A 288,358-nucleotide genomic window follows, 5' to 3' on the forward strand; every position below is an offset into this window, starting at 1 on the left:
GTGGGGACATCTTTAAGCTCCACTCTCTTTCATCTTTATGTTCTCTCTCTTGCAGAGATATGTGCACGTGGCCTCTCTATGTAGTTGGTAATAACCCATCCCGTTGGGCAGAGCTATGCTTGCCTGACACCCTTGGCAATCAACCTACTCGGAGGCACAAACCCTTGGGTTTTGGAATGGAAATAAACTCATCATGGAGGTTCAGGTCAGGAAGCTGGTCTCAAGCTGTTTTAGTTGCTGAGGGCCCTCATAAAAGTGTTGGAGTGACTACCCTATGCTACATGGTGATTGGTAGTACAAGAACTTGTGCTATCGTGTTTAGACTATGTGGGCTCTCTGTATGTGGGAAGCCCTCAATCAGTTGTTAACAGACTCCAAGTGATATAGAATGTAGCAGCACGGATTCTGTTAAAAATTCCAAAACATCACTCTGTCTCATCTACCTTGACCTCCCTGCCATGCCTGCCATTAGCCAAGAGGATTCAATTCAAGAGCTATGCATAAAAAGGGCTTTCAGCTGTACCAGCATTTATGAATCCCTTACAGCCCTAGAAGATCACTGTGATCCATTGATCAAGAGCTGTTCACAGTTCCTAAGATCTAGAAAGCCAGGACTGGCAGGTGATCATTTGCTGACCTAGTGCCCAACCTCTGGAACGCTCTCCCACTAGCCCTAAGAAAACAAAAGGTGGAACTCAGCTTTACAAAACTGTTGAAAATCTTTCTTTTAACTAGTTTTTCCTCTATCTAGCAACAGCAGTCTGTGACTGGTATGTTTATAAGCGCTGGGAAGACTGTCGGGTAGCCATGCGCTCTAGAAGTGCCAAGAATTCAATAGAACAGAAGAGAATAGATGTCAAAGAATGTACTCGAAAGTAGAAATGAGCAAAACAATGTAAGGAGGAACTTTACTCTTTTCAGAACAGAGTAATAATGAACTCTGAAATCATTGAAACAGGTCCAGAGGAGAATTGCTAGATGTAGACAGAAGCAGCTTGCCACAGTTTGTTCACAAAAGCCATCTCGTGATTCTCATTCTGATCAGAATGACAACTTTAGAAGGCCTAGTGAGCTTATTAGAAAATGCAGACAAAATCAGAATATAAACCAGTCAAACGTTTGTGACCTGTTAGAGGGAGACTGGAAACATACTTCTAACACAGAAGCATTTTTTAATGAGGAAAGGTTATATCAGAAGCACAGTTTTATGTTTGCCATGCCACAGATGCACGTTCTTACGAAGGGAAACAAGGTGCACCTGTTTTCAAAAGAGAAATGAGTGCCAGGAGAGAAAGAAAATGTAATTATGGATCAGCTTTTGCCAAGACGGTCTCCAGCACCTGTTTATAAGTGGCAGAGCAGTAATGTTTGCAAAGGAGAACAGGTAATTCATAAAGTGAGATTTTTCTTCAATAAACACAGTAGAGGAGCAGTTAAGCAGAAACATAGATTTGTAAAAATACTTGACCATCATCAGTTAAGGAACTGTCAGATTTGCAGGGACATTCTTTGGTGTGTCTGTCAAAAAAGGTGTGTGCAAGATCTTGCTCTTCAGCTGGAGGAAATGAATAGTACACTTTAAATGCAACATTTATCTGTTTTAACGAGCATTTCAGAAGAAATACTTTGTGCCTGAATGAGAGACTGAGGAAAATGTAGTTGAAGTGTTGGTGTCCCATGATAAATCACTTCAGAGAATGAATTAGACAACGTTAGAAAGGAAATTGCTGAAGTAACACCTACTGCAGTAGAAATTCAAAACTAGTTATTGCCACTGGAAAAACTACAAGCACAGACTAAAAAGGTAGACATCATCAACTTCAAGAATGAGGACAGTGGTCAGTTACAGTGACTTAATCTAGTTCTTTCCATAAAACTAAGGATCATTTTGATTTACCTGAAAACCAATGTGTCTGCAAATACTGAGTTAGTAAATTGGATGATAATAGAACTCCAGCAGTTGAATGTTTTTGAGTGCTTTACCATGCAAACTATGCATCCTTTTCAATCAATAGTTTGCTTGCAGCCAGAGCATGCAGTGTTTCTTTAGAGCAAATTATTGAAACGTCTGCAAGGAAAACTAGTTAATCTTCCACTGGACTTAAAGAAGAATACTGAAACTCTTGGTTTGGACTGTTGATTTGAAGAACTACTTGTGGTTCAAGTGAATCATGTGCCACCAAAAGATAAAATATTGGTGAGAACTCGGTAGCTTACATAAGGTAAAATAGGCCTGCATTACTTGAAAGCAGAAAACAAGTATTACATTGGGGAACATTTGTCTTCATTCACGAACAGAGCATTCACTATACATTTTTACCATGAACAGCCCACAGTTACTAGATGTTGCCCAATAGTGTAATTACAGGAATTTCAAAGTCATATTTGGTGCCGGTGTTCTGCACCTAACTATGGAGTTTTTGCCCAACTCCCAGCAGCTTGAGGCTGATTATTAAATTAGCTAAATTAGAATCACACTGGGCATCTTACATCATACACCAAGTTCAGTAATGGTGGAGCTGTGTCAATATGTGAGCAAACTGAAAGTGAGTGTCCAAACAAAACTCCATCTTCTTAGGTTGAGAACTCATGCTGGAAAACAACTTTTTTTTAAAAACCAGTTGTTTAAATATACTGTGTAACATGGGAGGGAAGGAGAAGGAAAGTACCTACTCTCTCTCTAGCACTGGCATACATTCAGGCTGCCTAGTGTCACACATACATCTTCGCTCTATAGTACAATCGTGTCTGCATACTTTCCAGCTTTGGATTTGTACAGGAAGACCATCTTTCCAGTACAAAGTACTATGCTTAGACGAACCTTAATACTTTTTCCCCTTTGGATGTGTGCTATACAGTGTAACACAGCTCAAAAGTCAGATATGTTTGAAGAAACGGAACAATGCACCTTTTTAACACCAACATCAAAGCAGTGTCATTCTTTGGTTCAAGCCCTGTCTACAGATGTTTTGCATCAAAAACCATGGGTGGCTGCATGGGAACGTCAATGTACCTCACATGTTATGAGCCCCTGTGGCAAAGCAACACAAAGCAGCACTAGCACTACTTTTTGTTAATTAGAGCTACTTTCCAGTGCAAATAAAGTGTTGTGCTGGAAATACATTCCAAATAAAACATTTGTGTCAGTTGGTATTACTTTTGTGATGAAAATGTAATGCAAAACAGTAAATCTGCCACTGAGACTCGTATCTACTAACACATTCTACCAGGCTTGTGTTAGTTGGCTTAAATACACAAAGTGTTGTGCTGCGATTTACTTTTGTATGGCTATAATGATTTTGACACAAATGCTTATGTACACACAGGGATTTGACCCAATACATTACACCTGATTAAGGCTAGCTTAAAAAGACACAAGGCTGTTATTTCTTCATATAGTCCCAACTGTAAATGTTTGCTGTATTCTTCTATACATGTATCAAAGTTGCAAAAGAGTTATAGCATTGTTTTGTATTGGAAGGGTCCCCTTTCTGTACCAACACATAAACACAACACATCAGACACACTCTTTCACTAGCTAGTAAGAGTATATGCATTAGTATGTGGTATTCAAGTTCCACCAGTGTAGGGAGAGGTAAGAAGAATACCATGGATATCTTTTTTCTTTCTTTTTGACTTTCACAGAACACAGTGCCTCATGTTTTTATGTTGTGCAATTTTTTACCAAAGGATATTAAATTTCACCTTTAAAATATAGTAACATACTTCACCATTTAGACACAGACTTGGCAACCAACATAATTGTTTCTTCCACTTTTTCTGTAAGTTTTATATTTTGGGGTGGTTCTGCTAAGAATAAGAAAAAATCAGGGCATCAAAACTTGGGACCCCCAATTTTTTTTTTTTTGCTGTGGGTTTGATGTGCAGTCACCTGCTTAACTCGAGCTGCATCATTCTGCTACCCTATAGATTTGACTTTAGAGCACTTAATGCAGGTTTGGAGTCCTTTTGCGTGGCAAGGACTTCTGGTGGGAGAGAATCCGCTCAGGTGCAAAGCAACGTTATAGATGCCCTCTCACCCTCTTCTTGTCTCCCCTTTGCATCAGGTATTTCATCATGCCAGAAGTACAGACGGAGTATTTTTGTTGGTGCACTAGTTTAATTAATTTTGGCACAATTTGCATGTCATCAGTGTTGCTTACACCTTTTTTCTCAGGGAGGTGCTTGGCTGCTTCTTCTCATCCTGAAGCTCTTCACTTGCACTTTGGTGTCTTCCAGATACCATTTTACCCAATGTATTTAATGGAATGCCCCAAAAACAGAGAAAACTTAAAAAAAAGAGAGGTAGGACAGTGTAAAAGATTTGGATACACAAATGTGCAAATCCCTAATGAGAGTAATGGGGTGGAAACTACTTCAAAATGCTTCAATATAGTCACATCAACAAATCAGATGAGGTTTGTTGTGAGTTACAGATACTATAGAGCAATTATTTAGGTACTGATGAACTGTGACACCTAATCCTCTGAAAGTTTAATAAAACCAATTTCTTATATTGTTTAACCGGCCAGCAAGCTCCTAAGCTTTAACTTAAAATTAAATGACTACTTCATAGTCAACTAAACGTTTTTTTTTATGTCTCAGTCTCACGGTACTACTGGAGACAAGGCCTTGCAAGAATGACACCCGCACAAACTATATACATTTAACCATCTATCTGATTGGCCACTCAGGAAACACAATTTGAAAAAAAAAAACTCAAAAAGTTCATAAAAAAGCTTAAATGAATTTCCTGGACACCACTAGCACATTGGTATTTTACAGAAGCAGATAGGTGTGTAGACAATCGGAGCTTATCATTGCCCCAGGAAATTCCAGAGCAGCAGCCATCAACCAGACCATACACTAGCCCTTTCCATAGCTGGATCTTCCCATGATAATGCAATCAATGTGCTACCATCAACATTTACAGCAGCACACCCAACTAGGCCTAAAAAAGATTCAGAGGTATGGAAATTATTTTCTGTACCAGCTGGCCAAAAAGAAAAGAAAAAATGCTGAAAAAGTTATGTGTCCTTTGTGCAAACAGTGATGCATAGTGTTAAACCTGTCAAGTACTCCATAGGTATAAGTGGGATATGGAAGCAACTAGGAACTATGCATCCTATCCTCATAGATTTTATAGTCTGGATGAAAACGACAGGGAGCTGAGAACAAGAAACTGCATCACAAGAAGGGCAGGGCCAAAAGCAGGATGAATATGAAACATTTTACTACCTACTGTAAACATGTCTGTAAGATGTAAATTCTTTTTTTTTCTTTTTCTTTTTAGTCCTCATATATACGCCAGATGGTAATTGCTCTAGATGGGAACTATCCAAGCCTTCCACACAGGCCAACTCGTTTCCTGCCCTCGGGGACTGTGTGCAGCGACTGGGTTCCCCCAGAGAAGGGCTGTCTCCTTGACCAATTCCCGTTCGCCACCAAAAATACAGTGGGTACTAGGAGAAAGTGGACCACAGACCCCTGGCTTAATCATTGGACCAATCATTCTTTCTTTAACCAGGCCAAAAGTAGAGACCAGATCTTATCGGTGCTCCCTTGATCGCACGCAATATCGGACTGGCTGATCCACATAATGTTTCTCAAACAGTCGACAAATCTGGGAGGGGTCTCAGACTTCCATTGTCTACAGATTTCTCTCCTGGCAATAACAATCACATAAAACACAAATTGTGCAGCAATATTCGTGTTATATCCTGGTAGAATACCCCCAAAAAATCAATCTGGGACAACAAATAATTGGTACACATAAGACCTCCTCAAGAAAACAGCAAACGGACCCCCAATAACTGGAGATCTTAGGACAGTCCAGAAACATATGAGTGTCATCTGCTGCCGGAAATTTACATCTTAGACAAAAAAAGCTATCTGACGATACCCTAGACAATTTAGCCGGAGTCCAATAAACTGTAAATAAATGGTTTCTCCTCAGATTAGCGGGTTTAATAACTCTCTGGGACATAGAAAACGAGTCTCTCCAAATTTTTTGTACCTCCTCCGTATTCGCTATTGAACCATTGCCCCAAAGTTTCCCTACTTCTGATATTAAACTATCCTCAAATCCAACAAGTGTCTGATACCAAAAGGAGACTTCCCGTTTCCTACCTCCCACCCTACAAATAGAATCCAGGATTGGGAAATCCACTGCCGATCCCCAAGATTGTCTGACCCACCACGCAGACAGTTGGTAGAACTTAAACCTAGTTAGGGATCTATTTGTTAGATTTACTAGAGACTCCCAATCCATAAGCCTGGACTCACAACACAGGTCTCCCCATATCTTAACCCCTGCTAGTTTAAGAGGCTGAGACAGTTGATCTAAGAGGCATTCAGGAGTGCCTGGGGAATCCCAGATTGGGGCATATAAGTTAAAATAAGGTATCCCAAGAGTTTTCCGGATAAATCCCCAATTTGTAAGTGCCGCTTGTAAAATCTTAAGGCGGACCTTTTTGAAGAATTTTTGTTCCCCGAATTTGAGAAGGAAACACTCGAGGCCCTGTGGCTGATCATGTAATAGAGCCTGAAAAAGGCGCCCTTGTGAAGAAAAGTCCAATTTGTTAAATAAAATTCTAAAATGTTTAAAGTGAAAGGCATGGCAGTATATGAGCAAGTCGGGTAAAGCCAATCCGCCTACATTCAAACCTCTCCTCAATTTCTTCCACGCTATCCTGGGCGATTTAGTGGCCCATATAAACGAACCGATCTTTCCTTGAAGAGAAGCAATATCTTTATGATTAAATAATAATGGGATAGAATTAAAAGGAAACGTAATCTTAGGGAGGATAATCATTTTAACGAGATTCACTCTCCCGTAAATATTAAGCGGGATACTTCCCCATCTCGACATTAGCTTACATGCTTCCTTCGCAACCTTCAGCCAGCTAGTTTTTGAAATATCGGCCAATTTCTGAGTTAAGAGTATCCCTAAATATCAGATTTTTTGTTTGGCCCCTTCTATCGGGATTAAATTATTCCAGCCCATTATATCTGTTTTTTCCTTATTAATTTTATATCCCGAAACTCTTCCAAATTCCTCCGCTAATTCAAATAGCTGCGGGATTGCCTCAACATGATTGGTAGTGTACAGTAGAAGATCGTCAGCATACAAAGCGGTTTTCAGCTCCAGCTCACCAATTTTAAAGGGTATGATTGTATTATCTCTTCTAAGTGTACAAACAAAAGGCTCTATATAAACATCAAACAATAATGGGGATAAGGGGCCACCCTGCCTTGTACCTCTGGTGATGTTGGACCACTCTGATATCCCCCCATTCACTAAAACTTTTGCACGAGGGCCAGAATATAGAGATTTAACAGCATCAATAAACAATAGAGGGAAGCCGAACTTCATCATAGAGGCCCAAAGATACCCCCAATTAACCCGATCAAAGGCCTTGGCTGCGTCTATTGCTATAATAGCAAGCGGCAGCCCTTTCTCTTCAGCATAATCTATTGCCCCGAATGCCTGAAACGTGAGTTCATTAAGCTGCCTCCCTGGTATAAACCCTCTCTGATCTGTATGTACAATTGTTTTAATGGATCTCGCTAATCTAGTAGCCAGTATCCCTGAAAAGATTTTTAGATCCGAATTTAACAGCGAGATCGGTCTGTACGACATTTTTTGTGGATCTTTATTTGGTTTTACTAACAGAGTTATAGTGGCCTCAGACCAGGATGGGGGGATAGGCTCTCCTTGTAGAAGAATTTTATTAAAAAGTGTCTTAAGAGCTGGAACGACAGTTTCAGAATTATCGGAATAGATTTCTATCGGTAGCCCATCTGGGCCGACGGCTTTCCCTCTGCTCATTTTCTTTAATTGTTCCTGTATTTCACCATCTTTGATTTCACTGGCTAAATAGGTTTTCTCTGTCTCTGACAATTGGGGCAAATTGCCCGAATTAAGCCACTCATCCACCTCCTCAGATCCTACTCTAGTGTCCTCTTGATACAAAGCGGACATAAACCCCATCGCCTCATCTCTGATCAAGTCATCCTCCGAGATTAATAAACCAGATTCCCTTTGTACTACAGCCTTAATATTGTTCCTAACCCTATCCACCCTTGATTTCCAGGCTAAGAGAGCACCACACTTTTCTCCATACTTGAAATTTTGAAGTCTGCTGGCCTCCCACTTTTCTTTAATAATCTTATCGCACCTCGCGCTAAACACTGCTTGTAATTCCAGCAGCTCTCTCTCGAGTTTAGGGACCCTCTCCCTGTCTACCAAGGCAGCCCTTTGTAAATCTAATTCTTTATCTTTTATGACTTTAATATCATCCAATTCTTCTCTCCTACGAGTTTTCCTCCTGTATGACATTTGCGAGCCTAACAGACCTCGTAAATGGGCTTTGAAGGACTCCCAAACCGTTTGTACTGTGGCGGAGCCAAGATTAAAATTTTAAAAATCTGTTATTCCTACTCTTATTAGCGCCTTCCCTTTGTCATCCATAAGGAGTGATCTATCGAGTGTCCATCTGATTACTGTGTTCCTAAGTCTTAAACTAAGAACAAGTTCGACCACTGAATGGTCGGAAATGCCCACCGAGGTATAAGCGGCCGAGACAGTATTAGAAAGCAAAGCTTGATCAGCCAAGAAAAAATCTATTCTGGAGAATTGCTTATACTTCTTACTGTAGAAAGAATACTCTCTTTGAACTGGAGTTTTCACTCTCCAAAAATCCAATAGGTTAAAATCCTTCATTATATTCTTCAATGATATTAAAGTTTTAGTTGGAACACAATATTTAGCCCTCGAGGTCCGATCTACCTGCCCATTGAAAACCAAATTAAAGTCTCCCCCTAAGATAACCGGAGCTGGATTCTGTAGAAGGCATGCACTAAGTTTTAATATGGGACTTGGATCATCCTCATTCGGGCCATAATATACTGCACACGTAAAGGCCAAACCAGCTATAGAAAGAGCTGCCACTAGCCATCTACCCGACTGGTCTGTTTCCCATTTCTGGACCTTAATACCTCTGTTCGATCTGACAATTATAGCAACACCTCTAGTACATCCTATCTGACGTGAACATAATATGTCTTGAACCCACCCTAATGTACAAAAGACTTGTTTACATAATTTTGCCTCTAAATGTGTTTCTTGTAATAAATAGAAGTGGGCTTCCGTACTCCTTAAATACTCACAGACCCTCCATTGTTTCCTACTGCACCCTAAACCATTAACATTCCAGGAGAGGAATTTTATGCTAACTGATCCACTCATAAACTGCCTGTTCTACCAAACATCTAGAGCAATTGACGCGAAAAAGCAGTCTTGCGTAGTATGAGGACAATTTAGCAAATTTTCTGACCCCCCTATAACTCTTCCCACACCCTCCCGTGAGGATCCCACCCTTCATACCTGGCGTTGAAAGTCGCCTATTCAGGAGCCCAGACCCCAGTGGCGACGACATGCAGATATTACACCGATATTACACCGAAGTAAAACTCTAGGAAAACAACATGAAAGGAGTAACCACCCCAATACATGTTCCCTCATATTCCATATTCCATCTGTATTCACAACAACAATATTTTATTTATATAAACTTATCTCTTCCCCCTTCTCTTCCCCTTTTTTTTTTGTTATTAATTTGCCCCCCCTCACCTTTCTCCTCATTCCTCCTCCTTTAGAAGCTTTTTCCTCGCCTCCCTACTCTCTCATTTCACATTTCAATTCCCCTTACCCCCTACCCTCCTTTATCTGGGATAAGAAGATGTCAACATCTTCTGGCTGGCTGAAATTATGCATTTTGTTCCTCCACATCACTTTCAAAAGAGCAGGAAATTTCATCTGAACTTGTGCACCTAAAGATCTTAATTCTGGCATTCTAAAAGCCAACTCCCACTGTCTCTGCGCAGTTTTCCCCCCAATATCAGATCTAATTTGATATGGATGTGCATTATGGAGGAGACTGGCGTGAGATAAACATCTGCATAAAATTAATTCTTTAACACTGTAAGTTTGAAAATTCACCAGAATCTTTCTTGGTGCTTTCCTGTCTGGATGTAATCTAAAGGGGTCCCTGTGCACCCTTTGAATCTCGCTCTCCAAATCAATATCAGGCCGGTCTTTCAAAACCCCCTCCCTCAAGAGTTTACAGACAAAATCCTTAATATCCTCCCGCTCTTCACCTTCCGGGATCTTCAGGATTCTAAGCTAATTCCTGCGAGCTTGCATCTCTAGCCTTTCCATATCCATTGCGAGAGACCGGTTCTGCGTTTTTAATGTATTAATGACCTTAGAATTTTCTTGAACCGACTCTGACAGTGCAGAGACTCTAAGCTCCAAAGACCCAGTTCGAGCACAGATATCATCCAGCCTGGATTCGAGGGTGTCAAATCTATCATGAATGCTCTTTTGATTGCTTTCAGAAATTTTGAATTTGGCCATGAGGTCCCCTTTTAGGGACTGTAACAGGGAACCTAGCATGCTCCCCTCACCATCAGGGTTATCCATCAACAACCGAGAGTCCTTCAGAATCGGGGTTTGAGCTTGACACTGCCCAGCCAGACCTACTGCAAGCGGAGTAGGTGAAGACCTTGATAAGGGCTGTGGAGTTTGGGATAAAGAGGAACTGCCTCCCGAGTGGGCCTGGTTCCCACTCTCACCGTCGCCCCCCAGGTCTAGCGTATTCTCCAAGGGTGCATACCTATTCATCAACTCTAAGTGAGGATTACCACACCCCTGAACCGGTACAGCCCCCCCATCGGCAGCCTGCTGCATAATTTTGAAGAAAGTCTTAAGTGACGGTGTATTCTTCTGAGGTTGTGGACCCTTAGGACCTTTTGTTTTCTTAATATCTCCTGGCTTTCTCTTCTTCTTGAAGGGAGTTAGCGGGGTAGGACCCTCCTTTACACAGGAATCTAGCACCCCATTTGACATAAGCTCTTGCTGAGACCTCAATTGATATCTATTTCTACCTCTTGAAGGTGAAACTGATAGCGCTCTGTGTACAAACGGAGGGTCTCTAGAACTTTTCACCCCCAAAGAGTCAGGAGCCCGCACCTCAATAGCTCTTCCTCGCTTATCGGCTTCACCCTCCGTGCCCACTACACAGCAGGGAGTATCTGAGTAAGTCTCCGTGGAAATCAGATCCATAAAATCATGCAAACTGCCCTTCCCTCTTTGGAAACTCCTTACCAAGGTTGTTGCTGTTTGGCGAGAGGTAAGAGAAATACAGCAAACTGGACCGCGAAACTGGACAGATATGACAGCAGCTCGTGCCCTACACCATAGCGTCCTCCGGCTTCCTCCTGGCTGCTGAACAGATATTTTCTTCACTTCCTGGAGAGCTTCTCGAAGCCGTTCATCTCTCCCAGCTGCCTCCACTACCTCTGATGCAGCGAGGAACATCCGTGTCCGCGTTCGTGCCTCCAGGGTCCTAGTGCCTTGGAGCGCGATGGGGCCGGCTCATCTCCCAGCGTCTCAACCAAAAAAAAACAAAAGCAAATTATCCGTGTGCCGAGAAGGAAGAAAACAAACAATATGCGCTCACCAGTAAGGTAGGAAACTCCCGATCATGTTACATTCATCTACATGCCGTGCCTGCCTGCCTGCCTGCCTCGGAACTCCTGCGACGGGCGTCAGCCTGCCGCCGCCATGTTCCTCCTGTAAGATGTAAATTCTGAGGAGAACAATATTTTTTTTTCTAAAACCATGGAAGACCATCTAAAGAAAAAACACAAAGATGTGCAGAAATCATAGGAACTGATAAATGTATTACATAAATAATAATAAAAAATAGTTATAAAGATGAGAAATAAAATAGTAGAATACTGTTGGAAAGTTTTTAAACACTTTAGAAAATTTTTTTTTTTAAAGACTCTCAAAAACACCAGAAAAAATCAAATTGTCCAGAGGTATAGCTGTTTGGCCTGTCTCCTCTGCTAAAAACTGGAGGTTGCATGAAGAGTTAATCTGGTTGGATGCTTGTAGGGGGTTAGGCACCTTGTGCGCCCCATTCCCCTGACATTACTGTACACAATGCACAGTAGTGTTGCCCAACTTGAGGAATATGTTACAAAAGCCTTTGTTGAGCTGTGGTCAATTTCTGAATAATCTGTCTAGCTAGCCACCTGCATGAGATGAGAGTTTGGGATGTTGTTTTCACATTTTTTAGAATCATTTGTAGAATCGAATGTTTGATTCTTTGCTAATTTATTCAAATCACTACATTCTAAACAGTAGTGTGACAGCAGTGCAATTGTTTCAAGTGAACGAAAGTGAAGGAGGAGATGTGGCAACATGCTAGAGACTACTATTATTTTGAAGCATTTTATCTTTGCCAACAGTAAAGTTCTTTATTAACTGAACATTAGACTCATATTTTCTATGATACTATTCATATTTTTTCTTATCTGGCTAGCAGTTTGTTGCAACTTAAACAATACCCCTATATGCTAATGTGGGTCTTTCAAGGACATTTTGTGTGCTTTAAAAAATCAAACAACATGCTTTAAGATTAATCTGAGAGAGTGCGTAACTCTTTTCTAAAGCCATCACAACCAGCAACCCTGTTTATCTCGTAGACAAACTTATCATCTCTGCTGGTTCTTGTCACGCCTGCAGCCAGGACACCACGAGATTAAGAAGGGTAAAAAAGAGAAACAAGACAACAGGCCTTTTCCATCTATGCACCCAGGATCTGGAACGGCATCCCCATATCTATCAGGACTGCCCCAACACTTCTCCAATTTAGGAAAGAGTTGAAGACTCACCTCTCTAAAAAACACTACATCAAAATGCATTAATCATCCACAGCACAGGTTTCTCTACTATTACTCACTGACTTTGACCATGTACGGCTCTTTGCTGCCTTTTGCCGCAGTTTGTGCTGTAGACATACATACATACATACATACAGGCATAACTATAATGCTAATGAATGTAAAAGAGCCAGTAAAGCATGTGTTTCACCAGGGTAGTCCAATTTAAAGCCTATGACTGAATGCCATTGAATTTAAGCCAGACAGCATATAATTGATTCCTCCAGTACAATCCAATACAAAACAATATCAACAATATTTTGATGAGCTCACTGGAACAGTTTAGGTAGAAAAGTGTCTGCAACTTTCATGTGCTTTGGCAGATTAACAAACTCTATATCAAGCAATTCACAATCATGGTGGGGCAACAATTCTAGAACATCCTCAACTGTTCTCTAGGTTTACTATTACGATTATGCTTCCAGCCTATTTTAATTACACCATTAAAATGGCGTAAAGGTCATCTAAATGCAGTTTGAGGAACACCTTGAAACTAAAAAGTTTAAATAAATTAGCAATCAGATTTTATATCTGTCAGGGGCCCAAAGACCTTATAGATTTGCAACTGATTACCATATGGAGAAATATTATCTGACATAACTACTGTGTCCTACTTATAGGTTATTAAATATCATCCCATTGGGTGCAGATTTGTCATGATTAACTCCAATGGGGTGATATTTCTGTAGGTAATATTTAGGACACAATAAGTCAGACGATCTTCTCAAAAAAGAGCCCAATGCAGAAAAGATGGTTCTGTGCACCATCCACATAAATTTGAAAAGGATGCAAGAATTTTTAAAAAATAGGAAAAAAATAACATATTTGAAATGACCCGGAACCTTTCCTGACACTAGTGTTGAATTAAGAATGGATAACGATGATGGATGTTCAACAAGTAACAGTTCTTTGTAAGGTATAGTAGGAAGTGGGTCCAGGGATGAACAAGAGGCTCTCATGCTGTGGCCAGCGGCCAAAAATGGTCTTGATCAAGTGACGCCCTCAAAGTCAACAAATTTGTAGGGGCAACAGATTGAGGTGACAAGTCAGGCTACTTGATCAAATTCAGGCGATCCCGGAGAGCATGGGTGATGGCAGAAAAGTTATTTATGAAAAGTTTCCAAAAGTACATTTCACTTCTCCTCTGAAGCTTTTAGGCCCGAAGAAGTATGGGTTTTCTGGAGTTCTATATTTCTTTAATAGATATCAGTTGCAATGTTGTTTATTCAGTTCCTTTACTGTACTGCTGTCTATGAACACAATGAACAGAAATGTTGTGAAATACTTTTGTGAGCCTTAAATTCAATAGTTACGAAACTCGAGACTATCAGATACACTGTTCACTGTTCTGAAGAATTGTATTAGTGTTAATGTAATGGGACGATGGATTGGAAAATGAATTAATGTCTCGTGAGTGTAATATGTGTTGGTGTAGAAATAATGCATTCTTATTTGAATTCATACCTAGTATTTCTACATTTGAAGAACCAGTTCTTCTGATTAGGGGGCACCACACAAGTCACAGGGTTACACTTCAGTGAAGTAGGTTAAATTAGCATCAATTTACATTTTGAAATACCATCCAGTTTTTCTTTCTGTTTGAAATAGCAGTAACACTTCAATTATCAAAACAGAATGAAAATGCTCTTTTCTGCAACTCCAGATAGAAATTCTTTTTTTTATCCTTCTTTAAAAGAACGCTAAAATATATTAGCAGCTTATAGGTTCAGATGGTTTTTCGAATGGAAATTGTACCCGTCAGATCTTAATTAAAAAGTTCTAGCCGGCCCCATTTAAGAAAAGGAAGGGTGCTAAGTGGTAGGTTCTTGCACAACTCACAATCTGCCTTCTGAATGAAGTAGGTAGCTTGGCAGCTATGCAATTAGCATCACGCCAAGAATAGCTCAGGAAGTATGCTGAAGCTGTTGAAGGGTTTGATATGTACTGCGGTTTTAAAATTGCGGAGATGTTAGAAATGCTGCGCTACCTTTTATCTTGAATTTTCAAAGAGGAGCCCGAATACTTTAGGGACATCTTTTAACTCCAGATCGAAATGATATGCACATACATTCATTTTCTCCAAGATGTCAAACAATGTTGCAAGTTATTTGTCTGTTGTTCTTTGCATGTGGAATTGTTTTATTTTAGATTAGGCAGTACATGCACTACTTTGAGTATTGGACCAGAAGTTAAAAGTCATAGGTAGATTATCTTCAAAACACAACTAAATTGCGCCTGAAAAGATTGAAATGTATACTTCATTGACAAGACCTCATGAATAAATCTTTTCTTAATTAATAAGCATAGCTAAATGCCGCCATGTCTTTTTACTAGCTTGGCTCTAGTCCGACATTCGGCCTCATTCAGTGGAACAATGCAATGTGACCAAAGAGGGCCTTGTTTTAAAAATTGAAGGCTCTACTCCATTCCTATAGGTCAGCGCACTACGCTGCCTTGGTGGATTACTACCCACTATGTTAAGTGATCTCTGACAGACAAAAAAATTACCTCTGGGGCCTCTGTGCAGAGGTGATGGAATGGCTGCTCTGATGATGACAAAGCAACTTTGCCTTGTGAACGCCATGTTCAATGAGCTCGAGCAGCAAAGTTCTTCTTCCAACAACAGACTTCCAACATGGGAGTTTGTAGGTGAAAAACCAAATGTTAATGTCCCAGACAAGCTGGGAGTATTTTCATAGCACATGCTGGCAAGCAGTCCCTTTTCCCTGTGCCAAACTACCAGCCTTTCCTAGTGGTCCTCAACAAGAATAAATAAAGTTGAAATGGCTGCCCTCAATAGCCCCAAGAATCTGATGTCCACTGACTGAAGGCTCAATGTCAGTTGAATCATCAGTCAAAGGATTCTGCCGGCAGTGCCAACATAGACTCTGCTGATAGAAACAAGGTGCTTCACCAGAAAGGTGAAAGCACACCCTTAACAAGCACTAGGATCTCGCATGCTAAATATATGATTGGTAGGCTTCCTGCTGATAGCCGTAGAACTGAAGATGTTGATACAATCAAAATAGACACAGACAGCAAATGTAAAGAATGTTCCCATACTCACATCTAATTGGAACATCAAATCAAGGTGCTTGCCATTAGCTTCCATAAAATAACAGATCAACAACTGTAAGTCATTTGCACAAACAAATTCCCTAGAGATTAAAAGTGACTAGAAAGAGTTTCCCTTCTGCTACATGCAACACACTGGAAACATCTCCTCTCCGAGGCAGAATATTATTGAGCTTGGACAGAGGAAGAACAACTGGAAGCAAAAATTTACCCCATCTGACCCCAGTCCCAATAGGATTCACATCTCACCATCCTGCAATGTAGTTCCTCGACTTCTACAGCTCTTCAAGCTCTAACAGATTTGAAATTAAATGCAATTTCACAAGGAAGGTAATTGCAAGAAACTCAAGTCATGCCTATAGCCTGAAAATCAAACTCTGTTTCATTTAGTCCTATCATTCAAACTTGGCATATCCCATACCTGTGTCCTATGATCATCATTATTCAGGGCACTTAATTCTCCATTTGCAAAAGTCCAGCACTGATAGGGACAGACTCACCAATGATTCCATGCACACACTTGATCCAACCATGTCATGATTATCAGCTTCTTCTTTGAATTAATTTAGTGATTGTAAGAAGCTGATTTGTTGGTTGACTGGGGTGTGAGTCCTGGTCAAGCAGCAACCACAAGTCTTGTCAGGATGAGGCACAAGCCAACCCTAAATTAACCTGTGGTCAACTTTCTGGTAGCTTGCCAAAAAGCAGTGAGGCTTAACTTAGAGGCAATGTGTAAAGATTTTGTGCAACACTTCCAACAGTGATAAAGTGAAAGGCACCACACAAACAGAATCCTACACCAAGTTAGACAAATAGAGTCTTGTAGGTTACCCCACACTCCTTCCACATGGTCGTCATGTATGCTGACATGAATTTGGTACCATGGTCTTACACCACTTGCTTGAGGAATGCCACATGGCCTTGTGCTTCCCTCCTGACTTGGCACTAGCCGGGCAGGTAGACAATGACCTACAGAAGGCATCTGATGCCCTCCTCATCTGGGGCAAATAAAATTGAGTCAATCAATCAATCAATCAATCAATCAATCAATCACTGCATTTGTAAAGCGCGCTACACACCCGAGAGGGTCTCAAGGCGATGGGGAGGGGGGGTGCTACTGGTCGAAGAGCCAGGTCTTGAGGAGTCTTCTGAAGGCCAGCAGGTCCTGGGTCTGTCGTAGGATGGTGGGGAGAGTGTTCCAGGTCTTGGCAGCGAGGTAGGAGAAGGATCTGCCGCCGGCGGTGGTTTTTCGGATGCGAGGGACTGTGGCGATGGCGAGGTTGGCTGAGCGGAGGCTTCGGGTGGGGGTGTGGAAGCTGAGTCGGTTGTTGAGGTAGGTGGGTCCGGTGTTGTGCAGTGCTTTGTGTGTGTGGATCGGGAGCTTGAAGGTGACAAGTATGTCAAAGGTTTTGTCTTACCCTAGATGACCTGACAGGGGACCATCATGAGCCAGCTACAGTAGGAAGGCGCTGTAGCATTGGGGGACCATCAACACATGTGTTGCCCTAGGTTCAGGAACCTTAGGCTTGCTATACAGGAGACCAATCGCCCAGTAGATCAGGTGATCACCATAGGTGTCGCCAGCTGACTGGACATTAGCCTGCTGCCATAGGCCCTCAAGAGTAGGGCACTCCATCTGCATCTTTCAGAATTACTCACTGGTGGTATCCCCTTCCTGCTGCCAGTTGGCCAGCTCAGGTAGGTTTCCTAAGGCAGCAACATCCTCCCCGGTGGGCTTCAGGATGTCCCCCCAGATTCAGCCTCCTACTGGACCATGGGAGTTTCAGGATCAGATTTACTATGACCCTTGCCCTTCCCCTTCTTGGCAGACACCTGGGCCATTCTTCTAGGCTCCAGGTCCTCCTGACTGCCCTCTCTGGCGGCCATGGACCATGTGGTCAGGCATACCCACTCTGGCAAACCTAACATCTCCAAAAGCGACCTGAGCTCCACCTCCTTCCAGATGATATGCTCCAGGTCATTGCTAAGCAGGCAATCCACAGGTATGGACGGATTCACAGCTACCGTGATGGAATCTGAGACCCCTCCCCTCTGGGTAGTGACTCCCATGGTTGCGAGCTGCAACATTGGTAGACTACATTAGGAACAACCTGCTCCGAAGTCACTAGATGACATCTGATGGTTCATGGTGGCTCCAGTGTCTCTCAGAGCCTCCACCATCTGCCCATTGATGGTGGCCCACTTTCTGTATTTTCTATTATCACTAGGCATGCAAGTTCTCTGCACCATCTTTCTGGCACCTTGGGACACTAGGGTAACCTCTACACTGTCTCCACCACTAACATGGACAATCTCCTTCTCAAAATGCTACACTAGCCAGCCCTAGTGACTGTCAACCAGTGGGGGCTGTACCCTGTTGCGACACTAGGCATTCCCCTTGAAGTTCCCTTCCTGTTGGCACTCATAGCACTTGGGTGTGCCTTTCCTGAGGACTTACTAGCAGGCAACCACTTCTTCTTTTCTATTGGGAAATGGGAGTCCTGAGTTGTGGTCTGTTTCTGTGGCCTTTAGAGCACTCCTTATTTTTACTTTTGTCTCTCCCCTCCTTCTGGTGGAAACCCTGTCCAGCCTTGTGTTGATCTCCCCCAGATACCTTCTTGTGTACCCTGGTGCTGACCCAGCAGTCCACCTCCTTAGCAAGCTCACTGGGATCAGTGAGCATACTGTCAGTGAAGTACTGGTGCAGATTTCCAAAAGAATGTGCTCGTTTGCAATCTAATTGTACAGCATCCGATAGTCCTTTACTTCACTGCCCTTCACCCAATGCTCCAGTGGCTTGCAAAATTAATCTACACAATCCACCCAGGTCTGTTGGGCATGTTTGTGACTGTCCCTAAACTTCTGCCTATACTTCTCTGGGGTAAGGCCTTTTTTCCTAACAAGGGCTGCCTTCATGGGGCTATACCTCATCCTGTCCCAAGTTCTCTATGGCCAGTAGGGTGTACCTCTCACTGCTAGGGATATTCTTCCACAGTCTAGCCCCCTCAAAACTCCTCAGGTCATCGTGTGATCATAAGCCTCAAATCACTTGTCATTGTCATCCCCAACAAAAACGTCAGGCACCGGACCTTTTGGAATATAGACCCTTTTTACTCCAGAGGGCACTGCAGGTATGATGCCACCATCTCTGCTGGACTTTGCCCATCCGGCCTTTGAGTTCCAACTCCTTAAGACTCAGTTCATGAGCCAGACAACTTTTTATCCTCTAAGGCTCTCTCTGCCTCAGCTTTCTTGGTCTCCAATGTCAGTTCCTTTTCCTCATCCTCCATGGCCAGATTCTTTCTTGCATCCTTAACTGGGTCAACTGCAGCATGAACTCGCAAAACAGTAATACTTTACCACCAGTTTAAAAGTGGTGGTAACCCATTCGTAAATGGGAGGGGTCCCCCGAAGCCCTTCCCTGTTACGAATGTTAAAAATATATTTCTTAAAAGCAGGCAGTGGTCCTAAAGACCACTTCCTTCTCATGAAAACTGAAAATTAAATGGTTCATTTTCTTTTCTGAAATGAATTCTGTTTTCCTTAAAGAAAGCTGGCTGCATTAAAAAAAATTGCTTTATTGACAAGCAATCAGAGACATGGTGGTCCGCTGACCCAGCTTCAGATTTCTAATAGGGTAACACATTTTGACCTACTGCATTAAGTTGCATTAGGTAGGTCGATTTGTAACTAGGATTCGCTATTTAGAAATAAAAGGTTTTGGGCTAGATGTGCAAAAGTTTGGAACAGTGATTTTCTAATTAGTGATTTGTAGTGGGTCACAAATAGACCTACCTAATGAATATTAATGAGGTAGGTCACAGTTTGTGACCTACTACGATTCGCTACATCACAGGGATGATGGTCAGTGGACCACTATGTCTGTTATTGCTTTGAAATAAAGCAATCTTTTGTTTTTTTAATGCAAACCATTTTTCGAAAAGGAAAATAGGTTGTGTTTAAAAAGAAAAAAATGAAACTTGAAGTTTCATTTTTAAGAGCAGCCTGTGGTCGTGGGACTGTTGTCTGCTCTTAAAAAATATTTGGCCAACCATTCTCAAATGAAAGTGGTCGCTTGGTGAACCCTTCACATTTGCGAATGGGTTACCACCATTTCTCAAATGGCAGTAAAATGCAAATGCTTTGGGACTGCATCATGGTCGCAAGCCATTCATACATACCATTTCAATTTGTTATTAGGAAGAAATGCCCTCAACATGCCCCTTCCAAGTACCGAATCACAAAACCCAAATTGCGATTCAGGTACAAGTTACTGTATCACAATTTGGGCTTTGCCCATCCCAAAAGGCATTTCAGTGGATTCGACTGTTTGCGACCACAAAAAGTTTGTACATCTGGCCCTTTGTACATTAGAAATATTGATTTCCTAATTGCAATTCAGAAATATATCATTGATGTCTGTACTATTTGGCTGTGGGGCCAGACCTCAACAAGAGAACCCTTACAACCCAGCCTTTTTTTTACTGCTGACTGCAAGAAATCAGTTGCATGGATTACTCTACTTTTTCCCCCAATGCACTACAAATGTCAATCCTTATGTCCTCACAATTATGAACTTGAAAAACACCAACATTTGGGTAAAATCTTAAATGTCCAATATTACTGAATTTCCACAATTCTCTTGATAAAACTATATTAAACACGTTGTGGAGAGCATATTGTATGGAATGGAATGAGTCAAACTGGGACAATGTTAACAGCCTTTTGAAAGGAGCATTTTCACAGAAATTTGACCCATGCGTTGCTAGAAGCTTGAACATCTGAAATGCCCATCAGTAGGGAGATGCCAGCCATGACGGTGGCCACTCCTTCAATTTCTCTAGCCAACTAGGTAGGCCAAAGGGGATTGCCTGCCTTATCAGGGAACCCTGGTTGAATAGCATCATGGGTGGGGATGTGCAAAGACACCGTATGGCTGAAACAGTTGCTTTGTTCCTGCATACTGTGCTTTGAAGCCTGGATGAGCCTTTAGGGACTTATCCGTAAAACCGGGCGGAGAATTCCAGTCCGTTAGTGGAGTTTACAGAGTTTTGCCTACTAGTTGCTCCGTTGAGAATGTGGAGTTCAGGCAAAACCGTGGAGCAGAGTTAGCCAGCCCCTCCACCCTCCCTAATTTAATTATATATAAAAAAAAGGCACTTACCTGCTGGGGCATCTCCGGCTGCCTCCTCCTCGCCATCGTCTCTCTGACCTCGCTGTCCTCGCCGTCCTCGTTCACGGAAGCCCCTACGTTGTACGTGCATGCTGTCATGCATGTGGTCATGCTGGACCGGGTCAACGTCAAAAGTTTAGGTCGATCGTGATAGAGCGCAGATCGGATACTGTCCCAGATTAGTCCCACTGAAGTATTAGCTTCTCAAGTTTTGTCCAGTTCACACTGGAGCAAAGAGAGCGTGGCACAAAAAGCAGGTCGAACATCTCAGACAGGTGTGATGGAGCTTCACGGTGGTGTTCCCTGGGTAGCAGTTGATGCTGCAGTGTGCAGAGACAGACTGCTGGCTCTTTGCACTGATTTTTGGCGCAACTGGTGTGGTCTCCATGTGAATGGGCCTGGTTGCGGACATGTGAGCCCAAAAGCTATGCAACTTGGTCCAGGAGCTGTTTTGGGAACCTTTATATTCCTGAGGCTCAATCAGGCTGCCAGCAAACTAGCCATAGGCATCACTCTGGTGTCCTGGGTTTAAGGTGAGGTTGCAGGTCTAGTGCTCCTTCCACAGGAAAGTGGGCAGCATGTCAGGACAGAAAGGCAGCAGTTCCTTCAGAGAAGCAGTGCAGTAGAGTAGCAGTCCTTGTAGCATCCCAGCAGTCCTTCTTCCTAGCAGAGTATCCACAGGTCCAAAAGTGTACTGAAGTGTAGGAATCTGCGGTCCAGTATTTATAAACGCTTGTGTTTTTGAAGTGGGGGAGAAGCTTCCAGTGGTTTCCCTTTGAAGTCCCGGGGTATCCTGCCTCTCCTGTCCTGGCTCCAGACTAACTACATGGGATATGAAGCACTTTATCTGGAAGGCATGACACTATTCAAGTATAGGTGGGGCTTTGCACAGCTTCTCCCTCCCATCCTGCCCCCCTGAATGCATCCCCATGGCAGTGGGGGTGCGGGGGCCCTGTAGGGCCCCATTTGTTTCCCCTCTGCCAGCCTTTGATGGCAGTGAGCCCACCATGAAATGGTTGGCAAAGGAGAAACTCATGATATGCTTGGCGGACTGCACCATTCCAGTCTTGAATATTATATAGCCCTCTGAGCTGTGCCACCGCCAGGGAAGAGCGGTTCTCTGGTGCAGCTGGTGCAGCGGTAGATGGCCCAAATGGCCAACTCTGGATAGGGCATCCGCAGGATGACCACCGCGAGTCTGGAGGTCTTTGACCACCAGACTTGTGATTAGGCCCTAAACCTCTCTGAAGAGCTATAATGATAGTGAAACACATGTCAAGGGTGTTTTTATTCATTCCAGGGTGGCTTGGATGGTATTTTACCAATCTAAAGCTGTAATATTGTGCCTGGAGTGGTAAAAGGCTTTTGTCAGTTTACAGCTCAGCGTGGATGACACTGTGCTAATCCTACGTTTAAAGAAGAACAAGGGGACCCAATTAAGTAGGCAAGGACCTTGGGTAACAATTTTTAAAGAGGACAATGGTCCTTGTTGCAAGAAAGTTCGAGCAAAGCAATGAATATAGAACAGAATCAGCTCTACATGGTTTCTATCCAGCCGGATAGTACGATTTAATCAAGCTTAATAATAGGTGTCAAAACAAAACAAACAATGTACAGTGGGATACAGTCCTGTATCCAATGACATAAAAGTAAAGCAAGTAGTGACAAGGTGTCAGAGTACAAAAAAGCAAAAGACAAATTCAGACAAAACAAAGGAGTGCTTGTTGTATGATAAGAGCAATGAAACAAGCGTGAGAACTAACACAACCATTACACATGGTATATAAATAGTTTGAGCGGTCGACGACATTTCGATCCCATTTACATAAATACCGGGATTATCATCAGGACAAAAAATGCTGTTTGCCTGAGCATCATGCAAATTTTAACAACTATATACATAGTAGAGAAGGGAAGATGGTGAAAAAAGGAGAAAAAAAGAAGTATGGAAATTAGTGTGGGAAGACTTCCCAATTAAGCATAATGAGACCTACGCAAGGTGAAAAGAACGAATTGTCTAAGCGATTGAGGTATTGAAGATTAAAAGTGAGGGGATGTGAGAGTAGCGCATATATAAATGGGGTTTATGAACCATAATTAATATTAGTTGGGCTGCCCATTGTCAATGCGAGTTGGCGCCGCGTTGGAGAGAGCGGTTAAAAATGCTTAAGGATGATCGTGATAAGTGAATTGCTACATTCGTGATGCTAAATGAGAGTCAAGATAACCGGTCTCAGCGGGAGAGCTGGGATCGCAGGGTATTTGGTATCGACATGCCGGTGAAAAGGGCTGTTCCTAGAGAAGAGGTATTAAGTGAGCAGGGAAGGCATACCTAATGGTTGCATGCGCAAGGTACAGGGATAAAACCGGGTACATAGAGGAGCCAGGAACAAGTGGTTCTGGACCTGAAAAAGGAAGGTGATTTCAGCAAGCGCCTATGTAGTAGTTGGAGTGAACGGGACAAAAAGGGCTTAGGCCAGACCTTACCTTGAATGGATGGTTACTAGAAGGTGCCAGTGGCGTGGGGGTCGTGGAGGTGAAACTATGCAGTTGAGCACAGTGGCTCACGACATGGGCGATAACGGCAATGAATATTACCTGTAAGGAAAAGGGACCTTGTTGGTAATCTAATCGTGGACGCGGGCAGTACTACCACTATGCTAATCCTATGCTTAAATACTATGCCGAAGAAATGGCAAGCGACTTTGTCCCGTTCTATCTTGACATGGATTGCAATGTGCTAATCCTATGCTTGAAAACCTTGACAGAAAAGCAGACATTTGAGGTGCGTAAATTAAGAGTGTCACTGATGTTTTAGGGTGCTCTTTACAGGAGCTGCTCTCCACCTAAACTTGGTTACTTCCCAGAAATCTTTGCAGTGGTAAAAGGCTTTTGTCATTTTGCAGCTCAGCATGGATGGCACTGCGCTAATCCTATGCTTCAAGACTTTGCTGTAGAAATGGCAAAATACTTTTGGCCAGAAGTACGACCTTCAGGGTTAGTGACTAGCAAATTGCTATTTGTAGCGAGTCTAACTTGCAAGTCACAAAACCTGGTGTACTACAGGGTCTGAGACACTGTTTGCTATTCCCAAATGGGTCGCAAGGGACCTGCCTCATTAATATTCATCAGGCAAGTCACAATTTGTGACCCATTGAGAATGACTGGCACTCACAGGGATGGTGGCCTGCTGGGGTCAGCAGACCACCATGTCTGTGACTGCTTTTTAAATAAAGCAGTTTTTTTAAAAAAAAATGAAGTCTCTTTCCCCTAAAAGAAAATGGGGTGCTTTCCAAAATAATTATGAAAAGTTTTCTTTTCATTTTTTCAGAGGGGGCAGAGGTCCTCTAAACCACTGCCGGCTCTGAAAAATGTTAGCGCCCCCATTCACAAAGTCAAAGGGGTCCAATGGGGACCCCATCCTGTTTGCGAATGGCTTACCACCAATTTGAAATTGATTGTAAACTGTGAATGTTTTGCAACTGCATTCATGGTCGAAAAACATTTCTACATAAATTTCTACATACGATTGCGACTCGCTATTAGGAAGGGATGCCCTTTGCATACCCCTTCCTAATAGCAACTCACAAACCCTGTTTTCAGTAATAGGTTGCCGGCTCGCAAAATAGGGTTGGGACATTTGAAAATGCATTTACTGGTCCCAAACGGCCTACCGGTAAATGCGTCATACATCTAGCCATTTGTCCCTTTCTATTGCAGCATGGATAGCAGTGTGCTAATCCTTTGCTTAAAAACTGAAAGAAAAGCAGACATTTGAGGTGAGCAAATTCAGAATGTCACTGGTGTTGTAGGGTCTTCTATACAGGGAACTACCCAGAGTTCTCAGCTTCTTTTCTACAAACACACACACACACACACATATATATTTTTTATTTATTTATTTTCTCACTGAAAAAAAGCAAAGGCAACAGGGACGTTATAGTCATTCGTACAAAACCAAAGGGTAGGAATTCCCTGACCCCCTAGGTCTGGTGAGGGGGGGGGCAAAAAAAGATATTTTTTTTTAATTTTGCCAGGCATCCATTGAAAAATGTAAATGAAAAACAAGTACGTTCTCCCGCGCTTGCTTTTCTTTGCACCCCAGGTGGGCCAGGTTCTGGGGGGGAATATTTTTGGTTTTAAGGGGGAGGGGGCAGCATGGGCTCCCTCCCCAGCCTGATTTTAGCTCCGGGGGCCCTGTCCACCGGGGACTGACTGATTTTTTAAATGGGGTGGTGAACGCACAGGATCTCACCCAGGGTGGTTTCAGCCATGGGGGCCCCATTCCTTGGGGTCCAGCCACACTAGAATGCACGAGCGGTCAGATTTGACTCTGGGGACCCCATGCCCCTGGGCCTGGCTGTGCATAGGAAAGGCAGTAGGGCAGTGCAGCCCCTTTCCTGGAACCACTAATGGCCCTGGGGACCCAGTCCCCCATGGCCGGGTTCCTGCTATGCCCATTGGTGCTGACCCCATGGACATATCTTGTGTGCTCTCGGTAGGTGGGAGCAATTTTAAAGCTCCTGTCAAGAAAGAGTAAGCACTAAGGGCCTGATTGAGATATCAGTGGACGGACTACTGTGTCACAACGATGATGGAATTATATTTTGGTGGAAAGGATACCTGTCACTACTGTGATGGAGTAACTCGTCCGCTGAGATCTAAATCAGGCCCTAATTCTGCTCCTGGTAGATGGTCACATGTAAACAAATTCCGCTCTCTGGGATAAGACTTTTTATCTGTTTTGGGCCCGCACTGAAGCCAGTATTGGCCCGGGGAGGGGGACTGTATGCCCCCTTCAGACAATGGCTCTTTAATGGAAGACAGGGAGCCCCCAGGCCAAAATAGTCTAATTTTGAGAATGAGCACGATAGTAATCAGGACCTTCTAAAATTCTTCTGTTTGGATCAGATTCAGATGGTTAAGAGAAGTGGTGACAGAAAGAAAAGAGTAAGGATTCCTGAATCTAGATACATAATGGAGTAACAAACTAAGGTCCTGGGAGGACTCGACAATGGTGAGGATTTATGGGTACACTTAGGCTGAAATTGGCTTGGTGATATGAACTTATAGGGCATTGCATCCCACCTTCTGATAAAATGAGAGGACAAATTGCTCACATGGGTGTTCTCATTTGTAGAATTCATTATCACCCCTACGGAATCTATTGAATAGTGTAAATAGGATGAGGGACAGGCACAGTTATAGACACTGCCCATACATGGCTATACTGTGAGCTACCTAATGGGAAGGCACACCTTGATGTAGTTAAATGATTCTACCTACTAGGGCTCAGAAAAAGGGCCTGTCTGAATTGCTCTGTAAATAATATTATCATGGGGAAACAATGATCGACCCAAGCGCAGGAAATACGTGCGGTTGTATCTCATAATACTTGCCCATTCAGAGTGTTATCAATTGGAAATATCCAAAGGAAATGTGTAAATCGCTTGTTGAGGGTTGGACATGTATGAATAATTGTTCTAAATGAGTGATTAAAGTGATGCATATTATGATTTGACCAAGAAATTATTGCCATATGTTAATTATTCTCGTTATTTTCAAGACGTTACTGAATTGTAATTGTAATTGTATGGAATTTATTTTGACGAGGGTCACTGTCATCCATCTTCAGTATTTGCACTTTTGCATGAACCAATGAATTGTAAGTTTATTTAAATGATGCTAAGAGCTCGGTCATACTGACATTGAGAAAGGTGATCGTGCTAAACGCGTCTGTTCAGTGCTTTGGTGTGTGGACAATAAACATATCATAACAGCTCCTTCAAGTGTTCTTTAATGTCTTCAACCAAGACCTGGGTAGGATACTGGAAATATATTTATATGTGTATATACACACACACATATTTAGCTGTTATAGTGAGCTGAGCTAACTATAACTCTTGCCCACGCAATACACTGTTTATGACTGCAAATATTACATCACTCATGACATGGTCTGTGACATCACTCATGACATCACTCATGACATCTCAAATTACATCACTGATGACATCAGTGATTACATCATCCACAGCATCTCTGACACACTCACTCACACCCCTACAGAATCTTTTATACACCCACTGCCACTCCCACACCACCATTCACAAACCCCTTCACAGAGCAATATCAGTACTTACACACCCACACACTGATTCATAGATCTACACACACATCCACTTGTTCACCCATATTGCCACTCATAGACCCACTCACTCACTTATACAGCATTGACATCAACTCATAAGGCCATAAAGGCGCTTACACATTGAGTGAGTCATACAGCCACTTACTCACCCAACCAGTTACACACCCACCCACTTACTTATACAAATAGTATCACATACTTACTCAGCTATAAAGTCACTGACAGAAGGATGCACTCGTCCATGTAGCCACTCTCACATTCACTCACTCACACATACAGTCACTCATATACCTGATCACTCACGTATACTACCTTACACATACTCAGTTACTCACCCATACTGACACATGCACTCAATCACCGACAGTCATACAGACACTCACTCACCCATATATCTTCACACACACACAACTGTACCCCATACAGCCACTGTCTCACCCACTAACTGATCCATACAGGCAATCACACAACTCCTCACCCACAAACACAGACACCCAGACAATCATAGATATAGTCAGACAACCAATCAATCACCCACATAGCCCTTTACTTACCCACTAACATACTAATACACTCACTTAGACATTAACTGACAGACAGATATACACATTCACACAACCAGTCATACACCCATACATTCACTGAGACACCAAATAACTCACTTATATAGTCCACTGATTTAGCAATACACTTTGCTATATATATTTAACATTTATAAACTTTTAAAAATCACTCACAGTCACTGGATGATTTCATCACTCATGTCATTTTATATGTCATTTGATATGTCATCAGTGATGTCACTGACCATGTCGTAAGTGATGTAATATGTGAGGTCATAAGCAGTGCATTGCGGGGACACAAGCTATAGTTGGCTCAGCTAACTATAACGGCTGAATTTCCCTGGTTTTGTCCCAGTGAGATGTCAGCCTAACTATAACATCCCTGTAACCTTTGTTTTTATCTGTGAATTTCTAAGGTTTTTTCAATGCTAATTCCTAACTATAACATCCCTGAAACCTGTGTTTTTTTCAGTGAATTTCTAAGGTTTTTTAAATGCTAATTTCAAACTATAACGTCCCTGAAACCTGTGTTTTTTTCAGTGAATTTCTAAGGTTTTTCAAACGCTAATTTCGAACTATACTGTCCCTGAAACCTGTGTTTTTTGCAGTGAAATTACATGTTTGTTTTTGTAACTAGCAGTTGCTTTTGCAGACTGGTGGAGCAAGGGGGCTGGGCCTCCAACCACCGCTCAGGAATTCCGCTGCGTAGGACTTACAGGAAGTACCAAGAGGGCTTCTTTGCCCTCATGGTCCCTCAGGAGTAAAGTGGACTTCATCCCCCAACCAGTAGTGCTCCAGGAGGAGCGTTTGCAGAGTGGTGGAGAAAGGTGGCATAGCCTCCGAAAACCTCTTAGCAATCACACTGCATGGAACTTACTGGAGGTAGCCGGAGACGTAGTTGGCCCCTAAGGACATCCTTGGGGGCCAACTACCCCTCCTATTACCTCCAGTAAGTCCCACAAAACAAGATTGCTGAGTGCTGATACCATGCCATGCCCCCCTTTGTCCACCACTCTTCAAAGGCACATCCTGGTGCGCTCTTGGTTGGGGGATGAAGCCCCCTTTGCTGCTGATTGTCCTTAGGGGCCAACTAGCCTACATGTTACCTACAGTAAGCCCCACACAGTGGGATTGCTGAGAGGTGGTGGCAGGCAACGCCCCCTTTCATCACCACTCTGCAAACGCTTGGGGATTACTGGAGGTAAAAGGTGGGTTAGTTGGCCCCTCACGACCCTCAGCATTAAAGGGGACTTCATCCCCCAACCATGAGCGCACCAGGAGGCGCGTTTGCAGAGTAGTGGAGAAAGGGGGCGGGCCTCTGGTGTATTGCCAGCATCCTTTATTTTATTTTAGGAAGGGGGCTCTGTGACCCCACTTCCTTTGACCATTTTGGGCCTCAGAGACCCCATCCCCCGTGGCCTGACCCATTTAAAAAATAAAAAAAGGAGAGGGGCACGCGGCCCTTCACCTGAGGTCGATTTCAGCCGCAGGGACCCCATCCCTAGGGCTAGGCCTATCTTAAATTTTTTTTGGGGGGGGCCCCCTCCTCAGGCTGATTTTTGCCCCGGGGAACCCATCCTCCGGAGACCAGCCATTTAAAAAAAAGAAATTCAAGGGAGGGTGGGCCAACGACCAGCCTCCCCAGGCTGGGTCCTAGCATTTTTTTAAAATTAAAAAAGGGAGGGGCCACTCGTTGGGGAATGTGGGGGGGCCTCAAGGCCCACGTGGTCACTGCCAGCTCCCCGTATCCTGTGGGAGCTGGCATTGCTTTTGAGCAGAGAGACCTGCAAACATGCAGCTCCTTCTGCCCAAAAGCAATTCTGCTTTGCTTCATGGAAGTGAGAGCATTTTTCATGCTCTTGCTTCCATGAAGCGCAGCAGAGTTTGCTATGGCATAGCGGGAGCAGTGCAAACTGCAATGTCCCAGGGCTGGGCACGCTGGGACATTGTTGGAGCCGGCCCTGGGGGGGTGGCAGTCCCCAGGGCCATGGAGGGCTCATGGGGGGGCCGTGTGGCCCCCCTCCCATCATCTTTGTAGCCCCAGGGAGGTGGTGGTCCCGGGGACGGAGGTCCAAAATGGACCCCTGCATTTAATTCATTTGTGCCCAGGGGAGGTAGTGGTCCCCCGGGCAGTGTGGAGGGGCTCGATCCCCCCACACTTCATTTTTAAACATAGCTCTTTGGAGGTGGTGGTCCTCGGTGCTGCGAGGGGCCACATGGCCCCTGCATTTAATGACTATAATGCTGGGGAGGTGGCGGCCCCTGTGGCTGCATGGGGGGACAAGGGGTATTATTTACTATTCCCACTCCAGTCTGCTCAACAGTAGGGAAAGTGTTCGACATCAGAAGTGTTACATTTACTATTTCTACTCCAGTCTGTACAATAATAGGGAAATAAATCACTTCACATTACAAATTTGAATAACTATATTAATGTATAACAAATGTAAAATTTTTAGTATGAACATTATTTTTTAACCTATAAAATAAAAACCAATTAAACAATTTATATACTTATTAAACAATTTAATAATGAATTATCAATTCTGAAAAAAAGTTATTAATAATTAACTTCCCACACTATATCCCCACAGACTTAGCAGCTCACACTTAAAATATAACTAAAATAAATAAGTACAACAAAATGTACATACTTTATAATAAATTAGCTAATTAATAATTATTTGTTAATTTATTGTTGCTTAATTAACACCCCACCCTACTCCCCTACAAACCTACCAATGTGCAACTAAAATATAACTAAAATAAATACATAGTACATAATGTACATAATTAATTATCAATTAATACAAAATAATTGATTATTTATTATTACTTAATTAACTTCACCCCTATATCCCTATAAACCCAATAGCACGCACCTAAAATGTAACGAATATATACAGTAATTAAACTATTTACATAATAATAATCAATGAAATAATCAATAGTACATTAATATTTAATGATCAATTAATTATTAGTTAATTAACTTACCATCCTATACACCTACAAAACCAGCTGCCCGCACATAAAATATAACTAATATACAAAGGTATTACACAATTTACATCGTTAATATTCAATTAAATAATCAATAATTAATAATTAATTGTTAATCATTACTTAACTTCCATCCCCGATACCAACCTCTATAAACCTAGCAACCTGCTATGACACTATATATTTCTATAAGCCATTAAATTAAAAATTGTAAATAACTTAAAATCACAAACTGTATATACATTTTTTATTAACAATTATACAAACAATAATGACTAAAACACATTAAGATAATTACAAGTAATTTTTTTTAGAGCTATATATTTAAAACAGTTTTAACAGGAATGATATTCTTAACAATTATATTACTTACCTGAAAAAAATCAATTTTCTTGACAATGGTATTTCTGCATCACAATATTTTTTTATCACAATAATTTTTTTCTAATATTTCGGTCTCCCAATGTAAAAAACTTGATAATTTGTCCAAAAACCACACAGCCATAAAGATGAGAAATGTTTTAGTAAGAGACCTAGACTATGTCAGAATAATGTTAAGCATGGTCTTCTGGATCTCGCCATCATGCTTGTGGCATTGAATGGGCAGATATCAGAGTACTATGATCCTGATGAGCTATCGTTCTCTCAGGATTCAATGGATCTGACACTGATGAATGTCAACATCTCTCATCAAACTGAAGGTGTATCGGCTGTAGACTTTCCTGGAAAAAAGCATTGGTTGGTGAGAAAGGATTTTCTACCCAGATTTCGCAAGCGTCTCCATAGATGCTCGGACGTGGCTGTTCTTAACAAAGTGATGGAAGTCCTTGTACAAGCCAGGGTCAAATCTTGCTTTCCCTTGTTCACCATAAGGGGGACACATCGGAGAACTCAGCTGCCGGGCATTGAAAGTATTACTGCTCCTGTTGTTGCTGAGGAGATAGGGTGTCCTAATGTCTCTGCCAAAACTGCTTCATGGCACTTCATAGGTGACTAATCGGCAACCACCATGTCCCTGATATACAATGTGGGTATATGTTTCATAATTCTTTTTTATTCAAAAATCTTAAATGAAGATTGCTTCAATGAACGAGGATGAACTAGAAATTTGGGGGCCCATTAGGATGGCGGTCGGAAAATCTTCCCAACCGCCATGGTAGCAGGAAAAGACCGCCCGCAAGGACTGCGGCATAACCGCCAGTCCAATTAGGATGCTCCGCAGTCGAAATCCGACCATGGTGGTCGGATTCTGGTGATTAACACTGTGGCGGTCAAAAAGAGCATGTCCTGCATATACCTGCACTGCGTGGCAGGCACTGCACAGTGCCTACCACCTGGTACAGGGACTTGTAGGGGGGTATCATGGTACCCCCCCAGTGCACCCACACCCCCCAACACATTGGGGGCCTGCAATGGGCCCCCGAAACATGTCTCTGCATGTCTTTCCATGGAAGTCCCACCACAGCGGAAAGGCTGGATACCGCCGGCATCATAATCATGCCGGCGGTGCTTGGCCCTGTTCCACAACAATTGTAGCGGTGCAGCTCTGCCCGCCAGACAAGCGGGCGGACTGCAACCAGCGGAAAAGTGGCGGGCGGAAAATAACACCACGGCGGTCACGACCGCGATGCTAATCGGACCAGCGGTTTTCCGGGTTTCAATGGCAGGTGGATGGCCGCCCCCAGTCCGGCAGTTGCACTGCCGGACCAGTGGCAGCCATCCGCCCGCCATCCTAATAGACCCCTTAGTTTTGATAGAAGTCCTACAGGCTCTGTGTACTTTGTTGAGGACGGCTATGTGTATCTGTATCTATTAATCTGGCACACACTCTTGTTTCTGTTATGAGAGGGCAGATCTTTCTCCACCCCATGGGTAATAGCCTCATTTGCCATAAGATCTGTTTTGATCCCTGGGAGTTCTCGTACTGACCCAACGGTGGATAAGCAGCTATGGGCACCTAACCCTTGTAAGACATGGGGGTTTCGTAAAACCTTCCCTCAAACAATTCTCAGTACTTTGTTTGACTTTGAAGGGAGGTAAATTTTTGTGAAAATAACATTTTTGGAGCATGCCTAATAATTATAAGGTAAGGTTTTTGGCTCAGCTATTTAGATTATACACAGACTTTGGGAGAACATAATCCCAGTTTTCACGGTAAGGAATCCCTAGATAAGTGCAATGCACAGAGTAATATTAGCTGACTGCCATTGTTTATTGGATGTATGGAATCAATCCCACTCGTCACACAAAGACAAAACTTAATATTCACAAGTACATAGAACATCCTCCCAGACAGTGTCTGGTTCAGGATTCTCTACTCCCCCCCATTGCAGGTTGACATTATGCTGGGAGGGGTGTAAGACCATGGTGCGACCCAACTTTATTTATATTTGGGACACAATTTGTCTCTGACGACATACTAGTGGATGAAAACTTCTAACTATGAATTGTCTAAGAGGAAACAGCTCTCATATTTGATAATATAGAACAGAAATTGACTATTCTGTTACCTCATCACAGAGCCTTTGGCTGTGGATAAAGCAACCTAGAGAAGCCTCATTATGAGAGACTCTGCTATCAAGAAGAAAATGTTCTTAGTGGAAAAGAAGCAACTTGACAGTGTTATTTAACTGATAGCGGAATGCCATTCCTACTTTCCAGTTAAGATCCACGCATCAGAAGTTTGTGCTCAATAAGTATTTCACATCTGAATCGGAAACACCTCTGGTGAGATCGAAAAGGAGACACAAGATAGGGAGAAAGGCAGGCAGAATGCTTGCATTCCACTTGCAACGCATAAAGTCCAAATTGGCTACACACAGTGTAGGAAATGAGCCCTTTCTGCAGGGTCACCCCAGATTGTTTTACCTTTTGCTAGACCCTATATTTTTACTAGTTGTGTAACTCTGTGCACTTTAACCCTACTAATCAGTGATAAAGAGCCTGTGTGCCCCCTTTCAACATGGTGAAATTGGCATATCTCTAATTGTCATATTTAACTTACCTATTAGTCCTAGTATATGGCATAAAATATGCTCATGCTATGTAAATTAAATGTCACAAGTGGACTGCAGCACTCATTGTGCCACCCACTACAATGATAGCGCAAATATGGCTGCAAGCCTACCATTTGTAGCCTGGCTGTTGCAGTTTTAAACTGCAAATTCACCTTGTCAAAATAACCCCCTTTGCTGCGTCAAAGCCTTTCTTTGAAATATGTATGTCACCATATCTAGGCTATATTACCTATGAGTCGAAGATCATTGTATTTAAAAGTAGGAAATGTAAGAATTAAAATTTAAGGATATCCTTACAGTGCCTCAAAAGCTAATGTTACTGTGGCAAGGCTGGCAGTTCAATTGGAAAACACTGGGGTACATTATTGTCGACAATAATGCTAATTTCAGATTGGAAACATCAAGAAAAACAAAGAACTAATTTTAACTGTTATTAAAAATTTCAATTCAATGAGCAAGTTGAATTTTTGACCACTGTTATGGAAAAGGTACACTATTTACATAATAATAATCAATGAAATAATCAATAGTACATTAATATGTAATGATCAATTAATTATTAGTTAATTAACTTATCATCCTATACACCCACAAAACCAGCTGCCCGCACATAAAATATAACTAATATACAAAGGTATTATTCAATTTACATCGTTAATAGCCCCCCTTCTTTTTACATTTTTTTGGCCCCATCCCCCAGGGCCTGCCCCCAATTTTTGTTTATAAAATCGGGAAGGGGGCCGAGTGGCCCCCCTCCCGAGGCCATAATTTGCCCCGGGGACCCCATGCCCCGGGGAATGGCCCTTTTAAAAAATATATATATTCTTTATGAAGGGGGGCTGCGTAGCCCCCCTCCTCTGGCCACTTTAAGGCCCCGGGGACCCCATCCCCCGGGGCTGGCCATTGTTTTTTTTTTTTTTTTTAATGTGGGAGGAGGGCCGTGTGGCCCCCCTCCTAGGCTACTTATGGCCCCAGGGACCCCCTCCCCCAGGGCCTGGCCGCTGTTGGGGGGCCGCGGGGGGGTCCCCAATTCCCCCACGGTCCCAGCCGGCTCCCCGCGTCCTGCAGGAGCCGGCATTGCTTTTCCACATGAGGAGCAGCTAACATGCTGCTCCCCATGTGGAAAAGCAATCAGCTTTGCTTCATTGAAGCGAGAGCAGGTTTCCCTGCTCTCGCTTCAATGAAGCAAAGCAGTGTGCAATGACAGGGCGGGAGCCGCGAGCCTCCCGCCCTGTCATTGCAAACTACAGTGTCCCGGGGTGGACACTGCAGGAGCCGGCCCTCGGGTGTAGCGGTCCCCAGGGCCTATTCAAGGCTCCAGGAGGGGGCCGCGTGGCCCCCCTCCCACATTGACTAGTTGCCCCGAGGGGTGGCGGTCCCCGGGGCTGGGGGGGCCTGAGAGCCCCCATCCCAAATTACTTCAAGCCCCGGGGGGTGGCATCCCTGGGGCTGGGGGGGCTGCGAGCCCCCCCACCCATTTTCAAGAATCCCCGGGGGTGGCAGTTCCGGGGGCTGCGGGGTGGCCGTGAGCCCCCCGCATATACTATCTTTGTCCCCGGGGGTGGCAGTCCCCCCCACACTTTAATTCTGCCCCCAGGATTTGCCCCCCCCCCCGGGTGCCAATTACCAAAAAAGCACGGGAGCCCCACGCTTCTTTTTTTTTTTTTCGGACGAAATGCGCGCTAGGTGCGCGAATCTCGCCGATTTTTTTTTTTTTAAATGCTTTTTTTGGCCCTGGGGGTCCTTGTGGGACACCCAGAGCAGGCCTAGGGGGTCAGGGTGTTTCTACCCTGCCCCCTTTTTGCCTTTATCGCGTTTGCTTTATAGGTTTCTTGTGCCTCGGTTCTACCGAGGCACAAGATGCCTGCCAACACTTCCTGATCTGGAGTGTTGACAGCCAATTAGAATACAGCTCGTGCACGGCAGGTTGCGCGCTGGGTGCGGGGAGGGTGTGTGGACCCTCCGAGGCCATCGATATATCTATGATTTTACTTTTGATTTTCTCAGGAACTACTGAACGGATTTACACCATTTACGCAAAAGGCACGAGTCTGAACTGAGTACTACCTCTTTGCCAAATTTGGTGTAATTCCGTTTAGCAGTTCGGGCTGTAGCTGCATCAACAGGTCCTATGGGAAAATGCATGGGGAAAACTCATTTTGGGACCCCCTTTTTTCTCGGCCCCCGCTTGACGAATCACCGTGAAATTTTCAGGATAGGAGCGGACCGGAGCTGGCCAAAAGTTTTGAAACTTTTGCAAAGATTCATCAAACGGCGCCAACGTTATTCCAAATAGAATGTTGCGGATTTCCTAACTATATCTACCTACTGGCGACCGCCAGTATGTAGAAAAAAAATATATATATATGTATATATATATATATATATATATATATATATAAAGGCTCCTAGGGGTGTCCACATTAAAGCAGCACTCGAACACGGCTTAGCTTTCCCCCTGTAAAAGCTTTAATATCAGCGTATGCTGTGGTTTAAATCAGGAGGTGTGTCCTGCAATGCTTCTTTCGACCTAGATGCCTCTGAGGAAGTTATTCTAATGAAACGCGTAAGGCTGTGGTCGTGTGCCTTGGAAGAGTGAACTGAGGAGAACTGCCTGCATACCAATTAAAGCTTTTACAGGGGGAAAGCTAAGCCGTGTTCGAGTGCTGCTTTAATGTGGACACCCCTAGGAGCCTTAATGTAACAAGTGGCCGTCCAGCCGCGAAGCGAGCACCACCCCATACCCTAAGGGGGCCACCGGGTCTCAATGCAGACTCAGAAGTGGAACGCGCCTTTCGGATTTAGCAGCACACCTTTCCTTGGGGCTCAGGGCGAGCTTTTTAATCGGCATTTATTTTAAGAGGCATCCATCTGAGGACTTTTACGAATGGACTACACTTCCCAGAAAACCTTCACGTACAGGCTCATCTAGAGCAGCTGAATATCAGTGTATGGTGTGGTTTAAATCAGGAGGTGTGGCCTGCAATGCTTCTTTCGACCTAGATGCCTCTGAGGAAGTTATTCTAACGAAACGCGTAAGGCTGTGGTCGTGTGCCTTGGAAGAGTGAACTGAGGAGAGCTGCCTGCATACCAATTAAAGCTTTTACAGGGAGAAAGCTAAGCCGTGTTCGAGTGCTGCTTTAATGTGGACACCCCTAGGAGCCTTTATGTAACAAGCGGCCGTCCAGCCGCGAAGCGAGCACCACCCCATACCCTAAGGGGGCCACCGGGTCTCAATGCGGACTCAGAAGTGGAACGTGCCTTTTGGATTTAGCAGCACACCTTTCCTTGGGGCTCAGGGCGGGCTTTTTAATCGGCATTTTTTTTAAGAGGCATCCATCTGAGGACTTTTACGAATGGACTACGCTTCCCAGAAAACCTTCACGTACAGGCTCATCTAGAGCAGCTGAATATCAGCGTATGATGTGGTTTAAATCAGGAGGTGTGGCCTGCAATGCTTCTTTCGACCTAGATGCCTCTGAGGAAGTTATTCTAACGAAACGCGTAAGGCTTTGGTCGTGTGCCTTGGAAGAGTGAACTGAGGAGAGCTGCCTGCATACCAATTAAAGCTTTTACAGGGGGAAAGCTAAGCCATGTTCGAGTGCTGCTTTAATGTGGACACCCCTAGGAGCCTTTATGTAACAAGCGGCCGTCCAGCCGCGAAGCGAGCACCACCCCATACCCTAAGGGGGCCACCGGGTCTCAATGCGGACTCAGAAGTGGAACGCGGCTTTTGGATTTAGCAGCACACCTTTCCTTGGGGCTCAGGGCGAGCTTTTTAATCGGCATTTATTTTAAGAGGCATCCATCTGAGGACTTTTACGAATGGACTACACTTCCCTGAAAACCTTCTCGAACAGGCTCATCTAGAGCAGCTGAATATCAGCGTATGATGTGGTTTAAATCAGGAGGTGTGGCCTGCAATGCTTCTTTCGACCTAGATGCCTCTGAGGAAGTTATTCTAATGAAACGCGTGTGGCTGTGGTCGTGTGCCTTGGAAGAGTGAACTGAGGAGAGCTGCCTGCATACCAATTAAAGCTTTTACAGGGGGAAAGCTAAGCCGTGTTCGAGTGCTGCTTTAATGTGGACACCCCTAGGAGCCTTTATATATATAACCGGGACAATCAGGACAGTAAATGTTGAGAAAAATGACACCACATCCACAGCATATTCTCCCACCCCCAATAATCAGATGCTACGTTTATTTTTCATATTATGCCAATATAGAATTACTATCCATGTATATCATACAGCTCAGCAGGCTTAAAAGACATTGTGTTTAGATCCTTGTAAAGCAGCTGACACTTGGATTCTCGGCACTGAGCAGATTTCAGTTTCAACACGCCAGTGACCGCTTGCATCTAGTCTTTCCATCATGTTTACTAATGGTTGAAGGAGGGGGAGGGAACTATATATTTCCGTGATTTGCTGGTGCCATTCAGATTGATAAAGCCTGCTGCGCAGGCGAAACGCGTCTCTCCTCTTTGTGGGGTCGAGGGCGACTTGAATTGTCATTAAAATCAGCCCCATATCTACAAACCGGTGTGCGTGCCTCTTCGTTTGGGAAGGTGGATTGGTGATGCATATCATTTTCGAACGTCGGCGGTTGGCGTTCTCCACGCACCACCAGTCATCATGTGGCTCCGCTTTGACCGCAATGGTGTTGGGAGGAGTACGATAGTGCTACACAGCGGAGCACCCAGAGTACGCGCCAGACGAATGGAATGAGGACGACAGCTATTGAATCGGAGACTGCAGAGCTAGGTGGTTATGACCGACGGCCAGCATGCGAATCTGCGTTCCAATGCTTGAAAAGCCTCACCTGGTATATTGGCGCCCTTTGGAGACTGGTCACCGTAGATGCTGATGCGGAAACGGTGAGGTCTGTTATGGCTTGCTTATGCTTGATGTATACCAGTCTCCCCCGACCTCCATGACATGCTCATTCAGGAATCATGCTTCGAGCTGCTGCGAATCCAGGCTGTGTGACACTATGCGAATATCCCCATGCCTAAACTTTGGACACAATCTAGAACACCCGTTTCGATTGGGCATCCCAAAAGAGACTTGCAAATTTGAACCCCTTTTTGCTGGTCAACTTTAAAAACGGACTTTGGTATTCCAGGGCCAGCAAAGGGAATTATGGGTCCTGTAGTTCCCTAGGGACAGCAAAAATCATAGCACCATGGACATTGGACCGCCCTCTTATGTGAGGCCAGCAATGGGTTCATTCGAGATGTATAGTTGCAGGTTGTCAATTTAATTTTGGCCTCTTCCTCACTGGACTAATCAATTACACCTCGATGGCTGGGTTTCTTGTTGCTTACTTTTTAGCACAGCGAGTGTCTTATCTCAGTGTGCAGCCCGATTTTATGCTCTGCATTCATGCAGTTTTCATTTTTTATTATTGCTACCCATTTGAATCAGGACAGTAAATGTTGAGAAAAATGACACCACATCCACAGCATATTCTCCCACCCCCAATAATCAGATGCTACGTTTATTTTTCATATTATGCCAATATAGAATTACTATCCATGTATATCATACAGCTCAGCAGGCTTAAAAGACATTGTGTTTAGATCCTTGTAAAGCAGCTGACACTTGGATTCTCGGCACTGAGCAGATTTCAGTTTCAACACGCCAGTGACCGCTTGCATCTAGTCTTTCCATCATGTTTACTAATGGTTGAAGGAGGGGGAGGGAACTATATATTTCCGTGATTTGCTGGTGCCATTCAGATTGATAAAGCCTGCTGCGCAGGCGAAACGCGTCTCTCCTCTTTGTGGGGTCGAGGGCGACTTGAATTGTCATTAAAATCAGCCCCATATCTACAAACCGGTGTGCGTGCCTCTTCGTTTGGGAAGGTGGATTGGTGATGCATATATATATATATATATATATATATATATATATATATATATATATATATATATATATATATATTCATAATACAGTCTCTGGGCACTATAGCAAGTGGATACCAGACAGTTCATAAAACAGTCTGTGGGCTCTATAGCAAGTGGATGCCAGACAGCACATTTTTCCTGCCTCCTCTGCTATTTCTTTCTAGATAGTACACAACATATTCAGTTCAACACAGTGAGCTTTGAAGAGAAACAGCCACTAGATCAAGCCTGCAGCAGCTGACTTTCAGGTTCAATATGCAGTAGTGAGGTAATTCAGTTTTCCGATCCCGTTCGTATTTAGCCACCATTTTGTGTCTTTCCGCCATTTTGTGTTGCCCTCACTCAGGCAGCACGGTGAACGAGGTGTTGTTTTCCCTCTTCCTACTGCAAAGTGTCAAATAACCTCCTGCCTCTGTTTAAAGCTGGTGTCAGGGTCTGGCCGACTCCACTAATCCTCGTCTGGTTTGACTGATCCCTGTCTCGACTATCTGTTGGTTCGCACCATTCTTTCCTGACTTTATCTTATCCTCTGGCCTTCGCTATTCTTTACTCGTATTCTCTCATTTCACAACTGTCCTCCGGGGCTTACAAATGTGTACTGCCACCTGCAAGTCGACTTATAAACACTACCACTGATTAACTTGTGGGGAAGGGTGACAAACATAGCTGGAAGAGAGGCTTATTTGAGTTACTTAATAGCTTGTTTTCACATTCTTCTCATTGGTTAACCCTGTATGCATTGGGAGCGTTCTTTGTGAATATGTGTGTTATAAAAGATTGTGCGCAACGAAGTAAAGTGGCAGTCTTCTAAGAACATACCGAGTGTACTTCTGGGACAACTGTACTTAGCTGCAGCTAATAAACATTATCTTCTACGCCTAACGGAGTGTCCCGTGTCTCTGTTCGACAAAGCAGGTGAACTCAGGAGATTAAGGCGTACCCTGCGCCGCAAGGCCCACAAGGTCCCGGTTCTTCAAATTGGCGCCCGAATGTGGGCCGGCTTCAGAGGTAGCAGTTCTGCCCGAGGATCGTGAGGAGCCCCACAAGAAAATTCTGGAGAAATCGCGAACCACGTCAAGCAACCCCTGTATGTCGAAGTGGTCCGAAGGTCTTTTGCAGCGCGGTTTCTCCTTTCTGACGGCTGCTGACGACTGCTGCCCTGACTGCCGCCCTGCTTTGGTCCCTTCGATGATGTTTGGTGTCGCGAGATATTAGACGGGCCTCTTTTGGCGTAAGAAGACACTTAGTTAAGTATTGGTGGGTAGCTCCCACTATTTTGTTTTGATTTGGGTCTTTGATTCGGCTATTGCAAAAGCCGAAGCCGAGGGGTGAGTACGTTTGTGCTGTATTATTTGATTTAACCCCTTGATGTTTGTGAACAGCCCAGTGAAATAACGATGCCGGGTCTGAGTAAGTTTAGGAAGTTCTATTGCCTTGGTTGTAATAGGGATTCCCGGCTGGAGGACTCTTGTCTGATTCCTCCGGTTGGAACTCCCACCTATGAGCTTTATTCAAAACATGGTGTCGGCCCCATTGCCTTTAATAAGGCATGGATCCGATACACGAAGAACGATGGCGTTCTACAGTGGCCACAAAATGGTAGTTTTGAGCCTGACATATTAGACAATTTGGAAGCGATATTGTTCAAAAGACAAGCCCAGCCGGCAATGTTTGACTCTTTCCGCCTCTGGCGTAAGGAAGCCAAACCGAAAGAAATTAAGCAGGCAAAACGAGATAAGAAACCACTAAATATGACGATTATACAGGCTGCCCAGCAGTTTAAAGATAATGAGATTGATAATGCAATGGAAATTTCAGAGAGACAGCATCCTATGGCAATAGATAGATGCTATCCGGTGTTGCCTAATTCCCTTTCTGATAAAAGTAAGGATCTAGAGGAAGACCCTTTGATGTCTCACCTATTGAGATTGCCTCCACCCTATGTACAAGGTGCACCTCCGTTGTTACAACCTGTTTAGTTGCCTGTTGTTCCCCCACCTGTTCCGGTTCTTCCACATTTGCCCCTTCTGGTATTGCCACTCCCACCTCTCGTGCCACCGATTCCTTTGTCTCCATCTCCTGAACATCAATCTTCTTTGCCTTCGGCTCCCCTTATAACTGCCAGTTCCTCTCCTGTATCGCCTAATACCTTGTCCCCTGTCCTTATGTCTAATCCTCCTACTGTGCGCAAACGAATAACAGATCCTGTCTCGGGTTTTTTGTCCCCCTTTCTTTGGGACTCTGAACATGTTTCCGGCTTTTTCTCGAAGACAATCTCGTAGTCAACTTCCAGGATCCCACGAACGGGTGGTGTTGGACTCTCTCGCTCGCAAATGGATCGAGAAGGGTCCCCAGTATAGTGTGAAAGATATCATGATCACCTTTCATCAGTGGGATGCGCCCAAGCGGAGATATGTATTTAATGTTATGTGTGACATTCTTGCTAAAGGATGGGAGGATATGGATTTGGGTTTACTTCCCCAGGGTCTGTTGGATGTTCAGGCTAATTTCGATAAAGGACTCATTGTGGGTTCTAAGGTTGAGGATGCCGTAAGGACACTTGTTACTTTTAGGTCCTTATTTTCTTAACAAACTTTTCTTGATTCTGATCCTGCTGTTCCGCAGACATTGAAACATTACCCAATGAGAGAGGTTCCTCTGATATGGAGGGAAGAGGCTGCGCAAGCAGGTAATAATCCAGCTATTCCCGCTCACTTCCAGCATATATGGGTACATGTGCCCTGGAAGAGATCTGATGTTTTGGCCCCCAAACAATCTTTATCGGATCCCCGTAAAAACCCTGCTGGTTACTATAAAGAATTGTCCCAGACTGTTGATGCCTGTATTTTGAATTTAGCCGATATTGACATGTTGATAGGAAATGTAGTCCCACAAGCGTTATGGGCTCGGATTCGTAGAGAGGATCACGTCCAAGAATTGGGTGGTACATAGAATGCTATAACTGCCTCGGATAGAGCACAAGTGGGTGGTGCTAAGCCTGATGTTTTGATCACAGAACTCCCTGGTAGGATTATTACTTTAATGAAAACAATGATGCCCGCCTTACGAGTTAATTGGGATAAATTAGCTGCATGTAGACAGAAGAAAGATGAGTGTCTCCGATTTCTTGACTCGTTTTGAGGAGACGTTTATTGATCATAGTGGTCAGGATATGACTACGGAGGGTGAACAAGGATTATTTGTAGATAAATTTGTATTTAATTTGCTCCCCGAGTTGTCACATAAGTTAAAAGACTCTGAAAGTTCATGGGCTGTTTCTTTTTCTGCTCAGATATTGGCTACTGCTCAATATTACAAAAACAGGGACAAAGAGGAAAAAGACAAGCAAGAGAAGAAGACCAAAGAATTAAAAACGAAGGTTCTTCTGCAACAAGCTTATCCTCCTCGCTCTGCTCAGCGCCAGTTTCAACAGCATCCCCAGTTTCAGAGGGTGTTTCAAAAGCCTGAGCCCTATATTCCGCGGCCTTTGTTAGGTCCTAACCAATGCGCCTATTGTAGGGAGGAAGGTCATTTTAAGAATGGCTGCCCGGTTTTATTACAGCGTAATGGAGGACTATCTACTCCACGAGGTCGAGGTGGTTCCCAGTTAGCGCCCAGGGGTAGAGGTCGAGGTATGTCGCCCCAGACACAGCGTTCCCTTCCACCTCCACATTCTATGAACTACTTTGATCAGCAAAATACTCAGTCTACACAGTATTACAATGATGATTACTATGTTGAAGGTGAGAATGACGGTCTTCACGCTAACTAGGACAGCCATAGACAAAGTGAGGGAGTTGTATCGATTCCAGTAGATCAGAATGGGCCTTATGTTAATGTCAATACAATGGGTGTTTCAGAGCCATTTCTTTTAGATACTGGTGCGATGAGAAGTTCTATTATTCACTCCAAACTCCCTGGGGCACCTTTGTCTGGCTTAACAAACGTATCCGTATGATTTTATTGCGCCCCAGTTCATAGCCCGGTCTCTTGTCCTCTGCCTATTACAATTGGTTCTTATGATTTGGAAGATCCGCTTCTTTTAACCTCTTCTGTGCCCATGACAAGATAGTCTCGTCATGGAGCACGGTCGCGCTGTGCCCATGATGAGACTATCTCGTCATGAACCCCACCCGCATGTGAAACGCCCGGCACAGGAGGGGGAAAGGGCGTGGCACCGAAGGGGTTAATGACTGGTTGCGGCAAAAATCTGTTGGGGTTGGATTTATAGAAAAGATTGCATGCAACGATATATTGTTCTCCTTTTGGTGTACATCTCGTTTTGGGGCAGAAACTGACTTCTCCAATGTATTTTTCTAAAGATCAATTTCCACCTGAATTGCTCTCTCTCCCTGCAACACTTTGGGCTACGGGTCCAAATGATGTTGGTTGTCTTGAGATCCCACCCTATGTCGTTACCCTCAAGCCCAATGATAAATTCCCAATGATGGTGAGAGAGCACTTTTTGCTATTATTTATGATTTGGTTCAGAAGGGTGTGGTTGAGGAGACGAGGGGAAATGTATGCAATAGTCCTGTTCTCCCGGTTCTTAAATGCACTGATCCTTCTCAGCATCCTGTTTATCGCTTTGTTATTGATCTCCTGGAGGTTAATAAAATTGTTGTACTGCAGTTTCCTGTTGTTCCAGATATCACTGCCCTGTTAACTATGATACCTGCCTCGGCAGCTTGGTTTTCTGTTATTGATCTGAAAATTGCTTTCTTCAGCATCGCCATTGCTGAAGAGAGTAGGAATATTTTTGGCTTCTCTTTAGGAGTCCAAAGTTTCCGGTTCAAGCGCGCACCCCAAGGCTATTGTGAAAGTCCCTCCATCTATAGCCAAGCTCTGAAATGCCAGCTTGATGCTTTTCCTTTGCCGCCAGGTGCTACCCTTATTCAGTATGTGGATGATTTATTGATTGCTGCTGATTCAGAGGATATTTGCAAGAACCTGACTATTGCACTATTGCGTCACTTGTCTGACCTTCACCATAAGGTTCCACCTTCTAAATTACAATATGTGCGCCAAGAGGTTACCTATTTAGGTCATCTCTTGTCGAAGGAGGGAAGGCGACTGACCCCAGAACGTATTCAAGCAATTGCACAAATGTCTGTGCCATCCACACAAAGAGAAGTGCGTGCCTTTCTGGGCATTACCTCTTATTGTAGACAGTGGATTCCAAATTTTTCTTTGTTGGCTAAACCTTTGTTGGCACTCACTTTGAAAGACACACCCCAACCCCTTCCTTGGACTGACAAATGTCAGAAGAGTTTTTCTGATATACGTGCTGCTCTGTGCTCTGCGCTCTGCTCCTGTGTTGGGTACTCAGGATTACAGTAAGCCCTTCACACTCTATGTCCATGAAAGAGAGGGTTGAGCGTTGACAGTCTTAACACAACGATTTGGAGACAAGCAGCGGCCATGTGCCTACTTTTCGGCTACATTAGATCCAGTAGCCAAGGCATTGCCTAGTTGTCTTAAAGCTACAGCAGCAGCAGCAATTTCTATTCCTCAATCTGCTGGAGTGGTGCTAGATAACACTCTTATTGTTATGGTACCACATGCAGTGGATACCTTGCTAAATAGGACAAAAACGCAGCATCTTACAAGCGCTCGCTTGTCTGGGTATGAGCTGACGCTCTTGGCTAGTCATGTGCACATCAAACGATGTAACACTTTAAATCCAGCCACATTGTTACCTCTTCCAGAGGAGAAAGGTATTCAGGAACAACATGATTGTTTTCTCCGTACTGAGGAGGAGACAAAAGGTAGGATTGATTTGAAAGATACACCACTAATGGACACGGATGGGATCCTATGGGTAGATGGTTCTTGTTTTAAACTCCCTAATGGTGAAACAACTTCAGCTTATGCTGTTACCACCTTGCATACAATCGTGGAGACAGCACGCATCAGACATAATTCAGCTCAGGCGGCTGAACTGATAGCTTTGACCAGAGCGTGTGTGTTATCTAAGGGGAAGAGAGTGAATGTATATACCGACAACCAGTATGCGTTTGGTGCGGCACATAGTTTTGGTCGTTTGTGGAAGGAAAGAGGATTCTTTACCTCCCACGGTACTAAAATACAGCATGGTCAGTTGGTAACTGATCTTCTTGAGTCACTTGCTTTGCCTACCCAGATAGCAATCATAAAGTGTAGTGCGCATAAGAGGATTACTGATGATGTTGGTCGCGGGAATGCTTTTGCGGATGAGGTTGCGAAAGAAACAGCCAGAGATGCTATGAGTCGCATGTATGTTGCGGGCCCTGCAAATTGGGTCAAGGAAAAAGGAATGTGTGAGGATACAATAGAAAGTGTGAGATCGATTCAAGGAGAGGCTACAGAGAAAGAGTTGAGTAAGTGGAAAGAGAGTACAGGAATGTTAGACGCGATGGGATGTTGGATAGAATTGTCAGAACATCAGCGTTGGCTGTTACCAGATGCCTATGTACTGCCAGTAGTTGCTATGGCACAAGGTCCAGCCCACATCAGTGTGAAAGGAATATGTAAGCTTCTGGCTCCAGTGTGCTGAACGAAGGGATTCCAAAATGTGCAGATAATTTAGTGAAGCATTGTATTGTTTGCTTGACGCATAATCCAGGAAAGGAAACCCCAACTCCAGCAGGTCATTTTGCTCCTCCAACATATCCTTTTGAGGTGTTGCAAATTGATTATATTCACATGGAACGATGCAACAATCTCAAATATGTTTTGGTGGTGGTGTGTGCCTTCTCCAGATGGATAGAGGCCTACCCCCTGAAAGACAACACTGCTTTGTCCACTGCCAAAGTTCTTCTGAAAGAGTTCTTCCCTAGGTTTGGTCTGCCACGCATTGTCTGGAGTGACAATGGAAGTGAATTTGTGGGCCAAATTATGAAAAAGGTGTGTGCCGGTCTTGGTATCAAGCAGAAATTCCATGCGGCGAACCATCCCCAATCAGCAGGTTTGGTAGAGTGCTATAACGGCACTCTCAAACTTAAGCTTGCAAAGGTACAGGCTAGCACGGGACTTGCCTGGCCCGATGCTTTACCTTTGGCTCTTCTATCCACTAGAACAGCTGTACATTCTCGTTTGGGACTCAGCCCATACGAGGTTGTTTTTGGGCGCCCGGCTAATGTTTGGGGAGTCCCTCGCCCTAAAAAGTATTCTGACATACAGTATCCAATGCTGATTGACTAATTACATGACCTCACCACTAAATTACGTGTTCTCCACCAACAGGTTCAAAATGCTTTACCAGAGGCCTCTACAGAACCAGATCATTCTATCCAACCGGGAGACTGGGTCTGTGTGAAAACTTTTCAGAGGACAAGGAATTTGGAACCTCGTTGGAAGGCGCCTCGACAAGTTCTTCTGGTGACACATACAGCAGTGAAAGTCGAAGGGAAAAAGAACTGGATCCATGGCGTGCACTGCAAAAAGGTGCCCTTGCCCTTGCCTTTTGACCAGTGGGTCCATAAGGGTGTAGGTGATTTTGAAGGCGAAAGGGTCCCTCGGTTTGTACCTTTCAGTAGTGCACACCTAGATGGAACTCGGTCAGAGAAAGAAGATGACGACGTTTTACAAGAAGCCGTACCGCCACATCTCCGATTGAACACTACAGATCCACAGACACTATTTCAGGACCAAACAGTACTGAACAGAAATCGATATAATTTAAGGCCTAGACTGGTCAAGGACACCTGAGATTTTCATCTCTTTCGTGACATGTATCATCTGTCCAGGTTGCAGGGTCACGGTAGGAGTCTTGGTTCGTGACCTGTATAGTGGCTAGGCCCCCAGGACTTCCAGTGCCATAGGAGGGCTAATAATCACAGCCAAGTGAGTAAGGAAGATTGCCGTGAGCAACAATTTTAGAGGATGGATGTCAAAGTGGGAAAGAATAATAAGAAGGAAGAGATGAGAAAGAAATATTGTAAATTAGTGTACAGTCAATGTGGCATAACATTGTGTGTTCTTATGATTTTTAGTACCTTATTGGCTTGTGTAGGTTGGATTGTTCATGCTATGCAGCACAAACCTGTCCCTACTTCTATTTCCTTGCCTCTTCATTCTACTATCTCCCCACATCAATTACATACGCTTCCCCAACATGAACTAATCAGGAGAACAGAATATTTTAACAATTCATTTGTCCAGTTGTTGCATCAACACCAATTGGTAGTCAACACAACCGACTGTTGGGTGTGTGGACTTATGCCTCATACCACAGACAACGGGATGCCATATTTAGCCCTTCCATTTTCTTATGAAGGTTCCGCTTGGGCCTATTTTGTGATGTTTTCAAATGCATATCAGAACCGATTTAGAGGTCCAGTTGGTTCATATGATAGTGGACAAGATTTTAGTCATAGTTCTCTGATAAAAGGAATAGGGGCTATGGCTAGAATTGTGGAGAATAGTAGGGTTCCTGTTGATGAGAAACGGGCATACGATGGTTGGAACGTGACTCGTTACGCTACTAGCCTTACAGATAGAGTTAAACAGGGAAAATCTCCACCAATTTGGACTGTGCCTCATCGAGGTAACTTTTGTTTACAAATGAATGGCCAGACTACTGACACTGGACAAGAAAAGAGTTTTTGTTCCCATACATACATTTACACATCTCAGAATTCACCACCGTTAGTGCCATCCCAGGGCACGTATTTTGTCTGCCACGATAGAGCCTACACGTGGCTACCGACAGATTTTTCAGGAACGTGCTATATAGCCTTTCTTCTCCCTCCTACATACACTGCTCCTTCGGGACATCACAGAAACAGATATGGCAGAGGGATTATTGATTCTAAAGACACGGCAGGACAAGAGGGAGGTGATTTCCTTAAAGGATTTCTTCCTTTTTGGGGCCCAATGGCCAACAGTAGAAACATGAGACAATTGGTTCGTGTTGTTGAGACTACCATAGATGTCACTGTGGGAGCCTTGAGTAATCTCACAGCTGAACTTCAGGCGTATTGTCTCATGACATTGCAGAACCGGATTGCTCTGGATGTTATTCTTGCGGATCGTGGTGGAGTTTGTAAATTGATCGGATCTAGCTGTTGCATTTATATACCTGACAACGCCCCTACGGTATACCAAGCCATCTCCAAATTACATGTGATCTATGGGTCAATTCATCAGGACGAAGGAGATTGGTCTTTATTGGAATGGTTTTGGTGATTACTGTCCAAATGGGGATGGAAGGTATTAACATTCCTTGGAGTGGTTTTGGCCATCATTATTTCCTGTTGTCTCTGTATGCAGTGTGGCCCCGCCATCTGTGGTCTTTGTGCCACTATGTTTGTCCCAAGGCCTGTGCCACGGAAGATGGAGAGCATTAACATTATGTTGCAGCAGCAGCTTGATGACCTCACGCCCATTGACGTCGACTCAGATTAAAATGAGTCTGTGTGTCTTGCCTGAGTAATGGCAAAAGGAGGGTCTGAGGTAATTCAGTTTTTCGATCCCGTTCGTATTTAGCCACCATTTTGTGTTTTTCCGCCATTTTGTGTTGCCCTCACTCAGGCAGCACGGTGAACGAGGTGTTGTTTTCCCTCTTCCTACTGCAAAGTGTCAAATAACCTCCTACCTCTGTTTAAAGCTGGTGTCAGGGTCTGGCCGACTCCACTAATCCTCGTCTGGTTTGACTGATCCCTGTCTCGACTATCTGTTGGTTCGCACCATTCTTTCCTGACTTTATCTTATCCTCTGGCCTTCGCTATTCTTTACTCGTATTCTCTCATTTCACAACTGTTCTCCGGGGCATACAAATGTGTCCTGCCACCTGCAAGTCGACTTATAAACACTACCACTGATTAACTTGTGGGGAAGGTTGATAAACACAGTTGGAAGAGAGGCTTATTTGAGTTACTTAATAGCTTGTTTTCACATTCTTCTAATTTGTTAACCCTGTATGCATTGGGAGTGTTCTTTGTGAATATGTGTGTTATAAAAGATTGTGCGCCACGAAGTAAAGTGGCAGTCTCCTAAGAACATACCGAGTGTACTTCTGGGACAACTGTACTTAGCTGCAGCTAATAAACCTTATCTTCTACGCCTAACGGAGTGTCCTGTGTCTCTGTTCGACAAAGCAGGTGAACGCCAGAGATTGAGGCGTACCCAGCGCCGCCAGGCCCATAAGGTCCCGGTTCATCAGTAGCAAATCACTGTGATCTGTTCTCACATTCAAGACTTGATGCAATGCCTACATCAGCTGGGCAGGAGTAGTTTCCATCATGTTTTTGCATCACTTTGCTTCCAGGGAGCATTAATCATGTCATAAAATGAAATAAAGAAATATTAAAATGTATGATGATTTGGTGATCAAAGGGTTAATGCTGTGTTGCACACAAAAGACTAAATGGAACTCAAAGACACACAGTTGAAGAACGATTGTTAAACAACATTGAAGAAGTCCAACCTAAGTGATGAAAAAGGGTCATAAAAAATTAGAAAGAAGAGAACCAATAGGAGAGTGGATTCAGGGTGTTCTCATCTTAAGAATCCTGAAGAACTCAAACACATTTGGCTATTATCCAGGGTCCAATCCATCTACTGGGCAGACTCAGGGGCATATTCACAAGAAAATGTTGGAGGGTAGAGCAGCTGAGCAGAATTTGGCAGTGCCGTGCTTCGTCATTTTCAAAATGCAGAAATGTGCTGTATTTACAAGCATGTTTAGCATCCCGTGTGTTTACTGTTTTCCCTAGCGCTGGTGCTAAAGTTAGCTGCCTAGCACCAATGCAGGTACCCTTGCACCATTTTGCATGGGTGCCTGCGCTACAGGGAATAATTGCTTATGTGCAGGAAGGTGTCCCTTACTGCACATAATCAATCACTAATGGCGATTTGTTACTCCTATGTGTGCTGCAGAATGCAGCACACATTGAGGTAGCATATTGCCATTATTTAATGATTGTTTATGTGCAGGAAGGAACACCTTCCTGCACATAAACAATCATTAATGGCATTTTGCTCTTTCTATGTTTGCTGCATTCTGCAGCACACATAGAAAAAGCAGAAACAAGGTGAAAAAAAAAGTATTTCTCCTCGTTTCGCCATTCTAATGCCTACTCTTGCATGACGTTAGTTTCTGGCACTGCCTCAGATATACACCTCCTTGTAAATCTGGAGCAGCATCAAAAGCAATGGCTGTTGCAGTTCAACGCCCACAGCAACACCCATTGCATGCCCCCTTCACGCTAGGTGATTCATGTAAAGGTGCCTTATTTGCAAGGTGGCATTAAGCCACAAAAAGTGGCTAAACGCCACTTTGTAAATATGGAGAAGGGCATATCGCCACCAGAGCATCGCTAAAAGTGAGGGTCTGGTGGCGATATCACCTTGCAAAAATACCCCTCAATGTAATATCTTTTGACTCAAATTAATTACTATTTGCCTGCATGGGGTAACTAATAAAAATAGCAGTACAGCTTTCAAATCATGCAGTGCCATTCCAACGTATCTTGTTCAACCACTTAGGGAAATATCTTGTTGTACACAATTTGGACCTAACAATACAAATATAAATTTCTTTTAATAACATTTCTGTTTTTATTGGCATTTTTCAGGTCGCTAAAACAACCTCATGAATGCCTTCCATGAGGAAATTAATCTATTTAAATTCCACAGTTTTAGAAACATTCGCCACTCTTTCGCTGTCATCTGCACGTTTTTGTTTCCGTTTCCTTTCCTCACTCTCCGTCTCTTTTATTGTTTTTTCTTTGTCAGTAATACTGGTCAGACCATAATGATATTACTTAGCAGCAGCCCTTCTTTGCTATTTATTTTCCTCTCAAAATCCATCCTCAATGTCTGGCTCCTACCGTGATCCCCTTATGTACTTCGAATTATTTTCCATTTTGAGTGGAGAGCCTGCATTACTGTCCTCCCCAGGTGTTGAACTTTATGTAGTGTGCTTTACTGTTCAGTAGCCTGGTTTGCAGGAACAGCTCCTCCATTAAGACAGAGGAGCATCTCCCCACTGCTCCTTGAGCAGGAAAAATAAAATGATAAAAACGTAGTTATTATCAATGTATTTTTTGCAGGTTCAGAGCTGGGTTAGGGTGGGGCGTAGCTGGAGGCATAGGAGGAGGAGTGGTTTGCACACTCCAAGTGCCCATGACTACTTGGCTGGCCAGCTTGGCCTGGCCAAACAGTCATGTGCACTTTGCATGTTCCCCCTCCAGGTTGCATTACCCAGCCTGGTGGGGAACATACCCAGGCCCCCAGTCCCCATCTGAGCGGCGATCCATGGCGCTCAGACCAATCACAACGCTGCAATGCAGTGTTGTGATTGGCTTAGGGGAGCCAACCACAATGCTGCATTGCAGCGCTGTTATTGGCTATGGGGAGACTGAGTGTTTCCTGGTCCCAGGACTCGAAAAGCAGAGGAGAGATACAGAAAGGCGAGACAGGTAATTTTTTTTGTTTTGTCACCCGCCACCCTCCCTCCCTTTGCCCCTTCACCCTCATCCCCTGCCAGCCGCTACTGCTGGTTTGTTTTGTGTGCCAATTGACACTGACACACATTTCCATCTCCCTTGTCTTGCCATCTTCTTTGTGGTCTCCCAACCATGCACCCATTTCCTATTTCTTCAGGCCTCTCATTGACTATGTCCACTCCTCTGGAAATACTCCTTTTTCCTTCACTAACGCTTTCACTTTGGGTTGCGATAGAATTTGTAACACAGATTCGAGGCTTTTTTATTCCTTACATGTTGAACCTCTTCTGTTTTAAAAAAAAAAATTAAATCTTTAAATGCTTCCAATTCCAGGAATTGTAAAGAGTTGGTAGTTTTTTAGTCACTATCTTTTGGTGGATCGGGATTCTGCACCTGTTTCATAACTCATGAGATTTCTGCCACGTTTGTAATTGTTTAGCTTCATAATATGCCAAGTTGAAGTTTTGTCATAATGGTTTCATCAGACAACATTTATCCAAGATGTTTATTCCCTAAAGAGAGGACTATCTTAAACTCTAACAACTATCTAAATTTGCAGAATGTGCATATAGGTACAGTTACTTAACTAATACTAGTTCTCCAACACCACACGTGAACCATGCCTGAGTCTAGCATAGGTTTTCTACTGACCAAAATACAAAATACTATGCTTAGACTTACTTTTATAGTTCGCTACCTAGTATTTGTGCTGCACAGTAGAGCACACATGCAAAGTTTACAAGGTTTGGAAACAAATAATGTTCTCCTTCTTTGCAACTTCCTCAAGGAAGCATCATTTTTTGGCGCACAGTCCTGTCTACAAATGATGGCAGATAGAATTTTGCATCAGAAACCATGGGTGATTGCATGTGAAGTGCCCCCTTGACTCAAAGTTGTGCACAATAAAGAAAATAACAACTTTACATTAGTTTTAAGCAACTTTGATGTATGCAACAATTTTTGCGCTGGAAAGTAAAAACAAATCAACCCATCGCAATGGTTTGTTTTGCTTTTGGTGACTTTGCACCGGCACATAAAGTTTATAAATCTGACTCATTGTTCCTATATATTGCTCTGCAGTGTGAGAGAAAAGGGTTGAGGCAAAATGACAGTTTCAGGGATGATCTTCCTGCCCAAAATTAAGCTCCACTCATGGTAGAAAAAAAATGTGAAGAAGCAGGCATGCATTCATAAATTTTTTGTAAGAAACTGCGTTGCTAGTTGAAGGGGTAAAACCCTACTCAAGCAGCAACCACATTCCTTGTCATGGTGAAGCACAAGAAATCCCAGATAAACCTGTACTCAACCCTCTGGCAGCTTGGCAAAGAGCAGTCAGGCTTAACTTAGAGGTAATATGTAAAATATTTATGCAGCACTTCAAATAGTAATCAAGTGAAACCACAACACGAAAAATCCCATACCAATGTAGAATTGAGCAAAATTGAATAAAGAATTTGACACCAAAACTTCAATCAGTCAAACCGGAGATATGCAATTTTAAAGATTTCAGTAAAAATAGTGCCAAAAAAGGCCAAAGAGCCACTCGAAGAAATCTGGTCATGTGAGACTGCTGAGTAAGTCACAAGTTCAGGTCAATCACAATAGACAGGGGGCTGGATTCAGGGACCAGGCTAGTCCCACTAATAAGTTACCTTCTCAGTCTAGCACAAAGAATCCTATTAACGGTGGAGGGGGCAGCAAGGAGCAGAGAAGCGTCATGGACGGTCGTCAATATAGTGCAAAGAGCAGGCCTGGCATCTCGGATGGGTGTCACTGTAGCACGAAGGTCCTCTTGTCGTTGCGAACGGTCGGGCCAAGGCTTCCAGATGGTGGTCCCTTCGAGCAGTCAAAGCTGTAGTGCAAAGGGTCAGATTGGCTGAACTTTGCATTTGTAGGCTATCTGAGCGCCAAGGTTTCAGCACAGGTGACTGGAAGCCTGTTATGTCCCACTGGCTGTGAACAGGAGGTCACCAGACTAGCCTTTGGACTCACTCTGGGAGTCCTGAGTTTAGGTGCAGCTCCTAATTCTGCTGACTCAGGCAGGAGGGCAGCAGGACAGCAATCCAGCAGAGCAGTATTCCATCAAGACAGTATCCCAGCAGTGTAGCAGTCCATGAGAGTGGCAGCCCTTTCAGCATCACAGAAGTCCTTTTTGCTGGCAGAGTCTCCACGGGTCCAGAAGTGTATTGAAGATTTGGTGTCTCAGGTCCAATATTTATACCAGGTGCCTCCTTTGAAGTGGGAGAAGCATCTAGAGGCTTCTCTTTAAAGTGCATAGGTTTTCTGCCTCCCCTGCCCTGGTGCTAGACTAACCGAAGGGAGTATGCAGCCCTTTGTGTGGATGCCGGACAAAGTCTATTTAAGTGTAAGTAGGGCTGTGCCCATTACCACCCTCCAATCTTGTCAGTGGTGGCCCACCCAGGCACACCTAAGCTCTCTATTGTGTGTGACTGTCTAGGAGGAATACACAAAGCCCAACTGTCAGTTACACCCAGTCATGTGACTCAGAGACAGACTGCAGGTACTAAACTGCTAAAGCAGGAAAATGACAACATTCTAAAATGGTATTTTCAAAATTCTAATTTTAAATCTGACTTCACCATAAAAGAGGATTTTTCATTACAGTTCGAGAGACACCAAACATGAACTAGGCACCTGTTCCCATTTGGAAGTTAACAGCTTATTAGATCTAAAAAGGTAACTTCAATGTTATCCTAGGGGAGAGGTAGCCCTTGCAGCAGTGAAAAACAATTTCTTTCACTAAAAAGACATGTAAAACTTAAAAGTGCATGTCCTAATTTTTAAATACACTGCACATTGCTCTTTGGACTGCCCAGGGTCTACTCTAGGGGTGACATACATGTATCAAAAAGGAAGGTTTAGCCTGGCAAAGGGTTTATTTTGCCAGGTTTGAAATAGCAGTTTAAAACTGCACACATAGACAGCAGTGGCAGGCCTGAGACATGCTTAAAAGGCTATTTATGTGGGGTGTCACAATACATGCTGAAGGCCCACTAGTAGCATTTAATTTACAAGCTCTGCGTACATGTAGTACCACTTTACTAGGGACTTCCAAGTAAACTAAATATGCCAATTGGGTGTGAGCCAATTCTACAATGTTTAAAGGAGAGAGCACAAGCACCTTAGCACTGGTTAGCAGTGGTAACGTGTGCAGAGTCCTAAGAACAACAAAAACAAGAGCAGCAAAATTAGGAGAGGTGAAGGCAAACAGTTTGGAGGAAAAACACCCCAAGGTTGACAGATCTAACAGTTCTCTTGCTCTGCTTTGGCTTTTTATTGCTGCATGTTTCAATGTTTATTTGAAAACAACGGAACACAGAAAAGGTGTGTTTTTAGTTCTGTTTTTTTTTTTTTTATTAAAAGGAAAAAAGAGTAGTCTAAGGATTCTGATGACAGACAGATGGCCCGAAATGTTTCCAAGTTTTTCAATGTGAAGAGGATTCCTTTCTGGAGAAATATGATATATGTCTGTTTTGCTATTCTATAGTTTTTTTTCTGTAACAGGATGATGGCGTTGACCTACACCATGTGGTATAACATTTTCAAGGCTACCCATTTATGAGGAGCTAGAAATCACAAGCAATCGGTAAACCTGTATGTCTACTGAATATATTTCTGTTTGTGCAGGCCCCACTGATATTGAGAAAACAGCAAATGTCTGTGTGAGATAGCAGGATCCTCACGCCAACTGAAGACAGTGGGATGGAGAGAAGCAACCCAGTAATGGGTTTCCTAGATGTGCCCAGTACAATTAAACATTGTGCAGGTTGGTTACCCAATCCTTTTGGTTAGTCCTGACACTACAAAGGGGTGCAACACGTAAGTAATTCTGCAGGATTACTGTTTGTAAATGCATATGTACACGATTGATAGCTGAGCTTCAGTTGAAACACAAAGTCTTGTTTAACTATTGGCATGAGTGGAATTTTTACATCCATAATCGAATTGAGGGACTGTAGTGTCTCCAAGTTGAAATCAAAAACCAGACTTTTAGCGACTCTTCAGAGGCAGGACATAAGAAGCGAGGACATTTACCTATATCACATGTGTCTTATACATAGTTGTATGCTCGAAACTTGTTCATTCGTGGACATTTTCTAAATGGGAGTGAGCTGTCGAACCACAACAGCCACAAAGTCAGTACACACGTTGGTTGTGATTTAGCTTGGAGTCCGAGACAGATGATCATCTAGTGGCTGGGGCAACCGCCCTAGTACAGAAGGTGGAGGAGAATTCATCAGTGGCTAGGGAGCAACATGTTTAAAACTGGTATTGAAGAAACTTAGGGACATCTGGTCAGAGAATGGACAAGGTTAGCATGCACTTTATGAGCACATTTAATAAAGCACACATACTTTATAATCAAAATCGAGGGGATGAAAAAGAAGTAGCCCACAGCTCAAGGTGGTACCTCTTATCCCAAGTTAATAACACATAAACGTGCTCCTATGCACAACGTGAGGATGGGCCCATAAGAAGCAAAGTAAAAAACGAGCCGTACACGGACAGTATCAGACTCACACAGAAGAAGTCTAATAGCAGAAACATTTAATGTAATGAAAACGATAGTTATAAATTGCATGGTTACCCGCGGGCATCCCAGCGCTAACAGTCATTTTTATCTATAACTGTAATCAGTGCATTTTACGTGTTTTTCATTATCATACTTGAGTGTGCTTGTTATTACTATCCGAACGTTATTGTCAGCTGCATGCAATGGTTTCAATTAACTATGCACATAAACTTACCTACTCAGTAGTGCTTATTGCAGCCGGTGGTTTCTGGTGCTCGGCACCACACTTAATAGCCGGCACCAGCACTTAATTGCTGGAACCTGCACTTATGACAGCTGCCACATGGTGGCCCAGTTTGTGTAGTTTAAAGATGAGTAGGAAAACAGTTGTTTGTTAATTCAATATACATTAAAAAGAACTAATTTCTGCCATCCAGGCCATTCTTAAACCTTTGACGACCTTGAACAGTCTGAATTGTCACACATTTAGCACTGTGATGGTTAGTAGTTGTGTAAGTACAGTGGCAATGTGTGGTGCACACTGCAGTGGCCTCCTGAGGAGGACCCTGGCACTTACTTTATTTTATTTTTACAAATTAAGCACTGCATCAGTGGCCATTATATTGCCAAAGAAGATCCCATATGCACCACACTGTATCCAAATATACATGTCGAAGAGATGCTACACTAGCAGATCCCTTATCATCCAGAAAGACCTACCCACTGCATTTCAATGTAGTATTCCAGTTCTTTTTATCTTAAGTGTGAATTCCTTTATTTTGACTGCAACCATCTGATTGTGGCCAATAATCAATGTAGACGTGCATAGGGCACCACAGACGACCATCATTTATAACAGGACTGCAGGATGCATTCGAAAACAGCCCTGTTTGTATTTTTTAGTTGCAATTCTATATATGTTCATTCTTTTGTCTCAAATGCTTTTTAAATGACTGATCAATAAGTATTTTATCTCCTGCCAGTCCACATTCTCCATGTGATAACATTCCCTTGTATATTTTTTGCAATATTACAAAACTTTAATAATGTTGTTCATTGACTTGTTGCTACTATAAAATGCAACATTTAAATCAAATATTGTATGCTTTAAGTCAAAAGCAAGAGGACACATCACCAGAGTGACTTGTTCCAGATGAAGTAATATAAATATTGTGAAGTCTAGACATAGGGACTTTCATTTAAGGAGTAACTTTTAGCAAGTCTTCATGTTCCAAAGCGCCTTTTGGCACATCCATTCCCCTGACTGCCCTATTTAGTCAGCACAAGTAATTCCTTCCTACACAATACACACAATGAAAATATTATTACATCGGAGCTAAAAAAATCCATTATCTCTCAAAACACTTGGAACACATGAGCACAGTGGAAAGCAAGGGTGTTTCAGATTCCCAAGGTTCATTAGTCTTTAGTTTTTCAAGTCGTGTCCATATTTGCTCATTTCATGTATGCTTTGTCTTTGTCGAATGAAAACAGCTCATTAGTCTGACAATAATAGAGAACATGTTCCTATTGATTCTCCTGGAGCTTACTTTCACAAGATTGTAATGAGTTTTAGATGTCTGTTTTGCTGTGTGTAGTTTAATTATGCTCTGGAGTGGCATTTCATTTATATTTAAATTTTGTTTTTTATATGTATATATTAAAGATTATTTAGTACTGATAATATATGACCCTATTTACAGATGGCCAATCACATGTCAGAGGCGTGCAGAATGGGTGTTGCAGATTTGTGGGTAGGAGGTCACAGCACACATGTTTCCTGAAGGACAGATGCAGCCCAACTTCTGTGTGGGATTCTGAAGGTGAACACCAATGGTGCTCTCACTGGTACTCTAGGAATGAACAACTATTGTGCACTGATAGCTAGCTTTACTCCTACCAAGGAGTAGTTCTAGGGAAAGGTTCCCACGTATTAAACCACCTTGTGGGCGATTGCAGTATTCTAACTTGCAAGTAAGAGCTCATGCCCCCGACACGCAAATTGTCTTTTATCATTCTGATAAATGTACGGCTGTGGACATATATGCAGACAGAAAAAATGTGAGGACATTCAGCACTCCAGACAAAGACCCTGATTTACATGTTGCCACGAAGGCTGCTCTGTTGCAATGGTGATGGAGTACGCTGTACTCCAACCTGAAGGTTCTGCCCACCTCATTTGGAGTCAGTCGGACCTTCAGTGTATAGATGGCAGAGACTTCTCTGCCACCTACACACACCCACGATGGCCAGACTGAGTTAGGGCCAATGTAGGTTCGGCCATGTGTTCGCCCACCATATATAGATTGGGTGGACATATGGATAGTTTTCACTGCCTGTCACCACCATGAAATACGTGGCTGTAAGGGGCAGGGAAAACTTTTAAATAACCCCAAGCCACGAGAGAATGCTGCCATGTTGAGAGGGTCATTGATTTTTATATGTTCAAAAAGAAAATCCTGCTTTAGAATTTTGTTTTTGAAAATAAAAAGATTTAATCTTCATGTATGGCTCGGTCATGTTGACGCCGCTGTCTGTCAAACTTACAATGCATTTCCAGGAACAGCCATGATAGGGGTTCCTGGAAATGCAAGAGATGTCCACAGGGGCAGCGCCCAACTCTAAAAAATGCAGCAGAGTATCCTTGCCATGGTGGGAGTAAGGTACTGCCCATGGCTATGGTAATTATTCTATCTACATAAATTTAAATCATCCCCAAAGTGACACTTTACTGCTGGGGAATGGTGCCCTTCCACTGAGATAAATTATTTTTTTCGGGCAGGGCAAATATGTGAGGGCATAATTATGTAAATCAGAGATACTGTCACAAGTGTGCTGGCCACACACACAGCTAAGCCCCATTCTTGGGGTCACACATAAGCCATGAGTTTTACACCCCTGCCAATTCTCAATAACATTTGCATAAGCAACTGCCAAATGCATGTTAGAGTATTGTACACAAACATTTCATGCTATAAAAATTTGCTAGGCAGAATGTCGATCACCAAAATATTTTGACGGTAAGTATGCATTGCTTTTGTTTGTTCCAGGTTGGCTTAAATGCTATTTACAAATCCAAAACTGTAATGCGGTGCCTGAAGTGGTAAAAGGCTTTTATCATTTTTCAGCTTGGCGTGCATGGCGCTTACTCATCCTATGCTTATAAACTTAGCTGTAAAAATGGCAAAAAAGCTAAGAAAGTTTTGGAGCCCAGTTTTTGAGACTCTGTAATGGAACTCTGGAACTGTACCCAACTGGTATTTCAGAAAGGGTGCTGTTCTTTTTATGCCCTTTTCTTTAGAGTAGATTCGCCTCGTTTGGGTGCAAAGAACACAAAAGAGCTAACAAAATGTTAATGATATATAGTGTCATAAACAAACTATTACTCACTCTTTACAACACTGAAGAAGATTTTGCATGTGGCCTCAGTTCACTTTAGCTTCGATATTTAGCCAAGCCTTCTTGTATATTGGAGACAAAGAAAAAATTAAAAATAAATGGCAATATCTGAGGACGAAGGGTCATAGTAAAAGGCAGCCAAAGACAGAACCATCTGGCAGCAACACCTAAATGAGATTAAAAAAACTGAAAGCAATCATGGATATTAAAATACATGAGATTTGATTGAAAGTGATGCTAGTTCTTAGAAAATGAACCAGCCTCTGGATGTTTGGTTGATTCTGTTTAAAAGTGGCAGGACAATAAGCAAAATTATAAAATATGTAAGAGTGTGTGCCTTAATTTAAAATCCAGATCTTTGGCCTCGGTAATCAGTGGGTACCACTGGTTTTATTTTCATCCTTATTCTAAACGCAATCTTTCACACTAGGATCATAATATTATAAACTGTCCAGGCTGGTGCTACTGATTCCAACCTGTTCTAATTTGCCCTGGTTTGTCATTTGCCATTGTGGCCCTCATTATAAGTTTGCCTTGTTTTGCTGCAGGGATACCGGGGGGCTAGAAACTACAATTCTGTGCAGTATCCCAAAACCAAAATCCAGTTTATATGGCATATGCCCTAAAAATAAGGAACAACCACACAGTAAACACCATGTCCTTGGCTGGGGTATTCAGTTATTCCGGGTACACATCTACTGTCACTGTCAGTGTCTGCCTGTCTGGAGTGGGGTGAGGGTTGCATGGTATGTGCACACCGGGAAGAATAGACTTTGTCCAGTATTGTATGTTCTCCCAGCAGAGTTGCAGGTGTTGGGTCGAAGTGTGGCTGTACTTCTGCTGTGGGATATTAAACAAATGATAGGTTAACTATCAGCCTCTGCTAATAACTTGAGGCCACTTAGCCTGACTGACTGAAATGCTTATAAAGCGCACTATTGCCGAGGCGTCTTGGCGCTGAGGTGAGTGAGTCCATCGATGTTTACCCACTGTGGCACATCAAACACCATCCAGCCATGTGCAAATCAGCCATGATCCTGCTCACTTGTCACTGTCCTTGCTGTACCCCAATGATGTGCACAACCGCACCAGGTGGCCCAGTGTCTCTGGGCCTGGATGTTACAAGTGCAGAAACACTTCCCTACCTGGAATGGCTTGGCACATCATTCAAAATGTCGTTTATCCTCCAGAAGAAACGCTGCCACTTTATCAGGGCCTGGATTGCATTTTTTTTCTAAGTGGTTTGCTATTTAACACCTATTTCAATTTGTCCTGGTGGAAATCAATATTCTTATTTTAACTTGTAGAAAAACTTCAAAGGTGGACTTTTGCTCCCACAAAGAAGAAGTTGAAGCAGCACAGCACTTACAGAAATACTGCACATTGCTAACTAGCACTTTAGCAAAGCAGAAAAACAGACCCTCCTCTAGCATGTTAGGCAACCCCTGGGAAAACTCATTCACTTCAGGCAAAAATTGTAGTGCCCGCCTCTGATAAATTCTCAGCATGAAGGCACAATGTACTTCTTAAGTAGTCTACTCTCTCCACTCAAGCTGCAAAATGAAGCTCAAAACTCTCGGTACTCCCTTTCTGCCAAACACATCGTTTATCCCCGCCACCCCTTTGTTACTCCACTACCAGACACAGCCCCCGCTTGAGCTGTCCTGAAACATGTTGATGATTTCTACAGCTTCCGAGATACAACATCAAAGCAGGGCACTCTTGTGCTGAAGATGATAGATGGCTTTAGGTCTCCTCCCCTTGTGCACGCTGGCTTCCTGTTCTCTATCTTCATGACGCCCACACACAGCTGCTCCCTTTTATTGGTTCAGGCATTTCTCACTAACGCTTTCTCTGCGGTCTCGCTCACTTTGCGGCCTGCCAATTAAATCTTACTTTCTAGGTGCTATAAAATCTAAAGCCGTTATCTATGCGCCCTCCTTGGAAAGCGGCTTTAAGTCAGAAAATCTGCTTTGTGGTCAGACCGCCGTCTGGGAAAGTTATCTTTATCCCAGGGGCGCTTCCTGTTTCTAACATGCAGTTATTATTTGGAATTTCTTTTGGAAACAGTTCGGTGCCAAATGTGTTCCCCGTGCTGCTGTAAACCGTCCTCGCGCTGATGTCACGCGGCCCTGCCTTCTCCCCCGGCTCCTGTCTGGTTCCGTCTCACGTGCCAGCCGGTACAAGCCACAATTCAGGCTCTCTGCTGCCAGATGGAACTGGACTCCCTCCCCGACTGCAGCTAACTTGACAAAGTGTGCAACAAGATGGGCTTCCGGTCCGCGCAAATTGAATCTGTCATTCTTTCCCAGCAGGGTGGGTTTGGCAGGCGATCAAGGTTTGCTGTCGAAACGTTCTTTTGAAGTATTGCTTTATTCAGTGTTTATTATATGTACCCTGCCACCTCTTTTAAAGTTGTAATCAGGAGAGGTTCCTCTAATTCCAGATGTCACAAAGCGGGAGCTGGTTATTTATCATGGTCTTGTGGGTCATTGCGTGGCTGAGAAGGCGAGGTAAGACGATACTGTTTCAAAGAGGCTCTGTTCTTCACATGCTTATCAAGTGAAGAACTAACTTTTAAAGTAATATTCCTTACTCCAGTGGTTTAGCTTTTGAAACCGACAACCCGCTTTTCGGTCCCTGTGGAGCAATTCTAGACGATAAATGGCATTTTTCTAAGTCATGTTACCATCGTTACTCATATTTGTAAGGGAACACATCGGGATCTAGACTGCATTTTAGTTAACACTAACATCCAGATTGCATTTTTAAACTATCTCCCTGCACTAAATACAGCTTCATGCTGGTAATATCTGGGTTAAAAGATTTAAGCAAAACATGGACCCGAACGACATGGTATAATGTGACCCAAACCACACAGTGCATCAAATTTAACACACAGGAAGAGGTAATCTGTTTTCGTAAATTTAAGATTATATTTTCTTCAGAGTAAGACTTTACCCTGCTTTATTTTTTACATTTATTTAGTTCTTGATTTACTATATTCCACAAAATATACCGAGGCCAACACTGCCTCCTTTTTCCCCTCACATTCTGGGAATTTTACAGGCACCTGAGGTTTGGGTATTCACTTGGAGACAATTGGGTTAATGTCTAAAATTTAGCAAAATGTTTTTTTGCAACAATGTGAGGAGAGAGCAGTGGAAGAATGAGTGTGTGTGTGTGTGTTTTAAATAAAAAGAGCATAAATGAAAGCATAGACGTACCAAGGTCACTCACTTACTAGGTCTCAAGAGCAGGCAGAATTGCCCAAAAATATTTTTTTCACTATAGTTCTTGCAAATTTGTAAGTGGTGGTCAATATTTCCTATTTGTAAAGTTTCTGCCTCAGGCTTTCCAACGATCGGTTGTGAGGTACTGGTAGCTCTCCAGCTTCCTGTAAGTATCTCCCCTGTGTCCAGTTCAGCCTACTAAATTGGAAGCTTTCCAAAAAGTATACCCCGGCACTCCACATTCAAATGAAATACAATTAGAATATAAGTCTGTCCAAAAGAGAATGTTGAGACAAAAAAATGTCTTTATTCCTAATAGGATGTTATTCAATGTTTTTTCAAAACCCTTTTTTCTTTTTACAGGTTAAGATTTACAAACACACTCTTTTCATTAACATGTTCTAAATTCAATATTTACAATCCAGCCATAGACATGTTATGTTCATTCAAACTTTACAGAAAAAAGAGTATTACTGCACAAGGTAATGATGAATATTCACAATCCGTCCAATTGTCAATGTTCAATGACAGCCAACACGTTTCGTCACTGGAATTACTTTCTCAAGGCTGCATAACAGTAAAGGACATATTTTGAACATTAACAGAGAACAGGCAATAGATCAACAAAATAATAGTTAGTTCCCAACCAGAACAAGTGTCAAAAATAGAACGTCCTTCAGAAAGCTGAAAGGAGGAAAAACCAGCTAAGTAAATAATAGACCGATATTGACACGAGACTTGATCCAAGGACAAAATAGGAGCATGCAGACAGAGTGCCAGAGGACGAGCTTTCATTTATATCTTTGGCACAGATTGATTCTAAGAAAAGTAGAGGAAAGATACACCAGCTGTGAAAATAGATTAAGTTTTGATGAAGAATGATGTTGATACTCAAATTAATTGTATTTCAAAATCCTCTTTGATGATAGTCGGATTTTAAGTTACAATTGTGAAAATGCCACTTTTAGAAAGTGGGCATTTTTCTGCCCAAACCAACTGTGCCTTTCTGCTAGTGTACTGGGTCACATGACTACAAAGGACTTTGCTCTTGTGAGACAAGGAGAGCCTAGGTGTGATAGGGGAAGGTCTGGCTGGGAAGGATCAGTGCCCTGCCCTGATTACAATTCAGTGGGCTCTGCCTGCAGCACAGTCACAGAACTAGACACAAGGTCTACTCTTGCCTTTTTCACTTGAGACATTTTGGAACCAGGACCAAGGAACGTGGAGGACTGACCAGAACCAGTTTTTGGGGTAGGTCACGAAATACCCCTACACAAATGTTGGCATCAGGTATAAAAATAGGACTTTTTCAAAACATCTCGTCAGAAGACTCCTGGACCAGTGGAAGATTCAGAAGAAGGACTTCCCTCCTGTCTGAGCAAGAAGGACTACCTCGCTGACTGAAGAAGGATAGGACCTGGTTGTCTTGAACCCAGGATACCCAGAGCGACTCAAAGTGTCAGTTGAATGAATGAATGAAATTGGATTTGTATAGCGCTTAGCTACCCTGAGGCCTCCTTGCGCTTGCGGAGAGACAAGGAAGGCGTGTGGTACTAGTGTGAGGTACTAAACAGATGAGTTTTGAGACGTTTCTGGAATACCAGCAGGTTGGGTTCCCCGAGGATGGTGAGCAGGAGGGAGTTCCAAAGGTTGGAGGCATTCAGGGAGAAGGAGCGTCCCCCCATCTGGATCTCCGTACCTTCAATGAGGTGGCAAGGAATGCAGAGCTGGAACGGAGGCTTCTGGAAGGTTGATAGGGGGTAACCAGGGACTGAAGAATGCCTGGGACTGCCTTCCACATAGCTCTATGGGCCAGGCACAAGGCCTTGAAATGTATCCTGGCCCGGATGGGAAGCCAGAGAAGGCTGCGCAGGGCAGGTTTTGCTGTTTGTCTCCGGGGGATCTGGACCAAAAGGCGAGCTGCGCAATTCTGAATTACTTGCAGCTTCTGGAATTTGGACTGAGGGGCACCGAGATACAGCACATTCCCGTAGTCCAGACAGGACAGTACCAGAGCTTGCACCATAATACTCCTCGCCTGGAATGGAAGTAGGGGAAGGATCTTTCTTATCATTCTCATAAGGCAAAAACAAGTGGCGGAGAGCTTAGTGGCTTGGTGGTTAAAGCAGAGAGAATTGTCAAGCCACATGCCTAGACACTTAATCTGCTGTTTTGGGGTGGGCATGGTGCCAAGAACGGTAGGCCAGGTGAGTGTTGGGGGGGAGAAGGAGATTTGCCCAGAAACATCAGTTCGGTCTTATCCCCATTTAGCTTAAGATGGGATAGGTCCATCCAATCGGCAACCGCCTCTAGGCAGGTGCCTAGAGCGTCAGATGATCCCTCTGGGTGGTTGAGTGCCACCACCAGTTGGGTATCATCTGCGTAGGTAATGATCTTTATGCCGAAAGGAAGGACTATTTCCACCAGTGGGGCCATGTAAGTATTAAAAAGCGTGGGGCTCAGGGAAGAACCCTGGGGAACCCCACAGCTGAGTGGCTGCTGAGTCGATGAGGCAGGACCTTCAAAGACTTGTAAGGACCGATCCTTTAGGAAGGATTGGAACCAGGTCAGTGCCATGTTTGTCACTCCCATGTTTTCTAGGCGCTCGAGCAGGATGTTATGGTCCACAGTGTCGAAGGCGGCACTGAGGTCTAAAAGAATGATAGCCGCTGAGCTGCCCTGGTTCAGGAGTCTCCTTGCTGCCTCTGTTACAGCCAGAAGGGCCGTCTCCGTCCCTAACTGGGTGCGGAAACCTGTTTGGGTAACGTGCAGCAAGTTGTTGGATTCCAAATGTTGAACCAGATTGGAATTTATATGTCTCTCCAGCAGCTTGCTCAGCCATGGTAGGAGAGAGATGGGACGGTAATTGGCCATAATGAGGTGGTCAGGATTAGGTTTTTTCAGGAGGGCTCTCACCTGGGTCTGTTTCCAGGCCAAAGGCACCATGCCGGAGGTGATTGACAAGTTTAGGGCATCTAAGATGACTGGGCGAATGGAGTTGGTGACTAGAGAGAGGGGGTGCGGGGTCCAAGGGGGAGCCAGATGTAACTCTAGAAATGATGGCGTCCAGGGCATCAGTGTCTAACAGAGGGAATTTCCCTAAGTAGCACTGTGATTCAAGGTGTAAAGCGCTGATGCTAGGTAGAGTGTGCCTCGGCTGGTGGGGAAGGAACGGCTGGCATATCAGCTGGATTTTTTGGTGGAAATATTCTGCCAGGTTATTGCACCGATCAGGGGCTGCCTCTGTATTGGGCTGTTTATGCGGCAGAGTGGAGAGGGATTTAGCGATGCGAAAGATTTCCTTAGGTGAGTTAGCAGCTCCATTAATTCTTTCCTCATAGAAGTTGGAATGGGCTATTTTGATTTCAGCCTTGTATCTCCTAATTGCCTCTCTATACTCCTGTTTGCTTTCCTCTGCAAAGTACTGTCTCCATCTCCTTTCAAGTTTTCTACAGGTCCGTTTAAGCTCCCTTAATTTGGTGGAGAACCAGGGTGAAGATTTTTGCTTGAGTTTCTTGTGGGAAGGTTGTTTTGGGAGTATGGTGTCCAATGAGTTTTTGATCCAAGAGTTGAAACTAGTGTTTGCTATCTCAGGGTTAGGGTCGCTGTGGGGTCTGGTGGCATTGAGGACCGTAGTCCATTGGCTGATGGAGAGGTTTGACCATTTCCTATCAAGTGTCGATGTAGTGTTTTGAGGGGGCGGGGGGACTGAAGTTACCCAGACCATGGGAATGAGTGAGTGATCGGTCCACGGGAGGGGGACGGGGGTACCGACCAGGAGATTCTGATCATTGCTGAACACTGGGTCGAGGAGATGGCCCTTGTTGTGTGTGGGGGCAAAGCCTTTCTGATCGAATTGAAGTGCCGAGAGGCTGGCTGAAAGATCATTGGCCAGATGGTTGGAGTGGTCATCCATATGGATGTTGAGATCCCCTAGTATGGTGAAATTGGCTGGGGTTAGGGCTAAAGTGGTGACAAGAGTGGGGAGAGCGTTAAGGAATTGCCCTATGGGTCCTGGGGGTCGACAGAGCAATAGGCCGGAGAAAGTACTGGTGGGAGAGAGCTCTAGGGAAAAGTTTATGAATTCGCAGTCTGGTGGCCCTACCGTGGAGGACCGGCAGCTGAGGGTTGACTGACATCCTTTGTGTGCTACATGGACACAAGGTTCTAGATGCCTACCTGCAACAACCCAGCTGACCTCCACCAACGGGATATGCCTGGACCTGCCTATGCTCTGCTTCCGGCCTCTAGTAGAGTGAGCCCTGATTCCCAAGAGGTACGCAGCAGGTCCTCAACCCTTGGCTGGTATCAGTGAGCACTCCTCCTGAAGAAAAGGTGAAGATGAAGCTTTGGACTCCTCGTGGCCATCTGCAATGGCCATCCTGATCCAACAAGAAGCTCCAGCAATGACCAGCTCTTCATGCAACAGAAACAACTGTCCATAATGCTGGACCTGCTCCTCATGCAGAAAGCTTCCTCCTTGCAACCCCCTCCAGCATGAACAGCACCCTTTACACTTGATTTGAGATGGTAACTCTTCAGTGCGAGTAATCTGGTTCCTGTGTCTGAGCTGTGCTCTATTGCGGTAGGTCTGAACTTGTGGCTTTCTCCTGGTGCGACCAGTGAACTTCATGTGGCGCTTTTTGCTACTTGGTGCTATTTTTGACCTATAACATAAAAACACATATCTCTGATTCTACTGATTGGATTTTGATGGTTTCAGTGTTATTTTATTTATTACAAAGTACTCTAGTTTTCTAAATTCTGTTGGGATTTTTCTTGTGCTGTGTTTTTGCTGTATTACTGTTTGTGTGCCGCATAGCCTCTAGGTTAAGCCTGACTGTTTTTTGTCAATCTACCAGAGGTTTAAGCACAAGTTAATTTAGTGCCTTTTGTGATTCACCCTGACAAGGATTGTGTTTGTTATTTAAGTAGGGCTTCCACCTTTATCAACTAATAACCTAATTTCTTACAGATGGTAAGCAGGAAAAAATAGAAATATGTTACAATATTTCCATCTGTAACTTTTATACAGTGAAGATTAATGTGCACAAGTAATATATTGTTGAACGGTCAGACTCTTCTAGTCACAACAAAATATGATGTTTTTTGGTTGTTCTAAAATAGAAGACACCTCGAGCATCAATTGTACTGAAACTTATAATTATTTTTCATTGTGTTTCAACCATGGACCAAATTGCAAGGTAATATCTAATGAATAAACAATGGGTTTGAAGGAATGCTATGCAGTTTTGAAATGTTCTCAAGAATTTGAGTTTAGGAACAGGGGCAATTCATACCACTGTGATTTTGGGGTAACCCACAACATCAGGTGTTTCTGAAAACTAAGCACAGGGGTGAGTCTGTCTACCCTTTCTTACCAAGAGAGCCAAGTAAACATCAAACTTCTGTTGAAACCACAGACCTTTTCCACATTTCTGTGAGACAAGGTTCTGGAATTTGTGTGTGGATAAAAAAAGGTTCACATTTCTCCCAACAAAAATGACAACGCACGTGTAAATTGGCCTATCAAAATTACAGACCTAAAAATGCCAGTTAGAAATGTGAAGATATTTGCTTTGAAATTCAATCATTCTCTGGATGTGAGTAGCTATTGTGTTTGGGCTTGAGGTCAGCTGGCATCCTGTGAAATCTCGCCTCATACACAAGGGGAGAAAAAGAGGCTGAAAGAGGCCCCAATCCTACCTCCACTATAACCGTGAAACACAAAACTGTTATGGCAACCTGTGCAAGATCAGAGGAGTATTCTACAGGTGCTTCTCTTGAAATCATGTCCCCCTGTTGCTATTCTTCCTACTCAAGAAACTGGCAGCTTCAGAAATTGGATGAGGTGGGCTCACTCACTTAATGTGATTTGCTTCATCATAGGCCACCTCGTTCCACATTGGTGAAATGGTATTACTAGGATGGACTCAACCTCAAGTTGGGCTATCCGTACGGAGATATTAGAAATTGTTTTTTCCTGGGTAATTTTCTCAGATCCAGTTGATATAATTAAAAATACCTTAGGGTAGACCAAAAAGTGTCCTTTATGAAGGTGGTACCCTGGGTTTAACTAAAGAAACATCATCAGAGGACATCAGCGGGTATTATGGCCCTTGTGTGCCTCTGAGGTTCTGACATGTTTCTGTCCTTCGGACAGCCTATATAGGTCTCAGGTATTCATCAGGACTGATGTGTGAGACCCTATACTACATTCAAGTGAGAGAATAAAAGGTTGTGAAGAGGGGACCTGATTCTCTTCCTGAAATACCCAGGTAATAGTACCTGGCATGCTAAACAAAAATAGGAAAGCAGAAGACAACTTTTAAGGGAGACAGATCTATATAGCATATTTGACAGATCCTGCAGTGTGTGGACCATGCGTTTACACTTGAGATGTCATCAGTGATGTCATGAGTGATGTCACTGACCAATGCCAAGTGTAGCGGTAATGTGCTGGACAGAATTCACTATGCAGAGCACAGACCTCTCCATGTGTACATATACTGCTGGTGCTTGTACTGTTGTGGACAGTGGATGCAACCATGTTACCTCAGGCAGTGGGGAAGATCTCGGTCATGTAGGTGTGTCATCCCCCCCTGTAAGTGAAACTGGAAGCGGAGTGGGCTGGTCCAATGTACATCACTGCAGCGTAGAAGTGTGAATAAATAGGCCGGGGCTCTGGGCGTGGTTCACTTCTGGGAAGGCTAACGTGTCTGCCAGAGTGGCAGCCCTCACCCTGCCACGAGGCCGCCAACATGACCGCGGACCTCTTCGACACAGGCCCCCTGCGAACCCAGCAGCACAGCACCAGAGAGTTATGTCTGTACTGACTACTGCCTTTGATGTACACTGAGGACAGCAGGGCTCACAATTCACATCGATTCGCAATTGCAGATGACGCAGTCCAGTAGGCAAGACACATTGCTCCCAGTGCGGCCCGCCTGGACCACGCATCATCGCAGGCTGTGTACACGCTGAGTGCTTCAGGTACCACTAACTCTCTGCACCATAAGTCATCGCCATGTAGCCTTATTAAGGCAGAATTCATTAGACAAAAGACACTGCTACCAGTGCGGCCTGCCTGGACCACGCATCATTGCAGGCTGCGCACACGCTGAATTCTTCCTGTACCACTAACTGTGCTGCTCAACTCAATGCCACGTACCTGTGGGCCCTTCCTGACCGCTGCCTCTGGCTGACACTGCGGTGAGCGGTGCTCACAACTCAAATTCAGCCTTGATTCATTCATTTGAGAGTCCAGTAGGCAATTAACTCTAACGTCCCTGAAACCTACACATTTCGACAATGTATTTCATACATATTTCATCTTTTGTTACCTACACTGCGGTCAGCAGAGCTCACAATTTACATCGAGACATGATTTATTAATTGCAGAGAGAATTGTACTCTATGTCCTCGGATTTTTGTCAAGAGGAAGTGACAAAAAGCATTCCTCGATGTCTCCTCTGACTACTGCCTTCCATCTACACTGCGGAAAGCAGGGCTCACAATTCAGATTGACTCGCAATTGCAGATGACGCAGTCCAGTAGGCAAGAGACATTGCTTCCAGTGCGGCCTGCCCAGACCACGCATAATTGCAGGTTGCGCACACCCTGAATGTTTCTGGTGCCACTAACTGTGCAGTTCAACTCAAAGCCACGTGGCTGTGGGCCCTTGCTGAACACTGTTTCTGGCCTACACTGCAGTCATCAGGGCTCACAATTAAAATTAAGTCTTGATTCATTAATTGCAGAGTCCAGTACACAACTAACTATAACGTCCATAAAACCTACACAATATCCTTTTAGTATCCTTGCTTCAAGAACTTGTTTTATATGAGTTATAGCTTTAGTTCAAGTCCAAAGGAACACTGAATGGCAGTCTTTACTGTGGACATCAGAGGTCACAGTTCAAATTCAGTTTTGATTTATTAATTGCAGAGTGAACTGTACTCTATGTCCTCGCATTTTGTCAAGAGGAAGTGACAAAAAACATTCCTCGATGTCTGTGCCGACTACTGCCTTCGATCTACACTGCGGACAGCAGGGCTCACAATTCAGATTGAGCCGTGATTGCAGATGACGCAGTCCAGTATGCAACAGACATTGCTCCCAATACGACCCGCCCGGACCACACATTTTTGCTGGCTGCACACACGCTGAGTGCTTCAGGTGCCACTAACTGTGCAGCCCAAGTGAACGCCACGTGACTGTTGGCCCTTGCTCACCGCTGCCTCCAGCCTACACAGCTGTCAGCAGGGCTGACAGTTCAGATAGAGTGGCGATTGCAGATGACGCAGTCCAGTAGGCAACAGACATTGCTATCAGTGCAGCCCGACCGGACTATGCATCATCACTGGCTGTGCACATGCTGAATGCTTCGGGTACCACAAACTCTGTGCAGCTCAAGTCACCGCCACATGGCTGTGGGCCCTTCCTGACCGCTGCCTCCAGCCTACACTGCGGTCAGCGGGGCTCACAATTCAAGATTGGTACCGATGCAAATTGTGTACGAGACTATAATCGGTTAAGAAGACCAAATGTTCCTAATCTGTGCAGCTCAAGTCAACGCCACATGGCTGTGGGCCTTTTGCTGACCGCTGCCTCTGGCCTACACTGTGATCAGCAGGGCTCACAATTCAAATTCAGTCTTGATTCATTAATTTCAGAGTTCAGTAGGCAACTAACTATAACGTCCCTGAAACCTACATATTTCGACAATGTAGTCCATACATATTTCATCTTTTGTTCCATACGCCTACACTGCGGTCAGCAGAGCTCACAATTCTTGATTTATTAATTACAGACTGAACTGTACTCAATGTCCTCGGATTTTGTCAAGAGGAAGTGACAAAAAGCATTCCTCGATGTCTGTGCTGACTACTGCCTTCGATCTACACTGCGGACAGCAGGGCTCACAATTCAGATCGAGTCGCGATTACAGATGACGCAGTCCAGTAGGCAAGACACATTGCTCCCAGTGCGGCCTGCCCGCACCACGCATCATCGCTGCCTGCGCACACGCTGAATGCTTCTGTTGCTCCTACCTCAATGCATCACAACTCATAGACCCTTTATGATAGAATCTTTTGTCTATGATTTCAGATCTGCTGCCCCTATCTCAGTGCACCACAAGTCAAGGACCCTTTACGATAGAATCTTTTGTGTATTATTTCACATCTGGTGCTCCTACCTGAGTGCAGCACAAGTCATGGACCATTTATGATAGAATATTTTGTGTGTTATTTCACATTTGGTGCTCCTACCTTAGTGCAGCACAAGTCATGGACCATTTATGATAGAATATCTGTGTGTGATTTGATGATTACTGTTGTACTTGTTGCCAGCACCAACCATTCCCTGAGGTCTGGCTTACACTCACCCACACGCATCCACCACAGGCATCACTGGACATGTGACCCTGGTAATAAAATGGGGCGAGCGTGCCCGTACCCAGTTCCACTATCTATCTAACTGTGTCCGTGTGTTCATTATGTATGCATGATGCCCCTGGACCCTACCACATTACATTTTGCTGTGGACAGCGCACGCAACCATGTTACCTCTGGCAGTGGGGAAAACCTTGGTTATGTAACTTTGTCTCTGTCATTGTACAAGTACATGTGTATAGACTGGATCATTAGAGTACTGCAAGGAGAGTATATAGTGAATTTATAAGTGCTTGGGGATTTGCAGAGTGATTGGATAAGTACATATGTTGGCACACCCTAACCCCCAAACATAAGCTTGGCTCTAATTGGCTGCCCTCCATGTGCCAAAAACTGAAATTTGGACTTTGCATGGCCCTGTATTGCTACAGCTGCAACACTCCACCGAATATGCAATAAATATTTATATCCACACAGATGTGTCATGTCCACGATCTTTCATGTGTGGAAGTATGGATGAATGTAAAGTCAGTGATTCCCCCTACCTTCCATGTTGGCCATGTTCTGGGACTTGGGTCACAAGGGGACACATTGGCGCTTGGGGCCCGGGTGGCGGCAGCACTACAACAGAGACACCCGCATCAGTTGATTCCTCATACAGCCCAGGACAGAACCATGCCCATAGCTCTGGAGTCATTCTTCACAGCCTCACGCAGGACTGGCATATGCCAGGCCAGCCCACTCCCCTTATCCTTACAGGGAGAGAAGACAACGCTACATGGCCCAGGTTTTCATTGCAGTAATCTGCTGGTCACAGGTCTAGTCGTCAGTATGCCACAGCCACTCCCTCATGGCTGGTTTACACCCAAACCACACCCATCAACTACAGGCGTTACAGGACACGTGACCCGACCAATAAAAAAGACCGGGCACACATGCTCTATGCCATTTCCATTTCAGACTTACTGGCACCAGATGCACTGCGGCAGGCACAGGCACACCACCACGGGACGGTGACTTTCGGTGCCTTGAGGTACGGGCACCATAAATGCTGAGCGGGTGTGCAGCCTGCGATGATGCCCCGTCCCGGCGGTCCAGACAGCTCAGGTTTTGTGTGCCCTGCAGGACAGCGGTGTAGGCCTCAGCCATCAAACAGCAGGGGCCTACCGCCACATGGCGTGGCCTCGCTGGTCACAGAGTTAGTGGCACCGCAAGAGCTGAGTGGGTGTGCAACCTGCGATAATGACGGGTGCGCTGGTATGTCCTCTGCCATGACACAGGTCTCCAATCCTGTGAAATCAGCTACTCACAGACATTAATGAAAACTGCACACCGGGGCATACAGAAAAATACAATTTGTGGATGAGCCCCTGGGTATCTAGAATACAGGTTACAAGTAACTTTTATATTGACCAAGCTGAAATGAACTGTAGACATCAAATCTGGAATTCGTTTGTCACCCCAAGGTCTGCAGAAAATGATACGCTATTTATCTCTTGTCAGATAGTAAATCTGTTAGTGTGTGAAAGGTTCCTACAACGCCATAAATTGCACTAACAACATATGACTAATAAATTTGCCATAATACCATGATTTTCCTCTATTGCAATATTTAATTTATTGCCCCTGTCGACATTTAAAAGACTGTCCAATCTTTTATTTACAAGGCTTATCTTTTAGTGAACATTGGTGGCGTTTTAGAGTTAGAATCTTTTCTACATCCAATCTGTTAATAGAGAAAGGAAATCAGGCATAGCACAGTGTTTAGCCCAAATTGGGCTATTTTAATGTGCCAGTCTCTATCCTCTGGTGTGGTTTGCCTTGAGCAAATTAAAACAGTTCCACACCAACTTCAAATGAATTACATACTATTATAGAAAATGGACTTAGATGGCAGTGGGACAATATTTGGCCAACAATGGAGGAGTGTGAGTAAAACAGGGCAGAGTTGTCTTTTGGTGGGCTTCAAGGGGATGCCATGGAACACAGATAAATAATTGCCTGCTTGGAGCGATACATATTGTTTGAGTCTGTTTTGTGTTTTACTAGCTTTCTCCTTATCTAAAATTTCGATGGCATGTTTTTTGGAGGGATAGCTAATGGAAAGGCAGGATGCTTGGAGATAATACATGTTTGAAGAGGTTTGAAAGAAAGAGGGGCCCAGTAATTTTTCATTAACCCCTTCGCTGCTAGGCCTTTTCCCCCCCCCTCGTGCTAAGCCTTTTTTGGGCTATTTGGGGTAATGCGCGCTTAGGCCCCTGTAACTTTTTGAACACATAAGGTATCCACACCAAATTTGCGTCCTTTTCTTCCAACATCATGGGGATTCTAAAGGTATCCAGGGTTTGTGGATTTCCCTAGAGGGGTCCCAGAAATTAGCCAAAATACAACAAAATTTTGTTTTTTGGGGGAAAAATGGGAAAAACGGGCTGCAAATGAAAGAGTCTGGGTTTTTCTCTGCAAATGGTATCAAAAAAGTGTTTGTGGGGCTGAAATCACCATTTTCCCAGCTTTTAAGGGAATGACAGACTTTTGTCAGAAAACCAACATTTTTTACACAGTTGTGAAATTTTTCTGGGACATAGCCAATTTTTGCTATTTTCGCTGGATGGTGGGAAATTTGTGTGAGCCCGGTGATGCCACAACTTTCCCACACAAAAATGTGTGAAAAAAGTGATTTTTTTCAGCTAAAATTGAAGTTTGCAGGGGATTCTGGGTGAGGAAACGTTGGGGGATCCACGCAAGCCATACCTACCTGGAAGCCCCCGGGTGTCTATTTTTCAGAAATGTGTGGGTTTGGTAGGTTCCCCTAGATGGCCGCCAAGCACAGGGCCAAAAACCCAGGTGACCCCCCTTGCAAAACCAGGTGGTTTTGAGATAGGCAATTTTTATGTCGCCTCACTATGTTTTAGGCCCTTGCCTGTCGCGGGTACTTAGGCCTCCCACACAAGTGAGGCACCTTTTTTACCGGGAGACCTGGGGGAACGCTGGGTGGTGGGAAATTTGAGTGAGCCCGGTGATGCCACAACTTTTCCACACAAAAATGTGTGAAAAAAGTGATTTTCTTCAAGTCAAAATTGAAGTTTGCAGGGAATTCTGGGTAAGGAAATGTTGGGAGATCCACGCAAGCCATACCTCCCTGGAAGCCCCCCAGTGTCTACTTTTAAAAAATGTGTGGGTTTGGTAGGTTTCCTAGATGGCCACCGAGCACGGGGCCAAAAACACAGGTGACCCCCCTTACAAAACCAGATAGTTTTGACAGAATTAGTTGTTTATTTCTACAGCGTGAGAATTTCGGCACAATATTGCAAGGAAAATGTGACAGACATTTTGAGGTTTGAAGGACATTGTGGATAAAATAACTTGTTGGAATTCACAAGAGGGACATCACCATGAACTCCCATGGGTTTACGACAATATCTACACGTGGTAGGTTATTCTTAGATGGAATGTACACCTTGGCAGAGAGACTAAAAAGACAAAGGGGCATATCAACAAGGGCTTTAAAAGCCAAAAAAGCAGAGATAAAACTAGCACCCTATCAACAACAGGGTGCTAAGATGCAAATTCGCATGTTAGCACCCTTTTACTCTATGCTTCCCCTTGCATCTCTAATGAGATGCAATGGGGGCGTTCCAGACTAAAATAATAGGAGAAATGTTGCTAAGCGACATTTCTCCTATTATCAAGAATATCGCTAACCCTGTTAGAGACAAAAAAAGCAGCGCTAACCGCGGTTAACGCTGCTTTTTTACGTCTGGTATTTTTCTGACTTAGCCATGATATCCTATGGAAGGAGGATATCATGGCTAAGTTTGTCTGTCCCTGTCAACAAGCTAATGTGAGATTATCGTTTCCAGCGATAATCTCACGTTAGCCACTTAGCGTGAGGATTTTTATCGCTATTGAGATAAGCGTTGCTAATAGCACGCTATCTCAGTGATAAAAATCAACGCTAGCCGGCGATAATTATCCTAGCGCTAAGTGCGCTTAGCGATAATTATCACCGGTTGTTGTTGATATGCCCCATAGATTCCTCCACAGCCATCTATTCCTCAAATACACACACATACTGGTTGGATTTGGCACGAGGGCGAGTGATAGTTCAGTATATAAAATTTTATTAACAAGAGATTTCACAAAAATTAAATGCACTGTCAATAATTAAATGGACAAAAAAACGAACCATTGACTCGCAGCTCATGAGCTGTAGAGCCTCGGCAAGGCACCAACCGCTTTACAGGCCATTCACACACCTTTCATATGTGATACACACAAGACCATTCACACCACCAGGCACAAAAACAACACATTACAACATTCACAAAAAGGGGCAAGGTACACCCCGCTTCAGAAAGACAAATATTACTGTACAGCCATTTAATCCTCAAGCACACACACATACTGGTTGCATTTGGCACGAGGGTGAGTGATGGTTCAGTATATATAATTGTACTAGCAAGTGATTTCACAAAAATGAAATGCACTGCTAATAATGGAAAGGGCGAGAAACTGAACCATTGACTCACAGCTCGTGAGCTGTAAAGCCACGACAAGGCACCAACCTCTTTACAGGCCATTCATACACCTTTCATACGTGTGACACATACAAAACCATTCACACCGCCAGCCGTGGGCCCATCACATAACAAAACTCACTCCAGCACACAGCACCATTCAAGGGCCCATCACTTTCACACTCCCACATTCCTGACACAGCAACCACACAAGCTGATGGATTGTGTGGGGTGGCACTCAGCTAGCAGTGTGTGTAGTGACCAGCAGCAAGTCACTACTCACAAACCACCAGCCAAGCACCAGTCCACGCACACCGCTAGCCAAACACCAGTCCACGCACACCGCCAGCCAAGCGCCAATCCATGCACACCGCCAGCCAAGTGCCAATCCTCGCACACTGCCAGACAAGTGCCAATCCACACACACCGCCAGCCAAGCGCCAGTCCAAGAACACCACCAGCCAAGTGCCAGTCCACACACACCACCAGTCAAGCGCCAGTCCAGGCACACCACCAGCCAATCCCCAATCCATGCACACCGCCAGCCATGCGCCAGTCCACGCACACTGCCAGCCAAGTGCCAGTCCACGCACACTGCCAGCCAAGTGCCAGTCCACACACACCACCAGTCAAGCGCCAGTCCAGGAACACCACCAGCCAAGCACCAGTCCACGCACACTGGCAGCCAAGCGCCAGTCCACACACACCCCCAGCCAAGCGCCAGTCCACGCACACCATCAGCCAAGCACCAGCCTACACACTCCACCATCACATTTAGGATTCTTTTTAGATAAAAATAAAAACACAAACAAATTGCAAATAGATACAAATCTACTCACACAAAATCTGAAACTAAATACATTGCACTAATGCGAACCTTGAAACAGAATCACATTTTTTAAAGAATACAGACCAGGCAGTTCACTGTACCACTCATGGATGCTCCCAAAAATTATTTTGCGTGTGGTACGCTCTAAAACAAGCAGGGACACACAGGGTTAGAAGGACACTTGGGGCAGTACATACCAGTCTCCTTCCGCGTACCTCTTTGCCAACAGACTCTACATCTCCTAGTGGGAAAGTCTTTTGAGGATGTGGGAGGAATGTAATCAGGAAAGTGGCGATCTTTCAATTGAGCCACATCCTCCACCACTCCAACTCTAGGAACACTTGACTGTTCCATAACAACAAGGCTGCCTATCACAGATTGCTGAAACTGAACAAAGTCAACTTTGATGCAGGAGAACACTCCTTGAACACAACAAAAGCATTGAAAGTTGCTAAATTAAAGAGATGGATGGCCAACTTCTTATACCAAACGTAAGCCTTGCGAATAGCAGTGTAAGGTTCCAACCTCTGATCTACTCTATCAACACCACCCATGTGCTTATTGTAGTCTAAAATGCACACAGGTTTGCGCACTTCAGAAATCTTACCCCAAACAGCCACAGGTAAAGTACTCTCATCATGCATGGTAGTCAGCATGTACACATCCCTCCTGCCCACAAATTTCACAGCTAGTAGTTCATCACTACGCAAGGAACTGCACTGTCCCCTCTGAAATTTTCTGCAAACAAGCTCTTTTGGATAACCTTTACGGTTAGAGCGGATTGTGCCACAAGCAAAAATGCCCACTTTGAACAATTACTTAAACAATTGCACAGCAGTGTAGAAGTTATCAAGGTACAAAAGGTGGCCTCTGTTAAACAGTCCTCTAGCAATAGCCCACACAATTGTCTCTGAAACTCCAAAAGTGGACAGACAACCAGGGGGGTCAATAGTGGAATCCCTACCAGTGTACACACGGAAATTTAAAAATATCCTGTCCTACTCTGACAACATATACAGCTTAATTCCATAGCATGCCCTCTTGCTAGGGATGTACTACCTAAAAACCAAACAGCCCTTGAACAAGACCAAAGACTCATCAATAGATATTTATTTCCCTGGAGTATAGATCTCTGAAAATCGATCTACAAAGGGATCAAGAACAGGCCGAATCTTAAAAAGATGGTCAGGGTGATCTCGTGGCAACGCCAAAGAATTATCAACAAAATGCAGCATCCATAGCAAAAGTAAATACCGATCACGAGTCATAACTGCAGGAAATATGGCCGTTGCCATCAAGGGACTGGTAGACCAATATGGAGCCATGGACGGCTTCCTTATCAAACCCATCAATAAAGTCAAACCCAAAAACTTCTTCATCTCTTCCAAATTTGTCGGAGTCCACCGGGTAGCTCTAGAGTGGGGCCTAAGTTTGTCACTGTTGTCCCTCAAAAACTGTTCAGCATACAAATTAGTCTGCTCAACAATCTCACCCAAAAATACATCATCCATAAACAACTGAAAAAATTGTCTAGGCAAAGAATGTTCACAATCCACTCTACACCCTGCATCACCACTAAAGGCAGGCAACACCAGCTGCACCATGTTTGGCTCAACCCAGAGACCAGCACTTCCAGTAGGAAGCCTAGCAGCCTCAGGCTGCAATCCAGATGCCTCTTGCACCATCGGCACAGCAGTATCCTCCTCTAAAACAGGCCTTAGCCCTAGGAGAGTAGCTTCATCTGCACTGACCTGGGCCCGAAGTACCTCAACGACCGCCTGACCTTCTACATGCCCACCCGCCAGCTACGGTCTACCAGCCTCGCCCTCGCCGCCATACCACGCATCCGAAAAGCAACCGCCGGAGGCAGATCCTTCTCCTACCTGGCGGCCAAGACATGGAACTCCCTCCCCATCCACCTTCGGCTGACCCAGGACCATCTCGCCTTCAGGAGACAACTCAAGACCTGGCTGTTCGAGCAGTAGCGGACCCCCTCCCCCAAGCGCCTTGAGACCCTCCCGGGTGAGTAGCACGCTATACAAGTGGTATGATTGATTGATTGATTGATTGACTGACAGTACCTTCATCATCCGATGATTCCATGTGGAGAGAAAACTCACTGACTAAATCTTCCCCTCCCTCCTCTCCCTCAGACGCACTGTCAGTCTCATAATCCTGCTCAGAGGAAGATTCAAGAAGCATACCAACCACCTGCTGAGCAGTCATTCTACGGCTAGCCATACTGCTTACTAATAAAAGTAACTTGTAAAACAAGTCAACAACAACAAACACTTTGTAAAATAAGTAATAAACAAAATGCACCTTTCTCAGAAATACCTACATACTCCAAAACAATACCATTCACTTGCCAGAAGCAGCTAAATTCACCACCACCTACTCTGCACAGACACAGTATGGATCACCAATATCCCACTAAAAAAGAAAGAGAAAATAAAATTACACATAAGACAATGCAAAACACATTGCAAAGAATTCAATGCACAAAACACTAACTAAATAAGCTGCCATTATGACACCACTTACAAAAAATGTCATTCATACATGACAAAAATACTCATTTGGAGTAAATACAACAAAAATGTTTTTCTTACCAAAAAAATGCAACTACGCAGAACTGCAGAACACCACTGTCGAAATCGCAAACAGGGATCAAAAGCTTTACACTAGAATAAAAAGGAGAACAAACATTACAATCACATAAGCAAATAATGCACCAGTCCACACACAATCCACCAGCCAAGCTAAGGGGTAGGTGGGCCTAAGAGTATAAATAAAATATTCACCCCCGTAAAAGGGGAGCAACCCTTGCCCTTGAGGCCACTCCCAAACACAATTTTTTTTAAAAAAGCCAAGGGTCTAGTGGCTTCTGCCCCCCTTGAGGGCAGATGGGCCTAAAAACATACTGCTATTCTGCCACCCAAAGAGGGCAGAAATGACCACAATCATCCTCCCATAAAGGGGAGCAACCCTTGTCCAAGGGGCAGCTCCCCAACATAAAAAAAGAAAACCCGGGTGACCTAGTGGCCCTACAAAAAAACAAATCAGCCGATCTACCCCTCAGGGTGCCAGAAATGGCCAAATTAATGCTCACCAAACAGGAGCAACCCTTGCCCAAGGGGCCACGCCCCACAAAAAAATCCCTGGTGGTCTAGTGGGCCCAATTTAAAAAAAAACATGGTGATCTGGCTCCCTGGGGGGCAGACACAGCCACAAATATTGACCCCAAAGGAGAGTGACCGTTGCCCAAGGGGTCACTCTCCACAAATAACTCCCTGGTGGCCTAGTGGGCCCTACATTAAACAAGCATTTGCAATGCAATCGGTCTCGCCTTTGGGACCTTATATGTATTAAGCTATGCAGCACATTAGCCTGCGCCCTGAAACATCTGCTGTTCTTTGACATAGAGTGAAAGTAAGCACCAAACTGCGTGACACGCCAAGTATTGGAACACACAGGGAGAAATATTGCCTTTCAGCGGGAAATGATATAGTCCAAAGCTCTGTTTTTAATATAAAATCTGGGCCTTCGTGGTCATATCCCTGAAAATACAAGCTTTAAAAATTTTTTATTGTCTATGGGTGCTCATGGAAGACAATTTCTATGGACTGAAAACCAGAGAATGCTGAAGTGATTCTGGTATTTTACTGACCTCTGTGGTCGTTTTCTATCAAGAAAGTTAAATAGAGGCAGTTGCCAGAAAAATTAAAAAAATTTAAGTCCATCAGCAGAAATCAATTCTTGTATTCTACTGACCTTTGCTGGTCATTTTCTATCAACAGTTAAATAGAGTCAGAAAAAAAAGTCCCTAAGCAGAAGCAGACAAGTCCTAGGGCTGATTTCGAGAGCCCGCAAACCATATAAACACATAAGTATATACTAAAGTATATACAAGAGGTCTCAAATGCTCGACCTAAAAATGGCGACATCTGCCCCCCCATGGGGGCAGACAGCCAAAATCATAAGCCCCCAAAGGGGAGCGACCCTTGCCCAAGTGGCCACTCCCCAGTAAACACTCCCTGCTGGTCCAGTGGGCATTTTTTTTATATAGAAAATCTGACCCCCCAGGGGGGCAGACAAAGCCTAAAATATACCCCCCATTAGGGGAGCAACCCTTGCCTAAGGGGCCGCTCCCCCAAACAAAACAAACATACATGGCCTAAAAAAAAATGGCCCCCCAAAGGGGAGTGACCCTTGCCCAAGGGGCCACTCCCCACTACATCTCAGATCGACCGCCCACAGGGGGGAGCGCCAGCGCTTCTCCCGTGGGTGGGTGTCATGACGAGCTGGACTCGTCATCAGCACATGGCTACTGTGTGCCATGACGAGTCCAGCTCGTCATGAGCACAGAAAGGGTTAAGTTTTGAAACACATCAGTATTGAATTCATGAATTCTTATTGTTTTTCATTATAATTTTGCTTGATACAAAGGTCCAAATCAAAGATCAGACAGAAACAACATGAGAAGCAGATGAACAAACTGTGCAGCTGCAATCAGCAGAGCAATTGGTACTAAACGGTAGTTGGTGGAGATGCTGTACTAGTAAAGAGGTAGTGGGTGGAGATGCTGTACTAATAAAGAGGTAGTGGGTGGAGATGCTGGTCTAGTTAACAGAAACATATCAACATTTCATTCTGATCTTTTTTATGGCAAAAGGAAAAAACAGAAGGAGGGAAAATCATATTACTGTTCAACTTTTTAAACTCAAGTGTCTTCAGTTATCAATGAGGTCCATTAAATCAGTTTTGCATTCTACTTATGCTAATGATAATAAAAGGAAAAGAACATTAATATTTATTAAGAAATGTCTGCTCACAGAGGAATGGGACATTTTGTATGTATGTACCTTTGTATAAAAAGAGATAGGAGAGGTATCGAAATAGTAATTGGTTAATTCACTGAAATGTAGTGTTCTTTATAGGGATGCTTCTTCAACTGTTTCCTAAATTTGAGCAGCATTAGGGCAGTCTGAATGGATTTAGGGATGTTATTACAAGGTGCATAAATGGAAAAGAGCTGCGGCCTTGTTGTTTCTTTTTAAAACTTCTTAGTCTGCAGTTTGATGATGTCTTGGCTGCTGGCGTGCTGAGAACCATGAGAGGTGGTCATCATGTCTACAAGGTAAGCAGTGGGGATGCTGTGGTGCTGGTGGTTATGGTTTTTTTGTAATTGATGCAGCTTGTTATGAAGGTGTTCTGAGATTACATCAACATGGGAGAGATGGGATCATATTTCTCCAGGCCCTGAATGAGATGTGCTGGGGCATGTAGGATGCCCTTAAGGGGTGCTGTGTGGAGTCTGAAAGGCCATGGAGCAGGATTCTACCACCATCCAAATGCGGGAGCATAATGACTTGAACAGTCGTTCTGAAGTTGTTTTCCTGGAAGAACCGGTTTCACTTTCTTCAGAAGAGAAAGCTGTTATCAGGCCACCTTTGTTTTTTGGCAATGTGTTCATTGAGTGTGAGACTGTTGTCCAGGGTTATAGGAAATTGGGTTATTAGTTGTGAAGGATGTGAGTCCTTCACGACTGGGAACCAATTACTCTATTGTAGCACCTGACTCTCTCAGGGTAGTCAAGCAGAGCAGTCCAAGGCCTACCCAGTGGAGGTGATGTGGACTAGTAACCCCAGCTCTCTGGCATGAAACCACAGTATATCTCATTGTCTAGTCGGTGCTTTTTCTTATGAAAACAAAAAGTATTTTTAATACACACACCACTAAATGCTATTCATTAAATTAAAAATATGTACAATCAGGTAGATGGAAACACCTTGGGTGAAACCCTCATATTACGTTCACTCCTAGTGAGTTCTGAACCATATAACTACAATTCGCCCATCTCTAATAGATGTAATGTCACAATAAAAGAGGTTGTCATTATCAACAAGGCAGGCCTACTGGCTTTGCCAGGTTGTTACTAACTCAGTAAAAGCAGCAGCTAGCTATGAATTACCAATACAGCACCACTGAAATCAAAAGGGACACTATCAATACGCAATACATATTGTTACCCGCTATTAAAGTCAACAGGGGGCGTGCTTGTTGATGTCTGGATCCCTAATGCAGATTTTAGGGCAATGGCGAACATGGATCATGCGTGTGTGCCATGACGTAGGCCTTGTCTCATGGATTGCAATCTTGTTGGACCAGGAGGGGTGCTCAAAGCACTACCCTCATAGTGATGGGAGTCTGCTGCCTTCACCAGAAGTTAAACAACACAAGCGCGGTGGTGGCAGCATACTGTGAAATGAATACTAGTAGTGACCAGGTCCTTTTTACCTTGTGTCATTGGAGTGAGGCCTACAGGCTCGCTCACATTTTTCTAAGGTCTGCTGCTGTGTGTTTCCCTCACCCTTGGCGTGCCTCAGGTTGATGTAGAAGTGCATGCACAGCAAAATCGTGCTGAGTACACATGAGCAGGCAAGACATACACTAGACACAGGATGCAATGTGGGACAGTGTGCACATGGTAAATGTGTGTGCACCGGCAGGATGTGTTTAATGTGACACACTCTGGTGAAGTACAGCGAGACTGTAGTATTGAACAGTATGCTTAGTGTGAGGATGTGTGCTGCATGTGGAAGTGCTGGTGGTATCATGGTACATGTGCACAGCTATACTGGACAGTTGAGTGTGCTGTGAATGCATGCTGGGTGCAGAAATGCCTGCACTGGTAGATTCTAAGGAGGACCTTGGACTCCATTTTGGGAAGCCCTGGCCTGCCTGGTGAAAATTTGAGGAGTAAATGAATCTCCCACAGAATTGCTTCTTGCTGTGTTCCTGTAAGCTGGGTGGGACAAGAACTGGGTGAGGGTAAGCCATGATCTCCTTGTGTATTTCAGAGGCTCTTTGATTCAGTGACAGATGTCAAGGAAAGGGGCATGGACACATCTGAGGAAGGTGGAGCTGGGACTGAGAAGGCAATCATAAAGGGTAAGGCAGAGGGCCCAGGATTAACCTTTGATGCACATACCACTATGGCTGACAGCCAGGTGTGAACTTTGGTCACTCCCATGAATCTTGTTGTTGATTAATCAGCTTTGGAGTCCTACCTGCTGTGACAGACATCCTTCAGGAGGAAGACAAAAGGGGAGATATGTCCATTTCAAAGAAGCAGAACCCCAATATAAAACTTCAAATGTCCAGACATAAATCACATTTTGTGTCTAGAAAAGAACTGTAAGTAGGGGAGTCTGAGACCCATACTTTGTCATCCACTGAGCAGCCAGCCAGCTGCATAAGGAGGGGAAGCTCTGCAAGACTACTGCCAGTGACCAGGACTAGGGGCCTAGCCTGTTAATGTCCCTTTGGGGTGAGGGGACATCACCCTGGGAAACCAAGATCACCTGTCTAGGAGTCTGGAGCACCAGTACCTGCCTGCTCACTAAGACCAGTGTGCCTGTGAGAGAGAAGCGTGTTGGAGGGAGTGAAATCTAGAGGAGCCCAACAGTTTGGGGCTCCTGAGCAAGGTGTAAGGAGCTGTGCCACAGCTATAAGGCATTTGTCCATGTGCTGCATTGTAGAAGTTTGGTGAACCCATATGCAAGAGGCGCCACCGTTCACCAAGGATAGTGCCACATTGATTGGTCCATTGTCTGTGTGGAGCAATGTGGAAGTTGGTGACCCCGTATGCCAGGAAGGGCTGGTCTGTGCCAAGGAACTGTGTCACATTGATAGGTCTGTTGCCCGTGTGCGGAAAATGGTTGCAACCCCATTTGTCAGTTGGGAATGCAGAAGAGGCAATGTAAGGCAAGCGTGACCTGACAGCTTGGTTCGTTGGAGTGACCCTGTATGCTAGGAGGGGTCACTTGAAGTGCTGAGGCCAGAGGTCCGGGTCATTGCCTGTGACACAAAACTTCTGCCATAACCAAGACGAGGGAAACTCTGTATCCAAGGATGCCCAAAGACAGAGGACACATTGTCAGAATCCCGCCAGAACAAGGAGAATGCTCCCATCTCCGTGCAAGGAAGAAAGAAAGACACTGCATGTTTCTGGAGTCGGAGCAACTCCAATCATCAGGACACTGGTAAGCGTGGTTCAGTAGAAAAAAGCCAGCACATACGAGGAGCTGTACGTGTGAACATGTTCACCCAACTTTTCCAATCTGCATTGTGAACCATTCACATTATTAATAAAGCATTTCATTGAATAACTTGAAGTCTTAGAATCTTTCTTCCACCTTTACTTTGCAGCTTTTGTAGCTTTCCGACCAGCCTAGAGGGATCCCAGCACCCGAGAGCTCAAAAGGAAAACTTGAACTGAAGGCAAACCTCTCCCTGTATCAGGGATTAAAATCCCTAGGTGAGTTTCCATAAAAAAAATCTGGTGTGGTGTTGCACTTACTGCATTTCCCCAAACACAGTTCCAGTACTGTTAGTTGTGCCCCTTCCCTTTCATGGGGTACCACGACAACCATATGCCCATTTTAACATTCTCATGAAGGATTATGGGACTCTCATTCACATAAGTATAACCAGCATGTTCAACACTGTTTTCTACACTGCGACCTCACGTTGCAGCTCCAGTTCTTTTATTTTAAATGCCCCAGTCCCACACGGGGCATACACAATCTCCTTTTCTGTAGGGGAAGCCCCAGGACCCTAGTCAGCTCTGCTGCTGCACAGCAATTGTGTGTTACGCAGAGCTGGCACCCTGATCCTGCTTTCCAGTGCACTGGATTTCTAGCGCAGGTGGGACCAGACTGTACTATGGTTCACACCATTGGCAAGAACAATGTGACTGTCACTCCCTCCCCCTCAGGCACGGGCACAGAAGAGGGCAATACACTCTGCCATGGTATCTGTGTCCCAAAGAATGGGGCCCTAGGGATATAGGGTCCCCCTGGGGCAAAACGTAGAACAGCAGGACAAATGCATGCCTCATCAACCAAAAGGGATAAAAATAATGTTGGCCGGACTCCCAGGCACTGGCCCACTCGGGGTTATTTTTAGAAATCAATGACCTTTGTTTTCAGCTTGGTGTCTCTGTGGAACCGAGCTTTAAATGTTAATTTCTTGAGACACATAGGGCTGGTCTTGATGCCTTTGGCTCATATTGCACTGGTAGCCAACCATAGCCATCAACAATATTTTTGTCAAGCTTCCTAGCCTTTAACAGATGTTTTTTGTGGTGAGCTGGGTTTTTGGCTCCCTGCTCCAGAACTTTCCTCTTCTTGGCTCCTGCTGTTCTTCTCAAGCTTGTGTGAGCATCTTCTGCAGTCCCTTCATAAACACCCTCACTGCTGCATTCCCCAGGTCCCACAACCTTCTGGATTCTTGCAGGGCACCTGTGTGCCAGCAGAGTCAAGGGCAAGTCCATATAAGCTATTCCCAGATTTCACTAGCAGAAGTGGAGTTTGGTCCTTTTCAAACTGTGGATTCTCCTCCCATCCAAGCTTCAGAACTACCCCGATGAACTCACCTTTGGGAGTCCCTCAAGACATGGCTCTTTGAAAATTTGTATTAAGATCTTGCCTGTCTTATTTTCCCATCTCAGCACTGGGGGGGGGGGGGGCTTGTGTTTATTTATGCTCTTTACAAATACCTTTTGAATATAAAATCCTAAAGAATATTGTCAGGCATGTGTTGCCAATACTAGGGTACCACATCATCATTCCACCCCTGTTCCAACCCTCCTGCAAAGCATTTGGGGACATTACAAGATGGCAACTTCGAATTGTCTGTGAAAAGAGCTTCCCTGAGAGCCTCTGCTCTGCCCCCACCCCTGTTGACACTGCTGCCTGATCCCTTCTGACCAAATTTGAAAGGGGAGACCTTCTTATGTTTTGATCCAGAGGTCTGGCCCGCATCCTCTGTTTCAATTGGCCTGGTTTGTCCCAGCCCAGATGCAGTGTGACAAGTTAATTAACAGATGCAGACTTCAACAGAACCCTTTTCTTTCCCAAGATCTGGGCAAGCACTACTAACAGCTCTATTGTGTTGGGAGGCCTTTGAGCCTCCTCCTGGAGAGCATAGTAATTCACTTGGCCTACTAGGGGGAACAAAGGCCTGGAATCTCATTATGAGCTGATCTAGGACAATGTGACAATTTCTGAAGTCCCATTAAGGGAATAGTTATGATGTCAGGGACTGTAAATATACACTAGGGATGCATGTTTACCCCTAAATTGAAACCTCTCTACAAATGGCGATCTGTGCATAGATACCAGGTTGAGCAAGATGGTAGTCTCACAGAGCAGTCTGCACACATGCACACACGTGTACTCATGGGTTTACGTGAAACTACCCCAAAGCCTCTTACCCCAACCATGCAACAGCAGATATGCTGGCAGTTAACACTTGCATTCCATTTACTGTAAAGCTTGTATACTGGCTGAGGGACAGTTTGGAATCCACATAACTGATGGTATACCAGGAGTAAAGGGGGACTGCATTAAGACCCAGATTAACAAAAAAAATCACACAGCGCAGCAAAAAAAAGTTGCTATGCTGTGTTGCATTAATGGGAGAGAGTAGAGCAGCACCATATCTTCTAAGATGATTCGCAGTTCTTCTTTCTCCCTGTACTGGTGCAGTTTTGGCTGCCATGCACCGACGCAGGTACTCTTGGGCTGCAGTGCAAGAGTGTCTGTGTTGTGGTAAGCATATCCTTTTACTGGAAGAAGTCTCACTTTTGTTTTTCAAACTTTGTGTGCCTGCTGTAGAAAGTAGCATACATGCAAAAAGGGAATACAAGGAGAAATAAATTATTTCTCCTCATTGCACATGCTTTAAGGAGGTGGAGGATTTTGGTGTAAATCCCTGCCTGCAATTATTTGTAGATAGGGATGTATGTCAAAACTTATTGGTGGTTGCATGAGAACACATATGCACCACCCATGTAAAGCCGCCTTAATGCAGAGCAATGCAAGGCAGTGCAGTTTTTGTGTTACTTGTGGTTACAATCCAATGCAAATCATGATTTTGTTAGATTCTAAATTCTGCATAAAAAAGGGAATGCAAACTGGACACAAAGTGTTTGTAAATCAGGGCCTCAGAATGCAATGTTATACCAACAATGTCGAAACAGCAGAGAGTTGAAAACAAAAATGCCAGTTATGCATTAGTTTTCCTAACCAGGTAAGTATAGCCTTGTTTCATGGGACTTCTCAGGCAAATGAGATTTAGACCACCTATACACTAGTGATGACTAGTGGGAACTCCTAATGGCAGTGGATTCCAACAGACAATAGTCCCTGATAGACACTGATTCCATTTGCATGTTTACTCTCATGTAAAATCTCTCTCTAATGCCATGTAGGAATAACACTCCTTACATGATTCAGCATATATTCTAGTGTTTCTTCAATTACTATTGTTCCAGTGAAAAATGAATGCACTCTCTCAAAGAAAGGGATCGGATGAATAGAATGTATGTGGGTTTTAGTGGGTAAAACTGCTCGGAGGCCAATGGTGGCAAAAGAAGGTCAGAGTACTGTCATTGACGACATCGATACCAAGATACTACAAAGGAGGTTTCTGTAGCCTGCAACTACTGCATACCTAAATAGTAGAGAGAAGTGTTTAAACAACTACAAACGACTTCATAGAACATAGACTTGGACCTGGGTATTCCATAAAAGGTAACTCGTTCTATTTACAACCCATATGCACTTCATGAAAAAAGAAATGCTATGCAAATCCTTTTGATTTGTTTCAAATTTACAAACTGGGTGTTTGCACACGCAATTCCATTAATGCAACCTAGGGATGAAGTCATGGAAAGTTTGCAAAACCATCAGAGATTCCCATGACAGCAGTAACTGCTTCTCCATCACCCATGAGTGAGCCTGTCCTGGGTTCATGCTTAGCACATTTGCCTCACTTCTCACTTGCATATGTGTATTGTTTTTTATTCACAAAGTTCATGAGCTGGATCACAATATAATTTTGGTTGAAGCAATTACGTGTCCCATTTTTTTAAATCAGGCAGTACCTGATGCAAACCCATTTCAACACCATATTGTGAAACCAGTGAAGGTGGTAAAGTGTGACAAGAATGTTTGTGCATATTTGTTTGAATTTTTTTTATGGTAGTGTTGTGTTCTGTTGAAGTTTGTGATACATTATTGCAAAATGATGTTGTGTTGTACTGTGGTTGTTTCAGTCTGTTTTAACTGTTTTGTTATGATGTACCCTGTTATTTTTAACTGTGTTTTCATGTGGCTTTACACATGAGATTGTGTTATGTTCTGCTGTTTACTTTCGATATGTCAACAAATGATGCTGCATTTACAGCTAAAAGTAACATATGCTTTTTAGGTCTGGCGTCAGACCAGACCATTTGATTTTTTGAAACATATATATGTATAATACAGTTATTTAAAGGGGCTTCCAGCCAGCTGTCTTCATTCATTGGTCTGTTGGCATGTCATTCAGTTGCTGCTTCCACTCACAACAGCATGGGCAAGGGGACCAGCCTGCTCTAGCCACTAAATTAATAACTTCACTTTGAGTGACTTCATTTTGTTCTTTCACAAGGAGCACATCCACTTCCAAATACTTCTATTCAGTGCCAGTGATTTTGTGGTTACTTTATTGCTTTGATGTTGCCTTTCTGCTCAGATTCTGGTGTGATAGCAGACACTTTCTGCCAGTTCTTCCATGTTGAGTACAGGGCACATTCCAGATTGATCATTTCCTTTCTCCTGCTAATGGTGTTGTAGATCCTTTTTGGGTGGCCTTTGATTAACCTGACTGCTGCCATTTCATTGCACACCAAAATGTGTCCATTTAAAACTGTTCTTCATGAAGTTGTCATTTTATTAGTATGCACACAATGAGGTACATTTGTAGCTGCACTCTTGTATGCCATGCTGGCATGTATTTTAATTGAGAACTATATTTATATTTTCAAACTACTTTAGCCTCCTTATCCTGTTTGTATGACTCTCTAGTTTGCATTCAGTACTCTTTATATGTGAACCAATTTAGTCTCTGTGTCCTGTTGAAGGATTTCACGTTGAGTTACATTATGATACCATTTTTGAAACCCCCCCAAAATATTTTTGGCTTTAGCCAATGATGTTTATTCAGCTTGATGCTGGCATGGCTGCCTATCAAACAATAACGATTTTGCACTTATCATGAGAGAAAAAAACAAGAATTGCCAAAACTTAAAGGCTGCTGGACAACGCCAGATCTATTGACTTTGCCAATGCTTGTTTAATTTTGTGTGACAAGCAAACATTATCACTATCTAAGGTGGTAAAATAGCTCTGCTCCATCTCTTTAATTAGTTAAGACATCAGTGAGCCTAATACTTTTAAAGAAAGTGGGCTGGCTCTCAAAACATTTTTGGCTGGAGTTTGATGTTATGTGTTTTTTATGAAAAATGGTTCTGGAGGTGGTATTTGTGTATATTTGTTATGTGGCACTGTGTTGTGGTGGTGATGTCTTCTGTTCTTTTTTTGTGCTGCTTTATTTTGTGCTGCATTATGGCAATGTGATGTTGTATTGTACTGAGGTTGTGTTGCGCTCTGTTTTGACTAATATGTTCAGCTGTGTCCTATGTTTTTGTTGTTATTTTGCTTTGTGTATGCTATTCTACTAAATTCTGTTTCTTACTTTAGCTATGTCAACAGATGTTGCTACATTTCCAGCCAAAAGTGACAGAAGCCTTTAAAGTTCCTGTGATAAACAACCACTGACTTTTGGTGCTAAAATAGTACTGCTTCAGCTCTTCAATTAATTAAGACACTAAACTGGGCCCAAAACTGTGGCAAATATGGGGTCCTAAATTAGTAAATTATGTGATATTGGCCAATCTCTTCAATTACCTCTTTCGGTGCTCATTTAGGGCCTGATTACGTTCTTGGTGGATGGGATACTCCATGACAAACATTACGCATATACCGCATGTCGTATTACAAGTTCCATAGGATATAATGAAATTGTAATTTGGAGGACGGGATATCCCTCTCATGAGAGCAGCACCGAGATTGGCCTGAGCTGACTTGTTTAACGCTCAATCAGGGCCTAGAAGCCTGTGCCTCTACTCCACCCAGCTGTACAAAACAGCTCGGGTGGAGAGGGAGAAGAGTGCGCCGCATGCCTGTTTGGACCGTCTTCGGCAGTCGGCCAAACCATAACGCGCACTTTACAGTGTGCACCACTCCTCCACCTACACTCCTATTGGCCTGCCATGCATAGACTTGGCTGCCTGCAGCAGAAAGTAAAATAAAATGACAATAAAACGGTTTAATTATCATTTTATTTTTGCAGTTTCTATCTGCTGCCTGGCACTTAGCGGGGGGCGACGCTCCTCCACCATAGCAGAGGAGCCGCCGCTGGTGCCACAATAGATTGTGGTTAGAAATGAACAGTTCACTCCAAGGCACCGCTTTCCTACTATCTCTGAACTCCAACAGCACGTTTATCATACTGTTAATAACAGGCAAGTGTATTTTACAGAGTGGTTCTGCTACCGTTCCCTGGGAGCTCTTTCAGGACACCAATTGTTTATAATGTATGACTGATCTTGTTGAGTGGTCGATGGCACAGTCATCAACAAGAGTATGCTTGATAACTAGAGTTTTATATTTGCTCTGTGATATTATGGACAGCTATCAAAGGTGCTTCAAGGTCGGATTGGTGTTTACTTAGTGTGCAGTCATTTTTCATCTCTGTCTATGATCCTAGCTGATTGATTTAGGCTGTTTTTTCACCTTGTGGCTGCTTACTTTTGCGAGCAGATGGAATGTGTATTGCAGACCTTCAACTTTTCACCTTGTCTTGGATGTATTTTCCCTTGATAAAATGGCAACATGATCCTCTGCCTGAAACATTGCACGCTCCTAAATAGTTCAAGATAATGAATGCACTCTCCTGAGATGTTGCTGTGTCTCCCATACGTCTTTCATCTTCAAGGAATCTGAACATTTGTTTTATATGAAGTTGTTCCAGATTACATGGCCTCTTTGGCCTGTAATTCACTCTGATAAATTATGTGTTTTCATTTTGCAAATCAAGGATATCATTATGCATTTGGACGCTAAAGTTTTATAGTAGATGATAGTAATTGTTGTCACCTTTTGACAAAAGTGTTCATCACCCTGATTTAGTCCAAAAATAAAGATATAATCCCAAATAACAATAAGGAAAACTTTCAATTCAAAATCTGGATTTTATGAAGAATATGTTAATAAATATTCATATTAATTGTTGACTCCGATGACACAAATATACTTGTGAGCATCAGAATTCCTGAGTATAGTACGCTGTTAGGTAAAACATATCAGTCCCAGGACCATGACAAAAACAAGCTTTGACAAAGCCAATACGTTTAATCTTCACTTGTGTGATATTTAGATTTTTTTGGGGCACATATTTGTCATAAAATACGATTACAAGAAAAATTATATTCAGCCATCTCAAAGTGACTTTCATGTTTGTATTTTTTTTCTTTTATTGGAAAGCATTCACTGGGCGTTTTAATAGAGATGCTTTTCAAGTAGCAAGCCTTTCAAATAAAAAGTGCATTTTATTATTTGTGAAGGAGACAAGAATAAATCACTGCCAAGCCAAGCTCTCAATTTGACGGCGTCTACAACGCCACTTAAACACTTTATTAAAAGGAGAGTGAAACTGAATCACCAACTAACTGGGCACCCAAACCAATGAGTAAAGTTGACTGACCCATTACCATAAGTAAAAAAGCAAAATCTGAATGATACTTTAACAATGACCTGACGAGTTAAAGCTGCCTCAAAGGCTAGATCTAATAATATCAAAACAACTATACTGATTTACAAAAAAAAGCACAGGAAATATGCAGCTGCAGACCTACTACCTCCAATTTACATACCTTGCATGAATGTTGGCTTTCTGATGCTTTCTCAATATTAGGAATAAAAAACATAAACAAAAAGTGACTCCTAGAATTGTGCAATATTGACATGTTTCCAGAAGTGCTACTGAAAAACATTTGTGAATTTATACCTGTGTTTATGGGTGTGAATGGCTTTCCAAAGCTGCAACTTAAGATAGTGCACAACTTTGCATGCAAAATGCATTTAGGGTTGATTAATTGCATTTTTCTTCTCTTCGCAGGGAAAATATTGTCTCCTTGGAGAAATCAAGGTTCTATCCCATCACCGCTAATTTTCGTGGTGATCCCTTCACATTTACACCCAGGAAAGAGATATACTCCTACCCTGGCAGGAGTGAATTACTGACACACTCTTGGGTGGTACAAGGTTGAAAAAACGGTGTCAACCCAAACTTCCCATGAATGTCACCCATATAAACACCTGTTCCCCGTCCTTGGTTATAATTTACACATATGTGATGTTGTGTACAATGTAAACTGATGCATGACTAAATCCATTTACTAGTTGAAACTGAAGTTTTGTGAATACTTAGCTTGGATTAGCACTCGTAAAATACGTCTGGGGTACATGTATGTGGGACATTCACTTGCAAATGTTTTTTAGGAATCGGGCTCCATGTGTGTTCTGATTCTGCACAATTCAAGAAATCTTTTAGCGGGTGCAAGGCTTTCCTCTGCTTACTGTCTGACTAAAGAACATTGCTAGATATGTTTATTTTCTTTTATTTGAATAATTTTTTAATGATAATTTTATTAAGAGCAATAAGAGAAACACTGTCCAATACACCATAATGCATACAATAGCAATAATATTCGGGATTAACATCGAGAAGTTAAGATTTTTTTTTTTTTTAAGAAGAATACGTTAAAACAGAATTCTATAGCAGCTTATATTCCTTGGTAGCTTATTTGTGCAAGATACAGCGACCTAGATCTAAAAAAAGACCCTATTGGCCGAATTTTTTAAAGTGCCTAGGCAACTAGGAAAAACTATTTCCGAAATACCGAGAAAAGGACAAGTCAGACATCCAGCATTTTTTAAAGTGCATGTGCAGCTAGGATTAACAGTTACAAAAATACAAAAAAGGAGTCAATACAAATGTCAAGGAACTCTATAAAGTGTAGGTGCAAAAGTCAACATCAATTTTACTAAATATTATCCTGTAATTCGATGCCAATTACATCGAGTTTTCAATTCCTACTCTAACTCCGCTGTACAAAATTTCTGCCAGACAGCTCTAAATCATACTGTAGCTCCTATATGTTTTGCCGAGGCCTCCTCGAATCTATAGGTCCTACACATTTTACTGATCCATTGATTAATCCTGGGTTGTGTACTGGTTTTCCAGTTTTGCAGCACCAACGATCTGGCAACAGCTATAGAAATTATTACAAAATACTGTTGATATTTAGTGAAGCATTGCATGTTTGGCGAGATTCCAAATAAAACCAGCCTTGGTGGTGGAACAATAGTTGATGACAAAAACTGAGATATCATAACAAAAACATCCTTCCAAAATTGCTGCAATTTACTACATCCATAAAATGTATGAACCCATCCTCCTTCATCCTATTAATTGCATCTAAAACATTGATTCAAGCAGGTAGGAAACATTTTATGCAGTCTCTGCTGAGTATAATATGCTAGCCATCTTGATAGAAAATTCATTTTTTCATAATTCGCTCCTCGCAATGCTTTATTCGAAAATTTGTGTCATTTTTGTCATTCTCTGAGTGAATTTTCTGAAGTTCCTTCACAATAAACTCTTCATTATGAGCTCACTGATGTAGAAGCCGATACCAAACTCCCACACCCGTGACTTTGTTTGATATTTGCTTGATTATTGGAAGCACTGTTTCACTCAGCATAGTATAGTTGTTTTCAAGAAATTTCGCGAGCTGAAGATAAATTAGAAAAAAGCAGTATTTAAATTACCGAACTGTAGCCTTATCGAGTCCCATGTAATTAATGTTTGATGGTCAGGGCCGGACTGGGAACCAAAATCGGTCCTGGCAAAGTGCTCAGCCGCCCCCCCCCCCCCCCCCCCTGGCCTGGGGGTGCCGCCGAGCTCTTTGCCAGGGCCGGTTTTTGGGCGATTTTGTTACAGAGCCGATTTTGCTGCAAAAACGGCCCTGTAACAAAAACGGCTCCCAGGGGCCCAAAACCGGCCCCCACCCGTGCGGCGCACGGGGGATTGCCCGGTGCCCGCTACGGCCAGGCCGGCCCTGTTGATGGTCATAAAAATCACCAAGAAGGCCGAAACCTAATTCTTGCCGCTCTTGATAAAGTTCTTTTGACATCATTAAATCTCCAGCTACAAAGTCTTGTATGGGGGTATAAGCATGATACGCTGGAATATATCTTGAATAAAAAAAAAAGAGTAATCCTAGTTACCAATGCCAAAATGGTTTTATATCTGTTTTTATTAGGTAGTTTTGCTGATCACAGAAAAATGGGGTGTTTTATAGTGTTTTCTTTCACCATTTGTATTAGAAAGTAATTATCAAAAACCAAATTCTCTCTTCCTAATTGTGAAAGTAAGTTAAGCAGGGAAGCCTGATAATAAATTGAAAAATGTGGCAGGGCTAATCCCCCGGATGCTACATCCAATTGTAATATGGGCAACTTGACTCTGGGGTGCTTACCGTTCCATACAAATTTCCTAATCATTCCATCAAATTCTTTGAAATAGGCACTTGGCATTTTCCTAGGGATATTACAAAAAATAAACTGAAATAGCGGGAGCACTGACATCTTGACCATTGACACTCAGCCTATCGGAGATAAATTCAGCAAGGTCCACTTTCCCAATAATTTTTTTACTTTTCCTAACATGGTGGTATAATTCAGGGAAAAGAGTTTGTCATAGTTGTTTGTGACATAAATGCCTAAGTATCTAATAGGGGGTTGACCTCGAGTATATATTGATGCGGGAAGATCAGAAGGAGCTGAATTAAACTTAAGGACCTCTGTTTTTGCCGGGTTGATTTTTTTTACCCACCTACCCTTGTAAATTTCTGGATTTCCTCCAATGCATGATGTGTGCAGGACTCTTCAGCTTTTGGATATAAAATGATATTGTCTGCATACAACTTAATTTTAGGCATATTTTCAATAGGGGGCATTATCAACAAATTATTACGGATTTTAACAGCAAGGAGTTCTATAAACAGAGAAAACAAAACAGGAGATAAAGGACACCCCTGACGCGTGCCTCGTTTAATACTCATTTTCCCAGCCTCCGCACCACTGAAAACAATTTTTGCTTCCGCCTGGCTATATAGATTTTTTAGCAATTGTATCAGCTGGGCAGAAAAACCAAACTTATTTAAAATCGCAAATAAAGCACACCAATCCACCGAATCAAAAGCCTTTTCCACGTCCATCATTATAGACGGCTGCTTTACATTTATTAACTGAAAAAAAATCAACTGCTTGCATGAGAAAATATTTATTAGTGGCCATTTGCCGTCCTGGAAGAAAAACATTTTGATCTGAGTGAACTACTAGTTGGGCACACGGAGCAATCCTTCTAGCCCATATCTTCATAAACAGTTTGTCGTCTGTATTTAGCAGACTGATTGGGTGATAGGAATTTGGATCGCTAGGATCTTTATCCTTTTTAAGAAAAATTACAAGAACTGACTCCATGAAACTATTAAGCGTCTCCACCCCATCCTTAATTTGATTAAACATTTTAATCAAAAAAGGGATTAGTTCTCCCTGGAATGCCTTAAACACTTCGACCGGCACCCCATCTGATCCACTAGCCTTTGCGTTGGACATGCTCCCTAATACTTCACAAATTTCAGGTTTTTCTATTGTTTTATTCAGCATCTGGGTGTGCTGCTGGGATATCTGGGATATCTGGGGTAACTCCAATAATTCTAAATACGACTGTAATTCTGAGTCCTCAACTACTAATGTTTCTGCATAGATTTGTTTAAAATGGGAGAGAAATACCCCAGATATTGCCTGTTTATCATTTTCTAGCAGGTTAGTAGAAGGATTTCTAACCTGGCTGATAGTCTGTGCAGCTTTCTTACTTTTTGTAGACAAAGCCAGGAACCAGACTCTCCTCATAGACCTTTTGTTGATAGGACTTGCTGCCTGTTATCTCTTCTAACAATTAAAAATCTTTCAAGCGATCTTTTGCTTTTATCAATTCTTGCTGTAATATTCTGAACGTGTGTTCTAGAACCCCTATCGAATCTCGGTTTTGTCTCCCCTCTTCTACTGCACGCTGTAATTTCGAGATCTTTTTTCTGCGTTGATTATTTAACCTGAACTTATAGGCTATCGTCTGTCCTCTGAAGGTGGCTTTGAATGCGTCCCAAACCACAAGTATATGGGCAGTATTTATATTCAACTGAAAAAATTCCTGAATAAAGATTTTTGTCTCGGCCACGCAATTGTTGTCTTCCAATAAGGATTTGTCAAACTGCCATCTTGCTCTCTCTTTTGGTTTCATCCTCAGTTTTAGTATGAAGGAAACTACGGAATGATCAGAAAAGGAGTAAACCACTATCTCTGACTTGCCGTTAGCCAGCAGTTTATCAACAAGAAAAAAATCCAAGCGAGAAGCAGTTCTATACCTCGAGGAATAGCATGTAAATTGAGCGACACTGTGGTGTCCCTGTCTCCACGGGTACGTTAATGCAAAATCCTTTAACAGCCTTTTTATTAACTTCGCAGTCTTAGATTTTAACTGTCGTTTGGTCTTATTTGAGGTATCTAATGCCAGATTCTGAATATAATTAAAATCCCCCCCTAAAATCATTATGCCTTCCGCGGCTACTGTAAGTTGATAAATCTGCTCAAGAGCCACAGTATCATCATCTATGGGGCCATAATAATTGACTAAATTTAGCCCAATCCGGTCTAGTTTAACCTTCAGCCATAACCATCTCCATTTTCCATTGTGCAAAACCTCCTCAACCTGCCAATCTAATGTATTTGATAGGAGGATTCCCACCTCTCGTACCGCTAAATTAGCTGACAAAAAATATGCCAAAAATATGCCAAAGAATATTTCTTAGGTAGTGTTATTTTTGGAGTGTCTTTCCTATTCCTATTATTTCTGAAGACAGGGATGCTAGCCAATTTAAAAAAAGCAGAACTTTTACGTGGATTCAGTAATCCATTGAAATTGCATCTTATCATTTTGATATCTTTTGACATTTGATCCATCCCCATTAACCTATCCCTACTTTGCCTACTCTGAAATTTACTTCAATAAGCCTTGTCTCTCTGTACAATCTCTTCATAGCTTGTATACATGACTGAAACAATTTATTTTTCTCCTGCTCAATTTTACTGATATATTCCTACCCCCCACCACCCTGCACACCCTCCCCCAGAAATGTGGAAAACCCCTCTGACCACGCTAGCCACATTTCAGCCCACCCTACACACCTGTTGGGTGTCATGACATTACACCCTTGGTGACTTTGCCACTCCTTATCCCCGCAGCAATGCCAAAATGTTAGCTTCCACCCATGAATCATTTTCATTTTCTTGAGGAGATTTCTTCCAGTAAGCCTTGGGCATCTTCTAGGTTAGAGAAGAGATGAAACTTCCCTTTCACCAAAACATGGAGCTTAGATTGTTGCGCTATTGAGGCCTGGGCACCCTGGGCTTTAAACAGATATAGCATCTTTAGAAATTCCTTTCGCCTACGTGCTGCAGCAGGTGACATGTCAGAAAACATTCGACATTTAACAGACTCATTTATGATAAATTGTCTTTGCTGTATAACCTTCCCTAAAATTCTCTCTTTAACACGAAAGTCAGCAAAATTCAATACAATTGTTCGAGGTAGCTTTGAATTTGGCAGAGGGTGAGCGGGAACTCGTTGCACCTTTGTAATTGTTAAATCTCCATTAAATTATGGAAGGACTTTTTGTTTAATGAACGTATCGGCCCATTAAAGAGTCTTAACCCCCTCAATTCCTTTGGGGACCCCTACTGTTCAAAGATTGGATCTTCTAGAGTGGTTCTCAAGTTCCTCAAGTTTATTCTCTAGAATTTTTTTACTTTTGACCGCTTCACTTTTCTTCAAACACGTCGTTCATCTGATCTTCTAGCAATGCAATTCTTGTTACCACCTCCTGCAGTCTGGCTGGAAAGCAAGCCACAGCTTCCTCAATTTTACCGAGCCGCCGTTGGAGGGAGTCAATCTCAAATTCTTGAGTTTTTTTCATCTCCCTGATTTCTTCCAGGATAAGAATCAGCATATCCTTTATCTCCATCTGCTGTGAAAAGCTCCCTTCTGTCAGGGGATTACAGCTAACCCGAGGTGGGTTCCATTAGACTTTTGATTTACGGTTAGGGAGTCCTCCACCTCCGGGCTACTGTCACCTGGCAGTCTGCTCTGTATTTGAGGCAGGAGTGAAGCCTGTGGCTGTTTTTGAACCTCTAATGACGATACATTTCTCCAGGCACAAGGAGCACTGGCTGAGTATGATTCTGCATCGTGCATGTTATTAAGGCTGGTAATGCTGCTAGTAATGCTGCTAAATCATTCGGAAAGTTACCCTGGCATGGTGTTGGTGTACCTCCTTTTAAAGAAGCAGCTGAAACTTGCTCACACATTTGAGCTCGTGGTGGAGACAGCAGGGCCTGAGACGCAGCCTTTAAGAATTCTCCTGATGTTTCCTGAGACTTCGTTGAAAGGTTAGGGGGAGCAAACAGAGATGCTTTTTTAGGAAAAGTGGAAAATCCTCAGCACCTTGTTGATCCTTTGCTGACACCGGTGTGTTTTCCATTGATTTTTGAACCTCAATTGGCCCACCAGCTACTTGAATCAGAGATAAATATTATTTTTCGGGAACTTTCAAAACTGGCGTTCTGACTGGGAAGATTTGTGCCATGCTCAGTTCTGGCTACTGACGCAGTGGCTTTTGCCTGAGCTAGACGAGTTTTACCTTTTAGCCCGGCTGCGGAGTCAATCTTGGCTACCGCATTCGACTGCTTCAGATGCCTCTCCATCTCCCTCTCTGTCTACTGGGCTAAGCCTAAGCACCTCCTGCCTGCCTATATCAGACGGCTCCTGGTCCAGAAGGGCCCAGAAATTCCAGACGTCCAGTGTATCGCTCAGAAAGCTAGTCTTACAGTTGGGGAAGAGAGTTAGTAAGGCACGTCAGTAAAGGTCATAGGACTCAAAGGGGTGTCGGCGTTGTGTTGCATTGGGTTGCGTTGTAGAATCCTATGACGTTTTGACACTTCTAGAGCCTCTTCCCTTATACGTTATTCTTAGGCCAGGACAGGCCAGCCCAATAAACAATTTTCTGAATCACATAGTGTCTAGAAGCTTCACTCAGTCTGCTCCGATTTTAATAAGTATGATTGCTGACGTATAAACTCCACCAATGCGCTGTCCAGGCCATTCGCACCCCACTGCATCTCATTACTGCCCAATGAATACAACACCACAAAGTCAGGAGGGCCCCAAAAGGCAAAAACTTGATCCCAGCATCAACGTTCAAGCACGCTTTTTTCATGCGAGCAGTCCGACACCACAAGTCTCTATGAACCCAAGAAAGGCAGCGCCAGTCACCGCATCTAACGCTGGCTGAAAAAAGTCAGGCTGGACTCACAGCACCATGTACTGATGCCTCTACTCACAGGCCCCTACTTGCTCAGGACACTCGTAACACACCCGGTAATTGGCAGGTCCTGGATCTCTGTCGGCGCTGTCAGCGCTTCACCAGTTCAGCATTTAAGAAAGGGAGCGTTATGGCCAGAAGCTTTGCAGTCAGAGCATCAGAACGCCCGCAACACTTCAGCCTTTCAGCGGCACCAGAGTGTGGCGTGTGAGAAATGCATCACTCAGAAACACCGAAACGGCAAACCACCATAGCGGGGGGGGGGGGCGGAGCAGCGTCACATACGGCTGCACAGAGGCGTGGATCTCTGCAGCCATCCCCTCTTTTATTTGAATAATGTTTGAAAACATAAACAATGATCTAGAGCCCCATTTCAGGGATAATTAAGTGGGGAAGGATGAAGAAAATATATCCTTCCTTTGGAAGCGGCAATATCAGACAACCCTACAGCTCCAACAGGTTTGGGGTCGACAAGTGATCTGAAACACAAATATAGAAGCAATTTATGAAAGGTGCCAGAATGCTGGCTAGGGCTAATCCACATTAGGACCATAGGGAAAGCAAACTTCAGTATTTTCAGAATTTCAACAGGGCAGCACATTCAATGCAATAGAGCGCACTTTCCCTATTTGCACCCGGCGCACCTGTTTTAATGTGTGCTAGGGAGTAAACAGGGAAAATGTGCCCTATACATAATAGGGCCCCAGAAGAACTCCGAGGATCCACCTCCCACCTTTCACCTTTGAACCCAAGGACTTCACCTAGTACCTTTCGATGGGAGAGCTAGCCCTGTGAAAATGCCACAGTGAAAAATGACTTTGGTGATTTTTCACTGACAAGACATGTAAAACTTAACTTCACATGCCCTAGTATGTAAATATCAGGCTTTTTGCCATACAGGCATTCAGGGCCTAAATTAGGGGTTAATTATAGGTATTGAAAAGGGAGTTTTTAGCCTGGCAAAGGTTTACTTTGTGAGGTCAAAAATGCAGTTTTAGAAGACATTTTTTGTAAAGCCAATTTAGTGGTGGGACAATTGGTACTCCAGTCCACTAGTGACATTTATCTTATAGGCACATGGTGCACTGGGTACTATTTACCAGGGGCTTTGAGGTAAGTTAAATATGCCACTCAGGGAAAAGCCAACTATACATATTTTAAGGGGTCAGAGCACATACATTGGGCACTAGATGGCAGCAGCACCCCAGTGTTCAAAGTCCATACACTAGCAATTAAATCCAGCACAAAGTTTGTGGGGGTGACCATTTAAAGTGGGCATTTCTTGCATAGAGTGATTTGAGTCAGCGCCTGCAAACATTGGTCTATTTGAGTCATCCCTCTTAAGCCACTACTTCACATTCTGGAGCTGCCCAACAAATGTGTCATTGGATATCTGCATATTTTTAGTTTACGTTATACATTGATGATTGAGACATAATGCAGTCCATTGGTGGAGTTGCATCTACTAAGCCAGTATGCCTGGCAACAGTCTAGAGTGAGTACATTGATGACAGCTGCATAATATGTATTTACTGCAGCCACAGGTGACAAGTCACCTGTGTGTTACCCTGGCAATGTCAGCTTTCAGCTTTACCAATGAATGACAGCCTTCTTAGGATGTGGTTTTCCAATGACAGTAATGACAATACCATTAGATAATGACTTCCAGTATCATTGTTACTTGAGATGATGCCTTGACCGATTTGTTCATCATTTATGCCTCTGCCACTCTGCATCCATTTGTTAATCTCCTTTAATGTTGCTCGGAAAAGCTTGGCAGCACAGAAATGTCTTGGAGTGAACAGCACTTGGTTCCCCAATCAGAAAATTAGTTCTGACCCTTATAACACACTGGCTTTTTTCTTTTTTCGAACTGCCATGGTTTTGTTTCCCATCTTGCTTAGTGCTTTCATTGGCATGCTGTATCATGTGAGTGGGTAGTCTATAGATGTAAAAGAGGGGTGGGAGGCCTAACTAAATAAAGCCATGTCAGGGTGAACCAAAAAAGTCACTAAATAAACCTGTGTTTAACCCTCTGTGAACTTGACACTAAAGGCGTCAGGCATAACTTAGAGACCATGGTGCCAATTACGATCCTGTAAAAACCGGGTACGAACCGTCGGACGGAGCATATTCTCCGTCCTACGCGTACCCGGTCATCAAAATATACAAACATGGAATTACGATTCGCACGGGAACACCATTTCCGTACGAATCATAAAAAACCCCGACCGAACAAAATAAACCTACAAATGCGATCCGGGAAAGCGCCGACCTGACGTCGGGACGCTCGCAGCCTGCCATTCACGAACCAGGAATTACGATTCGCACCGACGTCATCCCGCACGGTGAATATTTTCCGGCTGCCAAAAACTGCCGGGAAAGCAGGACGACGCGAACAAGGACTACCAGTACGCGACGGACAGACAGGACGACGCGAACAAGGAGTACCAGTATGCGACGGACAGACAGGACGACGCGATCAAGGAGTACCAGTACGCGACGGACAGACAGGACGACGCGATCAAGGAGGACCAGTATGCGACGGACAGACAGGACGACGCGAACAAGGAGGACCCGTACGCGACGGACAGACATGGACCCGAACCTACGTGTCATCCCGGCCCTCATAGCAGTCGACCTCCTCTACAGGTTCCGACGCAGACGCCGCAGAAGGTCAGAACAACTAAGGGAGGGGGGAAAGTGGGGTGGGGTGGGGGTGGCAGGACCAGGGCAGGCCACAAACCCCCCAACAAAGTCACATAGCACACATGCCCTGGACATACCTGACTCCCATGCCCTGGTCACTACGAGGGGGTGGGGGCGTGTCCAGCTAAGCCAGCGACCGCCACAACGGAAGTCCGTCACGACGCGAACCGGCAACACAACCAGACAGCTACGTCCCGTACCCACGCCTGAAGAGCGTGGGTACGAGTCGTACCACACCCACACCCACGTCACCCCAACAATGGCGGGACGGCTCGTACCCACGTGGCAAAGGCCTGGGTACGGCCCGCACAAGCATCACATAGCGTGGGGACGGATATGTACGGACCCTACCCCCACCCCTTATGCATGGAGCGTACCCCCACCCCAACAGTGTAAGTACGACCCGTACCCCCACCCGTGTACGTATGGAGCGTACCCCCACCCCAACAGTGTAAGTACGACCCGTACCCACACACGCGTCCGTATGGAGCGTACCCCCACCCAACAGTGTAAGTACGACCCGTACCCCCACCCGCGTACGTATGGAGCGTACCCCCACCCCAACAGTGTAAGTACGACACGTACCCCCACCCGCGTACGTATGGAGCGTACCCCCACCCCAACAGTGTAAGTATGACCCGTACCCACACCCGCGTACGTATGGAGCGTGCCCCCACCCCAACAGTGTAAGTACGACCCGTACCCCCACCCGCGTACATATGGAGCGTACCCCCACCCCAACAGTGTAAATACGACCCGTACCCACACCCGCGTACGTATGGAGTGTACCCCCACCCCAACAGTGTAAGTACGACACGTACCCCCACCCGCGTACGTATGGAGCGTACCCCCACCCCAACAGTGTAAGTACGACCCATACCCCCACCCGCGTACGTATGGAGCTTACCCCCACCCCAACAGTGTAAGTACGACCCGTACCCCCACCCGCGTACGTATGGAGCGTACCCCCACCCCAACAGTGTAAGTACGACCCATACCCCCACCCGCATACGTATGGAGCGTACCCCCACCCCAACAGTGTAAGTACGGCACGTACCCCCACCCGCGTACGTATGGAGCGTACCCCCACCCCAACAGTGTAAGTAAGACACGTACCCTCACCTCGAATGCATGGAGCGTAGCCCCACCCCAACAGTGTAAGTACGACACGTACCCCCACCTCGAATGCATGGAGCGTACCCACATCCGTGTATGTCATGAGCGTACATATTGTGAAATTGGAGAGGTGGGTGCAGAGTCCTCCCAGCAGTGCCCTGAGACAGGAGGGGTGGGTGCAGAGTCCTCCCAGCAGTGCCCAGACACAGGAGGGGTGTGTGCAGAGTCCTCCCAGCAGTGCCCAGACACATGAGGGGTGGGTGCAGAGTCCTCCCAGCAGTGCCCAGACACAGGAGGGGTGTGTGCAGAGTCCTCGCAGCAGTGCCCAGAGGCAGGAGGGGTGTGTGCAGAGTCCTCCCAGCAGTGCCCAGACACAGGAGGGGTGTGTGCAGAGTCCTCGCAGCAGTGCCCAGAGGCAGGAGGGGTGGGTGCAGAGTCCTCCCAGCAGTGCCCTGAGACAGGAGGGGTGGGTGCAGAGTCCTCCCAGCAGTGCCCAGACACAGGAGGGGTGTGTGCAGAGTCCTCCCAGCAGTGCCCGGAGGCAGGAGGGGTGTGTGCAGAGTCCTCCCAGCAGTGCCCAGACACAGGAGGGGTGTGTGCAGAGTCCTCGCAGCAGTGCCCAGAGGCAGGAGGGGTGTGTGCAGAGTCATCCCAGCAGTGCCCAGACACAGGAGGGGTGTGTGCAGAGTCCTCGCAGCAGTGCCCAGAGGCATGAGGGGTGGGTGCAGAGTCCTCCCAGCAGTGCCCTGAGACAGGAGGGGTGGGGGCCTATCACTCCCAGCAGTGCCCAGAGACAGGAGGGGTGGGTGCAGAGTCCTCCCAGCAGTGCCCAGACACAGGAGGGGTGGGTGCAGAGTCCTCCCAGCAGTGCCCAGACATGAGAGGGGTGGGTGCAGAGTCCTCCCAGCAGTGCCCAGAGACAGGAGGGGTGGGTGCAGAGTCCTCCCAGCAGTGCCCAGACACAGGAGGGGTGGGTACCTAACACTCCCAGCAGTGCCCAGAGACAGGAGGGGTGGGTGCAGAGTCCTCCCAGCAGTGCCCAGACACAGGAGGGGTGGGTGCAGAGTCCTCCCAGCAGTGCCCAGACATGATAGGGTGGGTGCAGAGTCCTCCCAGCAGTGCCCAGAGACAGGAGGGGTGGGTGCCCATCACTCCCAGCAGTGCCCAGACACAGGAAGGGTGGGTGCAGAGTCCTCCCAGCAGTGCCCTGAGACAGGAGGGGTGGGGGCCTATCACTCCCAGCAGTGCCCTGAGACAGGAGGAGTGGGGGCCTATCACTCCCAGCAGTGCCCTGAGACAGGAGGGGTAGGGGCCTATCACTCCCAGCAGTGCCCAGACACAGGAGGGGTGTGTGCAGAGTCCTCCCAGCAGTGCCCAGAGGCAGGAGGGGTGTGTGCAGAGTCCTCCCAGCAGTGCCCAGACACAGGAGGGGTGTGTGCAGAGTCCTCCCAGCAGTGCCCATGGAACGCAAAGGGTGGAATAGTCACAGATACCATGCCCACAAATGTCAGTCAGGTGCAAAAAAGACCCTGCAGTACATTTACCACATGTGTGCGAGGCTGGGAGTATACGCCTGCATAGCGCAGAAAAGAAAACATGTACACATGAAGTCATGTCAATAGGCCACATACACAAGTACAATGATTACCAAGGATGCCACGAATGATGCAGGTGGAGACATCGCTCAGCATGCATGTGCAAAGGTGAAGGACTACGTCACACACCCAGCTAATGGACACGGATGTATGACGTTACAACGCATGCTATTACAAGGCCTGCCTTTACAACGTATTTTTTACAACGCAAACACTACTATAATGCTATACTTTACAACGAATACTTTTACAACGCCAAACTTATTAAAATACTTAAAAGTGCTGTTACAACGAAAACCATTACAACGCATACCATTACAACGCGAAAAAAATATATTTTGTAATAAAAAGTTCAATAAAATCTGGCACGGGATGCAGGGAAATTAGGGGTTTTAGGGTGGGGAAGTGTATTAAAATGTGGAGAAAAACTGTACGTAAATTAACTGAAATGCATTACAAAATTAATACTCGAGTATTAAAATTAATACTCGAGTATTAAAATTACTACTCCTATTTCCCCAAAAAATCCGTTTTCACACATTTCAAAGTTTTACACAAATAACGAAAAATTTAACAACAGTTCATACACATTTAAATCATGAATATATCTGAAAATAAGTAAACAGAGTAAAACAGAAGACACATACACATAGTCGCCATTTTATCCATCTCACTTCTAAAACTTGTCCTACAACACTTTCTATGAAAACAATAGCAAAAGACATGTTCCAAAATGGATGCCAAAACGGAGCAAATAATTGAAAACAATACATCTTTTAATGCTTTTTTAAATTATCATTTTCCACAGCAAATTAAAGTATACTAAAAAACACAACGAACGCTGTTTTTTAAAAAATTAATAATGACACTGACCAAAACTTATAAATACCAGGAAGACACCATTTTGCAATCAGTTGATTATCAACTACCAGAGAGACCAGACGTAAAAACCTGACCCTCTGACACCTAGACTGTGACCTCGACTGAGAGAACACTGCAATCGTTTGGAGAAGCATTGTTACTTTGCAACTACTAGTAAGTCACTAATATATTTTAACACCTTGTTTTGTCCTAAATCATGTTTTATTTCCATACAAAATATGTTTTAAAAATATTTATATTAATTTATAAAATGTACTGTTTCTAATTTTTAATCACTAAAGAAACTTTAATATATACCAACTTAAAACATCTACTTGTTTTTCCTAAAACAGAAAGTTGTTTTTCTATCAAAAGCAAGATATCGTTTCCCTAATTTTCCTTCACCTCAACGTAATCGATTCACCTTTGCTATTGTAAAGGTAAATGATTTTTTTTTTTTTTTAAATTCTTTTAATTTAAAAATATATTTGTAGCATTAGCAAAAGTGTTGTATGGTATAGGGGTTAATTTTATTTTTTTAGAACATTCACGGTGCATCATAAACGAAATTATGCGTTGGTGCAGGGGTAACAATTACTAATATGACTACACTTAGGTACAGCATTGGAGAAAGCGTTTCATGGTACTGGGGTAACTATTACTATTCTAAGTCCCAGAATGTGCAGCAGTAGGGAAATTGAGTGATGGTGTAGGGGTATCCATTACTACTCTAAGTTCATAATGTATTGAAAGTGTAGTATGTTTTAGAGTACCAATTATTATTCATGCTCAAGTGTGATGCAGCACCATGGAAAATATGATATGTGATGTAGTTACAGTGAAATAAAATATCAGATTTACAATCAATTGGTCTATTTTTTTTTTTTAAACCAACGTTGTCAAAGTTGTTTTAACTATTAATTTTTTTTTCATTTTCACAGACAATCGGTTGCAACTTTGTGGATTAAATCACTAAAACAAATAACTTAACCCTGCAGCCAGCCGTACAATTCCACAGCAGCAGCCAAACCAAGAAAACAATCAGCTAAAGAAAAAGGTATTTTAAATTTACACTGTTATAAATTCCACAATATAATAGTCATACCTATTACTATTGTTACTCCAGGAAGGTGCAGAAGTAGGGTAAGTGTTGGATAGTGTAGGGGTACAATTTACTATTCTAACTCCAGGAAGGTGCACCAGTAGGGAAAGTGTTGGATGGTGTAGGGGTACAATTTACTATTCTAACTCCAGGAAGGTGCAGCAGTAGGGAAAGTGTTGGATGGTGTAGGGGTATAATTTACTATTCTAACTCCAGGAAGGTGCAGCAGTAGGGAAAGTGTTGGATGGTGTAGGGGTGCAATTTACTATTCTAACTCCAGGAAGGTGTAGCAGTAGGGAAAGTGTTGGATGGTGTAGGGGTGCAATTTACTATTCTAACTCCAGGAAGGTGCAGCAGTAGGGAAAGTATTGGATGGTGTAGGGGTTTAATTTACTATTCTAACTCCAGGAAGGTGCAGCAGTAGGGAAAGTGTTGGATGGTGTAGGGGTATAATTTACTATTCTAACTTTCCGGAAGGTGCAGCAGTAGGGAAAGTGTTGGATGGTGTAGGGGTACAATTTACTATTCTAACTCCAGGAAGGTGCAGCAGTAGGGAAAGTGTTATGTAGTAATAGTTAAATACAATGTCATAATTTCAAAAATTTAATCAAAATTTGCATTTGTCACCAACGTTTAGTTTTTTCATTTTTTTTTTTTCATTTTTCCAGACAATTGTTTGCAACTTTGTTGTAAAATTCTGTCCAACACATAACTGAAAACTCCAGCCAGCAGGCCAATACCACAGCAGAAGCCTCACCAAGCAAGGAATCCCAAAAAAACAAGGTATTTTTAAACAACACTGTTTTTGAACCATCAATATGTTAATAAGTTCCCAAAATGCATAAAATAAGGGTTGTAGTTAGATGAACTTATTTTTCTAACTCCAGGAAGGTGCAGCAGTAGGGAAAGTGTTGGATGGTGTAGGGGTGCAATTTACTATTCTAACTCCAGGAAGTTGCAGCAGTAGGGAAAGTGTTGGATGGTGTAGGGGTGCAATTTACTATTCTAACTCCAGGAAGGTGCAGCAGTAGGGAAAGTGTTGGATGGTGTAGGGGTGCAATTTACTATTCTAACTCCAGGAAGGTGCAGCAGTAGGGAAAGTGTTGGATGGTGTAGGGTTGCAATTTAGTATTCTAACTCCAGGAAGGTGTAGCAGTAGGGAAAGTGTTGGATGATGTAGGGGTGCAATTTACTATTCTAACTCCAGGAAGGTGCAGCAGTAGGGAAAGTGTTGGATGGTGTAGGGGTGCAATTTACTATTCTAACTCCAGGAAGGTGCAGCAGTACGGAAAGTGTTGGATGATGTAGGGGTGCAATTTACTATTCTAACTCCAGGAAGGTGCAGCAGTAGGGAAAGTGTTGGATGATGTAGGGGTGCAATTTACTATTCTAACTCCAGGAAGGTGCAGCAGTAGGGAAAGTGTTGGATGCTGTAGAGGTGCAATGTACTATTCTAACTCCAGGAAGGTGCAGCAGTAGGGAAAGTGTTGGATGGTGTAGGGGTGCAATTTACTATTCTAACTCCAGGAAGGTGCAGCAGTAGGGAAAGTGTTGGATGGTGTAGGGGTAACATTAGAGGTATAGTATTTACTTTTACATCCTAATTTGTTTTTCTTCTCTTCTCTTTTCAGATAATGTCTAGTCTTGAAGCAGCTAAATACATTAAATCGAGGAAAGGAAAAAATTTATTAAACCATGGAGGATACATATATAGTAAGGAAAGAATACGTTTTCCTAGAAATCATTGGAGGTGTGTGCAATACTACACTACCCATTGCAGTGGCAGAGCGGTTACACTTGATAATTTAGTTGTGAAAACAACAGAACATAACCACTCTGCCTCTGCAATGGAGGTAGAAATAAGAGAAACTGTTAATGAAATGAAAGCTATTGCAAGCACCTCCAATGATTCTACAGGATCCATTTTAAGAGAGGTTGCACAGCATGTCCCCAGTCATGTTGCTAGTAACATGCCTATCATTCCTAATTTGAGACAAATTATTCAAAGACAAAAGCAGGCAAGTAACATCCAATTATCTACACCACATACTTTTTCAGATATTAGAATTCCACATGATCTTTCTATTTCTTTTTCTGATGAACCTTTCCTTTTGCATGACAACCAAAACCCTCAGAAACGAATTCTCATTTTTAGTACCCCACGTAACCTTGCACAGTTAGAAAATAGTGAAATTTGGATGATGGATGGGACGTTTAAAAGTACACCCCATCCTTTCACTCAAATGTACACTATACATGCAAAAATTAACAATAATGTAATTCCCTTAGTATATAGTTTGCTACCTGATAAGACTTCTGCAACATACTCTGAACTTTTATCAGTTATTAAAAGTAAAACATCTCAAAGTCCTAGGAAAATAATAATTGATTTTGAATTGAGCATGATCAATGTGATCAATAAAACGTACACGGATACCCAAATTCAGGGATGTTTTTTCCATTTTTCCCAGGCTTTTTGGCGTAAATTACAAAAAACATCCCTAGTTGCAGAATATTGTCGTGATAGCAAACTACAGTTTGAACTAAAAAAATTAACAGCACTTTGTTTTGTTCCTCCCGATAGTGTGGATGAGTACTACACTGCTATTATAGAATCTGTTTATTATACAAGTAATGAAGAGAAATTGGCACCCATTCTAAATTATTTCGAGGACACATGGATTGGGCACCTAAGCAGATCGTGTCGCAGGAGGAAGCCACGATTCCATGTGGAGTGGTGGAACTGCTACACGAGCTGTTTAGAGGGAGAAGCAAAAACAAACAATGCCATTGAGGGATGGCATAACTCCTTCAACCATACAATTGGCAAATCTCATCCAAACTTCTACTCTTTCTTGGAAACTTTGAAGAAGGAGCAAAGTTTTCAAGAAATGAGACTAGCCCAAACACTTGCAGGTAGTCTAAACCCACGAGTAACTGTCAAAACTAAGGAAAGGTCTGAGAGACTATTGGCTATATTACAACAATTTACGTTGTGTGTGGCTATAGACTACCTGGAAAATCTTTCTAACATTCTTTCTTTCTAAAACTAGTTTTGTACTTACTTTCTTGCTTTGCTTCAAATTTAAATATCCTTTAATTACAATTGGCATACAATTTTTTTCCAAAAATGTTATCAAATTTAAAATTCGGGTCTCCTAATTATTGTATTTTTTTTTCCAATCTTCATTTTTTACTAAACAACCAATGTTACCAAATCTACTTTTCCATAAAATTCGACCAATTTTACAAAAACCAAACGCCAGTAATAAATTATCAGAAAACTTCATAAGTAAGTACCACCCTTAAAATCCACAAAAAATCCAACTACTCAAAATTTTCATAAGTCAATCCATTTTCCAAAATGTACATTGCTGCATAAACATCAAATTAATAACAATCTTTTTTTTCAAAAATTACGAATACGCCATTTTGTTTTTTAAATGAAGATATAAATCATTAGTATTGGTTCCGAAGTTATGAAATAAACATTGTTAGCAGTAACTTAAATTAATTTTACAGTTACTTACATTTTTAAATGAACCAATACATTTTCGCGACCCGACATAGGCATACATTATTGACATAAATGTGGACATGTTTTAAAACATTTTCAACATCAATTAGTTATTCCGCAACCTCTCCTTATTCTTTTCTTACTATATATGTATCTTTATTAAAGGTTTTATCTATAAATAAAAGTGAAAAAGTTTCCTACCTGGACGCAGATCAGCTTCCTGCTGCTTCCTCCTCCGATGCTCTTCAAAATGGCGCCTTACGTCTACGTTCACGTCATGACGTCATCGCGCGCATCAATGTTAAAAAAGGACTATTTTATTTACTTTTTCTGTAAATAAATGTTTATAAATGTAAATAAATTATGTATATGTTTTCTAATAAATGTACATTATGTAAAAAAAATCAATAAAACTTAAAAGTTTTTTCTATGTTTGTTCTAATAAAGAAATATTTAATAAACCTTATTTGTTTACTGTAATTATTTTTTAAAATTGTTATTTAAACATGTAAAATGTTAATGTTTTTTTGTAAATTTACTAAATGTGTTCCTTACCTCGACTCTATTTTCTTTTTCCTTTCAAACTTGCTTTTTCTTCTCTTTCCGCTCCTTCTTTTCTTGTTCCGCGGGTTGTATATTCTTAAGCTGCCAAAATAAATGAAGGACAAATAAGCACATAGACTTCAATGTAAAAGCGTGGGAATTTTTTAAAGTAAGTTCTATATTCTTATTTCTATTTTTTTTGTATTAATATTATATTAAATTCATTTTTAATAACTCTAAGATTATTTTAGATATAATTTAATTTTTTTTAATCTTTTTTTATATTTCATATTTTAATACTCCAAAAGTACTTTTTCTTTTTTTAAATACTTTTTTTCATATATTTAATTTAAATTTTGTTGTGTAAAAATACTCAAGTATTAATTCTTTATAATACTACTCAGTTTTCTTATTTTAATACTCCATAAGTTTTTTTTCTTTTTTTAAATAGTTTTTTTCTTTACTTTAATTTTAAATTTGTTGTTTCAAAATACTCCAGTCTTAATTATTCATAATACTAATCATTTTTTATTATTTGTTTATGTTTTTTTTTAATTTTTAAAATCTCTTTGTGATTTTAAAATTACTCATGTATTTATCTTTTTTAATACTAATCATATATTTCATTTTTTCAAAAGAAATGTAATAAATTATACACAATAAATATTTTTTGAATATAGTATGTAATATTATTTTTTAAATATTAATTAATTATTTTTAACATACTTGAAAGGTACTTGTTTTTTTATTTTATTATATAATTTTCATTATTTTTTTGAAAGATAAAAATACTCAAGTATTAAACTCTCATAATACTACTCATTTTTTTTTTTTTTTAAATACTCTTTTTTTTTTAAAGTACTCCAGTATTAATCTTTTAAAGTACTATTCATATTTTTAAATGTTTCTTACTATTTTTATTAAGAAAGATAAAAATACTCAAGTATTAAACTCTCATAATACTTTTAAAAATACTCCTTTTTTTTTTAAAGTACTCCAGTATTAATCTTTTAAAATACTACTCATATTTTTAAATGTTTCTTAAATATTAAATAATTAATACTCAATAATTAATCTTTAATATGTATCTATTATAGTATTTAATATAAATTTTAAAATATTAATTAATTATTTTGCAAACATCATAAATATTTTTTTTTTTTAAAAATGCGTTGTAATGGTATATGCGTTGTAAAAGTACTTACCATATAACAGCATGCGTTGTAAATGCATGCGTTGTAAAAGTTTTTGCGTTGTAAAAAATGCGTTGTAATAGCATTACGTTGTTAAAGTTGCGTTGTAAAGGTTGTTTCCCAATGGACACACAGCTCTGTGCCAAAGTCAGGGGACACCCTGCAGGGAAGAAGTCAGGGTACACAGAGGAAGGAATACACCTTGGGACAATTGCAACATGCAGCAACTGCTTACATGAATGGAGAAAGCTAGCTAACACCGTGTGATGGCACACAGATCCCAGGGTCCCCCCTATGAGCAGCACACTACTACATTTCCCACACAGCCAACACATGACCAACACCCACAACCATGTAGCAGCCCCACCAACAGCAATGCCAGCAATGCAGGAGTGTTACAAGGGCAAAAAATAAATAGCTTTATTCAGCATGACCAAAAAACTATTATGACGTAAGTCCAAGATTAACAAAGGCCATAGGGCAGTCCAGGAGTCCCAGCTGGATGGGGGACACAGTGGGATGCGTGTCCCCTAGCTTGCCTGCACAGTTACAATCCGTTGTCTTCCACAGGGGTCAGGGCATCATGTGGGGGGGAAGAAACAGGCACCGCAGGGACAGGAGGGTGAAGGGTAGGCGTTGTGGGTGCAGGGATGGAGGACTCCACCACAGGGGGTGGGGCAGGGCCAAAGGCGGAGGCCAGGATCTCGCTGCACACCTTAGCAAGGTCCTCCAGGGACTCCCCTGCACCCAAAGGAACCACAGGCCCCAAGGAGGGGGGGGTCAGAGGGATGGGTCGCAGCGCCACTGGGGGAGGGTGTGGACAGGGGGGGGACTCAACCACCCTGACCGAGGACTTCCTTGACCGCTTGCGTGGTGGCGTCACTGTGGGGCTCAGGGACAGAGCGGCCATGAAAGAGTCTTTGGGGGAGATGTGGCCAGGAGAGCTGAGGGGAGGGGATTTGGAGGGAGTGGATTGGGTGGAATGCGGACTCCCACTCTGGCTGCGTGTCACACGTTTGCCCCCCGGCCCAGTGGGTGTGCCTACTGCACCCTGTGTGTGCGTGTCAGGAGGTGTGCGGCGGACCTTCCCTGCTGGTGTGGTGCCTGTGTCTGTTGTGGTGGGTGCATGCTTACATCTGGGTGTATGTGGGACAGGCATGGGAGTGGGAATTGTGGAAGGAGCAGGGGTAGGGGGTGGGATGTAGTGCTGCAGGAGACCCACTGCTGCAGTCAGTGTGGAGTCTATGGACCTCAGCAAGTTGCGTTGGTCTGCCTGCGATGAATGAATGCCCTCCAAGTATGCCTCCATGTTGTTGAGGACCTGGCTGTGGCCATGGAGGACATTAAGGATTGCAGTCTGACCAATCTGCAACTGCCGCTGGATGTCCACAGACTCAGCATTGACGGCAGCAGTGGAGACAGGGGCAGGGGGTGCGGTGCCTGGCAGGAAGGAGACATGTGGTGACCGGGCACGTTGGGAAGGGACACGAGCACGTGGGAGGCGGCTGATGCCAATGGAGGGGGCGGTGCCAGATGTAGGGCTGCTGTCAGATGGTGGTGCAGCCACCGCCCACTCGGAGAGATCATCCTCGGACCTGTCAGCTTCATACTCTGTTGTGCCAGTCGACAGGTCCCCGGGGTCACTCTCCTCCGCCTCAGTCCCACTCGAAGTGCCAGCCCCGATGTCACCGCTGGCACTGGTGCTCGGTCCCTCCACGCCGTCTGTGTCCATGTCTCCCTCCGTGTCCCCCGACGATGCTGTGGGCAGGGTGAAGAGACAGAAATTAATCATACACCTGTATACATATGTCACATGAGTCAAATCTACGTAGGTTACAGTGCATAGCCTGAAACAAAGGATGAGTTACAACTACAAAACAAGGTACATACGTAGGCCCTGCAAGACAGAGTTGTGTGACCCACCATGCCATGGAAAAACTATGGAGAGCATGACACAATAGCAAATGAGATGACATGGTATTCTGACTGAGGAGCAAGGCCCTGGGGACAATACAGCACTGCATCTGCAACACACAGCGTGGCAGGAAATTGGGATGAGCAGGGACCAAAGCCAGGAACTAGAGGCACATGCAGCATAGGTAATACTGAGAACATGCCCACCCTGACTGGCACGCTGCACCTTGAGTGTATGTCCAGACAAACATCACACACTGGCCAGTCCGAGCAAGGTGATGACAGTTCTTGACATGTAGGCCATGCCCGCCCCACCCACCCCCTACATGAGACAAATCTGTGGAGACACAGGAAGCACTTACATCTTAGTCTGGGTGAAAGACACATGGGATGCAACAATTCAAGATTGCACACCAAATACCCAAGGTGCGCCTGTCCTAATAATAATCTACAAATGGGCATCATCAGATGATTGCAACAAGACACACAGGCAATGGCCACCGTGAGTATGTACTTTGAAAATCAGGTCAGGCTGGACAGTGGACACTTGTAATACATCTCACGTCAAGGAACATGGTGCCAGGGGACAATGGCACAGAGCACAACCTATGCTGTAGACACAGAGATTGTCGACATACTCGGATTACACACATGATACCTAGGAAAAGATGCCCCTGGGGACAGTAGTGGCCACACAACTCCATGCTCCTGAATGGGAATGACTGCAACACACGCTAACATCCCTGCACTATGCCTAACGCACACTCATGCACATCATGTCACAGGGCACCACATGGGACATGCCTACTGGAAGTCCTGGCACTCGAGAGATTAACTCCCATGTCTGGACTCAGCATTAGTACCAACTGACATGGAACCCACAAGTCTAGAACTGGACAGGGCACAGGCAAGGTCACAAAACCTGTTACACACCACCCCCACACATGATGCTGCAGGCATTGTACACTTGGAGAAGGTGTCAGGCTACATAACCTTGTGATGGAGTGACTACACACAGACCAGGGAACACATTGCAAGGAGGGGAAGGGAGGCAGGAGAGCACTGCAATACTGTGGGGAACAGGATCTGCACAGCACCATAAACCCTGGAAGTGTATCCATGGAACAGTGCACTTACAAATGCTGGTGAAACACAACAAACACACACATGTACCTACCCCCTTCCGGCTGCTGCATGTCCTGTAGACGCCTGTCCAAGTCAGGAAAGACCACCGCCAGCACACATTTCTGGATGTGGGAGAGACGGCGGCGCCCGCGGTTCTTGTGGCTCTCAGGTGAGTCCCCCAGCAGGAGCCGTGCGATCCTCCGCGTCCAGCACCGGATATCCTGCCAGCGTTTCCTCACCTGGGACAGGTGCCGCCTCCGACCATCCACACTCCTCACGGCGCTGACGGCGTCCAGCCATATCTGCTCCTTGGCAGAGGCGTCTACCTGTGAGGATGAACAAGTGACACTACATCAATACACCTTGCACATGTCACGGGGACACAGATTAGAACACATTTGCTGTGTACAACAAGGCATAGTGTGCATCCAACGCATTGCAACTTTGTCATAGGGACATGATCCTGTGGGGGAAGGCCAAAAGCAGTACGTGCCATTGAAAGGACACAGGTGGAATGAGGGCAACTACACAATCAATGAGCCAGGCTCACACTGTGCATCACACCCACCCCTCCTGTCTCAGGGCACTGCTGGGAGGACTCTGCACCCACCCCTCCTGTCTCAGGGCACTGCTGGGAGTGATAGGCCCCCACCCCTACTGTCTCACGGCACTGCTGGGAGGACTCTGCACCCACCCCTCCTGTCTCAGGGCACTGCTGGGAGTGATAGTCCCCCACCCCTACTGTCTCAGGGCACTGCTGGGAGTGATAGGCCCCCACCCCTACTGTCTCAGGGCACTGCTGGGAGTGATAGGCACCCACCCCTACTGTCTCAGGGCACTGCTGGGAGGACTCTGCACCCACCCCTCCTGTCTCAGGGCACTGCTGGGAGGACTCTGCACCCACCCCTCCTGTCTCAGGGCACTGCTGGGAGTGATAGGCCCCCACCCCTCCTGTCTCAGGGCACTGCTGGGAGTGATAGGCCCCCACCCCTACTGTCTCAGGGCACTGCTTGGAGACATCAGGCAATCCCCCCCCGGGACCCCCCCTACAGTACATAGCATGTGTGTCACACCTGGACACAATGGCAGAAGTCACAGTCACTAAAAAGGGACACAGTCTGTGCCAGTGGACAGTGCACTCACCTGATAACCTGGTCGCCCATACAGCATGGGGTACCGTGGGAGGATCACATCCACCAAAGCCATGTTCTCCTCCAGGGTGAATGGCTGTGACCTCTCCACAGCCCTTGACATGGTTCCAGGGAATCAGTAGCAGCAGCTGGGTCGTGGAATACAAAGATGTGCAGGCAGGTGCTCCCTCATGGGACCTGGCTGCCTTATATCTGCCTTGCTGGCCCATCTCATGCACAGGAGTACAGAGTGATTGGTCACTCACATTTGCATCCTATGTTTCCTCCAATCCCTTCAAACCTAGCAGTCAGTGGGTTCTAATTCTGTTTTTTTCTTCAGCATGATGTCAACCCCACAAACACATTGCAACAAAGTAGATTAATTCCAACTGACTTCTGCTGTGCACCTTCCAGAACAAATTCAAAATTTGAACTTGGTCTCCATGACAACCAGCATGCATGTAGGCCTTAATACTTGTCCCTCATGTGTCCCCTATGTAATTTGGAGCTTCACACACAGGTACGGTGCGTTCCGGGGCCCTAGGGCACCCCAAATGCATTGCAACGGCCCGTACACGCGTGCCTACGTTCACTATCACTATGGGTGTCCTTGCGTATGCGTACACGTAGTGATAGTGAGCGTACAGGCGTGTGTACGGCCCGTACCACTACGAGTACGCATACGAGAGGACACCCATAGTGATAGTGAGCGTACAGGCGTGTGTACGGCCCGTACCACTACGAGTACGCATACGAGAGGACACCCATAGTGATAGTGAGCGTACAGGCGTGTGTACGGCCCGTACCACTACGAGTACGCATACGCGAGGACACCCATAGTGATAGTGAGCGTACAGGCGTGTGTACGGCCCGTACCACTACGAGTATGCATACGCGAGGACACCCATAGTGATAGTGAGCGTACAGGCGTGTGTACAGCCCGTACCACTATGAGTACGCATACGCGAGGACACCCATAGTGATAGTGAGCGTACAGGCGTGCGTACGGCCCTACCACTATGGGTGTTCTTGCGTATGCGTACTCGTAGTGGTACGGGCCGTACACACGCCTGTACGCTCCCTATCACTATGGGTGTCCTCGCGTATGCGTACTCGTAGTGGTACGGGCCGTACACACGCCTGTACGCTCCCTATCACTATGGGTGTCCTCGCGTATGCGTACTCGTAGTGGTACGGGCCGTACACATGCCTGTACGCTCGCCATCACGATGGGTACACATACGGCAGCACTCCCATAGTGATATGGGAACGTACACAGGCCCTCTTAGCAGCAGTACGGCGGTTTTCACACATCACAGTGGTGACAGGCGCCACACAGGTAGGGATAGGGCGGACATACTTGTCCATGGATGGACATACTTTTCCATGGATGGACATACTTTTCCATGGATGGACATACTTGTCCATGAATGGACATCAAGGCATCGTCTGTGCATTATTACATGTGTGGGGCACAGGTGTGACGGGCTGTGATGTGGAACATTACTCCTGAGTCGAGAAGGCACCGGATGTATGATGAGATGTGTACAGATGTACTGTGTGACGGTGCAATGTGTGCCAGGCATGCCCTTGACTCCTTTGACATGTGTGCATGTCGTACTGCACACTTGGGGTGAGCGTCACTGGCATGGCACGGACACCAACACACGGAAGTGTCCCCTGATGCCCGGTACAGGGGTTGCCACACCTGACTTGTCACTACCCACGGTGCACAATGTGATTATGTCATGTATGTGTGGGGGCTTCCCATCAGGTCGATGTTGGAGCACCCTCAAAAGCTGCAGCTGTTGCAGCAACCAACATGTGTCTGTGTGTAGATTGACATTGCACACTGTTCCGCACACCATGCCACATGTGGTATCGGATGTGAGGTGCACATGTATGCATGGGACACGGAGTAGCGTGACAAGGACATGTCTGCATCCTCACAATGAATGTGTGGTGAGTCATGACATGTGCACCTTCATGGCAAGGTGTGTGGGCTGTCCTAGTGTAATGTCATGTGACCTGTGGCTCTAGTGTTCCCCTACCAGTCTCTGCAATCGGCATCCTACTTCTGCTGATGTGTGGGCGTATGTCACTCCTGTCTTGCGTCTGGCTGTTCACTTGCACTGGGACACATCTATTCCCATGGCATGCCATGGGGAGGTTCTCAATCTACGTGTGTGGCTGGGTCTTGGTAGGAGTGTCACCTTGCATCCATACGTGTCCTGGGCATGTAGCACATACCTGACTCCCTATGTAGCATATGTGTATTGACAGATTAACATGTGCTCAGTACATATGAATTGTTGTCGTAGTGCACTCACTCTTCCTTGTCACTTCCAAATTAGTGCAGAGCACCGCCTCTTGCCCGACCTATTCCGGACTTGGCTGCCATGCGGGAGAATGACAGCATCCGGTGCTACCGCTTCCCCCAACCGTTGATTCTGGAGTTGACGGCGAGACTGGCACCACACCTGCAACCGCAGCACAGGTATCCTACGGCACTGACACCCCAGCTGAAGGTAATGGCTGCCCTACATTTTCTTGCCACGGGTACCTTTCAATATACCATAGCTCATGTTGGTGGCATGTCCCAGAGCATGTTCTGCCGTGTGCTGCATGATTTCTTAGAGGCCATGTTGATTCACCTGGATGACTTCATCAAGTTCTCAACCCCTGAACAGTTGACTGCGGTCAAGCATGGATTCTATGCCCTGGGAGGGATGCCCCATGTCATTGGGTCCATAGATGGGACACATGTAGCTTTGGTACCACCACACGCACGGGAGGTGGCGTACCGCAATCGGAAGCACTACCACTCCATCAATGCCCTTGTGGTGTGTCAGTCCAACATGGTGATTTCACATGTCTGTGCTCGTTTTCCAGGATCAGCACACGATGCCTACATCATGAGGCGTAGCAGGATGCCTGAAATGATGATGCAGCTGCGCAACGAAAGAGCATGTGTTGTTGGTGGGTACAGTCTGTCTGTCCTGTATTTTGCATAGCCTAGCAGCACGACCGCTTCACCACTTCTAACAATGTCCATGTGCTTCCCATGTAGGGGACGCTGGCTATCCCAACATGCCATGGCTGCTCACACCTCTCCGCAACCCCATCACGCCGGCCCAGCTCCGCTACAACACCGCCCATGGCCGGACAAGGCGAGTGATAGAGAGGACGTTTGGCCTGCTGAAGAGCCGATTTCGGTGCCTCCACAAGACCGGCGGCGCGATCCCATATGCCCCTGCGAAGGTATGCAAAATCTTCATGGTCTGCTGCATGCTGCACAACATGGCAGTTGAGAAAGCTGTGCCACTCATCCTGGATCAAGATGACGAGAACCATCCACCCGTGGAGGACGAAGGGCTTGGCAATGGGGCTAGTGATGTGGAGGATGTGGAGCCGCAAGAGGACATCCGGACTCGGCTCATACGCGACTTCTTTGCTTAGTGGTGAGTACCAGTGTCTGAGTGTGCACGCATTGGTCCCCGTGTGGCATGTGTTGTGATGTGTGTCTCCACCTGCATGTATGGCACGTGAGTCAGAGGTGTGTGTGGGTGTGTCACTGGAGTGATGGTGGCAGTGATGGTTGTATTTCCCCAGTCATAATTGTGACCTAGCATGTTGTCATCCATACATGTGTCGAGTAAATGCACATGCAAGTGGCTGTGCTTTTTGTGGCTGACTTCTTGTGTGTCTCTCTTCCCCAGGTACTTGCGCATGCCGTCTGCTGGTTGCATTGTTGTGGCACTGCTATTCCTCATGGACACGTCATTGTGGGCTGACTCAGCGTTACAGGCACGGACACGTTTGGAAGTCTCCATAGGGTAAGGGATGCATCAGGGGTGTATTGGGTGTGGCAGTTGTTCACGATGTATGCACACTGCCCCTGTCGATGTTTGGTTCCTCTGCAGCCATGTAGCATCACCATGGGACACGACATGCAGCTGTGTACACCTGAATAGATGGTCTGCCTGGTTGACAGTCATCAGTGATGGGATAGTGGATTGTGATGATGGCATCAATGTGTGTGACACTGCCCTCGGACACATACGGTTAGCATTGGCTTGACATGGTGTCGGACTTCCACATCAGCGGATCAATGGTGTATGGCAGTCTCTCCGTGAGCAGCTGTGGGTGTTTAGCTGTTAGCCGACAATTGTGTGCCAGTTCCATGGCAAACACGCATTTGTGCTGCAGAAGGGGGGTGCCAGTGTTGGACCCACATGTTACTCCACAAGATGTGTTCATGTGTACTTCAAGTTGCCTCTGCAATCCCGAAAACATGACTAATAAAGGTGTCCCTATGCCTCCAAGGTGCCTCTTCTCAGTCAATGCTGGTGTGTTGCCACGGTGCATCCAGCATGTCTGGCATGGTTTTCCCTGATAGTGGCTATGTGTCGATGTGTCGAGTAGCAAGATGCAAGCTGTGTGTGTGGCCTGAGACTGTGTATTGGGCATGATGTCCATGACTGTGTGGGTATTGTGACATGTGCCATCCCCATGCATCCAACGTTGGCCAGGCCCCCATTCTCTGCATCCACCGGACTCAAGCTTGCAGGACATGGTTCTGCCACCTGTCTACACATACCTGGGTGCCCCCCAGGACACTGGACATGATCCCTGACCTCTGCACATGACTGTTGCTGTACTCAATGTGTCTGTCAGCACGGTTGTGCGGCCACCCCCTCAGCTGGTTGGGCCCATCACGGGTGTGTATGGTGCTCCATGTCTGTCTTGCCTAATACACTGTGACCCGTGTGTCCTGTGCCAGACTCAGGCCCCAGGGTGTGGATGGTTGGAGTCAAAAGAGAGCTCAGGCATGTTTAGACTTTACAACACACATGTAAGGTAATAATGCAACCAGCAGGCATCTTCTCTTCATGGTGTGAATTTTTATTTTGGGGGGGGGGGGGGATAAAGTGAGGGGCTTTCCAGGAGTTTGGAATCCAAAGTTCAGTAGGGGAGTTGGTGTCCTTGCCATTGGAAATTCTCATAGTCCATGCCACAGTCTTTGTCAACATTGGTCAGACAGTGACCAGCAGGGCCATGTGGCAGAGAATGTCTCTTGATGCTGTGATGCTGTTGCTCCAGTGGGCCAGGTGCCAGGCCAGGTGTCCTGGGAGATGGTGATGTAGCGCCGACCCTCACGGTCCTTTCCGTGGACGACCCGGCCTCCTGCGGGGACCCTCAGCAGCAGGCCGTGACGATGTTTGGGATGCTCCGTCGGATGTCTCCTCCTCCTCCTGATCCCTCCCTGTGGGTGGTGATGTTCTACGCCGTCTGGCACAGGGAGGGTTGCCCATGTTGTCGGCCATCCGACGGAGTGTATCGTGAATCCCCTGGAACACCGTCACTTGCTCAGCCTGTCTTTCCTCCATCCTCCGTTGGTGTTGCAGTAGACAGGCATGTTGCTCGGCATGTTGCTGGGCCTGCTGGGTCTTAATCTCATCGAGGGTCCCCTTGATCTCATTGAGGGTGGACACAACCTGGGCCATGCCCGTGGTGTCCTGCCGGTATGTGTCCATGATGTTACGGACATGGGAAAATACCGGTTCCCCAGCCAACTGGTCAGGCTCGCGCCTCCGCCGTCCTCCACTCCCACCACCCCTGCCCACTTGCACCTGGCCTGCCCTTGTGGGTACATCGGGTCTCCGGGACCCCTGAAGGGTGGCATTGGCGTTGTCGCCTGCCTCCTCCTGGGTGCCCAGGACACCGTGTCCCTCCTGGCCAGCCTGGCTGCATTGTGGTGGTGGGGCAGGGATCCTGGGTGTCTCCTGGGATGTGGCAGGAGTGGGGGTGGTGGTTGGCACAGTTGTACCTGACGCAGGTGCTGCAGGTGGTTGGACACCAGAGGTGCCAGGTCGGTCGGGGTCGTCCACAGAGTGGTGAGAGTCGTCGCTGCCGGTGGGATCGGGCTCCCGCAGATCCGGGTCCTGTGAGTCTTCCCCCCCAGTGTTGGGGAGTGAACCACGACGTTGACCTGTGTGTGAGAGAGACAATGTTAATTTTTGTCCATGCAACATCCATGTTTCATCAGTTTCAAAGTTGGCACTTTTCCTCTTGGAATTAGGATCTGTCTTGCATTCCACTCACAGTGCACTTGTGCATGGGTGTGTCCCTTGGGCACCACTTTGGCCCCTTTAACTATGTGTGGCACAGTCTTACTTGCTGCGTCAAGTGTGACTGCAGTCAGCAGTGGAGTGGGCAGGTGTGGCGAGCCATGCATTGGCGCCTTCCGTGTAGCACTGTACATGTGCACATGGAGTGGATCCACACACTTATATAATGCAGGTAGCTGTCGTTGTGCTCGTGAACAGGTTGTGACATGGCCCTGTGTTTTGCCATGGTGAAGAGGGGGGGTTCTGGCACTGGCCACCCTTGGCTACATGCACGCAGTCTACCTGCTGACGAGCAGACATTCCCACACACCACACGGCTGATTTGCTCTCCCTGTGTCTCCCTCCCTCTCTGTCCCCCTCTCCCTCCCTCTCTGTCCCCCTCTCCCTCCCTCTGTGTGTCAGCCTCCTCCCTCTGTCCGTCTTCCTGTGTCTCCCTCCCTCTCTGTCCCCTCTCCCTCCCTCTGTGTGTCAGCCTCCTCCCTCTGTCCGAGTCCCTGTGTCTCCCTCCCTCTCTGTCCCCCTCTCCCTCCCTCTGTCCCCCTCTCCCTCCCTCTCTGTCCCCCTCTCCCTCCCTCCGTGTATCAGCCTCCTCCCTCTGTCCGTGTCCCTGTGTCTCCCTCCCTCTCTGTCCCCCTCCCTCCCTCTCTGTCCCCCTCTCCCTCCCTCTCTGTCCCCTTCTCCCTCCCTCTGTGTGTCACCCTCTGTCACCTCAGCCCAGCTTCCTAGACACACACTTTTTCCAGTCCTTTGAATGGCCCTTGGCTTGTTGCTGTGAGTTTGTTTCTGATCTCCAGGCACCCATTGGGTGTAGTGTCTGTGTGTGCGCGGCTGCTGTGGTTGTGTGTGCTGCCACTCTTTCACAGTGTTGGCTGTTCATTAGCTGCTGTCATGTGCAAAACAGTGCCTTCACCCCCATGTGTTGATGCAAGGCGTCCGCCATTTGCTGGCGAGTCTTTCCTGTGTGGGGACACACTGTTTGTCTGGCTGTGACCTGGGCCATATGGGCAGAGGGCATTGTTGTCTGCTTCTGAGTTGCACTATGTGATTTTTGGGGCCCACCCTCCCGCCATCCGGGTTACCGTGTCATGTGTTGGTGTCTTCTGTGGCCTGTGACTTGACATTGTCCAGCTGGGTGCATGGGGAATGGTGGCGGCAGTGGCATGTGCGTGTTCATGGAGTGTGGTTGAGTCATGCGATAGGTTGGGGTGGTTGCGTGCCTGTTAGTGATTTTGGTTGTGGATGAGGTCCCCCCCATGTGAGGTGCGTTGTTCGTGTACTCACCCGGGTCTCGGAGTCCTCCTAATCCTTCGACTGCCTCCACCGGCTGTATGGCCATCACCCTCTCCTCCCAGGGCTGGGAGTGTACGGGTCTGCGGGAGGGCCCGCCTCCAGTGGCGTTGGCCTGGTTGTGTTCCTCCAGCATCTTGGCTCGGACCCTCCTCCGCAGATCGTACCACCTGGCTTGGCATTCCTGCCTGGTCCTTCTGGTATCCGCAACAGCATTCACAGCATCGACGATGGTCTGCCACATGGCTGTTTTTGCTGCAATGCTGGTCTGTCTGACCAATGTTCCAAAGAGCTGTGGCTCGACTCTGAGGATTTCATCAACAAGGACCTCCAACTCTCGGTTACTGAACTTTGGATTCTTGTTAGTGGGCATGGTGAGGGGTGTGGGTGTGGATGGTGGGGGGTGTGTGTGGATGGTTGTGGGTGTGTGGGTGTGGTTGTGCAGGTGTGTGTGTGTGAATGTGATGAGGGGGTGTTTGTGGAGGTGGTTGTGTGAAGGTGTGCAAGTGTAAGGTGTGGTGAGGCTTGTAGTATGGTTCTGTGGTGTCTGGCAGCAGTGAGTCTGTTGCAAAGGCTCATGGTTTGTGTGTGTGGGCCCTTTTTATTGGTCCATGGGTGGGTGTGGCTGTGTTTGAAGTTTGGGTGGGTGTGTTATAAGGAGTGGTGGTGTTTTGGGCCTCTGTTTGTTTTTAGCAGTTGCAGGTCAGTGAATGTGTTTTTTTAGTGTTTGTTGGCCATGTTTAGTGGCTTTGTGCCATTAGAATAGTGTATTCTTGTGTTGTTTTGTTTTGTCCTGGTTGTGTACGTGCGTTTTGAGCGTGTGTACGGTGTGTACATGGGCCATTTGGTTGTACGGTGCTGTCCTTGTGTGTGGCTTGGTACGACTCGTACATGCGGTTGTGATGTTGGGGCCTGGGGTGCGCTCCGTACTTAGGAGGTTGTGTTGGGGATGCACCGGGAACGTACTGGGGTGTACATAGACGGTGGTACGACACGTACAGGGGTGGGGGTTCGACTCAAACGTACTGGGGTGTACATTGACGGTGGTACGACACGTACAGGGGTGGGGGTACGACTGGAACGTACTGGGGTGTACATTGATGGTGGTACGACACGTACAGGGGTGGGGGTACGACTGGAATGTACTGGGGTGTACATTGACGGTGGTACGACACGTACAGGGGTGGGGGTACGACTGGAACGTACTGGGGTGTACATTGACGGTGGTACGACACGTACAGGGGTGGGGGTACGACTCGAACGTACTGGAGTGTACATTGACGGTGGTACGACACGTACAGGGGTGGGGGTACGACTGGAACGTACTGGGGTGTACATTGACGGTGGTACGACACGTACAGGGGTGGGGGTACGACTGGAACGTACTGGGGTGTACATTGACGGTGGTACGACACGTACAGGGGTGGGGGTATGACTGGAACGTACTGGGGTGTACATTGACGGTGGTACGACACGTACAGGGGTGGGGGTACGACTGGAACGTACTGGGGTTTACATTGACGGTGGTACGACACGTACAGGGGTGGGGGTACGACTCAAACGTACTGGGGTGTACATTGACGGTGGTACGACACGTACAGTGGTGGGGGTTCGACTCGAACGTACTGGGGTGTACATAGACGGTGGTACGACACGTACAGGGGTGGTGGTTCGACTCGAACGTACTGGGGTGTACATAGACGGTGGTACGACACGTACAGGGGTGGTGGTTCGACTCGAACGTACTGGGGTGTACATAGACGGTGGTACGACACGTACAGGGGTGGTGGTTCGCCTCGAACGTACTGGGGTGTACATAGACGGTGGTACGACACGTACAGGGGTGGGGGTTCGACTCGAACGTACTGGGGTGTACATACATGGGGGTCGGACACGTACAGGGGTGGGGGTACGAATCGAACGTACTGGGGTGTACATAGACGGTGGTACAACACGTACAGGGGTGGGGGTACGACTCGAACGTACTGGGGTGTACATTGACGGTGGTACGACACATACAGGGGTGGGGGTACGACTGGAACGTACTGGGGTGTACATTGACGGTGGTACGACACGTACAGGGGTGGGGGTACGACTGGAACGTACTGGGGTGTACATTGACGGTGGTACGACACGTACAGGGGTGGGGGTACGACTGGAATGTACTGGGGTGTACATTGACGGTGGTACGACACGTACAGGGGTGGGGGTACGACTGGAACGTACTGGGGTTTACATTGACGGTGGTACGACACGTACAGGGGTGGGGGTACGACTCAAACGTACTGGGGTGTACATTGACGGTGGTACGACACGTACAGTGGTGGGGGTTCGACTCGAACGTACTGGGGTGTACATAGACGGTGGTATGACACGTACAGGGGTGGTGGTTCGACTCGAACGTACTGGGGTGTACATAGACGGTGGTACGACACGTACAGGGGTGGTGGTTCGACTCGAACGTACTGGGGTGTACATAGACGGTGGTACGACACGTACAGGGGTGGTGGTTCGACTCGAACGTACTGGGGTGTACATAGACGGTGGTACGACACGTACAGGGGTGGGGGTTCGACTCGAACGTACTGGGGTGTACATACATGGGGGTCGGACACGTACAGGGGTGGGGGTACGAATCGAACGTACTGGGGTGTACATAGATGGTGGTACAACACGTACAGGGGTGGGGGTACGACTCGAACGTACTGGGGTGTACATTGACAGTGGTACGACACGTACAGGGGTGGGGGTACGACTGGAACGTACTGGGGTGTACATTGACGGTGGTACGACACGTACAGGGGTGGGGGTACGACTCGAACGTACTGGGGTGTACATAGACGGTGGTACGACACGTACAGGGGTGGTGGTTCGACTCGAACGTACTGGGGTGTACATAGACGGTGGTACGACACGTACAGGGGTGGGGGTTCGACTCGAACGTACTGGGGTGTACATACACGGGTGGGGGTGTACATACACGGGGGGTACGTCTCGGACATACGGGGGCGGGGGGGGAGTGTTGGGCGCGTATGCGGGCACATGTCTCCATGGTTGCTATGGGAGTTCTGTGTGGACGGTGTTTTTTCCATACGGTTGTAACATCGGACGCACGGGATGAATTGTGATTCCTCGGTCGGACTTCACCTTTCACATTTGTACGGTAAATCGTCCGAGGACGTGTCGGACACATTTTCCGACCCGAGGACGTGTGGGAAATCATTCCCGATTCGGTTCGTATGGACTTTTTACCATGCGAATCGTGATTGCCAGTTCGTACGGCACTTGTACGATTCGTACGGTAAAAAGACCGGATACGAGTCGCACGGGGAATTTTTTTACCGGATCGTAATCGGCACCAAAGTGTAAAGTATTTATGCAGCACTCAAAAAACAATACAAACAAAAACTAAATAATTTAGCAAAATAGAGTACATTTTAATTAAAAAATTGTCAAAAATCCTATACGTAGAACTTTATAACCTAAAGTAAAAATAATGCCCAAAAGCACGAGGTTAACTGGTCGCACTGGACTGGGTCAAAGTCAAACGTTTAGGCTGACCACGATGGAGCGCGGGTCAGCCACAAGGACAAGGTTCATCTCAGTGAAAAGTTTATCTTCTAACTTAGTCTGATTCCATGCAAGGAGATTTCGCATTGGCTAAAAATGCAGGGAGGCCACGGTTGATGTGAAGAGCATCGTGCGGGTGAGGTCCTTGGTTGGCTTTTGAAAAGTCCACACACATTCACGATGAGACCAAGGACACTTCTTTACAATACACAAAGACCAGAACCTCAGGTTTTTCACTTTGAGTCCAGTTCTTTCAGTTTTAAGGTTGAATGAGTGTACTGTAACAGAAACCAAGATCCAGGGACCTTGCGGGACACCTTTTGGTGTTAGAACTCGCTCTAGAAGAGGCTTTTCAGCAGGGTTCAGGCAGTTCCAGTGATATTGGTCAGCTGGGCAGTTGCAGGAAAGGCTTCTGGAAGCATGTTGTGTCTCTGAAGCCCAAACAGGAGGTCAGCCAACTGAACCGTGGAGTCACTTCTGAGTCCTGTATTTGAATCTTTTTATTGAATTTTCAAGCAGAAAAAGGCACAAGTTACAGCGTATAAATGCAGAACTGCCGTCAGAAATGCATATAACATACAGCAATAATATTTGTTGTCTTGGATAATCACAGTCCCCTCTCCTGAGTCGAGTAGGTGTAGAGTAAAAAGGGGGAGGTGATATATGTAAGTCGTTGCCTACCAGTTTGTGTTTGTTAGCCTACCAGTGATGTATTCGACCCATCAGAGATAGGAAATCAGGGCAAATGCAGGCTGTGGTAGTACGGAGAGGAGAAAGGAACAGGGTGATGTGGAGCATTGGGATCTAAACACGTTTGGTGAATTGCAAAACATTGGTTCTTCGTCAGGTGACTGGAAATGGGGAGAGGGGTCCCTGGGGATAATCCTGTAAATGGATGGATGATAGCCCAGTGGAGACCCCATCATTCACAGTGGAGTGGCAACCTCGTGGAAAACCTTGTGTACAAGCCTCGAGGCAAATAGATTGACCAGGATCACATGAAATGCCGTCACACAATAGCATCAGAGATGGGGCTCTGAGAATAAAAAGCCACCATGGAACTTCATAGAGTAGTGAGCTCTTTATATCAGTGAATAAGTGTTCTTGATCATTAAGTTGGTAGATGAAGCATTCATGTGCATTCGTGGTCATCCTAATCTCGGGAGGCATGTCTAAGATTGTCCCGCAGATCGCAATCAAATCCATTCTAAAAGGTCGTGAGCGAAGGGCAGGACCAAAGAATGCGCAGCATGTCATGTCAGAAGTAGGTAGCAGCCGGACCCTCTGCAGCTTAGCCAGGGATCAATCACTTTTGGGTCATGGTTGCAAGGCAAGCATGTTCAGTCTTCCTTCAGGCTTCAGACAACAGGACAGTCCTTTTTCTGAGTGTCCACTAATCCAGGAGTGTTCTGATGAAAGGTTCTGAGGGTTCCAGCTTTATACCCAGTACCAGCCTGTCTGTGGGTGTCAATCCATTGTCTAACCCATAACTTGTTCTGGTTAGTTCTCCCATTTTCCCTAGGTTTGGCTTCAATGTGTCTAGTGAGACAAAGGGGAAGGGAGGTCCTGATATGAAATGAATTTGCCAATGGCAGGGCAAGCATCTTCAGAAGTCAGCAGGGCAATGGGTGCAGCCCTCAGGCTACCCGTTGAAGTTCAGGGAGGATGAGTACAACCCCTAGGCCATCCTGCTCAAGAGAGGAATGCCCTCACCCACACCCAAGGGACTTTTGTCTCCTGTCTAGAAAGATTGCACATCACACCAAAAGAGAGCCATTAATAGTCATCTGACCAGCTCATAAGCTCGAGAAGCTGTCACCTACGCAATGAAAAATACGCGATGCAAAAAGCGACAGAAATAGGCTCGTAGCTATTGACGGCTGGCGGTTTCCAACACCTGCGTGTTTGGAACATAATTCAAACAGGGCCAAGTCTTTATTTCTGCGAAGAAACATTTCTGCTTTTCTTAGCTACTGAAAGGCACACGATACACTGGAAAGCACCCATCCATTTATATCTGTGCAAAGCACACAGGGACAGTCAAGATGGAGGGCAATCTACAAAATGGATGACAGCACAGGCTAACTTAGCGTGGTACAATATTTTCTCGTTCAACAGTCCCTCCTTTTATCCTATGTTAAATACATTTTGTGCATTAATATCGGGGAAAACATGCATGCAAGGTCATAGTCAACAGAGGGGGCAATGTAAGTTCAGGGATGTAGTGGAATATGAGGACTGAGTAATCAGAGTCCACAGAGTGGGCGAGTGAAACTGGTAACTGGGTAGTCAGTGCCTGGGCACCTCCTATGGCATTGTCATATAAACTTCCTACATCTATGTTCATTAAGTCGTCTACCTCCTGTCTGAGCATCAATTGTTTGTTTGTGTCTTGTATACTTATCTTCCTAGGGATGCAGGATATGCACGCTGATGTGCAAATGGAGCACATCAGGGGCATACACTTAAACGCAGATACAACACCCAAGTATAGCGCTTCCAATGCAGGCTGCTATAATCAGTAACTTCCAAATCCAGGATGTAAGGATGCCCCAGAACCATCCAGACCAAGTCCAGTTCCCGGTTTCATAGTGTATTTCGACAGCTATTTTATGCAGTTTGGAGATGGCTTGGTAAACATTGGGGGCGTTGTCAGGTATATAAACGCAACAACTACTTCCTATGATGCGACATGCTCCACTCCTGTCAGCGAGAATTACGTCTAAAACCATACGGTTCTGTAAAGTAACTACCTATTAGCCTGAACTTCTGCCTTTAGGTCGTTCCAGAGCTCCTGTCGTTTGATATATGACTGCCTCAACCACCCTTGTTAGTCGCCTGAGCCTTCTGCTATTTCTGGTAGGACGAACAAAAAAAAAATAAACCTAAGTTGAAGTCAATGTACTGCTGTAGCGATGTATCGGTCTGATCCACTTCACTAGTATCAATGAATCTTTTAGCGTAGTTCACAGGTGTTCGAGCAGGACGTACTAGTGGCTGTTGTGATAAGAGGACAGGCTGTATAAACTGGTGGCAATAGAAATGCTAAATAACAAATAAGCCCCCAGTTGAGTGGCAACCACCCATACGCTCTTGCGCCACAGATGAAATATGCGTTCTTGGAAGCTACGAATAATGGACTGTTGGTGGTGTTTAGGGTAACGCTAAAAGGGCATGTACTAATGCCAAGCCGTATCGACCCTAGACCTTTTATACAAATCGTCCCCGTTTGCTTAATGACTTGTAGCGATAATGCCTGCAGAGGCCATAGTGCGGCTCTCTTCGTTAATCTGGAAAAAGTGAGCCTTCCGGACTTATTGAATACCTCCATCTCGCTTCGATCGGCTAGATCATATTCGTAACCGCACATTGGGTGGTGGACACGTTACCAGACCTATTTCTAAATAAATTGTCTCCAAATTGCAGATACCCTGCTTCACCAGAGGTTGTGTTTTTATTGAATGCTTCCATTGCTAGGAGCATCCATGATATACAATAGGCTCGGATAGAAAATGGGTAAGGAATGAATGGGATTGCTTGGTGGGCAGAGTGAGGCAGTAGGCCGCACACCCAACAATTTGTCCCGTTGACTAGAAGGTGAATTTGATGTAGGGTCTGGATGAATGTGTTATTCCAGTGCCATTGCCTACGGATCTTCCCTGCGGAAGGTAAGTCAAAGTGGAGGTGTTCTGGGGGCATAGGTGTTGGGGGTATAAGGGTGTGCTAAGGGAATTTCTCATGCAAAAACCAAGCAATAACAAATATACAAACAATAGAAACAAGGGCTACTATTAATGAAAAAATAGTCTCTCCGTCCGAACCATTCGGACACAGTGTGTTGGAACATTGGCTGACGTTCTTCCATCTGGGATTTAGTCATGTTGTGCATTCATTTTTTTTTCACAAATATCCCCCTTTTTTTCAGCCTTGAGAAAGCCCTGGCCAGATATTGTGTCATAAGGGCGAAACACGTGTTGGCTGCCCACCTCCGCTTCAAATTGGCTTGTCCGTTTTACTTTGACTAATATAAGCTTGAATAACTGGATCAACTGCAATACAAGCCTCTCACTTGAACAAATAAATAATATTTTGGATTCACCAACTTATTTGACTTTCTTGTTTCTCAAAAAAATTATTTTCAAGAAGGAGTGAACTGACTCACTACTGAATGCATGTACTTTTTTGAGGCCATAGAGGTCCAGTGCCTTGAGTCTTCCTCCACAAGAAATAAGCAATATAACAAATTGAGCAATTCTCTCCAGAATTGGGATCCCTGGGCCTCGGTATCTCTGTAATAGTATCGAATAAGGATTTCATTTTTTCTGGAGTGCTAAATACCAACAGTAATAGTATTAACAACTTCAATATAATACAATTGATAATTTGCAAAAGTAAATATACTTGCTATTCTTTCACAAGCAATGACAATCTGAAGACGCACAAATGGCAACCTATGACAACAGGAGAGAAAGAAGGAATATCAGACTTGAAGTATTTGACCCGCTGGGAACCAATGTGTCAAGACAATCGAATATTATCAACCCACATTCTGCAAAGAGCATCTTCCAAGCTTTGGAAAAAGCAGTCAAAAAAGAGACATCAAAATGGTGGGAAAGAGCATCACTCAAAAAGTATTTGGAACATAATCTGATCCCAAGAGGTTTGAGAATCTTAATTTTCCCTCCAATAGAAACAGCACCCAAGAAACTACAACTATGGGAAGATAACCTAAGAACGGCTTCTAACAATATGTTGAGACAACTAATTGATATTGCCCAAGAGGAATATGGAAAATACAAACTGGAAGTTGACACATTATCCAAATCAATCGAAGAAGCAAGTTGGGGTGACATAACAATCAAAAACTATGATATACTGAATAAAGTCCTCGATAACTTTGAGGAAGACATCATCCAAAGGAAAAACCGCAAATTCCGACGGGATATGACCGATTACCAACTAGGGAGAGTCTATACTTTTGCAAAAAAAATGACAATATAACCCCTACTGTGGCTGCAACTCAAGCAAGTAGCTCCTCCGAAATTATACCATCATCCGACGCAGAGTCCATAGAAAACCCAGAGGATGGGACAAATGTGAGACCACAAGTAAATTTTCGCGAGAAAGTACGCAGACATCGACTGGGCAACGCACAAGACAATCGAACCCGACCACCAAATATAAAAACTACAAAACCCAATACAGTGGGAGTACAAACACGAGCACGAAGCAAGGAACTGACCAAATCGGTACCAACAGAACAGAAATAACTCCATGCAATTTGGTGGTCAACCTTTCAAATAAGACCCTGACTGAAACTTATCATCAAATTTTAAACAAGGGTTTATCATTCTGTCCCACAGCAAGTTGGGATCTGGTACAGACCAAAATTGATCTATTCAAATTCACCAGGAGGTTAAAATTACATTCCTTTTTTTCCGATGAAATTCAAAAAACAAGACAAGAAGGTCACCCTACCATCACAAGTCAACTTTCAGTAAAAGATCTGGAGGACATCAATTTGCTGACACACCTGTCCACGGATGTTCCCACGGATGGCCTGGAATCTTTAACAACAACAGCAGAGGAACTGGATATAGACATCTTTTATTGTAAAAACACATCGCTCAAGAGAAACTCAAAATTCACACCAATACTACCAACTGGCAACACAATAGACACCTTCTTTTCTGCAGTGAATCAAGACCTGGAAATTGAACATCAAAAATACCTGTCTAAACAAAAATACTTTCCACAAAACATCACACGGAATGAAAAACAAGTATTGCTGGAGTTAAAAAATGATCCATCGCTAACTATTAAGGAAGCAGATAAAGGTGGAAACGTTGTCCTCCTCGACACAGTTGACTATCTCCAAGAAGCTGAACGCCAACTGGGGGACCCTGCCTGCTACACCAAACTTACCACAAATACAACTAAGGAAATACAAGAGAACTTGGCTCTTTTACTCAATAAATGGTATGAAAATGGCTTGCTAACACTAGCAGAAAAACAACTCTTATCTATAGAGACTCCAGTTGCTCCGACCTTATATCTTTTGCCAAAAGTCCACAAACCAGGTACACCCCCAAAAGGAAGACCGATCATCGCGGGAATTGATTCCATATGCTCCCGGATAGGGGCATATATTGACGAGGAACTACAGCCGTTCATGAGAGATCTTCCCTCATTCATCCGAGATACCAAGGATGTCTTACAGAAACTTAATAACATTACATGGCAATCAGACTATCTTCTTTCTACTATTGATGTTGTTAGTCTATACACGTCTATCCGACACCCTTATGGTATAGCAGCAGTAAGAAAATGTCTACAAGGTAGATCTGTCCACTTTACGGCAAGGAACAATATGATCTTGGAATTTTTGGAGTTTTGCCTATACAACAACTACTTTCTCTTCAATGGGACCTACTACCTACAAACACAAGGTACAGCGATGGGGGCCAAATTTGCTCCCCCATATGCCTGTATCTTTATGGGAGAAGTAGAACGCCATTGGATCTGGAATGACATCAAGACCAACATCTCTGAAAATATAGTTATGTGGGGTATGCTTTTAATATGGCAAGGATCTGAGACGTGTTTACTCAACTTCATTAAGACTTTGACACCCAATCAATGGGGCATCAACGTAACATACACTATATCCAAAGAGAAATTGAGTTTTTGGATTTAAGTATTTACGTTGAAGATAACAGCTTACAGACACAGATTCACAGAAAGAACACTGCTGCCAACTCGATCCTACATGCGTCTAGTAGCCTTCCCCAGCATACTATTAAGAACATACCGTCAGGAGAGTTTCGCAGGGCTAGAATTAACTGCAGCTCAGACAAAGGCTATGACATCAAATCAAAAGAGATCATATCAAGACTCACACAACGAGGATATAACAAGCGTTCCCTCAGAGACACACAACATCATGTTTCCCATCTGGACAGAAATAACCTTTTGCTCAACAAGAAAAAGAATGGGAAGGAATCTATCATACGGTTTCTTACCCCCTTCAGCAATGGCCATCACCACATACGCAAAGTCTTGAAAAAACATTGGAACCTGTTGACACTCAATCCGACAGTAAGAACTGTAGTAAAAGATCAACCTCAACTCAGTTTCAAGAGAAGTAAAAATCTTCGTGACTCTCTTTGCCCATCTTATTTTCAACCTCAACAAAAGACTGGGTCTTTCCTACATAAACCAATTGGCTTTTACACCTGTACCAACTGTTCGGTATGCAAATTGGGTCAATCTAAAATACAGAACACGATGATAAATGGTCGTAGTTTCCAGATTAAAGACTTTATCAACTGCGAGAGCAAAAATGTAATCTATTTAATCACTTGTCCATGTGGAAAACATTACATAGGGAGCACGATTCGTCCACTTAAAATACGAATACAGGAGCACTATCGGAATATCCATAAAACAGATGACAGACAACCCTTAGTTGAACATTTCAATATGCATCATGAACATAATCGCAATTTCGTGTTTTGTGGCCTGGAAAAAATCAAACAACATGATACAGGAGGCAACTTGGAACATCGTCTACGACAGAAAGAAAGTGCCTACATAATACGTTATGGGACCGTAGAAACAGGCCTTAACAAAGATCACGAATGGCATCATTGGCTATAAGACTCCTCACTTCACCAATGAATATACTGCTGGACATGAGTGGCCACGAGAAGGAACAGAAATCAATTGCACCTTAAAAAACATTAGTTTCTTAGTGATGTAATAACCAGCATTGTTGTATAGGGGACTTGCTGAAATGCTAGACTTGTGCGACATATTTATTCTGAAACACATATGTCTCTACAGAGCCTTGCTCCATTAATGCACTTCCTCTCTTTGTTTACCTATTCTGGTTATTACATGTATCTCATAACTGTATTTTCAATTTTTCTCTTTATCCTTTACATATACTGAAACACATCATTTTGAATAGGGTTGTCCCTGTCAATTTGTTTCTTTTCCAGTAGACAGTCTGACAAATATACCATTCTGTCCTCAAAAAATACTTAACACACAATGTCCTGAGAGGGTAAGTACCCGTTATTACTTAAATATAACTAGCTCCCTCCCATTACAGAGCGCGCATGTTCTGTTCTTGGGACCTAGAACATTGCACCATCCGAATCCCAGAAAATAAGCTTACCTATGCTTATATTAGTACTGATGTCCTTTGGCGGCTGTACACCGAGCGGGCATGGCAGGTTCGATAATCTAACACATTCACGTTCCTAAAAAATAGGTAGCTCGTTAAAAATTAATCATACTTTTATGGGAATTAACTATAAATGCATCTTTCTCAATTAAAAGAGACCTGCTTAGTTCATCACACCGATTTACGGACCATATATAGCAACGCAAATCGCAAAAACATTGATACGCGTCCATGGTAAAAGCTAAACACACAAGTAACATGGTGTAAACCTCTTGTGCATTTGATTCCGATAAGTATTTGTTTTCATCCACCTTAAATAGTCACCTCTTTAATAACTCCGACACTAATTTGAACTTTCGTTGCCCTCTGCACATATATGATGTTGCATTATAATGCAACATCATCACATTACAAGATGGCGCTCCAGATTACAAGCCGTACCTTCACGAATGCCGTAGACACGTGACTGGCTCCGCCAGCCTTTTTAAAGAAGGCCGTGGACCACAACGCGAGTATATCGCGGTGGGAAGAATTAGCGCCTGGAATTACCCTGAGACTGTAACCTTTCGAATTTGAAGTAAGTGACTGAATAGCAGGCGGCCCTTTGACATGTGTTAACGACCTTCAGGGTCTCTGCTTTTTTGTTTTGAAACGGGGCGATCCCGTCTCTTTATGACACCTCTCTTTGTACTAATAATGATTGCAAGAATCTGGGATTTTTTCCCCAGCTGTTTACCTGAGTGTCTGTAGACTAAAGATGAGTTGGACTCGTTTCACCGTATGTAGAGGCCTATATAAATAAATGTTTCAAATAAGAGAACTAAGAATATAATCATTTAAATTCCTATTTTCTCTCGTAAAATGTTTCAATGCAAATATGCAGTATAGAACCTTATTTGTGCATTGTGCAATTAGTTTATGAGGAGCACATCTATTTCCCAAGAGAATTAATCTAAAAAGATGTCAAGGGCTCAATAATAGCCGGTTTTAGCACATATTGCCATGTACACTATGAAATATTGGTACTTAATCAAAATAGCTCACAGGCATTCATACTTATCTCTCTTCCTTTTCTCCCCTCTCTTTTTCTTGTCTGCTCTTTTCTTTTTCTCCTTCTTTTCTCCACTCCTATTTCATTTTTATGTCCTCTTTTCTCTCTCTTCTTGTCTACCTTGTCTCTCTCTTTTCTTTTCTTTTCTTTTTTTCTGTTCAACGTTCCGTTGAAGAGGCCTGACCGAATGTACTGTACAGTGACCTTGAATAGTGATACACAAAGCTAATGTTTTGTGCTGCATCCCGAACATTAAGGTATAAATTTGACCTTACCTAATCACTATATCTTGCTATACCTGCCTTCTTGTGGTAGGACTAAACTACCTCATCTATGAAAATGAGACGACTAATCTCCTCTTAGAACCTGCTAACTTGTACTAATAACACCTGTTTTGAAAATACATCTTTCTATTGTCATTATGGTTGCCGGTTTCTCTTGGATTTGACAAGGTCACAAACTGTGAATATAATTCTTTCACTGAGTGCTTTCATGATCGCTATATCTGAGAAAATAGCACCTCTCCTTTCAGGAGAATAATGGGAAACTTTTTTTCTTTGTTTCTCTTCCACTTCACGTTGCCCTAAGCACTTTTCTCATTACTCTGGTCCTTTTTTTATCACGGTTACTTTTTTTATCACGGTTACTTTTTTCTTAGATATCACCGGGTGTCATTAGATTTCCTTTAAGACTCTAATTTATCTCATAATTTTTCACAAATATCCCCCTTTTTTTCAGCCTTGAGAAAGCCCTGGCCAGATATTGTGCCATAAGGGCGAAACACGTGTTGGCTGCTCACCTCCGCTTCAAACTGGCTTGTCCGTTTTACTTTGACTAATATAAGCTTGAATAACTGGATCAACTGCAATACAAGCCTCTCACTTGAACAAATAAATAATATTTTGGATTCACCAACTTATTTGACTTTCTTGTTTCTCAAAAAAATTCTTTTCAAGAAGGAGTGAACTGACTCACTACTAAATGCATGTACTTTTTTGAGGCCATAGAGGTCCAGTGCCTTGAGTCTTCCTCCACAAGAAATAAGCAATATAACAAATCGAGCAATTCTCTCCAGAATTGGGATCCCTGGGCCTCGGTATCTCTGATTTAGTCATGTTGTACCTCTTCTCCTATTACGTCAAGAATTAACTTGAGAATGTTCCGTCTGATTGTCCTCAGGCTTTGGCCAGTATAAATGTAGCCAAGAGGAGAGGATGGTGGAAAAAGCAAGCTGTTCAAACACACACTTGTAATTTTACTTTTGTAGGGAAGTCGAGGCCAGGAGGCAAATAATGCGTGTGGTGGGTGTTGTATGGCATTAACTACTGTTATGAAAATGTATATATATCTTATCCGGCGTCCACTTGGCTGTATACGTTAGGGTCGCGTCCATGGGTGGCGTTCAATTGTTCTTCAATTGTTCATATCATCGACCATGTTATCCCCTACTGCTTGTAGTACGGTGTGATATATAGCTTTCTTCAAGGGAGCCAATTCAGGCCTTCTATAGTATCCTGTTGGAGAGAAGTCAGGAAATTGAAGTCGGGGTCAAGGCAAGCTACTGCTGTATCACTTTTGTTTGGGTGTCGCGGCCAAATGGATGTTGTCTCTGATTCTATTTCTAGTCCTGGGCAAAGGACAGTAATGTGAATACAGATGGTATTGGAGTTCTTGTGCACTCTTAGTCCTTTAATTCTTTCCATTCAGGTCCTTCAGTACTAGTACCACAATCTCAAAGGTGGGAACACTGCGATTCAGGGTACTTCACGGATTCAGGATACTTAGGTCACAAACCGCACCAAACCTAGTTTGGTCACTTCCGCAACACAGAGCCTCCTGCCAAGGAGGCCCTCTAACTGGACCAGACTCACCAGACCCCTTCCTCCCGGTGTCCCAATTCAGTTCTTATTGCGTGGTCTCAGGTTGTACCGGTCTCATCCAGCTGCTGTTTGGTCAGCAAAAAGCAGTTCCTCGGCTGTGGCAAAGTACGAATACGTTTTATCCTCACTGCTGAGGGCACTATGTTTTATTTCTGCATCCTCAGATCGCTGTCCTTGGGCCAGGTTCGTTGGCACCTTTTTGCAGTGTGATGCGTGGACTATTTTTTTCTGTTGGTGACTCGAACTGCCGTTCGCGTTGCCAGCAAGACTTGTTCAGGACCCTTCCACCGGGGCTCCAGATTCTTCGAGCGCTGAAAATTCTTTGTGAGAACCCAGTAACCGGGTTGTAGTAGGTGTCTGGGACCCTCCAAGTTATCTGGCAGTGAGTCGTGTACCTGTTGGTGAATCAGCGAGAGATTGTCTGTCAGTTCCTTCATATAATCCAATAAAATAGGGTACTCAAGCTCTTTAATCTTTTTCGGGCGTGGTGGACCCCACACATTCATTGGCCTGCCAAACACTATCTCATAGGGTGTAGGACCAGATCTGCTGTGGGCAACTGCACGAGTGAACATAAGTGCTAAAGGCAGGGCCTCCGGACACTTGAGGCCCGTCGATGCTTGCAGTTTTGCTAGCTTGAGTTTCAGAGTTTCGTCACGTCTCTCCACCAATCCCGCAGATTGTGGATGATTAGCAGCATGAAACTTCTGATGTATGCCTAGACTGTCAGAAATTAGTTTAATCACATGTCCAATGAAATGGGGCCCATTGTCACTCCATAAAACTCTACAAATTACAAATCGAGGGAAGTATTCTTTTAGCAGTGTTTTAGCTGTTTTGAGCGCTATATTGTCTTTTGTGGGATAGGCCTCAACCCATCTACTGAATGCACATACGATAACCAAACGTACTTCAAGTTATGGCATTGTTCAAGCTCAATGAAGTCCATTTGTAGGACCTCGAATTGTGAGCTGGATTGTGTTATAGGCATATCATGCAATGCTTAACATGGTGTTCAGCTGTTTTCTTAATGTCTGGCTGATCCCATACCTGCTCTAACTGTGTGGCTGTACTTTTAGCACTGACATGGGCTGGGCCATGGGCCATTGTTACAAATGGTAGTACGTAGCAACTCGGCAATTTCCACTTGTCCCTATCTGGGCCCTTTCTCCAGCAATTTTCGCTGCCCAATATTCCTGTCTATTCCCATTGCTCCATTTCTTTTCTAGTGGCCATCTGTTGTATTTCCCTGACCTCCTCATTTACATTTGCAATCTTTTCTGCTGGGGAATATAACACATAGGGCCCGATTCACAGAACAAACTTAAGACTAAATCCTAAACTTAGTACCAATCTGGTATTCACAGAATGCACCTAGTACTTCTGGTATTCACAGAATGAACTTACTACTTTTGTGATTCACAAAATGAACTTAGGACTTTTGCTATTCACAGAATCCATTTACGACCACTAAACTTACGTCCGCACTCGGGCCGGAATTTCCGCCCCCGGCGCAGAATTTCCGGGCTTGGAGCGGAAAGTCCGCACCCGGGCCGGAAAGTCCGCTCCGGGGGCGGAATATCCGCTCCCGGGCCGGAACATCAGAATTGGGACCAGACTACATTAACTGTTGCCATTGATCATTTGAGCCAAGGGGAAACACCTGTTCAAGTCCCTACCATCCCCCACCATGCATCAGCTGACGCACTCCAGCCAATCCCAGCCAACAGCTCCAGTTAGCCATCATGTTGCTAGTGCCTACCATCCCCCACCATGATCCAGCTGAAGCCAATTAACACAGATTGACCAGCAGCAAAAAACATTTAAAAGCAGCACACAGTGAAGGAACCGGTTTGGCCACACGCAGTTTGTATTTCCAAGCAGAGACCGGCCAAGAAAATGGAGCTCCTGAAGAGAAAGAGGAACTATACAGCAGAGGAGACCACCATGCTTGTGGAGTTCATTGTCAGGCACCACAAACGCCTCTATGGACTCCCACCCTACTGCACCAGTGGGACCCAGAAGGCAGCCCTGTGGCAGCAATTAGCCACTGCTGTCACAGCATTGGGGGAGCACAGGCGCACTGTCCAGGACCTTAAACAAAAATGGCAGGATGAGCGGCTGAGGATAAAGGATAAATACTCCAGGATGGAATTACAACGGATCCTCCCAGCCGCACACTCTGGACCACGCATCCGCCTCACCACACAGGAGGAGGACATCCTGACGACCATACACCCCCACTTGGTCCATGGGCTGCCTGTCAGTGACGTCCGCTACGTGGTACCAGGTAAGTGGGATGAAAAGTTAAAGTGCATGAATAGAAGGTCTGTGTTGCACTGTCAGTGTGAATAAGGAAGTAGTCCAAAGTGTATAAATTAATCCGTAAGTCAGAGACTCCTGTGTCACCCTCTGTATGTAGCACTACAAGTCCCACAATCCTTAGCGATGGAAATAGCAAATCCCTCCTCCACTTCTGAAAACATGGCCACTGTCCAGTTGCATTAATACACCAGCCCGCTAAGTAGCAATTGACAAATAACAGCAGAGATGCGCCAGTAACAATGCCACAACCAATCCAACTCTTGTGCAACCGCGGATGCGTCACATTGACAATGCGGTGCACTGTGGCGCTGGGATAGACAGATGGGTGTCGCAACTGATGGCATTAGGGGGATGCTCTGCTGGAGTAGTGTCGCAAGTGTGACGCAACTCCAACTATGTCCATGGACCGCCTACACCTAACATTCAGGGCAACTCATTACAGGTGCCTCAAGCTGGTTTAAGTTTGCATGGCAACACCCTATGAAAAGTGACTACGTGAAATGCCGGTGATTACAATGCATCACTTGTACGAAGCATAACCAAATAAACACACACCCTGCCTACATCACAGCTGATGCATGTTTAATGTTGCGCAGGACCGCACACCGTGAGGCATCCCCATAGATGCATAACATTGGGAATAAGTCTAAATGTGTCACCTGTATTACCCCACCGCTGTGTCACAGAAGTGACGCAACTGCGGTGTAGATGTATTACAAGGGGCGTGGAAACATGCCACTAAATCTCTAAGAAGTAAATCACCCCGTGCAAGCTGAAAGCACAAAGCAGAAGGTGAGAGAACCATCTGGTCCAAAAGTCAGACACCTATTCTGTTGTACATTTCCCACCCTGCCACGCCACTACGACCCCAATGCACCACTGCTCCTACCTGCCCAGTCAGCAGCAGTACTGCATAACACTGTTAGCATGCAGAAGAAATGGGGAAATCACAGAAATGTTCCACAAGCACATATTCCAGATGTTTAGTTTTCTCTCTTCTCACCCATTGACACATTCAGCCAGAGCACAGACAACTGCCGTAGCGGAGGTCCCTGCATCTACTGGGAGGCATCGCCACCGTACACCCTCACCGACTGGTAAGTCAAAGTGGCCAGGAGATGGTCAAAATGCATACATTGCCAGGAGTGACCGAGGGACATGTAGTGCCCACATATGAAAGTCAACCAGAGATGTACAAATAGCTGCATTACTATTGGAGTTATCAATGGACATCCACCTTTAGCTAATTATAATTGTGAACAGCTGAAGACAATATATTACATGTCTTGGCTCATCAAACCTTTGTAATTGCGGAACATGACATGTTTTACAGCAACAGGCCCAGACCTGGGAATCCAATCCTGTTATCGAGTGCCACAACTACTCAAAAGGGTGCCCCCACTATGTTGTAATGGTGTCTGTAGACGTAATCAATCAAAGTAATTGACTGAAACATGGCTATGATGAACAAGTGAGATCCCAGGGTCATTAGTATTGACAATGCATACACTGTCCAACTTTGAATGTTTCCAATATAGATCAAATGCCCAGTCCACACAGCTGGTCATGTACCACTTACATTGTCTGGCTTTTGTGTTGCCCATCAACAAAACAAGATGGAGGACCTCACATCAGGATCCGTAGACATGTCATTGTGATATTGGTTGCATCCAGGTAGTGGGCCCATTCGAAGTTATGTGGGAGTAATCATGATATTACGTATAACACACTTCAGCAACGCTGGTGCCCATACTGCTTGTGCTCATCCTTTGTGACAGAAATCTAGTGCATCACATGTGGCTGCCGGAATGTTAAGTAGCAAAACACACTTATCATTGTAGGTACAACGAGGTCCTCCCAGAATCAAAGACACACACTGACTTCTGCTACAAGGTTGGCTGTGACATCTGTTCAGGGCCCACACACTGTTCCCGTGCTGGGCCAAGGGAGGGGAACCCAAGAATATATCAGGCTGACTGCTCATGAAATGTGCCTTTCACGTCCGCCGTATGTTGTATGTGTATTACAACACTGTTGTCCTGCATCACAATATGCTCACATATGGCATTTGAACCCATGCAAGATCAGACCCTGGTGGCTAATGAAAGGATGACACAAAATGTATGCCAAGTGAGTGCAGAATGGACATTCAATAGTACCATGAGTCATATGAAGTGACCAAAACACAACCGGCTTGCAATTCAATGATAGGAAGCACCATGATGAAAATAGCATGGCTGAGGCCAACACTGATGCCAGTAGTGTACCTTTGAGATGAATGTAGGGGCTGCTAAGGTGAATCTTCATGTAGTTAAACCTGCTAAATGACTAGGCTGAAGAGCAACACGCTAATCCAGTGCAGGCAGAAGGCATCAAAGCCTTTCAGCCTATCCGCAATGTTACATTCTGCTTGCCTCCTCTCCTACTGTATTCACATGTATGGGTTAGTGTTTGACAAAAGAGGTTTGGATGTCTGCTGTACAAGACACCAATCGTCGTCAGCTAAGTAGTACCATGATCTGGGAAATAGAGTACGCAAAGAGAGGACACTCAAAGGACGGACGTAAGACATCTGTGTTCTCTCATACAAATATGTGTGACTTCATGCGTGGGGAAGCACAAATGAGCAACATCATGTCCCTGACTATTGTAAATCTCACACATGAAACCCTTTCTGACTTGACAACAAACAACATGAGACTCTGGAAATATGCAAGTCTGAATGGCAAATGTGATAGCAGTGTAATGGGGAGGAATCCGGGTCATGTATCCCTTCCTATCAGTAATCTTCTCATACATGTGTGTCTGTTGATGTGTCATCTGATTGATGTCACTGCTGTGTGGAGGGAACGGCTGGCAACTGCTGCATGTGAGCAGGTGCCCAAATGGAAAGTTCAGGAGCTACACATGCTGCACATAGTCCTGGATTACCCACAAATGGTCATTGAGAATGACATGTTGGCTCAGAACTACCATCTGTTGTTGCAAAATATGGACCTGTATGTCTTATCACAGATGCTGACCGGATTACACCCCAGCAGCGTGCACCATCCCGGGCACTCAATGACATCCTGGCTGCAGCTGTTCACCCCTCGCGCAGCCGTCCTTCAGGTAATTCTAGCATGAGGTGTCTGTTGATGTGTCATCTGATTGATGTCACTGCTGTGTGGAGGGAACGGCTGGCAACTGCTGCATGTGAGCAGGTGCCCAAATGTAAAGTTCAGGAGCTAAACATGCTGCACATAGTTCTGGATTACCCACAAATGGTCATTGAGAATGACATGTTGGCTCAGAGCTACCATCTCTTGTTGCAAAATATAGACCTGAATGTCTTATCACAGCTGCTGACCGGATTACACCCCAGCAGCATGCACCATCCCAGGGACTGAATGACATCCAACCCTCGCGCAGCCGTCTTTCAGGTAATTCTAGCACGAGGTGTCTGTTGATGTGTCATCTGATTGATGTCACTGCTGTGTGGAGGGAACGGCTGGCAACTGCTGCATGTGAGCAGGTGCCCAAATGTAAAGTTCAGGAGCTAAACATGCTGCACATAGTTCTGGATTACCCACAAATGGTCATTGAGAATGACATGTTGGCTCAGAGCTACCATCTCTTGTTGCAAAATATAGACCTGTATGTTTTATCACAGCTGCTGACCGGATTACACCCCAGCAGCATGCACCATCCCGGGGACTGAATGACATCCAACCCTCGCGCAGCCGTCTTTCAGGTAATTCTAGCATGAGGTGTCTGTTGATGTGTCATCTGATTGATGTCACTGCTGTGTGGAGGGAACGGCTGGCAACTGCTGCATGTGAGCAGGTGCCCAAATGTAAAGTTCAGGAGCTAAACATGCTGCACATAGTTCTGGATTACCCACAAATGGTCATTGAGAATGACATGTTGGCTCAGAGCTACCATCTCTTGTTGCAAAATATAGACCTGTATGTCTTATCACAGCTGCTGACCGGATTACACCCCAGCAGCATGCACCATCCCGGGGACTGAATGACATCCAACCCTCGCGCAGCCGTCCTTCAGGTAATTCTAGCATGAGGTGTGTCACTGGCTTCGACTCCAAAGCCATGTCAGAGATCCTGATTCCCCTCTGCATGTAATCAGCAGTTGTGTACAAAGTGAAATACAAATCAGGAGTGTCATGTGCCTGTCTGACAATTGGTGATGCAGATAATTGAGAATGTTGTCACTTCCCTCTACAGCTGATGGTTCAGGGACAGGTAGGCCCGTGAGGAGACAGGTCCAGCAGGTGACACTAGGGGGGAACACCAAGGGACAGAGAGTTGTGGCTGGAGCTGGTGAGTTTGCCTGTATCTGTGTAACACCTCAGTGCTATGGTGTGAGCTGTCATTTGTGGTGGTACCCTACACAGGTCACATGATCCTCATCTGTTGATGCAAAGTACAGTTGATACAAACCCTTGTGTTGCACCACATGTCATACCAGGTCAATCCCTAATACGGTTGCAACCTCTGTTCCAGGGGATGCTGATGACGAGGATGACAGGCCTATGACCAGTGCGGGCCGACGGGGAATCAGAGGGGAGAATCCCCTGATCCTCCAAGCTGTGATGTCGGCTGCAAGCACTGCTCAGGAGGAGGAGGAAGAATATCCTGAGGACCTCTACTTGGTGGATGATGAGGACTACATGTCTGACGATGAAGATGCCAATGCGCGATATCGTGCCAGACTGGCTAAATCGGTCAGGGCATCAACTCCTCTGCCAAGCAACGTCCCTCCGCCTCCTCCCAGGCATACCATGGCCTGTCCCCAGACTCGAGCAAACCAGCCACAGCACACACGCATCACAACACAGACATCACTCCCTCACAGTCCTCACGTCCAGGACCAACATGGTGGTTCCCCTACCCACTCTTCCCTAGACAGTGTATCCCTGCCATCCTCTCCACCATCTGGGGGTAGTACCAGCCCTGTTGTGCTGCTGGAATCCCCTGGGCACCATTCACCTGCCCACAGGCTCCCACCTCCCACCCCACCCCCTGCCGTAGGACCTGCACATCCCATCCATGGCAGACAGCTGCAGAGAGGGCCTGCACCTGGCTGTGATGACCAGTGGGAGCAGGACTTCTTCCAACAGCAGAGCGATGTGAGGCAGGACATTAGTGCCATAGGGGCTACCCTGTCCACCATGTCGGATTCCCTGCAGGACATGGTCCACTTCCCTCAGGCGGTGGAGAGGCTGAGCCAAGTGTTGGATAAGATGGATAGGACTTGGCAGGACATGTCCAGAAATATGCGAGACATGCTATCCATCCAGAGGGAAGAGAGTGCAAGACACCATGCCTTGGCCATGAAGATGATGGAGGGCATATTGAGAGTGAGCCAACCTTTCCCTTCACGGTCAACGCAGGGAGGGGAGCCATCATATCTGCCCACAGGACAGCACATCCCCACACCTGTACCAACTGCACACCAACACAGCAAAGGGAGACATCCACACCAGCGGGCTGAACTGGCACTCCCAACACCACCCCCTGTACAGTCACTCCTGCCACCTGCACAACCACCACCACCTGTACAGTCACTCCCGCCACCTGCACAACCACCACCCCCTGTACAGTCACTCCCGCCACCTGCACAACCACCACCACCTGTACAGTCACTCCCGCCACCTGCACAACCACCACCCCCTGTACAGTCACTCCCGCCACCTGCACAACCACCCCCACCTGTACAGTCACTCCCACCACCTGCACAACCACCACCACCTGTACAGTCACTCCCGCCACCTGCACAACCACCACCACCTGTACAGTCACTCCCGCCAACTGCACAACCACCACCACCACCTGTACAGTCACTCCCGCCACTTGCACAACCACCACCACCACCTGTACAGCCATCAAGTGTGCATACATCATCTGCCCCAGCACATGTGGATGACCCTGGACAGTCCCTTGGACAGTACCCACCTCCACGTAGGCGGCGAGCCAGACCGTAGCACTCGGAGCGGTCATCCCCCCCAAATTGCGGCGTCGCACTCACCAGTGACAGGAACCCGGGACAATGTGATCACGTGTTTGTGTGTGCACCAAATAAACACCTACCAAAAATAATAATCTGTTGTGTATCATGTCCTGTGTAACGTTGCAGGTGGCCTGGAGATGTGAGAAGGTATGTGTGTGTGTGACACAGTTACAAGTGTAACCCATCGTTGCAACCAGCCATTATGTGCATAGCAGATGACTCACCAAATATGTGTCCATATTCAGAACCAGACATTCAGAATGAAGTAAAACAAGTGGAAGTTATTAGTATTCCGAATTGTATTTTAAGAAGGTACAATAGAACAACCGTCCATTTGGAAGGGAGAAAGGAAAACAAATGATGATCTTACTGCAGAGGGAGATGGGAACCTGGATTGGGGTGGGGCAAAAAAAATATAACACGTCAGGGAGCGTCAGGGAAAACAGTCTATTTACAAGGGGAAAATGAAATAATTGTTCACGTCAAAAGTCAAGTGTCAAGTGTCCTTCTGGTCATCCTCTAGGACCACAATGTCCAGATCCTCAGAGTCCGATGCAGGCACACGTCTGGTGGGTGCAGGAACAGGCACCACTCAGGTTCGTGCCACACGAGGAGTACGGGGGGAAACAGTGTGGGACAACGGACAGGGGGAGACATTGACAGTGGTATGGGAAGGGATTGGGGAGACAACAGACGAGATGGCTGCGGACAGTGAATTGATGCTGGTGGTGAGGGTGGCCATTGTTCGGAGCATGTCCTCTCGCATCATGCGTACCTCCATACACACTTGTAGCTGGATGCGAGCGGACATGTCTGGCTGACCCTCACACATCCACATCAAGTCCACTGGCACAGCCACAGGAGGAACAACACCGGGAGGGGCATGGGTGGAAAAGGAGGGATGTGGTGCCTGAGGTCCCGAGCCAATGATGTTGGGGAGCTGGCGGCTACGATGAGGGGGACTGGTTGCAGGGGATGCAGCTGGGTCCCCCGATGGAATGGGGAACTCTAGAGGTAGGGAGGGGCTGATGGCAGGCCCAGATTGTTTGTTGGCCTGCCCCGAGGACACCTTTTCAGGGACCACAGGTGAAGATTCCTGAGGAGAGTAGCTCTCCAACACCTCATGGTCCGAGGTGTCGTGTTCACCCCCCCCCCCCGATTCAATGTCTGCAGCCTCCACCCGGGATGTGGCACCAGCATCAGGGTGTCCCTTGTCAGTCCGGGTGGGCGCAATCCCCTTGCCTCTTGATGTTGAGGGTCCCTCCTCATCCTCCTCTTCCTCGCTGGTGGAAAGTGGGTGTAGCCGCCGCCGCACTGGTGGCCTCTTGCTCCGGACCAGGTCCTGCTGCCCTTCCGTTTCGCCAGCTGTGCCTGCTGAAATGTAAGCAAAATCCGAATGTTATGTTTTTGTCATGCAGGACGAGACACATTCATAGGAGCCAAGGTCAGACTTATTTTCCTCTGATCACACTCAATAGTTGTCAGTGTCTATGAGCTGACATTACGTGTATGTTCACCGTCAGTTCCTGGATTGAGTCTGACATGGCCATCTCACGTGGATGTGTGTGGCTTACACGACTGTATTGGCCAACCCTCAACCTGGCATTCTGGGGATCTGTGTGTCCTGCCACAGCTACATGTGCAGGTTCCAAAAGCAGTCCACCAATGGAGAACATGAAGTCCCGAATCTCAGATTATGGCCATTCATAGGGAGTCGCAGCTGTTGAAGGTCTGGACAAGTGTCATCTGCTTTGTAGCATTGTATGGGACACGACAAGTGGCGAATGTGGGTCACACATGCACTGAGGCTCTGGCCTATTTCTGTAGCTAAATTGTGAGTCTAGCCTTTGGCTGTCCCCACACATGTACTGACAATCCAGTGGCACTTATTGGCTTTGGTGACTGATATGGTAATGCAGTACACCGCTGAACACTGGGGGAATTTTGTGACAGCTACCTGTACATGTGAAATGTGAAACAGGCCACTGAGGCTGAGACGTCTGTCAGTGGACACCCCTTGTAAATTTAGAAGCGCTTAAGAGTGATGCAAGGATGTCAAAGTTTGTCTTGACTCCATGGCACATGATGTTTTGTCACAATTGGAACCCAAACTCTAAAAATGCAATGCAAGTCATAGCATCCAATACCCTTTGGCCTGCCATGCGCACACAGGACAGTGTCTGTACCATTGCTCATCCAATGCACACATGATTTCCTAGTGCCAATTGTAGTGGTGCGGGAAGAGCTGATTTCAGTACAAATGCACAAATATGGCTCATTTAGCCAGTTGTCATGGCGAGACTCCAACTCCCAAAATGCACTCTGCCCTGTACAGTCCATATGCCACATTGTGCCTTTTTAAGCTTGGTTACTGCTGCATGGACACGGAATCTGTGAATGGAGGCATCGGACACACAATGGTACAGCACTGTTTCACTCACATCATACTCCCAGACACATTTAGCATATGATGCACTTACCATGTCCCTGCTGCTCATGCTCCTCCAGCTGAGCATGGAGGGTCGGCCAAGCTGATCGCAGGACCCTCCTGTACAGTGGGGATAGGCGAGGACGATGCACATGGTGCTGGGAAGACTGGCAAACCAGCTCCTCAGCCTTGTGCCGGGCCCACCCTTTTAGGTCCTCCCAGCGCTTGCGGCATGCCCTCGCACTCCTGGTGTGGACTCCCACTGCACTGGAGCGCTCGGCGATGTTGGCCCACAGCCTGGCCCGGGCTGCATTGCTCAGCTGGTGTTCAGGGTCCCCATATAGCTGAGAAAATTTGGCCAGCACCCCCTCAGCCAAGATGTCCAACTCACTTTCAGTGAAAGGGGGTGCCTTCTCTTCGTAACCCTCAGCCATTATGGGGATAATAAGAAGGATGAGAGCAGCAGGATGTCAGAGGATCTGTCTGTGATAGAGGATGACTCAGAATGAACACAAAATGGCTGCTAACTATTTCCTGTGATGTATTTCCTGCCTCCAACTTCCTGTAAAACATTTCCTGAATGAAATTATGTGTTCCGGGTCATTTTCGGAGTTTACGGCCCGTAAGCGCAGTTTCCGGTTCCGGAGCGGGAGGTCCGCACACGGGCCGTACGCTGCGTAATCGGCGCTTCCGCACACGGGCCGTACGCTCCGTAATCGGAGCTTCCGCTTTTTGGCCGCAAATTCCGAAAATGACCCGGAACATATAATTCCATACAGGAAATGTTTGACAGGGAGTGGGAGGAAGCAAATACATCACAGGAAGTAGTTGCCTGCCATTTTGTAGTCATCCAGATCCATCCACAATCTGGAATCACATCTACTGCCATCCTGCTGTTCTGTTGTGGATAAAAAAGAAAAGACAGTGCATGTGAGAATTATTTAAATGTGGCAAGAGGGTGAAGTGACCATTTCAAGACATTTCTGCAGTTTCTGTTTCAGTTTCTCATGCTTTGCATTATGGTACATGTAGTCCATATTAGGTGCTCATTTGCAGAGTTGTGTGATGTGTTCCGGAACATTGTGTTTGAGAAGTGTGGATATATCACAGACACAGGGGGGCAGAGTTACGGCTTCTGGCGCATCTCTGCTAATCAGCAGAGATGCGTCAGAAGAGTTGCGATGCATCTGCCCACCCGTGCGCCAACACAGATGCGCCGCATTGACATTTTGGTGCACCGTGCTGCTCGGATGTGCAGATGCGTGACGCATCCCCCGTTGGAAAGGCGGCGCATTGCTGGAGTAGCGTCGCATGCACAACGCAGCTCCAGCAAGGCTCGGGGGTGCCCTATCCCTATGATGCTGCGTCAATCCTTACACCTGCTTCAAGCAGGCGCAGGGTTTTGACGCAGCATGGCCTTAAAAGTGACTGAGTGAAATATTGTAGATTTTAAGGAGGTGTTTCTGCGCCCGGAAGGCCCCCCCCCCGTGCCAGAACGCCTACATGTGGCGCAGGCCTTTACAACGTGACGCATCTCCCAGATGCGTCATATAGTACATACCCCGCAGCATGGGGCTGGCTTTGCACCACCGCAGCGTCACTAAAGTGACGCAACGGCAGCGTGAAAGGGCCGCAAGTCCCACATTAATCTGCCCCATGGTGTCTGATTGACCCATTGCATCACTCACGTCATGGGCGCATCATTTGTGGGGGAGTCACATCTGTTGATGGCACAGGGCCGACAATGCTATGGTTATGGCCTTTTCTGATTAAGAGACCCATCCTCATGAGGTCCGGCTGTGTCTCTCAGTACATGTATCATCTTGCATCTGCGGCTATAGATTCTTTTGGGACATCCACTACACTGATCGCTGACATGGGCACATGTGCTGATGCAGGCTCAACCTTTTGACTACTGTCAAGAGCTGTGATTAACATGCAGTTAGTGTGGCTTGCAAAGTTGCCTCTGGAAGGAATTTATTGACACAGTCGTGTATATCCAAGTTTCATCATTGGCAACAGACAGCAATCCACATTTGGTCCATTCCACTACAGGTTGCTCATGTGAAGAACGTGGCAACAAGCTGCTCACGGACTTGCATGCCCTGACCTCGGTTATGTGCCATGGCCCGGTTTCCCAGATTCATAGGTAGCCGAGGTTCCAGCGGTATCTGTAAGCCATGCGTTAAGGCAATGTTGTGCAAGACACAACAGGCTAAAATGATCTTGCACACTACTTCTGGGGAGTACTGCAGCACCTCCCCTGTACGGTCGAGACATCTGAATCGCGACTTCAACAGACCAAAAGTGCGCTCTATGATGGCTCGAGTCCGTATGTGTGCCCTATTGTACCTACGCTGTGGTACAGTGTCTGCACGCCTGTAAGGGGTGAGGAGATGTGGGGTGAGTGCATACCCAGCGTCACCTGAGTAGAGGGGAAAGGGCAGTTGGTTAGATTTCCCTCTTTGACTTGCACAGGACATGATCTATACTGTATTACATGCATTGTCAGGTGGGCCCTGTATCTAGCTTTATGATTCTTAAAGTACAATGGTTAATTTTGGGGGGCATTCAGACATTTCAAAAACACATATTCCTCCTTTCTAACGCTTGGTACTTACCCAGTAGCCACATGTTGCCAAATTCTTCCGCAGCTATCCGCCGGGCAAGAGGTGACATGCGGAATATGAATCTGTCATGGGTACTGCCGGGGAACACCGCATGCACATCAATGAACCTCCCTCTGGCATCACAGACAGCTTGCACGTTGATGGAATGCCATCGGTGTCTATTGCAGAAGATGTGTGCAATGTGGCGGGGTGGCTGAAGGGCCACATGGGTACAGTCAATTGCACCCAGCACACGTGGAGATTGTGCAATGCGAAAGAAATCTCGTGCTGCCCTTTGTCTCAGGGCCAGTGTCGGTGGCATATGTATGTGGTGGTGGGATCTTGCAGTGATGCATCGCAGTACCTGATGCAGGCACCGCGACTGGCTCGCCTGGGATATGCCCACATGGTCACTGGAGACCCTTTGGAATGAGCCAGTGGCGAAGAAATGGAGCGCTGATAGGATCTTGAGGTATGCTGGTATTGCATGTGAGCAGCAGGTCACGGAGTCAAGTTCCTGCTCCCACTCACATACCATATCCAAGATGATTTCTGGAGGGAAACGGTACCTGGCCCTTATATCTTGACTGGACATTCCAAATAAGTTGATCCTCTGTCTGAAGATCCTCTCTGCTCTGGCTCTCCTCCTCCTCCTCCTCAAGTGGTTTTGCTGCATGGCAAGGGGCAGTGCAACAAACACATTCAGTGACATGTTGAAAGGGTTTGTGTGTGTCTGCTCTGCAGTTATACGTGCTGCCGAGCTAGGATTGGCTGGAGTGTGTCAGCTGATGCATGGTGGGGGATGGTAGGGACTTGGACAGGTTCACCCTTGGCTCACATGATCAATGGCCACCAAACCGGATTTTCCGGCCCGTAATCGGGATTTCCGGCCCAGATGCGGGATTTCCGGCACGAAGCCGGAGTTTCCGGCCCGGGAGCAGATATTCCGCCCTCGGAGCGGACTTTCCGGCCCGGGTGCAGACTTCCCGCTCCGGGCCCGGAAATTCTGCTCCGGAGGCGGAAATTCCGGCCCGAGGGCGGACGTAAGTTTAGTGGTCGTAAATGGATTCTGTGAATAGCAAAAGTCCTAAGTTAATTTTGTGAATCACAAAAGTAGTAAGTTCATTCTGTGAATACCAGAAGTACTAGGTGCATTCTGTGAATACCAGATTGGTACTAAGTTTAGGATTTAGTCTTAAGTTTGTTCTGTGAATCGGGCCCATAGACTTCATCTTGCTGGCTGTGTGCTCTGTCTTTTGCTGTACTATCGGCAAAGGCATTGCCTCGGCCCAGATCATCTACTATTTTCTGATGTGCACTACACTTAATGATGGCTGCATGTTCTGGTAGTGTCAGTGCTGTCAATTATTTCTGAACTAACTCTCCATGCTGTACTTTTGTGCCTTGTGGTGTCAAAAAGCCTCTTTCCTGCCACAGACGTCTGAAATTGTGTGCAACACCAAAGGCGTACTGGCTGTCTGTGTAAATATTCACATTAAGTCCCTGACTTAATTCACAGGCTCTAAGGTGTGCAATAAGTTCTATTGCCTGTGCAGATTTGTAGGTAATACGGGCTGTCTCCACAATGGTTTGTAGTGTAGTGATGGCGTAAGCTGATGTGGTGGTGCCATCAGGTAATTTAAAATAAGACCCATCCACATAGAGGTCACCATCAGAATCTGGTAGGGGTGTGTCAGAAAGGTCTATTATCCCCTTTGTCTGTTCCTCTGTAGTAAAGATGCAATAGTGCATGTCAATGGGTTGTTTTGAAGGTAAGGGTAGTAGGGTAGCTGGGTTTAAGGTCCGGCAACGTTAGAGCGTGATATGTAGTGCTAACAAGGGGAGTTCATAACCAGTGAGAGGAGCACTTGTGAGATGCTGTGTCTTGGTTTGATTTAGTAAAACATCAACTGAATGGGAAACTAGGACCGTCAGTTTGTGGTCTAACACCAGTCCTGCTGATTGTCTGATGGAGATGGCAGTTGCTGCCACCGCCCTCAAACATCCAGGGAGTGCCCTGGCCACAGGGTCCAAAATTGCAGAAAAATATGCACATGGGCATAGTTTGTCTCTGTGTGGCTGAATTAGGACAGAGAGCGTACAACCTTTTCGTTTGTGGACATAGAGAAAGAATGGTTCGGTATAGTCAGGTGTGCCAAGCACGGAAAAGGAGCAGAGTGCTGCTCGAAGCTTTTGGTATGCACTTTGGCATTCTGAGGACCAAGGTAAGGGAAATGGGGTCATTTTAGTGGTAAGGGTTAGGAGGGGTTTGATGATAAGGGAAAAGTGGGGAATTCACTGTCGACAGTAGGATGTTATGCCAACGATTGCCCTAACTTCTTTTTGAGAGCTGTGAATGGGTGTATGTATGATGATTTTGATTCTGTTTTGAGTCAATGTTCGTCCCTCCTTCGACAAGAGGTGACCTAAATAGGTGACCTCTGGTCCGCAAAACTGCAGTTTATTTCTGGATACTTTGTGGTCTAGTTTAGCAAGATGGTGATGTAGCAGCAAGGTGGATTTGGTGCAAATTTCTGTATTGCCTGCAGCTATGAGTAGGCCGCCGACATACTGTAGTAGTATAGTACCCGGTGGTAGGTGTACTGCGTATAGACTTGTGGAGCGCAACAGAAGCGGAAGGAACATCCCTTCACGGAGAATGCAAACAAGTATCTGTTAGAGGGAGCTATTGGGATAAAGAAGAATCCATTCTTAAGATCTATGACAGAAAATACACACGCTGTTGGTGGGACCATTGTGAACAACTTTGTAATGTCTGGAACTACAGGAAATTGTGGAGTTAGTATCTTGTGCAAATCAATAATGAACCTGTAGACCCTTTGTGCTGCATCATCAGAGGTAGCACGTTTTAGGACGGGCAAAATAGGAATGTTGCACAGGTTACTTCCTGTTTCCTCAACTACTCCCTACTGGGTCAAGTCCTCTATTATTTGAACTAGGCATTTTCACCTTCCTGAGATATTTTGTATTGGGGGACCTTTGGCAGAACTGCACTTGGCTTGACTTGGATATGTACAGGGTCAATGGGCAACAGGCCGACATCAGTGTCACTATCCGCCCATACTGAAGATGGCACTGAGGACAGATGATGTTGTATGATTTACTAACGTACTGTTTAACACCATCAGGTTTTCCAAACGTAATGTAGACACCATCTGGTGAACAGTATATGCGAGCATGAAAGTGTTTGAGTAGGTCTAATCTTAACACATTTTCTGGGCAATTTGGTGCTAGGAGGAATGGTGTGTTGGTAGTAAAAGGGCCTATGGTGAGATCTAGTGGTCTTGACATGGGACTTAGAATTGGCTTTCCGGAAAAACCAACAGATAAATTGTTGTGGCCAGACAAGGGAGTCACAGGGATCAGTTGTTGTGAAATGGCACTTTGTGTAGCCCCAGTATCTACCAGGAATTGTTGCAGGGTCTCCATTATTTCAGCAGTTACATCTGGACCTGCCTGGTCTACCGGTATAGGAACTGATCCCTCTGCTTGTCCTACGCTGCCCTAGTTGAAATATACTCCTGTGACGTGTACGTCGCTGAAGTCGTCTGTATAATAATTTTATGGAGGTCCACTATTGTCAAAGTTATTGCGCCTCTATGTCGGGAAAGGTCTTTGCTGCTGCCTCTTGTCATCCCCCCTCCCTCTACCTTGTTGGCGAAGGAGCGGACATTCAGATCGCCAATGTCCCTCCTTCTTACAGTATGCGCACTGGTTTGTCCTAAAGGGTCGGATGTCATGGGATCCTGTATCAGTTGTTTTGGTGAGTCGGAGGTGGATACACCCCGTCCTCAACTTCTGGTCAACCCATGAGCTTGTTGCAATAATATCTTATTTCCTGGCTCTTTATTCTTTCCTTCCCTGTTGTCTTCATCATCATTGACCTGATTCTCGTAATACTGGGCCATGTCCAGTATTCTTGTCGGAGTCGAAGTAGCCCATGTACTTTCCGCCAATAGTAATTTTAGCGAAATGTCAGGTAGTAAATTTGCCACAAATGTGTCTACAAACAGGTGTTTATCTGTATCGGATGCCGTGTCTTGACCACTGTAGTCATGAAATGTTTCTTCAAACCTGGTGAAGAAATCGGGTACTGCTTCATCTTTCTTCTGTTTACACGCTGTTAATTTAGCCCATGATATTTTCTTTGGGCGTACCACTGTTTTTATGTATTTAATTATATTATCAGGTAATTCTAATATAATTTGTGCAGGTTTTTCTCCTGGCTTCTTGTCAGCATCGGCTGCTATTATGTTTGTCCATGTATCTTCAAAATCACCGTGATCCTGTTTCCGGACCATACGCCAGAGAAGAGGAGGCATGGTTAATCCGAAAAACATGTCACTGTCTGCTAGGGTCATTACAGAGGAAGACAGAGCAGTGGTCATTTCTTCATTAAACGCACCAGGATTTTTTGATCGGTCAGGTAAGGAAGCCTTAAGGACCAATACGTCCGCTCTTTTCCAGGGAGTATAAATCCACTGGAACTGAAAACGGCCTGCATTAGGGCACTCTCTGTCTCCAACGGCTGGTTGGGAAACAGGTGTCGCCTCTTGCATTGGAAAAGTTTTAGTAAATTCTGAGTTACCTCCCTGGAGTCTGTTTGTGTGTAAATATGTTCTGTACCACTTGTTTTAGTGTGATGGCAGTCAATGTACCCTCATTAGACATCTTCCATATTTTACTGAGGACCAATGGTGCTTCAACATTATTAGTAGTCCGCCAATCTTCTATCATGACATGTGCCATTTGGCCTACTATGTACTGTTAGGTCATCTGGGTAAACTGGTCTAGAGAGTTGAGAACTTCTTCTAGTCCTATGTCTCCACCTTGGATCCAGTCTCTGGCCCTGTCAGTCAGGAGTATTTTATCACTTGCCGTAAGGGCCAACCTATGACTTCTTTTGGGAAGTTTCGGGGTATTTTTGGCGTAATTGTTTTATCATTACCTAGAGAGATTGGACATCTTGTTAAGGCAGTAGATACTGAAGGATATATTGATGATGTTGGGCCCAGGACTGGCGAAGAAGGAGGAGGGGTTGACGGGACTGACATAAGGGGTGTTACAGGGGCCATATTATTTTCATGAATATTAAATACATATGGGGGAGGAGATGGTCGGGACAGTAAGTCCTCAAATTCTGAGTCCTCATCATTTAACCCTTAGGTAGATTTTCCATCCCTGATTACATAGGCCTTAGTACTTGGAGTCTGAACCGTCTATTGTCACTATCTATGTTCTCTTCTCGTTCTTTTATTTTGAATTCCTTAATTGTTTGTAAGAGTGTCTGTTCCTCCAACTTCTTTTTATTTGTGTCCTCTTTTATCTGTCTTTGTTTTATTTCCTTTCTCCACAATCCTAATGTGTCAAACATACCCTGTATGTTTTTTCTTAAATAATTGTCCTTCTAAATATTGTAATTTATTGTGTTTAAAAGTACTGTTGTGTGGCCACTGTAAACTCTTATTGTCCTTTATATATTTGTTCCACAATGTACTGAGCAATAACAGACTGTGCGTAACTTACTAAAAAAAGGCATGTTTATGTATTTCAAAAAAACTATATTATATCAATATATCAAAAAAGAGAAAATTTCTCACCTTATCTGTCTAAAATGTTTGCAAATATTTTACCAGAAAAAACAGAACCAAAAACCAAACAATACGATCCTACCTGATTTTAATTTTCCACTCCCACCTGTCGATCCTCCGATCAATAGATCATCTCCAAAATTTGCCGAAAGGGCCCCAGTTGAGACTCCCAGCCGCCATGAAGGTCAGGTCGATTGGTCAAATAATCACCTCTGCTGCAAGAATAAGTCTCTTTTTTACGGGGCGCCCCTTGGTGTTTTCGTCCTCTCAAAGTGACCTCCTCTTGGTCCAGCCGTGGGCTTCAATGGGGTCCCACATTGGGCACCAATTGTAGAAGTGAGATTTTTCCCTATCTGATCGGTGCAAGGTCACCCTTGGTCTACGGGTTCACAAATGAGGATCGACACTGGAGTGAAATCAGAGACAAGTTTATTACACTCAAGAGTCGGATCCGTCATGCAGACAGTACAAGTGTCTGAGAGGGAACTGCTAAGCATAGATTCCAGTACAGTTTGTATACCTTATTCCACACCTTTAGACTACATGCTTTAGATGCTGGAATTCCCCTCTTGGCTCATATGCAAAAGAATTGGTACAAAAGCAAAGATTCATATGCAAACAGCTCATAAGCTGGAGAAGCTCTCACCTACGCAATGAAAAATACGCGATGCAAATTGTGACAGAAATAGGCTCGTAGCTGTTGACGGCTGGCGGTTTCCAACACCTGCGTGTTTGGAACATAATTCAAACAGGGCCAAGCCTTTATTTCTGTAAAGAAACATTTCTGTTTTTCTAAGCTACTGAAAGGCACACCATACAATGGAAAGCACCCATCTATTTATATCTGTGCAAAGCACACAGGGACAGTCAAGATGGAGGGCAATCTACAAAATGGATGACAGCACAGGTTAACTTAGCGTGGTACAATATTTTCTCGTTCAACAAGTGCTGCAGCCCACTTGTAGCATTTAATTTTAAGACCCTTGGCACATGAAGTACTATGGAATTAAAAGTAAATTAAGTGTACCAGTCAGGTTATGCCAATGTTTGGAAGAGAGAGCAGAAGCACTTTACCACTGGAGTAATCTCCTAAATGTCAACAAAAACAGACTCAGCAAACAATGGCAACAATCCGTGATCCTGTAGAAAGAGCCAGGTCCAATAGTAGGGTTCCACTAAAAGGGAGTAGTGCTTCATTTTATTGTAAGTTATGGATAAAATCTGCACCAAAATATACTTTTGCCATAGATAGATGTAAAAACTAGGGTGATACACACATGATATGGCTAACTAGGATCACAGGTGCAGATTTCATTTTACTTTTGTCATCTCTCACTCCTTCTGGCACTTGAAATTTTAGCATATATCCCTCACTCATCTCCTAATTAGGTTTTCGACTTTTGCTCACCCTGCTTGGCCCAATTAATTGCTCTTCTGATATGCAGGAGGATCAAAGGCCTCCCGACACAATAGGTCCATTTCACAGTGATTAGGCCAGTTCATGGAAGAGGAACGGGTGAGGACAGAATAGGCATGTGCTAATTATTTTCTACACTGCATCAGGTCTGGGACAGTTCAGCCCAAAGAGAACAAAGGGCCCCATTCAAAATTGTGGAGGGTAGTTACCAAGCAGCTGTAGCCTTTAGGGATGTGGTGTCAGCTTATCTGAGTGGTCTTTTAACAAACCTCGTCAAGTTGCCATGTTGAGATGTCATAAAATGCTGTACAGCAGGGTTGGGACATGAGTAGGGGGATGATATGCCATCATAAAATGGAACAGATGTGCCTAACATCTGCATCTCACCACACTCACTTAAACAAAGGTAGACTGAGAGTAGCAGAGAACTTAAAGTAATGCACAACTTCAAATACCGCTCCAACCAAAGGTTTGACTGCAGCGGGTCAGCTTCTCCCTCATTTCAAAGAATTTCTCAGTGAGATAGAATTAGTGGCTGTCTGGAAGGATTACCATGTCAATGACATTGATTGCACTTTTTATTCTGCAGTCTACTCAACCACTTTCTCATGAACGCTTGACTTGTAATGTGTGTCAAAGAGACAGAGGTGCACCGCATTGCGTTTTCTGACCATGCTCCAATTTGCACATCAACAAACACACTAAATCAAACATCTAGGTAATTCACCTGGCATATAAATGAATACTTATTGCATGACTCAGCAGTTCAAGCAGAGGTGAGGAATTAACAAGATTCTTGGCAGAAATGTGTACACAGAAGGTCTCATGGTTCACTTTGTGTAATACACTTCGAACTTACAGTAGGAGCATATTCACAGTAGTGGCACCACATTTTAAAGGGATGGGTATCAAGGTGAGAGCTTCGTTAGAATCTCAATTATCAGAGAAGGAGAGAGAGCACAAAAGAATGTTCTCAATTAAATTATGCCATCAGGTTTTGGTACACATGTAAAACAGAAATACTTTGTAGGAAGGTAGGATCTGACTGCATTGTTACCCCCACTTTTTGCCTGGTGTTTTGCTGGTTTTTGACTAGTTTGACTGGGATCCTGCTAATCAAGACCCCAGTCTATCTGCTTTCTCCCTTAAATTGTCATGCATGTACTTTGGTACACTCTAGATTGGATACTGGGATAGCCTTATCAGTCCCCAGGGCATAATACCCCAGAGGCCTCCCATGGGCTGAAGCATGTATTATGCCACCCATGAGAGGCCATGCAAAATGGAACTCTAGGTCTGCTACTGCAGCCTGTGTAAGATGGTGCTTACACCACTTACTTTAGATATAGGTTCACTATATCTATTAGTCACTACACTTTAAACTTATAAGTCTCCCCTATGGCAGGCCTTAACAATCCTGAAGGCAGGGTGCTGGGTTTTATGTGAAAGGGTGCCCTGCAGGAGCAGAGCCTCTCTGCAGCCTTCGGAGACCATCCTCCCGGGTTGTCTGTGACCCAGCCGGATATATAGGTAGAGGTGCATTATAACACCGCGGTAAATGCTATCTCGAAGACTGCTGCATAGAAACATATTATGTATGGTATCAAACACCTTGGAATCATACCTCCACACTAGTAACTGGTGTGGGAGGTATGATTCCACCATTATGAAGCTAGCTTGGTGGGGTCACTGGTCTAACCTCTGCCAGGCTTCTCGACCCAGACAGCACAAAATGGATGCTGCTGACCAGAGACACATTTCTGCCCGCCTGCTGCTGAGCCAAGCTCAAGCAGAGGAAGGCAGCACAAAAGGCATCCTGTCACAGGGAGGTGTGACCACCTCCCAGACATGAGTTAGTGTATTGGTGCTGGGTGGGTGCACTCTGAGAGTGCCTGAAAGTCTGCACTTAGGCCACATTTGGTGTCCCTGTGCATAGTCCAACTCGAACCAGTTCTGGGAGCCATTGGCTCCTGCTCTGGCATGAAACTGGACAAAGGACATGGGTGTAGCCACCCCTCTGTCCTGTCCCTCCCCTAGGAACGTCCCCTGAATCTGTCCAACCCTCTCCCCTGGGTACAAAAGGGCTTACCTGGCTGTAAGACTTTAAATTATGCATGGACAAGATTCTACAAGAAGAAACCACTGACCTTCGACCTTCTGGACACTCTGGACCTTGACTGGGTTCGACTTCATCCCTCTTTCCATCTGAAGCTTAGTTTGTGCCTTTGCTCCATACAGGCTCCGTGCAGAACCTATGGTGCACTTAAGACAACTGAAGAATCTCCATTAGAGTGAAGGAGTCACTCCCCTGCATGCGCAGGTACCTAACCGCAACCGACCCATCTGCTGCTCCTGAGCTCCTGCAGACTCCGAAGATTTTAGCAACACAGGAGGTGGGTTACTGAGGGTTCTGCAGGTTGATCTGCCCTCGACCGAGTTTGAGGCCAGTATCCCTCGTGAGGACTGTATAACCCGAAGCCCTGTGCACCGCGTCCATTTGCTAGTGCATTTGCTTGTTGGCGATTCCCGAGCTTGTGTATTGGACTCTGTGTAGTCCTGACCCTGAACAGTATTTGCACCAAAGAACTCCGGCCTCCTCACACCTCGTGCTCTGTGGGCTGGTAGTTCGTAATCTTGCTCAAGGTCCCCTTGCGACTTCTGGTCCTTTGGCCTGTGTGTCTCCATGAAGGTCATCTTGATTTCTGTTGGGCTTCCTTGGTTGCTCCAGATGTGCCCCGACTCCCCATTGCTTGGTGAGTCTCCTGGACCTTGCTGGTCAACCACGTAACCTGCTTGACCTTCCTGCATGGGTTGCTTTTGCCAAGGCTTGTTGGTGCTCCCGCCGGGCACCGACCCCTCAGCAGTCGGACAGCTCACCTCCAGCTCCTGGTCATTCTCGATGTCTCCTGGTCCTCGTGGCTGCAGAGTCAAGCATCCCTTCTTCGCACCTAAAGCATCCGACATCTGTGGGCCTTTGTCTCCCGAGTCCCGTGTCACTCTGAAGTGACCAAGACTCTGTCCCCTCTGCTTTCAGGTTCCTTCCTTCTAGAATCCAGGCATGGATTCCACTGGACCCTTTTCACCTTCATGGCAGCAGTACTTCTTCACAGCCCTTTATTGAGAACGACAAGAGTTTCCAGCACCACTTCAGACCTATGCACCCGGCTTCCCTGGGATAGGTAACTCTGGTACTATAGTATCCACGGGTGGGGTGGCTCTTCAAACTCTTAAGTTCCAAAGGGTTCGCTCAAAGTCCCTCTAGAAGGGTCATTAAGCTTTAAAACTACAATTGCGACTTTCTCATAGAATTGTACGGAGCCCGCGGTCGTGTTCCCACACTGCACCCGTCCTCCGTGGTGTCCCTATCAACTCACCTTGGGTGGTTCCTTGGGGTCCCAGCTATTCTACATGTTCAAAACTTTGTCTTGATCCCACTTGTGATTGTTATACCATTATTTTAGTATATGGTTTGGTCTCCTCCTGGAGTCCACTGTGTATTGTGCTACTTACAACTGTTCTATTGATTACATATTGTGTGCTTTGTGTTCTATCCTCGTGTAGAGGATAGTAGAGAGTGTTATATTAATAAATATAACTGCTGTGTGGTTCTCCTTCATTTAGTCATTCAGGAGGTGATACTCTGGTAAATCAAGCTGCTTTACATTCCTTCAAGATTAAGCCTGAAGGCTGCTCTCCACAACTACCACTATGATAGCTTTCTAAAGGTTATCTTTGACCTCATACATCATAAGGGTCGTTTGGACTGGTACAAGGTGCCCACTTTGATTAGTGGACAGCATATACCAGGCTACTTCTCACATACTTCTCCTAAAGTAATAAAACAGAAATACTCATAGCCATGCCATTGATGGTAAATGTTCATATGGCTATGGTTAAAGAGAATATCAATGTAAGGATTTGGGTGCACTATATGATAGGGCTGTGGAGACTTATTGGGCAATACACTTACAAATACTGTCTTCGGTCCAGCCAGGCACTTGTTTGCTTAACCTCAAGCTCAACCCTGGGTAGCTGTGGCTGTGAGGAGTAAGGCTTAGCAAAGAAACTATGTGTAAAACATTTAACAGCACCAAATAACAAAATAAGGTCACAACACACGAAAAAAAAAGACATCAATTTATCAAAACAGATTATACTTTTATCAATTTTTAGAGACCTTGATGAGCAAAATCCACTGAAGGGTTACAGAATATACAGATTTTAGATGATATCATTACTTTTAAATACGACTGCAAACAAGCATTGTTCAACAAACATTTAAAAAACGTTTGAAAAGTTTGAAACAGTTAGTTCGGCAACTCCGGCCTGGACTGGGTGACCAATTCTGGCAGGAAAGAGGTAGGAGGCCAGAGAGGATACTTTGAATGCTTACCTGGCCACCAGAGCCTTTTTGAAGCAAAATCCAAACTTTATAGGACAACCGCCATAGACATGGAGTTGTCCTGATGCTGAGAAATGCAGGTTAAAGATGTGCAAAGGATGCTCTGCTTGTGGTGTGGTGTGGTCGTTTGTGTCTTTGTGGATCTTCCTCAGTCCAAGGGTGGGGCAAACTTGGCCACAGAGATTGTGGTCCCTCGAAGTTCTCTATGTTGCAGTACCAGGCCACCTGATGCTGGGCTACTGGTCAGTCTGCACCACCATTGGGGCAAAATACATAGGTGGGAGCTAGCGTCCTTTTGGGTGCCTGGTGACTTGTAGCAGCAAAACTTCTGCAGTGGCTACCTACATTTTGGTTTAGGCTATTTCAAGTCCTATGTTCCTGGAGCTGGTGTCAGGAGATCAGCCAACTGATCCTTGGAGTCACTGCTGTAGGATGGGACTGGGAACCAACTTTTTCCTGAGCTAGGAACCACAAGCAGAGTCCAAACTGTGCTAACCCCAAGTGTAGCAGGTGCAGTCCTTCCGACGGTGCAGCCTGCCTTTGTGCGGGTTCAAGGCCATATTTATCACAGGAAAGTGCCCTTTGGGGCCCTCACAGTTACTATCCAGTGGGCTATTGAGTCCCCTCATACCGAGTGATGAAGTTCCTGTGATATGTGTCATCTGGCTATCCCAGAGAGCCACATTATTGTCCCTTTCAAGATGGCATGATCCATCCTCAGTTGTTAGGAGCTTGGTAGCTTATCCTAGGGGTGTAGCTACCTAGGGCAGCAGGCCCAAAGTAAAACCAGTTTAGGAGCCAGATTTCCCTCCTTGGCCCTGTCCCCACTTTGTCTGCAGAAACAAAAGGTATCCTGCTCTGGGGTGTGGGTGCTACTTCCCTCACAAAGGTGGCTTCACCTTTGAAGCTTGCTTTTTGAGCTAACACCTTGAGTAGTCATTCTGGGAGAGGAGGAGACACATCGCTCTGGGGCAAGTGCCTTTGTTCCTGTGCTGCAGAGTCATTCACACATCTCCCCAGGAGGTTAGAAATCTTAAAGTGGATAGGTGTGGTGGAGCAGCCAGGGCAGCTGACTTTGGAGCACAGGGCTCACGGTTCGATCCCGGCTCCGGCGGCAGCTAAATTCAGCACCATGTGACTCTGGGCATTAGCGCACTTAATTTGCACAACAGCCCCCAGCGCCTTGAGACCCATAAGGGTGAGTAGTTTGCACTTTACAAATACGGATTTACAAATCTGTCCATGTGCAAGGGGAGGCCGCTGGGCTAGCTGGAGCTCAGAGTAGCAACCTTCTGAAAGTTGCTAAATTTCAGTTGTAATATTAGATTTAATCTGGAATCTCAGGTCAGGTTTAATGCTAAAAGTATTTTGATACTTTATATGACCCAGTTAGGTAGTCCCATTCAGGAGTTAGCCAGGTTCGGGTGCCAACCGGGCCCCTGTATTAGCCGATGGGGCAACTAACTTTATCCACAAGAAACAATAATATGGAAGTGTTGCTGTTAAATCAAATCAAAAATATATGTCTTACTTAACAAAATACAGTTCCCTGCCATAGAACTCTATAGCCCTTCCTTAGGGGAGACTTGTATATATTATTCAGGGATGCGGTGACTTTGCCATTGGTGTAAATAGCAAAGTCAAACTGGCAGTGCAAACACTATCCTTCCAGTGTGCAGTGGCATGGTGGGGGCCATTTTATACTTCGTCACACCCTCGGTGGCACAAATAGTGCTGCAGCCCTCAGTGGATACTCTGCCCTCCATGCCCTGGGTACCATATATGAGGGACTTATAAGTAAGTCAGTCCTTGCCAATTGGGTGTATCCAATTCAACATATAATTTGTATAGGGTCAGAACACTGGCCCTGAGGTCTGGCTAGCAGCCCTCAGCGCACTGTCAATGTAAAAAAATCCTCAGCATCAGTCCATACATGTGGGCATGAACAAGCAAAAAGAGGCATTTCCTTACAATCAGTCATAATGGGTGGTTAGTAATAGATGATAGAACAATAGTGGAAGCTTTCCACAGTTTACTTTACAATCTTTATGGCAAAGGAAAGGTGACACACTCAGGAGTATTTGCATACCTCCATAACAACCTCATCTATGAAATTCCACTAGAGTAGTCGGACACATTGGAGGAGCCCATAGCTAGGGAGGGAGTTATCAGTGTCATTCACATATGTAAGGCAGGGAAACCCCTTACCCCTGGCAGATTTACTGCAAACTTTCATAAACTATATTACAGTGATCTGGCCCAGGTTCTCACTAGATTATGCAAGGATTATGGGGAGATGAGTGAAGTGACAGATACATGCAACAATCAGCAGTGGTAAAAACAGTAATAACTATGCCTGATAAGCACTCCTTTCTGTGTGCCTTTTATAGGCCAGTCGCCCTTGCAAACATTGACATAAAATTCAGGAGTGGCCCTTGCAGGTAAGAGTGTTAGGGCAGGAGGGGTGCAGAGGGGGAGTTGACAGACGCAGCCACGATCCGTGCAGGTAACAGCGGTGGGGTGGAGTATGGGGGGATTTTGAGGGACGATGGTGAGGAAAATGTATTATTTATTTATTTTTCCCTCAGCTTCGTCCCTCGAAATCCCCCCTTACTCAGCCTTACCGCCCCACCACTGTTACCTGCACGGACCACGGCTGGACAGACAATGACAAGGGAAAATGTAATAAAAATAAAGAAAACCACATACCGTGCGCTCGCTGCATCGCCAAGTCGGCAATGCGGCGAGCGCCAGGTAAGTGGTTTTCTTAATTAAGTTTTCCCTTGTCATTGTCTGTCAACTCCCATCCAGCCCGCCCACCCTACCGCTCTTACCTGGGCCGCTCCTGATAAAATTCTTAACAATTCTTAACAAATACTTTAGCAGCTAGACTGGGACCGATCCTCCCACAAATGATAAATGCAGACCAATCACAGTTTAATCCTGGCTAACAGCATGGAGGTAACACTAAGAATCTCCTACATACTGTAGAGCACTCCCAAGGGAAGCAAAGTCATGTCTTTATTTGGACGCCAACACAGCATCTGACAGAGTAGATTAGACTTGCATGGCTCATGTAATTCATAAATTGAGCTTTTTGAGCACTATTTTAAATAGACAATGGCGAGCTGTCAATGGATCCACCTTGGCTTCAATCGCAATTGAGCACGTGCCACCAGCCAAGGGTCTTGTTGCTTATGTTTGCCCTGACTAGGGAACCGTTCGTGAATGCCATAAGGAAAAGGTAAGACATTTCAGGGCTAAAAATAGGGTACAACATGTTTAAAGGCACAAAGTTTGCGGTTGACATTTTGTTATCCCTTACTGACCTGCTGGTTTCAGTGTATATTGTAGGGAAAGATGGAATTCTACCCACCTGTGATCATCTTTAAAATTAACATCACAAAATCGGAAGCTGTTTTACTTCAACCACTTTGAAATCAAGTAGAGGTGCTTCACAAGCTTCCATATTCATGTAATCGAACTAGGCTCAATAACCTATCTAGGTATTCAGCTAGGCCACAGGACCATACAAGAAGTCTCATATAACTGCCATCAAATTATTAAATAATTCAGACAGAAATCCAAAAATGGCACATGAAGCACTTTTTAAGATTGAGCAGGATCGCAGTAATTATGATGAAGATCCTGCCCCAAATCCTTTAAAACTTTGCATCCCACTTACTTCATTGCCTCTACTTGTTAAATAACTTCAAATACTAATTATTTTGTAATTTGGCATGGCAAACACCAAGAATAGCAAGTAAGATACCTCACTGAGCTGTGACTATGAGTGGGCGTAATTTGCTGTAGCGTAATTACGCGAACGTACAGCAAGTGCAAAAAATGCATCTTAGCATCCAAAATGGACCAGAGGATGTATTATTCGCTAAGAAAATAGTGCTAAAAGCAACATGACACAAACAGCAGCAGCCAGCAGCTGCTCACTAAATTCATTGTGCCTGTGCCCCTGCGGATGTATGATGTTACAACGCATGCTGTTACAACGCATGCTGTTACAACGAAAGTTTTACAACGCGAGTGCATTGACAACGCAGGACATTACAACGCAAGTCTTTACATCGACTTGCACTAGATGGCGTGCTAACATTAAAAAAGTGTAATTTACTATTCCAACTCCAGTCCACGTAACAGTAGGGAAGTTGTTGGGATAGTAAACTACACTATTTTTAATGTTAGCACGCCATCTAGTGCAAGTCGATGTAAAGACTTGCGTTGTAATGTCAATGCACTCGCGTTGTAACAGTTTCATTGTAATGGTAGTGCGTTGTAAAAGTTGCGTTGTAAAGGTTGTTCCCCGCCCCTGCTATAGGAGTTTCATGCCAAATTGGGCATAATTACTCACACAAGTGTAATTCTGAAATAATTGGTAATTTTGCATCAAAAGAGTACCGCACAATTACTGAAATTACTAGTATGACTCCGACATAATTCAATGTATGCCCAGCTCCAGCCATGACCCGTGGGTTTTTGGCTGTTCCACAACTTCAATCATATTTAAATGCCACACAGCTTAAATTTCTGGGGAGTTGGGAATATAGGAAACAGCAAAACAGTTGTGTGTGGTAATTTAATTTATTGCTGGTACCCTTCTTTCACAAGTCCCTTGCACGCACAAGGCACAGAGAAGCTGGGGACACTACTCCTCACCTGTCACTAGGGCTACGCTAACAATTTGGAATAAAGTTAGGCAATGCTTGGGCTTCACATTCTTTCCCTCCCAGTTCGTTATTGTATTTTCCAACCTAGACGTTTTCCCAGCTAAAGACAAGACATGGTTTCAACCATTAATAGAATATAGATGAGGTATAGTTGGATCATTGTTAAAGAATGGGCAAATAAAATCATTTGGAGATCTCAAGAGACAGTATAACCTTTCAAAAGCTGAGAGGTTCACCTACACACAGATTAAGAATTGGGTGCTGCATCCCACAACGAAGGACGGGAGCCTCACCTTCTCTATCTAGCTTAAATAAATGGCGTATATATGGATCACATGAAAAAAGCTAATCTCGATGCTGCACAAACAACTGGATGAATGTACATTGGCACCTTAGAAGGAAGGTTCCTGATCCAGAAATGATGGGTAAACAAGCACAGAAGAATGATTAACCTTAACCCCTTCCCCGCTCATGACGGAACCGCTCCGTCATGAGCCACGGTTGCCGTGTGCTCATGACGGAGTGGTTCCGTCATGCCACGACCGTTGGCGGCCGCTCCGCCCACGCGGCGCTGTTTCCCCGCCTGTGCGGGGGACAGCGCAACTGGGCGGAGTCATGACGGAACCGCTCCGTCATGAGCACAGCTCAACCGTGGCTCATGACGGAGTGGCTCCGTCATGAGCACAGCGCCACCGCGCTGCCCCCCCGCGCTGCCCCCCCGCGCCCCCCAGCGCTGCGGCGGGAATTAAAGAAAGGGAAAAGCAAAACGACAGACCATGAGTCTACCCACAGAGTGTTAGGATGAGAGAGACCCGATATAAAATCCTTACTTACTGGTACAGGACACAAGAAAAGATAAGAAAATAAGATAAAACTAAACCAATCTATACTAGCGAGGACGTGGAGGAACAGGTACTTTTTTGCATCTGCTCTGGCACTGCCTTAAATTAGGTAAATATTGGGAAGAGGTCATCAATGAAATAGAAAGACTACGGATACTGAGGGACTCTGGGGAATTATTTTGGTCCTACCCTTCCCAAAGCATAGATCTCACAAATCTATGAAAGATAAACTACTAGGTGTCATCCATGGGGCATTTAAACACAAAATAATCATGTTCATCCTAAAAACCCTCTCCTCTTGGCAATCAAGCATCCATTTATCACAACACTACTTGAAGCAGTCATCTCTAGCCAACTGTCTTCTCTACCAATAGTGGAATTCTTAATTCATATAAAAGACATAGATAAACTCAAAAAAGATCTCACTCAAAATCCCTGAAACACTCAAACAAATCATACTACTATAACATGCAGTGCAAACAAGTCAATTTATTTCTTTAGTACATGTGAATATTATTAAAACACAAATATTATAAAAACACCTATAATAACACACAATGCATCATTTCAGCATAATTAAAAACAATACAATTCATCAAATCAGGACATAACATAACATCTTATGACACTTTTACCACAGAGAACCCTAAAAATAGGGAGGACGAACAATGATAGACAGTATGCTTTGCCTTTTAACTCAACAATTCCCTGGGAATAATTTTAGCAAGATTAGCCTGGATGCGTATACTCTATTTTGTATCTACAGGTCCAACTTGTCCTCGGGATAATGTATAGAAATGCGTCGACGCGTTTCGATGGGTATCTGGTTATTCCATCCTTATCAAGACAGTCATTATGTTCACTTTTCTTTGTGGTATATTTGATTGTTATACCCTGTACAAACAAGTGTATAAAGAAATATGTATTTAAAAACCTTAAAATAATTCTACTATACATGAAATTTACATGACATTCTACTAACACAACTCATAATTCTATGATTCGTTTTATACGTGCTCACATGTGTTACGTTACGGCTCAATTTAATCTCCTTATTCGATATGCCCATGTAATATACATCAAATATATTTCTCCAATTATCTACACTGTATATCAACATTTCATAAGGATATTTACAGCTTGTCCCTTCAGAGCATCACATTACTCCTGCTTACAACCTTCAAAAAAGGAAACAGGGACACAATTTTTGCTAAAGCACTTCTTAAGCTACCACACATTTGTGTGCAGTTTCTGGGTCCAAAAAAACTCCACAGTCACCCGCTGTATAACAAATGAATACACCTACGGTATTCCACTCTCCCTGCTGCAAATAACCCATTCGTCTGGGGAAATATAGACCACTAATGACACAATGTGCCTACATTGCTGTTCGCATATCTTCGTCATCAAACTCAATTTGAGAGCTACCTATATAGATCACTAAATTCATTTGTATGCCTCAAAGGCGTTTTCTTTATTCTCACCTGAATGAAAGGGAGTTGATATTTGCAATTATTCTTGTACTTCTTTTGCAGACTCAAAGAATGGTCTATTTACTGGACCCCCTGATAAATAGAGAGCATTTTTTATATTACTATTGCTGTACCAGAGGATGTCTGCCATATCATCTAACTAAACACGCTGCAGTATATCTCCTCTTTTCTGTCGTACCTTCTTAAACGGACTTGAATAATCCCCGTTTCCCAACTGCCGTATATTCTTGAACGGTTCAATCCAGAACACCAGATTTCTAATTTTGTGTCCAAGGGGTCCGCATATGAGGTCCAAGGTAGAGGGGATTTTAGTACATACACCTCCTCACCTGCCGATGCACTTACGTCGCGCTCTAAAATAAAGAAACACTCCCATTATATTACACCCATGAATATATGTGCCATGGAATTCATTTAAATAGGCTGTTCGTAAATCTATCCCATCTATTTTATAGGCTTCCTTTCTCACCTTATTAGCTCAGGGATTCCCCGTCCTGCTTCGTCCTTTTGGAAAATGTGAATGGGAGACTGCTACATTGTCCTCGTTTAAATACTGTCTTGCGGCCTCTCATTGGTTCCTACAGACCACATAGCCCGCATGCACTACTTGTGCTGATCTGCCACTCCTAACCCGGAAACTAACAACATGTGCTGATCTGCCACTCCTAACCCGGAAACTAACAACATGGTTTTCATGGGTTTACTTTTTAGCAGCAGCTTTTTTTGTTTATATGAAATATAACTTTATTGGTTTGTATGCGTACATCTGATCGGAAGAGGGTCTTAAGGGATCCCATACATTTTCGTGAATAATGACACCGGCTTTATTTGTTTGTACAAGTACAACTTTGTTTGTTTGTATACCTACATCTAATTCAAGCAGGGTTTCAAGGGATCCCATACATATAATTGCAGTACATTCATGAGTATGGCCAATACTGCTAGATTTTACTCGCAGAATTGATCAATTTATACCCACTACTATACTTTAATACATGTCTAATTTCTATTCACTGTCTCATAGCCACTCGAATCACTAGTGGGAGGCAACTGCACTAGATACTTAACTCTCCCATTAATTCTAGCCAACGCTTATAAATTCATGTCTGATTTCACAGCCTACCTAATGTCTGATCTCCCATCGCAGGAACTAACTGCTGTGCATGCAATATATATATATATCTACACTGCCTTCTGTTTATTGATTGGCCACTATTTTCATCCCATCTTCTCGTGTGTTTAAACCATTTTCTATTGTGGTTAGATGCCACATCATCCACTGTTCTCCCGTTTATCTTTTGCTGTCCAGATCTCCGCCCCCTCTATCTACACTGATTTTTTCCAGAATGTACCATTTAAATTGGTCACAATCGTGATTAAGTTTAGAGAAATGGTCTACAAATGACATGGGAGTAACCTCCCCACTGTTCTGACCCTCCCCTGGGATGGACCCTGAATCTGTCCAACCCTCTCCCGTGGGTACAAAAGGTCTTACATGGTTATAGGACCCTAGATTCGACGTGGACACAATTGTGAACTAGAAACCACTGATCTTCGACCGTCTGGACACTCTGGAATTTGCTGGACTTCGACTGGGCCCGACTTCGTCTCCCTTTCCATCCAAAGCATTGTCGGCGCCTGTGCACCATACAGATTCTGTGCAGGACCTATGGAGCATCAAGGACAACTGAAGTATCTCCCTTGGGGTGAAGCAGTCATTCTCTTGCAATCGCAGGCACCGCAATGCAACTGACCGGTCTGCTGATCCTGAGCTCCTGTGGACTCCGAAGGCTCCGAAGGCTCCAGCAACACAGGAGGTGGGTTCCTATGTTCTTTGTAGTTGAGCTGCTCTCTCACCAAGTTTGAGACCAGTATCCTTCGTGGGGACCGCATAACCCGGACCCCTGTGTACCACATACATTTGCAAGTGCATACGCTTGTTGGTGTTACACAATTTTTAGCATTAGGCTGTCAATAGCCCCAACCTCTGCGCACATTTCGTACAAAGGACTTTGGCCTCCTCCCACTCTGTGCTCTGCATGCTGTTTTGTGAAACTGCTAGAGGTCCCCTCGCGACTCCTGTGCCTTCGGCCTCTGGGTCCATTTGAGGGACAATCCTGATTTTCTTGGGCTCCCCTGGATGATCTATGCCTGCCCTGACTCCCCTTGCTGTGGTGACTCCCCTGGTCCCTGCTGGGCCAGACCGTAACCTTCTATGACCTTCTTTGTGGGATGCCATTTCCAAGGCTTGTTGGTGCTCCTGCCGGACACTGACACCTCAGTTCTTGACATCCTCCTGGTCATCCTCAACATCTCCTGGTCCCTGCAGCTGTAGAGCCCAGGTCTCCTTCTTCACATCTGAAGCACCCGACATCGGTGGGTATTCGTCTGCCGAGCCCCTGGTCACTCCTGAGTGACCCAGACTTTGTCCCCTCTGCTTTCAGGTTCCTCCCATCAAGAATCCACCTGCAGATTCCACTGGACACCCAGCGGTGGCATTTCTTTGAAGACTCCCGTTGAGAACAACAGTGGTTTCAGACGCCACTTCAGCCCTATGCACCCGGCTTCCCTGGGATAGGTAACTCTTTTACTTTGGTATCCATGGGTGAGTTGGCTCTCCAACCTTTTATGTTGCAAAGGGTTTCCTCGTAATCCACTTGAAAGGGTCCATAAACTTTAAAATTGCAACCGCAACTCTCGCACTGAATTGTAAGTAGCACATGTCGTGCTCTCACACTGCACTCGTCATCCATGTGGTCCCTACTTACTCAGCTTGGGTGGTTCCTTGGGGTCCCAGAGATTAGGCCTGGGCCAAAATTCCGTTCCGTTCGCGGAAATTGCGATATTTTGACATTTTCGCGTTCCGCGGAAAGCGCGAAAATGTCAAAATTTCCGCATTCCGCAGCTTAGCGATAATTTTTTTCTTGTTCGCGCTGTAAAAAAATACATTCTCGCGCGCGCGCGATCGCCTTACCTGAATCCCTGCGTTCTCCGACAAGTTTTCTTGACCCGGTCGCGTTCTCCACGAGATGTTGGATTTTGGTAGCCATTTTGCGCTGTCTCGCGAGAGTTCGCGGCCGCATTCAAGTCATTTTTCACGCGATCACGTCATTTGTCGCGCGATCACGTCTTTCTTCTCGCGATCATGCACCGCGCGAGTATGAGAAGATTGAGATCTCGAACATGTCATTCTACATCGCGAGCCAGAGAATGAGAACGCGGGCACATGAAATCGAACGCGAACAGGAGAAAGAGACCGCGAACACGTCATATCCAACGCGACAGGGACAAAGAAGAGAACGCGATCATATCGTTTTCGACACGCCGGCGGAAGTAATGTGAAGCTCGAGAACTCAACAACGTAAAATTTACAATTTGGAGAGGAATATCGGCTCTAGCAGCATGAAACCATCTGCAAATACTGATTTTGGATGAAAAGAACTCCTTACATTCACATTTGGCTTTCCTTTTTTGTGCAAGGAGTCATTTTTTTACAAGGTGGAGAGAGGGAGGAAGTGACACAGATTCTCCAACTTCCTGTTCCTGTCCAGCAGGCTCCTCCCAGTGCTTTGTCCATCTCCTGCTCATTCTGCCTTTGGATTTGGAGCTGGAAAGATCACTCTTTTTGTCTGCTGCATCATTGCAATTGGATTTCAGGATTTTTGGAATAGGATATTTTACAAGTAAGTGGTTGTTGTGTTTGATTGTGGGCATTGCAGTTGTTGTGTAACTACAATTTATTTTTGATAATTAATTATCATCATTCCTTTTTTTTAAATTTTTTTTTTAATTTTGTGGGTTGTAGTAGTAGGCCCGAGCTAGCCATGGGCATGGCCTCATGGGTGTGTGTGTGCATGATGAAGCAACTGTTCCTTTTGTTTTTTTAATATATTTCATTTTCAATCACATTTAGGGCATGGATGGCATTGGATTGAGTTGGGGAAGTGTGTTTTTTGGGGTGGCCTTGCTGATGTTGTTGGGCCTGGCCATGTGGCTGGTGGCCATTTTGAGGCCTAGGCCTGCAAGCTTGCCTGGCCTTGTCTGCCAACAGGCCTGCTTTCATCCACTGCTACCAGAGCAGGTAGCCACAGCTTTAGTAATCTACTGTTTTCTGTTTGCTCTGTTGAATTTAGACATCATTTTGGGCATGGATGGCATTGGATTGAGTTGGGGAAGTGTGTTTTTTGGGGTGGCCTTGCTGATGTTGTTGGGCCTGGCCATGTGGCTGGTGGCCATTTTGAGGCCTAGGCCTGCAAGCTTGCCTGGCCTTGTCTGCCAACAGGCCTGCTTTCATCCACTGCTACCAGAGCAGGTAGCCACAGCTTTAGTAATCTACTGTTTTCTGTTTGCTCTGTTGAATTTAGACATCATTTAGGGCATGGATGGCATTGGATTGAGTTGGGGAAGTGTGTTTTTTGGGCTGGCCTTGCTGATGTTGTTGGGCCTGGACATGTGGCTGGTGGCCATTTTGAGGCCTAGGCCTGCAAGCTTGCCTGGCCTTGTCTGCCAACAGGCCTGCTTTCATCCACTGCTACCAGAGCAGGTAGCCACAGCTTTAGTAATCTACTGTTTTCTGTTTGCTCTGTTGAATTTAGACATCATTTTGGGCATGGATGGCATTGGATTGAGTTGGGGAAGTGTGTTTTTTGGGGTGGCCTTGCTGATGTTGTTGGGCCTGGCCATGTGGCTGGTGGCCATTTTGAGGCCTAGGCCTGCAAGCTTGCCTGGCCTTGTCTGCCAACAGGCCTGCTTTCATCCACTGCTACCAGAGCAGGTAGCCACAGCTTTAGTAATCTACTGTTTTCTGTTTGCTCTGTTGAATTTAGACATCATTTTGGGCATGGATGGCATTGGATTGAGTTGGGGAAGTGTGTTTTTTGGGGTGGCCTTGCTGATGTTGTTGGGCCTGGCCATGTGGCTGGTGGCCATTTTGAGGCCTAGGCCTGCAAGCTTGCCTGGCCTTGTCTGCCAACAGGCCTGCTTTCATCCACTGCTACCAGAGCAGGTAGCCACAGCTTTAGTAATCTACTGTTTTCTGTTTGCTCTGTTGAATTTAGACATCATTTAGGGCATGGATGGCATTGGATTGAGTTGGGGAAGTGTGTTTTTTGGGCTGGCCTTGCTGATGTTGTTGGGCCTGGACATGTGGCTGGTGGCCATTTTGAGGCCTAGGCCTGCAAGCTTGCCTGGCCTTGTCTGCCAACAGGCCTGCTTTCATCCACTGCTACCAGAGCAGGTAGCCACAGCTTTAGTAATCTACTGTTTTCTGTTTGCTCTGTTGAATTTAGACATCATTTAGGGCATGGATGGCATTGGATTGAGTTGGGGAAGTGTGTTTTTTGGGGTGGCCTTGCTGATGTTGTTGGGCCTGGCCATGTGGCTGGTGGCCATTTTGAGGCCTAGGCCTGCAAGCTTGCTTGGCCTTGTCTGCCAACAGGCCTGCTTTCATCCACCGCTACCGGAGCAAGTAGCCACAGCTTTAGTAATCTACTGTTTTCTGTTTGCTCTGTTGAATTTAGACATCATTTAGGGCATGGATGGCATTGGATTGAGTTGGGGAAGTGTGTTTTTTGGGCTGGCCTTGCTGATGTTGTTGGGCCTGGACATGTGGCTGGTGGCCATTTTGAGGCCTAGGCCTGCAAGCTTGCCTGGCCTTGTCTGCCAACAGGCCTGCTTTCATCCACTGCTACCAGAGCAGGTAGCCACAGCTTTAGTAATCTACTGTTTTCTGTTTGCTCTGGTGAATTTAGACATCATTTAGGGCATGGATGGCATTGGATTGAGTTGGGGAAGTGTGTTTTTTGGGCTGGCCTTGCTGATGTTGTTGGGCCTGGCCATGTGGCTGGTGGCCATTTTGAGGCCTAGGCCTGCAAGCTTGCCTGGCCTTGTCTGCCAACAGGCCTGCTTTCATCCACTGCTACCAGAGCAGGTAGCCACAGCTTTAGTAATCTACTGTTTTCTGTTTGCTCTGGTGAATTTAGACATCATTTAGGGCATGGATGGCATTGGATTGAGTTGGGGAAGTGTGTTTTTTGGGGTGGCCTTGCTGATGTTGTTGGGCCTGGCCATGTGGCTGGTGGCCATTTTGAGGCCTAGGCCTGCAAGCTTGCCTGGCCTTGTCTGCCAACAGGCCTGCTTTCATCCACTGCTACCAGAGCAGGTAGCCACAGCTTTAGTAATCTACTGTTTTCTGTTTGCTCTGGTGAATTTAGACATCATTTAGGGCATGGATGGCATTGGATTGAGTTGGGGAAGTGTGTTTTTTGGGCTGGCCTTGCTGATGTTGTTGGGCCTGGCCATGTGGCTGGTGGCCATTTTGAGGCCTAGGCCTGCAAGCTTGCCTGGCCTTGTCTGCCAACAGGCCTGCTTTTTCATCCACTAGGATCAGAGCAGGTAGCCACAGCTTTATTGATCAAGTGTTTTCTATGTGATCTGTTGAATTTTTAGCCATTACCTTCCTGAGAGTGTAGTGTGTGGCTGTACACAGTACTAGTAGTATAACATAGCTCTAGTTAAAAAAAAGTAATAAATGGCTAGACTATCTTTTGTTTGCACTAGTTCAGTACTAAGTAACTGAACCACAAAAACAAATGCAACATTTCACTGATGTTCTTCTCCTGTCTTCTTTGCTTTTAGGTGCACAAAAGACAGAGTAGGAGGTGTCATCGGCATCACCTGGCTACCCGTTGTACTGCCAGCCAGCCAGAAGTCCTGGTGCGCATCACGCCCACGTGTGACCAGAACTTGTTGTGCATCTGCCTCCTGCCTAACATCGGAATAAGATGGCCCCAAAGAAAGGTACCAGGTCCAGTACCAAGAAAGTTGCTGGTGAGAAGAAGGAACAGAAAAAGGAAGTGCCATTAACCACGACTGGTGGTGTGCCGGCCAAGGTTTTTTTTGGCACCAAAGCGTTGTCCGGGAACCAAGCTGGGAGCAGCACAGCGGTCCAGCAACCCCACCAACCTAGGCCCAAGGGCTTTACTGTCGCAGAGGTAGCCAGTCTACTAACGGGCAGCGATGTTGAAGAAATGTCATTACCGCAAAGTAGTACACAATCAAGTTCAACGCAGGCGCAAACTCAGCAGATCAGTGTGCAGCCGCAACAAGAACAGCTGCAGCAACAAGAACAGCAGCAGCAGCCGCCGCAACAAGAACAGCAGCAGCAGCCGCCGCAACAAGAACAGCAGCAGCAGCCGCCGCAACAAGAACAGCAGCAGCAGCCGCCGCAACAAGAACAGCAGCAGCAGCCGCCGCAACAAGAACAGCATCAGCAGCCGCCGCAACAAGAACAGCAGCAGCAGCCACCGCAACAAGAACAGCAGCAGCAGCCACCGCAACAAGAACAGCAGCAGCCGCCGCAACAGCCAACCATAGTAGTTGTTGCTCCTGACGTGAGGGCATTTCAGGAAATCGAGCTTCCTGCAGACAAAGTGGAGCGAAGTCAAACCACTGTTTCAGAAGATCAATTGTCTTCCAGACCACCAGCAAGGAAAAGGAGGCTTAGTCCATCATCTTCTTCTTCAAGCCCCGCTTCTGATGATCGTGATGACACTTGGGTCCCACCAGCTCGGTCTGAGAGTGAAGTACGCCACAAGACATTGCTTCTGAAAAGGAAGGTCCCAGAAAAACTTAGAGTTATGGAGGTAGATGTAGAAGAGGGGGGTGATGATGTTGATGAAGACGAGCCAGTCATCACGCACATTACTCCCGCCCCAAAGGGATTGGAGAACGACATTCTCACCCTATCCAGAAAGGCTGCTACTGAGCGGGATGTAGCACGGATCTCACCAACACAGGTTACACCACCACTACCTCCAGCTGCCATATTTTCCAAGGCCCGGCAGGGACCTACATCCAGCTCAACCATCTCAGTAGGAAGTGGTAGTAAAAGTCACAGTGTAGGTGGACAGGGTCACATATTTTCAAGCACCCCCTCAAGTTCATCTGGTGTTGAAAGTGGCACATCCAGCAGTGCCAGAAAGTTCTCCTCCCCAGTTTGGGACTTCTTTTCTGTTAGCGCCAAGGAGGAGAACATTGCTATATGCGCAATTTGTCGGCAAGGTGTTCGGCGTGGTAAGCTTGGTACAAACTATGGTACCGGAGGACAAGCAAGTCATCTCAGAATACACCACACTATTGTGTGGGAGGATCACCTACGTAATTTAAAAGAAAGTAGGAAAACTAAACCCTTTGAAGTTGGTCAGGAATCAGGGAGCGATATTATTGTGGTGGCAGGTGAAGAACAGGGAGGCATTTCTAGCCCTGTCTCCAGTAGTGCAGTCACTGCAGTGGTAACGCCCACATCCTCCTCAGTAACATCAGAGTGGCACCGCAGTAAGAGCCATACTCAGAGTGTGGGTGAGACACCAAGGCGACCGGCGAGTACCTCAATGAGACAATCTGTGTCGTTGAGCCTTAGTGGGTTAATGGCACCACTAAGGAAAGTAAGCCAGCCTACCATTGACAGCATGTTTAGGTTGGAGGGGCAGTTCCAACGCAACCACCCAACGGCACGATTGTACAATGCGAAGCTGGCTAAAATGTTAGCGCTGGACCTTCTTCCCTTTTCATTTGTGGAAGGGGTGGGTTTCCTTGAATTTGTGTCTGCCATCTGCCCGAAATGGAAAGTTCCCAGCCGGTCCTATTTCGCAAGAATTGCTGTTCCGGCACTACATCATGATGTGCTGGAATTGGTTGGTCACGGTTTGCAGCAGAGTGCTGTGCACAATATCCACCTGACAACAGACATGTGGACCAGTTGCCAAGCCACAGATTACATGTGCATCACTGCACACTGGATCTCTTTTGTGGGGGTTAAAGATCAACTATCTGCACGAGGTGTTGTTGACACAGCTGCGATTTTTGAAGGTACTCGGAAACATGCAACTGTAGCCATGTTCGCCATGGAGAAATCTCATACGGCTGAAAACATTTTAGAAGAGTTTCGCACCAAGGTTTTGGAATGGCTGCGGCCCAGAGGGCTTGGTATTGGTTTTGTTGCCACAGACAATGGCACTTCTTGATTCGAGTTATGGTTCTTATACCACTATTTTAGTATATGGTTTGGTCTCCCCTGGGAGCCCACTGTGTGTTAGTGCTACCTACAATTGTTTCTGTGCTACAGTATTGTGTGCTTTGTGTTTATCTACATGTAGCAGATACTGTGAGGTATTGAAGGTGTTATAATAATAAATATATATTCTTATAGCTACTGTGTGATTCTCCTTTCATTTAACCAATACAATGAGATTGCATTCTGGTAAAACAAGCTGCTTAACATTCCTTCAAGACTACGCCTGAAGGCTGCTCTCCACAGCTACCACTTGGATAGCTTTCTAAGGTTATCTTTTGACCTCTTAAATCACCATAAGGGCTATTTGGACTGGTGAAAGGTGCCTACTTTAATTAGTGGACATCATATACCAGGCCAATTTCTCACACAGCATCAAGGAGGAAGTCTTCAAGATATTAGCCTTTGAAATGATTGAGCCCTCTAACAGTCCTTGGTCCAGCCCCATATTGTTGGTACCAAAGGATGCCCCACCAGGTGCCAAATCAGACCTACGGATCTGTGTGGACTACAGAGGTCTCAATTTAATCACCAGGACTGATGCACTGCCCATCCCCAGAGCTGATGACCTCATTCACTGGCTAGGCACTGCCAAATTCCTCAGTACCTGTGATTTGACTTCATGGTTCAGGGAAATTGCCTTGACTGAGGGGGCCAGAGAGAGGTCAGCATTTCCCCTCCCTGAGGGTCATACTAATTTCGGGCGATGCCGATTGGATTGTCCCTGCTATCTTCCAACAGGTCGATTAACAGGGTCCTGGCTGGTGAGGAGGCTCACCGTGCCAACTACTTAGACAACACTGGTGTCTATAGTTCCACTTAAGGGGAACACCTGCATTACCTAAACGAGGTGCATCAGACTCTGCAACAAGCAGGTCTGACAATCAAGGCCAGATTGGGTATTGGGTATTTTGGACTCCTGGTAGGTGGAGGTAAGGTGCAGCCCCTTCAGGCCAAGATTGAAACCATCATGGGTTATGACACCATTGTTGCACCGGTAACTGAGCTGACTTCAAAGAAGCAGCCCAGATTGGTAATCTGGAAAGAGGCTTGTCAGAAAGCCTCTGACTCTCTCAAGGAAGCCATGTGCACAGATCCTCTGCTCAGAGCCCCTGACTTCCCCAAAGAATTCAGTGTGCAGACGGACACTTCAGAGCATGGCATAGGGGCTGAATAAGGAGATCCTAGAGCAACTGGTAACATTCATTGGTAGAAGGTTACTTCCATGGGAACATTGAATAACCTGTATGCGCAGTTTTAAACTGCCACGTTGACTTGGCAAGGTAACCCTCTTACAGGCCTAAACCTTACCATTTTGTGCGCATAAATCACTGCTTAAATAGGCCCTGTTTAACCCACAGGGTAGGGTGTCATGTATTTAAAAGGCAGGACTTGTACTTTTAAGTTTTACATGTCCTTATAGTGAAAAAATACCAATTTCATTATTTCACTACTTCAAGGCCTATCTATCCCGAAGGATAACATTGAGATTACCTTATCTTTTAAGTGTAATTGCCGATTGCGATGAAATAGACTTTCCAGGTTTGGTGTCACTGAACTCACAATTTAAAACCACAACTTATGGTGAAGTTAGATTTTAAATTCCAGTTTAGCAAATGCCATTTTTAGAAAGTTGTCATCTACTTAATTTAGCCATTTGGTCCCTTATAACTGTCTCTGGGATATACATTTGGGGTGGGCTACAGCTGGCTTGCTGGATTCCCTTTAGACAGTCACACACAAAGGAAGGGTAGCTGTGCCTGAGGGGTCATCTGCATGCAGACTGGCCATCAAGAGCAGGATGAGAGTGAGGAGCTGACACTTAAACCTGAAAAGATTGAATACCGCGCTGTAGTTTGTCTGGAGACAGGGCAGGAAGGGGGAACCTCTGTGCACTTCAAAGCTTTCTTTGAAGTCTCCCCTTGAAGTGCCTTTGACAATGGGTCCTCTGGTACTACTAAATGAGTACAGTTCTGGGCCTGTGACCACTCTACTGGGAAAAAGAGGATCTGCTGTGCTGCTCACAGACTGCCACTTTGCTGGAACTGCTGTTTGCTGAACTTTCTCCTTGCTGTGTTGCCTTAGTGCCTGCTGCTCTCTCCCTGCCTGTCTGAGAAGGACTGGATCTGCATCACTTGAACCCAGAGTGAGTCCAAGGGCTTGTTTCCTGTTGCCTAAGTCTCAGGGACAAAAATGACTTAGAACTCTCCTGGTCCAGCCCTTGGGCTCATATGAGTCTGCCCTGCCAAGTGATGCCACCCTAGTCCTGGGCCCTTATAAGTGGACCTAGGGGTTTGTGAAATCCACACATCATGCTGTTGTAGGAACTGGACTGGTGCATCACACTGTGTCATCCCCAGGACCTGCCCCCAAGACCCATCAGAGTTCTGGGGGCAGGTCCAGGGGATTAAAAGAAAACGCTAAGAAAATGGGTTTAAAACCCGTTTTATTTGCTGGCTGTGGCTGGGGACGGCGCTCCTCCACTCTAATGGAGCAGCCACCACAGTACATACCAGCATTTGTTGAAGGCACTCCTAGGATTTGGGTACATCCATACATATACTGTATAGTGGATTAATAGATTGTTTAAGTTCAGTATTTGAAGTATTACAATTATGTTTGTAGATAACAATAAATTATCTGTGAATTCACTAGTAGACATGGCACAGAGAATAACATTTAGCAGTTCAAAATACACCTAAGTGAACCAGAGCCAAGTATATAGCTTAGCTAACCAAGTAGTGATATCAAGAAATAAATATAAGGATATAATTGAATAATCATGTGTGAGGCATAAATGGTCATACAGTAGGGGTTGCCAACACAAATCTCATTATTTGATAGAATGCTTTTTTAAATATTAGAATGAGCAACATTTCTGTTTAAAAATGATGTATACCTAAAAACCACAGTTCTGTAAAATAGAAACGAAGCACGGATTCCTAAATTGACATGAATGAAGATGCCATGATTGAACATGAAGACCCATGTATACCGAAAGGGTTGTTTCTCACTTTAAAAGGTTGTTGTGCAAGTTTTGCAGTTTTGGATCTACTGTTTATTAGTTAATGAACAGATATCTATTGTATTAGACGACTGATAGCACGGTTCTTACCGCAAAAGATGCAGACGACAGGGAGAATGATTCATTGGAAGAAGTTTTTGAGAAACAAAAATGAATTTGCCACACCATTCATGGACTCATGTTTAAAAGACAATTGTACCCTGGTGAGAAGATGGGGGTAGACCTGTTCCCAAGAGCATGCTGAATTTTTATTAGTCAACATGAAGAAGAAAGAATATTAATGTTGCATCATAAAACAAATGTGTTTATATTAGTGTGCGTTCCTAGACTCACTAGCAGGATTTCCAGAGATTCCCAAAGTATTCTGATTTGCAGCAGTTGGTGTATATCCCCTGTCCCACACTCTCTGCGAGGAGAGTCTTTACTGAATTCTTCTTAGACATCACTTCATGAGAAGTCTTAGCCTATTTCTTGATCTGTTGCCAATTGAGCTGAGAATACTTTTCAGCTTTTTTTGCTGAAGCTTCATGCTAGTGTTTGATTCTCTCATCAGGACCCTTCATGGATATCTGAAATGATACCTTTAATCCTTCTCCCAATTCAACATGACTAAGTTTAGAATAGAGATGTTTCTTCAGGGAATGCACTTGTTGCATTTTCCTTAGTCAGGGCCATGTCACTTCTTAAGATTGCCTGCATGGTCCCCACTGGCTTGGAAAAGCAGCTGGTAACACTGTTCGATTGGGCCTTCTTCGGTGGCATAGGAGTTGCCTTGGAGGACAGTCTAGGCTCCTTTACTAGTTTTATAGCCCACTTACAAATCAGGTCACCTCACCTGTGTCAACTCAGAGATGCCGCCTACAAAGCCCCCAGCCGGAGAGGTGCCTTAGCAGCTGGGAGTTCCTCTAATGAGCAAAGACAAGGAGATGATGGACAGAGCACTGAAACATTTCAGACACTCACCTCCAGATGATGGATTGAATCCATCATCGTTCTTTAGCTCACTTCGCCACCTCAGTTCAGACCCAGCTATATGCAAATCAGTCTTGACCCTGTGCCTCATGGGAACAGTCCAGCCCGAACTGCCAAACCAGGTCTTCCCTGAATTGGAACCAAGCATCCTGTGACCGGTTTCAGGGTAACACCCCTCATCAGCCAGTCTTGCTTGAATCCAGTGGCAAAGTGAGCAAGGGACCCACGTCTAGGCATATCCTGCCAACTTAGGGTGAACAAAGCAAACACAAGGAGATGATGGATTGAGCGCTGAAACTGTGCATCAGCCTCTCTCTCCACATCAACAATGACACTCAGAGGTCATCCCCGGTCAACACTCAGAGTTTTTCTTGTGAACTCCCCTTATATCACCTCAGTGTCCCAGCAAACGGGGCAATACTATGTCCATAGGCATATTTCAGAGCTAGTGCCAGCCCCTCTGGAAGCTCAACCTCCCAGCTCTACGTATCTTCTATCAGCGAGTACTGGTGTGCTACTGAACCATGGTGAGGAGCATACACAGGTCTCGATAGACCAGAAGTCAGAGTCCCAGCGAGAGGCTCCTGGCTCAAAACAGCCTTACTTGTGCGTGTTTCCAGCTCCTCCTGCACTGGGGGTGGGGGCCATCAATATCCCACCTACAGCAGTCCGGAAAAGGCCTTCTCTGGTATGCCTTCACGCTATCCCTTAAGAGGATCTCTGATTTATCACTGGGGCCCTTTCACTTAGTAGCCCTGTGCCACCCACCTCTCTTCCCGCTGCACTTCTCACAGAAGCCGTCCCTGGTGGAGGCCTCAGAGGCTCCTCGCAGGCGGCACCATATTGAAGTAAGGCAAGAGAGGCCCCAGCGTCTTTCCGGCGCTGCGGAGCCCACCCGGTGACAATGATGTCCTCCTTCAGGCCAACACCTTGGGGACAGCTGATGACCGGTTCTGGCACCCTCTGAACAGTATTCATGTGTAGGTGCTAGACATGCATAGCTCCCAAGGCTTCAGATTTCTATGTGTTACGTTTTCATAATTTTGGAGTAATTATGAGTGACATTTCAACAACTATGAGTGACACTTTTTCAGAATCAAAATCAAGCAATGATGACTAGGAAAACCTAAATATCAGCAATTACACCCATTTGAGCAACAAGACACTCTAAGAAGATGTTAAAACTGCTGGAAAGCACCAGAAACTAAAGTACCTACTGCCCTTCTAAGCTGATCGTTTTGTTAAAAAAAAAAAACAAAGAGTCAGATCTACACCTCTCTCATTGATAGTGCGCGCCGCACCACTGCAAACAAAATGACTTTTCTGTAAATCTCAGCAATGTCAGTTATCATAGTAGGGTCAGATTATCTGTTTTGAAAACCGGCGCAGTGTGCCTGCCACTTGCTCACCTCGAGTACACAGAATAACGTATTAAGCCGGAGAGGCGAAGGCAGGCCGCGGTTGTGCGAGCGGCAGCGTGCTCGTCACCTCAGCTACTCTGGCCGGACCTCTTGCAACAATCATCTGCTCCTGCCTCTGCCATGACAGAGGGGCCCGCCTCATCCTCCAGTGAACACCAGATCCAGGAGGCACCAACATAATGACTGCGGGGTGGCGGGACCAGCAAACTAAAACACATACCTGCTGGTTGCCCTCTATGCGCACAGAGAGTTATGGTTACATCGATTGTTGCAATCATGTGATACACCAGGTCACGTGAAAGCCAGCCCCAAGCAGCTGTACTAATCATGAATGTTCTTTGATGCAAGTAGGGCAGCAATCAGCCACCAGTGGTCAGCGCCACATTCCTGACCTGCCATTCTCAATAGACTTTGCACACTTGACACTACTGCAAGACACTCTGCCACAGCAGCACACGGTCCACACTGCCTGCTCATCAGCAGTGTTTGGCCAGGGTGGCTGATTCAGTCCTGCTTGTCTCTTCCTCTGCGCCAGCAGTGGTGTCAAGGAGGCGCCACAAATGCGTGACCTTGCATTTTTTTGCAGTGATGTCGACCACCGCACAAATATGGGTTAGCATCATGCCTGATGTGTGGGACTTGGCAGGGTTGGACATGCTACTCCTCCGGTGCCATGACAGCTCCATTGCCGTGTCGTCCGTTGATTGCTCTCCAGTTCTGCAGACAGTCGCGCCCAGCAGTTGTCCGGGAGGGGGTGTTCAGAGAGAATCCAGTATTGCAACTGCAAAATAATAGAAAATAGGGGGGTTAGTGAAACCACAATATTGGTGACAGAGTATGGTGATGGGAAGCAGAGAGAGCTCAGCAGAGAAAACAGGTGAGAGAGAATCACCGTACACCCACGCAATATTTCTCCATTCAATAGTGACCTGATAACATACTTCTTCTGATTCACTCCAACATAACTCACTCAGACCACACTCTTTGTCCATTAACAATCTTATGCCACATCAACAATTGCAACTTTCTGATCATTTTTGCTCACTGAAATCTCTGCAAGTTTTTCGTTCAGTTAGGCTTTGTGGTGAAAGATTGGATTTCTGTGTGAAATGTATATGAACTGAAGATGGTGCCACTACCCTGCTCTGCTGTGGTATTAGTTTCTGCCTTAACATTTTTTCCAAACGTCAGACCTCTGTAAAGAACTGTAATATCAAAGTGCCATTCATGAGAAGTTTAGATTATACATTTTAGACAGTTTTCTTTATTTATACAGAATCCAAGTGGACGTTTAATAGAGGTCAAGTATGGGCAGATATTACATTTATAACTATAAATGACAATGGTTTATAGTTGATGAATAGTAATGGAATAATTATTACAATTTTCATTAATGTTAAATATGAATTTTCTCATAGGATATGTAGAGAGTTGAATTGGGAGCATTGATAACAAAAAAGTCAATTATAAAAATGTTCACAGGCTCTTTTGCGTTTTAACATGTGGACAATTTAAAGTGAATTAAACTCCATCGTTGATTGGCCACGATGACCTGAGCTAATTCTAAAGGCAGGAATGGGGCTCATTCTGTTTTGCCTCTTCAATGGCAAGAGAACAGAGTGAATATTCACAAGTGGCACCATATAGACTAGTTTTCTATTGCATGACATTTAATTTTGAGGAAAAGAAACAGTTTCACTCTTTCCCAATGCTCAGTAGTTTGCTGCCACGAATTCATCTACACTCTTTGTCATATATTTGCCCTCTCAGAAAAAGACTTTGATTAATTTCAGAGTATTCAAATCTTTTCTCACAAAACACACCTCGTGTTCCAAAGTTAAGTAAGAGAGGTACAAGGGACCAGATTTAGAATAAAATGTCTTCGGTGAGATAGTGTCTATTGGGAACAGTCGCCTCAAGGACATTTTCTGCTGGGGCAGAAAATATGCACCTCTAAATGGTGTAAAATTTCACACCAGCAAAACTCGAATTTTGGATAGTGCTGATTTTACCGATTTTATGGTGAATTTTAAATACACAACACTGGTTCAGACCTGATCTAGATATAGAGTGTCCCTTTATTTGCTTAAAAGGCGTACATGTGTGCAGATTGGTTACTGTAGATAATACTACTGCAGAGGCATGTCAGGGTTAGGACTATTGTTAGCTCATCTCGGTGATCAGATAGCAGAAGTGGGATCTTTTTCTGAGGGATGAAAGCTTCATGTTCAGACTATTTATCAGAGAAGTTGTTACCAAAACAATCCCCAGGATCCTTACTTGTAGGGAGGTAGAAAACGGGGTTCCAAGGCACGTGAGCCTGTCAATTGGCAGAGAATTGGACTCCAATTAGTATGTTGTTGATTTTGAAACCCTTCATCCACAAGAAGCTCTAATTCATTCAGAGGAATTATTAATCCAGATAAAACATGATGCTGGTTTAGATCTCTGGACCAATTCCTAGGTCAATATGGACTGGCGTTACATAGATGTGGACGTTCACCTTTGACTGATCAAGAAACTTGGCCAGGGAGAGTATGTAGGTACTGAAAAGAAAGTATATGAGGAATGATCATTAAGGAACACTGCAAAGCACCAGACAAATGGATGATTCAAATGACCCAGTCCTAAATTTGTACTATGGTCGATGTGAAATGATTGGGTACATTTCAGTGCAGGTTTGAAAATGCTGTCCTGTATTCAATCCTTTCCAGCAGCATTATGTGGTCCGCGTTGTCCTAGGCACTTGAATGATCAAGGAATATAAATTCAGTTTTATAGTGTCATGTGAGTTAGCAATTACTGAGCCCTTTTGACTCCTGATGCACTCCTTAGAACTGTGATGTAAGTGTTAGAGCATAGTGATGTGAGTGCAGTTTTAGAATGTTGAGTTCCCGGTTACACACAGACCAATAAAGATGTGTAATACTGAGCTCCATGTGTGGCTTAGTCATTAGTGGGTACCCAGGCTGGGGAGAACAGTATAACTGTGACGAGATAGGGGTTAAGTAACCCAAAGATCGACAGTGCTCTCCCAGCAAATGGCTTGGGTGTGCCACATGTGCCTCAGTAAAAGTGCACAAACGGCATCGGGGAATATGCAGTCAAAGCGTAACTCCAGCCAGTGTGAAGTATTTGAAGGTAGCAAAAGCTTCAATGAGAAGTCTACACATCGGTGGCCAAGAATTTACTGGTAAGGCCATAAAGAAAGGTACGCCATTTATTGCAAACCTAAATATACATTGCCTGCAGAGTGATCATGTGAAAGGAGTATATACAAGGTTTTGAAAGAGCAGCAAAATAGCATCAATAAACTTCAAGATAGCTCTGCAATCAAATGTGCTACGAGGCAGAGATCAATCAGGTATCAGACAGTACAAAGAGACTCCTAAAAGTAAAGCAATTCAAATACAAGAAATGGTTATCTGCTTACCAGAACTGCGTAAAGAAAGACAGTGCCCAGGGTTGTGCTTATGGAGCCGTTCATACACGAAGCGGCACATCACCAAAGCTGTCAGCTCAGAGCAACTCTAAAAGTCTCCATGAAAGTGAAGGGCTCCAATGGAGACCAAGAGGTAGGTCAGGGTTTCACACACTGTCCAAGATTACCCAGAGGCCAGAAAGAATTGTTGTTCCAGAGTCTGTGACAACAGATAATAGAAGTGGCCCATAAAGGACATCATGGAGTCGTTGCCACAAAATAAGCGTTCTGAGATCAAGTCTGGTTTCTTCATCTCGATGAGAGTTGAAAGAGAATTGAAGGCCTGTCATCTATGTAACTGCCTTCACTGAAAACTACTAAACACACCTTAAACATGTCCGAGTTGTCATAGCATGTATGGGAAAGATGTGCCATTGACTTCTTTGGTCCTCTTGGCAATAGACATCACCTGATGGTGATCGTTGATGAATATTCCCATTTTCTATTGATTGAAGATCTATCTATCAATCAAAAAAGAGTCATAGAGAGATTAGACAGCATCTTCGCTACATGGGATGTTCCTGCGGTCTTAACACCTGATAACGACCTACCTTTCAACAGTCGAGAATTCAGAGACTTTCTCTGTCATCTTAATGTAAAGCATCAGAAGAGCATGCTTCTTTGGCCACTGCCCAATGGCCCTGTTGAACGTTACATGAGTACTCTTTTTTTTGTTTCGGGTAGGGAACATGATACTTGATACATGAAGTAGTCATACAGTGCAAAATAAACACACCACTTGATGCCTTGCATGCGGGTATCCCACAAAGCTGGGACCCAGGGGGATCAAGGAAGGGCTGCGTCAAGGAAGAAGTGTGGGTCCACATCCGTGGATATGATGGTATTATTTTGGTGTCTGATGGACTCCATAGAACTGTGATGTAAGCATTAGAGCATAGTGAAGTGAATGCAGTTTTTGAAGGTTGAGTTCGCGGTTACACACAGATGTGTAAAGACGTGTAGTAATAAGCTCTGTGTGTGGCGTAGTCATTAGCGGATACGCAGGCTGGGGTGGGCGCTACAAGTTTGTTGAACTGGCTTGGGGAAAGAAGGAGCTCTTCACTCATGTTGGCCAGGTTGGTTTTGCTGCCAGTCGAAGGGAGGAATCCATACTGCTAATCGTGGTGGAGGTTATTGAGTTCAACATGTTCATGAAGGTGCCTCATTAACTGTCTCTGCATGATTTTTCTGATGTTGGAGATATGCTAATGTTTGGGAAGGTTTTTTGTCCACCACAGGTATTTTACAGAAGGGGGTGGTGATATTGTGTTCAGAGGGTCCGTGACAGCACCAAAGAGATGAGTGGCATTCATTAAGTTAGTAATGTGAGAAGGTGGCAAGAGTTGTTCAGAGCAATTGGCTGAGCAGTGCTGGGTGGGAGATTCGCAGAAGTTTGCATCATAGTTTTCTACCACTGAATATTAAGGTGTAATGAAGTGGTGGAGAAATAAGGTCGGAAATTACAACTAAAGCCTGCAGTTGCATGGTGCACATAGCAAGTTTGTTCTTATACTGAGGGCATGATAAATTCAAGGTGATTCTTCCACTGGTAATAAGACCTGACTGTTTCACTTGCTTATCTGATTACATTTATGGTATATGACCACATTTAACAAAGGTGAAAGGCTAGATTGCTGTCACAGTCCAAAGCAGACACTGTAGTTATATTGAAATAGAAAAGATTAAACTCCTTATTTTAAGTCCTACTTTTAAGCAGTCTTGTGGTGTTTTATAAACTGTACTTTCCATTTGTGATACTCATTTGTTTTTCAGACATGTAGAGTGAAGCTCGCCTGTAAGGGTGTTAAAATGATACATATTTCATTGTGACCTTGCTGCTTCACACAGATGGCGGCGTGTTCTGTTGCTTGCTGTATTATTTTGTTTAGCAATGCTCAATGAACGCCATAATCAGCTATGCTGTAATCCCACTGCTGAATTCTGCTCTAGACTTAAAAGGCACGGTTGAAACTTAAATGCGCTGAAGAAAAGTAATGAGTGTGTCAATTTAGAGATGAAGGGTCTATTTACTAAGTTTTATCGCTGTAATCACTAAAATGTTTTTTACAAATTTACTTTCCGGCGCTAAACTTGTTTAGCCAGGAAATTCACTAGAAAGTAGCACATAGCAGTGCTTTGCATCACTTAGCACCAAAGGGGGCGTACCATGGGTGGTGCATGGGCGTTCTCATGCAACCACCCGAGAATTCGGATGCTAAGTCCCATTAGATTAAAAAGTAGACAAGGTTTAGCATAAGAAAATAGCACCCATTTCAGATAGGCACTATCACATAGAAATGCTTGAATTTTTCCTGTTTTTTGTCGAATTTTCATGCGTGCTGCACTGTGCAACACGCATGCAAAGTGAAAAAAGGTTTAAACGTAGTCTATGCATAGTAGTTTGTACTGGAAGATATAATTCCAGTACAAAACCTATTCTAGACTCATGGGGACACCCTTGCGCTATGGGCAAAGGTATGTCCGTGGCGCACGACAGCACATTTCTGCACTGCCACTAAGGAAAGAGGAGGAAAGTGCCATATTTCTGTAAATATGGTGCTCTCCTGCTCTCTCCTTCTCAGGCAGTGCAGCATTTGCGGCTGCTGCACTGCCTGCGGACCTTTTCTCGTGGCTGTGGGTTCACACCCCCCACCTCTTGAACCTCACGAACAGTGTCCGTCAGGCTGAACAAAGATCAGCCTAACAGACACTATTCAATTTCAGGACAGGCAGCCAGGAGCCAGACATGCACTAAATGCACAGGCTCCTGGCTACCTGAGCTGAAATTTGCTGGGCTGAGGAAATCACAGCTCCTTTGGGCGTGACCTTCTCAACTCAGCAAAGTTCCCTTAGGCCCACCTCTCAGTGAAAAGAGGTAGCGTCACTGATTGCTTCGCACCTGGGCACTTCAGTTTTAAGCCCTGAAGTGCCCAGGGTCGAGTGTCAATCAGTTACACTTCATCACAGAGTGGGGTGGGGTCTTGCAATCTCACTGACCCCATCCCACTCTGTGATGACGTTGGGACTGCTGCCTTCCCTCATTGGCTGACTTTAGTCCCAAGCCTCCCAGGACCTCTGAGGCAGAGCTGCAGGTAACTGTGTGCTTTTTTCAAATTAAAGTTTGGTGTGTGCGTGTATGTATGAATGTTTGGTAATAAGTGTTGTGAATTAATGTGTTTGTGTGTGCACATGTGTGAATGCATGGCTGTGAGCATGCATATGTGTGCATGTGCATATGTGTCCTGTTCGTCCGACCCCTCCCTCTTAAAATTACAGGCCCCCACTGTGCTGCACTGCACTGCACTGCATGGGAATCTAGTAAATCTGTACCGACTTCAGAGCTCCCCCTGATCTCATATTTACTATGGAATTTTCTTTTATAATCTCTGGATGGATTTGAAGTTAACGTACATGAACCTTATTGTCGGTTTATAAGACAACATTGCTGGTGAAATGCATACCATGGCTTGGTAACTCTGTGCAGTTGCACTTGGACATATACATATTATAATGCATCTTCTAACTTCCATATACCTAAGCTTGGACATGTTTGTCATAGTAATGTGACATCTTTAGGAGATAACTGCAGTTCAATTTAGCTCCAGTTTGCTTTACTGCTGCCACTGGATTAAACAGCATAAGAACTAATAATATTTTGCCTGTGCTAGTCAATTTCTGGCAGCTTCAGACAGCAGCTTAGAATCAACTCTTTTCAACACCCCATTGCGGCTGATTAGGGGTGTGATACGTTTTGTAAGCAAAGAGGATAGCAATTGATTACAACGTAAAAGGTATTGATTACATAGCGTTAAGATTGTCATTTATGGTTACCTCGCGTTTAGTAGTTTTTTGTCTCGCTAACTAGAAGTGTATTAATGGAAACCACTCTATGATAAAGAAAGCTAATGGACATGGGATAATTCCCCACTCTGTCACAGTTTGGGCGGTGTGAGTGATAACAAAAACAATACTTCACTTATGGCACCTGTCACTTACTACTCATTTCATGGGCCGTATTACAAATTGGATTCACTGGCCGTTTACACCAAAGCACACTTTAAATTGGTATGCCGGTTACAGACAGGAACAGTGTGTCTCTAAACTGATAATGTTTTGCTCTCACTGCAGACGTGAACTTGCAGCAGTCCTAGGACAATACATTTCAATCAGCCACTCTTTCACTGTGCAGGCGGTACCTGCCTGCACTTCAAAGAGGAACAGAGATTCCCTTGAACCAGGTGCTGTGAGTGACTGCTCTCACCGGCGGTAGAATTTCTGGGTGGGTATGAGACCTCCTAACCTACTCCAGAGAAGTGCCCTCAAGGGGGCATACTGACAGTGTGCCACCGTTCTCTGTGTGGTGTCTGTGCACACACGAATGCCATATTTGTCTCTCAACTTACATTCATAATATGGCATTGATGCAGAGGAAAAAGGGTTTCCCTCATTTACATGGGGCCTCACAAGATGACTCTGACACTACCAGTATTACTGAAAGGGTTTCACAAGTGTATGTGGTCCCTTCTACAATACAAAGTGTCTTGAGTGTGCATAAACTCGGGGCACATTCCCCAAGGGCACTCTCTGTAATATGGACCCAGGTATCCAAAGGCTCTTTCAGTCTTATCAGGGAGAGCCTGAGGGTAACCATGAATGTATCCACTCTACCCCAATGCTGGACCTCAAATGGTGAAAGGAGAGCTCAGAGAGTCAATCAGTTCAGTCCTACTCTCATGTATTGGTTTGATGCAACAGAGCTCACAGCACAACTTCTTGAGGAAGACATTGCTACCCGAGTAGCAAATATATACAACCTTCAAAAGTCCCCACTTGATGGTGCAAAACATAGACCAGCTTGTCCGTGGTCTACATATCTGATCACTCTAACGGGGTTCTTGACCATGTGCTTGAAATACTGCTACTTCAATATAAAGCATCCTTGTTTTATGTTTCATGCCCGATGAATGGCAGGACATTCCATGTTCTGAATGAGTTCCTACATATTTTAAATGGGATATCAATAGACTGGTTACTGTGATCTTCATGGGTTTGGAAATCAACTATACAATGTTCCGGTTTGACAAAATTATGGTTTTAAATAATGTTCAGCTTCAATGTACTTAAAAAAATAGCACAAACATTAAATGAAATTAGGTGGTCTATCAGATTCTGCAGCAGCATGCTTCACACTGTCTGCTTACACACATCACCGTCTGCCTACCCTTTTGTCTCATTTAATATTTTATTGTCCAAGTAACTTCATCAGTTTCTCTTTGTTCCAGCTTCTGACAGTGTGTTTATGTTGTGAGGATTCTTAGAGGTGAGGAACAAAGAACAAAAGAAAGGATAAAGGGTAATTTTAACCCAGTTGAAACACTTGTAGTTCAACCCATGATGAAACTCTCAGACACTGAGGAGGGATTGAGTGTGAAGATATAGTCAGATGTGATGTTTGGAAAACAAAGACTAAAATGAATCAAAATAAGGAAATAAGGATCAAGAATGGGAGGATGGAGGTGAAGATGGAGCTATTTAAGCATGTGTTGAATGCAAAGTTTGAGAAAGTACCTCACATAGCTTAAGGTAGGTAATTTAAGATTCTAGGTGCGTAACCAAGGGATGATTGTGAAAGGGTATGTATTTTCCTAAATGCTTGAGTTTCATTCCAAAGAACAACAAACCATTTTGTTGAGACTGCATTGTCTTCAAGACTAGATTAAATTGTCAGTCAGACACTTTCACTATCAAGTGGAAGATCCTGTGGACAAGACGTGCCATCACGTAAATACATCTCGCTTTGATATGGAGTCATTGTAGTCATTGGAGATAATGTTTTACGCTAGTAAGAAGTACCATTTAGAGTGGCTTTAATCAGATCCAGACAAGCCATAAGTAGACATGTATTATAATATGTAGGAGATTGGGGTCTTATTTAGAGTTCGGCAGATGTAGGACAGTGTGTCCACCACTTTTTGACAGATGTCCTGAATTCACCAACCTCAAAATAAGTCTTTAAGTCTTGAAAATCTTTCTAAAGTCATTTGTCGGTTTCCATTCTTTTGTGCTGAAACTGATTGGTCTGGCCAGGTAGTTTGCATGTATTTGAAGGTATAGGTTGCTATTAAAGAATTTTCAAATTATTCCAAATGGAACATATAACTGGTCTACACTGTTTATTTAGAGGCATTGGAGATGAGAAGGATTTCAGTTTCCTGAATGCTGATTTTGTGAAAGCATTGGGACATCCAGGTTTGGCGAGGACATGGTAACATTTCATCACAAGACCTTTGGGATATAAAAAGAATTTGGAAGGTAAAAAGTAAGAAATTAAATGTCCAGAGCAGGTAGGTAAGTTGTATTGAGGAAAGAAAGGGATTGAAAAAAAAACATGGGGAAAAAGGACAGATTACGAGGGTCTCCCTACATAAACAAAAAAGGTAATATGGGGTGACAAGTTCAGGGATAAAGATGAAGCCAATGGACTGACCTCCATCATAGAGGAAATGAAGGGCATGTGAAGCTCTGCAACTTCTTTTGGTGGGAGGAGCAGCATTGGTCTTGCCCAACATACCAAACAATACCGAATATCCCTTTAATGATATATAAAGTCCCTACTGGAAAGAAATACACAAAGTGGTAAAGGCGGTGTCTCTACTCCCAGGAGCTCGCAGATGTTTATTGAACATTTGGGAGCCAACTGACCTAAACACACACCAAACACAATGGGTTACCTTGGGAATTATGGTGGCTAAACGGAACATTGCACAGGCATGGGGGGCTGCAGCTCCGCCCACATTGGGAGCCTGGAAGACAAGTATGGATTGGTGCATGTTCAGAGAAAAGACGTTTTTTGTTGCTCGGGGCTGCCCCAAAAAGTGGTCACGTCTCTGGGGTCCCTGGAACTTGTATAGGGGGAACATCTGTATTCCACCTCAAGACATTGCCCTTGACGACCCACTTTCTCCTTGATATTGGCCTACCTATGTGCGCTGTTCGTAATTGTTGTCAGATTCTGCCTCGCCTGATCAGAGATTGTACCATTATTGTGAACCTTGAAAGTCGATGATTGTAAAAAGATTTAGAAAAAAAAATTATATGTAAAGTCAGCACTCCGCACGATTGAACTTGCATTAAAAAAGCCAAGAAATAGTGTGGCATAAATATAAGCAGGCACAGTCAAACACAGAGTGTGAATCTTTGATCGACAATGTGGTCAGTTTGGGTAAAGTTAATTATATTGGATAAAGGAAGGCAGAAATTAATGTTGCAGTGGCAGAATGTCTTTTGTACGAGTGCACATCTATTACCCTTGATCATTGTAAGTGGTTTGTTATTCTTAGGTGCTCACATCAGTGTCTTCTTGCTTCAAAGTGTTTATTGTCTCTCTCTACCTTGATGTGCATATTAATGTCTTTCTTGTCCCAGTTTGTGAGTCAATAGTTTCATGTCACAGTGAATGATGATGTTTGCCTATTCCACTGTCTTCATTCCAAATGGCAACCTGTGTATCCTCCACCAGGCACATTCTTTGCCAAGTGAATCTTGAAAACGTCTCCTTCACCCACCTCCTCTCATCCTGTCCTCCTATTTGGATCCCTGATAGAACATACTCCCACTCCCAATTCATTCTCTCATTCTGTGACCATCTGGAACTCTGAATCCTTCTCTGCTCAACTGAAAGTGTGTGAAGGAAGACCATGTTGCGATCCACGACAAAGTTAACTAAAAGTTCCGTATCCTCCTCACTGAAGCGCCTCTTTCTCTAGAGAGATGGTCTGCTTCCTGGAGCCTGTGACTGGTCTATTCTGTCTACAGATCTAGTTTACAGTAGCATGAAGATCAAGGAGAAGAATCCTACTCATACAGCGTGAACAGTATTTTACTATTATGCTTTCAATGGTTATATTTGGTGTGTTTTAATTTCTCTCAGGTGATTGTTATTCCATGTTCTCTTCCATTCATAACTCTAAGAAGGTAGTTAGATCTCCATCTATGGTAAATAGAACAATTGTTAGTGGCATGCACTAAAATATGCCTTTAAATTTACTCATACCAACTTTAGAGGCATAATTTGAGTTGTAAGTCTTCCAAGCAAATTGTATAAAAGTGATGTAGACACCTTCTCTTACTAATGTCATCGATCTCTGTCCACAGGAGCTGATTTGAAAAAACATGGAGAGTTCAATCCAGGAATAAGCTTGAATTATGTGTGTGGAACCTACGTTAATATATCCCAATAATGTTTATAGCTTTAATTTGGAAGCTTAAGCTTTTACTTCTGGCTTCTTCACTGTTGCTGGGCATGGAGCAAGGAAACACCCATTAGGTCAAGGTTAGGTGCTCCTTTGAACATTCTAGAGTCTCCTCAGGTAAGAAAATGAAATCATGCCGTCTACTTTGTGTGTTATGTCTTTCCTGATACCTCAAGATAAATGCTGACATCCACAGCCTCCAGGGATTTTGGAGCTGGGTGTCCGCCTGCTGTGATGGTGCAGGGAGGGTTCTCTAAAACTGCTTCTGTGTTTGAGTCAGTGTTTCCCTGTCGCTGTGCTGGGTCTTGTGGCACATTGTCTCAGAGTCTCTGTTTCAATGTTTTGATTCTGCTATGTCTCCCCATCATATAATGAGTGTGTATGTCTCTCTGTCGCAGATTCTGCAGCAACAAGTTTTATACTGTCTGCCTAGTCACATCACCACCTGCCTACCCTTTTGTCTCATTTAATATTTCATGTCCAAGTAACTTAATCAGTTTCTCCTTGTTCCAGCTTCTATTGGTATGTTTATGTCCCTCTTCTGCGAAAAAGTTCTGTCCTATTTTCTGTGTTGGTGTGTGAGAGTTCCATTTTCTTTCTCAGAGTCTCCCTTTTCCCAGTACATTTGGTATTCTTTTTATGTATCCTGGACCTGTCATGCCCCACCCCCTGACTGTCTGTTGAAGGACCTCTGTGTATCTATATTTTTGCCAGGAATTACCTGGCCCAGAGTCTGTCTCTGATTCTTTCTGTCACAGAATCTTTTCCAGAGAATCTTTGCAATGTGCTGTTCCTGGGAATCCCTGACCCTGTGACTCCCTTTTCCAGGTTCCTTCTGTGCCCCTGACTTCTTCTCACCATCTCTTCTTATTCATCTGCCTGTGTCTCACTGCCACTGTGTCTGCATCTCTCTGCCACTGAATCACTCACTCCCCATGTCCAAATGCCATTTTTTCTGTGGCTGGGTGTTGTACCTGGCAACCTTGGTGTGATTTCCCCTGACTTTTTGCCTTCATTTCTGAAGGCCTTAGGATTCTGGGCACTACTTATCAGTGCTAAAGTTAATATACTCTGTCTCCCTAACATCAAAGGAACATTTTGGTATCAGCACTGGACCCCTGACAGCACCAAATTATAATGTTACTGGAACCAAGACTTTCTGCCTGGAAGAAGAGATGCTGTGCTGTAGGAGGGACTACCACTTTGCTACCTGCATTGCTGTGTTGGCTTGTTGCCTGCTGATTGCTGTGCTCTTAGAGGGACTGACACTTTGCTACCTGCTTTGCTGTGTTAGCCTGCTTCTTCTTGCCTGAATGTGAGAAGGATTGGACTTATTCTCTACATCCTTGTACTCAAGTTTCTCCAATGGCTTGTTGGCTTTTCTCTGCAGTCTTAGGGTCACAAAAGACGTCTTGCCACTCTGCTGGTGCTGCTGGACCCTGCCATCTGTGAGTCTTTCCCTTGCCTGAGGTGTTCTCTTATGTCCTGAGCCTCAGAAGTGGTTTCTGCAGCTGTTGTCTGCAAAAAGTGATGCAGTTACCCCTGTATGCCAATCGGAACCAACGCAGTACCTTCCGACACTGATGCAGTGCTGATCTGATAACAGTATGGGTCTCGTCAGCGAGATACGACAGCAGCAAAGCGCTGATCCGAAGACCCCACTGCTTGGCTCGGCTCCAACAGAGCTCTGACCTTTTGACACCTACTGCGAGGCTAGACTTTGACGCATCGGTCCAAATGCATGAATCGGCACCGGCGTCGATGCTTACTCCATACAAAGATACTTTTTCAGCGGGCCCTGAATGGGTTCTGCAGACAGTCTGCCCCCATCATGGGTGGCCTGAACTTTAGATTGATCCCAGTCTAGTGCGACCTTAAGTAACCTTTTTAGCACTATCGACTTCTAAGCAATGTTTTTTATTTAATCTTTAAAAATTCATATCTTGAGTTCTAAATATTGAATTTTTGTCATTTTGGCCTTATTTTACTCACATAAATAGTCTCTATTTTTCTAAACTGTTGTAGAGTTTTATATGGTATTTTCACTGTGATATTGTAATTTAAATGTTGCGCAAATACTTTACACATTGCCTCTTAAGTTAAGACTGACTGCTCTGTGCCGAGCTACTAGAGGGTGAGCACAGGTTAATTTCAGTTGTGTGTCCGACTTACACTGACTAGGCCTGTGGTCCCTACTTGGACAGGGTGCAAACCTCTACCAACTAGAGACCCAATTTCTAACACTGGGTCACACTCTTTTGGTGTTGCATATTTCACTTTTCGAAGAGTCCGTGACTTCTCTGTCTGTGCAAATGCCTTGCCTCCCAGTGCCAGAGTCTGTATTTACCTTTTCCAAATTTTGTGCCATCTTGCCCCGTTGTCTGGATATCTTTCCCTTTATGTCTTTATCTATATACCACAGCGTGTGTATTGCAGTGTCCCTGTGTCCATTTATTCCTGTCTCAGTGGATTGATCTCCATGTCACACTAGATGCCACTCCCTACTTGTATGGCTATAGTAACTGACTGTCCCGAAACGATCCAGGGCTCATCTTTCTTAACCAAGTTGCCAATTCTGCCTGATCCAGTGTCCAAGTCTTCCTGTTCCATAGTCTGTGCATAACAATTCTAGCATCAATCTCACTCATTCCCAAGAGTCTATGCTTTCCCACTCCGACATTATGTGTTTTCATGTTCCAGTGTCTGGGTCTCTTTCTGCCGGCATCTGGGTCTCTAGTTTTAGTGTTCATGTTACCCTGTACCATACGTATGTTTCTCTGTCCCTTTTCCTATGTACCTCTGTCCCATTACCCTTGTCTTCTGTCATAATGACTTTGATCCCCTGTCCTTGGGCCTTTTCTTTCCTGCACAAATGGTTGTGCCACAATGTCCCAGTGGGGATTTCTCTCTGTTATGGGGACAGGGACACATGTTCCTACTGGCCATATATTTGTATCCTTGCAGCGATGTCACAAAGTTGAAGTGTCCCCGTCCCAATTTTTATTATTCCCTATTCTAATGACTGTGTTCTTTATGCCCCCAGTGTCTGTTTCCATTTAATATTCCCCCGTCACACTGATTGTGCAACATAAATGAGTCACTACATTAATGTGACAAGTAGACTGACTTTCATTATGTCTTACAAGAGAGGTATATTAAGCAAAATTGAGTTGATGTATTTAATTTAAATTTAAAAATACTAAAGCTAGTAACTTAATTTAAATTAATCTAAAATAATTAGGATTAATAATATACTTAATTTTAATTAACAAAAATATATTAAGGGTTCTGGTTAATTAATTAATATGCAAAGTCTATTAATTTGATTTTATTTTTTTAATGTTAGGGCTGTGTTTTTGCTTGCTAATTAAGTTAATTTCAATTATAAATAATTAAGGGTAAAGGTAGATTGTTCAACATATTTCATTTTAATCGAATTAGAATTATTTAGTAATACGTTCTTTAATTAAAAAGTACATTGAGAATTTAGGGTTAATGTTAAATATTATTTTAGGAATATTTACTTTTAACTAATTATTGGTAATAGAGAAAGTTTGGGATAGATTAGGAATATGCATTTAACTAAATAATAATTGATGTAATTCAAAGTAATTAAAAGTAAGGAATGTAACTGAATGTGCATGTATTTTCTATCACAGATACTTAATTTAATATTATTTAATGTAAATGAAAAATTATTTTAATATTAAACAAATAGGCATGCAGTTAGATATTATTCTTTATCTCTCTACAACAGTAACGTTTGTATGTGGCCGCTGAGCTTCAGAAGCACAGAAGCCTTCTATAGCTCCTACCACAATTTATCAAGGTGCTCCTTAAGTCCTTACCCGCTGTGACCAGTTAGCATGTAGAGAAGAAGGGAATAAGAGGATCTTGCTGCAGGTGCGGTGCTTAATCGCTTCTGGCCACTGAGATTCAGAAGCAGAGTAGCAATTGATTATTTTACTTGATATTATCACCACGCTCCTTAAGTCTGCACCTAGTGTGACCGGTTAGCATGGCGGTGAATTTCTTTCAAGCAAGTATGAGGATTTTGCTGCCGGTACAGTGTGGGATTGGTTCATGCGCCTACCTAATTGTAGTGTTGTGCTGGACACGTTCTAGTGTCCCAGCAGACACTTAGTTTACCAGCCACTCCCATGAGGGCTGGACACACTTGCACACCACACCCATCCACCACAGGTGTCATGAGTGATGTGACCCTGCCAATAAAAGGACCCGGGTGCACGTGCTCATGGCCAGTTAACCAACATTCACTCAGTGTCAGTGTGCATTATTTTACTAGCATGTGTGCCTCGGGCCCACATTACTACACTAATAAGCTAAATGGCTGAACAGCACAATGATAATCATTCTACCGAGGTAACTTGAAGTTCAAAACCAAAACAGCACTTTATTGCTCTTACCTTCTTTTATCACTACACTCCTCAAACCTGTACTTGCTGGAGCCAATTAGAATGGTGGTGAAGTTGTTTCAATCTTATTGGGGGGGTCTAGCTTCAGGAGCAGTGTGTGATTAGGTAATCTGTCTATGTAAGCTAATTAGTTCCAGGGGGTGGCAATCGTACTGACACAAACCTTTGTTTGCAGCCCATGGCGTTCTCAAGCATAGCAGCACTTTGTCCCTCTTGGCACATTTAATCATCACTCCCCTAAAAACCTTTTTCACTGTGCCTATTTAGAGGGTGGAGAAGATGAAGGGAAGAAATTAGGAGTGGCTCTCTGCGGAGGTGAAGCATGATTGGCTCAGGGTACGACATAATAATTTAAGACCCCGAGTGGAGCAGTGGCAACATGATGTCGCCACATGTGTAACTCATGAAGTGACTACGTGTGTCATCTTTGTGCCATAGTCTGGCAGCGTGAAGGCGAACATGCAGTAATACATATATGGAGGCTTGTTTCCATACCCATGGAAACAATATACATAAAGCCCATTAGAAAATCCTAATGTAAACAGTCAAGGCCTCTGAGGAGTCAATGTCTAAGGTCAGGGGTTTAGAGAATGGAGACTCCCCTGCCCCTTGTTTTTAATAGTCATGATCACCAGGTTCATAGTTTTAACCACGATAACAGTGGGCCTAACACCTGTCCAGTTTCCAGTAGGCAGTTGAGCGCAGACATTAAGGACCCGATTGATTCTTTGGCTTGCTGCTATTCTAGGGACTATCAGCACCTAAAGTTATAAATCATGCCATCCTAGTTTGGTGTCTGGTGGTCCTTCACCAAACCTTTTGTTTTTCAAAAGGACCTTCAGAAGTGGGAGTTTGTTACTGAGAAACAAAAAAAATGAAGGAACCTCACACCCTGGGAGGTTTCTCCCTGGATGTGAGGGTCCTAATTATTTTTTTTTCCAGTTTGTAACTGTCTGGCTCTTCATTTTGGTGATGGACAGGAAAGAAAACATTATATTGTCCACTCTGAAACATGTGGGTGGTTTGGTGTCCTTACTCTGATGGCCCCTACTTCACCAAGTCAGTGGGGATACTGGCATCATAAAACTGTCAGTCCACCCAACTCAAAATAAAGTGGACCGGGGGGGCGTGGCCTGACAGCATGGCCGCCTAGACATGTTTTGGGTGAGCTCTGTGGGCCGAGGAGGCTCCTGATCTCTGTCCCTGAGAAGAGCTGCCAGGAAAGCCATCACTTCCAGCGATCGGAGCCTGCTGTAAGAGGCATCGGACCCGATATATGCAGAAGGTGGGGGCCTCTTCAATGCTGGACGAGTGGCGTGGGACCTTTGCTGGACCCCCCAGGTAGGAGGAAAACGCTGCCTGGGCCTTGCCAGTTACCCTTTGATGGGTGGCTCCCCCGGGTGGGTGCGGTGAAATTAAGGTGGCAGCAGCGATCCACTCGGCTTCTGAATTAGGCAGGGCCAACAAGACAGTTCAGCTTTATTGCAAGCCGCCTGGGCTCCCCCGGAGTCACCTTACGGCAGAGGTGACCTTGCTGTCACCTGGAGGGAAAACTATGACACTGTGGCTTGTCACGCTTCCACCCATCTGCTGCATATCTGGATTGCACTTATAGCTGGATAGTGTACATGAACTGCATCTGATGCTAAATGGTCCCCTTCACACTCCTTGTGTGCTTCAGCGCTGCGTGACCTGCTATGCAGAACCACGCGGCCAGATAAGTGGTACAGTTCAACGGTTCCTGTACATAAGAGAAATTGAGAAAGGCACATTATGGGTCTGGCTCACATTGTTTTGCGGCTCTATCCTGGTTGGGGGAGAGGAGAGAGAGGTTCCCTAATGAGGCCCTTCATCCCGGTCTTGCAGCCAACTGTTGAGCGTTGCTGAGCGAAGACCTGAGGCATAGACTGAGTGAGGTGGCCAAGTTCAGCTCCGCGCGGCCTGTACTCCAGTTGACATTATGCCAGCGGGGAAAGCCGGGCAGCACAAAGGAACGTATGTGTTTCAGAAGAGTCCTGGGGTGATACTCTGGTTGTTGCCTCAGCAACAGTGCTGCATAGGGTGAGTTCCTGTTTAGCCCCCCCGAGTACCATGTGTAGGAGAGTAGGATCTGCTTCTTATGGTTACCCCCACTTTTTGCTGATGTAACACAGTTTTTCGACTTTAGTCTGGCTGGGGCCCTGCTATTCATGACCCCAGCCTAGCTGCTTCCTCTCTAAATGGATTCCTAGTACCTTAGGTACACAACAGATTGGATTCTGAGGTGCCCTTATAAGTCCCTAGTATATGGTATACTATGTACCCAGGGCATAGGTACCACAGAGGCCTACCAGGGGCTGAAGCATGTATTATGCCACCCCTGGGAAGCCCTCCAAAATGACACCACAGGTCTGCTACTGCAGCCTGGGTAAGGTGGTGCATGCACCCCTTACTGAGATATAGGTTCACTATATCTCACCTATCACTGCACATATAAACCTATCAGTCACCCCTATGGCAGGCCTTATCAATCCTGAAGGCAGGGTGCTTGGTTTTGTGTGAGAGGGTGCCCATGCATGAGCAGAGCACCTCTGCAGCCTTTGGAATCTCTTCTCCTGGGTTATCTGTGATGCAGCCTGACCATATACTCTTAAGTGCATTATAACTAAACGGTAAATGCTAACATTGGACTGGCTGCACGGAAACATGTCGTGTTTGATGTCAAACACCTTGGAATCATACCCCCACACCAGTAACTGATGTGGAAGTATGATCCTACCCTTCTAGAGGGATAGACATGACACCACCGGTATACCCGATACCAGCTTAAAAGAGCCCTGGCATCACAAAATGGATGCTGCAGCCACAGACACGAGTCTGCCCTCCCGCTGTTGACCGAAACTCCGGCAGGGGAGGCCTGGACAATAGGTTTCCTGTCACAGGGCAGTGTTACAACCTCCCAGACAGGCTTTAGTGGATTAGGGCTGGGTGGGAGCACTCCAGGAGTGCTTTGAAGTCCTGCACTGGGGGCACATTTGGTGTCCCTGTGCAAAGTCCAGCTCAAACCGGTTGCAGGGGCTACCAGCCCCTGCTCTGGTGCGAAACTGGACAAAGGAAATGGGTGTAGCAACCCCCTTTCCAAACACTCCCATAGGTGGTTCCCCTGAGTTAATCCAACCCCTTCCTTGGGTATAAAGAAGGAACCCCTGTAACCAGAACTTTAGATATTCCTGAATGAAACTCTGCATCTGAATCCTGGACCTTCGACGATCTGTTCAACGCCAGATGACTGAAGAATCTCCCTTGGGGTAAACGAGTTACCCCCCCGCTTAGCAGGCACCAAAGATGCATCTGTCCGGTCTGCATCTCCGAAGCTCCCACCGGACGCCAAAGACTTTGCAATGCCAGATGTGGATTTCCAGACTTCGCAGAGGCCGAACCGAGTCCCCAGCAAAGTTGAGATCCGTAGCCCTCATGGGTACTGTGGAACTGGAACCCCTAGACCCCGTGCACATTTGCAAGTGCATCAGCTTCCCGATGACTCTCGAGGCTGTGCATTGGGTTACTTGTAGCCCTAATCCCAAGCACGTTTTGCACTGAAGATTGTGGGCCTACACTCCATGAGTATTCCGTGAGCCCACTCTTTGCATTCCCATTCAAGGTACCTTTGCGATCCCTGGTCTGTCGACTGGTGGGTCCCTGTGAAGGCAACTCTTACTTCAATTGGGCTTCCCTGGTTGCTCCAGACATGCCCTGACTCTCCATTGCTTGGGGAGTCCCCAGAACCTTGCTGGTCTGCACCGAAGCATCTTTCTCTTTCCTGCGTGTGTTGCTGTTGCCAAGGCTTGTTGTGTCCAATCCGGGCACCAATGCTGCAACACTCGACATCCTTCATGGGACAGCTCGAATCCAGCTCCTGGTTGTCCTCGACGCCTCCTGTTCCTCGTGGCTGAAGAGTCAAGCTTCCCCTCATCTCACCTGAAGCACCCAACATCGGTGGGCATTCGTCTATCGTGCACCTCGTCACTGGCAAGTGACTCAGACTCTGTACCCTCTGCTTTCAGGTTCTTCACATCTCCAATCCAGGCTTGGATCTTCTCGGACATTTTCATCTTCCCGGCAGCAGCACTTCTTCGCAAGCTGCTATTGAAAAAGACGACACGACCCGACACCATTTGACACCTATGCACCCGGCTTTCCTGGGTGAGGTAACTCGAGTACTCCGGTGTTCCCGTGGGTGTTGACTCTAGAACTGTCTATGTCCAGGAGGGTTTGGTCCTAGTCCATTTCTAAGTGTCCTTTAACTTTAAAAATCTAACAGTGACATTCCCCATAGAAGCTAACGTGAGCTCGAGGCTGTGTTCTCACACTGCACACGGCCCCCGTGGGTCCCCTATGTCACTACCTATGGGGTTTCCTTGGGGTCCCAGCGATTCTACAGGCTCTAGGCCTTGTGTCTAGTTAAGTCGTGGTTCTTATACCACTTTCTTATCTGGTCCGCCCCTAGGGCCTAACGCGTATTGTGCTACTTTACTGTAATATTTGAAGTGTAACTTATGTGCTTTTGTCTCTGGCCTCATAAAGAGACTAGTAGGGTGTGTTTAGGAATAATTACATATATTTTATATGTTTACCTGGTGTGGTCTCCTTTCATTTAGCCACTCAAGAGATTATAGACTGGTAAAACAAGCTGTTTTACATTCCTTCAAGACTTAGCCTGAAGGCTGCTCTCCATAGCTACCACTAGGATAGCTTTCAATAAAGGTTGTCTTTAACCTATCATCAATAAGGGGTTGTTCGGACTGGTGCAGGGTGCCCACTATAACTAGTGGACAGCATATATCAGGCCAACTTCTCAAATTGGTGTGCAGCGTGTGGGATTCCAGCTTTCTATTGTTATTTTAAAGTGTAGCTTCTTACACTGACTAGGGTCCCTATTTGGTCAAAGGTACCTACCTCTGCCAACTAGATACCCCCAGTTCTAACAGATTGTTTATGTGCACAAAGGGACACCTTCCTACACATGAACAATCCTCTCCTGCACGCAGACACCCTTGCACTCTGGTACAACGGTGCCTGTGTTGGCGCTAAGTTGCTTAGCTTAGCGCCATCGCAGGGGGAAACGCAAGGCTGCACCAATTTCGTGTAAATATGGTGCAGCCTTGATTTTCAGAAGTGGCGGAGCGTGTCGTCCAGCAAATGAGGCTAATGACATGCTCCGCCACTTTGTTGTACATATCCCCCTTTGGCGACTTTGCACAGACACATCGAGTCCTGTCTCTCTAGATGAGCACCAAGTCTTAAACTGGTGGTAAAATTACGTTCTTTCACCTTTAATTTATAGTTTATATCCTGCTGATTTACGAAACTGTGTAGCAGATGTAACTATTAATCCTTAGGTCTTTTGTACTTAAATTTAATTTCTCGAATTTACAGATGGTACGGTTATTCTGCCAGAATGGGGTTACAGTGAGATTACAATCAACTAATGATGCCTTGAAAAGTTTTAGTGAAGGCAATAATTTAAAAATCAAATCATTCTTTGGTCTGCATCTGTGGCAAGTCCTCGCCTTCTTGCAGCTAAGGTTAAAGCTTTTGGGGTAATGCTCGACTGCCTATATCTCTGTAGGAGCAGGTCAAGGCTGTAGTATCTTGCGTTTTTTCCTGAAACCGCTTAGGAAAGATCCTCCCATTTGTCTCACCAGTTACATACAAACCCAGGCAAATTTCCTTTACCCTGGCAAAATCTCACAATATTTCTAGCATTCCATACTACGGAGGAGCCGTAAAATGCTTTACATTATGCCTTTGTACCACTTAACATGCAAACTGAAATTAGGCACCTTTGTCTGGCGCTGATAAATCAGCACGGAAATTAATTTTGAGTTGTCAATTTGAGCGAACCATTCGGGTAACTTTTGGGATTTGAAATGCATTTTTAGCATTTTAATTCATTTATTTGCAGGGCAAAATCCATAGAAAGTGTGTCTCTTCTATTTACAATACTAAGTAATTATTTCTACCCTAATGACTTATGATGTTTGTGGAAGGCACCACTACTTGTCTTTCTTTTTTTGTTTTGTATGTTATTTGTTTTGCGGGACAGCCTAGAAAAAATGGTTGCAGGCCCAAGTGGGATTAAGAGATAAACATTTAAATTCAATGGTCATTTTTGAGATCATGAAGCCTGACGGTTAGATACATTTCCTCCCTTTCCAAGTGTGTTTATCCATATTTGTAATTATACTAGGGTTTTTTTTCTGTTTGGGGCATGGTCTGCTGTTTGATGGTATTTTTTAAAAATGTATTTTAACATTTTCCATGCTCCTGTGTAACAGATTGTTAGGGGCTCGTAGATGGCTTTTTGCCACCATGTGCCTAATTGTGACTTGGGTGGGGTTGGTTCGAGGAGTCCTTGTCCATGTAGACAGACACGCTCCTACGTTCTCAGCCACCTTCTTCCCCATTTGATTGACCACAGTTTTGTGTGTGATTGGTAATTGTTTGTAATTGTTGCCTATGATGTTTGTGTTTAGAACATTTTTAAAGCTAGTTTTAGTTTTTTTGTCAATTTCCGTGTTGCTGTGCTGTCATTATTTTCTTATTTTGGTTGATTTTTCACATACTTCTCGCTGCTTTACTGGTGGTTTGTAGGCTCGTGGATAGGCTCAGGCACATTTGGATATATATTTGTTGAAATGCTGTGAGTGTACGTTGGTGAACGGGAAAGTAAGAGATGTCAAGGCTTTCTCCTACATTCTTCCTCTTTCCTTGCCATGTGCTCATCCAAAATGTTGTGACATCGGGATGTTTATCATTGGTATGGTTTTTTTAGGTCAAGCCTGGATAGCACATGCGTTGCTCTGCAAGGCATGCTGTATTGAGGTATGGAATAGAAGCTCCACCCATCTTTTCAATTGGCTCCTGTTCCTGTCTTTTCGAAATCGGTGCTTTCCCTTTGTGAATAGGCTTAGTAGTCCCTCTTTGGTACCGCCTTATTTGTATTTGTAACCTCCGATAAGGACTGGACTTTTTACTTGTGTTGTTACATGATCTGCTTTATGTAGTCAGTGAACACTATTTTATTTAATGATCTTCCCCTATTCCACCCATGACGTCCGAGCACGCTGCCCGCTTTTATATCGTTATTAGTAATGTATATAATTAATTTACAGCGCGGTCCGCTTTAACTATAGCGGCCACGCTTATTTATCTATTTAATTTATAGTGTGGTCCGCATTCACTTTAGCAGCTGCGCTTATTTAATTTACAGCGCTGGCCGCTGTCACTTTACCGGCTGCACTTTAATTATTTATTTTTTCTTTTGAGGTGAAAGCGCTCCATACCACGATTTCACTTTAATGTTGGCCGCATCCCTTTCTTTAGATGCGGCTCACTGTAACCTGAATACGGCAAGCAGTGCCTAAAGAAAGGGGCGGGGCCACCATTAAAGTTGTTTGGCATTTGCGAGATTTTGAGCTATTAGCATTAGAAATGGGAATGCCTTTTATATATGTGTTGTTTTTAGAAACACACAAATAAAAGGCATTGTCATTTACAATGCCAATAGCTTAAACTCTCGCAAATGCGAGACCTATTGCATTGAAAATACGTGTTCTTTGTTCTTCTTGCCTTTTGCCTTGTACAGCCATGTGCTCACTCACCATTCTGTGAAATCAGTGTATGCATCTGAACATTGACTATTAGTCATTTGCAGGCCGATTTTAAACGCCTTCTACAAGGAATATTGTATTATGAACCTTTGGGCTTAGAGCCCACAGATATTTGTGACGATTTTTACTTTTTTCAATATATATTTCCTGCTAGTATTATTATTTTTTGCTCATGGGCTTTTTGTAATAGCCTTTATACGATGCTTATTATGTTTAATTCATTTAATCAACTTTATCCTGCCTTCTCTTGGCTCACATATGGGCTCACATGGGCCCTGGACGTATACTGGGTAGTTATATCTAATTTTTAGTATTGTTTTCCACATGTTCTGCCACATGGATTGGGCCCTCTGAGTCATAGTTATTATTATTTTTAATTAACATAAATTATTTTTGCCAACCTCCTGCAGCCTTCACAGGGGTCTGAGGAGCCCGATATGAATGCCAGGAATTTATTATGCAGCTTTGTAATGATTTTTGTTTAATTGGTGCACTTTTGATTGAGTTTGCTACTTTTTGGTATTCAGAAACTGCACATGTGTAGAAACTTACAGTTTGTGGTAAGTTACAATTTTGTAGAAAATCCAGCACTACACATGGCAGCCACTGGTTCTGCAACACCCTCTCATAGAAAATATATCACCATTGAAAATAATGTTAAAATTAATTATCGAAAATAGTTCAAAATATAAATAACTATAAAATAATATTAAAAATATATACAATAGTACATATGTAATATTTATTTATAAATTATTTAAATATAAATATTTTGTGATTAAATAAAGGAGGTAAGGACTTAAACTACAACTCCACTAAGAAATAATGTTTAATTAAATTCATTTATTTAAAATAGTAAAAAATATACACAATTATAAATTAATGGTAATACAATATAAAATAGTATACATTTAATATTTAACTTTATATTATTTAAATTAAAATATTTTATAAAGAACTGGTCCATTTTTCCAATGGGATACTAGCCAAAATGTTATCTGTTGACTGCGTCTCTGTTTTTTGGTGGACGCAGAGGAGTTTCTTGAATTTATTGTTGCCCTTTGTTCAACTGTAACTGTGTCACTGCTCCACCATCAACTGCTGGAATTGATTGCTGACACAATGAGGCAGAGGGCTGTGCAGTTCATTCATCTCCCTACTGACATGCAGCCTACTTAGGAAGCTGCAGCCTGTGGGGCAGATTTACTAACATTTTATGCCGTTTGTTTCACAAAAGTGAAATAAACCTGAGCAAGCTGTTTATTTTGGATTCACTTTCCAATACAAAACCACTGCTGGACAATTGCCTGAAAGGGATGCAAAGTTCCACTGCAGAGATGTACTGGAGAGTCACCCGAAAGTAATGCAAAGCAGCACTTTGCACTGATTTGCATCACTTTGCATCAAGGGGGCATTCCATGGACGGTACATTGGCATACCCGTGCTACCACCCATGGTTTTTGAGTGAAAGCTCTATCTTCTAACAGCAATAGACAGGGCTGAACTGTACCACTCACATTCCAAGGTGAAATGGTTTTAAAGTTAATCTAAGCATAGTGTTTTGTACTGGAAGGATACCATTTATGTACAAAACCTATGCTAGACATGGCTCAAACACCTTTGCATTATGGTGCAAAGATGTGTACGTGGTGCTAGGCAGCCTGATTGTTCTCCAGCTCTAGAGAGCCATTATGACAGTGCCATAACTAGTATAGTAATTATGGTACTTTTCTTGATCCCGCCCTGTCAAGCAATGCAGTGCTGCAACTTTTGTTGCAGTGCTCGTTGCAGGACCTCTTTGTAAATCTGCCCCTATATGTGCATATTGGGTATTCTTGAATGGGGTTTAGTTAAGCAAAGGCTAACTGCTGTTGACCCAATTTTGTGATGTTTTTTAAGGGATTCATTGGCATATAAAAATGTCAATGTTCTCCATGGAGAAAGCACACAGAAAGGTCTCAGCATTTTTTCCATGCTTGCGGCAATATGAGCAATATTATGAAAGCCATGGTAGATGGAGAATACTTCATGGTGCTTTGTTTAGCTCATTGCATCAACACATTTGTGCTGGACATCCCCAAGAAAGAAGCAGTCCACAATATACTGTTGACCTGTCACAGGATTTGCACACATGTTAGCCATTCGTCCAATGCCTGGAAGCAATTGAAGATCAATGGGCTTGCTAACAGAATCCATGTAAGTACTCTCATACCAGAGAAATCAATTGGAGCCTCACTGTCTACATGCTGCAATACTCTCAACAATACAAGTCTGTAAATTATTATGTGCTACGAAGAAGAGGTGATGCAACTGCCGAAGTCATGATCGGGCTAAAAGTGTGCCTGATGCAAATGCTAGTGTCTTTTGAGATTTCAACACAAGATGCCAGAAAGGAGTATGGCACTATAAACCATGGCATACCATTATTACGTTTGCTGCAGGCCCATATATATATAAAGTGGAAGAATCCTATGGCAATGTTAATGAAGAAGCAGCAGGTTTGATCAACAACTTAATCCTCCACCTTGACACTAATCTCAGGCTGCATAAAGCGATTGTGTACTCCAATGGGTAGATCTGTGATATTATACTGGAACTACTGTACAAGGAAGAAAAGTGATAGAAGTGGAAGATGAAAAATTACAAATTACTGGGCAAAGAAGAATTGAAATGGTGTCTTCACCAACCTCTGGAGAGCACAGTGGTAGCTCCAAGTCCTTAAGCATGTCACTACAGTAGCAGCACCAAAAGTGGTAAAACAATTACTATTCCAAGACACAACTGCTGCTAAAAAAAACCAACACTAACAGCAGTGATCATACCAACTTTTGTCATTCGTTGAAATTTGACAGTTGCAGGACTTAAAGTAAGTGCTCAGAAAACTCAGAAACAGCAATTATGATGATAGAGAAGCGATTACAAAAATACATAGATGGCCAAAGAGAATTTTATGTGGAGCAAAGACCATTGATCTATTGGCAGAGGGAAAAGGAACAGTGAACAGGAATGGTAGGCTAACAATAACATATCTAGCATGTGCTGTAGCCACTGTATTCTCTGAGAGGGTTTTCAGTCCAGCTGGGGCGATTGCCTTGGTCAGAAGGACCAGTCTCTCTTCTAGGAATGTTGAGTTATTGACAATGATCAAAATGATTAAACATTTAACCCCTAAATGTTATCAGGCTCCAGAGGACACAACAGTGGGTGCAGGTGACTTCTCTGACATTTCAAGTATGAGGTGTGATTGTTGTCGAAATGACGTCTGAATACAAAGCTGAACTCTAAATATTGGTCTAAATATCAAACATATCATACTTTTAATACAACAAAAAAGTCTGCTATATAAAAACATAAAGAAAATGGAAAGAAAATATGTGTTTTTATTTTGACATTTGGTGTGTCAAGAAATTTAAATATACTTAAATGGGCCACGTGCATGGCACAGTTGAAAAATTAAAGGTAGACTCAGCCTTTTTGGTGACAAAGAAAGAAAACTATTTCAGTGTTAAGGCCCTCCATAGACATTGCAATGACCAAATGCCTCTAAGTCTGCAATGGATTCTTCCATTTCCTCAAAAGAACAAGATGCCTTTCGGGTTTAACCTTTCAGTACCATGCTTGTGAAGAAGGAAATTACTACATTGCTTGCATGTGTGACTTCCATGAAAAAAAGACACACAGATACCTCAATGTTTTGGAGCAGGTAGCTTGCAATAACTAATTGATGCCTAACATTCATAAATGTGATGGATGGGAGGGGCTTCTACATGTCTCCTTTTTTGAGAAAATAAAAGCTGCATGTCCTGTCAGAACTTGGGTTATCAGACATTAAGTGTACCTCGGCGAGCTGTCTGGTTGCCTGGGGGACTTGCCTTAGTTAATGGTACACCAGCCTTTACTTCTCACTCTAAGTCCTCCAGCACATCTTTATCTCGACACTCAAAATAATATTGTCTTTGCTCTTTCAGTGCTTCCTTCTGCAAGTAACCTTCAAGGCACTTCTGCCATATGGTTCAACCTCTTTCAAAGATGGATAATGCCAGAATGCAGGACCATCATTTTTATGCAGTATAAACTTTAATTATTATATGCATATTTTGAATTCTGTGTATTTCCTGCCTTTTTTGCATTCTATACTATGTAGCTAACTTGGGAGTCTATAGTGTGATATAGATTGAGCAGGTTAACTTAACTGTCATCTTCCTTCCATGCCATATGTGCTGTGCTCATGGAAATGCAGAATGTTCTGTCTGTTTGTATCTCAATATTCACCCTACCACACGATAAATGATAAATGATTCCCTAATACTTTTCCACCAACGTGTGACAACTATTTTTCTATAATATATTTTCTACATCAACAACGGAGAAGGGTAAAAAATTTGCCTAAATATCTTCTTGTTGATTGCTGACTTGTATTTGAATGAACAGAATAATTAATACTTTGCCTGTTAATTATTAAACTGTGCTTTATGTAATAGAATACTTTTGTATTAAAAAATACTGGACCATGATTTAGCAAAAATTACTCTGCCTATTGTGATAATTTACTCTATTATCTGTTTGGGGTTCACCCCTGACTTTCTCTTTTTTCATGTTAAATGATTCTTTTCGCAGGTTTACTTGCTCAACTCGGACAAACTGCTTGTGCCACCTCCTCCTCATTGTACCACCACTTCTTCCCCCAGAAAAAATAAAGCACAGGCTCATGCCTGTGTGGAGCTACAGGCAGGGCCGGACTGGCCATAGCGGGCATCTGGTGTTTTCCTCGGAGGCTGGCAAGTTAGGGGCCGGTTTTGCAGTAGTGGGGTCGATTTTTAGGTCTCGCCTTGGCAGCGCATGCGCTGCATGCGCTGTCTCAGCGAAGCTTAAAGTAATCTGTATGTTGGCTTAAATTTAATGTTATTTGTCTTTCTGCTTGCTATTGGCTTAGTTGTGTTAGTGTTGTTGGTATCTCCTTTCCTGTTGGCTGTTGGTGATTTCCTAACTTCCTTGTAGTCCCGATACAGCGGCGCCTAACTACAGTGTTATTTCACTCTGTTTGCACTTCTTTCAGTGCCATTTGTTTCAGTGCCATCTGTTTTGCAAGCTGTAGTCTTCCTTTGTAATTGGAGACTTTCCAGCACGCTGGCTATTTATTGCCTGGTAGGAGCAGCAAAGCGCACAAAGTCTTTGTGCACAGCTGCCTTTAAATTTCCAGCTTCCCTGCCTTCGGCATTGCTCACATGTAGCATGCTCCTTCTAGTGCCCCTGGGGCACAAGCAGGGACCGACTACAGTGCTCCAGTATGAATACGCACTATCCGGTCCCCCCGGGGCACAAGCAGGCATCCACTCCTGCTTGCCTTTGTTATTGGGAAACCCGTATTCAGAGGGGGTTCCCAGAGACTTGCAGACTTCGCGTTTGGGCATCCTGACTCCTGGTGACAGACTGAAGCCAGGAGCACACAGTGCTGTGATAATAACTTGTTTTACTTGTTTAGGACTTGTGCCCTGCTAATACCAGAAAGCATTCAATGATATAGGAGCTGCTCTTCGGAGAAGAAAGATAAAAATAGACATTCGTAGAGGCACGCGCGCGCACGTGTGCGTACACAGAGGCGGGCGCTAGAGGGAGCAAGAAGGTCGCGGCTGCTCTCGAGTGTTGTTTTGTGGTGATTAATCCATTTCCAATCTGTTTTATCAAATTGGAAAATCTGAGAGGCGCTGAATTTACAGGCACACTAGTAGGGAGCTGAAGCCAACTTACACTCCCAACAGCAGGGCCTAGTTAGTGTAATTCTTAGATTATGGGCTCTGTATACGAGTCATGGTGTGAGGAGAGCGGGTCAGGCCAAAAGCTATGCGCTGGCCCGAGGCTAGTGTGGAGTCAGCGCACTGGAGCATATATGGCTACCACTTTTGGGTGTTTGCATTGTGCAGGCATATCAGCGGTTTTTCCATTTAAAAGTGGAAACAAGTCGGAAGACGTGCGGTGCACTTTCGTTACGTTTTAAAATGTTTGTATCTGCCCTTTGGAGAAAAGGTAAGACTTGATTAAATCAATAAACGGTTTCTTCTCCGTTGACCAAAACGGTGTATCTGGTGAAAATGCTGTGTTGCAATCTATATGCGTCACGAAAGGAGAATGAGGGTCGATGAGGGGGGTGGGCTTTGGGTGAGGGTCCCATTGTTGGCATTATGCTGCATAAATCACTGTTTCTTGACGCACAAGTCAACCCTGCTGCATAATTCGTCCGTCTACTGCCACATAATTGCAGTGGCCATGGGTGGTTCTATGGTATGGTTTAGTTGGGCAGCATGATCTCAGATAGCTGTACTGGGCAGAGCGATCCCCTTCTTGGCTGTTAGGTTTCTGCAATGCATTTTATCAAGACCATGGTGTTCTTCCTTCCAATAACCTTCACAAGACATATACGTTGCTGAGCAAATAAGTCTTTGATAGAAGGGCTTACAATATGCAGCTCATATAGGTATTGTTAATTCTAATCACTTCTATTTTGCCACACCACAAGATTGGAAACCTTCTCTCCAACAGACCTCAAGTAAGGAGCCATGTACGGTTTATCACTGTAAAAATCAGTCTAGTAACCCATGGAGTACCTCAAGTGTTGCTCTTATAACCACCTTTCAAAGCATAAATGACGCCACTAATTTCACTTATCTGCTCTTCCAGTTCCAGTGTGACATGCAACTATGCTGAGACACCAAAACCCTATCAACTGCCTGTGCAAGGTCAAATTCTGAATTATAAGAATCAATTGCAACTCAACTTAGACAAAATGGACATTTGGATCTTCCATGGCAGGATTGGAACAGGGATGGCCTTTTCTTGGCCACTCAGCATGGGGCTATATCCCACGCCCCCTCCCAAGTCCAAAACTGTGAAAAACCTTGGTGCAGTTATGGATTCAGAAATCTATCTAGAGCTCCATGTCAACAAAGGAGGACACATTTGTTTCCATCATCCTCACACCATCCTATTAAAATCCCCATACCAGACACCCCTCAGAGTCCAGGCCGTAATCTCACTTTTCCATTGTAGATTATCATTCATTCTTTGTCTGGGCCTAGCAGCAGATCTCTTAGGAAAAATCCAAAGGTTGAAAAATGCAACATCCATGCCCCTTTACCTCAACCTTTGGGCATTCATCTCATCCAACGCAGAACAATTTACAGCGTCTCACAAAAAGTCAAATTCACTCCGAGCACATTAAGGTAGAATTCCTGCAATTCAGACTCCCCAAATATCAGCTATATCACACCCTCCAATCCACAGTGCTCGTCACATCAAAATCCGCATGTAAGAAAAGGGGCACTTCAGATTCCCTGCCCACAGTGGCTGTATAAAATTGCTAAGAAAAAAGTTCTTTACCATTTACTCAAACCAAACACGTCTCCCCCCCCCCTTCAGACATAAAACTAATAAATAACCTCCCCCGCCACCAACTCTCTTCACAATCCCTCCTTCCATATTATCTTCAACACCTACAAAGATCCAGCAATGAAATAGAATATACAGGCAGGCAATCTTATACACGCATCCTATATCACATCAACATATTCCACTTTCTCTCTAAATGAAACTCTCCATAAATGCAAATACACATCTGACTTGCCTCTGACCGCTGTAACATATCCTCCTAGTCACAGCCCTAAACCAGATCAAGGTAACCCCTTCCACGTTTCATATCCATCAAACCGCTTATGCACTCCATCCTCCTCACTAAACATCACCACAGTAGATCAAAATACAATCTACAACATATTGAACTAATGTCCTACATATCTCACAAAGACAGCACACATGTTGAGCACTTTCACACATCGCCCAATTACATAAACCCAAACTTTTTAACCACATAAGCTATGAATCTAATCCCAGTACAATATGAGATGGTCCCAGTGAGCAATATTACGCCACAGAACACATTAGAAAAGCTTATATTCAACAAAATATTAGAACAAAGCATAGATTAAATGATTGAACAGTGGTATTTAATCACACCGTCATATCCACAGATGCATAAATTACAAAATCTCTGTTGTTAGTGGCTGGCTCGGATGAAAGTGTTGACGTTTCGACCCCATATATATTGTAGGTAGATTGGCACCTTACGTGGGGGTCTTCCTCAGGACAGTGAAAGGGGTATGGGCACATAGGGTTCAAGTAAAACAATATTTGTAATTACCTAAATGGCAGGGTGACAATAAAAACAATAATGCATGGGCAAAATCCCAAGAATTACCGTAAGGGGCCCTACAGGGAGGGCTGTAGTGAAAAGAATCGGGCACGTAGGCTCCAATATGCAAAGAGAGCGTGATACCAGCACCTGCAAGAGTAATGTGCAGTATTCACATATATGTATATATGTCAGTCCGAGTGATTAATCGGGGACGGGAGGTCAAGAAAAAATCTACCAGCGAAAGCAGCAGTGAAAATTAAACACTTAAGCTCATCTGAATAAATCAAGCATGTCCCATCCACTCTGGTTCCAGCAGTCCTGTCTTAAATCAACAACTAGGAACTGTGAGGCTGAAATCTGTGGACCAGATGGGGAAATTAAAAACTAAAAGTACTACGGACCTCGCAATGATCGTTACATGTCTAACCACCACGTATTGTATCTAAAATAGAAGCGAAAGTTTTACCTGCTCTCACTGCAGAATCCTTAGCACGCAAGGGCTTAAGATCTGGAGATAGAGGGAGGGAGGGAGGGCAAAGGTTAGTTAAACTAGGTGTTCAACAGCCGTCGACACCTAAAATATTACCACCTCACACATGCAATGGCCAATCCGCCTAAATAAACAAGCATTGGCATAGCCAATAGGTCTCGCCTTTGGGACCTTATAAGTGTTTAGCCATGGAACAGTTACATAACTAAATACTTATAAGGTCCCAAACGCGAGACCTATTAGCTATGCCAAGCGGCCGTGCGGCTGCAAAAGTGAAAGTGATCGCGATCACGATCAAACATCAAAGCGGCCGTGCGGCCGCGAAAGTGAAAGTAATTGCGGTAAAGTGCGGCGCGTGCGCCCGCGCACATGCACTGTAGCTCTAGGCTGGCCTGATAGCACTTTTTGGAGCCCTCTCAATAAGTCTCGACAGACCAGCGCATGCGCTGGGTCAGGCGAGACCTAAAAAGCAACTCACCGCTCCTCGGTGGATGCGGGTTGTATTGGGGAGAACCAGCGGTGCTCAATCTGACGTTGGGAAAAAGGAAAAGAAAAACGGCATAAGCTCGTATTCACACGAGACAAAAATGATGATTACAGACACGAATGAGTGCACATCATTAGGGAAGAGATCTTACCGCTATGCGCTGCATGAAGTCAGCCTCAGGATGGAGGGAAAAGAACAGTCTTTCCATGACTCTTTAAGTAAATATGCTCATTCGTGCTGACGTCGGAATGACGTCCCGGTTGCAGACGCTGGATGCTGCTCAAACCGCATCACCGCGTTGTAACCGTTCTCATGGAAAGGGACAATAGACTCATTGTCCGTCTATAGTACTCAACAAACACAGTTAAGAGATATGTAAATTACAATCTATCTGCGAGTGGGAAGTGCAACAATAGTGTGCAACAACAACCTTGAAACTCACCTCGCTAGTGTTGTACCTAATGCTGGTGAGTGACCTGAAGTGGTATCTGTACGTAATGGTCAAAGAAGAAGGAATTGCGTGGCCATTTATGCATAATAATTACCAACTACAAAGTGCCACTGTAAAGTGAATGGCAGCATGGAGATGCCTTACATAATATGTCACGGTATGGTGGAAAAGGAAAAATCACTCGTTATAGGTATCGCCGTGAGTATATCAATTCTGAACAATACCGTGAGAAAAAGCGCAGCGAAAAAACAACAACAGATGTTATGCAACTTACATTGGGACAAAACTTTAATGGGTCACTATTTAACGAGTTACGATACAGAGGTACCTGAAATCAAATACATTTTATATTGAACGATGTGTAAATATAAAGGTGACTCAAAAACATATCATTGATTCCATGATGTGGACAGATCAGGTTAGTGGCACAACAGACTAGGGGGTGCAGTCCCAAAGCCCGATACTGGGCCGCTTGTATCTGTTCAGTGTAATACAACATAATATGGACAAATCACATCAATGGCACAGCAAACTAGGTGGGGTTGCTAGAATATCTGATATTGTCACGCTTGTGAACGTTCAAGGCTGTGTAAGTATGTTCAAATCTCATCTCCCCCTTTCTCACTACACAACCATATCACCATACTGGGCCCAACAAAATACTTCCTCTTCTTTCCCCACCACAAACCAATCAATAGCACTATCACGCACTGCTCAAAAAAAGGGAACCCTCCATGCAGGTTAGGAGAGGCGCGTTTCGGAAACTGACTGGAATTCTCTAAAATGCAGACCGAGGCTCAACTCCTAGACACATTAAACAGTTGCTTCAGAGGCTCATCTGGAGCTCTCAGTAACGACTTTAAGCCACAACTGGATGGGTCATATTTCAGTGCCATTTAAAAAAAAAAATCATGTCTGCTGAATAACTCCTAAATTACTTGATATTGTAGTTTAGTACAAGATTAAAAACAAGCATTTGCAATGCAATAGGTCTCGCATTTGCGAGAGTTTGAGATATTGGCATTATAAATGATAATGCCATTTATTTATTTGTTGGTTTTCAAAACAGATAAAAAGGCATTGTCATTAACAATGCCAATAGCTTAAACTTTCGCAAATGCGAGACCTATTGCATTGCAAATGCTTGTTTGTTATTGGGGCCGGTTTTGCAACAGTGCTGCAATATCAGTCCCCAGTAACAAAATCAGCTTCACACTTGCACCAAGTGCCCCACTCCCCTGGGGGGCGGGGTGGTTTGTTAATTGCGAGTGCTGCTTTGGGTTCCCAGTCTGACCATGACCACAGTGAGCAGGTCCCACTACCTGCCTCATCCGTGGCAAATCAGACAGATGCAAATGAAAAGGGTCAATGGAGAGGAAAAGGTAGGGAAACAGTCAGTCAGGCAGGAGCAGGATGTTGTCTGGAATTGCAGTCACATGGATACACGCGCGCGTCACATCAAGCATAAATTTGCACAATTTGGTTGGTGTTAAGCTCCACCTCAAATCCATTTCCTACGGGAGATGCCAAACTTGCATTTTGTGTAATATTACATAAGTTTGTGCAATTTCTTGGCCATTGCACACAATTGCCACAAAAGAAATTGTATGCATGTTGTCCCACTTTATTGCATGAATATTGTATCGATTCAAACAATTCTAAATCTAGCTAAAAATATATATAATCATGTAATTCAGGCATATATCCGTCTCCATTGGCTTTGGTGAAACAAATAATTTCTTTTCGGACAATTTGCCTTTTGATGACAGAAACATAACCCTATGGTTCACAATTGTCTCGCTACAACCCATTCAAAAGTTGTGCTTCAATTCTCAATTTTTTGTTTTTTGTTCCCTGCATTAAAAACTATTGTTCTGGTAGCCATGGCCTTTGCCTGGACCTTAACATTGGAACTGTCTTTGAAGCTATTGCATCTCGCTTAGCCATTAAAAAGGCTTTGAATACCTTTTGCTAACAGTGTGGTGTCTGTCTCTTTCCCTGTTTGTATCTCCTGCTTATTGTTCCTAGCGCCAAGATGCCTATTTTGGTGAACATGCAATTAATAAACAAACATCTATTCATTCCATTCCATTCCAGACTTTTTCAATCCCTGGTGCCATGCCTTTATGTCCCGATCATCATGTCGCAGTGAGGAAAATTAAGAAAAAATGTCCCAGGGTCCTTTAAACATTGCTCCAATTATTGTGTTTCCTATGCCTGTAACTTCATACCCATGTACTTGTGGAGGTATCTCTCTATCTCAATACCTGCTTCCTCCTGTTCCATGTCTCCTTGCCCCAGTAGTTATATCTTTCTATCACTAAGCACTTGAATAGGTAGGTTCTTCATAGCTAGCAAGGACACAGTTGTCCAGTTTTTCTTGGCACATTCAAAAACTGGAAGCCCCCACCATGATTCTTGTCACTAATGCATCATGGAAAAATATAACTTGGTTCAAGAAGTAAAATATAGTGATTTCCAGATTTGTGACAGATAGCGGATAACCATTGCCTCAGTATCCCTTGCTTCCATTTGTGTGGATGAACTGGCTTTCACCTCTGCTGCTACTGAAATATATCTCAACATTATGAATGCATCCAGGATAACTAATGGAGTGGTAGTGCTTGCTCTGTTTCCCTTTTGTTGTTCATTTCTTTAATTTCCCCACTACCTGGTTATATCATCAAATCCATGTTGTCACTCCACTTTCTTTTCTTTATCAGCACCTATAGTCTCCTTCCCTTCTTCTGAGCCAGAGTTCTCCTTTTCTCTCATCTTCAGGCTTGGATAATATAGGAGCCACTGGAGTTGAGTGGTTAGTGCTGTAGCTTTTGAAAGTGATGTTCTATAATGCGGCTACAATGCTAGCACATCCACATCTCCCCTTCCTTTACAGCTCCACCTTTTGTGCTTCTAGCAACTCAACACATGCCCTGGAAATAAAGCATGCATATTCCCAACTAGACCTTGTAACAATTGCTCCTGTGGTTAAGCTGCTGGTTCTTGTACATGGTAACTGATACAGCATATGACAAATTGTACATATTGCATCTCCTCCAGTAAGTTGAGACAGCCACAGATAACGTCGGATAACGCTGGTTGATGTAGTCAATAATGAACAAGGAAATGCTCCTCATGATGTCTGTTCCTAGAACAAGGAGTTTTGCTGTTCTCTCTTTCAGGACTTCTTCCGTCACTTTTAGAGGCACTCAGCATGACAGGGAAGTGGATGGTGAATTGGTGCTGGTGAAACTCTGTTCATATATGCAACCTCTTACAACACAACTAACTCATGTGACTCTTCCATCGTTATAATCCAATCTCTATTGATCTTGCACACACCAACCATATATATTTGTCTCACAGCATGTTCAGTAGATGATCTCTGGGAGAAATATCAATGGACATGCAGTCATACAAGTTTGAAAAATGAAGTTAATTTCACATCCATTTAATTCATTTAAATATCTAGTTGTGCAATATTTTTATATGCTTTTCTTTTGTATAATCAACTCTCAAATAATGGGGCATATTATCAAGCCAGGCGATAAAATTATCACCACTTTAGCGGCAGAAAACTGCCGCTAAAACGGCGCTAATTGGCTTGATAATATGCTCTATGGAATTCAAATTGAAGCCCATGTTAGATGTCCTTCACATCTAACATGGGCTTCTATGGGAATTCTCAAGGGCATATTATCAAGCCCATTATCGCCGTTTTAGCAGCAGTTTTCGGCCTCTAAAGCGGCGATAATTTTAACGCCGTTTCTTGATACTATGCCCCTTGAACACTAACGTCCAGATTTACTATGACTTTGCACTGGGTGTACATCACAAAAGTGATGCAAACTAGTGTAAAGTGTACAATTGGCATATACTTTCCAGACCAAAACTAGTTTTGTGCTGTAAAACAGCCTTAAAGTAACCCAAAGTGATGCTACGTGCTGTGTTGAGCTTCTTTGTATTAAGAAGGAGTGCCATGGGAGGTACCTGTGAATTTCCTTTGATGCCATGCAGTTATGACTCCATGAGGGAGGCATAATGTTTGGAGAAGCAATTTCTTTTCTGCAAACCTTTACAACTTTGCATGGGTGATATACTATCCAGCACACATACAAACTTTGGAAAGTTTTAAATTATGGCTTGGGATTTAATTTTGTATGGGATACCCTTACAGTACAAAACCTATGCTAGACATCACACACATATTATGGTGCAAGGGTGTGTGCGTGTAGCACATACTATTATGCATCCTAAAGAGTGTGTGCACTGGAGAGCGAAACAGTGCCTTACATTAGATATGGTGCTGTTCTACTTTCTCCATTCCATGCACTGCAGCAAGCCTCTTCCAAGCATCAGGATGTACAAGGATACTGAAATAGAGCAGGAGTAAAGTGGATGTGACATCCTCTGATAACTTGCAAAGCAGCACTTCTTCTAGGTGCTGCATTTCTAACATTACCACAATATGGTTTCCACTAATACATCATTAAACGCTTTTAATTGTCTGAAGATATATTAGTGATGCTGCAGGGTTCAAGATTGGCTTTCCATTCAGAGAAGTATCGATATTGCCCCCCGTCTCTGGGATGGTTCTTAGAAGAAAGCGTCTGTTTCAACGAACGTTGTGCAGGTGCTATCTCGCCCAAAGCAGAATTCTGCCCAGACATTTCAGACTTCTGAATTTCTGCAAAACGTCTTCATAAAGATGCCCTTTCCAGCTTGAGAAGAACAGAAGGCTCATTAAAGAGACAGAGAATGCGTTGCTAAGCCTGGCAAAGTACCACGAACTTAGGGGCATATTATCAAGAAACTGCGTTAAAATTATCGCCGCTTTAGCCGCAGAAAACTGCCGCTAAAGCGGCGATAATGGGCTTGATAATATGCCCTTGAGAATTCCAATAGGAGCCCATGTTCTGGTATCAAAATGGGCTTCTATGGGAATTCTCTACGGCATATTATCAACCCCATTATCGCCGCTTTAGGGCAGTTTTCTGCCGCTAAAGCGGCGATAATTTTAACGCCGTGCTTGATAATATGCCCCTTAGAACCAGAATGGTATAATGAGTGCTGGAAAAAAACATTCTGAAACATTACAGGACTAATAGGTGAAAAGGGCTGACTGACAGCTCCTTTGAGTAAGTATAATATTTGTATTTTTTTTTGTAAAATCAAAAGATGGTGGCTAATGCCAGACCAAAAAATGTGCATTACTGCATTAAGCATAGCTTAGCCGTTCGACAACTCTTTCCTATTGAGCAAATAAGCACTTTGAGTAAAAAAAAATGTCCCTTTTTTGGAAAAAATATGTAGACACAGAAAAGTACCAGGAATTATAAACTAAAAAGAAACGTGTTATGGTAGTAAGTGGAAGTAATCAGAGCATTAGTCCTGTTTGTCGATAAAATGTTTCTTCCATAAATGTTCCAAGCACCATCTAAAATGATGTAATGAAGCCCCAATGGCCACTATTATGGAATTATACGGTAATAGAGTTTCATCTACTAGCACTTTGCAGAAATTACTGGGAACTGCAAAGGAACATCAGCCCTAGCTTTGCTGAACAGTGGTGTATGAGGAAAGCTACAGAAACAAATCCCAGGGGGTTCCAGTTCGATAAAATAGGTCGAGATGTTAAGGCAGTAAATTTGTGAAATTGTACGTTATGCTTGGTGGGGTATTGCAGGTATATTTTGAGGGATAAAACTTTCCGCAGTTCTACTTTTTTTTATCTCATTTCCATCAAATCTCATGCTAAAAAATAAAGGGGCTGATTTACAAGCCCCGTACGCCACATTTGCGCCGCCGTTGCATCAATTTCGTGATGCAGCGGCGGCGCAAAGCCAGCGCCATGCTGTGGGGTATTTACAACGTGACGCATCTAGGGAGATGCGTCACGTTGTAAAGCCGTGCGCCACATGTTTGCGATCCGGCGCAGGGGGGGGGGGGGGGCGCTCCGGCGCTGGAACGCCTCCTAAAAGTGGCTGAGTGAAATCTACAAGATTTCACTTAGTCACTTTTACGGCCATGCTGCGTCAAAACTCTGCACCTGCTTGAAGCAGGTGTAAGGATTGACACAGCATGTTAGGCATAGGGGCACCCCGAGCTTTGCTGGAGCTGCGTCGCGCTTGCGACGCGACTCCAGCAATGCGTCACCTTTACGGCAGCAGATGCGTCACGCATCTGTCTATTCTTGCCCCATGGTGCGCCGCATTGTAAAGAGGTGTCTGCTGAAACACAAAATATAGGCGCATCCCTGCTGATATGCAGGGATGCGCCAGTTATTGTAAATCTGCCCCAAAGCATTTCATAGCCAAGATACGGCAAGACTTTTTTTTATACTGCCCTTTTGTGAACTATTGATTATTAAATTTTTCAGTTTGTTATTTTATTTTTATTTGAAAGGTTATTGTTTTTCTTTCTATGCTTATGTATATTTATTCATGTATTCATGTTTGTACTTACTTTATTTTTGGTACTGCTTCATCACACTCACACTGGGAAGCGCTTAGTAAGCATCTAAAGAAAGAACGGATCAATATCTATGTCCAAGACGGAAAATAGGTGAGGATGATGAGGTTGTACATGCATTGTACGCTAAATTCTCTCCTAAGTTATTCGTAATTTATTTGGCCATCAATATCACTTGTACCTTGTACAACAAGTACCTTGAACATATAGAAAGGTATGAATCCCGGTATGAGCCAAAAAGGTATTACAAAAACGTAACTAGCATGCACTTTTATTCAGATAATGCCTTGAGAATTTGTAACGGGAATAACCTACATCTTAATTAAAATTAACAAAATTTGGAAAGATCTGTAGGTGTATGCGTACCTATAAAGTGATTCCGCTGTGCTCCTAATTCCTTCACTGTTTGCCTATTTAATTTCAGTGAGGTCGAGTAATTGCTCCATTGCTAGACAATATAGGCTCATAGGGCAGGGTGCATTTAATGTAAAAAGTAGGATTTGTGCACTTAACTTTTACATGTCCTGGCATTTAAAACTCCCACAGTCAATTTTTACTGTTGCAAGGCTAGCCTCCTATAGACTATTACTGGTTTACCTAATTACCTTTAATAAGCGACACACTCAGTGGTGAAGCAGCTAGAAAAACATATCTTTCACTCATTTTAATTGTAATTTAAAATCCTCTTTAATAGTAAAATGAGATTTTAAATAAAACTGGCATTTTCATGCCTAAACCACATGTGTCTTTCTGCCAGTATCCAGGGTCACATGATGTTAATGGCTCTGGTGTATTCCTTCCAGACTGGGGACACATGGCCTTGGTGTGGGTAAGGGTGTTCCTCTCCTTCATGAGCTTCAAAGGGTATCCTGAGGGATGTTAACTCACCCATTCTGACTTTAGAATATTCCTACCCAGATGGGAGACAAACCCAGGAGAAAGGGATGAACTGACCAGAACCACTTTTAGCGGTTACATAAAGGGGCGCCCCCACCCATAGACTAAAAATGGCACCCTCAGAAACTGATATCGAAGAAACACTCCTGGATCTTAGAAGAGTCAGAAGAAGGTCTATCTTGCTGTCTGATAAGGAAGACCGGACCTGCTTGCTTTGAACCATGGACTCCAGAATTGGCTCTAAAGGTGAGCTGGTTGACCCCTTGCTTGAACTGCAGGGATGCAATAGGCTTCCAGATGCAGCTCCTGATTTCCAGCTAACCCGATCCAACAGAACATAGCCCTGGTCCCCTCTTCTATTCTATTCTCTGTGGGATTGAGTCATGATCCTCCTTCCCGCAACTGCTGTCCTCAAGGCCCTTGAGCCTTGGCTGGAGTCAGAGTGTACTCCTCTCTGCTCAATTGTAGGTTTCACCAGATCGATTGAAGATCAACACAGAATAACACAGGTCCTTTTATTGCAGCTCCTCACAACTCCTGATCTGTGACTTCATCATGCCCAACACAGAATGGCACAGAGGCTCATATCTCAGTACTATGCATTTCCTGATCGGTGTCTCAACAGACCAGACACAGCGTGATGCAGAGATTTGCATCACAGCACTGCACAGCTCCTGCACAAATGAGAAACGGTACAACTCCCAGCAGGTTGCACCTGGTCCCATACCCAACCAGTGTTCCATTTCAGTGGGCCTGAACATTTGAATTTGCCTCAGTGTATTGTAGCCAGATAGTCGCAGTCGAAGCTTTGCACCTTGTTGGCACTATTTTCACCTTAAAGTATGAGAACTCAGAACTCTGGTCTACTGACTGGATGTTTGCCAGTTTGATGTCATTGTATTTATTAAAACATTCCATGTTATGTCTAAATTGGGCTGCGATTCTTCTAGTTTTGTGTTTTCAATTTATTTCTGTTTGAATGCTGTACTTTACACATTAGCACTAAATTAAGCCTGAGTATATTGTGCCAAGCTACAAGAGAATTAAGCACAGGTTTATTTACTGACTTTTGTGGTTCACCCTGACAAGGATTGTGATAATTACTTGAGTAGGGCACCCACCCCTCTCAGCTAATAACCCAATTCCTTACATAGTCTATTGTAGATAGGAGAGGTTTGCGTATTAAAATAGGAAGTATCCCAAAAGCATAACCATATTGAGGTGCAACCACCATTAACGATTTGTGTTCAGCCCCACAGAGACAATTGCAATTTTGACCACCTCTCAGAATTGACTTATGTTTTAGCTAGTGGTGGGTTCAACCTACGTATTTTACTGTAGCATATTTGCATGAAATTACAGCACAATTTGATGGAGCTACGCAAGGAGCGTAACTCTGATTTTAGGGCTATCTTCTTAGCATACAATGCACCTTCGCATCCAAAATGAACCTGAGATTGCATTTTGTGCTACGATAATTGCTGGAAATGCAACAGAACAGGAACAATGGCTACAGCCGCTCTCACACTGTTCCTGTGCTCTTGGGTAAGCATGTTTGCATGTATTCCAAATTACGTGAACAGGCGTAATCACATAATTTTCGGTAACTTTACATCAGAATACTAACTCTAAATTGCAAAAATTGCTCTGATTTCTCCAGCGTTATTAAAAGTTTACCAAGACCTAGTATTAGCAATGTTTAAGTTTAATTTATATTCTTCAAGGGAATAGTTATTTAAAAAGGTGTTACAGATACTGAAAAAAACTGAACATACAAAATAAAAGTTATTTAAATATGCAGTGCTCTCTAGGTAAAACAACAGAAAACAGGGATTCTAACGATAGAAATGTTGAACACTGAAATTTCACGATGCAAGGCACCACTCTGCCAGGCTGATAGACCATGAAAGGACGGGCCCTGCATCTATGCTAGGCGATTAGGTTGCCTAAAGTGCAGACTATGCCGGTGTTTAGCTGTGCTAAAGATTGTAGCAGGATGGAGACAGTCAGGTCGTAAGCAAGTCTGAACCCGAGTACAGTGTCAATGTGGGCAAAGACTTGCAGATAGGGGGGTCGGACTCCCCACTCAGCCACTCCAATTCGTATAAATCACGTAAAGTGCGTGGCGTGTCAGTGCATGTCTTAGTTGGAGTTTTCAAAAAAGTGTCAGTTCAATTAGAGTCTCGTGCAAAGGCAGTCATGATATCAGGTTCATCCCATATGCCTTCCCTTCGGTAGGCTTGTCTGGTCAGGACCTCTTCATATAAAATGGTGATACTGCGTACACTTGTGCTTAAAAGAGTTCAGGGTGCCTAATTTAACTCTGATACCATACAACCGGTTAAGTGATTAATTTTCAGTTCTAGCCCTGTCAAGTGTTTAGTCAATCTGCAGTTTAGCTGAATGACAGAGGAGTTAAAGCAGGTTATAATCGCCTGTCTACAACAGCGCCACTCCCTCACATTAAATGCTGATCTTAGGATAGCTTTCAGATCCTCCAGGTTAGCTTCACAGATGCAAATTTGGTTCTCTATAGTTCTGGGCAAATGACAGCAAAGTCGACAGGTCTCCATGCCGGCGGTGCACTTCCAAGGTGGTAGGTGTAGTAGTGATGGCAGACAGCCCAGACAATATTTCAGAAAGGATCTTTTGGACTGCACCTTGACGGATGCTCCCAAATACTGTTGGGGTGCCAGCTTAGCGTAAGACCCAATTGTGAGCCATGCATGCGGTCACTGAGCAAACATTTATTTGTTGGCCAACAGTGAGGAACTCTTGACTCTTCTACTTACAATGACCTTGACTAGGGAATAGTTAATTACACTGTCCCATTCTTGAATAAAGCCACGGGTAGTTAAGGAAGATAAGATATAACACCTAGTTTTAGCAATGTGTGGTAAAAAATTATCCTCTGTCATATTAGTCAGCCCATTATTGACTAACCCTCAACACAGACTCTGGTAGTGGTAGGATATATGAGGATCACCTCTCACTTCCCCTAATTACCCCTATATGCAGATAATTGGGCTGGGAGAAAAATCACATAAATATATCAATGCAGGTAAGGACACATATGGCTTTGTAATTGTCATTAAGATGTCATCCGCATATAAAAACGATTTTAAAGGGCCTGCTCTGGGAGGGATGCCATAAATATGCTGGAAAGTTCTGATAGCAATATCCAAGGGCTCTAAAGTCAGTAGAAAAAAGAGCGGAATGCCTGGTACCATGTCCTATGTAATTGTACAGGATAAAATACCACTGCAGTTAAGTTGTGAAACAAGAGCTTGGTATAGCCATTTGACTTTGTAAACACATTTCTGGCCTAGCCCAAACCTGCCGAGCACATTGAAAAAGTATTACTACTCCAATTGATTGAAAGACTTTCTTTCCATCAATTGAAATGACTAGAGTTTCCTCCTTTGATTTCTTAGAAGATACACTGGTGTCCTCAGTTGGTTTCAGGTGGATTGTCCTGGTACACACCGACCTGAGACAAATTAATTAGTGAAGGATTAACCCTATGTAGAATGGTTGCCAGTATTGTGACCAGTATTTAGATATCTACATTTATTAAGGGAATGGGACCGTTACTCCAACAGTCAAGTAAGTCCTTGCCCTCCAGTGTTATAATGGTCCTGTTAGGCATTGTACCCAAAGGCCTCTTAGTTTCTACTTCCCTGAACGCTTAGTGCTACATATGGAGTTACCTGTGAATTGCAAAATGTTGTAAAATTCACCACAAAAGCCACCTTCCCCTGGTTATCTACAAATTAATAGGTTTGTAATGACATCATTATTTTCATCTACTTAGTTTCACCCTCCACCAACGCATGTTCCTCATCCGTGAGGGTGGAACAGAAAGAGAATTGAGGAGTTCATCTTCTCTGTCATGGACCTCCTCAAATGAGGAAGAGTGGAGGATCTCATAAAAGGAGGTAAAATATCTTTAGGTTGAGTGAGGAGTTTGCCAGCAGGGCTGTCACTTGCAGGGATTTCCAATTGAGCATCCCTCTGCTGCAGTTGAGAAGCAAACATTTCTTAGCCATTAATCTACCTTTTAGCTGGGGCGTGGTGTTTGCATTATCTTCTGCAGTCATTCTGGTGAGAAGCCTTTTTTCATTCAGCCAGTGATATTTCCAATGGCAACAGAGTCCCTCATAATGAGACCTCTACAAGTTGCTTTCCCTACTACGCAAAGTATATGTAGTAAGGTCACTTATTGTTCATTCTTCATCCTATACACCAGAGTTTCTGAATTCAGTTGACACTTCTCTTCAGGTTATATTTGGAAGTGTGTATCCTCCAATAGGATACATGAGGTGATTGGTATCCCATGTGAACACTAAATTTAATTGGGTAGTGATCTGACAGGCCTCCTGGTAGGAAGCCTGATTGAAGTGGGGATTGAAACAAAGATCTCTTCACAAAGAAAAAAGTTATCTGAGGTGATGTACCATTGTGAGAAATTGGGTTGTTGGATGACTGGATGTTAACCCTGGACAAGCAACAACCACAATCCCTGTCAAGATGAATGACAAAAGTCACTAAATTAACCTGTGTTAACCCTCAGTCAGCTTGGCACAAAAGCAGTCAGGATTAACTCATATGCAATGTGTAAAGTATTTATGTAGTGAACAAACCGTAATAAATTAAAATAATGTAAAAACAAAACACAACAAAAATTGCACACCAATTTCCAAAAAATGGTGTATATTTGAATAAAATATTTTGAATGAAAGTGACAAAATCCAGTTAGTAGAATCAAAGTTATACATTTTTAAAGTTTAAGGTTTTTAGCTAGAGCCTAAAAGATCAAAGCGCCAACCGCTGACATCTAATTGCACAAGACCGAGCCAAAATTGAAAAATGTTGCTGACCGCAATGGAGCATGGGACGGATACAAAAAGTGGATTGCACCTGGTCGGTGAATACGTTTAAGAAAAGTATTCATAGAATGTAAAGTTCAGAGGGGCAAGACTGCAGGCAGTATCCCAGGAGGAAGCGTCAGAGAGTCACTGGCCAAAGTTAAGATGAAGATTTCTTCATTTGGACTTAGTCACATTTTTCAAAGTCAAAAATCTCCAGCGGGACGTGGCTGGAGGCTGTAGCCGTCAAGTGTTCCATGAGGTCAGACACCCCTTTACTGAAGGACTGCTGAATAGGATTTGCTGCTGTGTAGAAGAAATCAATCTAACAATCAGTGGCTTGTAAAGCGAGGCTACTCACTCATAAAGGTCTCAAGGTGCTGGGGTTGGGGAGGGGACTGTAGTTTGGACTGGATGGAGGATCATTCAAAGTGCCAGGTCTTGAGGTCCTTCCTAAATTGGGTCAGTGGCGCTGATTGCCTGTGGTGCAGGCGCAGGGAGTTCCATGTAGTGGGAGCTGCCGCAAATTCAGGCCGAGCAGCGATATGCCTTGGGTGGATAGACTATCAGGTTGGTTCTTGTCTCCTCTTGGTTCTCAGAGCAGTTTTTAGCCCAAAAATGTTCAGGTCCTAAATTTTGAATTTTGGGTGTCTTTGTCAGGATTGCCAAAGTGGAGGTTCCAGGACGTGTTGCTCCTTTAAAGGGTGAAGCACATAGACTTTAAGACTGCGTGCTGCACCACTGGAGACCGCTCGCCATTGTGGATTTCCTGCTTCTGGAGCCGCCTTACCTATTTCCTGTTGCCTGCATTTCTTCGTCGTCCTGCTGTCTTCAGGGGAACAGGAGACTTTGATGCGTTCGCTCCATTTTTGGGGCTGGGTGGCGCTGAGGCTTGAACCACATCTTGCCGAAGGAATTCTTCCATGAGCTGGAACAAAAATAAAAGTGGCAACCATTTAAAAGCTGCAACGTGTGTCCCTGGATAACGCTCTGAGTGCGCAAAAACAAATTATTGTTAAATTTAACATACTAATCTTTTGTGAAGTAGAGATTCAGATTTTTGTTAAAATCGGCTATATATATAAAAGACTGATATAATTAATGTTTTTGTTCTTTAGTCCAAAGGCAGAAATAGTTGTATATGGCTTTGTAACTAAAATCTCTGAATGCTTTAATTATTACATATACATTTAATTATTACATATGACTATTTAAAGCGACAAAAGCTACATTTATGTTTATGGAATGCACAAGTGCGTGAATCGTTCTCTTGACATGGTCAATGTTTTTTCCTTATAGTTGCAAGTTCTTTGAAGACTGTAAATCCTGTTTATTCACCCAAAAATTGGGATGCTATGGGTACGCTTGCCCATTATTGTTTAGGGTGTTTAAACACATCAAAAAGGAGTATGAAAGTATTTTTCCTGTGTTTTATATCGAGCCACTATCTTGTTGGGTAAATTCCATCATCTGATAGAGGGAGGAGGGGATATTATCTATTTATAATATATAAATAGCCAGATACTACCTCGTCTGTAGATTTCCTTTAACCATATTCACCTAAATCTATTTGATTTATCTAATTGATTTCAGGTGGAGAGAGTGAGAGGAATTCAGAAGATTCCAAAGTAGTGGCTTTAAGATTATTCCAGTCTTCTTTCATCTCTGGTGGGCCAAGTTAGTCTTTGGCTTTGTTGGGACATCTTGGCTTCTAAGGAAGTTGGAAATTTTCTTTGTGATCCATTTTCCATCCCGTGAAAAGAGTACAGGTGAGAGCCTGACAAAATTATGAGCCCACATGGATTTTTCTTCTGAGTGAAATGGAGGCACAAGAGATTTCACGGGCCCATATAATTGGGAATTTACAAAAAGAAACCCAGGTGTTAGCACATTGGGTAGATGCGTTGCAGGGAGTAGTTAACACAGATCCTAGTAGTCAGGGTGTGGGACTTCAAGGGAAATCCTTAGATAGCCCTTTTACTCTGTTTACTGATGCTGGAATAATTCAGAGCTCCAGCGCCCCGTGATTCAGGTTAATACTTCACCAACGTTCCTCCAGAACTGTTTAGCAGGTTCCGATAAAATTCACTACCTTTATAAGCCAGTGTCAATTATACTTTATGTGTAAACGAACATTCAAAAGTAGCATTTGTATTGTCATACTTGGGAGGTACAGCTGTGACTTGGTCTATAGCATTAGTTGAGAGAGATGACTTGCTGTTGTATAATTATCAATTTTTCACAGGAGAGTTAAAGAGGTTATTTGATCACCACTTATGTGTCCAAGTTGCTTAATTTGCGACAAGGGAATAAAGATCTTACGACATATAAACCACATTTAATCGTCTGGTTGTAGAAGGTTTGGCCAGAAAATAAAAGAAGTTCCCTATTTTAGAGAGGCCTCCAAGATGAATTAAAGGACCTTTTGGCCCAAGTTGTAGATCGTCCTGAGAATTGCAATAAACTTATAGATTTAGTGGTGAAATGTGATCATCATCTCACGGAATATGTTCATGATAGAGAGAGATCTGACACTAAAGTTGTGTACCAGGAGAAAAAGATTGACCCAGAAAAGACTGATGATTCTGAACCAATGCAAATTCTAAGTATTGGAATCCCATTAAGTGAAGAAGAGTGGCAAAGATGACGGATAAGGAAACTTTGCTTATGTTGTGCCAATAAGGGTCACTTTTTGAAAGAGTGCCGTTTGAAACCCAAGAGAAAAGGAGAGTTGAGAAACTAGGAGACCCGAGACCTAGAGTGGCAAGTTTTTTGTGTCTTCAAAACTGCCAAGCCTCAAAAACTTTGGCACGGGTGACATTGATTCCTATATATATCTCCATTTTTATGTGACTGCTCCATTGACTTGGGAAGGGGGTTCTGCATGCTTCCAGTTGTTGAGAGATTCAGGAACAGCTGGGATTTTTTGTAATAAATCATTAGCCCCTCAGTTAAGTCTAAAGATAAGATTGATGATGTTAACACAACAGATGGCAGTGCCTTGAAGTCAGGTTCCATCACTCATTCTACAGAAGATGTATTGTTAACCATACAAAAGAACCACAGGGAGAGATTAAGATTTGACTTAATTCAAGCCCAGTAGTTCCAAGTTATTTTGGGAATTCCTTAGTTCGAGACTCATAATTCAGATATTGACTGAGAAGAACGCTCCATTACCTTTAGCTCTGTATTTTGCAAAAAACATTGTTTGAACGTGTCTCTTGATTTTGACAATGAAAATTCCATAGCAGCCATGATCGAGGATTCTATTTCTCAGATTTCCCCGTTATCAAGACTTGGCAGATGTTTTTGATAAATCAAAGGCCACTACTCTCCCTCCACACAGACCATGTGACGGTCAAATTGATCTTCTTCCTGGAGCTCGCATATGCTCTAACTGAGAAAGAAAACATCCATCTTAAAGAATATCTTGGCGATATGCTTAGTGGTGGATTCATTCAGCCATCCCGTTTACCAGTCTCTTCTCCTCTGTTTTTTGCAGGAAAATGGGGAGTAAATTGCATTCCTGTATAGACCACAGAGCCCTTAACAAAGTAATTGTTAAGAACTGTTACCTTTCATTCCCACTCTTTTAGATCAAGTAAAAGATGCTACAGTGTTTACCAAACTATATTTACAGGTGTCCTACCATTTGGTGGGAGTCAGAGAGAGGGATGAGTGGAAGACAGCATTTCGTACTAAGTATGGTTTGTACAAATACCTAGTTATGCCCTTCAGGTTATGCAATTCTCCTGCTGCCTTAACATTTACATGTGGCCTAGATGTATGATGTTTTGATATACTCCTGTACTATGTCAGATTAGGAGAACCATGTAAGAGCCATTCTACAGCAATTAAGAGATAACAACTTGATGGGAAATTAGAAAAATGCAAATTTTATGTTCCCGTGATCTCTTTTTTGGGTTAAATTCTATCTGCACAAGGGGTTAGTATGGATCAACAAAATGTTTCAGCCATTCTACAATGGAAGTCACCTAAATCAGTTAAAGAAATGCAAAGTTCTTTGGGATTGGCCAATTTGTATCAGTCTTTATGAATCGCTTTACCACCCTGGTAGCTCCTATAATGCATTTATTTAAAATAGGGGGGTGTTTGAATAGAATGAAAATGCAGGACAAGCTTTCCAGGAATTTAAAAATGCTTTTGTCAGTGCACCTATTTACAATCCCCAGACACCTCCTAACCCTTTATCGCAGAAGCAGATGCCTCCCATGTAGCTGTAGGTGAGGTTCTTCCACAGAGAAATAAGGAGAGAAGAATGCTTCATCCTGTAGCTTTCTTTTCTTGTAAGTTTAGTCCCACAGAAGAAAACTAGTCTCTATGGTATAGCAAATTACTTGCTATTGAGGAATGGAGACACTACTTGATGGGTTCTTTAAACAGTGTCATGGGTGCTTACATATCACAGAAACCTTAAATTCCCAGAGTCTGCTAGGGCCTCATCTATGCACATATTGAGGTGGGCACAATTTGTTTTGCAATATGACTGTATAATTCAATTTCAATCAGGTAGTCAGCATGGTAAGGCCGATGCATTAACTCATCTAGGATTTGAAATACAAGAATTGGGTAAAGACCACTCACCCATAATACCTCCTGAACGAATATTGGAGGGCATTTTGTCTGAGGACACCTTCCTGATTAAGGTAGCAATGGCACATAAAAATAAAGAAGCAGAAGACATCATACACAGTCATGACAATAGAATGTTTAAACAATGTTTATTATATACAAGGAGGAGTGTTTGTTCCCAGCCATGCTCTACAGCAACAGGCAGTACAATGGTGTCACACACAGATATTAGCAGGTAATTCTGGTGAAAAGAAGACCTTAGAGATTTTTTGGTGCTGTTATTGGTGGGCTACTTTAGTCCAAGACAGTAAATTGTTCCTACAAAGATGTAGCATGTGTGCACAAAGTAAGGACACACAGCAGGCACCTACTGGGCTATTGACCCAGCTCCCTATGCCACCTGTCTTTTGGCACATACTGTCCATTGACTTGATCATAGAACTCCCCGAGACAGAGCAAGGAAACACTGCTGTTATGATTACGGTGAATTCATTATCCAAGATGGCACATTTAATTCCTTGCAAAAACCAAAGGAAATGATGGACGGAGTGTTGAACATTGCAAGCACTCACCCCCAGTCAACTGATCTGGGTTTAATCCATCACCATTCTTTAGCCCACTCTGCCACCCCAGTTCAGACATGGCCATATGCAAATCAGTCTGACCCTGTGCCTCATGGGAACAGTCCAGCCCAAACTGCCAAGCCATGTCTTTCCTGGACCGGAAACAAGCTTCCTAGGACCGGTTTCTGGCATTTCAGCCGTCTTCAGCCAGGCTTGCTTGAATCCAGTGGCAAAGTGAGCAAGGGACTCACGTCTGAGCATACCCTGCCAACTTATGGCGAACAAAGCAAAAACCAAAGGAAATGATGGACGGAGTGTTGAACATTGCAAGCACTCACCCCCAGTCAACTGATCTGGGTTTAATCCATCACCATTCTTTAGCCCACTCTGCCACCCCAGTTCAGACATGGCCATATGCAAATCAGTCTGACCCTGTGCCTCATGGGAACAGTCCAGCCCAAACTGCCAAGCCATGTCTTTCCTGGACCGGAAACAAGCTTCCTAGGACCGGTTTCTGGCATTTCAGCCGTCTTCAGCCAGGCTTGCTTGAATCCAGTGGCAAACTGAGCAAGGGACTCACGTCTGAGCATACCCTGCCAACTTATGGCGAACAAAGCAAAAACCAAAGGAAATGATGGACGGAGTGTTGAACATTGCAAGCACTCACCCCCAGTCAACTGATCTGGGTTTAATCCATCACCATTCTTTAGCCCACTCTGCCACCCCAGTTCAGACATGGCCATATGCAAATCAGTCTGACCCTGTGCCTCATGGGAACTGTCCAGCCCAAACTGCCTAGCCATGTCTTTCCTGGACCGGAAACAAGCTTCCTAGGACCGGTTTCTGGCATTTCAGCCGTCTTCAGCCAGGCTTGCTTGAATCCAGTGGCAAAGTGAGCAAGGGACTCACGTCTGAGCATACCCTGCCAACTTATGGCGAACAAAGCAAAAACCAAAGGAAATGATGGACGGAGTGTTGAACATTGCAAGCACTCACCCCCAGTCAACTGATCTGGGTTTAATCCATCACCATTCTTTAGCCCACTCTGCCACCCCAGTTCAGACATGGCCATATGCAAATCAGTCTGACCCTGTGCCTCATGGGAACAGTCCAGCCCAAACTGCCAAGCCATGTCTTTCCTGGACCGGAAACAAGCTTCCTAGGACCGGTTTCTGGCATTTCAGCCGTCTTCAGCCAGGCTTGCTTGAATCCAGTGGCAAAGTGAGCAAGGGAAGCCAAGCCATGTCTTTCCTGGACCGGAAACAAGCTTTAATTCCTTTACAGGGATTGCCGACATCTAAGGAACTTGCAGATATCTTTTTACAAGAGATTGTTCGCTTCCTTCAATAATTATTTTTGATTATGGTCCTCAGTTTGTTTTAAAGATTTGGAAGGCTTTGCGTGGAGTGTTGCAAATGCATGTCTGTTTGTCCAACGGTTATCATCCTCAAATCAACTGCCAGACAGTAACCGAAACCGAGTAAACCGAAGTCTGAAGCAATACATTAGGTGTCAAGTTACATAGCCGACAGGACTGGGATAAGTTACTATAGGCAGCACCATTTGCTTAAAATAACCCACAGCATAGTTCAAATAAGGTTTCACCATTTCAATGTAATTATGGCTTTCATTCTTGCTTTTGTTGTTTTCCTCTACCCAAGCTATGGTAGTACCGGCGGCACAGACTTATTTGGAAAAGTCAAAGTCCTAGAACAAACAACACAAATTAATTTGGAACAGGCCAAACTTGTTTATAAAAGGAATGCTGGTCGACATTGCAAACCAAATCCAAAATATCAGGTTGGTGATCAGGTTTGGCTATCCACACGACACATTACTCTGAAGGAGCCACACACATTTCAAAAATGGTATAAAGGCCCTTACACTATCACAAAGAAAATGAATGAGATAGCACTGAAATTGGACTTGCCTCCTAACATACATTTATATACTGTGTTCCATGTTTCATTGTTGAAGCCAGTGGCACCAGGCAATGTTCTTCAGACCAGACCTTCAGCCACTCTTGTGGACAATGAACCTGAATTTGAAGTGGAACCATTTTGGACTCAGCACAAACTGTATTATTTGATTCACTGAAAAGGGTACAGCCCTAAAGATCACACCTGGGAACCTGCAGGTCATGTACATATCCCTTGTTTATTACATATGTTTCATCAATGCAACCCAGATAAGCCTGTGGGAGGGTCCATGGGGGGATGTAGTGTCAGGATTGCCTGAGTGCAGGTTCCAGGACGTGTGGATCCTGTACAGGGTGGTGTGTAGCCTTAAAGACTGCGTGCTGTACCACTGGATACCACTCGATTTCCTGCTTCTGGAGCTGCATAACCTGTTTCTGTTCCCTGCATTTCTTCAGTATCCTGCAGTCCTCAAGGAAACCAGAGTCTTTGTTGTGTTCGCTCCATTTTCAGCATTAGGTGGCATTAAGGCTTAAAACTTGTCTTGCTGAAGGAATTCTGCTGTGAACTGGAGCAAAAACAAAAGTGGCGACTAGTTAAATGCTGCAACATTCGTCTCTGGGTAAAGTACTAAGGGGCAGATTTATGAGCCCCTTGCGCCACTTTTGCGTCACTTTTAACATGGGAAAAGTGACGCAAAAGTGGCGCAAGGGGCTCATAAATCTGCCCCTAAGTGTGCAAAAACAAACTACTGTTAAACTTAACTGACTAGTCTTTTGTGAAGTGGAGATTCTGATTCTTGTTAAAATCGCTATATGTGTAAAAGAATGATATAATTTATGTTGTTGTTCTTTAGTCCAAAAGCAGATTTAGTTGTAACTCAAATCTTTGAATGCTTTAATTATTGCATACGACTAACCGTGAGTATTTAAAGCAACAAACGTTAGATTTATGTTTATGTAATGCACAACTGCGTGAATTGTTCTCTTGACATCGTGAATGTATTTTCCATATATCTGCAAATTCTTTGGAGACTGTAAACCCTGTATTTTCACCACAGAATAGGTATGCTATGGGTAAGCTTTTCCATTATTATTTAGGGTGTTTAAACACCTTAAATACATTATAAAACCCTTTTTCTTATGTTTTAGATATGCCACTATCTTGTTGGTTGAATTCCATCATCTGATAGACGGGGGGTATTAGGTATGTATATTATATAAATAGCCAGATACTCCCAAATCTGTAGATTCCCTTTAACGGCATTGACCAAAATCTATTCCTTATCTGATTTCAGGAGAAGAGAGTGAGAGGAATTCAGATGATTCTAAAGTAGTGGCCTTGAGAAGATTTCAGTCTTCTTTCATACCCTCTTCCAGGTAGGCCAAGTTGTTGTTTGACTTTGTTGGGACATCTTGGCTTCCAGGTAAGTTAGGAATTCTCTTTGTGACCCATGTTCACTCCTGTGAAAAGTACAGTTGAGAGCATGACAATCTGGGCACCTTTAGCACTGTGAATGATTCACAAAAGAGGGAGGGCTACAGGAGATTTAAAGACTAGCAAGGGTTTGCTCCCCTGATTCATATAGCTAAACACAAAAGTAATCCTCAGGTTTATATACCGTGAACTTGGCTGAAGGAAAACACATCTACATAGAAGGCATCCTTTTAAAAGATGGTTTCCCTCGCCCATCAGAGGTTGCAAGCTTCATCATTGGGGAACCTCCTCATATCATGATGCCTAGTCATGATACGGGCTACAACCTCCTCACTGAGAGAGAGGAGCTCAGGGATGTTTTAATGCTAATGGTTGTATATAATAAATACCAAATAAGAGAGCAAAAGTGGTGCTGAGGGACGCAGTGCAAAAAGAAGTGAGGTGATTCAAACTAACTACAGAGTTGGCTGTCTATCATAATTTGAGCGACCCTGTGCTAAGATTAAACAAGCATTGGCATAGCCTATAGGTCTCGCCTTTGGGACCTTTTAAGTGTTTAGTTATGCAGCACATTATAAACAGGCTATGCACCATGGGTGGGACAAAGAACCAGGAGGAGCCAAAGACCAGGTCCCTCCACATCAGGAGCAACGATCAGAGTCAAATCTTGCCGCAGCTCTCAGGGAGCCAGAACCTGAAACATCGGCCAGAATCAAACAATAACCAGACTTGCAACTACTACTGTGCATCTTGTGATGCATAGCAAACTCATATGTATAGAACAATTGAACAGAGTGAAGCTTTCATGGAATTGTGACCAGTTCCTTGATGTAAGTGGGAGGGCAAAATAAAACAGACTGTCTCAGAACTAAAGACACACAACAACATTAAACTACAACCAATATTAATACAGCTGCTGCTACTATTACCAATAATACGAAGTAACACGTAGTTATTGCTGTTGTTGGTATTATTGTTACATGTGTAAATGACAGTCCCTAGAATGCTATCAGTGCATTTTCTTCATGTTTTACAAGTATAAAAGCCTATAATGGAGAGTTGGCGGGTGGATAGGAGAGGAGTGTAGATTCCTGGGCTGGAGAGAGGATTGGCTGGCAGGTAAGGCCGCCTAGTTGGGTAGAGCATCTGCCAGTGGGAGCTGCGAGTCTCCTGTTTTGTTGGGATACATTGAATATTGAGCGGGCGAGTGAGGGGAAGTTTGTCAGGGGTGTCTTTTCAACAGATGTTTTCCTCTCCCGTTCCGGGTCAGAATCTTTTGTTTCCCTGACAATTGTGAACAGTGTGCTCTCGGCAGATGGGCGAGCCATTTACATGGAATTCTGCTTTTATCTGCTCCTGTTTGTCGGCACAGAGATAGAGGTTTGTGTGTTTTACAGTGCTGCGTGCGCAGGTGTATGACAGGCATTAATATAACGTGGGAAGCTCCGAGAGATGTGAATGTGTCAAACAAACGACGTTCGGAATAAAGTAGCTTTGTGAGAGCCGGCCGGGCGTGGAGCACTTCTGACTTTAACGGGGATGTCATTCTCCTCCACACGTCCAGGGAGTGGGTACCCCCAGGAAGAGCAGACTCCATCATCAATGGGGCCCTGCTCGCTTGGCTGCTTTATTTGAACAGAGCTGGCCGGCTTGGGCAGTGAGGAGAGTTTCTAATTGGTGGCTAAAGGGAGCTTCTCACAGCCAAAAAGGGAGTAAAGGCAATGCGCTATAATTACTTTCCATGCTTCAAAAAAATCTTTCAGAGCAGCCTTTAATAATTTCGTGCATAGCTCTGCAAGTTTAATGTTATAAATATTGTAAAAGATGTCGTGAAAAATTGGTGGTAGCAGTAGACTTGGTCGATTCGTAGCTGACAACTTCATTTTCAAACATGTTCAGTTTATTTAAAATTTCCTCTGCATGGCATGTGCCATCAAAAACGTGCGCCTGTACAATATTTTGGATAAAAAACATCAACGTGCGAGTGTTTCATATTATAGAAAGCTCGGTAAGAAAGCGCATGCGGCTTAAGGAGGGAGACGGGAACATCAATGCGAAAGTGATCGCGATCAAACACCAAAGCGGCCGTGCGGCTGCAAAAGTGAGGCGCGCGTGCCCGCGCACATGCACTGTAGCTCTAGGCTGGCCATGGTAGCACTTTTTTGAGCCCTCACAAAACGTCTTGCAGACCAGCGCATGCACTGGGTCAGGCGAGACCTAAAACCAGAAAGGCATGCAGGGAAACATAAGACCTGCTCAGGTGTCATAGGAGTCAACAATTTTCAGCCTGTGACTCCAAAGGTGTTGTGGCCTTCGTCAGGACCCCAAAAAGTGCCATCGCTAAGAAAGTGCTCAGAACCAGTAGAAATAAATTTAAATATACAAAAATACAGTGATCCCTTGGAGTGTTCAGGGGTGGTGGATCCACTACTACTACCTGTGAGGAAACAAGAATGGAAAGGGTACAATTAAAAAGTGCTGTAAAATAGTGTTTTTTCTTCAGACACAGTTAACATTTAGATAAACATAAAATAAATTCAATAATCTAAATCAGACCCATCAATGGTCACCTGGACACTAATCACTTATTCAGTTAAGTGGTGTCTTTCCCATCAATGAGCATGCTTCATCAGTCGTATAATATGGTCAATGCCAACATCAAACTCGTCTCTAGTTAAACAAGAAGAGCTTACCCGCAGACATCGGGTGTCATACGTAAGCTGATCTTGGCATGGGTCTCAAGAGGCAGAGGGGTCTCTGTCCTGTGTGACAATCATAATGCAGATAAATTAAAAAGGAGAAAGCAAGAGAATCCAGAGAGCAAGGTCAGAGCCCATAAGTTATATCCTTAAAATAGCCTTTAGACATAACATAAATTATATCATAGTTAAAACATGTACAAGAGAAAGACTGAACTCCAATGGTGCAAGGTCCGTTGATTCCAAGGAGCCTATTTACGAGCTGGTTTGTATCGCTCTTGCACTATGCAACATGGTACAAGAGCAACGCAAACCGCAAGTCAGATTTATGAAGCTGCGCAAGGCCATTTTGCATGTCCCTGAATGGCTCCATGTATCTGGAGCAGCACAAGGCAGCGCAAATCACTGCCTTGCCTTACTCTCCCCTGGGAAGGCAGTCCATGGGTGTTGTGTGTGTGTTTTTGGCACATTTCCAGGTTTACCAGAACTGGTAATTCTGAGAATGCACTAAAAGGTTCTGCCTTCCCAGGTAAGGTGTAACAAGAAGAAATATCATTATTTCTCCTCGTTACACCCTCTTTGTATGTGTGCTGCAAAATGCAGCACACATGTTTAATTGCGACTTAGGTATGAGGGAGAGTTGTGGTACAACCTATTGTAAAAATGCATTCTCTGCCTTTCAGCAGCCAGTTGACATCTATAAATGTGGCTCATCTTATTCCAGGCTGCTATTTCAGTACAACTTTGTCATTTGTTAGAATGTCTAACCTTAACATTATTGCTGTTCCTCCACTATATCAACATATCACACATGCCAAAACAAAACAGCTGAGTTTAAACAGCCAAACGTAAACAATGTCCGATACACAATTAGGTTGCAGCCTTTCTAGTGTCCAAACCACATCAAAGCTGCTGTGCCCTATCTACTATGGTTTCAACAGCAGTGGTGCCCCAGGTACGGTGCACCCCACTCCCCATACCCCCCTAAGCACCCCCCCAAGGCTCGCTTTTTGATCTGTGTGAGGCCGAGTCTGCCTAGTGAACTTTGCACTGGAATACTTTGGCAAAAACGGCACTGCCAACAGGTAAAATAAACATTTAAAGATTTGCAAATTATATCACGAGCATTTCTCGAGTTGCCCTGTGTATTCTAAAATAGTGTCATATTATAATATCGCCAGGAACTTGTATTGTTTTCAACAGGATAATTAGCTCTGCTGGGGAAATCATTCTGGGAAACGTTATGTAGCTATTGTGTTAATGTGCAAATGGCTGTTCCACAGAAAGAGCCAGGCTGCTGCTGCAAGAGTGTCTCAAGACTGATGCCCAGAATAGCCTGCACAAAAGAGATTTGCATCCCTCGGGAAGCAGGAACTTTGGACGTTCACTCTGCAGGACAGACAGGCAGCCTTTCCCAAATTAGAGTCAGATCTGACCAGCAAGAAAAATAATCCCAATTTCACAGCCTGCAAAAAACACTCTTTGCAGTGGAGCACATTTGGGTTTGGCCTGAGAAAGGTGACCATGGTTTCATGGTCATAAACTTTAAAAATGATTTCTTGTTGCTTGTGCATTGTACTTATGCTGCTAATGTGGCAGCTTGCATTGTGTCTCATGTGACATGGGTGGATTTGCACCAGGCCGAGGCTGATCAGAGACAGTGAGCCATGAAAAGATTTCCCCTCAAAGGTGTCTTTACAGCGCACCCATTCGCGACACGTTTGAGAGCTGAGTACTGGCAGTGTAGAGTTGCTATGAGCCTAGGGATTTTGTTTTGTGGTCGAATATTCTAAGGCACCATTTACTGTAACATTTTTAAATGTATCTGTAGTAGAATGTGTCCAGTTTTTATTGTTTTTTGTTATGGACATTTTTAGCTCCTCAAAGCTCACTAGGGATGGGCTTGAGGCACTGAAATCTTCAATCATAGAAAATGGAGAAATGGTAGTAGTTTACATGAGTTGGTTTGCACTTTATTCTTTATGCTTTACTGCATTGTTGTGATTTGCTGTCTGTTGGCAGGCATCACTGCTTTGTACTAGTGTTCTGTGATCGAGGGGTAGCTGATTTCTGAATAACGACCAGATTCTATAATCCTATAGGTTGTCTATATATACTGGATAGAGATTGTGTTGTTGGTGTATGCATTATGCGAAACTCAGCTCTTCCTCCCCTCGGTGTGATTGCAGGGTGTATGTCGTTTGAATTTTCAAAGAATTGCATTCTTAATCTTTAAGGTTTCTGTAATTGTGTTTCCTGCTTTGTAAAGCGTTCTATTCTAGTGTTATTGGATCCTCTGTGGCTGTAATGAGGTTTTTATTATGGTTCCCTAGAATTATGTCTGTTGTGGCTCATTGGATTGGCTGGTATGTTCGTGTATGAATGACAATACCATCTTAAGGTGCGACCTTTTTTGTTGGCTTTCCTTGTGGAAAAATGTGAAAGTGTAGCCTCTACAAACTGCGTTTGTGTGACAGCACGATCTGCTGTGGTATGCTGAATGCATTGAGTGTTAGGCTAGGGTGATTGCATATCCCGGAGTGTTCTGGTGTTGACTTGGCAGGATCTTAGTAGATGGCTGAGCTGAGTAGATTCGTAGCTCCTGGTGGGGTTGTGGTTGTTTATTTCGAACTTTATTTATATTTTATGTAACTCAACATGAATAATAAAGTAGTTTAAAAAAAAATGTTCTTCTTGGTTTTGAACACATACATTTTATACAATGTCCATGCCTATCATGGGATGCCAATGATGGAGCGGGTAGTAGAAAATGTTGTATACCCCCCTCATTCTGCATGTTTATATTAATCTGAATAATCAACTAATAGTAATCTTATTCATTTGTTTGAGGTGAAAGACTTACCAACTATATTAACAAAAGAATTACACGTGGGAATTGCACATTGCATGGCTATACTAATTGTAAACTAACATATGTACGCATACTACTAGTAGAAAATTAGAATATTGCATGATATATGTTGCTTTTGTGATGTAATTGTGAGTTGTGCTTCATTGAGTGAGTATAAACGCTTTGAATGTTGCGATTCTGCTATTCTGCTAGATAAATACTTACACATAAGAGTATTAGCGAGGGTTTAACATTTTATTAACCATTTTTATGTTTTAATTACGTTTTTGTGTTTGTTTTGCTTAAGTTGACCATTTCAGCCTAATTCAAGATGGCTGAACGAGATGCTGAACGTAACTGCTCCTGACAACACGAGGTTCTGGGTGAAGTGCATCACCGCCAGCAACAATGGCCTAGTCCTGACCCCAGGAGATGATGTTCTAGTCAAGGACACTCTGGGAGCTTCGCCAACGACAATACAAAGACCTGTCTTAAAACCGGAACCAGCAAGTGCGATTACTTCATTTTGCGGACTATGTGAGAACTTTACCGGACGACCCCAAGTCCTCCAATCAGAACATTCCAAAACCCCAACCTTGATACATTCTGACATTAATTTCATTATAAAAGTCGGTACGAAAATAAACTAAAAAAAACTCTTCTTCTTTGACGAACTCGATTTCCTGACGTTATGCTGACGGAGAGGACGGTGACACTGCTGGACAGCTGTTATCCTGAATCTTTGAGAGACTGAATTGCGGCCTGACTTTGATGAATTTAAGGGTTTTCCCAGACTTGACTGACTTAGAGGACGACTCTTAGCCAGCTTAGGTAAATATAATGTTCTATGGTTTGGATGATGATTCTAACAATTTGCAATTTTCTTAGATAAACGATATTTGATTAATTGACAAATGTGTTGTGTCGATTATTTGAAGAAGAAAACTAGGATAAAGAGTAGAGTATAGATAAATGAATGGTTTTGCTAAACTACAAAACAACTAAATGATTCATCTCCTAATGAGGGGAATATCACAAGGTTGGAGTCAACGCATTTAGGGTTAGGTAAAGATATTCCTTTCATGTCAGCGTTTGGGAGCCTATTCCTCTAGGGAAGCAGATCAATGAAGTATGAGTATTGGTGTTATGGGCCCCACCAATGAATGTATTTGAGTGAATTTGCCATTGAGGTATTTGGTTTGCGACGAAAGGGGAATTTGATGTTCCACGCTGCAACACCAACAACATATAATGTAGCTAATACATATTATATTAGCATTGTCATGTCAAGTATCAACAGAACTAGCAACCTAAACCAATTCTCATGGGAACAAAACACTTCTGCCCAGTTACCCCCCTGTATCGTCTTCCCTTCCCTCCGAAATATCCTGAGATGAAATAATAATGACAACCCTTAAGGTGCTCCTAACTAAAGCTACTGAGTTGAACCTGCTGTGCTCGTTGCAACGTATTAATCACATTTGACCCTACCTCTGCCTCCAAGTACCCTCTTGCTCGATGCTATTTGAACCAGCCTGTATCCTACGGGCTCCCCCATTCGTCACTCTACCCTAGCGCTGGCCCTCTTGAATTCTGGTCATCACCCTCCACACTAATAATTATCAGCATTCTTAGGTTTATTCCCAGTCACAGAAGACTATGGTGGTCTGGGATCTGGGGAGCTATTTAATAACCTGATAATTTCTGCCCACACCTTCAGATTTTAAGCTAATTTTTCATCCTACCTAACCCACTTCATTAGAGTTGCTTTTGCAGTCGCCAATTCCACCATATCTCTAATCCAGCAGTCAACATTTGGTGGCCTGACACTCAGCCAATATATAGCCATTCTCCTTTTACAAGCACCATGCAGATTATTACGAATTTCCTGCCCATCCTTCCTTTTTGTTCTATTTTGGGATTAGTCTCAGCATACATTGCTTAATCGTAGGCTGCACTATTCTGCCCATGCAACATCTGAGCATATTTAATACTTTTGTCCAAAAACCTTGCACTGCTTGACTATTCCTTGTTTATGGATATAATCAGCCTCTTCCACTTTGTATCGAGGGCACCTAGAGGAGCGTCTAGGATACATTTTACTCAATTTTCTTGATGTCGGATAGGCCATGTGGACAAAGGTGTTCTGGAAAAGCTTAAATTGTGCATTACTCTATGTTGTTTTAATTCCCATATATATTTTGTCCCACTCCGCATCAGTAATAAGTTTGTCACTTTGTGCCATTTATGCTGTACCTTAAGCCTCACTCGGTTCTGTCGATGTGTAGCACCCTATATATGATTAGTTATCAATCTTTTTACATCTTAACAATACAAGCATTGCTACCATTGTTTGGGTGGGTGCTGGTGCTTCTGGAAAAACAGGCTATGTTTCTCTAGCTGTGTGTGCTATTCTGCCATAATGTAAGAATTGACCTGCTCCAATACCATTGTGCCTCCACAACGTTCAAATACCTATTGTCTGATAGAGATCTGCCAATTCCAGACACCCTCTCTCCCTCCATCTACCTACAGCCATGCTTTGGGAACTTTGTGCAAAAGGACGGATGTTCCAGAACTGCATGGCAGGTGCAAATGGAAGGTGCTTTAAAACCTTTTTGACCACCATGTCCCTAACTCAGCATACCTGCTTAACAACAAATGGCATGTGAGTTAGGACCCACCTGCCCCTCGTAAGCAGATATTCTAATTGAATATCCCTGTGTGTTCCATCCAGTAATCTCTTTTCCTAATTTTCATCATCGTCGAGCCAGTGCATGGCATGTCGTAGGTGTGGGGCCATATAGTAAAGCTCCATACCAGGACCTTCCAGCCCTCCTTTATCCCACCCCCTCTTTAGGGTTGTTAGCTTCTCTAAGCTATTTTTCCAGCCAAAATCAGTCCCACCAGTAATTGATCCAGCTCTGCAAAGACCAACTCTAGAATGAAATAGATTGCACCTTGAAGTATGTAAAGGTATATTGGCAAGAAGACTATGTCTCACAGGCCACCTTGCCCATTAGGGATAAATATAACGTGCTCTAGAATTTGATAAAAGCTCGAAACCCATCAACCACTATCCCTATATTTATCCTATAGCTGTCTACCGCATAGAGTGTCACACATTTACAAAAATATTGGAAGCACAAAGTTAGATTGGAAGGTAAATTGAAAGTCCAATACTATTGTCCAACAAAAATTATTGTAATCAGAGTATGAACCAGTGAGCAAGGACAAAGAAGGCGGTAAGGACCTAGACTTTGTGCTGTGTATTTTTGAAACTATAAAACTGCTCTTTTACTATACCAGTGACAGCTTAGATGTATCTATTGGTTCCTGTGCCACTTGTACTTTTAAAACTGCTCTTTTCCTATTCATGCAACTGTTTAAATGTATCTCTAAGTTTTCTGCTATTGCCAATGATAGGGCACCTATTTAGAACTGAAATTCTTGTTTTTAATAATAGTGTCAATGAATGTACTTGTTATTACGTCTCTGTTTTCCCACCCTCGTGACTTTAGTTTAAGTTCTAAGGTGTGATGCACAGTTTCTGCACCTTAGTACCTCAGTGACTGGGCATCCTGACAAGTTCTTGTTTAGTGGCTGCAGTGGTATCTACAAGTCCCTCTTCCCACTGCCCCGATCACCAGTTTGCTGCAACAGAACTAGTCCATTTAATGCACTGTTTTGTTTCAACAGTGGTAGCGGAGGTTCCTTTTTTTTAACCCTTTTTGACACATGTACTGCAGCCCTTCCATACCCCACAAGCCTTTAGTGTGTAATTTTGTATGAAGAGGGCTGCCATGTAGATGCTGTTTGATTTGCACATGATGCAATTTTGTGCAGTCTTTAATTCTGGCTTTTGGGGATTTTTGCTTGTGAATTTCCGCAGGCACCAGCCTTTCTGTGGCAGCTTTCTTGCAATGGCTTCTCACCTGTGGTAAGTGGGACCATCTGCCTCTTTTTTTCTGTGGTAACTCTTGCAATACCTTCTCTCCTCTGGTAGGTGGAACCTTTTGCCTGTGTCACTATTCCATCCTGTCCATGAACACAATGGCAAGGAGTGCCATAAAGGCTCCAGTTATAGTGTCCTAACATCAGTTTTTCTTTTTCTTTTTTAACATCCAAAGAAACAAATCTGGAGCTTAGCTCCTACCTATTTGTTCAATGCTATACACACAGTTCCATGCCACACAATCCAACTCCACACATTTTCAATCCACACTACATAATTCGACATCAAACCACATAATTCAACTCACCAACACAATTACACAACACACCACATGTATCCAATCCACACCACAGAATACCACATCATGCCACAAAATTCAACAGCACACTACATAATTCAACTCCACTTCATACCACTGCATAACAGAAAATACCATTCCACAAAATTCCACTCTATAACGCACAATCCCACTGCACATAATTCCAGTACACTCAGTACCACATAAGTATTATCCAACTATTTCTACTGCACACCATGACACATAATTACACTCAACAAATCCACTCCACACCACACAATTCTATGCCTCACAATACCACAACTAACAATTCCAAATAGAGCCACATTAGTCCACTACACACCACATATAGACACTCCATAACACATGGGTAAAGTCATCGTCATTTACAACGCCAATTGCTCTAACTCAGGCAAATGCAAGACCTACTACATTTCGAATGCTTGTTCCACTTGGTGCTGTTCATGTTCTCGGTCTACGAGCTGCTTTACAGTTGTCCATTTGGTCTTATTGAGGTTCACGTTATGAAGGGTGATCTCCTGAGTCCACCAAATACAGTTACACATATATACAGTCCACCTGTTCCATGGTTTTTAATTCTACATTCCTCTAGAAATGCACAGAGTTGCTAGCTGCAGTCTGTAGTGTTCTGCAGGACAGTAGAACAATCCCAGCACAGTGATTCTGCCTATTGAAACTGGTAGTTAGAGCTAGATTTGTGGCCTGTTACTGTCTGCTGATGGGAATTTCTGCTGATAGTACTGCTGATTTATTTGCTCCAGGCCTCAGGAGATGACTTATTCCATTTGTTGTTACCCAGCTGGGTGATGAGGAGGCCAGTTCTGCTTGTTTATTTTGTCATTTGTCTCAATTTTGGCTGCTTGATGGTCTGCTATCTCATGTGCAATGGCATTTGTTTGTTTTTCTCCGGAGTTAGTTTCAATGTGGGGATTCCTGACCTCCTCTGCCAATTATCTTGTCTCTGATGAGGTAGTTCTGTTCTGTGAGAGGTGTTCGGTTAAATCCTGTTCTCTTCTAAGTTAGTCTAAGTTTGGGCCTACTGTTGCTGTGGTCGTGTCTGCTCCTGTTCTTTTACATCTATGTCTGACACTACTTCTTCGGTTGACATGATGGTACTCTGCTGACTTTTAGTTGAACCTTGTGGCTTCACAGATGTTCTGTCCAATGTTCTTGCTTGGATTGCCTGTTTCCATCTGTGTTTCTAAAGATTGTTGTGCCATGCCCTTCTTTTTATCTGGACTTTCTATTAAGGTCACTCACAAATCTCACTTGTTTCACTGTTGGAGCACACCTTGGTTCTCTTGGTTGCTTTTTCCCTGCTTCCATTCCTACTCACAGGGTGTGCTGCTTTAGTATCTGACATCTGCCACCTGAAGATTTTCTTCCAATCGGTTCTTGGATCAGGGAAGGTCTGTTTGCTCAGTTGGTCAGGAATCCATCCTAATAATAGCATAACCATAGTTTTTGGCAGAGTTGTGTATGGTTCATTATGGGATGGTTTTATTGATTCCATCTAGTGTGCTATTTCTCATAGGTTGCTGTATTGGACTGCCACAAGACACTTTTTGCTGAAAATATATAATACCAATGGTTGTGTACAAATGTCTTTTTTTTTAATTCTGCTAAATAATGCACTTTAGGATTTTGTACTTTTCGAATTATCATTCTAACATGACCCCTTGATGAATTGAGAATTTCGTCTGGTTTTCAGGAATGTACAGTTTTTTGGGTTCTCTCATGGGTTGGAAATCTGTTTCCACCACAAACTGAAAATAGTTAAAAACCATACAATTGACTACCACATAGAAAATTGTAAAAACACTATATTAGTTCATAATGTTTTAAAATACTCATGAAGCATATTTCAAAGTTTTTTAGCTTGTGTCAGTGACTTTCACTGTATTGTTTTTAGGCCTTGCCTAGGCAGTGTATGCACTGCATGCACTGTCTCTTTGAGACATGTTGTATCTAGAACATGGGTTTGAAGCACCTCCCATGTTTTCTATTGGCTCCTGTTAATGCCCTTTGTAAATGGCTGCTTCTGGTTGGTGAATATGGCTAATTCATTCCACCATTTTGCTGTTTCGTACACTCCCAGCAGACTGCCCCTGTTACAGGTGTTATTCCTTTTTTAAATTTATGTTTGTTTGTGGCACTATTTTCTTTTTTGTTTGCCTCTAGAGCTTACTCCCACTTGGGCAGCAAAGAGCATGCATAGGAGGCTAAGGGGGAGAGCATGGCAGCTTTGCCAGCGAACACCACATAATCGGATGATTGAATCTGACTTTACTTAACAGGAGAAAATTCTGCAGCACCGTAAAAGACGGCCTGCTTCTTCTGTGCCATCCTTCCTGCCGGCTTTTACCACCTTAGATCACCTTTGTTGAATAGTAGTATTTGCATAGTTTGGTGTAAAAAGTTTCTAGTGCCGTGCAGTATGCATGATTTAGGGGATTTGTGGTGTGCACTAAAACAAGTCAAGACCTAAATACACGCAGATCCCAAAACACAAAGGGCTTTAGTCTCTATTGCTTAATAGAGCAATGCTGCACAGCTGGCTTCTGCTTCTTGTTGGTTGAGTTGCAGACAGCTGTGGACTTGGTTACATGTCGTTGTGGGCCAGTAAGGGATGTTAAATTCTTTCTGAACCTCCAGAGTATGCGACCATACAGAGGAAGCCTATATCCTCTGAAACTGATACATATGGGGTTGCAAACTAAATGTTTAATAGGTCTGAAACCACACCCTTATTTGAGAAGTAGCTTCAGAAACTCACACTTTTGAATTTTGAATTGCAAGACCTTCAATCTCTGCACGACAGTGACAAGTCGAGAGTTTTGCTCGTCAAGTAATTTGTATGCACTAAAATTTTGTTGCTGACATTTATGACCCTCATTAGCCCAGCCAGAACCTTTCAGATGGTGTTTTAGAATACCTCTACCGAGTTGAATCTGTACCTCCTGAGACTGAGGTGAATTGAGAATATCAGGATATACCTGGATTTTGGATCCAATATGAGTTCATGGTAGCCTATGCTGAGGTTAATATTGGAAAAAAGCTGGCACCATTACTTTCAGCCTCTCTTGGTGTGAGGTGATTCTCTCTCTTGATAGCTGCATTTGGGAGTCAACACAAATGTGCACCTTAACAAGCTGTCTTGGCTTTGTTGCAACAACATTGTGGTACACCCAGTGCATGGGGCTTTCATCTCGCTTGATGATATTGCCAGCTTCAAGTCTGAGTACTTCTGCTTCCACTTGGGGACAGGCTTTAAAGGTGATTGTCGATGATAAGCTTGATTGGACAATAAATGTGAAGTTGAGCGGTTTTCCTTCTGAACCACACTTTGACTTGAAAAAGCTAATCTAGGTCTTTCAACAGGTCAGCTAAATCTCAGTCATGCAACCAATAAGCAAGCTGTATCTGGAAGACCTGCTCCACTGTTCTGCAGCTGATGAGCGTCCTGATTCTGTTTTGGGTAACAGAAAATTTTATAATTACGGAATGACCTTGGTATTCATGCAGTGGAAACGCAACACAGAAGTCATGGCAAAGTTTCTTCAAATACAATATCTGGATTTTTGTGGGATGCAGTGTTAGAGATGCTTGCAGCAGGTCGAATTGCACACAAACATGACATTTGCTGAAATATCTGTATCAATGAGAGTGGTTATTAGCTGGCTGTCACTGTCACTCCCAAAGAGATTGGCAGTATCTTCTACTTTGTTCAATGGAGTTTACTTTACATAGGACACCCTCGACCTCTTCATTGCTGCCCATATCATTGGTAGATGGTTCAGGACTGGTAGGTGTGATGATGGTCACCATTGTCTTGGGTGCCAATGTGCAATTGTGTGTCTTTTGCTATCTCGCTCTAAGTGCGCCAGGTATGCCTAGACGTGGGTCCTGGGCTCACTGTGCCACTGGAATCAAGCTATCCAGGCTGAAGAGGGGTGAAACCCCGAAACCGGTCCTATGATGCTTGTTTCTGGTTCACTGAGGACCTGGATTGGCAGTTCGGGCTGGACTGTTCCCATGGGGCACAGGGTCAAGACTGATTTGCATATGGCCAGGTCTAAACTGGGGTGGCATGGTGAGCAAAAGAATGATGGATTTAACCCAGATCTCTTGACTGGGGGTGAATGTTTTGATTTGTTCTGCATTCCGTCCATCAATTGTGTGTCTTTTACTATCTCGCCCTAAGTGTGCCAGGTATGCCCAGACGTGGGTCCTGGGCTCACTGTACCACTGGAATCAAGCTATCCTGGCTGAAGAGGGGCGAAACCCCAAAACTGGTCCTAGGATGCTTGTTTCCGGTGCAGGGAGGACCTGGCTTAGCAGTTTGGACTGGACTGTTCCCATGAGGCACAGGGTCAAGACTTATTTGTATATGGCCAGGTCTAAACTGGGGTGGCATGGTGAGCAAAAGAATGATGGATTCAACCCAGATCTCTTGACTGGGGGGTGAATGTTTTGATTTGTTCTGCATTCCGTCCATCAATTGTGTGTCTTTTGCCAATGTGCAATAGTCTTTGCTGAAATGGCTGAGCTTGGTAAGCACTGGGTATTCCTTTTCCCTGAGCTGGACATTCAAAGGAATGTTGAATTGCAACACCGCAGCACCAACACCGACTGGTTCTCTGTGGGTATGGTGTTGTTTTAGGTTGAGTGGTGGATTTTGATCTGATTGATGGTTTCTGCTTTGAATGGAGGATTCTAGGTAGCTTTCATATGCAATGCTACGGTGTTGGAGCACTCCAGAGATCTGCCCAGTGCCAGAATATCTGGCAAAGTATTACTGGGCTCTCACATCATCTTTTGATATAGCTTTGTTGATGCACAGCCTTGAATGAATAGACCTCAAATGTCTTCATTCTTGTCTTGCAGATTGCATGAGCAAGTGAGTGCTTTCTGTCTGGTGTGGAAGTCAATAGCTGATTGCTCTGTGCTTTGTTTTGTTTGATGCAGTAAGAACCTTTTGCTAGTTGTGGTTTGCTAAAGCGGTGAAGTGAACTTCGTGTTTAAATATGGTAGTAGCATAAGTGAATGGTAGCCCAGCTTCAGTAGGCATGCAGTACAGTTTGCGGATATCTTTCCCAGACACATAAAGAAGCATTGCGTTTTTCTTGTCCTCAGCCACAACAACAGCCGCAAAGTACTTTCCAGGCACTTAACCCAGAGTGTCCATAAGAGGACTTAGGCCAACAGTGTGCCAGTAATTTAGAATGGCCTGACAGAGGGAATGAACAATCTCCTTATGAATGAGCTGATAGCTTCTAAGTCAACTTAGCAGACATGTTTGTTCTGTGTGTGATCATGAGGCAGAGACGCTGTCCTACAGGCTTGCACCAAACTTGAAGGTGTGGCCTTTAGAATTGGGGTCCAACAATTAGAACAATAGATGAAATCTTACATGCTCTTTTGATGAGTACGGGGTGAATGAGTCACTCTGCGAAGTGATGCAGAACTCTGATGACCAACATTTGGCACTAAGATAAGAGAAGTGGTGCAGTTTGACAGCACTGAATCACCTTAGCTTTGTCCTTCCTTGCAGAGGTGGTGCAGTTTTTGCAGGTCATGTATAGAAGAGAGTCAATCCTGCTAAAGAACATTGGACGTGCGTGTTGCAAGTGGTGCTTAGGGCCTGGCTTCTTTTGCCAGTGGTGCACAGGGTGAGAGAGAATGCCACACAGAGATCAGAATAGCATCGTGAATGCCCTTTGGTGGTGTACTATTCAAGCAAGTCTCTGAAGGGCAGAGTGCAACAAATCAGTTGCAGAATAAAGTGCAGTGTAAGGGAATTGGGGAGTAGAAAAGAAAGCAGAACTCAGCAAAGAGGGGTTTGCTTTTATGGGTTTCAAGAGTCCTCTACAACCTGTTAAAAGTTCCACACATTTCCTATGTGACCGAATAGTGGAATATTTTGACAATAAATAAAAGACCTAAAAAAAGAATTTAAGACCACCAAGACCCCGCCTACAGAAAGAAGGGCCCTAGAAAATGGAAATGGGCTTAACTGTTTCAAGGATATTAGCTTGGAACTGTTCCGACAAGCCATTCTAGCATGTAAATCAGCCCCCCCCGATCCTTGCCCTCCAAAAATTCTATATGCTCTCATTGACATCATAAACCCCATTATCAACAGTATAATTAACTCCTCTCTTAAACAAGCAAAAGTACTGGACAACTGGAAAATAGCTTCGGTCAAAGCCCTCCAAAAAAGAAAATTACCAGACCCGACGACTCTCTCCAACCTCAGACCTATTTCGCTGTTACCAACTCTGAGTAAAATTACTGAGAAGCTAATCAATATGCAACTTAACACCTATATACAAGAAGCTAACATTCTGCACCCCAAGCAAATGGGTTTCAGGCCTGGACACTCAACAGAATCAGTGCTGCTCCATACATCAGTAACCTTAAAATTTGCCTTAGACCAAGGTAAAAATTCAGTACTGATTCTGTTATACCTATCGGCTGCGTTCGACACGGTCTCTCATGACATTCTGGCAGACAGACTCAGGGAATGTGGCATCTCTCATAAAACGCTAGCTTGGCTAATCTCTTTCCTGGAGAACAGGAGGCAAATACTAACCTTAGGCAACTTTAAATCAACAGAAAAACAACTGCTCTCTGGAGTCCCCCAGAGCTCCGCCCTGAGCCCAACACTTTTTAATCTGTATATGAGACCATTGCTCAATCCGATTGCATCCTTTGACGTCGAGTCAATCTCAAAAGCAGACGACACTCAGCTAATTCTCAATCTTGACAAAAACTCCACAACAGCTGAAGGAAAATTCCAGAACTGCCTTTCAGCAGTCATGGACTGGATGAAAGCAAATCACCTTAAATGTAACAGCCCAAAAAACAGAGATTATGCTGCTTAGTAAATCCAACATCTTCATGCCCAAACAATGGTGTCCAACCGATACAGCACCACCCCCTAACACAATAGACTCTGCGAGAAACCGAGGAATCCGATTCGATCATACACTTTCCTTCCACCAGCAAGCACTCTCAGTAGCGGGTATGTGCTTCCACATGATAAAAACACTAAAAAGGTTTTTTGACTTGCTTCCTCTGACAGCCAGAAAATCAGTGGCAGTAGCCCTAATTCTGTCTCGCCTGGATTACTGCAACAGCCTGTATGCAGGAGCAAATAAGGTAGTGATGAAAAGACTACAGACAGTCCAGAACGAGGCATTCCGGTTGGTATTAAGACTACCCCAGTGGTCCTCAGCCAAAACAGCACTCAAAAACCTCCACTGGCTGCCCATACATAAAAGGATTCTCTTCAAAATCCTAGTAATAATTTTCAGAACTCTCAATGACTCAGGACCCACGTACCTAAGAACCAGAATCACACCATATATTACCTGTAAGCTTCTGCGATCATCCTCTGAAAATCTCCTGGCACCTCCTGCCTTCCATGTCTCATCTAGAGGAGGAAAGTCAATGGTAGTCCTGGGAACAAAAGCATTGAATGCCTTGCCCACCCACCTGAGACTGGCCCAGTCTGAACCTTTGTTCAAGAAACTCCTAAAAACCTAGATCTTTGTGGCCCCAGACCAGTTAATGCTATCACTTATCTGAGCCTCCCACCAGTTGGTCCTTCTAATTCCTCACCACAGCCTCTGCCAAGTCTTTCCGACAGCGCCAAGATGCTCCCCGGAGTGAATGTTGCGCTCTATGAATATCATTATTCATTCATTCATTCATTCATTCAATGTGACAATGAAGGATGAGGGAGACCAAATGGAATAGGAGACATAAAGTCAGTGCCAGCGGGTAGTAGCAAAAAAGTGCAAAGTCTGCGGCAATTCATCAAGTGAAAACAGTTACTGCACAACTCACCACACTGGAGAGGGATTCGGTCTGATAGATTTCCGTAGCCAATCACACTCAACCTCCCTGACATCCCCTCTCCACTCGGCGAGGACAATCAAGAAATACAGACCGGGAAGTTAGAGACTAATGTACACAGCATAGGGCTGTTCATCAGTGTAAAAGAAAAGGTAGATTGGAATGACAGAACCGAGAACTCTATGGAGAGCATTAATAAACCACATCTTCATGACAAGGTTTGAAATTCCTTGTGAACTATTTAACAGCAGTTTCTTATAAAAACTATATGTTTTTTGTCATTTATCTCAAATGTTGATCTGGCTTTGAGCCGAGCAGGGTGCTGCTTCTATTACTGAACTGCAGCTGTCAATATCCCACATCGCTACAAATTGACATTCTATGTTGGGCCTCTCAATTACCTTTTGAAGTTTTATCAATTCAGTATTATAATTCATATTTCTCACAGCTTTTTTTCTGACAGACAGGTGCTATACTGATTTATCCAGTTTCATACGTGTTACTTTTAAAGATGGTGTGATTTATGTTGATTCCTTGCAAGAAAAAACAAAGTGGTGAAAGTAGGGCGGAAATGTTATCGGATCACATTCCCGCCCTCCATTTTGCCCTTTTGCCATTCTACACAGATAACAGCAATCTAAGTCAGAACTGGTCCTAGTACAGTAGGACTAGTTCCTTCTCAGATGGGCCTGGCTGGGCAGTTCACGCTGGATTGTTCCAAAAGGAGCAGCTCCAGGGCAGAATTGCGTATGTCTGGTTTCTGTGTGAGGTGGCATAGTGGGCAAAAAACACGATAGGGTAGAAAGCGGTGCAGAGAATTTATGTGTAACAGAGATTAATCCACGCAATCCATCCATTACGTTTTTGCTTGTCTCGTTTTTAGGTCTCGCTGAGACAGCGAAAGCTGTCTCTTTGAGACATTTTGTAAGTGGGCTTTCAAAAGTGCTACCCACATGGTTTTGCTGGCCTAGGGCTTGAGGGCACGATGGCGTGCACATGCACAGCTGCTCCTCTGCTCCTTGCATTCCCCCCTCCCTTCTCACCCAGCCCTTTGATGCTCTGCTCGATTACTTTCACTTTAGCCGCTTTGACCCTTGCATCCCCCCCTCCCTTCTCACCCAGCCCTTTGATGCTCTGCTCGATTACTTTCACTTTCGCCGCTTTGATGTTTGATCGCAAACGCGATCACTTCCGCTTGGCATAGCCTGTACTTGTTCTCTCACATGTGCTATTCCCTCTGCATTTTCACTCTGCCCTCACATGTGCTTTTCCCTCTCTATTTTTTTCTCTTTCCTCACACATGCTATTCCCTCTGTATTTGTCTCTCTTCCCTCACATGTACTCTTCCCTCTGCATTTTTTCTCTATGCTCTCACATGTGCTCTTCGCTCTGTATTTGTTTCTCTGCCCTCGTATGTGTGCTTCTCTCTATATTTTTCTCTCTGCTCTCACATGCTCTCTTCCCTCTATGTTTTTATCTCCGGTCTAACATGCGCCCTACCCTCTGTATTTTTCGCTTTGCTCTCACATGAGCTCTTCCCTCTCTATTTTTCTCTCCTCCCTCACATGGACTCTTCCCTCTGTATTTTTCTCTCTGCCCTCACGTGCTTTTCCCTCTGTATTTTTCTCTCTGCCCTCACATACTCTTCCCTGTATGTTTTCCTCTTTGCCCTCAAGTGCACTCTTCCCTCTGATCACATGCATACACAACTATGCACACATACACACACACACATGCATTTACACACACATATGAACATATACAAACACACACAGACATGCATAAACATATGCATATACATGCACACCAACACACCAACCCCACATACACATATAAACAAGCATGCACACCAACATACTCAAACACATATACATACACACAAACATGCATACACAGACATAGGTATACACACAAACATATGTGTACACATCCATGAAGACAAATGAACACAATGACACACCCATACTTGCACACCAACACACACATGCATACACAAACATATACACATACAAACACACACACATGCATACACACACAGATATATACATATAGACACACACACTATGCACACACACGCATGTCCCGTACTGTCTCAGGGGAAGAGTCGGTGTCAGCTGTCTCCTAGAGGGAGATCTCGCATGAGACAGTAAGACTCAGAGACATGTGGCGGTGGGGAGAGACAGACATGCCTCCCTTTAATTGTATTGTTGCAAGATGGTGACTATCTTCTGCCACTGGTGCATTCAGATTAGCGGCAGGAAGTTCGTTGGACACATGGACTGGTTTCAATTTCGAGAAAGTGGGGTGAACGTTTCACAGATCGGGAGTGTGTGTCAACATGTGTTTCTCCTTCACGGCAAGGCCAATCAGTACGTTTTGTTTAACCGTGTGGTCATGAATCCTTTAATTGCATAAGTGAGCGGGTATGGATGTAAACAAAAATGTAACACTAATACCACATTTTCTGTCACTCTTTTGAACAGGTTTGCTGTGAATGTATGAATGAGAATGGCATTTTAGAATACGTTGCATGGAAAAGGGTCAACATGGTGTATACGTGTTTTTTGGTGTTTTTTTTATTTTTTATTAATTTATTTTTTATTGCATGGTTAATGTCATGATATACCGGATTCGGATGCTTCATTGCAGATCAGTTGTTTGGCCCGTGGTTATTTACGAGTTTGTAAAATACTTTTGTATTGTTTCCATTCTTTTTGTCTCTGCCCTATCTCTTGGCTGCGTCCTTACTCTCTCCCATCTTCTCTCTCCACCTCTTTGCTACATGTTCTCACGTAATGTTTTCATTTTCCCCAACTCTCCTCTTTACTCTCTCTAATTCTTTTTTTGCTCCTTTTCTGTCTCTGTCCCTTCTCTCCTCTTTCTCTCCCCACCTGTCCCTTCTCTAACGCCACTCCTCTTCCTCTGCCCGCCCCCCCATCCCTCTCTCTCGCAATACTGCAGCATAGGCAGCACCAGGTCTCTGATGCCTTCTCAGTGTTGGCCCTGGGGGTGGAGGAGGTAAGTCAGCCCCCCAAGTGAATCCCATTATCAACAGATAGTGAACCTCTATTTACCAACAAGTACGGAGCGGTCTTGGGTGACGGCTGATGCGAACAGTGATCTGCTCTCGGCCCCGGCAGGGCCTGTGGGGTGGGGGCGTTACCTTACACTAGGAGAGGAAGTAAAAGTGATATCCTCCCCTCCCCCCCACTCCACCACTGTCTCTCCTCACCCTCCATCTCTCTCTCTCCTCCACTTCTGATTCCCTTCCAACTCGGTCTCTCCTTACCCTCCACCTCGGTCTCTCCTTACCCTCCACCTCGGTCTCTCCTCACCCTCCACCTCGGTCTCTCCTCACTCTCCACCTCGGTCTCTCCTCACCCTCCACCTCCACCTCTGTCGCTCCTCACCCTCCACCTCCGTCTCTCCTCACCCTCCATCTCCGTCTCTCCTCACCCTTGTCACGTCTCTCCTCACCCTCCACACGTGTCTCTCCTCACCCTCCACACATGTCTCTCCTCACCCTCCACACGTGTCTCTCCTCACCCTCCACACGTGTCTCTCCTCACCCTCCACACGTGTCTCTGCTCACCCTCCACACGTGTCTCTGCTCACCCTCCACGTGTCTCTCCTCACCCTCCACACATCTCTCCTCACCCTCCACATGTCTCTCCTCACCCTCCACACATCTCTCTCCTCACACTCCACCTCACCCTCCACACGTGTCTCTCCTCACCCTCTGTGTCTCTCCTCACCCTCCGTGTCTCTCCTCACCCTCCACGTGTCTCTCCTCACCCTCCATGTGTCTCTCCTCACCCTCCATGTGTCTCTCCTCACCCTCCATGTGTCTCTCCTCACCCTCCACACGTGTCTCTCCTCACCCTCCATGTCTCTCCTCACCCTCCATGTCTCTCCTCACCCTCCACACATGTCTCTCCTCATCCTCCACATGTGTCTCTCCTCACCCTTCACACGTGTCTCTCCTCACCCTCCACACGTGTCTCCTCACCCTCCGCCTCACCCTCCACATGTGTGTCCTCCTCACCCTCCACATGTGTCTCCTCCTCACCCTCCACAGGTGTCTCCTCCTCACGCTCCACATGTGTCTCTCCTCACCCTCCACACGTGTCTCTCCTCACCCTCCACACGTGTCTCTCCTCACCCTCCACACGTGTCTCTCCTCACCCTCCACACGTGTCTCTCCTCACCCTCCACGTGTCTCTCCTCACCCTCCACGTGTCTCTCCTCACCCTCCACGTGTCTCTGCTGCACGCCTCACACTGCTGCACGCCACACACTGCTGCACGCCTCACACTGCTGCACGCCTCACACTGCTGCACGCCTCACACTGCTGCATGCCTCACACTACTGCACGCCACACACTGCTGCATGCCGCTGCACGCCACACACTGCTGCACGCCTCACACTGCTGCACGCCACACACTGCCACACACTGCTGCAAACCGCACACTGCTGCACGCCGCACACTGCTGCACACCGCACACTGCTGCACGCCACACACTGCTACACAAAACATTGCTGCACGCCACACACTGCTGCACGGCACACACTGATGCAACCGGCACACTGCTGCATGCCACACACTGCTGCACACTGCTGCATTACTCACTGCTGCATGCTGCACAACACTGCTGCACACAGCACACTGCTGCACGCAGCACACTGCTGCATGCTGCTGCACGCCACAGTGCTGCATGCCTCACACTGCTACACGAAACACTGCTGCACGCCGCACACTGCTGCACGCAGTACACTGCTGCACACCACACACTGCTGCACGCCGCTGCACGTCACAGTGCTGCATGCCTCACACTGCTACACGAAACACTGCTGCACGCCACACACTGCTGCACGCCGCACACTGCTGCACGCAGTACACTGCTGCACACCGCACACTGCTGCACGCCGCTGCACGTCACAGTGCTGCATGCCTCACACTGCTACACGAAACACTGCTGCACGCCACACACTGCTGCACGCCGCACACTGCTGCACGCCGCACACTGCTGCACGCCTCACACTGCTGCACGCCGCACACTGCTGCACGCCGCACACTGCTGCACGCCGCACACTGCTGCACTCCACACACTGCTTTTATGCAAGTTTATGCTACTGACATTGTAAATGACAATGCCTTTTATTTGTTTTAAAACCAAAACATAAATAAAAGGCATTGTAGTTTTACAATGCCAATAGCTCAAACTCTTATAAATGCGAGACCTATTGCATTGCAAATGCTTGTTATTCTCGGCATGAATAGTAAAATCTATGAATCCATCTTCACTGAATTCTTCCATTGCTATGATTGCTATGATTCTTCACATGTTATACTTGTGCATAATTTAATACCAGAATGAATCACCAGATGTTAATCTGCAAGGGGTCATTCTTACAGAATAATCACTTAAAATATCTGTTGTATAATTCAAACAGTTTTTCCAACAGAAGCTTTAAAATAAAATTCTAGATATGTATAATTTTGTTTTATATTTAAAACACCACTTGGATTGCTTGCTCATAGGGTGCTCAAAATAAATTCTACAGTCATCGTTCAGTAAAGCAAAAGCACATAGAAAAGCCAAATGAATTTAGAACCACCTAATAAATGAGGATAAACATAATTTGTATAAAGGTTTTGGGGCACAGGCTTCCAAACATTGTATTAGTGATTCTGGATGTATTTCATGCTCCCTCGTGCGTCAATTTGATTCTTGGTGTTTCTTATTTTACCCTAGCCGTAAAATTGATTAACAAGAGCGCCAAGCTAATATTTGTTCATTTGGTTGGAAATAAGTGTAGCATATTGAACATGTAGAATGTTTTAGATCAAATTTCTTACCCTGTGTACCGGTTTGAAAGTGCTTACTACGATACTTGAAGGGAGATGGTTATTTTTTAAATATTTTCAAGACTGATTACTGGTTGTGCGTCACCTCAGGGAAGGCTCGAGCTGGCATGAACGAGGCTGACAATAAATGGCTTTGTGGTAAAATGACACAGGCTGCAAAACGTGGATGTCTCAGACCACAATAGGCCTGTTTCATACAGAAAGTAAAAAAATGACAGGCGGAGATCTGCGCCTGACCCTTGATATATTTGCCACACAGCATATACAGAATATCAGTGGCGGCTCCACAACTAAGGCGGAGGAGCGTTGCCTCACTCTTTTTTTTGTCAGCACTATAAGAAAAAATAAAATGGAAATAACTCAGTTTTTATCATTTTATTTTTTCCTGTTTAGTGCCCGGCACCTGAGCTTTGCGAGACGGGCGGGGCTAACAGAGCAGCCGAGGAGTGGTTTGCCCCCACTCTTAAGTGCGCAATGACTGTTTGACCAGGCCTCTCGGCCGACCATAAGTCATGTGCAGTTTCCCTCTTCTCCACCCAGGCTGTATTACACCCATGGTGCTCAGACCATTGGCTCAGAGGAGCCTGGGTGCTTCCAGGCTGCTTCCTGTTCCTGCCGGCAGGAGCAGGATAGATGTCAGTAGGAGGAGCCACAAGGAGGGTGTAGCAAGCAGGTAGTTTTAATTATTTTTTTATTTAACAACACCCCCCCCCACTGCCGCCTCTCCATCCTTGATAGGTGCCGGCCGCCACTGCAGAATGTTGCAGCCAGACTCATACTCGGCCTTCCCCGATGAACCCACTTCACACCCCACGTCAGGCAACTCCACTGTCTCACCGTACCAAAGAGATTTCAATTGAGCTGCTGACCCACACACACAAGGGTCTACACAACCAAGGACCCACTTGCATTAACCATCGCCTGAATTTCCATCAACTGTCGTGAAGACTATGCTCCGCCTCCCTTTCATTTGCCCATACTCCCCGCATCTAGAAGAAGTGGAGGACACTCCTTCTCCTACATAGCAGCAAAGACCTGGAACAGCCTATCCACCCACCTCCACACCATCACATCACTTCCAGAATTCCGAATAGCTCTCAAGACCTGGGTGTTCAAATAAGTGTCTGGTATCAGCAAAGTGCCTAGCTACCCTATCGGGTGATTAGCCACACTTTATAAATCCTGAATGATTAAAATCCTAATTGGCATTTTAGAATTTACAAAGATTCACAGAATTATATTTGGAAAGCTACGCTATGTGCTGGTTTCTAGAGGTACTTCTGGAAAGATCACTGAACGTTCCCAGAAGAATCCTATTTCTGCTGTGCGTGGTTCTCTTTAGTGTTCACCAACTCTATGTGTGATCTATTCTCTTTTCCAACCTAGAAAGGGATTCATGCCAGTCCTTGGTTGAAGTAAAAATCCAGGGTGGAAAGGGCAATGAGAGGAGTGTGTGAATGCCCACAAATATACTTGTTTATTAGGATTTACTTATTTTTAAGGTTAACCATGCCTCGAAACTTCCATTATCCCTAGCCTTGACTGGAATTTACAAGTGTAGCACACTTAGCATTCATGTTAGAGCTCTCCACACACATAAATGGGCTTACACCTGACAGGGATCCCTTTCTTAATCCTTGGCTGGCATTTAAAAGTAAATTTACTTGTAAACTTAGGTTTACATCTGACTTTACCTTTGTGGATGGGGGCCAGTAATTTAGGATCCACTTCCGGTACAGAATTGAAGGTGAGGACTGTAACATTCATAAGTCATATCCTGCAAAATTCAAATTTCAAGTATTGACAGCACCTTTGAATACTATATATCAGAAAAACTAAAGCAAAAGTAGTTAAAGACTAAAAGTCAGGCAACTAGACATACTATGATTGTTAAGATGAAGGAGCAAGGATGAAGGTGAGCACTCAAGCTGCTGCTACATTAAGACAATTGTGGATACCGCAGAGTCCAAACTGCAACAAAAGTAATCCAAGGAGTACCTGTTGTTAGGAGAAAGGGAACACCAACACAGCAAAACGTCATTTTATATGGGCCTCCGAAAACCCTTCCAGTGGCCAATTATCTTTAAAGTGCTACTTGTTTCTACTTTCCATATTTGCCAGTGAGGGCCATATGTATGAACACATTTTCCCATTGACACAGAATGGGTAAAACCCTTTGATACATATGGCCCTGAGTGTAGAAGATAGCATTCCTGTAACTGATGAACAGAAACAGAAGACAGAAATGCTGAATGAACAGATACTCCGATCTGTTATCTTGTGTTTTTTTGTTGAATGTTCTTGAAATGGAGAATAAAGAAAATACTTCGAAGGACATTTTATGCTGCCACCTTTCATCACTTACAGAGGTAAATATAGCATTAACATTCCTATTTTGAATCCCTTCATATGACTAATAATATCAATCTTAGGTTGAATCATTGAGCTAATGCTTTAATTATAAAAGTAATTTACATTAGTGTGAAACATAAGGAGTACAGAGCACAAAATCTAAAGAGCGTTTAGATTTTTTTTTTTTTTAATCTGGCACATTTGTAAAAAGGTGCACTGTTCTGTATTCATTCCTCACTCATACCTACACATTGGGCTATATTCTCAAGGAGCTATTGCTGAGTTAACAGCACTTAATCTCAGCCAAAGTTGCGATAAATGTATCTCCCCATTCACATGCTGGTGTTAACAGCATATACCACCTGTTTTCCTGCGAAAGCATCTGCAAAAAACATCACCACAGATGACCCCGGCAACTATCGCGAATGAAATGCAGAGTAGGCATTCCCGAGCAAAAAGCCGCAACAACACCACTCCACAACATTCTCAACGACCAGCCACATCGGCGATAAGATCGCAAAACATGCGATAAGGCGCCTTAGCACACACCTGCTTTGACCTGGTACCAATTCGGACTACTACAACCTGCACCACAAAAGGGAGCCCACCCCAGAGCCACACCTGAAGAACAACAGATGGCATGGAGCCACTGAACATGCGGGCCGAACACCCAAGAGGGCCACAACACCCACAGCCACCACCCCCAGGACCACACCCCCACTCACCTCCACCTGGCCCCACCCCGGAAAATCCCGACCTCCCCCAGACCAAGACACTGCACATCAACGGCACGAAAACATGAACAAAAGCACCTGCCTGATGTCGCACATTTGCAACAATCAACATATATGTGAGTACTGAAGTCTTGATTCATACATTCACCATTGAAAGACCAAACAAAATGTCACATCCTAATTTGTCACCAAACAACTATTCTGAAGAGTCATGGCGGGGCATCCCTGGACAATCTGTGACTCACAGCCTGCAAGACAATATCCAAGATGAGAAGGTATGTTGGGCACTCATCAAAGGACATGTAGAGAGAGAAAGACAGAGAGAGAGAGAGAGAGAGAGAGAGAGAGAGAGAGAAAGAAAGAGAGAAATAGCGAGAGACTGAACAAGGAGCACAATGCCAATCGGGCCCTTGGCTCATGCAAACATGCCAACAGCTGTGTGTGTGTCGAAATCTGTGCACCCCAAATCACAGGCCTGGTATCAAAGTCAGCGCAAAGTCCACATCACATTCAAGAAATGCAAGCAGTAACCAGGCTGATATCAGGAATGAAAGCCCCTTTGTCTCAACACACAAGGCTGAAGGCCAACCCAACCCCCGACCTTGGTCCTGAATGCAGCTAGCACACCCTGCGTAAGATAACATGCCAGCCTATGACGACTCCCACACCACAAACTGCGCTAATGAAACACCAACGTGCCCACACCCCACACACACTTGTCCCTGCACGACCTACACCTGCAAGGGATGCCCTTTACACATAAGTCAGAAACTACCCATACGTCCAAACGTCACACACAAATACGACTCATTGCACAGAGCTGTGGCATATCGTCCACTGAACTTCCGCCGGTCTGAGGAGTGCCGGCGCCACGAGCCCAACAAACGCAATGGCATGCATTCCCGGGCACATGCACAACCCCTGTCACAAGGAACTGTACCGTGCACGAATGCTGCATCTGTTGGGATCACAGCCAATGGCAGTGTTGCGAATCAGTTACCGTCTGAGTTTCCATCTTGCTTACGTCACCTGTGTCCAGCCCTGGTTCCATTGTAGATCATGCACATTCGAGTGGCCCATGGAGGTCTGCCTATCCATGCAATGGTAGCTGAATTGGATTATGACCTGACAGTGTGCACCCTGTTGGCCCACGAACAGTAGTGTCACCGGGATAGCTGTGCATGTGATACACTGATCTTTGGCGTATGTGCTGGCAGATGCGCATGGGAGATTGCACAACTCCTCGTGTGCAGTGACCACATCGAGGCGCTCCCCTATGGGGCAGTGTTGCAGATTGGGGGAACGGCGTGGACTGAGCACAGCTGCCCGGACCAGTTAATGGATTGGCTCACACTGGTGTTCCTTGAACCCGACAACGACGTACTATTGGAACACGTTGCACATTAGGCTGCGCTGGCATTCATGGACGAGTAACTACGTTCCTGCAGCCACATCGTATTGTCACCCACAGCACAGGTCCCAACAACTTGTTGTATCGTGGGAAATGCTCATATATCCCACCACAACAGAGGACATGTCTGCCTTTGCCTGGACTCTGAATGCATGTGCATGGAACTACGCGAGTGTACACACACCTGTGCAAGGTGCTGCTGTTCCATGGTCTGAGCAACACAGCGTCGTTTGGCAAAGTTACCAATTCGGACACACTGCTGGGGGAGAGCACACACATGGCAATGTAGCACGACATGTGACCTAGTAGGACCCTTTCACCTGATCACTGTCAGCTGAGCAGACAGTCGGCGCAGTCCGGTGGCAGAGCACTATGCAGACCCCATGGGCTGTAAGTCGTGCCCGCTCACACAGGGCAATGGGCAGACGCCAAACAACACATGACTCGTCCAGCAAGGCAAGGTGGGCTGAGACCGTTGCCAATCGTAATGATTGGTGTTCATCTGCCTCCCCATTTCCTGCACCTCGAAAGGTTCCCATGCTGGGTGCAAGTGTCTTAAGCATGTCCCTCCCTATTGTGGCCCTTGCCTGGTCCGTACTGACACGCATATTCCAATAAAGTCTACACAACTTCACTATTGTCTAACTGCGATTAGTGTTGATTAGATTGACCACTTGTGTGCGAAAATGAGCATCGTCCCCACACAGGGAGGGTCTGACTGATGCATGTACAATGGGGGTGGGTCCCTTTTGACAGCTTCACCTCTGTGAGCCAGACATTGTTTTGGGATAGTTGCTGGCAGACAGGTGCACTTACGTGTCTTCAGCAATGTGAGTATGGTGTCCAACCTCTGACCATGTGGAGCAATGTCATAAATCAGAACAGAATGTGTCCACACAGATGTGTGTGAGTAGGTATGCGACTTGAAGTTCGGTTGTCACATGTGATGTAGGACACCACTCCTGGCCTGCTACCGATTTGCTCATTCCTACACACAGCCCTATTCAATACATGGATGGGTGCCTACGTTGGGGGGTTGTGAGATTGCTGTTAATGTGCAATGGGGACACAGCTAGTACTCACCTTCACAGTCATCCAATTGGCCATGTGTCTCAGGGATAAACATGTGCATTGATGTAATTCACCAGGGTGTACCTTCTTGTGTAATCATTGTCCCTACATCCAGTCATACTTCCATACATGAGTGAACATATTCATGACACATCTGTGTGATTTCGAATGTTTTATTCACATTATGGTGAATGTCGGAGCTGGAGCTGTACATGGCCATCCAAGCCCACATAACATGGAAGCCCAGTGGTGGGCCAACCAAGGTCCTTTGGGGATTGAAAAGTGATTGGGAGGAGGAAGAGTGCAGTCCGCAGCAGGATTGTTGTGTAATTGTCAAGCAGTGAAGATGCGGCAGTCCATGTTGGGGCCCGGGTGGATGTCGCAGAGTATTCCGGGGGACAGTGGGAGGTGTTGTCCCAGGGCATGATGCATTGGGCTGAACCAGGCAGGAACAGGCCATCTGGCGGGGATGGATGCTACTACCTCCTTCCTCACACAGTAATTACCATCCACATCTTACTCCTCTGATACTTCTTCTGTGTCCCGTGTGTCCGGTGTGTGTGGTGGTGTAATGGTTGCATCACTGGGTGCCACTTAGGCCTGGGTGGTAAATTCCATTCCACTCGCAGAATTTGGGTAATTTCACGTTGCGCAGAGAACGCAAACTTGGCAAAAATTCCGCGATCCGCGGCATCGCGGACTTTTTGCCTTGTTCGCGCTTTCAAAATGCGTGTTCACAAGATATTTCCCCCTGAGCATGCAAACAGCGTTCGCGGACAGGAAAAAAGCATCGCAAAGAAGCAATTGCATGTGTTCGTGGAGATTTTATACCGTTTCGCAGAGCTTTGCCTAGTGCCACTGACACATCAGGGTGTGAAGGTGATGGGGCTGCAACACTTGGTGCCACTGACACATCAGGGTGCGAAGGTGATGGGGCTGCATCACTTTGTGCCACTGACACATCAGGAGTCGGAGATGTGTGTGTCGAAGATCCCACTGCAGTTATCTGTGAATGGCTCAGTGGAAGCAATGGCAAGATGATGAACTGCAGGACATGGGAGATCCCAGCTACATCTCGCTGGTGTTCAGCCGAGGCAATCCTACTTCCAGCCTGCATCTGCTCCATGGTCTCCATTGTCCTCCGCATCTGTGCCAACTCTGTGCTGTCATCACTGGTGCCTGTCTGACAGGACAGTTCCTGTATCCGAGCAATGGCCCCAGCGAGGTCAGCCATGGATTGTAGCTGAGCATGGTGCGGACAGAGGGTGTCCGTAAGGGACTGTACGTGGTCCCTGATGGGACTCAGACACCCACGTATGGCCTCGAGTTTGGCTGCCACGAGCTCGAAACCCACCTGCAGCTGATCCGCCAGCTCTACCTGGCAACCCAACACACGGCGTTGAAATGCCATGTATTGTTTTTGGGGGACCCGGGACACAGCCATGGTGGTGTGTGTTTCCTGCTGTGTGGTCTGTGCAGGTGGTGGGGTCACCAGCTGGCCTGCCCTGCTCCTGGGGGTGAGATGCGGAGGCTGTCCATTATCCGTTGGAGGGTGTCTTGACATATGTGCAGGTTGTCCTCTTCGTCATCTGCAGAAAGTGTTGATTGTCCCTCTGCAATGTTAACTGGAGATGCAGGTAAACAGAATTTCCCCTGTGTGTTGACGCTTTGCAGATGTTTACATACAGACTGCATGACTATGCATATTGTGAAGAGTGAGGGGGCTGCTTACTTTGCCTTGCTGTGAGGGGAACGGCCAATGCTGTCAGGATCTGCCCTTGCCACCTGCCGTGAGGGGAACGGCTGCCTCGAACTTCAATTCCCAGAAACCCCCCACCCTGACGCCACCCGTGATGCTGCGCAACACGCCTGGAGGAGCGGTAAAATCACTTCTAGCCTCCCGCAGCGTGGGACACGCCCGGGCAAAGTCCAGGCCAAGGGCAGGCCCATCTGCACCTGTCAGTGGCTGGAGGAGGCTGGGCTGGGCCTCCTCTCTTGGTCTCATCACAGTGAGTGGAGGTGCTATTTTGGGACATTACTTGAACTGACTGTTTTACCCCAAACAATAATTATTGGTTGCTGACTTTTGTGGTTAACAAAAGTAAGTTATCTATGGGAGGTTGCTTGCAGATTGGATTTTGAAAATGGGGAAAAGGAAATTACCCAGTAATAATTCAGAGACACCCCTTAGCAAGCCAAAAGATGTGAACATGACCCTGCTAAACTATCTTACAGGAGCAGTTGGTGTGATCGAAAAACAGGTTTCCACAGTAGAAGAAACATTAAGTATAGAATCGCAGGGGTTAATATCGAATAGTAAAGCTAAAACTACGTCTGGTAAGGGGTCTGTGGAGGAATGCACACCAGAAAATCTTATTATAGGGCAAAGTAGAAATGGATGCATTCAAGTCGTTATTGATGATATTGATGATATCTATACCAATGAATAGTATGCTGATACCTTACCCCCATCCAGAAGACCCTCTAATCCAAGGATAATGAAGAATCCTGAAACCATTCAGGTAGAAACACACCAGGTCCCCCTGTGAATGGCCCGTCTAAGACTATTTCGAATAAACAGCAGGGGAAAAAAGGTAATTTGCAGAATCAAAAGGGGAAAATACAATGTACCTCGTCCAAAAAAGAAAAGCAACGCACCCCCTTTAACTGAAAGGAACAACATCTTAAATCTGATTACAGAGCTAACAAGATACGTTAAACAGTCTATAGGCACATTGGAAGCTAGACTAGATAACATTGAAACAGGTCTAGAGAAAGTTATTGGAAACCAGAATATTGTGATCCAAAAGAGAGCCTATGCAGATTGGGCACTACGAATAGTGCAGTTATTACAACCAGACACCAAAGCTCAAATCTTAACAATAATCCTCTGGGAGCAGTGAGAGAGTTAGTTGATAGGGCTGGGGCACCCAAGAAACCAGCTGTAAGCACCGAAGTAGCTTAACACGAGAGGATGGAGGGACAAGCGAGATAGGGAAGAGAGCTCCAGATATACATCGGGGGAAAGACTAGTACGTGAATCGCATTCAAGAACATGCCCAACAACATCTAATCCTCATGAAACTTCACTTAATGTACATAATCTAAATTTACCCCCGGCAGCAACCCCCTTCACAGTGATTCTGGCAAACGTCACTGCTCTCTCCCCAGGAGAAACTGAATCATGGATTACTCTAAGGAACAAAGCTATTCACTGCCTAGGGAACAGAGTGGGCCTGATTATGGAAATGTTTAGAGCTTTTAAGATGGTAAGGTGTGTTCCCTGAGTAGGAAAAAGCAGGAAAGCTCTTTGAGGGGATTGTGTAGTTCTCTCTTTTGGTTTACCATCCCTGGTCAGGGAAGTGTTAATTAGAGCAGGAGATAAGAATATTACGGATACAGGCATTAACCCATTGACCACGGCGTAAAATCCGCCACGGTGCGGGTAAATACTTGCGCGCGTGGGGCCGTGTCGGCCAATGGACGTGCGCAGCACTACGGAGGTAGTGCTCGCGACGGCCGTTGGCCGACGGGAGCATCAAATGGGTTAATGTCCTCCCTCTGGGGTACTTTTATCAACCTAATCACTCTAACTGGCAGAAAGACAATTACCCCATAACAAAGCCTACTGATCAAATGTGTTATAACCTGGAGGTGTCAGATAGATTTGGGCCTCTTCGATCATTAGACAAGAACGATTGACTACCTGCTAATAAAGATCAGAATTCTGGCACGAAGGGTCATGATAATCAAGTGGTCTATGAGTTATGTAGGACCAATTATAATTATAATAAAGCCCCAAGCATAGACATAGATACCAAGGAAGGAGTTACTGGGCTAGGCACTAGGACTAGTGTAATATCAGAGTTAAGCTTAACTAGCGACCCAAGCTGGGACATAAGTTGGTCCGCCAGACTGAATCTCCTCCTGAATTAATCTCCTCGAAGATTATTAGGGTGCTCTTTTGGAATATAGCAGGCCTCCGAAACAAAGTGAATGATTTAGTCTGGCTCGATTTTATTGACAAATTTGACATCCTGTGTTTTCAGGAGACCTGGTTGCTAGAGAAAGTCAAAAAAGAAGGTTATAAGACATCACACGCCAGCAATACAATCAACACATGGCAGACACAAGGGGGTGATTTGCCTTTATATTTCAAATCTGCTGGAGGTACTAAAAATTGACCTGACAAAATCTGCAACATATTACCAGATAGTGTCAATTCACATGGACCCTAATTGTATCTTGATTGTAATACATTTTTATAACAATATAGGAAAGGGTCAGTTGGGTGACATTTTAAGACAGCTCAGCGATAATGTTGGTAAACTAAGGGTACCTAAAGGTACAGATATGATTACTATTTGGGGGGAGACTTTAATGTTAGTTTATGCCCAATAGCAGGGCTTGATGTTTGTGGTTTAAAAACAGAAGAGGATTATCCTCTAATACATTTTGATCATTTGGAAAGGGGGGAGAAGTTTAATGAAATTTTGTTCTCTCATGATTATGGTTTTACAAATCAGTTGTGTTCCCCTATAATAGATTTTATAATCGTCCCAAACTGCTGCGCTAATTGGTTTGCAAATTATAAAACCCACCCGAATGTTATGAGTGATCATCTGCCTCTAAGTATTGATATAGTTTTGCCAAATGCTATCGATCAGCAAATAAATAATAAATTGGTCTGGACACAAAGCATATCCCTGTCCCGCCAAAATGGATACACTTTGTGCTGGGCTAGTTATAACCTGGTCGAGTTGAATAAGCAAATTATATCTAAGGTTTATGGATCAATTTTAGTATGCTTGCAGGAAGGTACTTCCCATGAGAAGATCTTTAGTGCATTTTCCCAGATCACTTTGACCATCCAAAATCTGCTTAGAGTAGAAAATAAGGGTATTCGTGATTGTAAAAATGGGTGGTTTAATTAAAATTTCACAAAAACATATGCCTTATTAAAAGAGGCCCTTCATAGGACAGAGAGAGATCAGGGAGAGATTAGAGAATGCAGAAAATGCAGAAAGTATTACAATTTGGCAAGAAAAACCCAAAAGAAAGAGCTAAAAAATCAAGCATGGGTTACCCTCCACGAAGCATCACTGAGGATTGCTCCATATTTTGGCAGGCTGTGAATGCACCCTTTTTTAGTAAAAAAGATGTTGCGACAATAGCTGTTGCAATAGAGGAGAAAACATGGGTAGACTTTTTTCAAAGGTCTGTAGTATTCAGGGAAATGTGGAAAGCATACCAGTTTCTTTAAATCAACAGGGGGGAACCCTACTATTATTTCACCCATCGACCTCCAAATCACTCATGAGGAGGTAATTGGTGCAATAAATGTAAGCAAGGGCGGTAACTCCCCAGGTTCCGACGGGTTGCCTATTGACCTATTTAAGTCAATTCCATTACTATGGTCACTGCTGATAATGCGGGTCCTCCAAGCCAGCTGTACGAAAGGCTTTATTAAGACCTGGTCGGAGTCAGTAATAATACCAATTTTTTAAAAAGGGGAATGTTAAAATCCGGCGTGTTATCACCCGATATCCCTATTAGACTCCCTGATGAAGGTAATGGCAAGGGTGGTACTGGATAAACTGCACACCTGGGCAGATGAGAATAATATCATAAGTGATGTGCAATATGGTTTTAGACAGGGTTTAGGGACAAACGAGCAGGTTTTAAATCTTAGTATTTTAATCAGAAAGTACACTCAGGCAAAGGCTGGGAAATTTTATTTGGTATTCGTAGACCTTAAAGCTGCATTTGACTGTGTTATACATAATAAATTGTGGAATATTTTAACAAATCTGAAGATTGATCCGGTATTGGTACAGTTTTTAAAACAATTATATTCAGGGGCTATTGCTAAGGTTCGGTATGGATCCAAGGGGGATTGTACCTCGCCATATGACGTGAAGAGAAGTGTGAGACAAGGCTGCGTTTTGGCATCGTTCCTGTTCACTTTACATACCAACGCTCTGGAACAGGATCTTGAAGGTAAGGCGAGAGATCTACCGTATGTCAGCAAACGGCCAATAGTCTCCCTCCTCTGCGCAGATGACGCGGTACTTATGGCTCGCACACAGTTAGGTCTGCAGAAAGCTCTTGCCACAAACACTAGCTTCATGGATAATTTAGGATTAAAACTAAATGCGAAAAAAACGTATATCATGACCTGCGGGCGAGGGAGAAATAAATGTAGTAGCCTCCCTTTATGGGACAGCAGGGTAGACTCCACAAATATTTTTACCTACCTGGGCGATTTATTTGCGTATACAGGTTTCTGGGGTCCAGCGGTGAAGAGTAGGAGGCTACTTTTTATGAAGTCGACCGCAGCCGTTGTTAACTTCTCCAAGAAAATGGGCAAAAGGCCCCCTGGTATCCTTCTTAAGAAACCAAGCAAAATGTATAAGCATCACGATATTTGGGGTGGGAGTTTTTTTTTATGACGTATCCTTGATTCAACGTGTGGAAAATGCATTTTTAAGGTACATTTTAGCAGTACCAGCTAGTGCCCCAGTTTTTAACTGTCACAGCGAGTTGGGTATTCCATACATCTCTGATCTTATTAAGATGCAACCTGTACTACTTTGGCACAGAATCTGGACCACTAGTAGTACAGGTTTAAACAGAGAGATAATTAAGGATTCAATGAACCTGGACCATGCAAGTAAGATAGCTTGGTTGAATTATGTCAAAAGATTCATGATTGATCTAGGGCATTTAGATTATTACACTACTCCAGAGAAAATTAATTCTATCTCTAGGAAGTAGTTTAAACTAATTTGCCTGACCTACCTAGAGTCACTTAGAGCTGCCCTGGAGATGAACAAAGGGATGGTAGCCCAGCATCAATTGACTTTGACTACATATGACATTCAACCATATCTTTTATGCTGTACAGAGGGATACAACAGATTTGTTTTAACTAAGTTCAGGTTTGGAAGCTTCCCTCAATTGGTTAGTTAGCCCAAGCTCAATGATTGGTCTAGAGAACTCTGCCCTTGCCCATGTGACAATATGTCACCACAATCCACTATTCATGTGCCTTGTTCTGTAAATTTCTATGCAAAGGAAAGATCTAGATGGATCCTACCATTGCTAAAGCTGGGGGGCTGGAGGCAATGTACACCTGCTTTTGTATACTTACAATTTTTAGATAGTACCTTTTCTGTATGTGCCATGACTGGATTTTTGAAAAATATATTGAGAGTAAGGAAACGTTTAAATGGTTAAACTTATTCTGAAAACAAAACTGAATGTATTAACCATGCAGGTCAACTGGCCTTTCTTAAATGTACTTTATGGAGATGAAGTTATATGGAATAAGCTGTTTCAGATTGAGTTGTGGAATTTATGTACTCTTTTAAACTTAAAGTATATAGGAAATGTTTTTATTTTCTCGAACTTGCCTGCTTTTTGATTTTAAACAGCTAAAATCAAATAAAGCTTATTTTGAACTTTGAACATTGTGACTGTTTTGGTGGAGCTGGCTATTTGATGGCAGACAGTGGAATTTTCGACTACATGACGGATGTGTGGTAGTACCCGTACATTATCAGCACACAGTGTCAGTCAATGTCAGATGTGAGTGGCCAGTTACTACACACAAGCGGAACCTGTTGCGTCCTCTGTCCTGTGGTGTAGGTGTTGCACTTTGTACCACATTGCCATCATTGCTGCTGCTCTGTGATTGCTATGTGTGTGTGCTGCATTGAAGGGGGGGAGTTGCCCCCTGCAGCTCTGATTCTGTGTACTCTTATCCATTTGAGCTGGTGTGCCTTTGAATTGTGTGCTTTTCGGGGGCTGAAATGTTTGCGACTTGGGTCAAATCTGCTCTTGGGCAGATTTTGTGGTCTTGTGCATTGTTCGTCTGCTGCGTGTATTGGACGGCATGGGTTGTGGGTGCACGTGGATATGTCAGAGTGTGACCTGCTCCTTTACGGATGTGATCCGCACTGCGCCACCTCCATTTTCGATTCATGCACCATGTCATGTATTTTGGCTGATGCCATGCTACCGGGTATGCAGTATCACTTGCAAAGTCAGCGTGGCTCACACAGCCATAGCTTTTCTGTATTCATCACATGTGCATGGCTCGGTTGTGTAGTTGGTGATTTGGAGGCGGCCCATATGTGCACATAGTGGAGGTGTGCCTACTTGGTGTTCCTATGTGTGCTGTAATGTGTTAAGGGTGTCAGGGACATGTTCCACAATCATTGTGGGTGTGCAGTGTGCTACACATAATTGTGCATGTGTGCCATTGTGCCCATCTCCCCCGTCCCCCAGTCCCTGGTGGTTACTTACCCTGCTGCTGTTGGGTCAGGTCATTTCGAGCTGTGTCCAGGCCCCCAACTCCTGCCACCGTCTCCACACTGATGACTGTGGCCACCATTTGCTCCAGCACATCCAGCTCCTCTCATGGCGCAGGAGGCCCACCTCCAGTCGCCCTTTCTGCTTTCCTGTTGGCGGCGAATTTCTCCTTGGTTTGGCTGTGCACTTCATGCCAGCGCCTCATGACCTCCTCCATTGACCTCCTCGACACTCCGACTGCATTGACTTTGGTGACGATGGACTGCCATATTTCCGTTTGGGTTGCCAGTGCCGCAGTGGAGGTGACGAACAGTTGTTGATGGCGTTCTATCACCTCCGTGATGATGATCCGGTCTTCCTGGGCACTGAACCCTGTCTTCCTCTTCATCTTCTCCTTGCCCTTCCCTGAACACGGGGTTCCTGGCTGGTCCTCCGTGGAGCTTGTGGAGTTTGGCTTGTCCTCTGCACTCGGTCTGGGTGCATCTATGGTGCTGCGCAGTTTGAATAGGTTTTGGTGTTATAGTGCATTTTCCCGCATGACGCATGGGAATTGCAGGCCTGATTTTGGTATTGCGCTTTGTGGCTTCGCAACTTTTTGGGCGTTCGTGTTTTGCATTTTTTTGTTTGTCGCGTTTGGTTTTTACGCGGTCATTTGGCGCGTTATCTTGCTGCTATCGCATGGTGCCACCGGATTGGGAATTGGACGTTAAGACGGTGTTATTTTCTCGCGATGGACTGTGATATGCAAAGTTGCATTAAGCTAAATTTGCGATGATTATCACACGTTCTTGAGAATATTCCCCATTGTAAGGACAGCCATATTTAGAAATGAGCAAACTAACATAACTAGTTCAAGGATACAAAAATGCAAGACCCGTTGAGGTGCAGGTAATTGATTGAAGGCTATTTTATACTGATTGCTGATTGCTGATTCATTAAAGCCTTTTCATCTTGATTGGTGCAGCAATGTTTGAAACCTTTCCTTTGTTGAATATTTCCTCCAGTGGCTTTAAAATCTACTCATACATTACTTGATAGTTTTTGTTCTTGCTGGCGAATCAGAGTAGACAATCTATATCCCTCTAAGCCTTGGACTTGCCCAACATAAGTAAGGCTTTCATGCCGCACCTGATACATATGATACACTACATCGATGGACTTTTTCAACTTTAGCAAGGATTTCAGACTAAATATCCTTATCACAAACTTCCTTCTACCATTATCACTAGCAATCTCCAGAGCCAATACACTTGACCTTTCAGCAACCACCTAAATCTTCTAATTTGGATTTCGCCATTCAGACTGACATGTGGTAGGGGGCGCATACTTGCTTCCACAGTCTTCACATTTGCACAAGAGCCATTGTTAGAAAATGGGTTTTCTGGCTGGCTACATTCACCCAAGCCAGGCAGAATCCACCACTCTAGTCAGGATAAGGGGATTACATGTCTAATCCCTGCTCACCCCCTTGGCAGCTTGGCAAGAGCAGTCAAGCTTATCTCAGAGGCAATGTGTAAAGCATTTGCACATTACAAACGGTAATATAGTGAAAACACAAAAAAAGGGTACCACACCAGTTTTAGACAAATATCTAATATTCATCTGTGTAAAATAAGACCAAAACAATAAAGGTCCAAAATACAGTATTCCAAAATACCAATAAAGCAAAAATAGACTTTAAAAAACAATTTCTTGAAGTCAATAGCTCCACCCGTGGCTATCACGGCGTCATGAGTAAACAAATCCAACAGTTCTGGCCGACCGTGGCATCGCGGGCCAGCTACAGTGTTGGGGAGACACATAAAACAGTACCTTTGGAGATGCAGGGCATCAGACCTTGTGGTGAGCTTCAGAGGAGCGCGTCGGCAGGTGTTGGTTCCGTAAATCGGTGCAAGAGTCGTTTGGCCCTTGAAGTCACACGTGTGGCAGGTTGAACCCCTTCAGCTTAAAGCCAGGAGCAGCGGCATCAGCAGGCATTGGGGCTGCGATGAGAAGTGGAGTGGTGCGACGAGCACTGCCCTCAGGTCATGGTGCAGGCAGTGGCTTGGTGCGGTCATCCAGCGACAGCATTAGGACCAGGGCTGCGGTGCAAAGCAGGGCCGTGCTCGTTGTGGTGCTGACAGGTCATGGTGCAGGCAGCGGCATCATTGTTGCTGGAAGACTGTCGTCGGTCGACCCAAGTTTGAGGTGTGAGACGGGGCAATGCGGTGTGAGGGGCCCACAAGTCACGGTGCAGGCAGCGGTATCGGTTGTGTTATATTCCATATAGGTACCCTGATATGGGCCATGGTAACTTCATAACCCTTCAGCTATATTCTTCCCTACATTATACTTAGAACGGTTTACAGGGACTGACCTTTTACCTAGATACGACACTGCATTCAGAACACAGGTTTTCCCTAGTTCAAAATCTCATTGTCAGAAGGTGCTCACATCAATTCCATGGGAGCCGAAGATGTACCCAAAGCCCCTCCACCCATGCCCAAGTTCACCAAATAGAATCAGTAATCTCGGAGCAACAGCAGGGGGGAAAGGGGAAGTGGATAAAGAAAGAGAAACTGCCTTGAAGAGGAGATAGTCAGTACTTCATCTTTCATTAGCTCTATCTCTTCTATTGAATTGGGGTGTGTTGTTCCTGCAGAGGAGAGAAAGATTGGACAAGCATTCTAAATACACTTCTCCTAAATATTTTTATGTGACTAGCAGTTAAACATTAAGTTAAACATTAAGTGACAATCTAGTAAGCTCATTACCCAATACTTCTCAAGGCTTGCTTCTCTCTGTAACATTTGCTTGGTGTTTATGTAAACAATCTAATAGCGATAGTTAAATGATATAATGGTCAAGAAATGTTCTGAATACTTGGTTTGCTCTTCTGTAATTATCAGCAAGTCTCTTAGTTTCTGTGTTGATACACTGCTACGAGATTCCAAATAGTTCCTTGAAGCATAAGAAGAGTAATTACTCTTACCAGGATGGAAGAGTTCACTCAGTAATTGGATCCAGAGCAAAATATTAAACACTCTACCTCATTCTTCAGAGAGAATTAGATTGGGACTGAATTTCGTAAAGAACACTCCGAATTCTAGAGTTTCCTTTCAGGTTGTGACTAGAGAAAAATATGAATTTCCTCACTCGAGCTCGAGTTAAATAACTAAGTCTTACACGCAGGAGCGTTACAAGAGTTTAGCAAGTTTTTCAAATACACGCATACATGCGCAGCCAAGACGCTATATTTTCAGTCAGGAACTGGATTTCAGAGAAAACAGCTGTGCAGCAGTGAGAGACGACCAGCGCCTCACGAACTACAGTTGAAATGCAGTGTTCAAACGCTGCGCATGCACAATTGGGTGTTCAGCTGTCTCGCGCTTGCAAAAGCTAGACCACTGACTGTTCTTCCTCTGAACAAACGGGATGATTCCAGAGTTCAAGGCTAGAGATGTACAAATAGAGTTCAAACAAAGACTTAATGCTGGCATAGTAGCAGAATGGTATCTTCTCCTGTGAAGGTATTTACACGCTTTCTTGTAAAACTCATTCCTTCTGACTTGAACCTTCGCTAAGCATGTGCTGGCCACTACATTCCTGACACTCATGCATTATGCATGAGGATTCTTGGAAGCGCAGCAGGACTACCATCTCCTGTATAATATCTATGCATAAAATTAATGCCCGATGTCGTCCTAAGTCCCACACGGTAATACAGCGAGGTAGGACCCCTGGGGGAGACCTATGGGTATATATACATCACATCTTGCTAAGATAGACAGAGGAGACCAGATTTTCCCGGCTGACACACTGAGACGCTGAGGTTCCTGCATGCAGACAACCAGCTCGCAGTGGTTTAAACACATCCCTCGCGGGGTGTCCAACTTGAGACCAGGACGGGGTCCCACAGTCTATCACTTCAGGTAATGGGGTTGGCTTTATCCTAGAGGGATTCATGGCTAAACACCTACACACATGCTAGGTACATTTAGGTACATCTAGTTAGGGAGGCATCGTAGGAGTACGTTTCTTTTTATCATATATTTTATATACCTGTATGTATTCATGATTACTGCAAGATAGTAGAGCTTTACCATCCGGGTACTTTCATAGTGCTTCTAATCATTTATATATTTCACTGTCTAACGGTTGTTGCAGCTCATCTACTGTACACCAGAATAATAACTGTTCAATAAATACCTATTGAAAATGCCCAGCCTGTTTATTTTGTGTGTGTCTCTAAGTCAGACTAAGGGATCATGAGTGACTGAGCGAAATGTAGTACACTGTTTCCACGGTCCGGAGGGATCAGGGTTGTCATGTTCGATGGTTGCCAAGAACTATTCTCTCCTTGGTAAGAGGAGATTATAGTGACACTGTGAGCTAGCTGATACAATGTTATGTTAATGTTATGTTATGTTAATAAAATGTATCGAGCGCACGAATACCAGAAGGTGTCTTGGTGCTAAGAGGCCAAGATACTCGGTGGGGGTGTTCAGAATCAGTCTGACACTAATCCAACAGTGTATGCAGTCCGAACGCGCATATCCTGTATAGTTTTATAGGAACTACATGACAGTTGATGATCTGGAGTCGATGTCGCTGGAATCGATGGACTGAGGCTGCGTGGTGTGGGATAGGGCAGTGCATTGAGTAACCTATGAGCGGTGCCCCCAAACCACGGTGCAGGGAGTGGCGTTAATGTCAGCTTGGAGCGTTGTTGTTGGTGAGACCAGGGCTGTGGGGTGAACCGGGACGGTGCTCCATGTTCTCCATGAGCAGTGTCCACAGGTCATGATGTAGGCAGCGGTGTTGGTGATGGCGTTGCTGCATCGTCTGGGATGCCAGTGCAGTGGTGTGAAGAGAGGCGGTGCAGAGTGCGGTGCCTTCAGGTCATGAAGCTGGCAGCGACATCTTTGACGGTGTCAGGTTACCTTTTTCCTTTGTGGCAGCTGAAACATGCAGTTCAAGAAGCCAGTTCTCAGAAGATGTTGAAATCTTTGATTTCCCTGAGGCTTCCAACATGAGGCAAGTTTTACATCAAGCCCTTGGAGATACTTAGAATGCAGAAAGAACAGTCCAGTCCTTTCCCTGCCCAACACAGAAGAAGCAACTGCAGGCCAAACCCAGCAAATCACGCAGCAAAGTGGTAGTCTCTCCTCACAGCTCTTCCAGCCCTTCTTCCTGGAAAATTCCTTAGTCCAGCAGTAATCTAAAGTTCTGGTGTCAGGGCCCCATTATTTACACCACATTTTCAGGCCAGGTTTACCACAGGAAGTGGAGACAGCTTTGTGAAAGGCAGCCACAGTCCATTCAGGTGCAAGTGACAGCTCCTCCCACTACTCTCAATGTAGTCAGGACTATTCATACTGGTTATGTGTTACCCAAGAAAGGCAGGACACACCTCAACCACCCCCATGCCTGTCTCGTGTAAATGTACATCCCCTGCTCCTGTCACTCTAAACCCAGATGGAGAATACACAAAAGGCAGAGCCACACAGGATTGTTAAGCATGAAATTGTCTACTTTCTAAAAGTAGCATTTTCAAACACACAATATAAAAAAATCATCTTTACTAAAAGATGTATCTTTAAATGCTGAGTTCAGCAAGCCTTAACTCAATTTCTCTGGATTGTCCCCATGGAAAGTTAAGCTTGTAATATGTTACAAAGCAACTCCCATGCTAACCTATGAGACAGTTAGCCTTGTAATAGTGAAAACTAATTGCTCAGTATTTCAATGTCAGGACATGTAACACACACCAGTACATGTCCTCACTTTCACATACACTTTGCCCATGGGTATATCTAACACCTACCTGAGGGGTGTCTTACATGTAATAAAAGGAAAGGCTAGGGCCTGGAAAGTGGTGCACTTACCATGTCGACATGGCAGTTAAAAACTGCGTGCAGACACTGCAATAGTGGGTTGAGAGCCTGTTTGAATCGCTACTTGTGTGGGTGGCACATCAGCCCAGTAGCATTATTTGTTCTACAGACCCTGGACATACACAGTGCACTGTACTAGAGACCTAGGGCCAGGGCCAGATTCTGAAGCTGTTTGGAAAGCTTCCCGACTGAATGAGTTTGGGAATGGTTTCCGACCAAATTGGATCTGGAGAGTCCAACCGACCGAGTATGATGCATCCGGGTGCTTCCATATATGATTTGGTTGGACTCGCTTTTACTTCAATGGGAGCCTTTGTTCTGACCAAATGCATAGGCTCCTATTAGAGAAAGGGGTGGCTGGGGAAAATTGGGCACCCTGTGGCGGGCACCCCCTGTTGCCTGCCACACTGTGCAATGCTGGTAAGGGGAGACCAATGGACACCCACGGGCCCGATTGGAAAGGCTCCATGTGCAGGGGGTCCACTACGGGCCCCCAAAGTCTGATTCCGGCTGACAATTCGAGTCGAATGGCACGATTCGGAAAGGCTGTCCAAATCCAGCATCATACTCTGTCATTCGGAAACACGGCCCATAGAGATGTACGATTCTGCTTTGTACGGCTCGGTCATTCCAAATGCCGTCGGGTTCGGATTGGGATACTCCTAATGCCTAACTCGCATCATACTCGGTCAGTAGGAAACCTTTCCGAGACGGTCAGAAAGACACATTCCAGATCCAATTTGGACTGAGCAAATGCCATTAGGAGGCCTTCATAACCGCATCGGAATCAGTAAATCAAATAAGCCAATTATGGAAACCCCAATCCATAAACACAATTTACATGGAGAGCATATGCACTTTAGCACTGAATAGCAGTGGTAAACTGCACTTAGTCCTAAAATCAACCGATACAAGGTCAAAAACAAGAGGCAAAAAAGCAAAAAGTCTGTGGGTGAACCTGCTGAAAAAGCCAAGTCAGACCTGGCTCACAATATCAGGGGCACGTTCCGGTTCTACGCCTTGCTGAACACATTTGGATCCCTCTGTCTATACTCTCAGGGCCCACTAAGCTAACCCGTGGGGAGCCCTCCTTCTCATCTGCTGCCCTCATCTGTGCAGCACCTGACCTTCGCTTGCTCAGAGGGGTGTCCCAAAAGACAGACAATACCACCATGGCAAACACAATGATGTGGCCCAGTCCATCCCCAGGGTGGGACTCCTGTCCCCCCAGGGACAACTCTGTCCACTACGACAGCTAGCCACAATAGCCACTGACAGCGGTCAGTGATGAAAGCCAGGCCTCTGGCCTCTAAGCCTCTCTAACCCCTGTGCCTCAAACTATTACTGCCGATTGCTCGAACTTCCCTTGATTCCCAGACCTCATTTATATCGCTGGTAAGCGTAATTGCCATGATGGCTTTGTCACGTTATTCACTAGTAGCCCTTCATTACCCTCATTAGGTCTCCCTTCCTTCCCTCCAGAAATTATTACACACTTGCCTCCTTCACTGGCGGAGATCCATTGATGGTTTAATACATCTTCTTCTCAGCCCCCCGTTTGATAAGGTTTTTGTAAATTGCGCCTATTTAGCAGACACTTCCTTTCCCCTTCCCCGCTGGTAATTAATTTTTCCTTTTTCTTTTCTTTTCAATCACATAGGATCTATATTCCTTTGTATTCAGCCATGATACTTTGATTTAAACAACTTCCTACACAGGTATTATTCGTCCTTATGCCTTATCTCATTCTCTTCTCCTTTACTGTAGTTGGCATTTCTGGGCTCCACGATTTATTCTTTCTTGTCCTCTCTTTACACATAGGTATTTTTAATACTCTGGTAACCATAGTCCTGATGATGACCTCAACGCAAGGAGGTTGAAACGTCGTCGACTTGACAGCAGTAATCGCGGCTCGTTGAAGGGCCCTTTGTGATTTAAAAATATTGTTTCGTAAATTGTCTATTGTGTATATCTTTGTCTTGACCCTTAATTTTTGAATAGTTCCTTGCCGCACTATGTTGTCCTTTTAACACTTATGTCACTGCGCCGTTCACTTGTTCACTTCACTATCAGTGCACATATGATTGTTATGGTTACTTTAAATTGTATATACCAGTTGTGTATCTAATTACAAATTATATTTTTTCATTCCCTTTGCTCTCCCTTGTCCCTCCTTGGCCGCTTTGATTAAATCTTGTGTTTATCAGTCCCTTTACATAATTTCCCTGTTGAGATGTTGTTTTTGTTACTACTATCTAACCCCTGTGGCATCAGAAAGTGGGGGGCCAGTAGCCCCAGGTGCCTGGCACCCTTTGTCCACGCTCACTCTTGTTAGGTCAGGTATGGCATCCTGATACGGGCCCACCACCCCAGGGTCTGTACCCTGAGGCTGGACAGGTGACTTGGATGGGCTCTTAGTGCACTTTACTAGGGACTTAATAGTAAATCAAAGAAGCCAATCCATAAACACAATTTACATGGAGTGCATGTGTACTTTAGCACTGAATAGCAGTGGTAAAGTGCCCAAAGTCCTAAAACTAACAGAAACAAAGTAAAAAACAGGAGGACAAAAAGCAAAAAAGTCTGCGGGTGAACCTGCTGAAAAAGCCAAGTCTAACAGCCATCGTGACAAAAACGTTTAGTCTCTTCCCTGCTATTAAGGTTCAATGCTAACCAAAAATAATCAAGAAATGCTGCATTTCCATTGGTCTATTGAGAACCTGTGATAAACAAACACCAACCTTCTGCCAGCATTCTTCAGAGTCACTCGAACAGCTGGACAACACAAGCCGAATAGATAAATTGTGGGCCTCACACCAAAGACAACCAAATGAGCATCAGAGGATGCTGGTCATTTTAGCTAACGTAAAGCACATATGGAAAGGACGAAGTAGGGGTATTTAAGTAACTTGCTAGATATAGGGCATCATGAGTAAAAGATTAAGAGGTCTAAATCAGTACTCTTCTTTCAGAGTGAGCCATAATTGTCCTACCATTCTTTTGATCCAATACTATGGTATCGATTACCTCAAGAAATGCTGCAGCACAACCTTTAGACACCACCCTCTGTTTTGCTCAAGAAGGTTCAATCCTTCTTCCAAACGGGCATCCTGGTCTTCCCAGTCATTTCTGTGCTCTTCCAGGCCCATCTGCAACTAGGTGAACCAGTAATGGCTATCACCCCACATTTTGCTAATCCTTCTATCGTTCCCTTCCATTTGACTGATTTTTGTTAAGACCCGTTCCTTCACTTCTACTATAATACTTTCCTTTAATCAGAGTTCAGTAAGGTCACAATGATACCAGCCATTTAGTCAGCCCAACTATGCACTTCCCATTTCCCCGCTGAGTGATCTTTTAAGGCCTCTGCTATCTCCCTCGGGGGTGTAATTGCATCAAAAAATCTTTCCTTGTCATCTTCTGCTACACTGCAAGGTGCAAGTTCAGTACATATATTCCCATGCAGTGTCACATTTACCATATGTAAGGCTGCATAGAATGGCGTAGAATCAGCAAATATATATTTTGTATTGTATTTCATTTCTAAGGGGCACATGTATCAAACTTCATTTTTGCAATTACCAAATAGCGATTTTTAAGAAATCGCTATTTGGTAATCGCAAGATGCAATGCCTCAAAACAGGGTGCAAATAGCGATAATCTAATTGCGATTCCTTAAGAATCGCAATCTTCAATTAGGGAATCACTATTTGCTATTGATACTCCATTCTTTCCTATGGCATCATGGCCCATAGGTGGGAATGGTCTTGCATTGCCTAAATTGCGTTTACCTAATTGGTAGTCTCAAATTAGGTAATGCAGAGGCAAGGGTGCCCGGGGGCCTAAGGCCCCTCTGAGGCGCTCCTAACAAAAAAATGTGTACATGTAAGGCACACACATGCCCTAGGGGCATGTGTGCGCCACAGGGCACTTTGAAAAATACAGTTTGGTGCATTTTTCAAAGTATTCACATGGTTAACATCAACTTTAAATTGATGTTATTTAGTGTTTCCTAAATGCACAGTTTGCATTTAGAAAAGGCTTCTTGCATGTGCATATAGGGAATCGCAAATTGTGATTCCCTATTTGCATTTGCAATTTAGGTAATTGCAAGATTTTGCGATTACCTAATTTGAGAATCCAAAAACCTTCACGCATA

The 288,358-nt window shown here is 44.4% G+C and overlaps 1 long non-coding RNA gene across 1 annotated transcript; it reads right to left on the bottom strand.

The window, feature by feature from the left end:
* Positions 1–171,332: 171,332 nt before the first annotated feature.
* On the bottom strand, positions 171,333–172,765 carry LOC146805828 (uncharacterized). The gene is made up of 4 exons (XR_014967517.1): positions 172,686–172,765; positions 172,395–172,569; positions 172,208–172,288; positions 171,333–171,617 (listed from the first exon to the last, which is right to left on the bottom strand). It is a non-coding gene; the product is annotated as an uncharacterized LOC146805828 (long non-coding RNA).
* Between the last annotated feature and the right edge of the window lie 115,593 nt (positions 172,766–288,358).

The sequence above is a fragment of the Triturus cristatus genome, chromosome 8 (assembly GCF_964204655.1).
Source record: "Triturus cristatus chromosome 8, aTriCri1.1, whole genome shotgun sequence".
NCBI classification, from domain to species: domain Eukaryota; kingdom Metazoa; phylum Chordata; class Amphibia; order Caudata; family Salamandridae; genus Triturus; species Triturus cristatus.